This window comes from Elaeis guineensis, chromosome 10 (assembly GCF_000442705.2).
Source record: "Elaeis guineensis isolate ETL-2024a chromosome 10, EG11, whole genome shotgun sequence".
In the NCBI taxonomy this organism is placed as follows: domain Eukaryota; kingdom Viridiplantae; phylum Streptophyta; class Magnoliopsida; order Arecales; family Arecaceae; genus Elaeis; species Elaeis guineensis.
In genome coordinates this window covers 20,811,791-21,039,443 of record NC_026002.2, presented here as the reverse complement: position 1 = coordinate 21,039,443, position 227,653 = coordinate 20,811,791, and the positions used below count along the sequence as shown (strand labels likewise).

Sequence of the window (227,653 nt, the reverse complement as noted above, 5' to 3'; positions counted from 1 at the left end):
TCTGTCCTACCACCATGGCCGCCTTCCTCTCCTCTCACGAGGTCCAGGCTATGGCCGTCTGCACCACACCCACCGCGACCCCATCCCACCACCATTCGTACTGCATCTGCCATCCACCCCCAGCTTCATGCGACCACCACCTCCCTCCCCTCAACCTCGGGCCCTGGCGAACTTGCACGCCACATGACCACCAAACCCCCCTCCCTCCTCCCCCATGGCTCCGATGAACCCACACCCCGTATGACCACCACCACCCCTTCTCTTGGCCCCGGCCCCAGCCCTTCCATCCTCCGCTCGTGCCCCCTCCATCCTCTATCTGCGCCCCTTGGTACAAGGAGAAAAAAACTCTTGATACAAAGGAGAGAGAGAGAGAAAGAGATATCACATGTTGAAGATGCAATTTGACTATGAAATCATATTTTTTATGTGCAATTTTATTTTTTTATTTATATTTAAAAATATTGATCTTGGGGTGCCATCTCAATTTGAAATCTCATGTTGAACATATGATTCAAGTCCAAAAGCATATGTTCAATATGTAATTTCGCCATATTGGATCCCACTCAGTCAAACTATCGTATTTTGAAAAATAAATTAGAAAGAAGGGTAGATTTGAAAATAAATATTAAAAAAAATATGAGAATGCAAGAGAGAAAAAATTCTTGTTGGATAAATATTTCTGGTAGTGCATCCTCTTGACCAGCAACTCCAAGAGGCTCTAAGCCTAAAGAGCTTTAAAAGGTAGGCATATGATTTGAAGTGACTGCAGATAGCAATTATCAGAGGGTCATATGCTTTTATGATCTCAGTATCTCCTAAAAATACAAAGATCAGCTTTCAATTTATCACCATGGGTAGGAATAAATTATGTTAACTCTTATACATGATTGTTTATATAATAATATTGTGAATATAAGTACTAATTTTTCACTGCAACCACTTTGACGGTCCTCTAGATTCAATCTCTTAAAAAAGAGAGTCTATGGAGCAGCGGATTTAGGATCGCCTTGATGGCTGACAAGCCAATGCCCTCTCCATGATAAGTAGGATGATCCTCGTCAGATCGGTCCTGAGCTTCATTTCGATTTACCTTCTTGCGAATACAGTGGTGCCGAGTTCTTGCCTCAGAGGGATGGAGCAGCTTTTTTAGATCTTCTCATGGGGATTTAGGCACGATGGTTGACAAGTCCATCTGTATCTTGGGAGATGGTTTGCGATTTCTTCTCCAGCCCGATTGTCTATGGAGTAGGATGATGAGGGCTCTGAATGGAGCATGGAGTTAGGGTCCTAGATACGACCTGTCCGTAGATGCTCTTTCATCTGAAAAAAGATTCATGCCCATGCCCCTACTATACTACCTCAAGTCAGATGGTTGATTGGAGATGGGATTTCAATTGATGTGAGCTAGGATGCCTAGATCTCCAGCTTACCTCTTTTCAGGTGGCCGACATATATCAACATGGAGGTAGATGACCATTTATGAGTCTGCGATCTACTTACTACCGATAATAGGGTTTGAAGAGTATAGGACGTTATCCATCTCTTTGGTGGTCTGCTTGCTGATCGAATTTTTGCCATCTCGATGCTTGTCCATTGAACCCAAGATTTGAGGGTGTAGGGCCATTCATTCTACCCCAAGGCCCCTATGAGAGATCTCTCCGAGATATGCAGGACAATACTGCACAGGAGGATCAAGGCTTTTTGGATCTAGAGAGTTGCTGCTCATCTTAAAGTGAGGCTCTTTATTTGAAACGTTGCTTGAAATTGGCTTCCGACCCACATACTGCTCAAGAACAGAGGTATGGATCTCCCAACTACCTGCCTGATCTGCTATCTGGAGGAGTCGACAGAGCACACTCTCTTGCGTTGTCTGAGAGTGAGACTAATTTGGAAGAGGGTGGAGGGGCCAACCCTAGGAGGCGACCGGTGGCTCTTGGTCTCCTTCTTGGATATGATTCACCGGAGCATGATTGGAGGGCTGACTTGGATCTGGGAGGGGATGATGGCGTATGTCGCTTACTAGATCTGACTTTCTGGAAATAGCTTGGTTTTGGATATCGAGATGATGTCTGTATATCGGGTACTGAAGAGAGCTTTGACTTTGATCGAGAAGTACTATCATTTTGATGCTGCTGGCTTATTTTCTAACACCTCCAAGTCCTGAGACTCCTATGCTGCTCTTGCAAAGGGTTATCTTCATTTTCTGGGAGCCCCCACCTTCAGAGTTTGTGAAGATCAATTTTGATGGCAGTGTCAGGGATAGTGTTGGCTTTGTCATTTGGAGACCGTACACCAGGATACTAACGACTAGAGGATTATACCTGTTTGAGCCCTCCATTCTAGATGCAAAGCTTCAAGCCGTCCAGGTAGGCATTATATGCGCTAGACAACAGCTGCGGATAAAAAAAATTTGCATTGAAGGCAAGTCAGTGACCGTTATTGACTAGATCTGGTATGACACGAGACAGCTGAAAGCCTATCCACTTTTTCGTGATATCTGAACTTCCCTCCAAGAGTTTGCCGGAGTGTCGATCTACCATGTCTTTTGAGATGTAAACAATACAGCAGATTGAATTGCTTCTTATATTATTGTGCATACCAGAGATGATCTGGCAACACGATCAGAAGTGCCCTTAGATGTTGCAAGATATTTTACTTTCTAATTTTATAGAATGCACTCGTATCAGAGCCGTGTGATCACCTGCCTATATCAAAAAAGGAGGGTCGAGCTTTTCTGGTGTTAGGATATTTCACATATCAAGTGGAAGACATTATCCTTTATAATTGTGATATGTCCTTAATAGGATGGCACATATTTACATGTAGCGTAGGAGAACTTGAGATGACCGACCGCCCTTCAATGCTTAGATCAAATCATTTGTTTACGATACTTAAAAATAATATTGGTTCATCGGACGAACTTAAAAATATTTATGGTTCATCGGATGAATAATGTAATAACCCCATAAGGTATTATATCGCACATTAGCTATTGGTGTTTGCCAGGATAATAGAGATGCAGGAGGTAGCCAAGCTCATCAACAACCATCTAGACATGTCAAATCATTACACCCCCTACCATTTTAGTTTTGCCAATTCTCAGTCTACCAATTTTATTACCAATCTGGAGGAATCAAGAACGACAAGTTCAAGGCTGAATCCATGGTGGACAGGTCAGAGCCATCCCACGAAGATGATATTGAAATGAATACATGAAACCTTACACCCAATCTCTCAACCAAAAAAACAAAAAATAAAACAAGACAAAACAAAATAAAAACAAAACAAAGAAAGAAAACAAAGAAAAATCTAGCATGAGCTGTGGCCTTGAAATAATCCGGCAACAGGGTACGAAAACAAGAAAAGAGCTGGGTTTCAGACCCACTGCTGATTTAGCATTTCTAAAATATTGACAGTTAAAGATTCAAGTCAGTGGCATAACTCTCACTGATCTAGGTTAGCTTTATTTTCATCCGAAATTACCAGATCCAGTAGCTGAAAACTTCAAACCCCTGGTAATACGGTTGTTCTTGATTGCTTGACAATGGCAAATATCAATCAGAAGCACGTTAGAAGGTAACATGCTCTCTAATTCTTTAACATCAAGCATCATCTGAGAGCCAATCCAATTAAAACCACCTGTTTCTTCCCCGACCTTAAATAGGTAAGATCAGCGAGAATGGGCAAGATTAAAGTTTGAAAATCACTCTTTGGAAGAAGGAAAGGTAGTCTGAAGAATCAAACGGTATCCTGGATATGGCATGTAGGTCTTACAAGAACCAAGCTTTTTAAGAAATAAAACTATTATATCACCCAGGCAAGGTATTCCAACGACAGAATTAGCAGGTAAAGGGAGAGAAAAAAAGAAAGCAAAAATTTAACATCTAGGTAAGAACAAATTTCCAGATTATTGTTGGTCTAGATGAGACAACAAATGCTCGAGTCTATGAAAGATAGAAACATAAGCAAATTGATTCTTGGAGCAGAGCTCTAGCAAACACATGTGGTTAACAGAAGATCCTAACAATGTTTTAAGCTCCAACAAGGTATCCAGCCAGCAATATCTATGCCTGCAGAAAAATGGAGGAATGATCCGAAGTCACAAAGAGCTGCACTTTCAACAGAAATCAAATGCAAAGAGCACTTGGCTCATGCAATCATGAGACAGACCTTGTTCGCAATGTTGTTTGAGAGCCACTCCAGTCCCTCATAAAGACCCTCCCCAGATGTGGCACATGTGCTCTGGATGTACCTGGAGAAAGACAAATTATAATGAAGTATTACAAAGCTGATAGATTCAGGTACTTACAAATAACCATTGAAATTGTATTAACTAAGAAATTGACTTGAAAGGTTAAGAACCATGTGAAGTGCATGAAATATTAAATATTTACCAGTGACGTTGGCGGAGGGAGTGCAGGCCAAGTTTATCAGTGATCTCTGCAGCATTCATGGCATTGGGAAGATCTTGCTTGTTCGCAAAGACAAGCAGCACTGCATCTCTCAATTCATCCTGCCCAGCAAAGAAAAATCTCAGTTTTCCATTTTGCATGAGGTGTACTGCTAGAGCTTCAAGCTTCTTAGGTATGTGACCCTGGTAGGCCTTGGTTGGCAAACCAATCTTGAAGCCAAGATGAAAACATTATGCAGGGACTAATTCCAGGGCCTTTGTTTGATTGTCATCTAACAATCAAGGCTCAGCTATGTTTTCATTTGAATATGCCATGCTTAATAAGCAACCATGCTTGTTCTACAGACACTTAGGTCTTGCTTTATAAACAGGGTGTGGAATAAAAATTACATGCCAATTGAAACTAGAGTCCGGGAATGAAATTTATGGCCAGCATGCCCCAAGTATCGAATGGCAGGCAAACCAGAGATCAGAGATTGGCCAAACATAAATCATTACTGATGAGTTATTATAACATTGCATCTACTGTTTGGTAGATTGCTGTATGACATGCTTCTTGCAACTGCTCGATCAAAATTTTTCACAATGGTTTCTAATAAGGTTTGAAAGCAAAAGCATTCCTTATAATAACAACAACAATGACAAAAATGGTGAACTAGCATCATCATCGATAGGATATTTCTTGGTGCTATTTAAAAGCGCACTTTGACAATAAAGATACAGAAGCAATAAAAAGTGACTCAGGCAACCTAAAGGACCGGACTTGCCAAACAAGATGAAAGAAACAAAACACATTGTTGACATGAATTGGCTTTCTTGTGAGTGCTTAGAGCAATGCTCAATGGAAAAACTGTAGATTTCAGAAAAGTGGGGGAAAAAGGAACAGTGCTCCACCAGCCTGGATAGAGTATCCTGACAGCAAGGCTACAAGCCTACAGCATATTGGAAACCAGGTTGTGAAATAGAATAAAAAATTTAGTTCTTTTGGTTGTACAGGCAGCCAAATTTATCTACTACTCTATTCTATTCAAGAATTGCCAATTTAGTATAGGGATCATATATCAAACATTTATTTTATAAGAAAGTCTTAACATATGACCTCCCAATTAAAAACTAAAAGAGCCTCCATAAACACACAAAGAAATTTCAATTTTCTGCATAAAACAATCAAATTGAAACTAAAGTGAAAATGATGTACCAGTCTACCTCATTAAGCATTCTGTGCAATTCATCTCTAGCCTCAACAATACGATCTCTGTCATTGCTGTCAATGACAAAGATAAGGCCCTGGGTGTTCTGGAAGTAATGTCTCCACAGAGGTCTGATCTGATAATACCAGCACACAAAAGGTTATTACCATCAAGTATACACAAGCCATGGGAATGTATTTAAGATCTTCAAACTCAAGTTGCTCAAGCTGTAGTGGATTAAAAGGAAACAGAAGTGACAAAGACTACACAGAAGCTTTGAACTCTCTCCCTCTCTCTCTCTCTCTCTCTCTGGTAGTACCATTAGACAAAAGATTATTACAATCATGCATACACAAGCCATGAGAAGGTATTTTACTTAATATCTTTAAACTCTCTCTCTCTCTCTCTCTCTGTGTGTGTGTGTGTGTGTGTGTGTGTGTGTGTGTGTGTGTGGCCGCACATGTGCACATGTGTAGATATATGCATAAACCATTATCTAGAAGCTGTAGAAAATATCTCAACTATGCAGTAAGCCCTGGTACATTTGCCAGCAAGCATATGTCACATTGTGATGACTAAATGATTCATGTCATCAGGAGGTCTTTAGATACTAACTTTTGATTAATTGATGATGCCACAGGAAAATTCAAATGCATACATCATTTATAAAATTGTTGATTAGAACACTTGAACATGAATGATATCTGGCACTGAAGCTTAAATATTAGTTTGCAATTCATATACTAACAATATCAGCTTGAAAAGACAGACAAGCTTCTTAGCTTCCAAAAAAACCTGGATGGGAAATTAGAGATTGTTGTACTCCAGCTAGTCTGCCCTATAATTGTTCTGGTTAAGGCCCAAGCTTTCTGCAGCTGCTAGGCATTTTAGGTAAACTGGATTGGGTTGATAACATTTTGGTTTTTGGTATTAGAGCCAGTCCCACATACAGTTTTCAAGTCAAAAAAGGGTTCGCTTGTGCAAAGGACAGAGTAAAAAGATAAGAATAATAAAGAACCTAAAGTAAAAGCCACCTCTAGAAAGGGTTGCATAGCAACCAAAGTTCAGATGGAACAAGGTTGCATGACTGTCCTAGAGTGAAAATTGCAATATTGAAAGACCTACCCAAGACTGTGAGAGAGATCATGGAGGAGGCTGAGGAGGATGGCTGCAGCGCATGGTGGTACATTACAATGCTGGTCAAGACCCCAACATTCCTGACCTCTAATGCCTTGGCATTCCAGGTATAAAGGCAAGGATCTTAACATGTCCAAGCATTCCAAATAAATTCAGAACTATGCCACTGGGTAAGGAGATATAACACAATTTTTTTCTGACAAAAGGTCAACATGCAGGTCCAGGTACCATCAAGTCACACTACCTCAAGAGAAATAACACCCAATGCGGCTTTTAGAAATGGCACACAACATAAATCTAATCTTTAACTGCTTATCCAGACCTGTAGCTGAAATGATATTATAAAAAAGGCACTGCCACAGGCTTCACTAAAAATCAATGGAATGCCATTACCAATATGGTGACAAGCAGAAAAGCAGGAAGAGTTATTGTATCTATTCCTGGAATGATCTTATAGGTCACAGAAGAAATGTACATTGAAGAGATCAAGGACAACTAGAAATATAGGAGAAACTACTTCAAGGAACTGTGCTTGTTGCATCTATCCAACATTTCAATTCACAGAATGGCAAACATTTATGCTATACCCAATCAACCTCACTCCCAAATGCATATGAATCCTTGTACCAAAGGTCCATTTGAAATTAAAATGAAATTGAAACCCTTGGAGAAATTAGGCCAACTTATCGTAGGACACCTCTGTAAAAACTAGGCGTTGGTAAAATAGTACGCACCTGTCCAATATGTCTGATTAAAGCTCATAATTATTTCCATCGAGATACTGTGTATCATTAGAATCATTGTCATCATTATTATCTTTAAAATAGTATGGTACACCTCTATAAAAACTAGGTCAACCTCAAAATATCAGGGAACCTCAAAAATGGATATCACATATCAATCTGTCAGTGAATAAATTGGTTAAACATGGGATGAGGAGTGATGGTGCCATATAACTTGATATTTTTTTAATCTTCCAGTGTATATCTTTTTTGATAGGTAAAAACAAGACAGATAAACTTCTTTCAGTGTATTTGCTATGAACTAGGTGTGCAGTAAAAATGTACACTTCCCATATGTTACCTGACCATCTCAGATACCCTGCATTGATAACAAGTTTGATATCACAAGATATCCATCACTTCTTGGAGTGTTATTATTTTCATCATTTTGTGAAATTCCAAACACAGATATAATGAAATCACAAAACAGAAGTATCAGACCTTACCCATTTTACATAAATTACTCAACGAACATTATATAGAGAGATAGTACAAACCTTGTCCTGACCACCAACATCCCACACAGTGAAGCTAATGTTCTTGTATTCCACTGTCTCCACATTAAATCCTGACAAACATTTGACATCACAAAGTCATTAAAAAAAAAAAGCAAAATAAAACAAAGTCGCAGCTCAAAAATTTGACATAGCATATTGGGCAAATATGATGAACTCCATATATACAAGAAAAAAAGAGCATCCACCAGATTCTGAATGTATAAAATGCAATTTTGGTGAAAAAAGAAGATAGATAAAGGCTCCAATTGAAATTGATGGTGAGAAGATAGTTCACCATGATAAACACAAAACAACAAAGAGCAATGAAGATAAATTATCCTGAATCAGAGCTAATCAGATAAGGTAGATACGTGATTTCAAGAATGTATGTTATTGACACGGGCCTTTAAGGAAGCTGCAGAAGAGAGGGCGCAGAATTTATTACAGAGCAAATAGACTAAGTTCTGGTAAATCTGAGAACACCAGGTTGACAACTGAACTGAGTGCATAGAGACATGCAAGCTGTCAGCGCAAAAGAACCAAGCAATGGGTAATCAATCAATAACATACATGCATTGCAACAAAGATCTGAGAACATCTTAATAAGAAGAGAGGCTCAAATTTGCCCCAAATAATCAGATAAATGAAAGGGGAAATGAAGCGTATGGAAAGAACATGGGAGAGCAACACATCAGTCACTTGATATGACTTCTCACCAAGAATAGATGAGACAAACAAAATATTGTACCACTAATATTTAAGAAGCTCTTGAATCATGTTACAAGATAGCACTTTGACATTATATCACAGAAAATAACAAAAATAGTCACAAATACAGGAAATATAATCAATCTAGCCTAAAAACAAATCAAACCCATGCTAAATTACTGTTCCTATGAAACCCAAATGCTGGTTTTAACAAATCTGAGTTCCTATCATTTATTTAAATTAGTTACTATTAATGGAAACAGAATCTCTTCCTCTCAACAGAAAATGGCATCTGTTTTGTAAAATCAATCAATTGTAATGGTACCTTCTATGTTAAAGAACATCATTGTAGGGCCATTTAAACTGCAGCAACTCCCAAGAGGTTGAACCTAATAGTGGAAATAAATGAAATGAACTAGAGATTTGATATTATCAGGCTTAATGCTCAACTTACTAAACAAAGCTACAATGTTCCCAAAAATTGTAAATCAAAAATACGCTCTTGAACACCCAATCCTTAGCCCTGAGTGAAAAAAATCAATTTCAAGTAACAAGAAAGCATGGATATCACGAGTAAATAAAGTACACCAGCTTCAAAGTTATCTATGTTTAGCACATACCAATGGTAGGAATAGTGGTCACAATCTCTCCCAGCTTCAGCTTGTACAAGATGGTGGTCTTGCCAGCAGCATCAAGACCTACCATAAGAATACGCATCTCTTTCTTTGCAAAAAGCCGACTGAATAGTTTGGTGAAAGACAGCCCCATCTTCACGTCTGATCGGCACATATATTGATATTCAATAACAAGATAAAATCATGCACTTATGGTTTCTGATAATAATAGATACTTTCATGATGATTTTATTAAATCCTAAATGAACAAATGCTTAAAGCTATAAACTTCTCTTTGGCCAAAATCTAACAATCAACTCTACTCAGATAAATTCGCTTGCGATTAACTATTTGATGCACATAATTTGACTGGCCAACAGGACCGATCAAAAGCAATCAAGTGAGTGCATCTGATTCTCATGAGTAAGGTCAAAGATAAAAACAAATTGTGTTCCAATTTTTTTGTTTCCAATGGATAAAAAATTGACCAGAGATGAAAAAAATATGATAGAAAGGGAAAGAGGAAAGAAAACACTGAGCAACGGTGATGACTAAAACTATATTAAGTGCAAAAGCTTCGACATTATCAGCTGATTCTGCATTCAAAGGACAACATGCAAATGAATAAAAACGCAACCTTTAGTTGATTTTAAAACAAAAAGCTGAAAATCAATTCTCAAACAAAGAGAATATAAGTAGATCTATGCATCAATGTGAACGAACATCAAATAAACAATTCTGCAAAAATAACTGACCTCAATAAGAATCAAGGAAATATCCAATTTAATTCTAACACCACAAAAGAGACATTTCTGATCCACCAACAAGATCACAACACAAAAGAAAGGAAAAAATAAAAAAATATCTGACGACAGAAATACAAAACAAGGAGAAATTCGATCTCACATCGACAAAAATTAAAAATTAATCAAGCAAACCCTAACAATCGTATCAAATAACGAAATACGACACCAAGAAGCCTAATTCTACCATATCAATCAATAAAGAAACAGATCCTACTTCCTTTCGAATCACCTAAAAAATTCCCAGGTTTTACACAAATTTTTACATCCAGACGAAAGAATTGTTCAAAAAAAATCGAACCGGATCGCAAAAAAAGGAGGAAAAAGCCATCAGATCTGCGCGCGAGACACGATTAAGCGTTCCAAAAGCCAAAAATATTACCCCAAAAAAAAAAAAACGGAGCAAGAAAGACAGGATCTAATAGCTTACGAGGGGGAAGAGAAGGAAAAGAAATGAGATCTCAGGAGGAGCTGCCCACCACCAGGTCCCAAAGAAACGAAGGGCCCATTTATCGGGACCGTAGATAACGGAGTCTCCTCACCGTCATGCTATGGCCTAGCGGGGCGCGTCCCGATCAGCCGTTTCATAGTTGCCGTTTACTTGGCTGTTATGTAATCTTAGCTCATCTTAACCGTCCATTGAGGCAAAGATATATGATTCTATACCGGGGTCCAGTAGACCAGGTTAAGTTACATTGCCAGCGGACCGGAGCAATCTGATTAGTTTTGACAAGAGAAGGTGAAACGTCCCTCTCATCACTCAGTTGTTTGGAGTCGATTTAGTTGACAAGGCCGACAAGTTGATGTGGGGCGCTACTTGTACTTCCAAAGACAGCCTAAGAGTTTTATAAAATTTTCAATGCCAAAAAAAAAAAGTTTTATAAAATTTCTAATACGGCTTCACTATGGACTGTTCATGGTAACGGAAGATTGAGATAAATTATCACATGGGTGGCGCAGATCCTCTTCGATATTTAAAAAATACCGCAAGATATTATGCAGAGTTGGACATCATCTATTTTAAAAAAATTAAAATATATATATATATTTTAAAAATATTTAGATTATTTGAACAGCCGTTCATTTTATGATAGATGGTATCTAACCATGCATAACACTCTATGATGCTTTTTAAGTACCATAAAAAATCCCATTCTTATTTTATTTTTGCAGAAGCTTGCATGAAGTCACATTCGTGTCGTGCTACGCTAGCTAGACGAAGCTTAACAGTGTGGAGAAGACTGTGGATCACATTTAATTTTCATACCTAAAAGCAATGTAGGTTTGGCGATTGTTTCATATTCTATCAGCAATTTTTATCACTCCAGACCCGACCGAAGCTCTCCTACTTTACCTAAAAACAAGTCTGATAAGCTTGAATGCATTTAAGCAGCATATATTGTATTTCACATTTGGAATGCAAACAACAAGTGGGTGTTTGATAATGTATCCTTGTCTTCAAGATTTGTATTCCAAAAAACAATCATTCAAGCTAGAGAATTCACTCAGTATACTTTGACAGAGAACCTGAGACAATAGGGGACATCTGGATTAGATCCCTCCTTCTTCTTTTGTATCTCGAGTGACATTTATTACTGAGGAACTCCCAATCGAATTTATATCAAAATAAATTTTGATGGTAGTGTTACTATAGATGGTGCCAAAAAAGGCACTAGATTTGTAATTAGAGGGTTTGATTTCCAATTTTTTGCAGCGGTTGACGGACAACTCTTTGATATTATTGTTCTGAAAACGGAGCTGAGGGCAGTTTGGAAGGAGATCCTGTATGCGGTTCTCACCTTGCAAACTAGCCAAATCCTTTTTGAAGGTGATTCTGCTACAAGGATTGATTAGATTTTATCATGTTCGCCTTCAGCACATGATCATCTGCTTCTACTGAATATCTTGACACTGGAGGGTCTCTATTTCAAACTTCCCATATGTATAAAGAGGCAAATAGGGTTGCTAATTGGATAGCAACCCATGTTACAAATCATTCTGGGGATGCTCTTTAGACACAAGTTGCTTCCATTCCTTTTCCATTTAGAGTAGTTTTAATTTCAAATTTTGTAAAATGTATCCATTCAAGGAATGTATTATTCATTCGCTTCATTCCCAAAAAAAAAATAGAGAGAAAGAAAGATGGATGGATGCTTGAATTAGATCTGTCATCTCCTCTCTCTCTCTCTCTCTCTCTATATATATATATATATACCTATTTATTTACCTATCAAATAGAAAGGAGTGAGAAAACTCAACCTCACTCCAAAATTTGAAAAAATTAGAAAAAATTATAGAAAAATCATCTGAAATTAAAAATTTTGAATAAAAGTTAAATCTATCTGTACATAAAAGTTTAAATATGGTAATGTTATTTTAATGTATTAAAAATATCTAAATATATTAGAAATCATCATGCATGGAAAAAGAACACTCGGGCAACTAAAGTGAGTGAAAGGCCAAAGAAAATGTTCATCTCTAAATTCTTGAATTATTAAATATATTCTACTTAATAATTTAATTTTCATTCTATTTGTTAAAAATATTTATTATTCTAAATCATAATTTTATATTTACATCTAATTTTTTATTAAAAAATTAAAATAAATTCAAATTTAAGGTGACTCATCTTAATTATTTTAGAATAATTATTAAGCATTTAGATTCCACACATAGAGAAAAATTGAAATTTAGAGTTATTTTAGAAAGCTATTATTTTAGAAAGTTATTAATCATGAAAATTTTTTTTCTTTTTGATAAGTTGAAGCACTCATATGATTATAGTATAAATATAGCCAAAAAAATCAGACAACAAAATATTCCAAAATAGCACCAGGAGAACCCCCACCTTGGTTCACAAAATATCTTCAAAATGAACAGCAATATACAAGGCACCTAATCTACGATACCGTTTGCCTCACAATAAATATGTCTGATTTTCAAAAAGACATGCTGACACCAATCTCTAGATGTAGTAGAGTAACAAGTACGTGGTAACAGCCCTCATCCATCCTTAGATCCAACCAACTACCATAGTTATCCCCCTTTATGATAAGGTGTTCTGCACCTAAGGTCATTCTCATATACAATGCCCAATTAGGATACCTGCAACTCGGCTCCAAGGATAGTGACATCAAAGAGATAGCTGCCACCTGCAACCACTAATCTTAAGTCAAGATCGCGAATCACAAAACCAGCTCCTTTTTTACTACCACTCACACTACCATCAAAGTTGATCTTAAGGAGACTTGAGGATAAGGACTCTTAGGTGATGTAAACCCGATAGGACATTATAGGAGCATGGAAGAAACCCAAGGTATCCGAAACTCTCCAGGCCACTAGTGATAAAGACGGATGAGTAATCTTGATAGCTTGGCTCAGAGCCCTTTCTGGGACGAACCTCCCTAACAACTTCCTTAATTTAAAGACAATACTATTTATGGTCAGCCAAATATGGCGAGCAATATAGGCAGCTCTGATGTCAGGTAGTCTAGATGCCTTGGAACCAATAACCCGACGCAAAGCTTTGAGGAACATTTGCATTGGCACCGCCAACTAAACAACCACTAGAAAAAAGTTGACCAGACTCTAGACCTATATAGCTCTAAAAAATAGGAACATGCCGTGCTCCACTATCTTATTATCTATCCTACAGCATGGATAGGTGGATGGGAGGTCGATACCTCTATCCTCAGGATCACCTTGGTAGGAAGGTGACTCCATGCAATCTTCTAGACAAACAAGCTGACCCTCGGATGAACCTCGAGTCTCCATATTCATGGACCATCCAGTCTCATGACTGGCTCCCTTTTGTATAGGTTGTAGAGGTCTCTGGCTGCCACCCTCTAGCTGTAGTAAGAACTCCGAACCCTTACACTTGGTTGTCATGGAGAGGGATCATCTGGGATAAAACCCTCTCCACCAGTTGTCTCCAAATAAACAAGTTGCCAAAACAGTGCACCAACCCTCCCATCTAGTTAGGATAAGTCACAATTTGGTATAAACTCCTTGGCCTCCATATTGAGAAAAGTCGGGTAGTGACTCAGTGGAAGGTCCATAATCCATGGATCACAAAAATGATCATTCATCTGCTTATTCCCAACAAACCATCTAGTCCAAACTATAACCTTCGAAGCATGAGCACATATCTTTCTCCACATGATAAAGCTGCACCAACTCATCTAAATGTCATCACATGATACTCACAAGCTATACTTGTCCCTCATCATCATGCTCCAAAAATTAATGTTAGGCTGAAGAAGCTACACAGCATGTCTGGTAATTAGAGCATCAGTCTGATCAATAAAGATGGAATATCAAGACCCTCCCCTCACTGACCGATTGATAAATCACATCCTAGGCTAAAAGATGCATGCAACCTCCTTCTAATCACAGGCTCTATATAGAGTTTCTAAACAACTGCTTAAGCTTCACTAGACAGATCTTCAGCATGACCATGTTAGACATCACATAAATAGACACAAAGCTGAATACGGACCTTACTAGTGTAATCCTACCTATCATGGATAAGGACCAAGCCTGCCAGCCCTCAAGTCGCTCTTGGATTGACTACTCTGATCTGGAGCACTCCATCCTTAAAAGTTTTTACATGGAGATACAAATGCCCAAAGAGCATCACACCCTATTCTGCTCCATAATACCCAATCGCTGCTTGATAGCACGCTTCAACCAGGACTTGGTCTTTGGGTTGAAGTACATAGCAGACTTGAGAAAATTCATCTTTTGCACTGAGACAAAAGAGTATTCCTCAAAGATCTTAATGAAATCAATAGTATTTTGGATCGATGCCCTCTGCAAAGAGTAAATGCAAGATTGGCTGGGCCTCTGGAGCTAGCATATAGGGATCTAAGGTCCACTCCAATGTCACAAAGCACAAGGCATAGGACAAAGTATTAGCATAAAAAATGATAAATAGATAGGAGGATAGAGGTAAACCTTGGCAAAGTCTGGTAGTGGAGTGGAAGAAATCCGTCAAAGTATCGTTGATCAAGATTATGAACATCAGGGCTTGAATAAAACTCATGATTCAACTAATCTACTAACTACGAAAGTCATAACTCTCTGAGACCTGACAAAAGAATTGCCCATTCATACGGTCATAAGATCTCTCCTTTTAAGTATCTAAAAATATATTTCACTATAATTAAATGAGATTTTTTAGGATTTGATTACAATCTAGCATATAAACAAACACTAAACCATACATCTAGTCTATTTATAATTAAAAATAGAAGGAAGCCTATCATATCTCGATAGAGTTTCTAATGAGCAACTTTACCTCCACCCTTGTCTAGCTCTATGAGGGGTTCATTAGTATGGTTATCTATTTTAGCTTCTCTATTCCAAATATTTTGTGTAATTCCTTTATGTACTTTGTTTGACTGATGACGATCTCCTCAACTGATTATTCGATTTGCAGTCCAAAAAAAAAGTTAACATTTTCTATCATGCTCATTTCAAACTCTCCATGTATTATCTTAGCAAATTTCTCACAAATTAAATCATTAGTAGCACCAAAGATAATGTTGTCAGTATATATTTGAATAATTTGTATGTCATTATCTTTACTTTTAATGATAATATAGAATTTGCTTTTTCTCTAAAAAATCTATTATCTATCAAGAACTTGCTAAGCTTTTCATACGAAGCTCTAGGAACTTATTTCAGTCCATATAGGATGTTTGACAATTTGAAGACATGATTTGAAAATTTTAACTCTTCAAAAACTAAGGATCGCTCTGCATAAACTTATCTTGAAATATAATCAGTTAAGAATATACTTTTAGTATCTATTTAGTATAATTTAAAATTCTTGCAACATGCATAAGTAAGTAGCAGTCTAATAGCTTCTAGTCTGGCTACAAAGGCATAAGTTTTATCAGAATTAATTTCTTTTTCTTGAGTATATCTTTATACTACTAATCTAACTTAGTTTTCTATCTACTATTCCTAATTTATCTATTTATTTCTATCAACATATTTAATTCCTATAACAAAGTGATCTCTAGGTCTAGGTACTAAGGTTCAAACTTTTTTTTTTCAAATTAGTTTAATTCTTCTTGCATTGCTAAAATCCAGCTTTCATCTGTTCAATTTTTTCTTTTGATTTGGGTTCCATCTGAGAAACAAAAGCAAGATGACTATAAATATTTTTAAGAGAAGATCTAGTTATTATCTCATGGGCTAAATCTTTATGATTAATTCTTTCGAGTGACTGTAAACATATCTCTATTCTCTTGGTAGATTGATTGTTTGATGTACCTCACCTTCTACTTTGCCCTCATCTTTTGTCTTTATCTCTATTTGTTTCTTCAATATTCTTTTTGACTAATTCTTTGATGGTGAGGTTTTCCATGCTTTTTTCAATTAAATATATCTTATTATTAGCACTAATATTCTTTCTTAATAAAAGAGTGTTGGTCTCATCAAAAACTATATGGACAGCTTTTTCTACCACTAATGATTTTTTGTTAAAAACTCCACAAACCTTATTAGTAGTTGAATAACCTACAAAGATACCTCACCTGATTTTATAAATTTTTCTAAATTATCTTTTTCATTATTTAGAATAAAATATTTATAATTTTTATATAAAAATAGTTAATATTTGGCTTCTTACCTTGCTAAAGTTCATAGAAGAATTATCCAAGAATAGGTCTGATGAGTGTTCTATCCATAACATAACATATTATGTTGATAGTTCTAGCCTAAAAATACTTTGAGAGATCATTTTCACATAATATGGTACACATCATACTTCAAGCAACTGATTGTGTTAAGGGATCCTACGCACAAAAAAGTTATGTTAAAACTTTTAAAATCTTGACTTTTAAGTTTTGTCTATGATCACTTTTAAACTATTTATTGAAAATCCTTTTTCATTCTAAAGTTTTCTACAAAACTTTGAAAATGTTTGAAATGCTTCATCTATATACAAGAAACAAACTAGTTATTGAAAATACTTTTCCTCCCAGACTAGTGATTCTAGTAAGATCAAATAGATCCATGTGCAATAATTCAAGTGGAACAAAAGTGAAATTTCTGTTCTTCGATTTAAATGATACTCTAGTAAGCTTACCTATTCAACAAGCATCACAAATCTAACCTTTTTCAAATTTAATTTTAGGTAATCTTACTAATAGTTTTTTTTTTAATCATGTCCATATTAGCATGAGCTAATCTCTTATGTTATAGCTAATTTGTTTCATTATATTCTGAATTCACAGTTATGAGACACTGGATGTTTTGATCTGATAAATCATCCAAGATAATTGCATAAGCATTCCCTTGTTTGTGGTCTATGGACTTTATTTCATATCATTAAGACTAGTGACTAAGCAATAAGAAGATTAAAAAGTAACATTAAAACCTTTGTCACATAGTTGGCTAATGCTAAGCAAATTATATTTGAGACCTTTAACTAATAAAATATTCTCAATAGAGGTGGAGGAATTTTAACCAATACAGTCGATACCTATAATTTTACCTTTGCTATTATCACCAAAGGTAATTGATCCTCCAACCTTCGATTCCAAGAAGGTGAACTATGATTCACCCTTTATCATATGCCCCTATCTAAGTATATTTTCTTTCACTATTACTAGTTGCAATGTACATTTATAAACAAAGATCAAGTTTTGATTTTAGGTAGTCAATTTTCTTGGATCTTTAATGGTTAGTAACTATGGTTTCTTTAGGAAACCAGATTTTCTTAACATCAACAAAAATATTGTTTCTAATATAGTATGCATGTGCAATATATCATTTTCTTCGACAATAATTATAGATTGTAAAATAAAGATTGTTGAAGTTAGTTGCTTTCATATATTAAAAAAAACCTTTCAAATATTTTTGTTTCTTTGATGGATTATAACCTAATCTAACTTTGTTAAAAGCACATCTTTGTTTGCATAATATGATATCTAACTTTTCTTTCCTTATGTAAATTGGGAAAACACAATAGTTAAATTCAAATTATTGTTTTCTTCAACTAATTTTTTTTTCTTTTATAACAGCTTTTTTTCTTAGACAGATGGTTTTTAGTTTCATAACATCATTATTTTTAGCTCCTATTCCTTGTAATTCACATACTTACTCTTCAAAGAAAAAATTAGAGTTAGATTCAAAATTTATCATGTTTATTTTATGTGCCATCAAACACAAATCGGCCATTTCTTACTGCTCTTCATTGGAGCTACTTTCTACACTATCACTTGACATAGCTATCATGGCCTTGTTCTTCTTAGACTTCTTTGTTACTTTCTTCAGGAGGGGACAAAGTGCTTTGATATGACCTAATTTTTTTACATTCGTAGCAGATCTTTTACTTTGCTCCTTCTTAGTCAAAGCCATCTTTTTCCCTTGTCTTTTCTTTCTCATGAATTTTTTGAACTTGGTGATCGGTGCAATCTCCTTATCATCTTCACCAATCTTTAGATTCAATTACTTCATCTTGAGTAGAGAACATCCAAGCAATAACCTTCTTCATCTTGCTATCCTCATCATCGATCATTGTATTTCATAGTGAGATCATCAGTCATGAGAGAGCCCAATAGCTCCTCCAATGATAGCTGATTCACATCTTTAATCTCTTGAATTGCAATCACTTTAGCTTTCCATGATTTAAATAAAGATCTAAGAATTTTTTTTACAAGTTTATTTTTAGTATATAATTTTCCTAAAACTTTAACTACATTGATGAAGTTAGCAAGTCTAATGAACATTTTAGTGATTGATTCTTCTAGCTTCATTTTAAATCATTCATAATTGTGTTAACATACTAAGTTTAGACTACTTGATTAGTTCTTTCATAAGTTACCTCTAATCTATCTTATATCTCTTTAGCAAAAATATAGATAGATATTCTATTGAATTCATTTGCATCTAGGCATAGTAAAGAGTATATGTGGCTTTGGTGTTCAACTGAGCCAATTTCTTATTATTATCATCCCATTCACTCTTATGTCTAGATATTTGAACTTCATCCATATGTTATAGTTAGAAGCTTGAGTGAATATTGTTATTCTAGCTTTCCATTATCTATAAATTCAAACACTAAATAGGTGGGCCTGTCGATGGCTATCCCTCAACAAGAGATGAGCCTCCAAGGGCTGCCATTGGATGTTTTATTCTAGATTTTTACATCGATAAGGATATGAGAGCACTAGACTCTAATATGAATTATTGCCTAAGATAGCAATCCAAGAGGGAGGACGAATTAGATTTCTAAAAATTTAAACTAATTTAGTTGATTTATTAATTTATGCTATTATAAGCCGTGAAGTACTATGAACAAGTGATTTAGTAGAGTATAAAAATGAATGTATCAGTAAGCAAAAAGAAAAAGAAGAAAAGATCAATAAAATATGTAAGATTTTTATGGTGGTTTAGTGCAACTGGCTCCTACATTCACTCTCCAAGTATCCCGCCTTGAGAATTTTACTACATAATTTTACCAACAACCAACTATTTAGGTGTTAGCTCAACCTTTGCAAGAGTTTCTCTCCCTGAAACTCTCAGCCAACAAGCTAACTTCACAGACGTTAGCCAAACCTTTTCCAAGGAGATCACTCTCCTAATCTCACAATAGCAAAAGCCAAGTAAAGAATTTAGTATAGTTGTTGAACCTCTCTCTTAGATAAAATAGGTCAAGCACTTAATGATTCTTACTAAATAAGGGGGAAGATAAAATCTACCGTTATTGCGCTTTCCTCTAATTTTCCAAATAGATCTTTATTCTTCTTTATATATCATGTTTCCTCATAAATGCTATGGGAGCTTCATATTTATAGCAGAGGAGCTGGTGTTGTCATTTTTATAGCCACTAGAGGTCCTAGTCAGAATATTAATTACCACTATCGAAACTAGCCATTTGTGGCCGTTACAGGTTAGCTTACTATAGAAAAGACAATTCCCTTATATAGGGAGATGACTAGGGGTAGCAATTGAGTTGGATCGGATCATATACTGGTCGGATCAATGTGGATTGGATCAAAAAATCATCAATCTAAATCTGATCTATTTATTAAATGGATCAAAAATTCAAATCTGAACCCAACCTATTTATTAAATAGATAATCTGATCCGATCCATTTAACCTATTTATTAAATAGATCAAATTAGGTTAAACAAATTAAATGGGTTAAACAAGTTAAATAGATCGGGTTAAATGGATCAAAAATAGGATAAGTAGGTTTTAAACAGGTTAAACAAATCTTAAATGGATTAGATAGGTGAAACAGGTCAGGTTAAATGGATCAAAAATAGATTAAATAGATTTTAAACAGATTAAACAGGTTAAATGAATTATCTAACTCAATCCGATCTAAATATTAAATGGGCTAAACGGGACAGATACCTAAAATCCAAATTCAATCCAAATATTAAATGAGTTAAATGGGTTGACCTGTTTATGACCTAAATATGTTTAGTCTAAACATAAATCTGTTTATGATGGGTCGAATATGGATCGGGTTGTTGCGTCAAATCATATTTTGCCAGTCCTAGAGATGACTCCTGATGAATGCAAGGCTTGACATTTGAATATAAACCTTTTGGGAGACGGCTCTCATGACTTATGAAGATGACTTTTGATTCTACTCTTCTTGCTCAATCTTCTAGAGACGACTTCTAGTATTCGAGAGACAGCTCTTAGATTCCTGAGATTACTCCTGAGTCGATTTTACTCTCTTTTGCACTTGTGACACAACTTCTATCCTTTTGGAGATAACTTCTAAATAGAAGTGGCAATCAAGTCGGATCGGATCATTAACGGATCGGGTCATAAACGGATCAGATCAGAAAATTATCAATCCAAACCCAACCTGTTTATTAAATGGGTCAAAAATTCAAATCTGAACCTGACCTATTTATTAAACAGATAACCCGATCCGATCCGTTTAATCTATTTATTAAATAGATCAAATTAGGTTAAACGGATTAAATAGGTTAAATAGGTCGGGTTAAAGGGGTTAGAAACAGGTTAAACAGGTTTTAAACAGGTTAAATGAATCTTAAATGGGTTAAACAAGTTAAACAGGTCGGGTTAAATATATCAAAAATAGGTTAAATAGGTTAAACAGGTTAAACAGATTAAATAGATTATCTGACTCAATCCGACCTGAATATTAAACGGGTCAGATATCTAAAACCTAAATCTGACCCACTTATTAAATGAGTTAAATAGATTGATCCATTTATGATCCAAACTCATTTGGCCTAAATCCAAACATGTTTATGGTGGGTCGAATACGAATCGGATTGATGGCTCGGATCATATTTTGCTAGCCCTACTCCTAAATAATACTGGCCAGCTTCTATCTACTAAAGACAACTCCTGAGTAGTGCCGATTGACTCCTAAACATAGTTGACTCCTAAAGCATTGGGGATAACTCCAGAATATTATCTGCTTGCTCTTGTCCCTGGAAAATGACTCCTAAGCTACCAGAGATGACTCCTCTTGGTCTACAGCTCCTTCAATTTTGGAAGATAATGCTACTTGAACCGGAGGCAACTCCTTATATCTGAAGCTTTCTCTATAGTTGGAGGGAGTGACTCCTCTACCTTGAGGAATGGCTCCTTACCATGATTTCCTACAACTTGTTCTTCTTTTTTCTAAGGCAATTCCAAAAAAGTTAATGACTTCAATATTTTGATATCATCAAAATCAAATCCTTCGAAAACAAAAATTTATTTAAAAATTTTTTAAGGAAAAAAATTTTAGGAAGCATGCCTCTTAATTATTTTAGAAAATATTTTCCTCCATGCAAATTTTTTTTTAATATCTTACAAAACATAAAACCTCTTCTTATTTACTTTTTGCTAATCCATATTTAAGAAACACAAATTATTTTGGGGATGGAGAAATTTTTTGAAAATATTTGAATCCATATGTTGAGAGTTTCTATGTATTGGAAGTTGTTAGAAATATCACCAAGTACTAAAAATTCAACCCCTCTCCAAAATTTAGAAAAATTAGAAGCAAAATCATAGAAACAATGTCTAAACATTTAAAGAAGTTAACTAGATATGTTGAAATTATCTATGTATGTTAAAAATATTTATATATGTTAAAATTATTTAAATATATTAAAAATATATTTTAAAATATCTAAAATTATTTTAAATAATAATAATAATAATAATAATAATAATAATAATAATAATAATAAGAACAAGAACAAGAACAACAACAATAACAATAACAATAACAATAACAATAATAACAATAACAATAACAATAACAATAACAATAATAATAATAATAATAATAATAATAATAATAATAATAATAATAATAATAAGGCATCCATTTATAGTGTCCATGTAGAAATTATTTTAAAAAAATATTTATCTCTATGTATAAATTATTTTAGATTTTAAAAAATATTTGAAGCCATCCATTTAAAATCCATATGCAAAGTTCTCATGCATCGAAAGCCATTAGAAATATCACGCATCCAGTGAATTTGATTGCAATGTATATAATAAAGTCTTGATATTTTCAGATCAACCGGCCATCATTCGCATCGGTTCCTAACTCTTATCTTAACCTTCCAGAAGAACAATATTTTTTTCGCTTGTCCATCTATAACCTCTACTTCTTTCTTCCCTGCAGCATAAGCTTGAATTTTACAATTCATAAGATGCAACTAACATACCAACATTCCTGGGGTTCACAACCAACAATAAAAATGTATAAATAATAATATTATAATAAACCTGTCATCCTTTTTTTTTTTTGATGAGATAATAAACTTGTCATCAGATTAACCAAAAATACTCTTTGGTTAAACAAAGCTGCCTTGACGATCAATGCACATGGTCAATAAAATGTAGACAGCCACTAATAAAAAGCCTATACAAATTTTGGTGGATTATTTTTGAAAAAAATCATACCACCGACTCCCAGCAGATAAGATTTAAAGTGCATAAACCTGGTCATGATATAACAAGCAACCCATTTTGCCAAAAAACACATTACACCACATGGTTTTGGTGCTGGTATCAGCTGTCAGTTTCCTTAAGAATAGCAGTCTGATTAAAGATAATCTCACCAACCAGCCTCATCCCAACTCTACAATGATCACTCAGATCAAACATCATGCCCTCATCATTGTGGTCAAACCCAGTATAGGTCCACTTTTTCTTTTCATGCAAAAATTCACATGTTACTTTGCTTTCTGCATTATGCTCTCAACTGGTGAAACACAAAAGCTTCCTGTAATATTACTCAGTGAGACCACAAACATTGTACACATAACCATCTGTTTTACTGTACTCTTTATCGGGCATGACTGTGATCCGTACAGCTCTGAGTCTGCCTGCTATCTACAACTGGTGGCAGTGAGAATCGCAAAGGAAAACCAAGGAAAAAATTGATATGATAAAATGTACATGATCAACACTTCTACTACTCTAGAGACAACCAAGACAAATTGCCTTCAAAGGTTTTTCATTAGCTAAATTTAAATACGGCCCAGGATGCAACAGCAGTGATACAATTACAGAGTAAAAAAATAAATTAAAAAAAAAAGCCACCAAACTAAACTCTATAAATACAATCTGCAGCTGAAATTCAATTCTCTTGGTTATGTACCAGGAAGGAAAAAAATTGGTGAGCCTTGCATTGAAGGCTCATAAGATTGAACTGAAACTCTCTACGGGATCTGATTCTTCTAGCATGGATGCTGCTTGGAAGCAGTCCACTGCATCAGCCAGCCTCCCCTCATTTCTATGAACCAATCCCAAGTAATACCAGGCAAGTTGATTGGTGGGTTCGAGCCTTAGAGCATCTGAGAGGAAGCTTCTGGCCACGGGCAAAGATTTTGAGCCTATCTTAGAAAGAAGGGAACCAATCGACACCTTGCAGGGCACATGGTCCAGCTCCATTGAAAGGGCATTGCTGTAAGCGGCCAATGCATCTTTAGTCTCTCCACGGACCTCATACATAGAACCTGATAAATCGCAGGAACAAAGACTGTCAATCTGTTCCCAGTTTTAACGAGGGAGCTTTTTATTTTGATACAAACCCAGCCAAAAGAAGACGGCAGTTTGAAGATAAATATAACTATACTAAAATAGGAACCTATAATAATAGCACCAGGAATGACTTGTTTGTGCATTTAATGCTCAGACACATGCAAGTAACATTGAAAGTTGATCAAACCTTCCAAAAACCTAAGATCCCACAAGAAAAATAAACAAAAAATAAAGAGAAAAGATAACATATGGGGAGGCCAAAAGTCAACCTTTGATCTTGGTGCTTAACTTTTCCTCTTTAAAAAGACTCTTTCTTTGGTTGAAGCAGAACTTAGTGAAGCTGGAAGGTATCATAAAGGTAGGAAAAGGACTTGACACAGAATTCAAGACTTAGATTGCATTAATGAAAACTGTGTCAGATTCAGACGAATATGTACTTGCTTTTTTATTTTTAGGAGTAACATCCCAAATCTGAATTTCCATTGCTTTTCTATTTGAATGATACTTCTAAAATAATCCATGAAGCACAACTGAAGCTAACAACAAGATACAGCTTAGAATGCTGATTTCCTGGCAGGATTAGCTTCACCTTCAGGAAACAATAATTACCAGTTGTAGTACTTCTATGCATTGATAGGTTTTTTTCCAACCAATGGACACCAATTGTAATGAAAGAAGGCTAAAAAATTTTCAACATCAGAAAAAGGAGCTGACAATCTTATACTGTTGCAGTGAAGTTGTTAAAAGAAATCTACATCAAGAAAAAAGAAATCAGTAATCTAAGAATCTCATACTGAAACATTTCTGTATGCATGCACATATAGACCTCATTACAGGGTTCTTAGAATTGCCAGGTACTTTTTTGATTTAGGATTTATTTTAGCAACTTCATTACAAAATTTGCATAATGAAGGAGTTGGCAATCTAAGAATGCTGAAGGGATGTGTGTGTGGGCATGCACATGCATGCAAACATGCGGATCATGGATTGCCAACTCCTCTGTTTAATGTAGAAAACTTATTTAACAATTTACTTCATAACAAGAATTTTAGATTCCTCCTTTTTGATGTAGAATTTCTTTTAACAATCTTTATGCCAAATTACATCCACCTCGGGAAGGAAGCAAGCTGCTTTTGCACAAGATGAACATAAATATCCCATACGATAAATTGTTAGCTATGGACAAATCACAAGCTTTCTATTTGATCAGCAGTACCAAAAAAACAGTAAACTATGACAGAGAGTATCACATGGATGAGAAGTCTGGTATCCACCTTCTGTATGCAGTATAGCAGCAGAGTACGGCTTCAGTGCCCTAGCCTTCTCCAAGCATATCTCAGCATCTTTCCAATGGGAAAGGCTAGAGTATAGATTCGCAAGACCTTGCCACACTTCAAACTCAGTGACCTTATCATCCTCAACCTGATGGAACATCAAAATAGAGATTAAGAACTAACAAGAACTTTTCCAAGAAGACAGCAAACCTTCCCTCCATGACCAACCGTCATTTTGGTCCTACAACACCCTTTGAAAGTTGGAAAATAATTAAAGATCCTCAAAACAAAAAATGCAAATAAAATCTCCAATATAATGACACCAGTCACATGTAATCATAAATGATCAATATGTCACACACATATAGGAGCCATGGCACTATGGGCCCATGCTCAAAAAAATGAGAGCACATGTACTTGCATGGTAACATGTATTCTCATAGACATAAGTATACCATCTGTCAACATACAAGCCCTTTACAATTCTCAGGTCCAGCTTCAATTTAACCGAACACAAGCCCATAGGTTCTATTGTAAACTTGCTTATTCAGGCAAAAGGATAATCATTTGCATCAAGGTTGCCGTACGGCCCTGAATCAGCTAGTTCCGGATGTACCAAACCACATCAAAGGGGAACCAGGACAGTTCCTCCTCATTTGAAAAATAAAAAGAATTGTTTCGAACTAGACAATTTGGAGCCGTACCAGTGCGAACCATCTAGTCCACACCGGTACAGGGTCAATTCAGGCTCTACCCCATCCCCCCACCCCCACCCCTGCTTCAACAATTGAGAGGGAGGTGATGAGGCCTCTCGTGCCTTCTTGAACCCTCACACTAAGTTTTTTAAAATCCTGAAAAATCCCAAAAAGCCGAATTTCACCAATTTTATGCCAAATTGAATCTCAAATTAGGAAAAATACCTTTCCTCCTCATTTCATGCTCTTTTTTTTCAGCACAAAAATCGGCAATACCATTAAAAATAGGAGATCATGCCAAATTTTTCGAGTTTGGCATGATTTCAAGATATGTTATAAATCTATGAATGATCTACACAATATCACCAAAATCATAATTTTTCATTAAGTCTATAATTTTTTAAATAAAAAATATATTTTTGGATTAAAATGAAAAAAATAAAATAATTGTCAAAAAATTTTAGTAAAAGTAATAGCATGATTAGGGACAAGGTCCGTGGAACTAGAACCAAGACCCATACCGCCTGACCGGCAGTACAAATTGGTACGGATCCATACTAGATCGGACCAACACAAACTAACATAGAAGAGAAGAAACAAATCGGGGAGGAGGAAAAGAGAGAAAGAGGAGAGGGAGGGAGAGGGAGGAAGGTGGCCAGAGGAGACACCGGCGGTGGCCACAAGCGGGCCGCAGGCACGCTAGAAGGGCCGCTAAGGCCTCCGCATCCTCCGCCAAATCTCAATCGAAAGAGATAGAGAGAGGGGGAGGGAAAGAAAAAGAGAGAGAGGAAGATGGTAGAGAGACCGCCGTGGCAGCGGGATGGCGAAATCGTAGCCTGCAGCTCCGTGTTCACAAAGTTTTTTTAAAAAATCTGGACCACAATGAAGCCGGCAATGGGTTTACCGGCTTCACTAGTCATTATCGTTTTTAAAAAAACACAATGAATAAGAGTGACTGCGGCCATGGCTCCATCCGTGCCTTTTCCGCCATCCGATGGCCACAGCGGCCATCTGGTATCCTCTGCTGGCCTCTCCACCGACTGCACCTCCCTTCGATATTGTCACTCCCCCTCTCTATATCTTGATTAAATGCCCTATCGAACAACAACAAACCTCCACGGCCCTCCAACGGCATCGACGGGCCACCGTTGGCCCTCCAACAATATCATCCCCTCTCTCCCTCCCCTCCTCTCTCTTTCCCTCTTTTTCTCCCCCTCATCTGATATTCTGAATTGACCGGCCAAACCATCCCAATTTATGACCAATATAGCTCAAAACGCCCTGAACTGTTCGATTCGAGATGGTTCGGCGAATGCTGATTAAGGGTATGCAAGTTACTCTCTATCGAAATTTGATGTTAATTTATTCAAGTTGGACGTGATTGTGCACACCATAATAAGCCCATATTTGAATAAATTTAAAAAATAAATGTTGTATGCATCCTCATGGGCTGAAAAAATATGTCGTGTGGATCAGAAGCAAATTAATTTTTTAAATATCTTATATTTAAAAATTATTTTTTAAATAAAAATACGAAAATAAATAACAAAAAAAGTATTACATATGGATAATTCAAAATATGTTCTGGCATAAAAAACTAATTTTTTGCACTATACAGAAAATTCGCTATTTTAACAAAAATTAAGTAGCATTACTCAAATAAAAATATATGTAGCATCGCTATTAGAGTTCTACACTATTTCGAATTAAAATAAATTTTATAGTCATTTTAACCTTAACAATAATTTATTAATTAAAATTTATTTAAAAATTATTTTAATGTAGTGTAAAAATTATTAAAAAATCATATTACTAGTAGATAATGTATAACTATTTTTCTGGACTAATTTGGAATGTGCTCGAATTTACAAAAATGGATCCACATAGGAAGAAGAACCTAGAGCATGATATTAGTTGGGTTATGGGCCCTACTCTCAGACCGACACCACTAGAGATAGAAGTGGTGCGACACAAAGTTCTAGGAAAGAAGGATAACTAGACTAAAGCGGCATCTGAGCAGTGGTTATCCTAACATGTCTATGTGCTGAGAAACACCTGCAAGAGGTTGGGCAATATGAAGTACTTTATCAATGTCAAAGCAATAAAGCAAATGGCTATTGAGAAGAGGACGAAGGTTGAACACCGAGCAGCATAGCCACCATCATATCCCCAAGGATACGGGGGGATTGAGAAATCCGTGCTCAATGATGAAAAAGAGAAAATTTAGGCTTCCATCTAGGCAAACCTGAATTACCAACAGCAATGGGATGAGATTGCCAGGCACAAGGCTCGATTTCAAGTTGAGTCTTCTCAATACAAGTTAGTCTCTAGTTCTGGAACCTCCATGGTAAATCCAGAGTTTAGAAAGATCCCCTTAGGAAGGTCATCGATGTAGATGGCAGCCAGGTAGTATCCATGTTTGAGACTTTTGCTAGCAAGAAAGAAAAGCACTTCAAGAAGATTCCACCAGGGACCACTATTCAGGATCTAGATCTATATGCCTTCCCAATTAGAGCTTCAAAGTAGCAGAGGATAAACAGAATGTTACTAAAGGACACGAAGGATATATGGAGAGCCATTGCATCATGGTTCCACCTTAGCCATATCCTAGCTAAAGCGACAGACAACAAGCACTACCAATCTATCATCACCTCCATCTAAGGTGCCGATGAGTATGGATCCGTCAGGCCAAAGGGTATCTATATTGATCTCAAATTAATAAAGAAGCTGATTGATCAAGTAGGAGAACACAATATCATGCAGGTGGTCATTGATAATGGCCCAAAATACATAACCACCAAAGAGATCTCGATGGATAGGCGGTCACATATATTCTAGACCACATATGCTGTATATTTTGTTGATCTTATGTTGATGGACATCAAAAAGATTCGAAGAGTGAAGCAAGTTGTGGAATCATCCCAATCTATCACATGGTTCATCTACAACGTCCAACCACACCTGGGTGCTTGCTTTGATGAGGAAGTATACAGAGGTGACATCTTGAGGTTAGCAGTCCCACCGTTTGCGATGAACCATATTGCACTTGATTGCCTCCTTGAGAAAAAAGCAGACCTGCATCAAATGTTCGTCAGTGTCGAGTGGCAAGAGAGCATGTAAGCTCAAGTCGGCACTGAGGAAACTCATGTGGAGGACTTGGTGACAAGCTAGCAATTTTGGCAAGAGGCTTATAGGATTGTGAAGGCTATCAAGCCATTATATAGAGCGTTGAGGATAGTGGATAGTGAGAGATGTCCCTAGATGAACTTCCTTTACTATGTGATGATGATTGCCAAGGCACAGATCAAGGAAGCAAACTTTAGGCATATGCAGGAGTATATTGATATCATCAACCAGAGATAAGATTATCAAATGAGTAGGAAGCTATATCTAGCAAGTAATTTCATTCATATACCTATTCATCATATACTATTGTGTATTTTGAGTATTGCTATACCAAATCAATTGTAAACTATATTGACAATCTACTATCTGAACCCAAGATTCTAGTACACCATCCCTAGGATAGGTATAGATATGGAACTCTTGGCTACCCTACATAATGTTATTTATAAGATGGAGCCTGATCCGAAGGTCGCTGCCTTATATTTGCATAAGGTGAGTTAACTTTGTCAACTTTGCCTATTCATATAAATAATTAATATCATATACCATATATGATGTATCTTTTTCATAGATGAAAATATTTAGGGAGAGCTCCGCTAGCTTTGACAACCCAGCAACTGTAGCAAGCAAACAGAGAATCAATCCGGGAATTTTATGATATGGAATACAACTATTGCTTGGATGTTACACAATAAGTATTTAAGATTGTCTAATATGTAGTTTTTTGAATGCTTTTGTAACCAAATGTTGGATCCACTTCCGTCTATTATCTAGGATCTAAATCCCCCACAGACGGTCTCCTCCAGCGACTAAGCGTAACTGGTCTACTTTCACTCCCATCCACAACAAACAACAAAACATCTAATGTAAAAGCGGTTGAATGATCTTGTATATGTCCGCTATAGCCTGTATCTACGACTGAAGTGCATTGAATAGGAAGTTGAGTTGAAGTAGAACAATCCACTTAATAACAACTTCGTGCAAGATGAAGAGGATCTGATGATTAGGTGGCTTAAGGGCCCGTAGTAGGAGCTAGAGCTTGATGGCTAGGATTGCCTCCTCAAGCAGCCAGTTTCACAGCCAAAGAGACTAAGGTGGTTGCAGAGAAACAAGTAAAAATGACATATTCCATGCTCACTTCCAATCGATTAGCCACAGGCATTAGAGGGAAGCCGATCAGTGCATAGAACGGTTTGAGCAAGAGATGCTAAGGAAAGGCCATCATGATGCCCAATCTAGTCAGGGTGGAGGACCTAGTCGACCCTACCAGCAAAATCAAGGCAAGAAGGCAGCTATTCAGGTCAGCAAGAAAGGCAAAAGACAGCTACACCTTCTTTGTAGAGACTCAAGGAGGAATCCGTTCACTCTGATTTAGAGACCAACAAACCATCAGATCACCGATTGCCTAGATTATCATGCGATATCAATGATGATAGTTCATCCATTGATGCATCTAGAGGCCAGAAAGGTAGCAGGCACAAGACATCACAATTCATCACTTGCATCTCTAAAGTAATCTTTGATTCATCAGTGAGTCTCAATTTACTCATGTCACACGGGATAGGAAGGATGGTGCACAACTTGATAGAGCATGCAAGGGCACCATTGCATACAGGAGACAGGCTCCTCATTGTCATTCAAAAAATGTAATGTCACTATAGCTGATGACAATGCATGTGGAGTAGGATCCTTCGACATATCTGGTTCTGAGTCACATATCAGATCCTATTCCATGCTAACAGCTCACGATCCATATGCATATGGATCGTTTGAGGTGTCATACTCAAGTAGTTACTATCCTTCACAGCCTCAGCTATCTTTCAAGTCAAATTTTACTATTAGTATCTTTGGATGGCAACCCAATCTTAAGTCAAACGGATGACTCCTCCCAAAGTAGCTATCCAAGTGGATTACGGAAGGATCATGAAGGCCTATCACAATATGGATCTCTTGGAGAATCGGTGTGATGCTCTTCTAAAATACTATTATGATCTCGATGTCTATGAGTCACATTGACACTCCACAAGTTTTAAATATTAGTCTGTTTTTTGTACTTTAAATATATTAAAATTAATTTAATTTGTTGCATTGCATATATTTTTACTTATAAATACATTGGTTGGGTAGGTCTCAGTTTTATTTCATGATAAAAAGACATCAAAACAAAGTTAAAATCACAAACTGGACAACAAACCAATAAAATTTTCAAGTACAAATCCAAAAAAAAATTGAGAACAGAAAAATTGAAAAAATCAAAAAATCAAAATGGCATACCAAATGTTAGTACTGCACCATACCGAACAAATACCGTGCCATACCGCCTGCCGATCGGTATGAATCCTGATACCAGTACAATGCATTTTTTTTATTCTCGATCTTTTTCCTGATCTTAGTGAATTTTCCTATAGTTCACAAGAAAAGATATTCTTTTCTGATTTTATGAATTTTCTCCTATGGCACATGTGCACAAACACATAGCATCAATATACAAGTAATTAATACATTTCTCAGATCCAATTTTCCTATCCAAACCATCAGACAATGATTGATTAATTGATTCACACAAGTAAGCCACATGTATTCCCTCTCTCACATTCTTTTTTTTCTTGATTCAAATGAATTTTCTTAGTACCAAAAAATGGGAAATTTGTCTAGTTATGGTTCATTCATCCCCTCACCACAAGAAAAAAGAAGAAAAAGAAAAGAACACTTTTTATGTTTTCTGTTGCCAGGCATGTATCACTGGACTTTTTTTTCCTATACTACTAAGGTTTACTGAAGATCTATATATCAATATACAAATATTCGGCAAGTAATATTGGAGCAAAATATACTATGTCAACATGACTCGTAACAGAAAGCAATAAAAAATATCAATCCCTTTTCTTATCCTGTGTTTGGTTGGAATCATGAGAGGGAGGATGGATGAGGATGGAAGAATAGATGGCCTCCATCCATTATTTGAATCAAAAAGTTTTAAAGAAGATGGATGAAAAAGGAGGGATTACCCATCTATCCTGACTCACCAATTTGTATTCTTCCAATTGAGAGGATGCACAAAAAGATAGATAGAGCATTTGACAAGTGGGTTTTTCATTAACAAAATTATTCCTCATTAGTTTTTTGGACAAAACTGTAACACTTTTTCATTTTTTTATTCATATTATTTATTTATATTTTTATTTTATCTATACTATTAATCCTATACTATTAAATTTTATTACTAATTATTTTAACTTTAGCACATAATTTTCATAATTACAATTAAATAATTAGAATTATCTTTTATTTTTCTTTTTATTACTATTTTTAATTAACTATTTATATAAAATCAATTAACTATTTAAATTAAATTATAAATTAATTATTTATTTATATAATTTTTTATATAATTATAAAAATTATAAAAATTATAAGTTTGTACATTGTTTACTTTTTTAGTATAAATAAGTATTATAAATTGATGATAATAATAATACTAAAATTTTTTATTAAAAGATAATTAATGTAAATATCATACAAATATCATCCATCATTCCTCTTATTCCTTCTATACCAAACAGAAGAGAAAATCATTCTTATCCATCCTCCCATGCTTTACCAAACATATAAGAGGATGGATGGATTTTCCATCCTTCGTCCTCTATCCATCTTTCCTCCAATCTATCCTTCGTACCAAACCGACGATTAATGTTGTCCATGAATTAGATACGTATTTAAAAGATTCACCACTATATATTCACACAGTGAAACAAAACTTTGAGAGATCATCAAGTAAAAAGGTAGCAACCAACAAACTGTAGGCAAGAAAAAGGTGGAAAAAGCCAACACGTCTAAGCTGAACAATGAAGGAACATTTGGTAAACAAGAGAGGACTCAAATTTACATAAGATGGTCTAAAAAAAGAAGACCCATGCAAATTTAAATGGAAGTTCTTAAAATGTTTCTACAAGGCTAAAGCAAATCAAGTGTTTGGCGAATACGATGACATTAGTGATTTGTCTAGCAAACCACATCTATACAGGATAAATTTTGTGGTTGCAGCGAAATTTAACACCTTCCATTTCCTGTCTATCAGAGATTTTCTCCATATCCAGCGCAGAATCAAACAATGAGGCACCACATGGAAAAGCTATAGTTACAGAACTAGAAATATACATGCTATGAACTTTTAATTAATGTGTGTTCCTGCTAGATCACACACAGTGAGCGAAATACATTCAAATGATCCAAGTTGACTGTTACAAAGTGCAGAGCGTTACTGAACAAAATAGCATTCAACATAATCATTTTATCTCACAGATAACAAACTGCAAACTCCCAAGTAAACAGCTCTTGCAAAATCTCACCATAAGCCAAAATTTCCAAACACTGCTTCCTACTTCAGATATCATCCTGATCATGGTTCGCCGTACCGGACCGAACCGCCCGGTACGTGACGTACCGAGCCGGACCGGCGCCTTACCGGTCTGGTTCGGACCTTTTTTTCGAAAACCCCCTCGAACCGCACCGAACCGCCCGGTTCGGTCCAGTTCGCATCCATACCTTCCAAAACCGGGCAGTATGGTCGGTTCGGTACCGGTTCGGCGTGAACCGAACCGTACCGACAGGAAAAAGTGGAGAGGGGGGAGCGGAGACGGGGGTGGGGTCGGAGAGTTTTTAAATTGCTGAGAGGCGTTAGAGTTCTTTGAGAAGTCTCAGAGAACTCCCGAAGCGTATGAAGGTCTCAACGAAACCATTGAGACCTCCGAAAAATTAGAAAAAAATAAAAAAACTCTGTCAAATTGCAGGAGTGGTTCGAGGAGAAGCTGATCTTTGGCCAGAGGTTAGATAATGTGTTATTTTCTTAGTAAATATTTTTTATTTTTGTTGTTAAAAATAAGATAAGAATGAGAAAGAATGAAAATAAGAGAAAATCATGCCAAAATCTTGTGATTTTGGTATGATTTAATTATATGTGATAGATCTTTGGAAGATCTACACGATGATACCAAAATTATTAATTTTCATTAATTATATATTTTTTAAATATTTATTTATTTAAAAATTTAAAAAAAATTAAATTTTAGAAAAAATTTTGGTAGTAGTAGCCATGGATCTGATGATCAGGGAGGAACTGAAGGACAGGAGACCACCGTTTATGAAACACAGCCACAGAATTATATTCGATTCACCGGTGAGTCTCAGTTTACACGTCACACAAGATAGGGATCATGGTGGACAAGTCGGTAGAGATCGTAGGAAGCCGATTTCATATAAACAATGGGTCCTAGAGGTCGTCCAGCACATGATGCAGCTGCGGACGATCTTGCACGTGGAGTAGGGTCCATGGATGTATCTGAATCATCCTCGTATTATGGATCCTATTATCCACAGTCACCTTATGATCCATATGCATATGGTGCATCCGAGGCATCATCTTCTAGTGGTTACTACCCTATGCAACCTGGAGCATCTTACGGATCAGATTTTGCTACTGGCATATTTGGATGGGCTTCTCCACAACTGTACCATCATCTCGAGGATACTTCTCAAAATCAAAATTTTAGCGAGAGATCTGAGATGTCTTACAATCCAGAGAGGATGCCTTATGGGATGATGAATATTCGAGAGTACGGTGCAGCTTGGCTAGAGGGTTAGACTGATGTCCCTTCAGACTATATTGATGATCCAAACATCAACGAGCGTCACAGACACTCGACAAGAAATTAAATGCAGAGTACATCTTAAGCTTCGTATATCAGTTATTGCACTTTGTATTTAAATATTTAGATACATTTTAATGCATATTTTATATATTTTTTCTTTAGTTTTAAGATGACACAGTTGAAATATAATGTAAATAAATATATGTTTGAAATTTTGGATCAAGAGTCTTTGTACCACAATCTAACTCCAAATTGAACCCAAATATGTCAATAATATGCAATATAATGACATATTGAGGTTGTATTTATCAATTATTAACTTCAAAAATCCAAAAAAAATAAAAATCGAAAAAAATATTGTGTACCGGTACCGGACCGGTACGCTTGGGCATACCGAGTGTCGGTACGGTACGGTACCGGTACCGTACCGTACCAGTCCGGCACCGGCACGCCGTCCGGTACCGGTATAGTGAACCTTGATCCTGATCATCACAAAGTCCAGCAAAATGGAATCCCACCAAAAACGATCAAAAAGCTAATTATACAGGGATAGAAACTTGCTACCTCTATTTTCTTTTTGACAAGTCCATTACCATGATCATCAAGTTTTATCACATTTATTTGGAATTTGGAATCCAATAGGTCACATACTTTAAAATTTAATCTTGATCTAATTTTATTTGAACTTATTATAAGTTCCAAGGGTTAATTTGATATGCTAGTACATTGTGTTAATCCATGTTCCTAATTTGGTTAGTTCAGAGTATTTGAGCTAGACTTAACCTGTTGCCTTAAACCTAATTAGATTAGATCTATATTTAATTGATTTCTTGCCTTTACATAGAAGTGTTTCATGTGTGAAAGAAGTTCTCTATGCCACCCACCTAAATTCAATGCCAAAATTTATGAGTGTGGTAAAAGAAGAGTCTTTCTTTTAATGCATCTCTTTGTTTCCCACTCCATTTATTTCTTTTACACATCATTAACATATGATATTTATGGATGTGGAAGAGGAGGAGTTTTTCTACACTTGAGACTCCTCCACACCATTTATTCTTACATGAGGATTCATTTCTCCATGTGAGAAGGTGGAGCATCAAGAGTTGGTGCCCCTTAGGAGACCCATGCACCTCTTCATTTCCTATTTATAGGGGCACCCCCTATAGATTTTGATGCAGATATCCTAGCATTTGGGCATGGGATAAGTGAGGATTAAGCAAAAAAACTTTGAAAAAAATTAAAAAAAAAGAGAAGAAAAAATAAAAAGAGAGAGAAGAAGAGAGAAAAAGGTAAGTAAGGACTGCTTGACCTAAGATTTGGTTTTTTCATGTGTGGGAGTACCAAATCAAACTCTAGATGGTGAGATCTCTTGAGAAGAGATAATTTGAAGCCTCTGAGGACTATAAATGACTTTTAGAACAGCCTGCACTTGTTCACTATAGACAACAGGTTGCAGAATGTAACAGACACTACTCATATAAACTCACCAGCACAGCCAGTTCCAGGTGGTGCTTACTGAAAGCCAAAATATTCCAAACTCATAAACATATCATTTATCATTCCAATCACCACAAAAATCAATCAATCATGGCATTTCACCAAGACAACTAAGAAACCAATTGGGAGCACAAACACTATCTTTCTTTTCATGAATCCATAACAATAACCATCAAGCATTATCCGCTAGAGGCATCACTATCTGAAAAGCTTGTGGACAATGTACAGTATTTTAAATAGCTTACACTTACCTCTATATGGTGCTGCAGGCAACACATAGCAAATTGGACCAGCATGCTACTCCTGTGAACTACTAATAACAGCTAATTCTCGTGGGCACAATGTTCAAGACAAAATTTTCAATCCATAGCCCCTATTCCAGATATTGTTTTGATCAACAGAGGAATTCATCAACATAAAATTCCAACCATGTATAACAGAACACAAACTAAGAACACATGCAGTTGACAATAACCATCTACCCTAATTTCAGCTGGTCAAAATGGCATCACCATCCAAAAGGCTCTGCAACTTGTGTCCAAATTTACAATAGTCCACACTTGACTCTATATAATACAGATAACAGTAGCAAAGGAAACAGCATGTTACCCCTATATACTCTTTAGCACATTCCACTCTTGTTAGTACTTAATCTAAACCCAAAGTTCAAATCTAATCACTATTTCATATAATAATCTAATCTCCACACAGAATTTTCAATGTTGTATGCCAACAAGAACAAGCCAGAAATGGATTAGAGGATACAAAGTTGTTGTGTCTTCTTTTCTTTTCAACTGCTTATAATTATTAGCCTTATGCCAACTATTTGAGTTGGTTTTGCAGATTATTTTTCAGAGTCATATAAATTCAAGGTTATATTTGCTGTCATTCTAAGCTTTTTCAACATGCTTTCTAACAACTTCTGTCCACAACAGCGCAGGTCCTTCCCTTCTCTTTCCATCCCTTTGATCCAAAACTGAGCCCCTTGGCTCCATCAAGCCCTCCAAAAATCTCAGTTGCACCATATATACCATCACAAGTGATTTTCCCAAATGATTCTTTCAACCAATTAAAAGCCAAAAACTGGGGTTAGCAGTTGCACTTGTGCTTAAAAAAAGGCAGGCACATGCACTGAGAGGAGAAGAGAGAAGTGGTGCCCATTTGTATGGGACATCCTTCAGATTATGAACCATAAAATGAAAAAGTGGACCTCTACCATTTTGGGCTTGAACAAATCTTCTAAATCAAATGTCAGAAATCATAGCAAAGTGGATGTGAGTAGTAGATAAAATCATATGAACATGCTGAAGAAAGAAGAGCAAGAAAATGTATAAAAAAAAAAATTGGAAAAAAATCTATATAACTCAGAAACAAGGCAAACCTTAGTGCTGTTCTTGGAAGATCCAAAGGCCTTTCTTTGGGCTTGAACAAGCGCAAGCAAGAAACGATATGATTCAACTGCATCTGTTGGCAACAATTGAGCTACTTTCAATTTAGCCTTAATTCTGAGTAGTGGTCCCTGTTCCCACTTTGCAGTCTCATCTAATGCAGCATCAGTAACAACTTCAGCCTCTGAATATCGTTGTTGAGCAGACAGAACCAAAGCAAGCAAACGCCAACCTTTAGATATAGATCCACCAGTTGCATCAATAAACTCTTTTGCACATCGGAGTGCAGCATTCATATTGCGCTGCTCAGCATATTCGAGGCCTAAGTCAAAAATCAAGTCTGGGTTATTGCGGTCAAGTGCAATTGCCTCATCTAGTGACCTTAAAGCCTCAGCTTGCAAGCGAGTCCTCTCGTGGTCTGACAAAGCAATTTTAGCTTGCTTCCCCAAACAAATACCCAAGAAACGGAGAGCTACACACTTTAGATGCTCATCTACGCTGCGAGCATTTGTGATAGCTCTCCTGGCATATTCTACTCCCTCTGAAGCAAGAAGACAATCCTCACTACAGATCTTAGCAGCCAATAACAATGCCATTATATCATTAGGGCTTTCATGCCTGTTTAAAGACTTTCTCAACAAATTCAAAGCAGATCTGCTCTGCCCTGCTCCACTGTAACAAAGAGCCAAACTGTACCACCTTTCACAGCGTGGATATATTCCAGGCATGACCTCTTCAAAGTGCCTTCCCAATACAGAAGTCTCGCCGCATAGGGATAGAGCAAAAGTAAAGTGCTCCATCACTGAAGGATCCCATTCAGTCTTACCAAGGTACCATTTCCTTAGCAAAATCATTAAAAGTAAAATCGCCTCTTCCAGATTGTTCTTAGGAATGAACGAACCTTCAATTTGGGAAGCCAAACTGGGTGGGCTAGCTTCTACACCACCGTACAACAAAAATACAGCAAACCTTTTCTGAATCCTTACACAGCATTCTTCATCAAGGTTCCACTGGCTGAGAAGAGCGCGTCTGTAAGAAGCTAAAGCTTCCTGATGGCGCCCAGCTTGCTTCCATAGTTCTGGAAGGACCTCCACAGCCTTACTAACAGTTTCCTGTAACTTTTGTTCCACCAGAACATCTGGTATACCATGTTGGAATATTTTTTCCACAGCATCAAGGACACTTTTACATTCCTGAGCAGCTTCTGCAACAAACAAGAAATCTTTCTTAAAAATCCGTGCTTTCCTGTTAATGTAACAAGAATGCGATAGAAAAAACAAATAAAACAATAAAAGAGGAAAAGCTAAGTTAATGTATCTTCATGGGAGTTTTGTAATAAATCCGGTCATAAATAATTTTGAATCAATACCAGTGGCTTTGTTGAGTCTTTGAAGGGACATGGACTTCAAGTATATGGCTTCAAGGACAAGGCTAGCAGCATGCTGAGACACCTGGTGTATTGACTCAGTACGTGAGCGGTTCCGCCTTGAAGCAGGTTTTTCAGAGAAGGTGGGTTGCAAACGCTGTATGGCGGTCTGGAGGTCTATTCCATCAAATACACGAAGAGCAGATTCCACATTGCCTCTCTGATATTCCAGCCTCCCAAGGAGTGCTCTTGCTTCCTTGATTATTTCAAGAAAACATGCATGCAAGACAATAGGGTCAATCATGTATCACCATATAATAGCAAAAAGCATGCCTTAAAAACAAATCTATATTTTTCAATCAATGCAAGAAAGAAGAGATAAATATGCAGAACATCATTTAGGAAGAAATATGCTGGACCTTCAGGATCAAATTCTGAATCACCACAACTACATTGCATATAAAACTTTTGCCATGGTAAACAACTTACATAGCAATATTTTATGCCTTTTAAGATCATGAGTTATCAAAATTATCTCACACATTAAGATGTTGAAAGTCATTACAGTTCAATAATACTAGCTACCATTGTTTATTCTTTAAGCCTAATATCTGGCATAGTGAAGCTTATTCTCATTTGCTTCAAGATCTCAAGTCTCGAACGCATGCCTAGCAGAAACTGCTGCCAAGAGCAAGAGCAAGTGGCAAATAAGAGACACAGAGAGAGAGAGAGAGAGAGAGAGAGAGAGAGACAGAGAGAGAGAGAGAGAGAGGGCACCAATACAAGCTAAAGATTAGCAAATCTGATAAGCAAAATTAGAAGTTCAAAGTCCAAGTACCCATAGTTTAAAGCCTAAAATACAACGAGCAAAATCAGCATGGTAATAAATTATTTTAGTCATTGAACATCAAAATCCAAGGGCATCAATGCCACAACTGTGCAAAGGAGTAGTGTTGTGTCAGCCAAGGAAGGACAAAATGTTTCATATTAATCATAGTTCAATACAGTACAGAGAATAAGATTGAGGGAGCAAAAGGGCGAATGAAAGTCATATAGAACACATGATTTACGTTGTTGCATAGGTGGTTGTTTAGTCAAGCTTCATTAAATTTTAGCCAATGAAACAAATCTGCTTGTTAAGTCAAATCCTGTTAACTTTTAGTTAACGAATTAAATCTGACTGACAAGCAAAATGGAGGAAAATAATTCTAGAATCTTAGTTGTCCGAGGGAAGTGAAGGCAACAATATTACTCTAACCTTTCAACAACCCAAGATGGCAAGTCTTCATTTGGCAATGCATGAGTATTGTTTCCATTACCAACATTTGAGACAATTAAATGCAAATAATGTTCGTGGCTACAAAATGTTTCCATGATTAACTTAAGCCTACCTCAACCTTATTCATAAACATGACTCTGTGCCTACGCCTAGAAAATGGTCTTTGCATTCCACTGATGCGAAGTGTATAACTCCATCTGTATCCCATGACAAGTTGCGAACCTGTGATGATTGCATTACTTACAATAAGCATCTAGACTTCCCTCCATTTTTCTCTGATTACACATACTTCTATTTATTGCAACTTGTAACTTTCTTTGAAAGGGCCTTCTCATGGCATCAAAGTTTGCTATACTGGTACTGGGTACCATACTGGCACCTTATTGGTACAGTGCTGTATATCCCCATACTGACACAGAATCAAAAGACCCTTTTCCCATGCCCAGCTACGGTATCTCCCAAAAAATCAGGCAGTATAGGTCAATACAAACATAACCGGTCAGTTCTACCAGGTACATGCCAGATAGGACTCTACGCTATATCAAACCTTTGTATCATACTGACATGCTATAGTACACATTGTGCCGAGCAGTATGAGTCGGTATAATGAACAATGCATGGAATACAATTCTTCTAATTCTTTCGATATTATGCAATGTGTTGAAATCTTTCAGCTATTGGATATAGTAAATCAAATTTTTCTTGACATCAAATGTTTCCACTGCATAAAGCTTGTCCTAAAGCTTATTCAGATACTTGACTTGTAATCAAAATAAAATGAAATTTTACTTACCCTTTTTTTCTTGCAACTTGATAAACGTAGTCAAAGTCAATAAAAATTCCACCAATAAGAACTTCTATAGATTACATGCATAACATAAACACACACAAATAGTATGTGTATGAGTATTAGTTACACCATTCCCTTTACACAAGGGTTTCTTGCACATCTCATGTAAGCTCCATACTTTTTGGCAAATATTACAATATCAAATCACTTTTCCATGGTCTAATGAATGATAAGAAAAGGGGTTTCCCTGCTGGTTGTGTTCAATCAAATCAATAGCCTTTTTACATTAACAAGATATTTGCTAGCTCTGCCCTATTATAATTCTAATGAAATTAGGGTGCACTATTATTTTTGCTAAATTAATGGTGAGTTTTCTAAGGTCTCCTTTATACCGTAAATAATGATAAACTCAATTGGTTTTGAATTTAAAGAGACAAGCAAGGGTTTAAATCCTAGTACTGTGGCATGTGCCAATTCAGTCCCAGGCGAATATGGTACATGGAAACATCAGGGCACAGCAGAATGAATAACAACAAAAATGAAGAGAAACATAGAAGCCAAAAATTAACTAAAAGGTTGATCTGCGGATATGTCAAGCCATCCAAATGTCAAAATGCAACCACCCCAGTTAGGATAAACTAAGACAATCCAGTTTGGAGATACCTGAGATCAAATGTGTCCAAGGAGCTGATTTCTCTCCAGTCAATACAGCACCTTCTAGGCAGATTGAATTCTTAACGCTTGGAGAAATAAACATAAAAAGCAAACAAGAACAGATTGCATGTGCATAGTTTCCACTAAGTCATAGATGCTCTAAGACCTTGTTCCAGAAAAATAGAAGGTTCCCCATCCAAATAGTTCCTTGGTTTAGGAACCATGCGTATCCCAGCTGTTCTTGGACACTGATAATGATTATTGAAAACTTAAATTATATACCTTCATATAAGTGGAAGCTTCCTCTAACTTACTGAATTTATCCCCACTGTGTATATGCATGAACATTAGTGTGCCTACCCTTGATCAAAACTATTGTCTATTTTGGGAACTTGCACAGGCTACCACTTGCATGATATTAGTATCAGATAAAAAAACTACATCAATCATCCAAACAGTAAACTATATACCATACTGCCCCTTTTATCTATTTCCCAATTTGAAATCAACTATAGTGAACCTGTTAATATTATTAATACATAATTATGGAGCACGTATTCATATTAGTAGCACCAGTGACAGCTTCCCCCCCACTGCCATACCTAGATCAGCCCTTTCTGCGACTCCAATACATGCAAATATAGTTTGAAGTGGGAAATAAGAATATAACTATAGGAAAAGACAATCTTTACTACTATATACTTCAATTCGGTCTCCAACCTACCAAAATGATGCCAATCTCACCCAAACATGCCCTGGCTAGAAAATTGGCGCAAGTCTGAGAGTTGGTGCCAATTGAAAATTAATATTGTATCAGTGAAATCAGTCAGATTCCACATATATCTTGAAATAAGTTGCATATGCTCACAACATTTTGAGCTAAACAGCTTTCAATTCCATGATGAATTTCCATCTCTGCAATATAAGGCTCCACTCCAGCTTCAGAACCCTTCACATGCTAGAGTCCAGCTTCAGAATCTTCCACGTGCTAGAGCTCCCACAATGACATACGTATTTTATTAAAAAGGAAGACATTGATTCAATTATATCCTGATGTAGGTTATTTTCAGTCTTTATTTATCCACAATCACTGACAACATATTTCGAGCCAATTTCCCTCGTAAATCTCAAAAGTTTCTGCTTCAGTACTCCAAGAAGAAAGCCTCATTATGCCAATGGTACCAAACCACTTAGGAAAACCACCATTATTGTTCACGATCAGACGCTCAAAAATCAAACATGAGAGAGATCGCGCGAACGAACCCTAAATAAATCAGATTTTTGTCGGAAAAGGAAAGGAGAAAAGGAACCTCGTAATTGAGGGAGAGCCCTTCCCTCAGCGACGATTCTGCCTCCTGGATGTTGCCCTCATCGAGCTTGGCCTCCACCTCGGCGGTCTTCATCGTGAGGCCGTTGATCGACACCTCCCTCACCGACGATATCCCATCCTCCTCACCGCCGTCGCTGTCTCCGTCGAAACCCATCGCGACGCCCGAACCAGCCGCCCGCCCCCTCCTCCGCCTCCACCCACGCGCATCCGATCCAGTCCTCGAGCCGATCGACGATCTAAACGCCACCGAGAACGGTGAAAAGAATGGGAGAAAATGGATGGAAAAAGGAGGGAAAAAATCCGATCAAAACGGGGTGGAAGGGATCGAAATGGTGGTCGGAGATCGGATCGCGGAGAGAATGGCGACGAATTCCGCGGCGAGTCCTCCGGGTCGCCTCATGGTTGGAAGGGGCCTCGGGACGGTGACGGGAAGCGGGTTTTAAATAGGGGAAGAAGGGTGACGGGCGGTGACGGGAACGAGGAGAGGGCGACGAGCACGAGATCCACGGTCGCTCTGACCTGGGGCAAAGAAAAATATAAAAGATAAACGAGACATGTCCAATATTGATGTTAGTTAGGGTGTTTTAGGTAGGATGGTAAAACTTGAACTCAATTCGGCAATCCATATGCCGTTAACATTTCTTTTACGATGTTTTTTAGGTAAGTCATGAAAAAATTGTACGAGTTGGACGGAATCTCAGCCCTCCATGCTGTTTCTCACGTGTATTGCACGTGCCTAGCACTTGTTTGTTGGAAATTTAGGGGACGGGACCCGTGAGCGGTCTGACAGTGGGAAGACCGGACCAGGGACGGTCTGAACCAATCTGAAAAATTTGACTTCAAGGGGTTAGTGCTAGCTGGATCCCACCAAATCTAAACTTGGCTCACTAGTTGGTCCAAGTTGCAAGTTGGGTGTGCGCTACGCTAGCTGGTGAGCAAAAAACCACCAATAAGATGACGAAAATTTTCCTTTTCATCCAAAAGAAACACAAGTGGGGTCCACCAAAAAAAAAATAGAATAACAAAAAAAAAACTCACTAATGTCCTTGAAGAAATAGGTTTAGCACATAAGTAATTGTGTTTATAGATGTAGAGATAAGATATGGGTCATGTACTTTGTAGTTATGCATATCTCAAATAAGCTAAGCTTTCTTCTTCAATATATATTTTTTTTAAATGATCCATTAGTTTAGCCGTGCGGCGTACTAATTAATTATGTGCTATATAAAAAAGGATTATGACAAGAGCATGTATGACAAGCAGAACATGGAAAACATGATAGGTTTGTTCCTGCACCAAATCATTCCTATGCTGATGTTAGTTTGGCGTGTTTGTTTCAATAAGAAGAGCATGAATGAAGAAGTGCCAGGCACTAAGTTTGGCATGTTTGTTTCAATATACCGGTACCATTAATGCTCCGATTCACCAATTCCAGTCAACCTATTTATTGATGCAACAACTTGTGGATGGTGTATTGATACGATAACTTGGAGTTTTTGGAGCAATTCAGTGAATTTTTTCGATTTCGACTTTTAATCGATCTGATGAGTACGAATTATCGACTATTAATCGATTAGCCGATCAACAGTCGGTTATTCTCAACCATCCCAAACAAACTCCGACTGCGACAACTTAACTAGTTCCAAATCAGTGACCATCGACATATCAGAATTGCCGATCGATTATCATTCGGGCTTCCACAATTGTCGATATATAGTCGATATATTCAAACTATCGACATAGAGTCGGCTTACTAGAAACCATCAGCGCAGAAAGTACATAATGGCTAAAATATGATCAGTGACGGATATAACCGTCCGTCCCATGATCATATAATGCGGAAATAAACGGGATCCACGTGTTTAACCATCACAAACGGTTACCAACAACTCATCTATAAAAAGAGATAAACGTGCAACATTTGATAAGGACTCTTTGGAGCTAAAACTCTGTTACTCTAAATATTCATATGTTATTCATCACTCCCCACTGACTTAAGTATCGAAGGATCTCCGTCGGATATAATTTCGGTCAGTGTGGACTTCATTTTGCATGTGCTCTTCACCAGTAACAGATGCAATAGAAAATTAGCCACAACAGATTGGCACGCCAGGAAGGAAAAGTACGAGCAATCATGATAAAAATCAGAGCTCAAAACAACTCTACAGGATCCGTGAGACAATCTTCCCATTGGAAAGATCTCTCTCCCCCACCTCCATTGGCAGAGTCCAGTTCTTCGCATTTTGTAATCATGACAGACGTACAAATTGCTGCTCTAATACAGTAAACGAAGGTGTTGACAGAGGTGATGCACATCCTCCAATAACAACAGACACAGCAATAGCAGCAACCACTGATGGAGGAGCCAATGGCTTATTTAGTGCCATCCAGGCATAGCTACCATCCTCCACGACAATCATCCTCTTCATCTCTAGAACGACGATCGTCTCGATTTTCTTATCGAATCGAGCAACTGTGTTCTCGACATTCTCATCATGCCGCTCATCCTTCGTAGCGACCTCCTTCTCCTTCTCATGTACATAGCATCAAGAAGGAGAAATAGCCACATGCACCTTCTCCTTCTCCATCCTCAAATTCTTCAGGAGATTCTACCCTCAGATTTTTTCAGTAACGGTGGCTCGATGACTACGAATGCAAATTCAAAAAAATCGATCGCCAATTTGTCTGACTTTAGATGGAAGGTCGAAAGTCCTCCAACGACTTCAACTTTCACACTGTCCAACCTCTCTCTCAGCGTATCTTGGACGAACCGATCTCGTCTCGATTCAAAATGCCGTAGATGGAGCCATATGACAGCTCCACGAACCCAATTGATCATTTAGAGAGTTATAAGGCTTTCATGATGATCTAGAGGGCCACCGACACCCTCCTATATATTTGTTTTTCGATAACTATTCGGAAGACTGCTCAAGCTTGGTATTCTGAGCTTCAGTCGGAGACCATAAATTTTTTCGAGCAGCTCGAACATTCTTTCATGGCCCATTTTAGTACTGGTCGAAAGGTGCCACGAACATCGGATAGTCTCTTTTCCATCAAGCAAGGCAAGATAGAGACATTGAAAAACTTCGTGGCTCGCTTTAATATGGCTACATTTGAGGTCAAGGACCTCAACGAAGATATGGCCATCTCGGCCATGAAGAGAAGTCTAAGGAAATCCAGATTCACCTACTCTCTGGATAAAACTCTCCCTCGGATCTATGTTGAACTCTTGGAGCGCGCATACAAATATATTCATGCGGATGAAGGCACCTCTGATCAGCACCAAACAGAAGAAAAAGATTAGAAAAAGAAACAAAAAAAAAAGCTCCTACTGAATCAAATCGATCAACGATCAATAAGCAAGCTTCACCCCGTCGATGGAGTCCAAGACCGAACAACTATGGCAGTAGGTATGACTCTTATACTTCTCTTTTTGCTCTTCATGCACAGATCTTAATGGAGATTAAAGGAGAGGAGCACCTTCGACATCCGTCACCAATGAAAGCGCCACCGAAGAGTGGCGATAAGAAGAAGTATTGTCAGTTTCATCGTAATCATAATCACAATACCGAACAATGTATTCAACTAAGGGATGAAATAGAGGTCCTGATCTGACATGGCTACCTCGAAAAATTTTGAAGAGATCGTCTGACTCAATCTCCCACCGACCAACAGCTTCAACCACAAGCTGAGGAAATGATCAACAATCGATCAATGGTGAGAGTGATCAACATAATCTCGAGATGATCGAAGGACTGGGGGACAATTTTCGAAGAAGAGTCAGCAAAGAAATGATGACTTGACAATGCAATCTCTTTTTCGAAAGATGATATTCGGATATTACAAACTTTCCATCATGATGCTATCATCATCTCGATGACGTCTCGACGACGATAGCAAACTATGATGTAAAAAAATTTTAATCGATAATGAAAGCTCTACTGATATTCTCTTTTACTTGACTTTCTTCCGAATAGGACTACCAACTGATCGACTCAAAAGAGTCTCAACACCATTAGTCGGTTTTATCGAAGATACAATTATTGTAGAAAAAAAAATTACTCTTCCACTAATTGCGGGAAAAGATCCACAATAAAGTATCGTTCTCCTGACATTCACAGTCGTCCAAATTTTTTCGACTTACAATGCCATACTTGGACGACCTAGACTTAATGCCTTGAGAGCAGTAATTTTAACATATCATTTATTGGTCCGATTCTCAATAAAAAATGGAGTTAAAAAAATATGTGGAGATTAATAACTTACTCGACATTGCTTCATGGTCTCTACAAAGAATAATCAATCTGAAAACTCTTTATTCGTTGATAAATTGGATCAAAGAGAAAATGAAGAAAGGAGTGAGCCGGCAGAGTTATTGATTTCTATCCTATTAAAGAAGATAATCTAGAGAAGACGGTCCAAATTAGATCATAATTATCTAATCCAGAGCGACAACAACTGATGAATCTACTAAGAACAAATATCGATATTTTTGCTTGGTCGACAGCCGATATGCCAAGAATTTTTCTGAAGGTAATAACTTACCAGCCGAATATTGATCCTAAAGTTAGACCGATGAGACAGAAGAAAAGATCTTTTACTCCTGAAAGATAGAAGGTCATCGATGAAGAAGTCGACAAGCTCCTCGTGGCTGGCTTCATCAGAGAAGCTAATTATCTCGATTGGCTCGCCAATATAGTGATGGTGAGAAAAGCCAATGAAAAATAGAGAATCTGCATTGACTACACAAATTTAAATGAAGCTTGTCCGAAGAATAATTTTTTCTTACCAAAGATCGACCAACTAGTTGATGTGACTTCGGGACATCGACTTTTGAGCTTTATGGATGCCTTCGCTGGCTACAATCACATTCGGATGGCACCCGAAGATGAAGAATACACTGCCTTCATAATCGATAAAAGCATCTACTATTACAAAGTAATGCCACTCGGTTTAAAGAATGCTGGAGCTACTTATCAACGGTTGGTCAACAAATTGTTCAAAGCATAAATTGGACGTAACATGAAAGTCTATGTTGATGATATGCTGGTGAAAAATGTTCAAACTTCTGATTTTGTTCGAAATTTGAAAAAAGCTTTCGACACACTTCGACGACATCAGATGAAATTGAATCCGATTAAGTATGCATTCAGGATAACTTTCGAAAATTTTTTCAGATTTCTCGTGACGCAATGAGAAATTGAAGCTAATCTCGAGAAAATAAAGGCTATCATCAATATGAAGTATCCAAGCTCCAAGAAAGAGATATAATAACTCAATGGAAGGATCGCCGTACTTAGCCAATTCATCTCAAGGTCGACAGAAAGATGTTGACCCTTCTTCAAGACCTTGAGATAGACAAAAAAATTTTCATGATCAGATGAGTGCTGATAATCCTTCGAGAATCTAAAAAAATATTTGACATCTCCATCATTGCTCACAAGATCGAAGATGGGAGAAACATTATATCTTTATCTGACGACTTCAGCAGAGGCGGTTAGCTTGGTACTTGTGTAAGAGGATGAAAACTGAATTCAACGATCGATTTATTATACTAGCAAGGTGCTTCATAATACTAAAATAGGATATTTAAGAGTGAAAAAATGATCTACGCTCTGATCATATCATCACAATGATTTCATCTGTGCTTCCAACCACATCCAATAATTATCTTGACAGATCAGCCATTGAAGGCAATTCTATACCGACCTGATACTTCAGGTCGAATGACGAAATGGGCAATAAAACTCAATGAGTTTGATATTCAATATCATCTGCGACCGTCAATGAAGGTACAAGTTTTGATTGACTTTATCGTCGAGTGCACCATATCTGATAATAATCTTAAGGATGAACTCAATGACAAATCGAAGTAAATTGAAACCCCTGAGACCAACTAGCATCGATGTGGGTGCTATATATTGATGGAGCATCCAACGTATAAGGCAGTGGTGCCGATCTCATCCTCACCAATTTCGAAGAGATTATAACTGAATATGCCCTTCAGTTTAATTTTAAAGCCTCGAATAACCAAGCTAGATATGAAGCTCTTCTAGCCGGCTTGAAGATTGCCAAAAAATTTGACATCAATGACTTGAAGGTCTTCACCGACTCACAATTGATTATCAGACAAATTAAGAATGAATTTAAAGTTCGAGACCTTATTATGATGAAGTAACTTTAGAAAGTGAAAGATCTTACATCGACTCTGAAATATTTTGAGATCTCTCACATTTCAAGAGTAGAGAATGCTCGAGTTGATGCACTTTCTTGACTCACAATTACTTCCTTCAGCTCATTTGGTCAGACGTTCGTTGAATGTCTTGAATAACCGAGTATTGATAAAATCAAAGAAGTGCTACAAATCAATGACGAGCCAAGCTGGATGGATCCAATCATCTAGTATTTGACTAATGGAATTCTACCTGCAGATCCTTTAGAAGCCAAACGACTATGGTGGATGGCCTCACAATATATTTTGATGAATGGATAACTCTATAAAAAGTTATTCTCTCTTTCTTTACTAAAGTGTTTGAGACCAACGGATGCCGACTATGCACTCTGAAAAGTTCATAAAGAAATTTATGAAAATTACTTGAGGGATAAATCATTGGTTTATAAAATCTTACGACAAGAATATTATTGGCCCACCATAAAAAAAATGTAGTTGAACTTGTTCAAAGATATGAACCATATTAAAAATATACTAATATACAACATCAACCAGCCAGCCAGCTGACATCAATTATTGCACCATGGCCCTTCGCACAATGGAGAATCGACATACTTGATCCTTTTCCTCTAGCATCTGGTCAGAGAAAGTTTATAGTGATTGCCATTGATTACTCTACCAAATAGTTAGAAGCTGAACCCTTGGCATAAAATCATTGAAAGTAAGATGAAAGACTTTATTCAGAAATCAATCATATGTAGATTCGATCTACCACACATCATTATCATCGATAATGATCGATAATTTGACAATCAGAATTTTAAAGAATTTTATGTAAAATTTCATATTACGCACAAGCTCACCTCAGTCGATCATCCACAGTCCAATGGTGAAGTGGAGGTAACAAACCAAATAATTCTACATGATCTCAAGACTAGACTGAATGAAGCTAAAGGCCTCTGGATGAAAGAATTATATCCGATCTTATGGGTATATCGGATAACTCCTCGTATACCGATAGGAGAATCGTCATTCAACTTAGCCTATGGAATGGAGGCGATAATTTCACTTGAGATCGGATTGCCATTAGTAAGAGACGAACAATATGATGAGTCGAGCAATTCTAAATATCGGAGAGCCGACTTAGACTTACTTTTGAAAGTCCGACAGCAAGCTCAAGTTCTAATGGCAACATATCGACAGAGAGTAGTCTGATATTATAATGCAAAAATCAAGCCGAAGATCTTTCGTTCAGGAGATCTGATCTTAAGAAAAGTAAAAGTTTCAAAATCTTTGGAACAAGAAAAATTATCTTCAAACTGGAAAGGACCCTATAGAGTAATCGAGATACTTTATTCGGATGCATATCAACTAGAAATCCTTGATGGGATGACTATCCCTCAAACTTGGAATATCGATAATTTGAAGATATATTATCAATAAAGTTGTTCATATGTATGATATTCAGAATGAAGCATTGAGACTCTGAATCTTGAAATCTTCAATCAACTACAAGTCATCTACAAAAATGGTATCAAACTGACAAATAATCGGTCAACTTGTATCGACTATATTTCAATTTTCTACTTAAACATCAACTTAAGTCAAATGGCACCATCAAATCGATAAATAATCGATCAGCTTGTACCAACTATATCTCAATTTTTTATTATAAAAATTGACTTAAGTCGAATGACTATTCATGCCAACTTAGCTTTAACTAAGTAAAATTTTATGCCGACTCAATCCCGATCGAGTAAGAAATACACCGACTTGACTACGGTTAGTCGAAGGATATTTAGCTTATCACCATCTATCAAATACCTAAAGAGTATATAAGCTAAGTCGACTGACACCCGACTAGCGGACAAACTCTACTACGATTATTGGTAGACATTCAATTCACCGATTGATGATCGGTAATCTGACTGTTATTTAACGACATTGACAGTACAAGTATAAAAAGAGATTTCATACTTAGAAAATTTTTTTTCATTCGTTAGAGAAGAGATTACAAAATTAAATCCAAGGTCTGATTACAAAATTAGACTTATTGTTCAATTATAAAAAAGAAAAAAAGAAAAATATTACATCGATCATCAATCAGCTTCTTCTTCACCTTGCTCTGGTATAATTTTGGTAGTTGGAGCAGGTTCTAGTGCAGTCAGTGCATCTTCGTTCGATGTGGTGGTCTCCTCAGCAACCTCTTCTCCCAAATTAGGAGCGACAATGCTGCTCAGATCCAAGTTCGGATATAATTTTCCTACTGTATCTCTGTCGTCTTCATATCCGACATAGTAGGAGATGAATTCACCCTCGAGAATTTTATCTTTGTATTCCTGTGATTCTTTGAATTCTCGATGGTCAGATTCAGAGCACCTTTCATCGATTCAGCTTCTTCCTTGGTGGAGGCTGACTCTGCATCGGCCATTGCCAACCTCTCCTTGGTGGCTCGATGCCTTCCATGCTCTTCCTCGAGTTCTTCTATGCATCCGTCCCTTTCTCTCCGGAGTCGATTGATTGAATGCTTCTTGCTTTTGATCTGAGATTCTAGAGATGTGATGCTCTATTGAGCCAACCCAAATTCGCTTTGGAGGACTGCAGTTCAGCCGTCATGCAGGATATCTCTTCCTGGAGCATCTTCTCCCGTTCAGCTGTCACTTGAAGTTGTTTGATGGTAGCAGCTTCTCGATGTTGGCGATAGCAACCTTATCCATCCATGCATAACGAAGCTCGATAAATTTTTGATACCCACACTCCAAGACGTTCATATCGTGTGCCAACTGAAAAAAAAAAAGATAAGTCAAAAAAAAAAGAAAAAAAAAGTATCGTCAACTTACCCCAAGCATCGTCGGGTAAAAAGAAGAAAATATTTCAGACTGTCCGATATTTTCTACTCTCCCTGTCGGTCAGGAGAAGAGCTGCCTCGATCAGTCGTTTGACCAAAGTCAGATTGGCCAAAGCTGACTCACCGATCGAAATTCAGATGTCAAAGAGGGTGGAAAAATTCATCGATGATCCATTATCGACGGAAGTAGCCGATGCTTTTTTTCGCTCTCTGATCAGCGGTCGTTCACTCAAAACCATCATAAAGTCGGTGCTTGACTATGCTCGAGATCGCACTACTTGAGGAATGACTTGCACAGTAGCATATAGTTCTGGTTCGACCGTGACTGCAGATTCAACCCGAACCCCCACTGATGGAGCCACTGGTGGTTCTGGTGCGGTATCTTCATCTCTTACCATCTCAACTCTAGCCGATGGCACTTTAATTGGAGGAAGCATTGTCGAAGCTGACAATGCTATAACTGGCTCGGTGCCGGGAGCTATCACCGATGAAACATCGAACTCCCTCGTCGGTACCGACTCAGAGTCAACTCAACTTCTCTTCATCATTTGGGATGACCCGATGTCAGTCGCTGCTCTCTTCTTAGCAGCATGAAGACGAATGTTGGTAGCTGAAACTCATACTGTCGACCGCATAGTTGCAATCAAAAGACAGAAGTTCAGTACAAAGTTCAAAAGCAAACAAAAAATAAAGTGATTGATTATGCTATACCTAAAGAAGTTACTAAACTAACTCTGACATCATAGAGAGCCTACTCTGTCATCAGCTCTCACTGTGCTGGGACTTCCGTATCTTTAAGTCGGAGAAAATTCTTTCGATCAATGATGTCGACCCGACTATGTTCATTGGGGTCAGTTCTCGGATCGTCTCAGGATGAAGGAAAGCTCCAAGAAAATGAAGAAGAAACAAAGAAAAATTGATTCTTTCACCCATGAATAGATGATGGAAGATCAAAAATAAAAGATAGACCCTTCCTCGAGTTGAAAAATCTCCAACCCTTGACATTGGGATGAGGATGAAGGATGAAAAAAGCTTGAAAAAGAGAAGGATGAAGATTGATCGGAATAAGATGACACAACAGAGCAAAGCTGATTATCAGCCGAATGGAGTTTGGAGCTAGTTGAGAGGGCAAAGACGATAATAGTCAAGAAGATTTCGAACGAACTCTGGAATCAAAAATCGAATATCGACTCAAAGATCCTCTATATATATAGAACACGACTTGATCCGAAGGATGAGAGTTTATCTAACCATCCAGATCAAGAATAAAGAGCTGAAATTGTTTCGGGATACAATACTATTCTTGAAACCGATTGATATTGGGTCCGGACAAGAAAGAAATCTCTGTCTCTGGATCCGAAGGAGAATTATCGATCGGAGAAGAAGATGAAAATGAAAGAACTTAAAAGAAGAAGAAAAGAAAAAAAAAACTAAGAAGAAGAAATGAGAACTTGATCTGGAACTATGAAATGACATGAACAGAGAAAACTCTCAGCACCTAGGGCAGAACCTTCTATTGCAGAAAAAAATGACGAATGCAAAAGCAAAAAGTCTAAAAAAAAGTGACATTATATATATAGGACCCTTCAATGGTCTGGATGAGATTATTCAAATCAAGACTTCTCTAGATTTCGACACATGGCTACATCAAAACTGTCCATTGATCGGATGGTTCGATGCACCTACCCTCAGATCACTAATAAGTGTATAAATTTGCTCATAGAAGTATTAATTTATGAATCATATTATCTTTATTTTTTTAAAATTGATACTTTTTCGTATATTTTATAGAAAAGAGCTGCACCAGGCTTAGAGGGATCAAACGAGATCAAAAATAGAGTTAAAATGAAATTAAATTCAAAGTCGAGAGTCAATCCAATCCAATATGCAAGTTGGTGGTCCACCATAGACCACTTGGTCCATAGGAAAATGATGAGCCTTGAAGGATACAGTAATAGTTTTCACATGTTCTTGGCGGCTTGTTTTAAACAAATGGAGTTCAATCAAGCATGTGGACTTGGGCTTCAAACGGGACCAACGATGTTCTTTGGACTTGGGCGTTGCTTGCACAAATTAAATTCAAATGAGTAAACAATACGACAGATGCCATGCGGGACCATGGGCTCCATGCGAGCAGGCATCGGGCCAGAGAATAGACATGCAGCTTCACGCATCCTTCACACAGAAATAGAATCAGAGATATCACGATCGAGATTTTTTTTAAGAGAGATTTAAAATTGAATGGCTTGCCTTTTCCTCCTTGTTCTCAAATCTCATCCATTCATTTCCTAATCTTCATTAGTCCCACATCTAAAAAAATATAAAACCTCTCCCCTCCAGTCACCTACAAAAAAGCCTACATACCTCCTTTTGAAGATATCGCCCTCCACACCATAATTATTGTTGGGAGTCTGTGTGACAGGCAGACATACCCATCTTTAAAATTTTTTAACCACCTTGTTCCCACTTTCTTCCATCCTTCCAACACACGAGAAGGACAGTCAGCCAAGGGGAGGTTGGTCCCAAACCAAGAGAAGGAGAGAAGCCTAGTTCTGTAAGAAATTTTATTTTATTTTCTGTTCAAACTCCAAACCTTGTTAATGGCTTAGGAGTTGAAAATTTTTGTATCAGAATTTTTATTCAACAATAAATTAGTTATTTTCTTTCTATTTAATTTTTATAATTTTAATTTCTGTAATATGATAGTTTAAATTTTTATATCTTTTAATTATGTAATTTTTAATTTTTACAAGTTCAATTTCAGCAAATAAAATTAGTCTTTATTTTATTTTTTACTTCAAATCAATTATGTCTGGCTAAGCAATCTCTCTGGAGTTTGCGATAAAGCTAGATCATGAATAGAAGCATACTCTATTGAATTTTTCTTTTCGAGCTTTTAATTTTTAAAATCTTTCTCTCTTCATCTCTCTCGTCAAGAGACTTGATGAGCTATCGTTGGATCAGAATCTCTTCATAGTCCATACTTAATTCGGTACAAGAGTGGATGATTGATAGAAGGCTCAAAATTTTTTAAACCATTTCTTCACTTTTCTTATGAAAATCTTGATGGGTTATAGTTGGGTCAGAATCCCTTCATAGTCTATGCTTGGACAACATAAGAGAAAAAAAGAAAGAAAGAGTCTCTTAATTAGGATAAAAATAAAATGCTTGATAAATTATAGTTGAGTTAAATCTCTTCATGATCCATACTTGTTCATATTTTACACATTGATAAAAGAACATTGTAAGAGAAATCATAGGAAGGCTCTCTAATTCATTGATCTAGTGGATTCAAAAGTCCTAAATCTTTTAGATAATTTACCTTTATAATTGATTAGTTTACTGCTTTAGTAGTTCATAATTCAATAAACAATCTCTTTTTTTTTCTCTAATGCTTGTCTGAGCAAGTATTTAAATATAATTTAAAATCTAATTTCTCGTGGGATCGACTTGTACTCGTCGGACATGCTACATTGTACACTATACGCTTACAGTAAATTTAAGACACATCAATCATGCCATCTCATCACTGTCTGCATGAACGGCACAGAGCCAATAACATCTGGACATATGGTCGAAATTGACTAGTCAAAATCGAATCATCTTGATTCATCGATCGTCGAATTTCAAACTATCTTCTCAAAGCGATACCCCAATGATGATCTCACAGTTATCAAAATGACAAAACGGTTGGAAACCTTTCATTTTTTGAAAAAATCTTTAATGCTTGCAGTCGAATCAGGGCTCGAGGCAATATGTGGCAACTCTCTTCGTCTAACATGTCAGACTACGTGACAATCTATATGTCAGACTATCTTGGACTCAGAAGTGGGGGGCAACTGTTGGGGCAATTCAGCTGACTCCTCTGATTCTGACTTTCAATCGGTCTGATGAGCATTAACCATCGACTACAATCGATTGGCCGACTAACAGTCGGCTATTCTCAACCATCCTAAATAAACTCTGACTGCGACAACTTAACTGGTTCTAAATTGATGACCATCGGCATATCAGAGTTATCGATCGTTGATCATTCAGACTTCTACAATTACCGACATATAGTCGACATATTTAGACTATCGATATAGAGTCAGTTTATCAGAAATCGTTAGCGTAGAAAGTGCATAATGGCCAGAACATGATCAGTGACGGGTATAATCATCCATCCCACAATCACATAATGTCAAGATAAGCAGAATCCACGTATTTAACTATCATAAATGGTTACCAACAACTCATCTATAAAAGAAGATAAATGAATAACATTTGGTAAGGACTCTTTGGAGCTGAAACTCTATTACTCTAAATATTTATCTATTATTCACCACTCTCCACTGACTTAAGCATAGGAAGGTCTCCACTGGATATAATTTCGATCAGTGTGGACTTCATTTTGCAAGTGCTTTTCACTGGTAATGGGCGCAACAGAGGATTGGCCACAATAATTGCCATGTGGAAGTCTGGCATTTTGGTGTTCCAGGACCCAGCTCCAATTTATAGAAGGGGTGGTGAGCCGGAGAGGACCCATGTAGGGATGTTTAGCGATTTCCATTTGATCCGGCATCTTCTGTGTGTGTTATGCTTGTGACTTTTCATGTATCATAGAAAAGATAAGTTCTTTTTTAAAAAGATTACCCTTCTCTCTATTCGCATTTCAGATTGGAACTGTTGTAGACTTGTACCTCGATCTCAGCCCAAAGATCTTCGTTATCGTCGAGCTAGTTGCAACTGAACTACTGGACGTAATGCTCACCGAACTAAAGAGCAGATGCGGGCTACCTACTTCATATCATCAACCTACTTCAACAAGCAAAATGATCAGCATCCACTCTGTAAATTTTGGTTCTCCAGCCTGGACGATCTTCTAGATCGACCATAGGTGAAGACGACCAACTAGGTAGGTGGAGACCGAGCTAGTCCTTCTACTAGCAGATTAGTCATTCTTCTAAATTGAAAAAGTTCAGATAAGAAAAAATTCCTTCGCAATCAGATCTCCTGTAAAAGGAAAGTCTTTTTTTGAATCTATCTGTGTGATAAATCCAAAAATTATCAGGACTCTGAGATGGATACGACTCCAACTCCTCTTTTATAAATAAAAGCTCCCGAATTCTTCAAAGGTACGCAATCTATCAACTCCTAATTCTCTCCTCTTATTGTTCTTCTTCTCCTGACTTGAACATCAGAGGGTCTACACCGGAGCCACCACCCGATGTAGACTTGTTTTGTCGGTGTTTGGATGAAATTCCAGTGGTGGATTCACTTCGGCCACATCTACCTCGATGACCAACCTTAGGCGAGAAGACTGGCAGTAATATTTGGTACTAAAAGAAGGATCCTCTTCGACAAATCTTGAGATCCTACTTCAAAGTTAATCCTGAGGTCCTATTTCAAGAGGAGAGAAAGCATGTCACTAGTTGCCAATCGCCATGAGGATGTGCAGAGGGGCATCGAATGCGTCACAGCATTCCGATGGTCGATAGGCTAAAAACATCCAGCCAACCAATGAAATACCACCAGCACAGGAGAATCTTCTACCCATCTCACTAGCAACACAGGAGAATCTTCTACCCATCTCACCAGCAGCACAGTAGCACCCCCAGCACCGGCCATCTCCCACGATCAATATAATAACCTCGTCCAACAAGTACAGGCCCTGTCAGCTATAGTGCGGGGGATACAACAAAACACAGAGCCTCTCCCCACTAAAGAAGACGTGCAGCCAGCATGAGCAAAATCGCCAAATCGACTCCCTCGCAGTCCAAGGGCAAGGACTAGCTATTATAGCCGACCTCTGAGTTCTCCTCATCGCCGCCATAGGTCTCCTACCCCTATCTTAAGGAGGGATTCAACCCCAGGCCATGCTTCTCCTCGACGCCGACAAACTAAGAAAGATGAGATGGAAAAGAAACTTTAAAAAATGCAACAACATCTAGACGCACTTCGGACATCGAAGCAGTCAGAAGATGTTCTAGGATTCAACGTCGATCCGCCTTTCACTCAGAGTTCATGGATGAACCCTTTCCATCTTGATTTAAAATACCTCAAATAAAATCCTATTATGGAATAGCTAACCCAATAGATCATTTAGAGAACTTCTATACTTTGATGCTTTTGCAAAGGGCTAGTGACGCAACTCTTTGCCAAGCTTTTTCTTCTACTTTGAGAAAAGCAACTTGTCACTAGTACTTCAACTTACAGTCGGGCTCTGTAGTTCATTCCACCAGTTGAGTCGACTCTTTGTTGCATACTTCGCCAGCAGTCACCGATAGCGGCGTAATTCAAATTTTCTAGTCAGCATTAAGCAGAAAGAGAATGAATCTCTTAGAGATTACATATCGATTTAATACTGCTATCCTGGAGGTGTGAAATCTAGAGCAGCCCATGGCTATGACGGTGTTCAAAGCTGACCTCCAGCAAAAAGATCTCCTTTACTCTCTTAATTTGAATTATCCGAAAGATTTTCTTAAAATGTTAGTGTAGGTTGAGAATTATGCTCAAATTGATGAAGCTTGGGACCAGTAAAGAGAAAATCTTGGCTGCACATCTCATCAAAGCTTCGGACAAGAGAAAAAGAGAGACTCCTGACGAATGCAGCTTCGACGTCCTAAACCTAAACCTCATCGTTCTTAGACCCCACCTTGAAATAACTAACCTAGCTGATCTAAGTCTCATCCCCAGAGATTTCATTATTTCACTCCGTTGAATTCCTCTCGATCTCAAATCCTAATGGAGATAGGGCAGTAAGAAGACCCACCTCCTCTGAGAAAGATGGTTACCCCAGCACATTGAGAGAGATCTAAGGAAGTACTGCAGATATCACCATGATCACGAACATGACATTGAAGAATGCTGGCAGCTTAGGAAGGAGATTGAGACGTTAATCTGGTGTGAACGCCTTCGTCGATATGTCGATGAATGTCAGATTTCGAGAAACCCACATGACGAACCTCCTTGATAAGAAAATCCCCACAAAGACCAACCGATTGTAGGAGAGATTCACATGATCTCTGGGGGACAGCTCGATCGACGCACCCCAAATCCTAACATAGTTAAAAATAAGGAGGCAAAGAAGTTGAAGGTCGGCGATGAGGTCACTTTCTCGGAAGCTGACATAGATGGAATAAAATATCTCCATGATGACCCTATCGTTATTTCTTTAAATATTGCTAATTATGATGTACATCGGATCCTAGTTGATAATAAAAATTCAGTTGATGTCTTGTTTATGATGCTTTTATTCGTATGAACTTGAATTTTGAACTGCTAACAAAAAGGATTAATCCTCTAATTAGATTTTTGGATACTACGGTCCCAGTAGAAGGAACCACCCATTGATTACCATAGCCGGATGAGCTCTAAAATAAGTGGTTGCATAAATAAACTACTTCATCATAAAAAATCCATCCATGTACAATGTTATATTAGGCTGATCTGGATTTAACACACTTAAAGCTATAGTATCGATCTATCACCTGATGGTGAAATTTTTTACTCCAAAAGGGGTCAGCGAGCTTCGAAAAAATTAGTGGCTTGTGAAGGAATGTTATATGGTCACCCTATGAGAAGCGACACCTGCGGAATAGTTGATGGATGAGCTAGATGTACGGGATGAGAAAATTGAATAAAGAGGATAATCAGTGGACGACCTGATATCAGTACCCATTGGTGAAGATCCGAATAAAGTGGCCCAGGTCGGCTCAAACTTATGTGAAGAAGATTGTCTATATCTCATCTCCTTTCTACGGACAAATGCTAATATATTTGCTTGGTCGGCTTCAGATATACCAGGTGTAGATCCAGAGGTCATAGTACACCGACTCAATGTGGATCCAAAATATCGCCCGATCAGACAGAAGAAACGGCATTTTGCCCCTGATCAAAAGAAGGCCATACAAGAAGAGATGGACAAACTCTTAAAAGCTGGATTCATAGGAAAAGTATATTACTCAGAGTGGCTAGCCAATATTGTCCTCATCCCAAAATTGAATGAAAAATGATGCGCATACATGAACTACACTAACCTCAATAAGGTGTGTCCAAAAAATAGTTATCCCATACCTCGTATTGATCAACTGGTGGATGCAACCTCAAGATATCAGCTTCTTTCATTTATGGATGCATTCACCGGATACAATCAGATCCGAATGGCCCCTGAAGATGAGAAGAAAACCTGTTTTATCACTGACCAAAGTCTTTCTTGTTGCAGGATTATGCTATTTGGTCTAAAAAATACAGGGGCAATCTACCAACGGCTTATCAATAAAATTTTTAAGATACAGATCGATCAAAATATAGAAGTATATATTGGCGATATGCTAGTCAAGAGCTGGGTTATCGAACATCATATTATCGATTTTGAGAAATCATTTGTAGCACTGCAGTGATTTTGGATGAAGCTCAATCCCAGCAAGTGTGTATTTGGTATCACCGTTGGTAAATTCCTCGATTTTACGATATCTCAGCAGGGGATCGAGGCAAACCCAAAGAAGATTCAAGCTCTCCAAGCAATGAAGCCATCGAGAACGATTAAAGAAATACAGCATCTGACTAATAGGATTACGACTTTGAATAGGTTCCTTTCTAGGTCGGTTGAAAGGAGCCTGCCTTTCTTTAAAGCTCCCAAACAGGCGAAAAACTTTCAATGGTCGAAGGAGTGCCAAGCTACCTTCAAAAATTTGAAAAAATACCTTAGCTGACCTCCACTTCTTAGTAAGCCTAAACTCGAAGAAGTGTTGTACTTGTACCTTGCTGTTTCTTCTGCTGCAATCAGTTCTGTTCTTGTCTGCCAGGAAGCCAAGGTGCAAAAGTCGATCTACTATGTCAGTCGGATACCCTATGATGCTAAGATAAGGTATACGAAGCTTGAGAAGATGGCCAATGCTCTCATAATATCATCCAAAAAATTACGATCGTACTTTCAGGCTCATACTATCGCTATCCTCATTGATCAGCTCATAAGATCAATACTCCATCGATCGGAGACCTTGGGGTGATTAGCCAAATGGATCGTTGAGCTAAGTAAATTTGATATTAAGTACCTACCTCGATCGTCCATCAAAGCTCAAGCATTGTTTGATTTCATCCTAGAATGCACTATCTCGGATGAGGAATAGAATATTGAAGAGATCATCTCGCCGATCGATGAATGTTGGATTCTCTATGTAGATGGATCCTCGAACACCACAGGCGTGAGAGTAGAATTGATTCTAACCAGCCTAGATGGAGTGATCGCAGAATGTGCCTTGCGCTTCAAGATCTTCGCCTTCAATAATGAAGCTGAATATGAAGCACTGGTGATTAGACTAAGGATGGTAAAGGATCTAGGAGTGAAGCACCTCAGAGTTTATAGTGACTCATAACTCATCGTCGGTCAGGTGTAGGAAAAATATGAAGCTCGAAAGCCAAAAATGGTGAAGTACTTGTAGAAAGTCAAAGATCTTACCTCCAGCTTCAATACAATGAATATCCTGCAGATACCAAGGACGAAAAACGTGCGAACTGACCTACTTTCGAAGCTAGCAACAGTGATTAAGACTGACCTAAAAAAGACCTCATATCTCAAAACTCTTGAAAAGTCAAGCATTGAGGAGCCTAAAGTAATACAAATTAACCCTGAGCTGAGCTGGATAGATCCCATTTTATGTTATTTATAAGATTAAACATTGCATGCTGATCGAGATGAAGCTAAAAAGTTGAAATATCTTGCCGCTCAATACCTCGTCTACAATGAAAAGTTATATACGAGGTCATTCACCCTACCTTTGCTTCGATGCCTCTGTCCCTCAGAAGCTGAGTACGCTCTACGAGAAGTTCATGAGGAGATCTGCGGCAGTTACTTGGGGGGCAAGATCCTTACTCATAAAGTGCTGTAGCAAGGGTACTTTTCACCGACCATGTAGAAAGATGCTACCGATCTGATGAACAGGTGCGACCAATGTCAGAGAACTTCAAACATTCAGCGCCGACCTTGTACCCCTTTGGCTTTCATTATAACCTCATGGCCTTCCACTCAATGGGGAATGAACATCCTTGGACCCTTCTCAATGGCGGCAATGTAGAAAAAATTTTTGCTCATCATGATCAACTACTTCACCAAGTGGGTGGAAGTGGAAGGACTGATGACTATCACTTCGGCAAAGGTATGTGACTTCATGTGGAAATCAATCATCTATCGATTTGGTTTGTCACAAGCAATTATCACCGATAATGGATGACAGTTTGATAATCCGAAGTTCAAAGGGTTCTGCAATGGATTGGGCATCAACCACAAGTTGACTTTTGTGGCTCATCCTCAGAGCAATGATGAAGCTGAGGTGACGAACAGGACCTTGGTGTAGGGATTGAAAGCTTGGCTCGGTCAGACAAAGAGATTGTAGGCTGAAGAGCTATACCATATGCTATGGGTGTATCGAACAACTCAATGACTTCCAATAGGAGAAACCCTTTTTAGGCTGGCCTTTCACACTGAAGCTATCATACCACTCGAGATCGGCTTGCCAACACTGTAGATAGAAGAATTTAATACAGATAATAATTTTTTTAGACTGAGAGCAAATTTACACTTACTGGAAGAAATGCATGAGCGGACACGAATCCAGATGGCTAACTATCAACAGAGGGTAGCTCGATATTATAACTCTCGAGTTAAAATTTTTTTTTCTTGGTAGGATAGTTAGTTCTTTATCAAGCTGAGGTTTCTCATCCAACGGAGCGATCGAAGCATACACCAAATTTAGAAGGTCCTTACCACATTGCTGAAATAGTTCGATCAGGAGTTTATCGACTCAGATGGCTACATAGAACTTCGATCCTCAGGACTTGGAACGTTGACAATTTACATATCTACCACCCTTGAACTGTAGTGTTCGCCATTATTGAATCAAATAATAAATTACTTCTTTTATCTTATTGAACTACGCATTCTTTTGAAAAATATATGCTTTTCATCCATGAGTGGAATGTGGCATGTTCGCCATGCAGATCTTCAAAACACACCGTCCTCAACTACCATCGAGGAACGAAACATGTTCTCCATCAACTCAAATATACGATTGTTGGCTACGATCGAAGAATGAAATTGTTCTCTATTAACTCAAACATACAGTCCTCGACTACTATTGAGGAACGGAATGTATTCTCCATTAACTCAAATATGCTGTCCTCGGCTATGGTCGAGGAATAGAACATGTTCTCCATCAACTCAAACATGCGACCCTCGGCAACGATCGAGGATCGGAGCATCCATACAAATTCTTAAAATATATAATCCTCAGATATGACTGAGGAAGTGGAATAGATCCATATCACTCTCCATATGGTCTGCAATCGCGACATGGGACTAAGTGTCCCAACTCTCATCGATTTTTACTCCTCATCATCGGGAGAATCGCCTACGACTAATAAATGCTATCTCGAAGAACTCAATAAAGATCGATAATCGATCTCGATAACTGATCAGGTAAAAAAAATATTTTCATTGAAAGAAAAAGATTTTACAAGTAAAACTCGATCTGTTATAAGATACCTTGGTGACAATCAAGATTGTAAAATGGGACCGACCAAAGAAGCTCGAATATGCCCGAGCTGGGATATAAAAAAATAAAAGCAAAAAACTTTAGGCTTGGGGGGCAGATGGATCTTCAACTTCAACTCAATCGAAAAGAATGATAACAGCTGGAGGTAGGGCTGGAATCGCTTCCTCGACTGTCCTATCCTCCAACTCCAGACTGAAGAGATCCTCAACCTGTAGACCTTCATCTCCGCCCTCGTCGACCTCCTCCTCATTGTCTAACTCCAACGGGCTGAGGTCGAAATCGAGAGCCATCTTCTTGACCTTCTCTTTAAGATCGGCGATACCCTATGCGTACAAGGCCACACCGAAGTCCGCTTTGATGTCACGAAATTCGATCGAAGATTTGAAGGCCTCAACCATGATGACCTTGGCGGCCTTCAGCTCATCCTCATATTTTTTCTTCTCGATCGATAGTCGAGCTTCAGATTTGGCTCGAGCTTTAGAAAGCTCGAACTTCAGTCACTTCACTTCCTCCTTCAGTGACTTAACTTCTTCTTCGACCTTCAGCTTTGCGAGATGGGCATCATCCGCCCTCCTGCTGGCTTGGCCGGCCTTGTCGTTGGCTTCCTTAGAAATATGCCGAGCTTCACGCATTGCCTCAGCATAGTAGTCCATGTAATGGGTGAGCTACAAAAAGAGAGAGAGAGAGAGAAAAGAAGAAGAAAAGAAAGATTAGTAAACGACGAAATCAGTAACAACCGAGCAAAGTGGAGAAGTTGTCATTTATCTGGAATACAGAGTCCTATGCATCCTGGATGTGGAACTGGCCTCCTTCAGTGTTGAAGGCCTCAATGTCAGCCGACAGAAGAATTGATTGGATAAGTGATCGAGCAACCCCATAATTATTAATACTCGTTCGGGTGTCCTAAACGTCGGCATCCGAAGAAGCTCCTATCGGAGCAGAAGACCCAACCTATACATCGGTCGGGCGTGAAGACATCTTCATAGAAATTTGGGGCCTGTCCGAACTCTTCTGCAATGAAGATGCAAAAGGTCGAGGGGCAGGCTCCTGCAGAGTGACAGATTGTAACGGCACCACTACCCTCGCTGGTGCTGACGACTCCTTCCTCGGGATTTCCCTCAGCCTCAAGGAACCCCCAGCAATGGGCTGAGTAAGAACGGCCTCGGTGTGGCCGCGCTTTGGAGTTGAGGCCATGCTCATCTTCTTTCTCTTCATAGCCCGATGAAGAGCCTCGATGTCCTTGAGGTCCATTTCTACATGGCATACGAAGTTAGTAAAAAATGCAAAAAATGACGAGCTAAAAATGATGTATGAAAAACAACTCACTCTTTAGGTCAGCTAGAATTAACCCAACCCGAAACAAAGTATCCTCAATAAGAAATTCAGCTAGCGAAGGGGGAGTCTTACTGAAGATCCACTTTAACACCTCCTCCTCGACATCAGACAAAATTGGAGCCCTGACCGTCGACCAATAAGATCTACCTCATGACATGCAGAAGTCTCAGGTTTACTCGATCGAGATAAAAAAAAATACTCCTTCCAGTTATGAACTGAAGAAGGAGCATCTCGAAAGAGATGACATCCCTATTGAGGAAAAACATACCACCATCCATTCTCTGTAGGATACTTCTTTAATATGAAGAAGGCTCAAAAAAGATGGAAGGTCTGCTCGACCCCAAGGAGAAGGCAATGAGCAAAGAAATCAATGATCTCGCACCATGAATTCAGCGCGATACTACAGAAACTTATTCTATATAATTTAAAAAATTTTACTATGAGATAATAGAAAGGCAACCGAACTCCGACCTTCAGAGCTTCCTCGTACAACTTGGATGGCAATAGGTAGGGTTTGGGTCGAGTAGTATACTACCCATCTCCAAACTCAAACTTAATACCTTATATCCAAATCCTACCCGATACCCAATCGGATAAGAAAAGAGATATCCATCCTTATATCCAACGGATTCGGAGATACCCGTGGGTAACCCATTTCCCCATATCCAACCCATATCTGCCCCATACCCAACCCATACCCGTCCATTCTATACCCCAAAAAAAAAAAAAATAATTTTATGCATATTATCAATCAAAAATAGAATTATCAATTATATATATATACATACATACATACATACATACGCACATACACACTTCTAACACACACACACATACATACATGCATACATATATGCATGCATACATATACATACATACATATATATAATTATATATATATATAGAGAGAGAGAGAGAGATCATATATATGTGTGTGTGTGTGTATATATGTATGTGTGTGTGTGTGTGTGTGTGTGTATATATATATGTATATGTATATATATATTCGGATATGTATATATATATATATATGTATATATATATATTCGGATATGGGTTCGGATATAGGTTCGGGTATTACCCATACCCATTGGTTCGGATCGGATTCGGATCGGATTCGGATAGAAAATAGCACTACCCATACCCTACCCATACCCGTACTATAGTTTTCGAATTTTACCCAAATCCGAACTCAAACTCGGTCAAACCCTATTTTTCGAGTTTGATCGGGTTCGGATAGGGTGTATACCCATCGGGTCAGATCAATTTTGCCATCCCTAAAAAGCCAACTTGGCCTGAACAAGAAAGAGCTATTCTTTCACCCAGAATGGCGACCTCTAGTCTGAATTCTGTTGGAATTTAAAATTTCAATTTGATCATTTTCAAGTCCTCAGAGGTGAGAACGGAATCTATTTTGCATAGACCGAAGTTCGAAACCTCGAATCTTTCTGAAGAATAAGCAATGTCAGATTCGGGGTCTACACCCTAATGTCATTCTTCGAGCTCAATGTCTTGGGGGTTGCACTTCTAACGTCATCATTCGAGCTTATTGCCTCTAAATCTGCACTCCTAAAACCATCACCTATGCTCCAAGTATCGGAAAGCGAACTAGATTCACTCATGGTTAGGGAGGAAAGAACTGGCCTAAAAATAAAACGGCCGAGCAAACGGAGGATGATGAGTAGGTATAGCTTAGCTTTATCCAAGCAAGTATGCGGATTCACCCAAGTGTCAGAGTTCCCCCCTCCGAATAGTGAAAGCAGTAAAATAGAAGTTACCGTGGCCTTATTTATAGAACTCCAGGACGGCTCCAATCTACTGATGATTTATCTTCTCCGATCGATGTTCGACAAATGGTGATCGCTAATTGGTTAAAGCATAGTTTTCATAGATCAGAGAAACCTACGTTCCAGATTTAAAGGTGATTCACCTCAGTCATTTGATTCTTGATGCGTGTCCCAATGAACGGTTTGATTATCTCAGTCTCGACCTCGAGAGTGGAGGACATCTGTTGTAGATTTGTACTTCTGCCTCGACCCAAAGATCTTCATCATCATCAAGCTAGTCACAACTGAGCTACTGGAGGTAGTTCTCATCGGACTAAAGGGCGGATGTGGGCTATCTACTTCATATCACCAACCTACTTCAACAAGCAAAATAATAAGCATCCACTCTGCAAATTTCGGTTCTCCAGCCTGGACGATCTTCAAGATTGGCCATGGATGAAGACGATCAACTAGGTCGGTTGAGGCTGAGCTGGTCCTTGTACTAGAAGATTAGTCATTCCTCTAAATTGAGAATGTCCAGATAAGGAAGAATTCCATTGCAACCAGATCTCCTGTAAAAGGAAAGTCTTTTTTTGAATCTATCAGTGTGATAAATTTAAAAATTATCAAGACTTCGAGACGGATACGACTCCAACTCTTTTTCGATAAATAAAGGCTTTGAGACCCTCCAAAGATAATCAATTGACTCCTAATTCTCTCCTCTCATCATTCTTCATCTCCTGACTGAGCGTCGGAGGATCTACACCGAAGCCACCCCCTCGGTATGGACTTGTTTTGTAGGTATTCGGATGAAGTTCCAACGACGGATTCACTTTGGCCACATCTACCTCGGCGACCGACCTCAAACGGAGAGATCGACAGCAACAGAAACAAACTAACATATGCATCCATAAATCAGTCAACATTTTTTGCAAATTTTACAAACAAAAGATAAATCTTAGTTTTGTATTTCTAATTCCTTACCTTAATTATAAATCTACTCTTTAAAGAAATTAATTTTCTTGAATTTTTTTTTTACTTTAAATTGTATCCCCATTGATATATTTTGGAGCTATCCACAACCAACTTGATAGACTGACCAATCAGAACTCGTCACAAAGCTTCCAATCAACCAAGTAAACCTCACTACATGGCTAACCTAGAGATGCATTAAGAATTCAAATCCTCATAGTTGGCGATATCTCGACTACGATCATAATATTTTTCATAACTACATAGGTGAGATGCATAGAGCATGATGCATAGGTGAAAGCCCATATATGATCTTCGGGATGTGCGATTGGTTACCAAAAGTAACTGATCTGTATGTCTAAATTCCTTAACAACGGGCACTGCCTCTCGCCTATTTCATCCATTCCTAAGGGGATCATCCACATAAGTGCATTTGAGCCCCTTTTGCACCCCTATGTTGTCATCCTGTCATTTGTATAACACCTCCACTATTCTCTGAGAGTTAGTCTGACTTAGGCATCAGTGGGTCTCCTATCGGATACTCTCTTGGAAGAAGACTTCTTCATTTGTGTGGTTTCATATTGGATCTGATGTTGGCACAAAGGTATAAGCATGGTCTCCTCTTCCTAGCATTGCCTCGAAAGCGGCTAACATTGGGTTTATCACCATCAGAGCATAGCAAGCAGAGCATTGTCACCTAGAAGGCACATCAAGATCCTTGGCTGACTCCTCCAATCTAATTCTATCGATTATCTGAGCTCTCCAATAGCTCTGATAGTTTGATACCTTAGTCAGACTAATTTTCAATATTAATAGATTGGCGCTAGTGAAAGAGCCATGATTTCATTAACTGATTGTCCATTATACAATAGACAACTTACAACCATGAAGTCTTAAAGAGTGCAAGCAACACCTTTGATTACCCCACCAAATATGCTTAGTCTAATAGCTCTCTATAAGACCATCAAAGAGATCCATCTTTATCGAAGCCGCGATAGCACCATCAGTTACTACGAGAGCAGTTTTAGCTACTCATGCAGTAGTTCAGGTGCTAACTATAGTCATTCATAATTTGCAATAGATCGCCAACCACCATCAACAGCAACAATAATAGCAGACTTATGAGCCGAGCGATCATGGGGTCCAAACACAACTAAGCTACCATTCTCCTCCTCAGAGCCTGAGGTGGGCTCAATAGAGCCATCCTCCTACCCTCAAAGCCTAGGGAGGGCCTTACATAGTCACTATTCTTGTTTGCGGAGTTTTGGACAAGACAGAAAGCATCAATCCCCAAGATCGTTATCTCAAAATGGATTGATGTCTCACCACTTTTCTCTTCATCTATATGAGAGTCTCTACGGAGAGGTTGACCTAAATCACAAGCTTGAGGAGATGGACTGCCACCATAAAGCTCTACAACAGCATGATGCTGAGCTTGGGAATGATATGAAGTTCACCATTAAGCCTCTATTCTCACAAAGATCATGGAGGAATCTATTCCTCCCCGATTTAAGATATCACAGCTCAATATATATGATAGTATTACCGACCCCTTGGACTACTTCGAGAGCTTTAAAGTTATCATACTCCGAACTCAGTATCCGGATCGATCATGTGACATGGCCACATGAACCCTAAAGCAATGCCCTATAAATCATGTAAGGCCTTAAAATCTGATACAATCTCAATATCCATAAATAATAATGATCTAATTTCATAATAATTAATAAAATTTATATAATTGTAAATTTATTTTTTTTAATCATCCAATCAGATATCAATGATGCTCTATCTATTCAACCGTTCATCCATAAACCCCAACTATAGCTAATCACGAGCATCTTGCAATTCTAAAAAGGAAAGGAAAGAAGAGGGTTGTGAGCTTCACAATCTAAAAATCCTCACAACTCACACCAATATAGAAGTATAATTTGAAAGTAATAGATAAATAATATCAAAGAGAGAACATAAATCATAAAATCTTATGTCAAGTACCAGTATAACTCAGTATTGATATTTATAAAAATATACATCATATACCATCATATATCTATCTTTTTCAAAATTGATGTACCATACAGATGTCATTAAGTAAAACTCTTTTTACTTAATCATGATTTTATATCTTATCATTTATATCTCACTACCATGATTCGAATCAATCAATAATTATCTTTATAATTTTGAACTAATCATGATCATGCTCCAACCCATGACTGGTGGACTCAAGTATCATATTCTAGCCTGTGGTGAGGTTATTTTCAGTGCCATGTTCCTGCCCATGATGGGTGTAATATCCAAAACCTGGTTCAAAGTTTAAAAAAATATTTGAATGAGCCACTATGTTGCGTTACATGTACTAGTAGTAATAAAGAAAAGTATAGTAGTAATAAAAGACTTAAAATTATCTCGTGAGATTTTTAATCCATTTTTATGAGAAATGGCATCCCGAGGACCCTATTATCATATGCTGATCCCTTCCATCCAAGTAACACATAAGTAAATAGTATATCCTTTCAGCACACACCAAGTATACTTTTAGAAATCTCATTCTTTCTCAACCTATATCTGAATTTATTTTTCTCCGAAACCCACACTCTAATATAAGTATCATCCAATGCATTTAGATAATTCTACGGTACAAATATAATAGTAAGTGTTTAATAATTTAATAGGTAAAATAGTGCCTTTAATTTAAACTATAATACTAACTCATCTTAAGCTACTTCAATTTCTCATCTGTTGATGTTTTTATTATAGGCTCAGGCTTCTTTAGCAAGTTTATATGAAGTCTCAATATAGCATTCATGACGGTATTAAAATGCCAACTTATTCTCACATCCGTTTTGAAAAAGTACAATTACATAATCTTATTTTTGGAGTGATGGCCTAGGGTGTAAAGGAATATCGCAACCATCTCTTCCAAATGAACATTTTTATTCCCCTTCAATTTGCCAACCAACTTAAACATTTCACAAAGCTTTCAAAATGCCCTTCTATCCATTCTAAGTTGATCAATACAAACTTGATCACTCTCCATTATTATAAGCTTTAGATTAGCTATTCTATTCATCACCCTATCATCAAGTGTTTTATCAAAAACATACAATACTTTTCTAAGAATCTAATATTCAGCCATGCCAAGATTTCAAAAATCATAACCATCATTGACATTATCATCAACATCATCTCTATGTATATCACCAAAATGCTAATTGCCATCTTTTTTTTTTTTAGACACAAGTAAAAGAGCCATAACTATCATAAGCAAATAATAGACAATCATAGGACAAAAATTAACTAAATAATCTTTATAAGTGCATTTAGAAATCTATAAATAATATCTTTTTTTTGTATTAATTTTGACACAAAATAATCAGCAGAAATGTGACAATAACATAGAATATAATTCACTAATAAAAAAAATATAAATAGTTAAGAATATCTGATTATGAGTTTTTCTAAATATAATTCACTGATAAGTTTAGGATCAAATTACAAGTTGAAATAGCAAATATTTTAGAAGTACTTTCTAAATATAATTCACTGATAAGCAAATCTCATCAGATTAATGAGCCAAAAGTATATGGCTAAGAGGCCTTATAGGCAATAGCAAATATTTTATAGGCCACGATTCATGTTTCTTTAATATAACAAAAAAAAAAGGCCACGTGAATATATAACCCATTCAATATACCCCATAGAAGCTGAAACATCCATCTTTTAAGATTTTTTTTTACTATTTATTAACCCACCTTGGCTGATCTATTTAAGTGAGAGAGAACCAAAAATGCTTCCATAGCTGAGCTGATTTTGTCTTATTAAAATATCCTGATGTTAAAAGGATAAAACACCTTCACAGGAATTGATAAAAAACTCTACAAAAGGTATTATTAAATCATATGGATGTTTATATTGCATCAAAAAGAGAATCAAATATTTGTCGGGTGTTGTTGTTTTAACTAAAAATTAATTAAAGATAGGAGATAGCAAAATAAAAACTAGGATATAGTACTCCTGTCCGTATATGTTCAACCATGGTTCAACTTGAAGGGCATTAAAATCAAAGGAAAAAAAAGAAAATAGTAGGGAAAGGAAGAAAAGAAAGAAGGTTTATTTAAGAGCTGGATTAGAATGGAGATGCTACCCTTCGACTCTTGAAAATTTTTCAAGATTTTTGCAAGAAGAAAAAAATGAAGATCTTGGCATATATCACTATTCAATATTTCATCTTAACCATCCATCATATTTTATAGATTTTCAATCATAGATCTTAAAAAGATATTTTTGAAAAGAAAAAATGGCTATCAATTTCTATCCTATAGAAGTCCCAAAATTCATCTCTTTCGTGGATTTTTACTTTCTATGAAATATAGGAAGTGTCTTTCCATGTGAAAAGCCATTTTCATTCTTTCTCCTCTTAAAACTCCAACCAAATAAAAAGGCTCCTCTCCAATTCTTACGAATTGTCACTCCCCCCCTCTACTTTCCGCAAACCAAACAAGTCTTTAGTGCTTGATATAAAATTGATCCATAAAGGGGATAAAAGCATTCAATCATTCTATAAAGAGATGATTGAGGTGTGCATGAGACCAACTTGCACTTAATTATCTTGAGGCCTCTCCTCTTTATTCAATAATATTTGATGCTGAGTTTAATTACTATAAAAATTCATATTTTTATCAACAAAAAGTTTGGCCACAGAGTTTTTTACTTTTCTTATTAAAGATTGATCAGCAATATTTCATTGCTAGGTGGTTATTAAAGGGTCCTTCGTTAAAAGTTTGAGTGACCAAAACTTGAAGTTATCAAAAAATATGATGCAACCTAAATGGTCATTAAAGATAAATATTAGTGATAATTTTTTTGTAACAAATGATTGATAAATGATCATTAAAAAGACTAAAAAGGATGACTTGATAATAAATTAATGACCAAAAATAGGCTTTTATTAGGATCTGATGCATGTGCTAAAAAATCTTCTTTGGTGATGAATTTTGTTGATCAAGAAAAATTGATACAATTAGTGACAAAATAGAAATAATTATTAAAAACAAACATTTACAATGATTTTTTAAAAACTTTTGGTAAATAATCCAAAAAAGATGAGATGATAAAGAATAAGTGAGCAACAATAACCTTTTATGAGGATTGATTTTCATTGCTAAAATATTCTTTTCTAAATAAGTTTTTGCTTGTCACAAAAAAATTATTCAATTAGTGCCAAACCACAAATAGCCTTGAAGGGAAAACTTCAATGGTAACCTTTTTATGGTAACAAATGATTAAGAAATGGTTGGTGAATAACCAAAAAAGGATTATTTGATAAGGAACTAATGACCAAAATGATTTTTTGTGGTGATTCACCTTCATCACTCAAAACTTTTTTTTGTGATGAATTGTTAGTAATCAATAAACCACCACCTTTTTTTGGTGATGGGATGCAAGAAGACTATTAGAGCTTGGTTAATAACTGTTGCGGCCAATCTCCTCATCGCCTGATCGTCGGAAACGGGCACCTGCAAAGAAAGTCCTCACTGACCGGAGATGTCTCCGACGGGGACCCTCCGATGCTTAAGTCAGAGAGAAGATTAAGCAACAGTGGAAAGAACTAGGGACTCAGCTTGAGAAAGCTTAAGAGGGCTTGAGAGCTTACCAAAACTATTGCCTTACCCCATTTTATAGTAGAATACGGTATGGTCCCGCCATTAATGGTGCAAACAACTGGAAAGTTATCAAATCATCGGGAGCTATCAAATCATTGTGGGTTGTCAGGTCATTAAAATTAACCCGTGTTCTTGACGGGACAATGCCCCATGGTGGTTGTACAGCATGTCCTTGGCAGGACAACAGCCCATAGCGGTTGTACGGTATTTGGATGGGCTGGCCAACTATATGTCAGTATTTGATCGTCGGGTGATGACTCGAAAATACTATCGGCTGATCTGGTGCCTTGTGAAAGTCGGATGTCGACTACCACCCCCGACAGTAAGTCGGTAATATGAGTTCGATTGCTCGATCGGTTGGAGACAGTATTGATCTGTTTGGCCGACATACCTTCGATCGGATATTGTCGGCAGTCATTGTCGGAGTCGTCTGTCCGTTCGATGGGTCGAGTCGGGCGTCGATCAGATCGTTTCAAGGATAAGTCGGCGTATAAGGGTTAGCCGGTATATCCCAACAATAACGTTATGATGAAGTATAAAACCATGACCTTCACATCCACAACAAAACCAAATATAAATATCAACTCAATGCCAACAATATCATAACAATCAAAGAGAATATAATTAAAATAGAGATCTTTATATTAAACCACCACAGATCCAAAAAGAAATTATATTCAACCATCTGTAACAAAAATCTACAACATATGCTCCATATGTTTATAACAAAAAATAAAAAATCTTAAAATAATATGTTTACCCTGGAGCACAAGGGTCTTGAAACTAAACATAGCTAGCTCAGAAGAAATATCATTGAATTCCAAGCTGGCTCAATCATGCAATGTAGTCTTGCATCAAAGATTTCATAAAAGATAAAATAATCAGAACTTAGTATATAAATAAGATGAATAATAAAAATTATCTATCAAAAATATTTGAAATAATCACTCACCCAATAGTAAAAATGATTTTTTTTTTCGTTTGAAACTTACAATCACACATATGACATTGGTTGTGGATGGTGAAGAATGGCTTGCGAATTACAAATATTCAAAAAAAGATAAAGATCTTCTTATCAACTTGAGCATCTACACGAGCAAGAGAATTTTCAAAAATAATTTTTGAATAGCAGTACAAGACTAAATTAAATCTAATTTAATATACACATGCATAAAACTAAACTAAATACCTATAGATCTAGTTCATATGATGATAAATAAGAGAGATATGCATCCAATTTTTAAAATAAAATATAATATGTAATTAGATCATATATCTGAAATGCTAAACTCCTTCAAATTTGGATCTGAGAATGTCTTCAGGTTCTGATGTAGCCGTACATGCGTTCGACCTCTATAGATATCCACACAAGATTTAATTTGATCGGAGACTTTGATTTCTCTGAAGTACTAGCTTCTTTGTAGAGATCGCATCCTTGATAGCTGATCTTGATCCTTCTATGCATCTCTCAGACTTTCTAGAGAAGAGAAGGAATAATAGGAGGAGGAAGAGGAGATGAGAACACTTCTCTCTTTTTTTTCCTTCTTAAAACCAGATCACACGCCCCTTAATCCTTCTTTTAATTGGCATCCAATAGAGATAGGATAGGATTAGGTAAGTTAGGGTTTTGATAAGGTCAAAACCAATTCAAATAAGGATTTGAATTCAAACCAATTCAAATTCAAATTTAACAAAACTTAATCCTAATCACTAAGAAGGAAAAGAGGTCATGAACAAGGGATTAGCGTGGCTTTTCTCTCATGCAAAAACAAGATGGGGCATGAAACAATAATTGGCATGGCATGGGGAAGGGTGCTAGGGAGAGAGAGAGTCCCAATTAAACTAGAAACTCTCTAGTTGCTCTAATCTTATCTAATTAGGTTGAACCCAAATAGAAAAATCCTAGTCTAACTAGGAACCTAATTAGATCTAGATTAGATCTTAATCTAATTAGGAAATTAGTTGATTCAAGTCCTAATCAAATTAAGAATTGATCTCTCTCATAATTGGATTATCTCATATTCCAATTAGGCTTGATTTAATCAAACTCAAACCAAATCAAATTGAATCTAATTCAATTAGATCTGATTTTAATCATATTGCTCAATCAGATTGTGCCAAATAGCAATCCAATTATAAATTGATTCTCCTATGATTCACTAACACTTAGTGAATTAGTTTATTGTAACTTTTATATTGAATTAATCATCAATCAAATTGATAATTAAATCCTACCATGATTTATAATCATAAATCAACCATCTAATCAGTCAAAAATTTCTTTTGTATATGACCCCATTGATTCTGTTATGCTTTGTAATGAGACATACCATAATCTCCATCATAGTATCATCAAAAATATCTTTCAATAGATTAGAATAATTCTAACTCACATCCAACAAGGATCATCGATCTAGAATGATCTTAATGAGTTCTCACAATCCATTAGTGATGCTTAGCAATATGTAATGGCAACTTAGTAGAATAAAAAATAGAATCCCTAGGTGTAGTTACCATATGATTCAGTTTCTTTATCTTAAGTCCCAACAAGATAGAGGTTATGAAAATTTGTCAAACGCCAACATCTATCATATAAAAAATTTGATTAGCATAACTTCAAAATGTGAAACTCATGAAAACTCCTTTCCATCAATCACCTTACTATGGTTACAAACTTAAGGCCTTAGCTTTTCAAATTTTATAAAACTACTCTTTATCTACTAAGATCGATAGATCTCTTATAAGTACACACTCTACTCTTACAATGAATCTACTGTAGCCAACATACACTACAAGGATCCAAATGGTTAGAAGATCATGTTTATGTGCAGTGAAACTACAGCAATCCCATTATGAGCAGTCGAGATACCACAGGTTAAGGAACTAGAGTTGGCAAGATGGGTCGGCCAGCCCCGACCCACTCTGATCCATCTTTAAATGGGGCGGGGCGGATCGGTCCATTTAATTGGTGGGTTGGAAAAATCCCAATCCAACTCGATCCACCATGGGCTACGGGTTAAATGGGCCAACCCATCAAAATTCTTTTAAAAAAAAATCTGTAAACCTGTGGGAGCCCGTCGGTTAGTGGGGGGTAAGTGAATGTGGAATCAAAATCATCTTTAATTATCATGACCACCACCATGTAGTTTCCTGATCGGACATCAGATCAGGCAACTCTGTTGATCATGGCATCCCTCACGATCATATTAAGAACTGATTACGATAAACACAAACTTTTGTTATAATCTGTATTAATTGGTGCTACTTACTTTAACCCATCTACCAACATATAGAAAACACAATGCCAAACTAACACCAATGCTAACAAAATATCTTAAAACGAACAAGTACTATAATAATAAGGTTTAGCACCTGATTAAATCGTGTCGTCCTCATCTTCGTCATCACCTTCATCGCCTACGCCTGCTACCATGCCTCCCACAAGCCCACCAGCATCATCAAATCCATCCTCGACCCCGACTCCCACCCCCCTCATGATTACCCTCTCTCCTCCTCCTCCTTCTCTGCTTCTTCCCCTCTCCTTTGGCCTTTCAACCCCTATTCCGACCTCCTCGGGGGGCCACTCCCATGGATGGGCCCTATTCAATGGCATTGATGGCACCACCAAGCTCGGCAAGATCGACATCACCTTCCTCGCTTGCTACTCCCTTGGGATGTATGTCGCCTGCCACCTTGGCGACTGCCTCGACCTCCACCTCTTCCTCGCTGCCAGCATGATCGGCAACTGTGCCTCTATCAGCCTATTCGGCATGGGCTACTTCTGGCACCTCCACATATTCGGCTTCTACCTCACCATGCAGATGCTTGCCGACCGATAGCTGTGGGGGGCATCATGGGGAAGGGGCATGGAGGGTAGGGTGGGGTGTGGGCATCGGGGCGAGGGGCGGGGTGCGTGCGATCGTAGAGAAAGTTGTGGGGATCGAATGCGGGCATCATGGTGGAGGAGCTCGTCGGGGAGCAGGGGGAGGGGGGAGTGCGGCACCGGGGAGGGGGGAGTGCGGCACCGGGGAGGAGGAGCTCGTCGGGAAATGAGGGAGGAAGGGGGCTGGGCTACGGGCATCGAGGAGCATGGAGGAGCTTGTGGGGGGTCGGGATGCGGGTGTCGGGGTGGGGAGGGAGGGTGGTGGGGGGCATCGAGATGCGGGCATCGGGGAGCATGGAGGAGCTCATGCGGGGCCAAGATACGCTCGTCGGGGAGTGGGGGGAGGAGGGCACCCAAGGGCTGCAATGCGAGCACCGGGGAACTCTCTCGATCTCTCCTCTCTTTCTCATGCTCACGTAGTTGAAAGGGGTCAGGGGATAAGAGGATTTGATAGTTTCTTTTTTACTAAAAAAAAGAGAGGTGGGCTAGCCCGTCCTGATCCACCAACCCAAACGGGATGGGTCATTTAATCTATTTTTAAATAGATTGCTAAAATATGAAGTCAACCCGCTCTATTTACATGATGGGGCAGGCCAACCTGATGGACCCAACTCCAATTAATAGCTCTATAAGAAACTATTCACACTACTACAGTACTGAAAAGATCACTGATGAGTGAGTAGATATCCATGTGATCTTTTATATGATCACACTCAATATCGATATTCTTTAACAACCATCAGTACTCTCACTTAGTGTCTCTACACCATAGATTCGAGACTCATCTATCTCGAAGGAAGCAATTCGTACACTGATCTAACTGGATCAGTCACCGTCCCCATGATGATCCATCGATTGGGAGTAATTTAGGAATTAATTATACATGTCTCAAATTCTAATCTTTTTAAAATATGTACCTTTAAATTATTGATTTCTTTGATGATTCTCAAACACACAACACAAGAATGGATAAAAATTATCCATTTTATTGATAATTCAATAGTTCAAGTATAAAAAATATATCCTAGAATTATTATAATATGTCAATCATATTAGCTTCTAGGACATATATCTAACAATCTCTCACTTGACCTAAAGCCAACTGGCTACTAAACTAAGTCTTATCTTCTCAAGATGGACATTAGTCTTTTACTAGCTCAACTGCTTTGTCAATGGATCTGTCACGTTGTCTGCAGAATCTACTCTTCATATCTTAATATATTTCTTCTCGAGATAGTTGTATGTTATCGTTCTTATGTACTAAAAATTCTGATGAGACCTAGGCTTCTTAGCTAGAGGTATGGCACCAATGTTGTCGTAATATAGTGCTATACCATCTCATGACATTACACCTGATTCTATAACAAACCCTTTTAAAATTAGAAGGCTTTCCTAGCTATCTCAAAAGCAACGACATCTCCAGCTTTCCTAGTTATGTAATGATCGATTGTTTGAAACTCTTCCAGCTAATGGCACCATCATTGCATACGAACACACTTTGATGTTCTTCATAGCTATCCAGTATTGTTCTCCTAGATTCGATTGATACCTGCTTATGACAATCACAATAAGGACAATATCATATCAAGTATATAATATGGCATATATGAGGCTTCTTATAGCCAAAACATAAGGGATTCTACTCATGTGCTCAATCTCCTCAGATGTGCTTGGACACATCTTCTTGGAGAGAGTTATGCCATACCTTAGGGGTAGAAGTCCTCTTTTAAAGTTCTCCATGCTGAACCTCTTCAGCACTTTCTCTATGTACATATTTTGTGATAGTCAAAACATCCTTTTAGATTTATGTTTATGGACCTTTATTCTCAGAATATAGGATGCCTCGCCTAGATCTTTCATAGAGATATCTTTGGACAACCATCTTTTTATCAAGGTCAGCATAGGAATGTCATTTTCAATAAGAAGAATATCATCCACATACAATATGAAAAATTTGACAGCACTCCCACTGATCTTTTTATATATATAAGGTTCCTCCTTGTTCTTGATGAAATCAAATGATTTGATCGTATCGTTAAAATGAGTATTCCAGCTCTGAGAATCTTACTTTAATCCATAAATGGATCTTTGTAGCTTATAGACTTTGTGATCCCCATCACTAGAAGTGAAACTCAAAGGCTGCTACATATAGATATCTTTCTCAAGATATATATTCAGGAATACAGTTTTCATATCCATCTGCCATATCTCATAAAAGCTGTAATGGCAAGCAATGTGCGGATAGATTTAAGCATGGCCACAGGTGAAAAAGTATCCTGATAGTTAATGCTTTCATGCTGATTATAATTTTTTACCATAAGCCTAGCTTTATAAATCTCTACCTTACCATCTGTATCTATTTTTCTTTTGTAGATTCATTTATACCCAATGGGTACTATACCTTTTGGTGGATCCACGAAGGTCCATATTTAGTTCGAATATATTGAGTCAATTTTTGATTTTATAGCATTCAATCATTTCTCGAAGATGATGTCTGACATCACCTCGTCATAAATTTTGGGATCATTTCCATAACCCTTATCTCCCAGAAAAAATATTTTTCTACATCCTCTATAAGTGTATCTAAGTACCTTTCAAGAGGACGAAAGATCCTACTAGATCTACGAGGTGGAAGAGGAACTACTGACATAGTGTTAATGGGTTCGATGGATCCTACAGCTCGTTGCTCTTCAAAAATTTTCTCTTAGAGTTTAATCAACCTTCCATTGCCACCATCCTGGATAAACTATTTTTCTAAAAACATGACGTGTCGACTCACAATCACATTGTGATTGTTTGAAAAGTAAAAGTAGTATTCTATTAATTCCTTAGGAAATCCTATGAAGCGAGCTTTCATGAGCCTAGCCTGTAACTTGTCTACCATTTATCTTTTGATATAAGCTGGACATCCCCAACTCTTGAGGTGATCAAGATTCGATTTCTTATCATGCCATATCTCATACGATATGGTAGAAATGGATTTAGAGGAGTCCCTAAGTAGATTGCAGTTAGTAGGATATGTCTCCAAAAATTTAAGGATGAGTGAGTAAAGCTCATCATGGACCAGACCATATTTAATAGGATCTTATTCCTCCTCTCTGACATCCCTTTAGGTATACTTGAAAGAGTCCATTCTGAGTCTGTGCTATTTTTCTTGAGATAGGTTAGAAACCTCCATTAAAGCATATACCTCTTCAATCTCATCAAAGAATCTTGAGGGTTTTTTAATTTTCATCTTTACTTCATATTTTAATTCTTTAAACTTTTCAAGACTTCATATTTGTGTCTCACAAATGTACCCATACCGTGAGAGGTTATCGGTAAAGGCGACAGAGTAAAGAGAATCATCTCTGACCAGCTCATCAAATGGGTTGCTTACATCAAAATGTATCAGGATAAGTATTTTAGTGATTCTCACCCCATGTCCCATAAAGGATTAGTTTGACCATCTTTTCTCGAAAGAAGAATTCACAAATCAAAAATGACTCGAGAGTTGATGAGCCTAGGAGCCCATGTTTTTTCAATTTATATATTATATCTTCTCCTATATGATCAAATTGAGGTACCACAAATACTTCGGGTTTATCTCATTTTTGGATCTCTCAGATCCTGCGACACTACTATCTGCTTAGATATTAATGTTGAGTAGATTTAACATATCTTCTAAAGGTATGTCTTCTATTTTTTTTTTTTAGGTTCTCCAGACACACGGGACAATTTCTATTCCAATGGCCATCAGTTATAGAAACACTTTCCTTTGTCTGTGCCTTTTTTGGAGTATCCTTCTTTGGCCTTTTCTCCTTCTATTTCTTCGTAAGCTTATTCTTTTTCTTTCAAGTAGACTTTCTTTTGGAGAAAGATGCCTGCTCCACAATAAGAATAAAGCCCTTTGAACTTTTCAAGGTCCCTTCTGTGGTCACTAACATGTTGACTAATTCAAGTAGGGTGCAGTCCAACTTGTTCATATGATAATTTACAATAAATTGATCATATGAACTAGTAAGGGATTACAAGATCAAATCTACTTGTAATTTCTTCTGCATCATCTAGCAGAGCTTCTCAAGTTTCTTCAAGTCCTTGATCATTGTCAAACAGTGATCGTGGACCGATTGGCCTTCGCGCATTTTAGAGTTGAAAAATCTTTTCGATACTTCAAAACACGCAGTGCGGCTCTGCTCACCATATAACTCTTGCAGGTGAGTATTATCCTGACAGTGCTCATGTTAGCTTTGCAACTCATTTGATATAGAAGTCAGTATGCAGCACTTGACCTAATTATCATCATTCATTCATTTTTCTGTGCTGCTCTCTGTTCAGCACTAGGATGGTTTGGCACAAGAGGGGGATCCTGATCGAGTACATATCTTAATCTTTTCTGATATCAAGACTATCTTGAGATTTCTGAGTCAGTCCTTGTAATTGATTCCGATCAATCAGTTGAACTCTAGGATACGAGCTAAAAAATTTGAAGCGGACATGATTAAATTGCGAAAAGTAGACATTCTAGTTAGACATTTGTACTTAATATTATATTTGTTCTAAAAACTTTAAGAAATAAATAGGATCCTACTATTTTTTCAGATCTCTCACACTCTCTGGGTAGAGAAATGAAAATCCTAACATGATAAGAATTTTTAGTAGATATTGTGGTCCCATTGATTATGTGCACCTCATCTGACAGATATTGATAACATGCATATCGATGAGTGGATAATTCTCGTCCAATGCTTCTCTAAGTATGTTGCAGCAATTTGATCTCTAAGTCATGTGGGCTCATCTGACAGATATTGGCTATACTCTTTGGTCAAGTCAGACCCACCATTCAATGCATGAGTTAAGTCGTCATTGGATCTCTCACCTGATAAATATTGGGCTCAACCACATCATCATCCTGCAACAATCCTTTGCTAATAGAGTAATTGCGTATTCTCAGTGCAACTGAACCACTGTCATCAGTCGAAAATAATCAACACCAGTAGCACACCCATACATTTACAATGATGGAAGAATGTGAGACTTAATATATGCGAGGAGATTTTTAATTTAGATCTCATCTAATTAGTCATCAAAATGACTAGTCCTATTGGCATGGCTAAACCAAATCACCAAGCAGCCTGATTCAAGACATTATCTATCAAATTGATCAGGTAAGTAGAGATCGATGGGAAGCTTCTCCTTGAACATTCAAGGATCTTAATTAAGTAACCACCATCAAGTACTTACCTTAGATATCAATTGATCAATTGATTTCAAATAGGTTAGCTCAAATAATTCAGGTTCGAGCCATTGAGTCGAATCAGATCCTTGGATCAATCGATTTAACATGTAGATGTCAATCGACCTGACCAACTATAACTATTGATTTGATCGTGAGCACTTTTGATCTAATCCTAATCAACTCTTGAATGAATTTGATCAACTACTCAAATCGATTAAGTTCTATTATGTTCAAATCAATTACCCTAAGTGTAATCAAATTACTTGACCTAATTTGATTTAGCCATGTCCAATTTATCAGGTATAAATTTCAGATCTAAATTCTAAATTCTAGATCTAAAGTATGTGAATTAATTAACATATTATGATCTTGAAACTACTTTCAGATTTTAGATCTAAATTTTAAATTCAGATCTAAACATGTTGTGAATTTGCAACTAGTTTCCAAATTTTAGTAATTATTTATAAATGATATAATCAGATCTAAAACTAACTTTCAAATCTATATAATGATTCATATATCTCATACATGATAAATAATCAGATCTAAAAACTAATTTTCAAATCTAAATTACAATCATATTTCTCATACATGATTTAAAATCAGATCTAAAATTGTTCAACATTAATAGAGGACAACCTAATTTTATATCAATGTCGAACAAATCATGATATATCAGATCTAAAAATATTCATACATCTCATATATAAATAAAAATTAGATCTAAAATTTTAAAAATATTTTTCAAAATATCCAACATTGATATAGGATAATTTTTATAATATAAGGGGTAAACCTTATATCAGGACAACCTTATATCATACCAATATCGGATTTATATCAGATAAATTTCAGATCTGATTTAGAAATCAGATCTCATCTTATTCTCATGCATATGAATATGTGCCTCTGATATCACTATTGGATTTAGATGTTTTAAGCATGCAGAATTTTCAAAAATAATAATTTTTGAATAGCAATGGAAGACTAGATTAAATCTAATTTAATCTATGCATGTATAAAACTAAACTAAACATTTATATATTTAGTTCATATGATGATAAATAAGAGAGATATGTATATGATTTTTAAAATAAAATATAATATATGATCATATCACATATCTGAAATGCTGAATTCTTTCTTCAGATCTGGATTTGAGGACGTCTTCAGATTTTGATGTAGCCGCACACGCATTCGACCTCTACGAATATCCATACGAGGCCTGATATGATTGAAGGCTCCTTGATCTTCTCAAGATGCTAGCTCTCTTACAGAGATCGCATCCTTGATGGTTGATCTTGATCCTTCTATGAATCTCTTAGACTTTTTACAGAAGAGAAGGAATAATAGGAGGTAGAGGAGATGAGAACACTTCTCTTTTATTTTCTTCCTTCTTAAAACCAGATCACATGCCCCTTAATCCTCCTTTTAATTGGCGTCCAATAAAGATAGGATAGGATTAGGTAAGTTAGGGTTTTGATATTGTCAAAACCAATTCAAACAAGGATTTGAATTCAAACCAATTCCAATTCAAATTTAACTAAACTTAATCCTAATCACTAAGAAGGAAAAGAGGGCATGAACAAGGGACCAGCGTGGCCTTTCTCTCATGCAAAAACAACATGGGGCGTGAAACAATAATTGGCGTGGCATGGGAAAGGGCGTTAGGGAGAGAGAGTCCCAATCAAACTGAAAACTCTCTAGTTGCTCTAATCTTATCTAATTAGATTGAACCCAAATAGAAAAAATCCTAGTCTAATTAGGAACCCAATTAAATCTAGATTAGATCCTAATCTAATTAGAAAATTGATTGATTCAAGTCCTAATTAAATTAAGAATTGATCTCTCTCATAATTGGATTATCTCATAATCCAATTAGGCTTGATTTAATCAAATCCAAATCAAACTAAATTGAATCTAGTTCAATGAGATCTGATTTTAACCCTATTGCTCAATCAGATTGAGCCAAATAGCAATCCAATTGCAAATTGATTTTCCTATGATTCACTAATACTTAGTGAATTAGTTTATTATAATTTTTGTATTAAATTAATCGTCAATCAAATTGATAATTAAATCCTATTATAATTCATAATCATAAATTAGCCATCTAATCAGTCAAGAATCTCTTTTATATATGACTCCATAAGTTCTATTTTGTTTAGTAGTGAGATATATCATGATCTCCATCATAGTATCATCAAAAATATCTTTCAATATGTTAGAATAATTTTAACTCATATCCAACAAGGATCATCGATCTAAAATGATCCTAGTGAATTCTCACAATCTATTAGTAATGCCTAGCAGTATGTGATGGCAATCCAGTAGAATAGAAAATAAAATCTTTAGGTGTAGTTATCATGTGATTCAGTTCTTTTATCATGAGTTCCGACAAGATGGAGGTTATGAAAACTCATCAAACCCCAACATCTATCATATGAGAAATTCGATTAGCTCAAGTCCAAAACGTAAAACTCATGAAAATTTTCTTTCTATCAATCATCTTACTGTGGCCACTGACTTAAGGACTTAATTTCTGAAATCTTATAGAACTACTCCTTATCTACTAAAATCGATAGATCACTTATAAGTATACATTCTACTCCTACAATGAATTTACTATAGCCAACTGATATATCGTAATGTTGTCGTTAGGACATCATGATTATCAATTTAAATCTGATTTTTTAAAAAAATAAAAAATACGTAGAGAGTAGCGAGTCGGATCAAATCTATGGAGAAGATAATACTTTGATTTAAAAATTTTATTTTTTATAAAAAATAAAAAAAAAATTGAAAAAATGATCGAAGTCGAAAAGTAGTAATTAAGAGTGTAAAAAAAATAATTTGATACTAAGATCTACTAACTAGATCCTATCTTTTACTTACAATAAAAATAAATAATAAAAATATAAAAATATAAAAATAAATTAATACTAAGATCTAGTATCTAGATCTTAGCATCTACTTACCATAAAAACAAAGAGTAAAAATTTAAAATACAAAAAATAAAATTTTGTATTAACTAAAATTTAAAATTTAATTATAAAAAAATTAAAATAAATAAATAAAATAAAATAAATTGTAACAAAGATCTGAAGTAGATTGGCGCAGTCTCGTCAAAAAGATGGTTGATGACCTCTCATTCTTTCTTCAACCTCCTCAGAGCAAATTGAGCTTTCTCTTCTTCTTCTCTTTGGATCTGATCTTCGAAATGGTGTAGGTATGGAGATGGCATAAGAACAAAGCTCTTTTTCTCAGCACCTCTTGCCTCAAAGCAGCCTTCAATCCAAGTCTTACCTGCTACCCCCTCTTGAGCCTCCCTCTCTCTTAATTGATTTTTCTTGTATGTTTGGAGTCCTTTTTATAGGATTCGGGGGGAGAGATTTTTGTTGTTTTATGCTATGGGACTAATAGAATAGTGCTGGAACACGTGCTGCTGAAGAGTTCGAATTCTGGTAGAAGTCGGTCCTAGAATCCATGTAAAACTCGATTTAAAACTACCATTACGATCATGCGCCAAGCCTTGCTTCCAGTGCGTGCCACTTTATTTTCCCACCGTGAAGACCAGCGCGTGCTGCATCATAGGCTTGTGAAGACCACTTGCTTAAATCCAGATGCACCAAAGCGCTTGCTCGGACCCACTCCATATGCCAGAGTTTTGTTTGCTCATGGATCCACTCATTTGGACTGTGCCAGTTGAAACCAGTGCCTGCTCACTGTTTTAAATCACCCAAAGCTGCTTAAACTCTATGAAGAAATTATTTAAACCAACTCAGCCGCAAGCTATGGTCCTATGGACCCACTCCCAAATCACCGAAGACGCAATGTCACAGGCCACCTTTTCTCTTTTATTACTTTAAATAAACCATGGGTCCCATTATTTTTTAATGCCTATACCTTTTTTTTTATTTTTTATTTTTTCTCTTATTCATTGATTACTTGACATCAGTATATCTTTACGCATCGTGCATGTAACAGGTCTGAATTTGGACTCGAGCTTCATCCACACGTATTGAAGGATCGTAGCTTGTTGTTTTGCGATGAAGTATTCATAATTAATTATTTCTGAAAAAAAATATAAAAAATATCAAATTCAAAATAATAAAAATTTAATATCAAAAATTTTAATATATTTTATGACATATTTAATGCACTGATCACACCCTTCCAATTTGAACTTTTCTCATCTTCGAGTAAAGAAAAGATTTAGTCATTTAACTTAGAATTTTAAATTTTATCGGACAATTTTAAAAAGAGATATTGATGTTCAGTAAAGCGAGAGTGAGGTATGTTATTAGGGTATTAGTACTAATCAATGTAGAAATTAAGTAAAGAAGATTAAATCTTTTTTGAATTTTTTCTAAAGTGTCCCTACCTTTATCTCCACATCATTAACCTTCATATGGGCAAGTGTATTGTTACTTCTGTCCTTCATTTATTATAAAAATATTTTCACATTGCTCACTTTTTGATGCGAACCGCAATACTTACTTAGGCAAAGGGATCCGATTACTTGATGGGAGATAATATTTTAAATTTTTTTGTTAATATTATACTGCTATTAAGTGTCTTAATTCCTTCAACTTTTTATCTGACCCATGCCGCAAGTTTTCAGCTAATAACTTCCGAACCAGATGGCTTTAAGATACTATGTATAAAATATTCCTCAGACTTACTAACTCTACGCGTTAAAACTAGCTTTACAACAGAGCTTCTTTGCTATTCATACTTTTTGACGTGAAACTCAATGCTTGCTTAGGTAAAGAGCCTCGGTTACTCAGTACGAAGTTCTTGAAAATTTTTTTCTTTTTTTGTTATAAAGAAATATATAGTTACTCTACACAAACTCATAGGAAGTAAACTTTTCTGTGATGCTAGTAGAAAAAATTAGAAGTGTTTAAGAAAAAAGTGTTTATGTTCAAAAAAATTTTTTATTGAATTTTCTTAATACTTGATTCTTCGATATCTTACAAACTCTCTGATCTGTACATCAATTTATTTTAAAAAAAAATACTTGATTCAACTCGATTTTTAAGCGTAATCAGATGCCTAAATATTAAATACTAACTTATTTGAAGATTTATAATTTTTTTTATTATTCTTCTTCTCAATTTAATCGACATTGTTTCCAATAGAGCAAGAAAAAATAAAGAGGGTGCAGATAAAGAGAAAAAAAAAAAGAGATGTCACGTGATCCAGATGTGTACTTGATTCGATCTGGTCTTTATGATTCCACTCGAAGTCTTTTCAAAATTTATTCTCCACCTAACTTAATCCTAAACTCAAAAAAAAAATAAGCTAAAAAAAAAAATTCAAATGTAAAAATTGGGTTGCCTCCGAAAAGTACTATGTTTATTGTCTTCAGTCAGATACGAGTTGGGATCCTAAATAAACTAAAAAAAATAAAAATAAAATACAAAAATTTGGGTTGCCTCCTAGGAGTGCTAAATTTACAATCTTCAGTTAGACACAATGCAGATTCTCTCACCTATATAGTGTCGAATATTAGATTGATAAATTTCAATGATTTTAGATTGCCAATCTCAAGAAGATGGTCTACAATCTCTTTATTGATAAATTTTAGTATTTTATTGTCAATCTTCAGAAAGTAGTTCACGACCCCATTTTTAGTCAGTTTTTTCTTTCTCATTTTAACAAGATAGTTTACAAACCCATTCATAGACCTTTGTTTGTTGAGAACTTCTTCTATTTATTCTTCTAAAATACTTATAAATTGAGTTTTTGGATTAGGAGTTGAGTTCGATGTAATAGGTACCGAAAGGGTGTCACTTAATTCGTTATATGCTTCTTATTTTTTGTAGGAAGAACTAGTTTCTAGAGCTGAAGAAAATGAGATTTTAGGTTTATATATCTCGGATAACTCATCTATTTTTTTCTTTCCTTAATCACTCTCACTCAGATTTAAACCAACTCATCCACAAGCTATGGACCCACTCCTAAATCACCAAAGACCCACTGTCACAGGCCACCTTTTCTCTTTTATTACTTTAAATAAACCACGGGTCTCATTATTTTATAATGCCCATGCCTTTTTTTTTTCTTTTTTTTTATTCATTGATTCCTTGACATTAGTATATCTTTACACGTTGTATATGTAACATGTCTGAATTTAGACTCGAGCTTTATCTGTACGTGTTGAAGGACCGTTGCTTGTTATTTTGTAATAAAATCTTCATAATTAATTATTTTTGAAAAAAAATATAAAAAATATCAAATTTAAAATAATAAGAATTAAATATAAAAAATTTTAATATTTTTTATGATATATTTAATGCACTGATCATCGATATATGCTACAAAGATCTAAATGACTAGGAGATCATGTTTATATGCAGTCAGACTACAGCAATCCCACTGTGAGTAGCAGAGGTACCACAGGTCAAAAAATTATTTACACTACTACTGCATTGAGAAGATCACTAACGAGTGAGTAGACATCCATATGATCTCTCGTATGATCATGCTCAATATCGATGTTCTCTAACAATCACATACACTCTCGCTCAGTATTTTTATACTATAGACTCGAAACTAGTTTATGCTGAAGGAAGCGATCCGTGTGCCGATCTAATCGAATCAGTTACCATCTTCAATATGATCCATCGATCGAGAATAATTTAAGAATTAATTATGCATGTCTCAAATACTAAACTTTTTAAAATAGTATCTTTAAATTATTAATTTTTTAGACGATTCTCGGATACATAAGACAAGAATGGATAGAACTTACCTACTTTATTGATAAGTCAATAATTTAAGTATAAAAATATGTCCTAAAATTATTACAATATGTCAGCTATATTAGTTTCTAGAGTATACATCTAACAAACTCATGTCATATCGGATCTTTGATGAGTTACCTTCTAAAATTTTGTTGCATTAAGTGGCACCAGTTCTTTGTCTATTATTACACAATAAATTGATAGATTGCATCACTATTTCTATGAGGAAAAAAGAGTACAATTATTATAATTTTTTGCTTATATTAGAGTTTATAGCATTTCAATCTCGAATCGAGCAAAAGACTTAGTGGCAATCCTATGAACCGCACTCTGCTTAACTCTATTCTACAAATTCTTGATAGAGACTTTCTAATCAAGATTAAAACACATAAAATAAACAAATCAATTCTTACTTTAAGATCATCTTATTTCTAATATTCTATTAAATTTTCTACTCATCTTTAGTCATACCATCAAATTTATTTTGGAGTCTCTCCTCATAAGTATCACCACCCTCTAAATATGCATGGCCAAGTTGTGCATTCATTATGTAGATAGAATTAAACTGACATACCACTTCTTTCTTGCACTTATCAAGAGTATTGAACTTTTATTAAAATAAAACATATATAAGAGGATGGAAGAGGACCTTGATCACGGTCTAATGGCAAATGGTATTGACAAGGGCAACAAGGAAGTCGACATCGATGAGGGCAATGATCAAGTCAAGATTGATGCAGGGTGGAGCAAGGGTGAAAGCTCTTCTAAAGGGTGGCGAGTAGGTGGGCAATGGCAATAGGTAAGAGCTGCAAAGTTGAAGGGGAGGTGAGGAAGGGATGGAGAGATAGGGGCATGGGGTGGTAGCAATGATGAGGATCGGAGCTGACACGGATATATTGGAAACTTTGACAAATCATTATTATGGGTTTGAGAATCCATTGTTGATTGTGAGGAAGTGGCTTTGGTTGGGAATGAGGGTTTGGACTTTGGAGAGGTGGTGTAGGTAGGGAGGGAAGGAGGAGGAGAGATGAGGGATTGGTTTTGGGAGTGGGGGGGTCGATAGGATGGTGGGGAAGTGATTGGAAGGATGAGTGGCCAGGCGGAGAGGAAGTCATGAAGAAGATGAGGATGGAGATGAAAAAAGTATCTTTATGTTATATTTTATATTATATAATATTATATATTAAATAAAATTTCGGACTAGATTGGGTCAATGTAAACCTAACTTTGAACCATTTAATGGATAGGCTCAAATTTTAGACCTAGCTTAATTGGAAATTCAAACTTAAGCTAGTTTGAAATGTTTCAGGCTCTCAAATGAGTGGGGTGGGCCACTTGGTATTTGAAGAGCTCTATATACTTTTATAACTTCTAAAATCTATCGTGCATCTAAGCTGTAAGAAAACATTATTGTTCCCATATCTTAGGAATCAATGGTCATTATTTTATTGTCATAAATGATAAATATTGCATAAAAATCTTGAATTATCCAAATATATGCAAATACAAGTATGCCATCATCACCTAGCCATGCATCAATTAGTTGGAAGACAATATAACACAAAAATTTTGATGATTAGAAGTTCACATGCAATCAATAAGTCCACCATCAATATTGCCCTCCAAAGACATCCATTTTTTTAAGATCTACAAATCCATCATCAATATTGCCATCCAAGGACATGCCTTTCTTCTAAATGTGATGTAAAAAATGAGCGCTCGAGATCTTTTCAGAGAAACAAAAGAACGCTCGAGATGGTTTTACACGATTGAAAACGGATGGTGGATTTAGATAGTCCTTGATAAATTCCGAGTTCATATCTGGAGGATAGCTTCGTCCAAAGTCGTAAGAAAGGAGTCCATCTCACGTGCGGTGGTCTCGTGCCACGTACCGCCGGGCCCAAAGAAAAGAAGAGAGAGAGCAGCCAAGGGCTAGGGTTTTGATTTCTGGGCTTTTTTTCTCCCTTTCTTTAATTACTCCGGCGACTCCGCGTCGAGAGAACGAAGAGAGGGGAGGGCGGGCGAATTCGCTTCTTCTCCCCCATCTCGTCCCTAATCCCTCTCCTTCGCGAAGGTGAGCTTCTTCACAGCTTCCTCCTTCTCATCCTCTCTCCTGCAAGCTTTTCCGAGCATTCTTTTGGTGGTTTATGGGGTTCTAGACGAGCAATTCGATACCGAACCCCAGCTTCTGGATTTGGGACTCAAATGTTAAAGCTTTTTTTTTGTCTTTATGGAGCTTGGAAAGCTGTTTCGTCGGTTTTACGAAGCATGGGGAATTGGTTTGATGCTTGTGTTAGGGTTTGCAGATTGAGAGTTTCTTAGTCGATGTGTTTCATGTCTTTGTAGTATTATGTCTGTTGTTTGCTCAGATTTCTTCGATGTTTTCTGGGGTTTAGGGCTATGCGGATGGATGAATTTGTGATGCGTGCGATGAACTCTTTGGGCTTGCAAAGTAGTCGTTCCATGGATGTCAGATGTCAGCCTTTCATTTTTTTTTAAAATTTTGAAACCCTTTTTTTTACGCATTTCAGTGGATTGGGGATTTCTTTTTTTTTTTCGAGAGCGTGGACTCTCAAACAGTGGTATAGAGAAAAGAGGAGCCAAACTTTGATTTTTCTTACTTGAATGAACGGGGAAGGTTGATACATGGGTTTAAATGAAATGCCTGAACTGTTTGATGTGTTGGTCTCAGCTTATACGATGCACATGTTTCTAAGGTTTCCTTTAGTTCTCTAAATTACGTTGATTAGATATATTCTAGCATTTTCTAGGTTTTAGGGATGTATGGGTATGACTTATGAGAATATGTGGTACTAATGATTTGGACTTAATAGTTTCCATGGAAGAATAATTGAATCATAATTTTTATTTTCAAACATTCAAAGTTGTTCAATTTTAGGTGCTGTTCTGTATTATCTACATGAAACTTGTTGTTTATGGTTTTTGTGTGACCTGGTTTTCCACTGAACCAATTTTGGTGAGGTATAGGGGGATTGGGTTCAAGAGTTATTTGTTGTGAGTATTTAAAGCTTCGGGCATGGCAACAACGGAGGCGGCTCCAGCTTCACTTGGCCCACGATTTGCGCCAGAGGACCCGACACTCCCAAAGCCCTGGAAAGGGCTGATCGATGGAAGCACTGGTCTCTTGTACTACTGGAACCCTGAAACAAATGTCACCCAGTATGAGAGGCCAGCTACCTCAGCCCCTCCACTGCCGCCCGGTCCTCCTCCCTCGGCCTCCTTGCCAAACTTAGCCCCAATACCCAGTGCTCGCACCGTACAACAGCAGCCTCACCAACAAATGGTTCAGCAGGCAGGACAGCAAGTGCAGCAACAACAGCCAAGTCAACAGGTTTTTCAGCAAGAAGGCCAGCTAACTCAACAACAGCAGCAGCTGAGCCAGCAATTGCCACTTCAGCAGTCAGGTCAGCAGATGGCGCTTCAGCAAACCCAGCAGATGTCATATCAGCAGCCACAGCAAATGCCAAGTCAGCAGTTTGCACAGCAGCAGACCCCTCGGCACTTCTCACAAGTGCAGCTGCAGCAGATGCCATACCAGCAAATTTCTTACCTTCAAGGGCAGCTTATGCCACGCCCTCAGGGCCAGCAACAACAGGGCCTGCAATTTTCTTCTTATCAACAGGGGCAACAAACACAAGGGCCTCACGTGCCATACCAGCAGGGGCAGCAACCACAGGGATCACATATTCCTCACCAACAACAAGTGCAGGAGTCACAGATGATGCTACAGCAGCAACCACAGGGGTCGCAAGCCTCACACTCCCAGGGCCTTCAAATTACCACTCAGCTGCTCCAGCACCCACAGGGGCCTCAAATTGCACAGCAGCAGGGGCAACAATCACAGGGTTCACATATCGGAAACCAGCTTGAGCAGCAGAAACAAGGGCAGCAAGTTGGGCTCCCGAGGGTGGAGGAAGCAACTCGCCAAGAGGGAAAACAGGCTGGTCTTTCTGTGCCTCAGGCTCAACAAAGCAGTCTGATGTCCACGAATCATCACCTTCCAAGTTCACTTCCTCAGGTTAATATATCACCGGTGGGAAGCCGTTCAATTCAACCACAGCAACAGTTGGGTGGGGCATCTCCTGTTAGTGCACAGCAGAATTCTTTATATCAATTGCAGCCTGTAGGAATGGACACAAGCTATCGGCAACAGCAAACAGGTGGCCCCACAATTCCGAATCAGCTGGGGCACACGATGGTCCGTTCTTCTATGGGATTGAACATGGGTTATGATGATGATCAACATGAAAGAGGGAGAACGGAATTTTATTCTTCCCGAAGAATGGAAGAGCCAATGAGGCTTCCACAGCAATCCCTTGCACGGAGTCAACCGGTGATCTCTCTTTCTTTAGATCCTTGTCATCTTTCATGGTTCTACATTTTGTCAAGTGAAAACTATGACATACAAAATTGCTTTAAGGTGCACAAACAAATCATCCTTGAACTCTGGATGTACAATAAACTGATTGGTTTCATTTATGATGTTTAATACAAATGGATAGCTAAATCAGGCACACAAGATCTAATTTATTTTCTTGGAAAATATCTGCTATGTGCTTCTTACTGGAGGAGGGCTACATCTTTTCCGTTATTTGTTCTGTAGTCTTGTAAACTTAAAACACATGTTATATATTCCTGCAGTTTTACTAGAACGGGCTTGTAGAAAATGTAAAATGGTCTAGTTTTAAGGAAACAGTAATTTGGTTACTTTCAATAAAACTAGTTTTGTAGAAGTCGCAGGTCATAAAAACTTGACAAACAAGTTTTACCAAAAAAAGGGAGTCTGCCACTATTTTTCACAAAGTCTGTTTTACAGAATCAGGTTTTATGATTTTCTGTTTTCAAGAAACTTCCCCTGTTTTACAGAATCAGGTTTTATGATTATCTGTTTTCAAGAAACCTCAACGACAACCAAAGAGGCGCGCAACCTACTTTTCTAGAATGCTGCAACTCCTTTCCTGGCTCTTGAGATTTGTCCCTGCTGTTGCTATCACAAATTCCATCTGCAATCATTATCTCATTGTCATTCTTCTTTATTTGCCATTGCTTCCCTTTTTGTGCGGTCACTGTTTAAGCAGCTACACAGATTGCTGTTTGAAATCAGAATTTTGTTTAGTTCCTTATGTGATTGCATTAGGAGGCAGATGGCTGTGATGGGAACTCGGGGCAGATTTTGATGGACATCATGAATTGTACCATCATCTTGTGTGTGGTAGCTGAGAATTAGTTGGATCCAAGCCCCCATGGCACACATGCGCCTCCTTATGTATCACATCAGGAGTTAGGCAATTCCCTCCATTCATCATCTTGCTACAGTTAGTTTTGGAGCCATCCATTTAGAGCCAGCTCGGTTCTTTTTATGAAATTTGGTAAAGGTTAGCAATTTAACATCAGCAAGATGTATAATTATGTTTTTGTTTGCCTTCTTAGGTTTATTCGTCTAGATGCATTCTACAATTTTGTTAACATCAAACGAATTTGTGTGGATTATCCATTTTGTGCATGATCTCTATACCCTACATTTTTGAAATTTGATTAGTACTTCTTCTTAGTGGTGCCATTGGTATTCTAAAGCTTGTGTTTTTTTTTTTTTCAAATCTGAAAACTTTTCCGCTGCTAACAACATGTCATCTTGTTATAGCTTGTTTTTCACCAGAGTTAAGGTTTAAAATGTGCCCAAAATGGTCTTGTTTTTCGTTGACAGACTATATGCTTTAATCCTTAGGTGCTAATGTTCGGCTTTAACATCTCACTAGTGCACTTTAATGTAAGTTCTTTATTTGATGGTTGAGTATGGCAATTCTATCCTTTTTATTAAAGTTCTGTTTCATGTTCACACAAAACGGTTCAAAAATTAGTTCTAGAGGTGAGGTTGTCAATAAACATCAGAATTATTTAATCAAATATTAATTTATGACAAGGATAACTAGCTATTTTCTAAGTTGCTTTAATAGTAAAGAAGTTAGTTTTCAGTTGAAGGGGAAAAGTGAATCAACACAGACACCTTAAAATCTCTTAGTAGACATCATTATTATATGTACCCCTTTAAATAAAATTAAAAAGATCCAACTGTCAACTCTCCATGATCTTTGTGCAGTTCATTTAAGTTTCACTTGCTGCCAAAAAATCCTTTATTTATGCTTCCTTGGTATTTCCCACAAAATAGAATGGGGTATGGGATTGATTATGTTATGGGTTGTAAGGGTACCTATCTTCTTGCTTTCCACATCTTAGGAATTTATGCAACTCTAGATATGATAAAAGCTGCTTGTAAAGTTCATGTGCTATAATTTATTTAGAATTTGCTAGGATCTGCAATTTTCTTGCTGTTTTCTATTGGGGGCATCAGAAGATAATTGTAAAGCATTATTTAGAGAGAAAGGGTAGAGCCTTAGATGGAAGAAGAGGGTGACATGGAGGAGTACAAGAACTGAGAGGAGAGAGAGAGATAGGCGCGTATGTGAAATAGAAAAGGAAACTATTCTTATCCAAATTAGTGGTTGATTTTCCAAAAGTCGCTAAGTTTGCCATTCTTCATGGATCCATGTTTATAGGCTCCTCAATGACCCTCAAACAACCCTAAAACAATGTTTACCAACTTAAAAGGATAACCAACTTAGCTATAGTGAATCTAAAGACTCGAACATAAGCTGATTCACTTCAAGCAATTTCAAAGTCCGTTATACTGAAAACTAAATTCTCTCAAACCATAACCATTACCTTAAACGTCCGGCCTTTTCCCAACTACCACGGTCAGCTTTATGGATCATCATACATCTTCAAACTCAATGCCACCTTGAATGTTTCTTCAAGCTTCTCACCACCTCTATCCATGCTACCTTTAGTCTCTCTTTTTTCTATAACCTTCAACACAAATTAAAGTACATCTCCTTACTAGGACCCCCTTAGATCTTTATCCTAATGTCCCTACCATGTCAATCAATTTTTCGTCACTTTGTCCTTATTTTGTGCAACTCCTACAGCTCCTTAGATATATTTGTTTAAATCTGTCTTTTCTGGTTTTACCATGCATCCATCATAGAGTATGTTTGGTATTGATTCTACATTTTAAAAGTTCTTCTTGCAAAAAAAGAACTTCTCCTCAAAGCATTTTTTTAACTTCTCTTCTTGTAGAAATACTTTCCAGATATCATTGCCAATCTCTTAATTTTCTAGGAAGTAAATTTTGCTTTTAAAGCTACAAATGTATTTCTTTATGACCTTAGTATTCTCAGTTGTGCTAAGTGCAACCTATTTTCATAACTCTTTTTATTGCCCAACAGTCCAAGCCATTCAACATTGCAGGCTTGATCGTTGTTCTATAGAATTTTTCTCAAGTCTCCAACTTATGTGTTGATCATATAATCCTCCACAAGTATTTTCCCACTTCACAGGGAATTAGAACACAATGATGAAATCCCTCCATAGTCCATCCTATCATGCTTGGCCAATCCTACTCTCATTCCAAGTCCTGTGAACTTTCTAATGCCTTTTCCTAAGCAGAAATATGTACCTGAAAGGCAGAATACATATATGTTTTTTTTAGGTTTTTTGCTTTGCCAATTTAATATTCCACATGTCTAGAGCACCTCTCAGCCTAACGCTACAAAATTTCTCCTGCCTGACTAAAATGAAATACTACTTTAATTTGCACTTTCTCTCCATTCACAAACATGCTAAGGATTCTCTCTTTTTTATATAAGCAACTTCGGTGCCCAAACCAGAAAAAATTCGCGAGGTTTGTCCAGAATTTATAGAAAGCTACTCCTACCACTTCAGACTTACCTCCAGATTTGCAATTCTTTGCTGAAATTTTTAGACCAGAGGGCCTTAAGTCTTGATTATGATCCTTAAATCCTTTAATCCTATGGCTAGGCCCATATGTCCTGTAACCTAGATAACAAGCTTCAAGGTCAAGGGCAATATCCACATGACTAGGACTGTTGTTTAAGTTAAATAACAATGGCATAGTAGAGGTACTTGAAAAGTTGATTTTTTACATTGTGTTGACTCTGATGCATATTAAATCAGTCTCTGATGAACTGGTTGTTGCTAACTTGATTCAACCTTCTCCTTGTTTAAAAACACTCAAAAGTTAATGTCTCGACAGCTCTTGATATTACTAATGAAAGTTGAGTTAAAAAATTGTGGGTCTTGGGTAGGGATAGGTGAGATTCAAGAGAATATTGTCTTGTGTTCTTGCTACAACTCATTTAGGAAACACTGACAAACACAGAAAATCATGCAAATGAAATACGATTTAGGAATGCATTCTAAGCTTCTTTATTTTTAATGAAAATAAGTTAAAGTTGGGCACCACCACTGCACATAGTTTTATTTATTTATTTTTTTTTCAATTGCAATATTTTACATCAAAACCCTAGATTCTGATTTTTATCAGGCCTTAAGCTCACCTAGATGCTTTTGGCAATGAGACAAGCTGACATGAATTTGCTATGCTCCTTTCTTTGTGATAATTTTGTGATAAAGCTATTACTTTTAAAGGCTTCATTGAAGAATCATCACAGATATGTTATCTTTAAGGAAACTTCTGGTCTCTTTCAAAAGGCTCTGTTTGCTAATCTCCTAAAAGATCTGAGAGGACAGTGATTGGTCTTGTATGAAAAATCTGAATCCCCTTCTGTCCCACCACCTGGATCACACCACCTATCTCTCAGATGCAGCCCCTCTGTTTGAAGCCTCTGGGCAAATTTTGTTGCTTGCTTAGCCCTATTATCAACAGCAAGAAAACTGTTAGAAATTAATGCTTAGATGTACTTTTAAATCTTAAGAATGGTAAAGGATTAGGAAGTTCATGCTTTCTGAAAGGTTAGTAAGAGCATGTGTAGGAGATAAATTAATATTAATGTTGTATACATTTGTTGGTCATGTGTGATGGTAGTTAATCACATCCATGCAAACTAAATTAACTGAATTATGAGTTAGGGGGTTTTAGAAAACAAAGGGAATGCAGTTGACCTGATAAGAAGAAGTCAAAATAGGATTTGAATCTTCATACTACCATTGGCAGGAATGCTGGAACATGATCCCAAAGTATTTTTGGGACAGCTTATTTGGTTATGGCTCGTGTTATTGATTTATGTCCAACTATCAGAGTGCCAGTTGATGTCTGATGCTGCTTTTAGCTCCTCCCCCCCCTCCCCCCCCATGTTAGATATTTTATATATTATATTTTATGTGCTAACCACTCATAGTTGTCATTTTGCATCAGGATATGAGAGTGAGTCATCAGTTTATCCCCCCAGGTCATTCAGGTGGACTGAATATGTTGCCACAGCATCCTATGCCAAACTTGTACAGTCATGCTGCCTTTCCCAATCCAGCTCCCTTAAGACCACCTGTAGGAATGTTTGGCTCATCAGATTTTCCAAATATCTCTGCAGCTGATGCATATCGCCAGCACCACGAGGTTACTGCAATGGTAAGAGATATGTCATGGGACACATTGATTGTAGTTACGATGTTAATTTTACTGGTTAGTATGAACTTTGTGGAAGTTATCTAAGATTGTTGATGCCTTCAAAGTATCTAGCACTTAAGTAGGCTGCATGAACTGTGGGGGCATTAGTTTATATTGTATACAATTTAGACACTGTGTGTGGCTTCTTGAGAATATTTTCTGCCAATAGCTTAACAGTTACTGAATGGGGGCATTACTTGGTGCAATGATAACAGCTTGGGTCAACAAGTGCAATGGCATGGGGTCATGTCCTGGGGTTAGGCCTGTCCCTAGTTTACCCCTCCTAGACCCTGGATTGTTGGGAACATAACTCTATGATTTTTTTTTTTTTTTGGTTTCTTTTTTAACTAGCAATTAATGAACATGAGGAATTTGTTCATATTATGATTTGCAATGATGGTAAAACTAAAAAAAAAGAATCTATGACATTGTTCTGGTATATAGTAATGAAGGAATTGTAATAAAGCATCACCTTTCCTTTCAAATCTTATGTGGTGGTTGTGTAGCCTGTTGTGTGACAACATTGCTTGGGCGCTTTGGTATTTTATAAATTTGAGATTCATCTCATTACGTGCTATGATGCTGACTTCTTTAAACAACTTATCAGGGCGACAATGTTCCTGCACCATTCATGACGTTCGAGTCCACTGGCTTCCCTCCGGAGATACTTAGAGAGGTGATTTTATCCTTAAGCTGATCCCGCTTTTCAGATTGCGTGGTCCGTTCTGACCAATGTTGCCATTTTACTTTCTTATTGAAGAATTTATTGTAAGTCTGGTCAAATGGCCTCTCCACTCTGTTTATATCAGCAGTACTCTCTGTCATGACAGCTGTGACATTTGCTCTTTAAAGGAGCACATGTGTCTTATGCGATGCTGCTTGTTACCCTTATTACATAGCTGCTGCCCTCTTGTCTGGGGCTGCAGTCATCTAGTTGGGGTTTTTCCGGCAGACAAGTTTGGTGGGTTGACCTTCTTGCAGATTGCATAATGCGGCTGAGGGTTCTGCTTTTTGACTCTGCCACTGAATCTGTGACTCTAAATAGCCCTTCTGGATGCCTTGAGTTGCTTCAGTAAGCAACCAAATTTATTTGAGTTTTTCCTTGTAGCTATAATTTTAAGCAAAAAAGCTTGATTGCTGCTTCTTTTTAGTAAATTTAGATATGCTTTTTGTTTGCATTAAATTTGTTGTTTAATGTTTTTCTTTACTGTTTTTCAGATGCATTTGGCTGGATTTTTGTCTCCCACACCGATACAGGCGCAGACATGGCCAGTTGCACTACAAAAAAGAGACATAGTAGCAATTGCCAAAACCGGTTCCGGGAAGACCCTAGGCTATTTAATTCCTGCATTTATTCATTTGAGAAGATGTCGAAATAACTCTCAGTTCGGTCCAACAGTGTTGGTTTTGTCTCCGACTCGGGAGCTTGCTTCACAAATACAAGAAGAGGCAATCAAGTTTGGTCATTCTTCTAGGGTTTCTTGCACGGTAAGTTCTGACTACTGTCTTATTTTTGGTTATCCTATTTTCTTTGAGATTATTTTTAAGGAGGTCTGCAGCCAGATATCTTCGGTAGAAGCTATCATTCATTATGAATGACTGTAATCTCTGTAACCCAACCTGTTGGCTTTTATTTAATGCAACAGGAATCTGCAGAAAAAGAAGACTAGGGAATCAAGTTTATCTTGTTCACCAGGATGAAATTATTTGTAGTTCCTGGCTATACCAGTTTTAACCATGTAACATTGCATGCTATTCTATATCTGCTTGGTTCACAATTGCAAGTGGAATATCTGGTTACCTCACATGAACAGGAGAATATGGTTTGTCCTGGAGGTTTAGTTTCTTTGATTATGGGAAGATTCACTCTAGTGAAAATTGGAACATCAGATATTGTGGAATTTGTCTTGTATTTTAAATGGTTGTTTCGTTGTGAAATCTTAAATCCTGAATCTGATTGTTAACTTTGTTTCACTTTTTCATAGAATTTTTCTTATTTTGGATTAGACAAGGTATCCTTATTTTCATCATCATGTCTATTTTTATTATATTTACTGTCTTTTTGAAGGAGCTATTTTTATTATTTTCAGTGTCTATATGGAGGAGCTCCAAAGGGTCCTCAGCTAAGAGAAATTGAACGAGGGGCAGATATTATAGTGGCAACACCTGGTCGGCTTAATGACATCCTCGAGATGAGGAGGATCAACTTCCGCCAAGTTTCTTTTCTTGTGCTTGATGAAGCAGACCGTATGCTTGACATGGGTTTTGAACCTCAGATACGAAAGATTGTGAATGAGATTCCTCCACACAGGCAGACTCTTATGTACACTGCAACTTGGCCTAAGGAGGTGAGAAAAATAGCTGGGGATCTACTGAAGAATCCTGTTCAGGTGATTATTGGCGGTGTAGATGAACTTGCTGCAAACAAATCTATCACACAGGTGAGAGTGATAACTTATAATTTGCACTTTTTTGGTCATGAGAATGTTCAATTCATGCATAGATTTTTTCCTGTTAATTACCAACAAATTTTAAAAAAAATGTATAGATATCTGATTGTATTTAGTGATAATTAAATGGGTGCTATAATCATGCTATTCTACCCTATAGTTGCTTGTTTGTTTGATGCTGAGTAGTGCTACCTTGATGAATTTTAAGTTAGGATTTTGCTAGCTGATAGACAAGCTTCATATGCCTTCATGGCTGGGTGCAGCATTTGTAAAAGGAGAGTGAATTGGAAGAAACAGAAAAGGAGATGGTCTGCCATTTTCTGTTGTGGATGTCCCAATTCCCTGACGATTACACAGAAACCATTTGCTTACTGGTCTCTGCCTGTTTTGTTTCTTGAAGCAAATGAGTATATGATGATGTCTAACCCTTGAAACGAACCTATTGAGACTCCTAAAATTTGAGCAACTCAGGCTTTCCTGGAAGTCATGCTAGTGTCCAACCTTCGAAAATCCAAGATCTATCATCACACAACTGCAGAAGGTGTCGGAGATGGGGACCTCAAATTTAAGCAAGTTAGCAACATAACACTGGAAAAATGATGAGATCGAAATATTATACTGTGCAGCATGTCTTTGAGATATGCTATAGCAAAGCTAGTATAACAGAAGAATGGCTCACAAAAACAATCTTTCTAGACGTATGACATTTGAGTTAGTGCTTTTGGGTAAAAAGTTAACCTGGAAGCAGACATATGATGGCAGTTTGAGCAGTATTCTGCCAATTGCATTAGTGGAACCAGTGCAGGTGTCTGACAGACTAGCGTGTAGAGACTACGAATAATCTGTTGTATTCTACTGTTAGATCTAGAGACATGGTCTGAAGAGTTGCTGTAAGACACTTGGTTGTCCAAGGCAATTTGTTATGCAATTCTCAAGACAAATGTTTAGATAACACCACATTGACTTCTGTTTATCATTTGTTCTATAACTCTGGGTCTTCTACCAGCAGCACCACAGCATGGTATGCCATGGACTCCAATCAGTTGTTCCTGTGGGAGGTCTCATGGGCCAAAACTGCAGGTGTTGGTCAGAGGTTACTCTGAAGATACTAGGATTTGGTTATCAGAATGAAGAACAAAGAGACTCTTGAGAGGAGCAGATGAAGAGATGAAACTGGGCAACATTGAAGAATTGTTTACCACTGATGCAAGCGTACAGAGTGCAGATTACTATATGCCTTCTAATTAGTAATATACATCATAGGGCACATGGTAACATCATAAGAAAACTTTTAGCAATAACACAGCTGGTATGTCATCTCATTATTTAGTGAAAAATTAAGGACTTCCTGTCCCTTTTTATCTCTTAACTAATTGCTGTCAAAATGTTGAGGCAGCTTTGCATGCTTGGGTGGCAAAGGAGCTTTTGTAAATTTCCTGAAAAATTGAAAGGTAGGCATGTGGAAGAGCCTAATCATCTTTTGTAAGTTGCCTGGTGAATTGAAATGCTGAAATGTGGTATCTGGTCTCAGAGAATTCAGTGTTTAAGTATTATTGAAAGTATAGTGATTTTGTCTGAGTTGGTACATCAGCTTTCAAACCTTGTCATCATATGAGACCTGTGGCTAGTTCATTCACTTGATCTGCTGCAAAAGCAGCATTTATAAGAATCTTTGCAGATGGTCAATGGGGATTGTCAGCTACAAAAAATGTTCGTCCCATCTATCATTTTCATGAGTGATGATGCACCATTGTATATTCTCATATTTACTGTTTATGTTTATAATTATATGTGTGTTTGTGTGCCTCTGTGCATTATCATTTCCAATGTGTACTTGTTTGTGCATGTGCATGTGAGAGCATGTGGGGACATGATACTTCTTCACTGAAATTGCTTCATAACCTCATTACTAGGGGGGAAAATAGATATCTTTGCATACATACTTGTAGCGTGTAGTTCCTTGGCATTTGTGCCTTTTTCCCTTGTGTGAAACCTATGTTGGATGGTCTCATTCAAGATTTGCCTGCCTGAAGCAAGCTTCCTGAACCTGAGCCCATGGAGCAAGACCTGGTTCAGTGCATTTTTTTACTTTTTTCCCTTGTGGAAATGAATGCACATGTTTGTATTCCTCTTGTTCATTACATTTTGGCAGGCTACTTAATTAGAATATCTTGTTGGATTAAGGGTCTGATATTGACATGTGTAGAAGAATATGGTATTATTAAATCAGAGTGGGTCTGTGAGTACATTTGGTGCTTTCTAAATGCATTTCTAATTTACCAGAATGTTCTTACTGAATGCACTGTACTTTGGATTTAATGTACACGTGGTTCATTGACATTGTTTTTTGTTTGAAGCATTGTTTTTTGTCATTATCTGTCTCCTCCACATCCTTGAAAAGTTAACATTAGCTTTTATATTTGCATTTTGTAAAACTATTTTTTTTTTAATTTTCAAAACTTATCTATTGCGGACGTGGGCACCAATACCTTGCCTCTGCCTGATTTGATGAGTGCCCTGCAGAACTCTGTGACCTGTCATTATTTGATATCTGCTACTGTTATCTCCATGCCTCTTCTTCCCTGATGATGTTGGTTATGATATACAGTATGTGGAGGTGGTTTCACCTATGGATAAGCAGAGGCGCCTGGAGCAGATTCTTAGAACCCAAGAACGTGGATCCAAAATCATCATCTTCTGCTCAACAAAGAGGCTGTGCGATCAGCTGGCCCGCAGTATTCGTACTTATGGCGCTGCTTCCATTCATGGCGACAAGTCTCAGGGTGAAAGGGATCATGTCTTGTATCAGTTTCGCACTGGGGAGGCACCGATTCTAGTTGCTACTGATGTTGCTGCACGGGGTCTAGACATAAAAGATATCAGGTTTGAATTTCCTTTTGGTCTCCTATTGTCCAGATATTTAACTTTTGAAGGCGAAGTGGAGGGGTATTGTATTTGTATTGTCTGCGAGTTAAAATTTTGGTGATGCCTCTTTTTCTACAATCGGGTTGAGTTTATTTTGCATATTGTATACCCCCGACATTCTTCTGGTGTAATGGTTACCTTTATAATTTTTTATTTGCCCTCATTCAGCATTAGTAGTTCAGTTCTTCCTTAGCGGCTCAATTTTGCCAGGAAAGTGAAGAAAGCATAAGGGGGTTTAAAAATGACAGAATCTGTGCATATTCATCTGTTGTATACCCCCAACATTCTTCTGGTTTAATTGTTTCCTTTATAATTATTTATTCACCCTCTCATTCAGTATTAGTAGTTCAGTTCATTCTTGGCAGCTCAATTTTGCCAGGAAAGCGAAGAAAGCATAAGGAGAAGGATGTGTGCATATTCATCTGTCATTCTTGTGTATGATCAATCCATGATTTCTCCTTTTTCTCTACTTCCATTGAAAGAGATCCTAGTCCATAATCATCTTTTGTTCAGTTTGTGAACTTTTGTACATAACTAATGGTTTTTGATTCAAGCATGATTGATCCATTCAGTTCTACCATGTAATGATTCCACTCACCTCACAAAGACTGTTCAGGGAGATCATGATAAGGATTTTTTGAGTTCAACTGGGAGACTGTTAAAGCAAAGAACTCAACACAAATGCTGTAGTGCCCTTGTTGGCATATAGTGCGAGTTTGGTTGATTTAATGCTCATGTTACGTTGTTATTAAGCATTGCTCTCTCTCTCTCTCTCTCTCTCTCTCTCTCTCTCTCTCTCTCTCGTGTGTGTCTGTCCGTGGTTGTCATGGAATTTTCTGAATTTGGTGTGTAATAACGTGTTCACATATGTAGATTTTGTTTTAGAAATTGCTTCTGATCTTGATGTTTATGTCAATCCAACATTTGGAGCATTGTTGTGAAGCCACATAAAGCATTTAAACCCATCCACTTTTTCCTACCTGTGATGCATGCATTCATGTACTTATGGCCCACGAATACCTTTTAATGAAGTACCTTAGGGATTTGCATCTGCTGTGTTTTATTTAATTATTATTGTATTTTGTTGCAGGGTGGTGATTAATTATGATTTTCCTACGGGGATTGAGGATTACATCCACCGGATTGGACGAACTGGGAGGGCTGGGGCTACTGGAGTATCTTACACCTTTTTCTCAGACCAAGATTGGAAATATGCTGCTGACCTAGTAAAACTTCTTGAAGGTGCAAACCAACATGTTCCACCAGAGATTCGGGCAATGGCTGCACGCAGTGGGCCCCTCGTCCCCAGGCCACGTGCTGGGATGAGCCGCTGGGATTCAGGTGGCAGTGGCAGATGGGACTCTGGAGGTGGGCGAGGAATGAGGGATGGTCCTGGTGGCTTTGGTGGTCGTGGGGACTTTGGAGGTGGTCGGGGCATGAGGGATCGCCCTGGTGGCTTTGGTGGGCGTGGCAGTAGGAATGATTTCTTTGGTGGGCGTGGGCCTAGAGGCCGTGGATTTGGATCAGGTGGACCTGGAGGTTGGGGCCGGCATGACCGTGGCCCACATGATCGATACATCAATCCTGATGGACGAGGCCGGTATGATGTTCGCAGGGGGTTTGGAGAGAGGAATAGAGACCGCAGTTATAGTCGAAGTCCAGAGAGAGTTAGGACATGGGGTTACGATAGAAGTAGGAGTGAGAGCAGTAGGAGCAGGAGCCGAAGCAGAAGCCGGAGCAGAAGCCGAAGTCGAAGCCGAAGCAGGAGTTGGTCAAAGAGCAGCAGGAGCAGGAGCAGGAGTCGAAGCAGGAGTTATGATAGGTATGAGAGGCCTCGCGGGCAGGATTATGACCACTCTCCCATGCCTGCTGCAGCCACAGCTGCCACTGGATTTGATCCTCCAGCGGTGGCTGAACTGGAAGCTCCACCTGTACCTGAGTTTGATTCTTCTTTACCTCTGTCGGGTGATATGTCACCCATGTCACCAGGGCAGAATAATGGATCCTTCCCTAGAACTGAGCTTACCAGTCAGCTTCCTGGACCTGTTGGTGGGAGGCTTGACTTTCCGGAGTCTGGAGTCTCTCCGGAGCTGCCTCCACATCAAGTAGCCGATCTGTAATGCAGCGCAGTTTTGGAGATGTAAAATCTTTTTACAGGATTTTATTTGACTGAAAATCTTGTGAAGGATTAGTAACTCTGGAGGGGCTGGCGAGGAGGCTTTAATGGCTGATGGATGCCCTTATCGCAAAAAATTAGTTTTTTTTTTTTTTGGTTTTCTGGAAAGAGCCGCTAAACCAGGGATTAAAATGGTGACTCAACGGAGGGTTATTATATGATATTTTTATCAGTAGAACCGGGGGGTATTGATATGAATTTTCTCAAGGAATGTACAAGTTCTACCTGCTTTCATAAGTTTGATTTGAACGTCGTTTGATTTTAATCCCCCACTAGTTACAACTATCTGCTCTGTGTCATGTAAAGTTCGTAGCATTCGGCAAGTTGGTCTTTTCTCATTCCAACTACTCCCAATCCCTTGAACACCATTTTCTCTTGTGCATGCTGTTGTTGTGATCAATTTTAATGCCTGAAAGTTTGATCCTGGTAAATCCCATTCCACTCCACACAAATCTCTATCTTGACTAGCGTTCCTCAAATACGCATCACACCACCTGTGTATATATGTAAATGTACTGTCCTACCAATCAGCTACCATTGAGCAATACATAGATGGTGAGTGATTGAGATTGGTACACCTTTCTGTTTTGCTAGAGCCTGCAGCCATGCCGTCTGCACCTGGCTCCCATGCCCTCAATGTTCCATGAGGGTACAGGGGCTCAAACATGAATCCATGAACCACATCTTGGGGACCCAAACCAGGAAACAAATGCAATGTCAATAATCTACCCGTCAACTTATCCATGAATTTATGAACCTGAAGAAAGAAGTTAGTTATGAATTTATCTGATTGCAGTCAAAATCAATAGTTCTCCATCGTTGGCCAAATGCAATCTGCTATCCTTATCAGGTTTTATGCGCCATCAACCGGTGTTTCCTTGTTACTTAACGAAAAGTCTGGAAGAAACAACTACCTTGTATAAAATTCTCATTTATGTTAAACCTAATGAAGTGATGGTTACATTCATGTATTGTTTTGCGAATTAGTGTCCTCATACCAACTTTTGTAGTGAGAAAGATGCTTTGTGAGTTGGGTATGTCGGGTGTTTGCACATTTCATCGTTGGATGCTTTATGCCCGAAGAATTTCTTTGGTAAAGTTCCTTCTTTGCTTTCTTGGTGCTTGTGGGATTTCATCTTTACTTGCATTATACCTGCTAGGCAATGACAGAATAAGCTGATATTTCTTCTTCTTCTTTTTAATGATCAGCAGTTGATATTTCGATTTCATGGTTGTTATTGGCACAATAAAGGCGCATAACAAGCTTAAAGTATCTTTTACTCTCATATAAACGCCTTTTTTGAGGATGAACCATGCGGACTTGTTTGCGTCTTCATCTTTTTCGGTCACCTTACTGGTTCTTTATGCATGTCCTTCCTTTTGGCATCGGTCTATGCATGCAAAGGTAAGCATGCCCAAGTAAGCTAGCAAACCTCATGCCATCCACGTCTGATCAGCATTGCCAATCAAGTTATGCTTTCTTTATTTCATCAAAAGGAAAAGAAAGTTGTGCTTTCTTTATCAAAGTTTGAAAATGATTATAACGTCTTGTTTTTACTTGGCATTGATCCATTTAATTGGTGTTGGATTTCTATCCAAGACAACTTTGGCTGGATGAGGGATTTACCATAGTACAAGGCTACTCAGCCACTAGGATCTAACAACTTGGTGATACAAAAAAAAAAAAAAAAAAACAAAAACAAAAACAAAGAAAATCGAGCATGAGGTTATGTTGATTTTACTTAACTTTTTGTTATGCAAATTTCTAGTAATTAAACATTATGTGAGCTATTGTCCAGATGACTAGATAACTATGTAATCATAATTCCATCACGTTAGTTTTAATATTTACAAAGATTTTCAGAGGAGTTTGTTTCCAATTTAGAAAATCATCTATACTTCATTTAGACCGGCCTAATTAGATTTTAGTTTGAGAGATGCTTTTGCATAATGTGAATATGTATCTAGCTACACTCAGAGAATGCAATTATTGCGCTCGCAATCTAATTAATTCTATCTCTAAAACAAGCACACTAGCAACGTTCCTCAAATAATGATTTTTAGCCCAAATTTTGATAATTTGGATCGTTTAAGAATTCTTTTCAAAACTATGTTTATGGTCTTTGTCGTTTCCTAATTGACTACTTGTCTTCAATTTCAAAAAGCTTAGTGATTAGTAAGAATACCAAGGGTAATTTTGGTATCGAGCATAAAAGAAAAACTATAAAATGGCCCCAAAACGCCCCACGCCCTCGCTACTTTTTCTCTTTAAATTTCTTATATCTCTGTGCTGAAGTTAGGGTTTTGGGGGCGGTTTCGCACCAACATTAAGGCGAACCCTGGTGCCGGAAATCGCTGCCGAATTCAATCTCTTTGTCATCTCCTTCGGAGGCTCTCCGATTCGTCCGTGATCAGGATCAGGGCTTTTTCTCCTTTCTGGTATGATCTCTCTTTGCAATATGTAACTTTTGTTTTTTGCGTGTTGGAAACATCATTTTCTTTTTCCCAGTGATTTCAGCATGGATTTGTGTTTTTCTTATATGGTTTTATGAGATTCCAGGGTTTTCTCTGAACTTTCCGTTGTTGGTTTCTTTGGATTGCGCCAGGTCTCATCATCTTACAATCTCGAGATAAAAAATTTGTTTTTTTTGGTATTAGTGTTACGTATAGATATCCGATTTCCACTGCGAGGTTTAGGGTTTTTTTGGTCGGTGGACAAATTTGAATACTTTTATTTTTTCCCCGACTATTTTATTTTGCTTTTTAAAAGGAAATTTTGTTATTTTACTGCGATTTTCTTTCACCTTTGTCGTGCCTTTTTCTGTGATAAAAGTTGACGAAAGTTGTTGTTGTTGTTTATTTTTCCCCCTCCATTGGGGCATCTATTTATTGGTTATGCTAATGATCTTTTCTTTTAATGCTTCAAGCATTGTCATTTCCCTTTTTTTTTTGTTTAGTATATTTTTTTAATGTGTGAAGAATATTCTTGCCTATAATGTTTTGAGTTGGTCAGTAACGTTTTTTTAAGGCTAGTAAAGACTAGAGAAGTCTTGCATTAGTAGATATATCAAGGAAGAACTCTGGCTTGATGGCGTTTTGATCTTTTAATAAATTATAACATATTAAATTTCCGGCTGTGAATCATGAGAGCCAGCTTGCAAATTTCTGTGCAAGTCTTAACAGGCATATATGTGGAAAAAATATAGATGATCATTGGACCAAGATGGTGAGGGGTTATTTCCCTATACTGTCACACAGTTACAGAACATGTGTTTGGATATTTATGTTAGGGAAGTCATGATTTGAAGATTTTCATAGATAAAGCTCTGAAGTGCTTTCTTATCAAACATGCATTATCATGTTTATTGCTGCATCACGTTTGTCTTGTAGTGCTAAACTTCACATGCCTGTATTGGGGATGTAGTGGGTTGCATGCTTTCTTGGGATCCTTGATTGACTTTATACAGAACAGGAAAATATGAAACATGATAGGAATTGGAGATCCCATTTCATTTTCCCTGTCAGAAAATTTGATGGTGATAATTATTCTCTCTTGTACAGTTGATAGAAATACTTATGAAGAGGAATAAGGATTTATGTGGTTTCTAGCTGACTTAGAGAATTACCACTAGAGTGGTGTGCATCGAAGAAATATTCTGCATAGAGGATGGTACAAGGATGGTTTTGAAGTTGTTAAGAATTTGTATAGAGTTGTTGTTAAATGAGTGAGATTTAGTCATAGCGAGCCTATATTAAGGTTTGGCTAATGGCTGCTAGGACTATGTCCATTCTGGTGATGAAATATTTATTTACACATTATACGGTTTAATCAGTAATATGATCATATGGATGCTTGCTAGATTATAACCATGAAATAATGCTTTGGATGATAAGTATATAAAACGTAGTTCTACTCATTAAGTGTATGTAATGCAGTCAAGACATTTAAACAAATATGAAATGATTTTTTTTTTGTTCTTGTCAAAATCCATGGTCAATAATTGCACAAGCAAGATCATTTTCCTTATCTTTGATTCACAATACAGAAAAAAAAAACATTAAAGAGATACACTGAGATATATGTTTTAGAATCAAAGCAACTGGATGATTTGGTGGTATGTCTTGTTTTTGTACCTTTGTAATCAAGATGACAATAACTAGATAATGAAATGGGGCTCAGAATGTTTTATTGATTAGATTATTTAGCAATAAGGAGTTTGAGTGCATTAGATGATATGGTGAAAATGAGGTAACACCAGAACATAAGTATAATAGAAGCTGAAGTTGCAGTAGGATTGAAGTGATATAAAACTAACTGGTTGACAAGGCATTGTATTTTTCATGAAGATTGGAGTAGGCTTGAGTAATGAGAACAAGCTGGATTTGCATCAGAAGGGCTAAGAAAAATTGGGAGAAGGCTTAAAACATCATTAATTGCAGGTTGTGGGACTATTGCTGACGCTGATAGAATGCAGCCATTGTAAGGATGAATGGGATAAGGGCTCTTGCTACTGTATTGTTATTTGAATCTTCATTCATATGCTTTCCAAAGTTGATTATACTTCCATATTTCCATCATAAAACTGATTTTGTTTGTGCAAGGTAGTTTCATCTCTATCAGTAGTATAATGAGCGTGTTGCTTCAAGTCACAAAATTACAATCTTTTGGGATTTCTTGTAAATACTTCATTCTGATATCTGTTGATGTCCATCTACAAATATATATGGTATTGTTCTTACAAGCCTTACCTGCGCATTGATGGCTAATATCAAACCCTTCCATTCCAAGATCGCCAGCACCTCCCTCCAAAACAAAACATACACACACAGACATGCACCAGTCATTTTGTCTTCTTAGGACATTCTATTACACTTTCTTCTGTCTGTGCACATGGGTGCTGGCTGAGCAACACTTACATGATTTTCTGAATTTTTGTTTAAGTAGCATTTTCTTTCAACACCTAGAGTTTTCTTGTTTATAAATGCATGCCTTCTCATGCCCTACCTCATCGATTACAGGATTGGAAGTGATGTACAGAGATCTACTTGTGATATTGGTAGAAAAGATTCAACCTAAACTCTATATAGAGCAATTAGTTGTGACATAGCATTGCAACTGAGTGAATTTTAGAGTTATTTGTGATATGCCTATGCTAACCATGCTTTGTATGCATGCATCAAATTAAATAAATTTAGAAGACTGATTGCATGCTTTCTGAGAAGTTTGATTTTGGTATATTTTAGAGTTATTGCATCATAGTTAAGTCTGATTGTTTCTTCTATGCCATATGGCTGGTACTGTAGCTTGAATTAGCAAGTTTGTGTATAAGAGTTGTTGCTTTTGGTAGTGTTTTTTTATTTTTTTAATAAAAAAATAATTATATTCCTTGTTTTGCAGTTATCTTCTTCTTGTTCATACCCTATCTGACATCTTGACTATCTGTCAAAGAGATTGTTCTTATGGGTAGTGAGGTAGCACCAGACTTCATATTTGACCAGGGTGTATACTATCCTCCTGCTGCCAACTATTATGGGTATTACTGTACAGGTAAGAATATAAATTTACAGCATATCTATGTTAGGGGTTTCTGTTTGGAGTGATATTTTATCCAGCAAGAAAAGAAATTGTGTTATTTTGGTGTGAATTGCTGTCTAATATGTTTCTAATTTGTATGGTCAGGAATTGAATCACCTGGTGAATGGAATGACCACCAGAGTTTTTTGGGTTTAGATGGTCAAGATCTCCATTATTCGGTAAGTTTAAACATTTCACAATTGGGTTTTGCCTTATGCATTATATTAGCACAAACCAAATGGTAAATTGCTTGTTGGTTTTTCTGCAGGGTCCTGAAAATTTGCCATATGTATATTATGCACCTAGCTATGGATATGCACAGTCTGATTACAACCCTTACAATCCTTTTATACCTGGTGCTGTCATAGGAGTTGACAGCACATTTATAGGAACACAGCAGTACTTCTCCAGCCCCACTTATCAGCAACCTGTTTCTTCAACTCCTTATGTTCCGGCCATTTTTCAATCTAGTTCTGATATTGTCTCAAATGGTACTATGGACCCTCTATTAACCAATCCTGTTGCAAAAGTTGCTAGCAAAAGTGATATTGAAGGTGCAACATATGCACCTCCACAAGCATCTGCAGGTAAGGCTGCCTATTTGCCAAGGGTTGCATTCGGGAAATCATCATCAGAAGCTTCATCCCAACAGTTTCGTGCCCCGGCTACACTATCAGAAGGGTCATTAAATAACAAGCCACCAAGTGAGCAGTGTGCATCACATGGAAGCATGTTGCCCGGCAATCTTCCTCATGTGATCCAGGTATAACTTTGAGTTCTAGTATACTTGTTGCTTTCCTTTTATAAGAAAATTGTGGGTAACCATAGAGACTTTATTGTTGAGTATGAGTCCTCCCTTATAACCACCATAATGCTGTCACTATTTTGAGACAGTTTAATTCTTTTTAGCCATATCCTGGTCTTCCTGTAGAAGCTGTACATGTCATTCATGCTTGTCTATTTATTCTAATGCTTCCTGTCTCTTATTACTAAAACTTAGCTTTGACTGCATCTTTCAGTTTCAGGGGAGAAATTCTTCTGGTTCAGTTCGAGCAACAGATAACTTCTTGCATGGGAGAGCTCCTTCTGTTCAAAATTCATTAAAAGTTGACATGTTGGGCAACAATGCCCTCAACAATTTTGGATCCAATGTTCATAAGCGGGCTGCTGTTGATAAGTTCAGGCCACCATTTCAGTCAAATGACTTCCTGTTTAATGGCACTGGAAGCCCATATACGTTGAGTGAGCAAAATCAGGGCCCTAGAACAAATGAGGCAAGAGGTCAATGGACTTCAATCACCATCAAGTCCTACACAACTAGAGTGGCTGTCAGTGATTCGCAGGGAAACATCATTATTAATGCCAGTCAATATAATAGGGATGACTTTCCAGTTGAGTATCCAGATGCCAAATTCTTTGTCATTAAATCTTACAGTGAGGATGATGTGCATAGGAGCATTAAGTATAATGTGTGGTCAAGCACTCCCACTGGAAACAGGAGGCTTGATATTGCATATAAAGATGCTCAGAGATTATCTGTGGGGAAGCCTAAAAGTTGCCCTGTATTTCTGTTCTTCTCTGTAAGTAACTTATTTCTGGTTTGGATAATTATTTAATCACTTTTTCTTCCTATTTTTCTAATTTAGCTGGCAAAAAACTATATGTAGGTTAATGCAAGTGGGCAGTTTTGTGGTGTCGCTGAGATGACAGGTCCTGTTGATTTTCAGAAGGACATGGATTTCTGGCAGCAAGATAAATGGACTGGTAGCTTCCCTGTCAAATGGCACATTGTAAAGGATGTACAGAACTCTAGTTTCCGGCACATCATATTAGAGAACAATGAAAACAAACCTGTAACTCATAGCAGAGATACACAAGAGGTAAATCACATCTCTTATAATTATTTGAATGCTGTGTTGAAATTTCATGCATTAGTTTTGTGCTGGAGAAATTCTTGCATGTGGAAATTTTTTGCTATAAAAACAAATTTCTTCTAATGCATCTTAAACCGATTTAAAACCTTTATATGCTATATTTTCACTTCTATAAAAGATTTTCTTTCTGAAATGCTTATTCAGAACCCGCTAGTAGGATTTTCTATTTATGTTATAATTCTATCGTATGAACCATTTTTTCTCTTCTGGGACCTACGGATTGGATGGTGACATATCTGTGTTATCTTTTAATTATTTTTGAAAGAGCTTGTTGGATTCTGTGTTGGCTAGTCACTGTTGGCTTCTTTTCTGAGGTTTCGCCAGCAGAGTGCTTCCATTCTGGCTTTCTGATTTTGCTGATTGTCCTCAAGTGGTGATGTATTTTGCTTTGTTTTAGTTTGAGAACCATTCTTCTTCTTCTTCTTCTTCTTCTTCTTCTTCTTGCACCTTCTTTTTCTATATTAACCGTTAGAGGAACAATACTTCTAAGTGAATGTGTGTTTGTAGGGTACGTATGTTATATATTGGTTTCATCTTTTAGTTGCATCTCTTAATCTTATCCATCCACTGTGATCCCTTTTAAGATCTCTCTTTATCATTGTGGATGACTTCTTTTGCATTTACAGATAATGCTTCTAGCTACTCCATTTGTAAGTTCCTAGCTACTATCATAGTTTGTTTTGAAAAGATGTTTATTGTTAACAGCACAGATCCTTTGTCGATATGCTTAATTTGGCAAATGCTGTGCATGCATATCATGTTACTGAATCAACTTAGCCATTGTGGTAACTTGGGTTGTTTGTGTGCAGATAGCATATATGCCAGGCATAAATATGCTCAAAATCTTTAAAAATAGTACCCTGAATAGATCAATACTTGATGACTTAATGCACTATGAAGAGCGGGAGAGGGTTACACAGGTCGAAAAATCCAGATTGCTCAGGAAAACATATAACTCCTCTCTCTTTGTACCTGCATTTGTTCCGACAAACATAGTCAATGGTTCTGTTAATCAGCCACCACCAGCACATGACATCCAGCAAGATGATATTGTTGCCCGGTTCAAGAAAGTGGATGAAAAATCAGTTGAAAATGAGTTTCCAAAGAATGATGAAATACATAGGAATTGTACAGTTAGTTGGCCTTTCAATGTGGATGGTGAACAACCAAATGGTATAGTGAAGCAGCATTTGAAAGTAGATGGAAAAGATGACAAACAACCAAATCTTATAGCGGATAAGCTTCCTGAACTCAATGGAAAGCAATTGCTTGATGTAGCTGATCAGCATTTGGAAGCACATGAGGAGCAACAGAATGGTACAGTTGGTTCTCCAAAAGCTGATGGAAGGCAAATGGACTATACAGTCACTCGGCCTTTAATTGATAAAAAACAACCAAATAGTTCAGATGATCGGCCTTTAAAAGGGGATGGGAGGCAGCTAAATTATTCTGTTCATCCTTCAAAGGCAAATGAAAAACGATTCGATGGTACAGCTGTTAAAGCCTCAAAAGCAGATGGCAAACAAGCAAATAGTACAGTCCCTCGGACTCCAAAAGCAGGTGGCAAGCGATTTAACGGTATGGTTCATCACTCACCAAACATTGTAGAAAGTCCAATCAAGCCTGATGATTCGCAGATTTCAGTCAATATGGCTCTCACTAATGACCAGGCTTTCCCAAAACTGGGTGTCACCAGACGGCCAGATGGTAAAAAGGATGCCAAGCCTAAACCAATAGTAAATCCTAGTGGTGCAAGTCCTATCATGAAGATTGATTCTCTTTCTATCAATTCCAGTATAAGTGAAGCTGACTGCTCAAATGCTGCAGCTGATGTTGTCACTGTTGGTTCAGTGCACATCAAGGTTAAAGATTTCGGTGAACCTTTCTCTGAGGTTTTAACTTTTGGGATCATTCCAGTTGATCGGCGATAACCAAAGCTGAACAAGGAGTGAAGTTGAGGTATTGCGTGCGCTTGACCAGTGCGTTTTGTTATAGGTTTCCCTGCATGATGGTACCACCATATTTTTTTCTCTGAAAAACCCGCCTAGTTCGGCTGTCTGATATTTTCTTCCCATCCTCTTTTCCTGGCCAGAAGTTTATAAGAGTATTAGATGTTGGATGTTAGAATCTGTTCTTTCCTGCAGCAACATGGCATAGGGAGTTTTGACATCCAAGTTGATTTTGTTTTTGACTTTTGGATTCTTTTATACTTTTGTTGATTCCGAAATGTATACTGAAGTCTTACAATTTATGAACTTCATACCTTTCATGAAATTCAAATACAGAAGCAAACTTTAAATTCCCATTTAGCTGGCGGAATCTACTCGACTATGCCCTCAATTATCCTGGGAGTGGCCATGGCTGGTACAGATATCAATCACTTCAGTATTTATGCTAAATGGAACCAAATACAAATATGAATATGGATATTGATTTGAAAATCACTCTTTTTTGACCTAAGTTTTTTTCTTTTATGTTTTTATTTTTTAAAAAATAATGAGAGTAATCTTTAAAATAAAAATAGAAATGGTAGCATCCAATGTGTGTTTTCGTCTTAGTTTTAACATGAAGTATCGGTCCTCTTATACTACATGTGCACTAACCATATGGTGTGGATGATTTCTTTATTTATTATTACTTTCTGTTTGGAGGAGGAGAGGTGGGGTACTAATTATAGCGGTTGTTATGTTATAGAAGTTGTTATAATAGTTTTGAAGACCTTTGTTATGCCATTATATAAAATGATCCTTGTCTAGCCATTATTTGCTTTCAATGGTCTGAATCATCAAGATAACACCTATTATTTTGACTTTTATGTCATTCATTGATATAAGTTGAATTTCTTGAATCTAACCATCAACATTAGCATTTTAGGGAGAGAAAAAAAAAAGAAAAAAAACTATTTAGTGAACTTTGACTTGGACATAAGATATCATTGCTTTACCATTATTAATCATTATTTCGCATTATAACAACTAATATCCACTATTGTGCAATAACTATCCAATCTTGTTTTTATATTCCCAAGTCTCACCTGTTCAGCTCCATATAGCCAAACAGTGTTATTACGTATTATTTTTGTTATTGTTTGAAGCTTTAATATCTATAATTGTAATAATTATTATTTTATTTACAAATTAACTTAGGCCATGTTGCGGCCAATCCCCTCGTCGCCTGGTCGCCGGGAACAAGCGCTTGCAAAAGAAAGTCCACGCTAACCGGAGGCAGCTCCGGCGGGGACCCTCCGACGGTCAAGTCAGAGAGGAGACTAGGCAACAGTGAAAAGGAGACAAGGAGCTCTACGGAGAGAGAGAGATAGAGAGAGCAAGCCTGAGCGTTTTTTCCTGAGAAGTCCCCCCTTAGCACTGTTGCTTTCTCCGATTTATAGTTGGAGGTGGTATGGCCTCGTCGTCGGTGATGTAGACAACTGGAGAGTTGTCAAATCGTCGGAAGTGGTCATACCGTTGACAAAGTTGACAGGTTCTAAGAATTAATTTTCGTCCTTAGCAGGACAGCGTCTCAGGCTTTCTGGTAGGGTAATGCCCCCTGGCGTCCGTGCGGCGTTTACTTGATGGGATTGCAGCCCACGCCGCTCATCTGGCATCTAGGAGGGCCTGTAGAGGTGGGACGACAGCCATCCAAACCCATAGTGAGTCGTCGGCGCCCCATCCGATGGGAAGTCGGTGACGGGGGGTCGGCCCCCAAGCGATCGGAGGCGACGTGAGGCCGCTAGGCCGACCCGTTCCGGTCGGGGTGCAATCGATAGTCGCTGTCGGTGTCGCCCGCGGTCGGTCGGATGGAACCGGTCGGTCGGATGGAGTCAGTCGGTCGGATGGAACCGGTCGGTCGGTATATCCCAACAGTTGCCCCCCCACTCCTGAGCCTGATGTCGCATCGGCCCGCGTCTCCACGCAGGTAGGACGTTGGGCGAAAGGAGTGGATTCCTTGCTGCGTCCTGGACCGAGTTTGCCGACCTCACCGGCAGATGATCCGATCAAGTCGATGTCAGGTGTCCCATCGTCGGGATGTCAAATAATCCGGTGTCAGGCGATCGGGTGTCGGACGATCTGATGTCAGATGATCGAGTGCCGGACGATCCGGTGTCAGGCGATCGGGTGTCCGGCGCCTTTTGGGGAACGCAAATCGCCGTCCGGCGCCGGTTCTGGGAGCACGGGTCGCTGTCAGGCGTCCCATCGGGGACGCGAATCGTCGTGGGTAATTCAATTCCGAATCGCGGCCCTTTCGCCACGTGTCGGGGGTCGTTGGGCCGGCGTCCTTCGCATTTAATGAAGGCGGCGTGGCCTTTCCGGGATGGGTGCGCCGAACCGCTGGATCGAAAGGGGGCTCGGATGCCGCCATGTGTCGCCCATCCGAGAAGTCTCGGTCGGCGCGGCATCATCTCAACCGTCGAATAGCCCTATATATATGGGGCCACTTGTATTCGAAGCTCCATTTCTGACGATTTCGCTGCGGAGACTCTGTCCAAGCGGTATCTCAGTCGTCGACGGCAGCTGCGCTCACCCTTACTCCCGTAAGGGTTTGTTCGGAGCTCCCCCCCCTCTTCTGTTTTGCTCTGGTCTTCTTTAAAACCTTTTCTTTTCCTTCTCCTTCTTCTTCGGGCTTGCCTTCCCCTTGGTTTTGGTGTTATGGCCAGAACCTCACCTTAGGAGGCTCGATCGGGAAACCCGACCGATGACCTTCGGTCGACTCTGGAAGTTGAGGTTTCCTCGCTTTTGGAGCCGAATGTGGATCGGCTTCGGGATCAGTATCATATCCCGGAGCAGTTCCAGCTTTCCGCCCCAGGGGCCGGTGGTCGGGTCAACAACCTGCCCGCGGGCCAAGTGGCACTGTACGTCGAGGACCTCCGGGCTGGTCTTCGACTTTCGATTCCGGAGTTCGTCCGGAACCTGCTAGATTATTACGAACTCTGTCCGGCGCAGCTGGCGCCGAACTCAGTTCGGCTGATGATCAGCTTCGCCCTCTTGTGTCAGCTCCTACCGACCAACCTTCGAATTTCTCTCTTCCGGAGATTTTTTGTCCTCCGACCCCACCCTAAGGCCCGAGGGTGGTGGCTCTTCAACCCCCGGAAGGGTCTTTCTTTCATCACTGGCCTTCCATCCTCCATTCACGGGTGGAAGAACCAGTTTTTCTTTGTTTCCTCTTCTTCTCCTTGGGGCTTCCCTTCTCACTGGGGCGTGCCTCGAACCGAGGCAAACGAGAACAGCCGAGTGGAGGTGGACGACCGGGAGGACTTCCACCGACTCAAAGACATGTTGGTCCCGAAGCAGAGGGAGCTTGTTATCGAATAAGCCCTCTATGATGCTGGTCTGAGCCTGATCCCCCGTCTAGGTATCGCCCAATCCATCGGTTGTCTTTTTTATTTGGCATTTGTTCTCGTGCACACACTGATCCTTCTGTCGGCATCGCAGGGACACCGCCGAGGATGAGGCCGACCGACGCTGAAATCAGACAATATGCGGCGAGGAAAAGGCCTGCGTCGGGGGCCGGACCTTCACGGTCGTCGAAGAAACCCTCCACAGCGGCGCCGACCGTCGCAGCGTCGGCGACCGATCAGTCGGAGCCGGTGATTGCACTCTCGGCTCCGACGACGCAACCGGAGGAGCGGCCGGCGGAGGTAGCAGCTGAAGGAACGTCGGTGGCTTCGCCGATGGGAGTAGCGTCGGCCGTCGTTTGGGAACCCGAACGTTATCCATCGGCGTCTGCAGCTGCAACGGGGGGTGCTCAGTCAAGCTCGAGCATCCCCTCGTTGCCCGATCCACTGGCTGGGGCGGCCGATCGGGGGAAAGCCCCGATGGACCCCGCTGACGACACAAGGTCGGGGAGTTGCACCGTGCCACCTGACGCACAGGTCTCCGAAGGAGCGTCGGCGTTGGCCGACCACAACTTGGCCAGGAGACTGTGCCAGGGGATCCTTCTCCCAGCCGACGTGGAGGTGCTGAAGTCTCGGCAAGTGACCGAGATGTTATCTTCGTTCTATCCAACCATGGTCGGGGTAAGTTCCACTTCGTCTCCTTCCTTTTTAGTGTTTTCGTTACTTCGCTTTCCTGACGTAGCGCCCACGTTTGCAGCTGATCTATACCATGTCCGAACTTGAGGCTGGGTACCGGAGGTTCGAAAACATCCGGGCGGCCTGGAAGGATAGGGCGGCGGCCGTCGAAGCCGACAGGGCGATGCTGGTCGAACACCTGAAGCAGTCGACCGATCGGGAGGCGAAGCTGGTGGACGAGGCCTCTCGTCTCGGGTCCGAGCTCAAGTCGGCCCGAAAGGAGGCCAAGCGCAAGGGTCGGACTGCGCACCGTCTGCGGCGCGAATGGGACGGCGTCGCCGCCGAGCTCGAGGCCGAGCGCGAGCAGCTTCGGGTCAGCCTGGAGAATCTCGCCAAGGCTGAGGAGGACTTGTCGATTGCCCAGGCCGATGCCGACATAGCGAAGGCAGAGGCGGAGTCGGCGAAGGACTCTCTCGATCGGGCGGAAGCGGAGGCGAGGTCGGCGAAGGAGTCAGCGGGTCGGGCGGTGGATGACTTTCGTGGCTCCGACCGGTATCGAGAGGAGCTGCTGGAGTCCGACTTCGCGTCGTACCGGATGGGGTACGAGGATGGTCGGGACGCAGTCCAAGCTCTGTACCCAGAGCTGGACCTCAGCGGCATCATTCCACCAGGGGCCGAGGACCAAGCTACGGAAGAGATGGTCGACCCGTCGTCGGGGGGCGTCGCTGCGGCTGGAGAGGTCGTCTCGGAACAGATTGCTGAAGGAGGGGCGGCCCCGACTCCTGACCAGGCTCCGACACATGATCCGGCGCCGACCGCCGATCCAGCACCGACCGCCGATCCTGCCTCGGTCGTCGACCCAGTGCCGATCATGGTGGATACACCAGTCATCCCCGAGCTTCTGTCAGTCGAGGAGATTGACTCCGAAGGATGATCGTGGCCCCGTCTTCCTTTATCGTTTTTGTTTTTCTTAGCACACTTGTAACCGGGCTTCGGCTCGATTTTGTAACCAAATGAACTTAAGAAATTTTTAGTTCCTCTTTCGACTTCCCTTTTTGGCCTGTTGGGATGTACTTGTAATCGTGGGGTCATAAGATCGGAGAGCCGCAGCCTTGGCGTGCCGCATTAGGACACCCAACGTCCTCCCGAGTCGTTAGCCGAGATAGTCGGTGGTTCGGTATAGGGTAAGCGAGACGAACCCTGACCAAACATCCGCCGTTAGGTCGCAAACCGAATGCCAGAGTCGAACGTACGTCGTCCTGGCGTGAGTCGGGGGCCGACCGACTTCTAGGTACGAGTCCGTTGAGTCGGTCGTGCCGGTGGAGTCGAAGGTCATTCGTGGGGAAGAAAGTCGACCGACTTTCGGGTGTACCACGATGACCCTAGTGTCGTCCGATGCGATCGATCGGACTGCGTCTGGTACGTTGTCACACGCAGTCGATGTGTCTGGTCGGGAAAGCGATGGCAAGTCGAGTTCCCCTTACTCAGGCTTAGGCCAGGCGCTTGTGTAGTACCGTGTGATAAACGGTGGTAAGCCGAATACCCTTCGACCGGCTTCGACCCGGTCGGTAAGTCATAAACGCGGCGTTGGTTGCGTTGGTGCTTTTGCCTTTCCCGGCCGGAGCCGGGTCGGCGAGTCGGCCGATCGTTCTGCCCGAACGTTCTAGCCGAAAGTTATAGAAGGAGTGTAACTCCCGTTTTCGCAAGTGCGTCGGTCCTTTAAACGTTCGACGAATCGCCGGCGGCTAGTCCGACGGCCCGCAGTAGAACGTTAAGTCCATGTCGGGACGTCGGAGGCTCGCATTCCTTGGTGAGAGCCGAACCATAGTCGAAGGGTCGATATTCCAGACTCCGAAGTTTAAACTGAGTTCGTATTCCAAATGGGGGAGGTACAGAGTTCACTGATAGTACAACCTCAGATTGTCGGCATTCCAGGTCCGGAGAATGGGTTTCCCTTCCAGGGTTTCCAGTCGGTAAGCCCTCGGTCCGTAGGCGTCGGCTACCTTGTAGGGTCCCTCCCAGTTCGGGGACAATTTTCCCTGATCCGAGGGTTTTGAGACCTCCGCATTCCTCAAGACCAGGTCTCCAGGTCGAAAGAGCTTTGGCTTTACCCTGGCGTTGTAATATCGGGCCACCCTTTGTCGGTAAGAAGCCATACGAAGTTGTGCCTCGCGTCGGAGCTCGGGCAAGAGGTCCAAGTCGGCCCTCCGACACTCGGAGTTATCCGGCTCACGATATTGCTCGACCCTAGTTGATGGCAATCCGATCTCCAGCGGGATCATGGCTTCCGTTCCATAGGCCAAGCTGAAAGGTGATTCTCCGGTCGGGATACGCGGTGTCGTCCGGTACGCCCATAGGACGGAGTTCAGCTCTTCGACCCAGAGGCCCTTGGCTTCATTCAGTCGGGTTTTGAGCCCATGCAAATGGTCCGGTTGGTCACCTCGACCTCGCTGTTAGACTGTGGATGCCCGACCGAGGTTAGTCGGTGTGTGATTTGAAATCTCGCGCAGAAGTCTCTGAAGTCCTGGTTGTCGAACTATCGCCCATTGTCGGTAATGATGGTGTTTGGCAGTCCGAACCGAAAGATGGACTTCTGTACGAAGTCTTCCATCTTTCGCTCAGTGATTTGTGCTAAGGGTTCGGCTTCCACCCATTTAGTGAAGTAGTCGATCACGACGACGATGAATTTTCATTGTCCGGATGCCGGGGGAAAAGGTCCGAGTATGTCGATTCTCCACTGGGCGAAGGGCCACGGGGCGATGACCGAAGCAAGCAGGCTGGCGGGTCGGTGTTGTACGTTGGCATACCTTTGGCACGGTTCGTACCTCCGAACCATCTCGACGGCGTCCTTCTTCATGGTGGGCCAATAGTAGCCCTGTCGCAGGACTTTGTAAGCTAAGGACTTGCCCCCCAAGTGATCGCTGCAGATTCCTTCATGTACTTCCCTGAGGGCATAGTCCGTGTCGGTGGGCCCCAGGCACTTCAGCAGGGGAAGCGAAAACGACCTTTTGTATAGTCGGTCGTCGATCATCACATATTGGGAAGCCGCCCATCGGAGTCGCTTGGCTTCCGCAGGGTCTTCGGGGGTAGATCCGTTGGTCAGGTACTGAGCGATCGAGTCCATCCAGCTCGGCTCCGCCGCCAATTGTAGCACCTCTTCGACCTGATCGACGCTCGGCCGTTCAAGACTTTCCACGAACGTCCGGCCCAAGGGGCCATAGTCGGATGTCGCGAGCCTGGAGAGCGCGTCAGCCCGAGCATTTTCCGCCCTGGGGATGTGGGAAATCTCGAAGTACTCGAAGGGCGCCACGAGATCTTTCACTTTTCGATGGTACTTGACCAGGGTCGGATCTCGTGCTTCGAACTCGCCTTTGATCTGCCCAACGACCAATTGAGAGTCGGAGAAGACTTTGAGTCGGTCAACCTCGAGCTCCAATGCTAATTTCAAACCTGCGACGAGCGCCTCATACTCGGCTTGATTGTTGGAGGCCTTGAAGTCGAATCGGAGGGCGTGCTCAGTAACCACCCCCTCCGAGTTGGTGAGTAGGAAACCGGCCCCACTCCCTTGAGCATTGGAAGCTCCGTCGATGTGCAACACCCAGGCCGAATTGGGGTCATAGTCGGAGGTCCCGACCTCCACGCGGCTTCCCTCCCCCGACGGTAGGTCGGTCGTCGGGCATTCAGCGATGAAGTCGGCCAGAACCTGAGCTTTGAGGGCAGGTCGTGGCCGGTATTGGATGTCGAATTCGCTCAGTCTCACGGCCCATTTCGTCAGCCGTTCCGATGTGTCAGGGCGGTGCAAGATGGCTCTCAGGGGCTGGTCGGTGAGGACCACGATGGCGTGTGCCTGAAAGTACGGATGGAGTCGCTGTGCCAAAATGACTAGAGCGAAAATTATTTTCTCTGCCTTCGAGTACCGAGTCTCAGCTTCATGGAGCACCTTGCTGACATAATATATCGGTTGGTGAACCCGATTCTCGCTCTCTCGGACGAGCACCGAACTAATCGCCTCCGGGGACGTAGCCAGGTAAAGGTACAGGACCTCCCCAACCTTCGATCTCACAAGGAGTGGCGGAGAGGTCAGGTACCTCTTCAGTTCCTCGAAGGCCTGCCAACACTCGTCCGGCCAAGAGAACTGCTTGGCTTGTCGTAAGATTTTGAAGAACGGGAGGTATCTCTCAGCCGACCGAAAAATGAATCGGCTGAGCGTGATGATCCTTCCGTTGAGTTGCTGCACCTCCTTCTTAGTGTCCGGGTGTCGCATATCGACGATGGCCCTGATCTTCTCGGGGTTAGCCTCTATTCCCCGTTGTGAGACGAGGAATCCTAGGAACTTCCCCGAAGTCACTCCGAAGGCGCACTTGGTCGGGTTTAGCTTCATCTGATGTCGTCGCAGAGTGCGGAAGGTTTCTTCGAGATCCCGGACATGATCCGAAATTTGCGCACTCTTTACCAGCATATTGTCGACGTACACTTCCATGTTGCGCCCGATCTGATCTTTAAAGACCTTGTTGACCAGTCGTTGGTAGGTGGCGCCAGCGTTCTTCAGCCCGAACGGCATTACTCTGTAGCAGTAGAGGCCCTTGGCGGTTACGAAGGCGGTGTGTTCCTCATCTTCGGGCGCCATCCGGATCTGGTTATACCCTGCGAAGGCGTCCATGAAGCTGAGCAGTCGGTAGCCAGACGTCGCATCCACCAACTGATCGATCTTCGAAAGTGAAAAGCTGTCCTTTGGACAGGCTCGATTCAAGTCGGTGTAGTCGATGCAGATCCTCCACTTTCCGTTGGCTTTTTTCATCATTACAACGTTGGCGAGCCAATCGGGATAAGTGGTCTCCCTGATGAAGCCTGCCTCGAGCAGCTTATCCACCTCCTCGTCGATGGCCTTCTGTCTTTCTGGAGCGAAAGATCTTTTCTTCTGCCTTACCGGCCTCATTGACGGGTCGATGTTGAGTCGATGGATCATCGTCTTCGGGGGAATTCCCGACATATCCGCCGCCGACCAAACGAATACGTCGGTATTTGCCCTCAGTAGCTCTGCCAAATGTCGCCACTCGGGGTCGGGTAATTGAGACCCGACCCACACCTTTTGGTCGGGGTTCCCTGCTATCGCGATGGAAACGAGCTATTCGGCCGGCTCGCCCCGCTCTTCTTCCTCCCGTTGGTCCAGCTTATCGGCCGTCAGGGGGCCTTTCGATTCGTCGTTTTGAGCGGAGATCTGAAAGCACCGACGGGCGAGGTGTTGATCTCCGCGCATCTCCCCAACGTCGTTTTTGGTCGGGAACCGAACCAGGAGATGATACGTCGAAACTATCGCCTTGAGGGCGTTCAGTCCGGGTCTTCCGAGTATGGCGTTGTAGATCGAGGGCACCTGGACGACCGTGAAAGTCAGGAGGACCGTGCTTTGCCGTGGTTCGGCTCCAGCCGTCACGGACAGGGTGACCTCTCCTTCCACTGCGACAGCGTCTCCGGCGAAACCTATTAGGGGCGTGGAGACTCTCTTGAGTCGGTCGGTCGACAGTCGCATCTGTGAGAAGGTCGAGTAAAACAGAACGTTCGTTGAACTTTCATTGTCTACAAAAATTTTTTTTACATCATAATTGGCTATTGTTGTCGAGACAACAACAGCATCATCATGGGGGATTTGGATGCCCCGAGCATCTTCTTCCGTAAAAGCAATTACATCATCCGAGCGTGGCTTCTTTATTGGCTCCCCCCAGCAGACGTCCCCGGGCCCAACCGTTTGGAAATCATATTGATGACCCCGGCCGTTGGTCGGTTATCGGTCGCCTCTTCAGTCGGTTGGGGTCGGCGGTCGGCAACCGGTCGAGCCGGCGGGTTCCTCCAAAATTTACCGAGATACCCCCGACGGATGAGGGCTTCGATCTCATCCTTAAGCTGGATGCATTGCTCGGTATTGTGGCCGTGGCCCCGATGGAATCGGCAGTATTTTCGTCGGTCGAGGCCCTTTGCCTTCAAAGGCGGAGGCTGTCGCAGGTACTCTTCCCCTTCAATCTCCATCAAAATCTGCGCACGAGGAGCAGAGAGGAGAGTGTAGGAATCGTACCTGGGGCGCGTCGACCTCGGGCTCCGACGTCGGGGTGACCTCTGGTCCCGTCGTGGGGGTGATACCCGACCGTCGATCGGGGGCCTGCCAGGCACAGCAGGGTCCCGACCCTTCCTCCGCTTCTCCTTCAGGCCCTTAGGCTCAGCCAGGCGTCGGTCGGAAGCTCCTTCGTCCGCGCGCATGTACTTGTATGCGCACTCCAGCAACTCAGCGTACGTCCGGGGGAGGGTTTTATCCAGGGAATAGGTGAACCGGGATGCCCTCAGCCCGCGCTTCATGGCCGAGACGGCCATGTCCTCATTGAGGTCCCGAACCTCGAGTGTGGCCGCGTTGAATCACACCACGAAGTGTCGGAGCATCTCATTTTTCCCTTGTTTAAGAGAGAAAAGGCTGTCCGATGTTCGGGGCGGCTTTCGGCTGGTGCTGAAGTGGGCCGCGAAGGAGTGCTCGAGCTGTCCGAAGGAGTGGATACTCTCCGATCGAAGATCGGAGTATCAGGCCCTGGCAACTTTGCGTAGCGTGGCGGGGAAGTCGATGCAAAGGAGAGCGTCGGTTGCCCTTTGGATCATCATGAGAGCTTTGTAGCTCTCCAGGTGGTCGATGGGGTCGGTGGAGCCGTCGTAAGGCTCCACGTGCGGCATCTTGAACCGACTGGGGATCGGTTCGTCAAGGACAAGTCGGGAGAGAGGTTGGGTGGTCTGGAAGTCAACGTCATTCGAGGACTTCTGCTTGTCCACCAGCAACTGAGCAAGCCGACGGTCGATCTCGTCGAACCTGCGTTCGTAGTCGTCGATCCGTCGGTGCTGGGAGACCCCAGGAGTAGTCTCCGGAAGAGTCCGAGAGAGAGGCGGACGGCGTTCGCGGTCGCTTCTCCTTCCTCGCTCATTCTAGCTGGGAGGGAGAATGCCGTCGGGGCCGATGGATGTCGCACCGCGGCCGCCCCTCCTCCTCTCCGTGGGAGCGCTGTGGCAGGTGCTCCTGCGGAGGCGACGGAGATCGACACGGGCGTCGGCGGCTGCTCCTGGAGGGCATCGGACGTGCCGCTGGTTGCCCGACCGGTGATGGCGGCAGCTGGACCGGCTGTTGCTGAAGGCTTTTGACTGCGTCCGTCAGCACGGTCATCTGCCGCACGATCGCCACGATCTGCGCCTCCGTGGTCACCACGGGGTGCGGAGAGCTGGGTTCCGCCGCGGAGGGTGGAGGAGAGGCCTCTTCCCGGCGGGAAGAGCGTCTCGCCGATCCGGTGACCCTCGATCGCTGAGTTCTTGTCTTTGTCATGGTGTATCCCCTCTACCTGGCGCGTCAATCTGTTGCGGCCAATCCCCTCGTCGCCTGGTCGTCGGGAACAAGCGCCTGCAAAAGAAAGTCCATGCTGACCGGAGGCAGCTCCGACGGGGACCCTCCGACGGTCAAGTCAGAGAGGAGATTAGGCAACAGTGAAAAGGAGACAAGGAGCTCTACGGAGAGAGAGAGATAGAGAGAGCAAGCCTGAGCGTTTTTCCCTGAGAAGCCCCCCCTTAGCACTGTTGCTTTCCCCGATTTATAGTTGGAGGTGGTATGGCCTCGCCGTCGGTGACGTAGACAACTGGAGAGTTGTCAAATCGTCGGAAGTGGTCATGCCGTTGACAAAATTGACAGGTCCTAGGAATTAATTCTCGTCCTTAGCAGGACAGTGCCCTAGGCTTTCTGGCAGGGTAATGCCCCCTGGCGTCCGTGCGGCGTTTACTTGATGGGACTGCAGCCCATGCCGCTCATCCGGTATCTAGGAGGGCTTGTAGAGGTGGGACGACAGCCATCCAAACCGATAGTGAGTCGTCGGCGCCCCATCCAATGGGAAGTCGGTGACAGGGGGTCGGCCCCCAGGCGATCGGAAGCGACGTGAGGCCGCTAGGCCGATCCGTTCCGATCGGAGCGCAATCGATAGTCGCTGTCGGTATCGTCCACGGTCGGTCGGATAAAACCGATCGATCGGTATATCCCAACAGGCCATACTTATTTGGACAAAGCAGAAATTAGCAGTTGCAGAGGGGATTTATTATTTGGTAAATCTAAGATTTGAACCACAGATCTCCCCCCAAGGACGGTGGAGGAACGCCAACTTACACACTAGCACGATATTTGTATTATTTTAACCTTGATTTAGGAGCACGTATTGCTATATATTCACATAGTTGGTGCATGGCAGCTGTCGTCCATCATCTTATTTATTAAGTCTAATCACATAATCAAGTGACAAAATTCAAGACTCAAATCGAGAACCTCCTCCGACTAGATGAAAGGTGTAATTAATTTCTTCGTAATTAATCCACCATCCACAGAGCTACCATAGTGGAGAGAGAGAATCCGCATTGCTTTGGCACCTTCCACTACCTCCATTGGATTAGGCCAAAACCATAGCTAGCTGAAGTTGAGACATGGGAGCAATGGAAGTGTTGGACTTGTAATGATGACTGTGTTTGTGGTCTTTTTGGCTGCATTGGAATCACTCCAACATCAGAGCCTACGTTGAGGGATACGGAAATATAATCCCCTTGCCCAGTGGCCGTGTCTACTTCAGATCATCCTCTGGCTGGCTTTGCGACAGCCACCTTCTCCTCCACTTCATGAATAGCCTCATTCTTTTTCATTTCTCTTTTCTTTTAATTATCCATTTGGTCATTTATTTCAAGTCAACAATAGATAGATTGTGGTGTAAAGTAGCTACAAGTATAATCTCAATAATGATGGATTTAACTATAGTCTCCAAGAAACCAAAATTAAGAACCGGTCCTTTGTCTAACAACCACTTGATATTTAGCCTGTAAATAGTTAGCGTTTTATGTTTGACCTCTCTTCACATGATTAGATCAGTGTCTTGCACATAATTAAAACTCCTTTTATGCACAATTGTATTTGTTATATGCACAATTATATATAAATATATACAGCATGACTATGGACTAGAATTAAAAATGGCAACTGAAATCAATACTTTAGATCAACGAAGCCTTCATATCACCCTTGAAGAGAGAGAGAGAGAGAGAGAGAGAGAGAGAGTCGGCCATTACAATAGTGCTAGCAATTACTCTTTGTGGCTAGCCATAACTATATATTTATAGGACACATAGGTTTGCTAGAGTTTACTAAAGAGCTTGGATAAGCTACACCAATCCTAACTCATGTAGGACTTATGTTATAAGCTCTAGACTAATTAATTAAGTCTATACTTAAATAAATCCATACTGATCATATTAATATCATTAAGTCCATCAGACTATTTTACTGTCTTAATGGCCCAATACCCTCTATCTTTGATCTGTATTGACTCTATTGTATATGATTCATTAGGTTCATTATTATTGAGTAGTAGAAACGACATTAACTCCTTAATGTCTCAATTAAACTATTTCTAATTGTCTCAAGTTAAAACTTCCTTTAATTCTCTCTTAATAAATAATGTTCCATAATTATTCATAAAGTTTCTGCCATCAATGAGTGACATCTAGTAATATATCATGGCAATCAAAATAATGATGAATTAGATCTGATTGAACCTTTCTATTACAATGATCATGTAATCAAATTTTTCTATCGCAAAATGTCTGATTGAATGAAGGCCATGAGATTTTGTCAAATCTACTAATTCAATCGTATGCCCAATCTAATTGATCATGACCTATAATGGTTACTCTTGAAACTACTTCCAAATATCATTCTACTCTGATCAAAGATTCCTTAGGTCAAATCCATTATATGCATAGGATATTCTTTTTTTTTTTATTTGAGAGTGATAGATCCCATATTACATATTTATATATCTTCATATATGACTCATTATAGCCAACATATGTATTTCTCAAATCCCTCAATTAAGACATGAGATTATTAGTTATTACGTCGTCAAACTATAACAACCCATACGCAGGATAACCATGACGCCTCAGGACTAAGAATTATTTACACAATTATAATAATAGAATATATCATTGACAAGCAAGTAAACTTCATATGATAATTCTATAGTTGGATCATGCTTCGTGAATTTATTTTTAAACAAGTATCTATATAGTTCCATTAGTATTTTTAGTTCCATTAGTGTCTCACACAAGTGACATGAGTTCATCACTCCAATTTTATACCATACATACTATGTAATAATCTTACCAGAGTATTATTGTCCATTTAATAATCCTATGACTACAGGCATTTTAAGAACAATGTACTAAGAAATACATCTCATATTCTTTAACTTATTTAAAAATATTTTTTTTTAATATTGAATCTACACATTTTCATATAGATTGATATGAAACAATACGAATACATATAATCTTACCTTTTTATTAATTAAATAAAAATACATAAACTTGCTCAAAAGGATGTCATTACAACTAACAATATAGAATTCCTACCTCCGATCTATGACCACGATGCCTCTGCCTCAAATGCCTAAGTCTATAACATCAGCAAATGATGCTAAGAATGAAGGATAATGTCCCCATGCCTCGAAGGCAATTCTTGCCTCGGCTTCTGACACAATGGCCCAAATGAATGAAGAGTTGCCAAGACAGCATAATCAAAGCTCAGGCTACTCAAGTGCCCAAAAATAAGCTACAATTTACTACCACCAAATCAGCATGACAAGAAAAACAGAGTGTATGAAAATTATTTTCATTAATATTTAAAAGTTAGAAGATAAAAATAGCTTGACAACCGAGCAGTACAAGCATGAAGAAGATCCAAGTGCACTAGGTGCTGCTCCAGGACCGATGGTTGTGAAGAAGGTCAAGCTCACTAGGGGTGAATGAATTCAGCAAGATCACCTAGCTCAGGAAGCTGCCCTCTGCTTCACCCTTCACCTTTGTAGTGGTGCTAGAGGATGAATGGAGAAAGGAAGAATATAATGGGTTGAAGCTTCCATCAGACAAGTAGCTCTAAGAGATGGAAGGGTGATTGCAAAGTTGGAGGAATCGTCTCAGGCTTCCGCTTCTTATATGGAGCCTCAGACAATGCTAATCCCATCGCCCATCCAATTGTCCATTTACCAACTGCCACATCTAGGCTCAGCCTTCCAGAGTTGCGGGTTTTCATGCACCGATCCTTCTCTGAATCACGAGAAGGAATGATGGCAATAGCGAAAATCCTGTCCGTATGCATGATGCTTCGTAAGCAAAACTAACTCTGTGGAAATCATGTCTATTATTAAATGCAGTTTCTAGAAGCACCAAAGCTTGTATGACAACTCAAATTCAGCTTGATTGGCTCCCTCGATGAATGGTTTAACTGCTTGCTGAGCTGGGCAAGTATGGCTTGATCTCAAAAGTGAGGGACAAGTGAATGGCTTGGATCTATCATCTTTAGAATCTCGTCGACGACTCAGCTCGCCAATGCATGTCCAGCGAGATGAACAACCAATCAAATCTTCGTATAATTAGTGATCGGTTATAGCTCAACATGATCTCAATCCTTCGAAAAAAGAATACCATAACTGATCAATAGATAATAGAAGTTCTCAATTACAACACACGTGACAAAGAATATCACCACCACTCCGATCAATAGAAATGGAAAGAGCTCAACTATGCATTCACAAATCTCACGATCGTAATCATGTAGATTCTTATTTTCTTTTCTATAAATATCGAACACAAGAGACCTTTAGATACTATAAAAGAAACTCCCAACACTATACTCTCTTTGATTCTTTTTTTCATCTCTTCTATTTTCTTTCAAAACTGTGCTTGATCTAAACATCCGAGGATCCTAGCTAGATATGTTCTGACAATCCCGTGATCATTGTTATGGTTGCAAATTTACTCCAATGCCGTATTATGCTCCTTCAACTCTATTGAGTAGAACACACACGGCATCGAGAATGCGGTGTACTTGTGGATGGTTGACATTAAAAGATGGCGATCATCAATGTATGCACAGGCAAAAATTATGCTATACATGTATATATTGTTTGATGGTCATTCATCCGCTATTAACGACCATCCATGAATACATCACATGCTACAGAGAATTTCTCCATCTAACCAATCTCATACTTGCACAATGTAAATGTTGACGCTCATCAGAATATATAGCACTACAGATGATCCATGGGTCAATCAATCGTAAAATTATTAGTTAGGCTTAGTCCACGATGAACCGCAGGTAATTAATATCTTTTTTTTTTTCTTTGGCAATATATATTATTATATATATATTTTATATTTTTCTTTTTAATAATATATGTTACTGTATATTTGATATCTTTTACTAACTGACAAATTAATCATGCATGGGCTGTCCAACCAATAATTTTTCCTAATTAACCTAACATTCCTATAACACTGTAACACTGTAAATATTAGGGCCCACCAGGATGGATGCGTGCGTCGTGGGTCATTTAACTGGACACAACTGGATGGGAAAAGACCACGGGGTACCAGAAGTCCAACCCGGAGTGACAGACACGTAGAGAGAGATAGAGAGACGGTGCGCGCCTCGCAGCAGCCTTCCGTGTCCTCGTCCTCGTCTGTAAATTGGGACAGGAGATGAGACAAAGTCTTGTGACGGCACAGTTGCCGTAGTTGGGGCACACACTTAGAAGCCATTTAGATTTTAGAGAGACAGAGAGAGGTGTCCATGGGTGGTGGAGGCGGCCTTGGGCTTTGTTTGACGCTGTTGGTGGTGATATATTCTCTGCCGGCATTAGTGGAGTCGGCATGTGGCAGCAACGCGGTGGTGTTCAACTTCGGCGATTCCAACTCCGACACCGGCGGCTTCGTGGCCGGCCTCGGCTCTCCAATCTCCCTGCCGGAGGGCCGCGTCTTCTTCCACCGCCCCACCGGTCGCTACTGCGATGGCCGCCTCATTCTCGACTTCCTATGTGAGTACGACTACTCTATTCTCCTTTCCCTCTCGTCCTCTCCCTTTCTGGGTTGGAATCGTTCTGGGATACACTGGGAAACGTATAGCAGGGCAAGACCAAAAAGGGGGAAATAAGGCGAAATTTCAAGGGAAACGATCCGGAAACACGTGAATATTTCGCGGAAAACGGATAGTGGGTAAAAACGAAATGCCTAGATGGCAACACAATTTTTCGGAGAGGAATGGGACCGCACAACAATCCACCCGGCAAAGCGTTTCCCCTTGCCCGAGTCCCATATCTCATTTGTTTGGTCCTCCTTTTAGTTGGAATTTATGAACGGATTGCTTTGTTTGCGCTTACAGTGTAGTGTCATACGTCAGCCATTTAGCATTTTAGTCTTGCACTCTTGTTCTTGCTAGTGTTATTGGCTTTAGTAATATTATGGTCGAGAAATATAACTTTTGGTGTTCTTGACAATATCATTGATAGGTGAAAGCCTGAAAACGAATTATCTGAGCCCATATTTGGAGTCATTGGGTTCGGATTTTAGGAATGGAGCAAACTTTGCCATTGCTGGTTCGACGACACTGCCGCCCAATGTTCCCTTCTCCTTGCACATCCAAGTGAATCAGTTCCTTCGTTTCAAATCACGATCTTTGGAGCTCAATGCTCGCGGTATACACTTATCTCTAGCTTTATATGGCCATGTTCATAGAAGCTTGTCATGTTTGCAATTAGTTCTATTTGTCTTAACAGTACCATGCATTAAGCTCAATTGTATCAATCAATGGTTACTCTCTAGCCTTAGCAAATACTTAATTGTTATTGGATTTTTTTTTTTTCCCGAATAAATTACTTTGTTGTGGCTGTAATTTAAATTAAGTTTACAAATGCAATTGATCTATGTCATTGGTTCGAAAGGTCCGATCAATGAGGAAGGGTTCCGCAAGGCACTCTATGCCATCGACATTGGACAGAATGATCTTTCTGCCTTCTTCGATGCAAATTTGCCCTACGATCAAGTCATCCAAAAGATCCCAATTGTCATTTCGGAGATTAAAACTGCTATTAAGGCAAGTTTATCTTTTCATGACAATCAATTCATTTGTGGTTTATAACCTCATGTTTGCATCTATTCGAAGCTAGCGGTCATCTTATTCTTGGAGCATGTAACATTTCATGCTAATAGTCTGATGGAAAGACAATCTACTTTTTTAAGTCTTTTGGCTGTGCTCTATTTTTCTAGACTGACTGCATCAACTAATCTGCTTAGTGGCAGATGCTTCAATAATGATTGTGTGTGTGTGTGTGTGGATTTCTTTATGATGGTACTCTTGTTTGCATCCATAGTTATCTTAAAATGACTCCTATGAGATGTTGTTGTTTCTGGTTAATTTTTGACCGATTATATCTATTGGAATGGAGTGTGATCCTATTGCTCCTCTTGAATGCAGACCTTGTATGATAATGGTGGCAAAAACTTTTGGATCCACAACACTGGTCCTCTGGGGTGCTTGCCTGTAAAGCTTTCTTTATGGAAAGATAACAGCAGTCTTGATCAATATGGTTGTCTCATGCCCTTCAATAATGCTGCCAAGGAATTCAATGCCCAATTGGGCGCACTCTGTGATGAATTGAGATCTGAGTTGAAGGATGCCACCATTGTCTACACCGATATCTTCACGATTAAGTATGACATCATTGCAAATCACACTACATATGGTAAGCTATAGAACTGAGTAAGCAATCTATATGGTTCCTTTGGTTTGGAGGTTATTAGCTTTTAGAATCATTATCTGCAATTGCTCTGAACTGTAGTAATCAATACGTTAAGCACTGGTTTCCTCTTAATGATGATTAATTATAACGGTGCTCCTACTCACTCACCCAGGGTTTGAGAGCTCGTTGATGGCATGTTGTGGCTATGGTGGACCCCCATACAACTTCAATCTGAACATTACATGTGGCAATCCAGCCTGCCCGGTCTGCCCTGAAGGCTCTAAGTATGTGAGCTGGGATGGAGTTCATTATGCAGAGGCTGCTAATGCCATAGTGGCTTCTAAAATACTTACTACTGAATACTCCAAACCTAAAGTTAGGTTCGATTACTTCTGCATTGCTTGACCCTGGCAATCTAGATTGGCATATAGATTTTGTCATGAACTGTGTCTAATCCAGAGCTGCTGCAAGATCATTACTGTGCAAGTCTAAAATTTGTAAGAAAACTGCATCGAAAGATTAATTGTGATGGTACCAGAACTGTATCAGTGCATAAAAGAAAGTACATCAATAAAATGCACGTGTTATTATTTATCTGGTTAAGCTTTTGTTCTCCTTGCTGCCCTGGGGATGGTGAATTTTGGTTGCTCTCCTTAGACATGATTATTATAGGACATCTGTACCATAAATCAGGATTACTACATTTAGAATTTTGTGATGGCACCTACTCTACTTCAACGACCAGAAATTATGAAGTGCACTGTCCCCCTAGGGAAGCTGTGATGACAGCAATTGAAGTGCGATAAGATGGGGGTTCATAATCGTACACCCTAAGGCAAGCACGCTTTGTGATCATATCTAAGGTCGGATTGTTGAGTGCCGCCATTACATAACAATCAACACTTATAACTAGCCCCGAGGAAATTCAAGTAGCCTACCAAAAATTTCTGCCTGTGAGATGCGGATAAGATGGGCCAGGCCATAAGTGATCTCAGGCTAGCCTGCATCACTAAAGTTAGACATCATTTTAAAAAAATTATGATATATGCCTTCGATTTTTTATTTAGCATCAAAGTGTCATAATTTTTGTAAAGAGATATCATAATTTTTTTCACAAGATAGAGATGTCATAATTTTTGTGAAGAGATGTCATAATCAAAAGATAGAAATATTTTTACTATATAAAATTTTTAAATAAAAAAATGATCTGTAAGCAATAAATACATATTGAAAAGTGATGACTATATGTATCAATCGGATAATATGGTGTGCTTCACATCGAATTTTTTACACCGTCTGCGATGCACAAAGAAATTTTCAAGTTCCTATTACGTGTCCTACATTCAAGCAAAAACAAGTTTTGCGAGGCCGAGGTTTCAGCAGCATGTTAGTCCACGTTTAAGTCATGGATTGAAGGAGTTAAGGTGGTTAGCACATAACAAAGTTAAGCGGTCTTAGTAAACCCATTCCTCAGTTTATATTCTTCTCTCTCTCCATTTATACGTTCAAAGTAGGGAGACCAAGTAAGAAAAAAGTATCCCACCAATGCATCCCGCCACCAGGTCACAGACCCATTACACGACCTGTTAAACATTCACCTTGTGCTCAGCCCTAGCGTGGCTCAGTATCCCACATGGTGGCTTGGGCTGACGTTGCGCTGGTCGACATTAGTTTGGTTAATGCTGCGGAGAAATGCTCTCTGCATTCGAAAATTTACATCCCTTTTATCAAAATTGGATAACTACTAAGTTAGTTCACATTATAAACTAGATTTAAGAAATGGAGTTCTTAAACTATGGCTAAGTGCTAACACTGCTCCAAAGGTGTTTGCTGTTGGATAGCCAAGGCTTATAGATGATAATGTTATCAGCCTCCGCCTAGCACATTGTATCCTCGGTCTGCAAGTTTTTCCAAGCTGACACATCTGCTAGGAGGGAAATCAGCCCAAAGATTTACTTGCTCTTGATCGGATCAAGACTCCAAGCTTCCGATAATTTTGACATTAACACATTTTCTTGCCGATCTTTCTTGCCTTGATATTTATAACTTCATTGGTTGCAGCCATTTACTTTTCCGCAAACATTACCTGGCTACCGGGAGTCGGTCTAACTAGGTCATCAAATTGGGTGGTGCATTGGAGGGCTCGATGAGGTGCTGCATGGACCAAGCAAGATGGTTGGAGTTCTCGATGCATCTCTTTGGATGGTGGATGATGGTGGTTGGGACTCAGATGCGGTCACAGTGGGATTGATCACATCCGATCGATGGTAGAGGAAAGGAGATTCATGATTGGTTCTTGGTTCAATGTCAAATCTAATCTTGAAACATCACAGACAGAAAAGCCCATTTGCTAGAATGTATCCAATGGAAGACCCTACAATGTTTAAAACAATTCTTAAGAAAACAACAGTGTTATATGGGTGGCAAAGAGATAGGAACTCTAGACAGCAAGCTTTGACTCAGATTTCGGACTTTAAGCTTAAGGTCGGCAGTAGTACAATGAGGTTGTCGGCATTTGGCCAAGGACGATGTTCGAAGGTAAAGGCCGAAGGGATCATTCATCTCCTCCCAACTTCAGGGGATCTGAGTTTAGGCCATAGCGACGAGGGCTCTCTCATAGAAGGAGCAAGACATACAGATGATGCTTACTACTGAGATTTATATTGATGTAGAAAGAGCAAGACATACAGATGATACTTACTACCGAGTTCCATCTCGGGATGTTGGTTATTGGCCGACGAGTGTATCTGAAGATGAGTTCTGAAGGCAAAAGCCGAAGTGGCATAATCCTATAAAAGTAGAATTTTATTAAGGACAAAAAATATTGAATCGATTTCATGACTAGATTTGATGGTTTAGATTACGAGTTAGGCAAATATTCTCGGCTAAAATTACCAATCTTGTCTACAAATAAAAATTATATTAGGAGACATTGAATTTATTAAATTTTTACCCCAAAAAATCTTTCTTGGCATACACTTATAGACAAATGCATGCACACACATGCATAGAAATTGTAGCTTAATTTATTATAAAAATTAAAAAATAAATGTTAAATCTTCTTCTAGCGAATGGTACACAAAATTAATGTAGTTTTTGATCAGAACCATGCTTTCATCTCATTTTAGTTGCATGTTCTGTGAGTGCACGAGCAATCAAATTGATATCCTCTTTAGTATGCGAGAGAGGGAGAGAGAGTATGTGTTTATGTTTGTGCTCATACAATTAAAGTAAAATTGTACTAAAAAAATCTGATTTGATTTAACTTAAACTAAATGTGAACAACCATGATCAAGAAGTTTCATGATGCATGGAAATTGTTTATGATCAATAACCATAACAGATAGGAGGGGTATTAGTAATTTAGTATGCACGGTTCAACTCATAAACAAGAGTAGTGCTAAATCCACTTACAACTTTGCTTAGAGTCTCGTTCTATCAAGAGAAGTACCAATAGCCTTCGGCTACATCAAATGAGGTCAACAACCCCCCAAGTGATTCATAAATCCGCATCAATCTGATGTATTGTCTTAGAACGTTGCAATCCTTGGTCCGATGCCGACATAATCGTGGTCGGTGCAAACCCATGATGCTAGCCATGCCTCATCATATTTGGATCCATCAGGTCGAGAAATTATTGTCTACATTGCAGCATGGCCATGCATGCAGCTTATCACGATCACTGGGTTCCAATAGTGTTCAAGATAGGTGTTTGATAAATGACGTCCGTAGGAACCATGGTCGCTATTTGGTATGTGAAGCGGCCACGGCGTGCATGTAGCGTAGGCAATAGTGTCTCCATGGAGTCCAACCCTTTTTCATGGTCCCCACTATCATCTGCAACTGCAAATCATCTGGGTCCACCAATCAGTGATGAGTCACAATCTTATCGGGAGGGAACCGGCTGGGACCTCTTAGCCGTCGGATCCTAAGTGCAACCTCGTAAATTTATGTCAAGAAACGTGGCATTTGGGCAGCTCAACTAACGAGCACTCAGAATCCATTTCCGCCAATGTCAGCCGTCCAATTTCGACTCAACGGCGAGAGTTTCAATCAGAGGCTGTGCTTTGAAATCTCCAAACCAAATTGTCGCCGAATTACCGCGGAAAGCTGGCTTTCCGGTCACCAACAGGTTCTGTGAAACGTAGGGAACCAACCATGAGGGGGCGGTTCTTATAAGCCGGGTGATGGGAAACGTTATGGAAACCTGTAACATTTTAAGACGGGGGCCCAGACAGTCGAGACTAGCGAGGCGGGCGGGAGTTGGCACTATTTGGGTACAAAATTCCGCATACTATAATTACGCGATATCGTTCATCTACCTCCACGTTGACAATTGAACAATATCGACGGTTTAGATTGCTTATCCGCATAGAAACATCTATGCAAATACCCTTCATCTGAAATCGCCCAGGTTGGAATATTCGCTAACCAGAAAAAAAGGACTACACTACTGTCCTTACGTTAAAAAAAACAAGAGTGCTCCTAAATCCACTCGAAGCACCCCACGAAAAACCACTAATCCACAATCTCGTGGGTCCCACAAGCTAGTGATAAGTAAGCACGAATGGTTTCCTTTCGTGGTTTACTATTTTGGTTCTTTTAGAAACACATCTTTTTTCACACAGAACAACTAGGGTGGGTGGGCCGGGACGGTCAACAAAGTGGAAGACGACAAAAATCCACGCCTGTTCACCAACTATACGGTAGCTCCTATAGAAATTATCCGTGGTCATGCCATCTGCCGTCCACGTCTCACTTCAGACTCTCCTATCCGTTAATCTTTTGCCTCCCACCAGAGTCACTCGAACACGACGAATTTAATGGACGGTTGTGATGTCCAATGGCGATCATATTTAAAGAAACGGTAGAAATTTTTATGCGGTAGTCCGGATGGGAGTTTGAAGTTATAATGGAGCTTCGTGCTCTGCTTTGACCGCCATGACACTTCTGAAGCTAATTAAGCTGATTACAGTGATTAATCTTAGAGATTAATAATTAAATAAAAGAAGAGAAGCGAGAAAACCCCCGATCCTTGTTCACGCCTCTCCCATTCCTCAGACGCTGGTAGAGAAGGAAGAAGAGGAATTCGACGTAGACAAAGCGAAGTCGAGGGCGACGTAGAAGAAGAGAGATCGATTTCTCTGTCTTTAGCTCTCTCTTTGATCTGTATTTCAGTTGTTTTCCAACGGATTTTGACGCGGATCCGGAATCAGCGGTTCGAATTTTGATCTCGTGAGTCTCTCGTCCCGACTCGTCTATTTCTTTGCAAATATTTGCTTCATTCGGTGTTTTTTTCGGGGGAATTTTCGTTGGTGTCGAGCTTCTTGTGCTTATTTGATCAGATCGGTTGTTGCCATCTCTTTCTAATTTTGCTTTTGTTCAGATTTTTGTGGTCTAGATCCGTGGATTGATCTCTGTAGGGCGATCTTTTGGTTTCTCCAAAAGGATCGGGGGATGAGATCAGGTGTTAGATTATCGGTTCTTTTGGATGGTTTTGATGGGGTTTTACTCCGGTGTTTGAGTCACCCCAGTTTTCTTTTCTTTTCTTTTTTTTGGCTCCATTGATGCGAGTTCCCAAGTCTGATTTTAAGCTTTGCTCTTCTTCTGGAGGCTTACAGTTCGGATGAGCTTGAGCTCTCTCCGCTCTCACTCACAGTTACCTCTTTTGTGGCTGTGAGCTTGCATTTGAGTTTGAGCTTCCATTACTTCAGCAGCATTGAGTGTTTCATTTGGATCTTTGCTTCCTTATTTGGACGAATCTGAGAATCATCTGAAATATCTATTATTATTATTATTATTATTATAGATCTCGTGCCTCGGAGCTTGTTGTTTCATGCCTCTTTTTTCATGCTCATTCTTCTTGGCCGAATTAAAAATCTGTGGTGGAGTTTTATGATGATTCATGAGTATGGCGGTCAGAAAGTGTGGAGATAAGTTCAGTGGCTGGCAGATCTGGAACTTCAATTGAAATTAAGATATGCTTTCATTTTGTTATGTGCACTGGACTTTTATTTTTATCTTCCATCCTGCATGGATAGCGAGTGTGTTTTTCACTTCTGATAAGCGTAAATATCAGAATTTGAGTCAGATAATGACATGGATATGTTTGTAATGCTGTATGTAGTTTGCTGAATTTGTTTTGAAGTAAACTGGTTGTATTTCCCGGATGATCTCACATTTAGGGCCCGTTCTTTCGAGGGTAAAAAAATTACCTAGAAATCTATATTTTTCTGGATAAGTATTTCTCAAGCATTATTTAGACAAGAAAATAATTTACCCACATACTTTTATACTTAAAAAATATCTCAAAAATCTATTATCCATGTTTTTTTTATATTACTAGTTTTCTGGATGAGTTGTCAAGATCTATCCATATTTCCCATAAGATCATTGGAAGGTCGTTTGGATGTGGTATGCTTGGCTTCAGCCAAGCTCGATTTACTCTTTTGAGGAGCTCGGTTGACTCTTTGTTGCCCACTTGAAGAGTAGTGGAAGACAGGAGGGGATCTGATGCCCTCTTCATGATCAAACAGAGGGACGATGAGTCCCTCTGAGATTATATCAACTGCTTCAATGTGTCTACACTATAGATTCGCGATCTGAACTAGTCGGTTGTGATGTTAGTCCTCAGAAGGGGGCTAAAGGCTTGTAGCTTCTTCTTCTCAGAGAAGAGGTTCCCCCGCAACTATGCCGAGCTCCTTGCCAGTGCCAACAAGTATATCAATGTCGAGAGGGCATAGCGGAGAAGCGGAAGAAGACCAAGAATAAAAGCAATAATTAAAGAGCTCAAGACGATCTGAGCGCACCTCGAAAGAAGCCCAAGGGGGGAGTTCCCATCGATCTTGAATTCCTCAAAATTTCAAGAGGTTCACACCACTCAACGCCCTTCGAGGACAAATATTGATGGGAGTTAAGAATCGAAATATCATCAGATGGTCGGGAAAGATGAAGGTGAATGCTCGGAAGGATCCGAAGAAGTATTGCTAATTCCATCGGGACCACGGGCATGATACAAAGGATTGCCTTCAATTGAAAAGGGAGATAAAAGTCCTTATCAAGTGAGGCTTCCTTGGAGCCTATGTCCTTTACTCACCCGCAGGATAAGGAGGGCTTATGTGAGGAGCAACTTGCTTTTGAGCTCTTGCTTGATAGTTGATCTATTGTTGGGATCATCAAACACGATCGCTGGTGGACCTACGACTAGTGACACTAGCTTGTCTGCAAGAAGGATCTATGCTTGTGTAGCTTAAATGGGAGTCCAGCATCAAAAAGGCAGAGATCAGATGAGGTGATCTCCTTTTTCGATGTAGATGCTGAAGGTGTCCAGATCCCCCATGATGATGCCATTGTAGTCTCCTTGATCGTAGCTGACTATGATGTAAAACACCTTTTAGTTGATGATGGAATCTCGATGGATGTGTTATTTTATGGTGTCTTTTGCAAAATGAACCTACCTAAGGATCGACTCTGAAGAATAAATTCTTCTTTGGTTAGGTTCGTTGCAGACCTAGTCTCCATATAAGGTGTCATCTCTTTACCTATTACTGCAGGACAAGTGCCGAGGCAGACTACAATCATGCTCGACTTCCTCATGGTCAAGGTTCTCTAAGCTTATAATGCTATACTGGGAAGGTCCGATCTGAATGCTCTGAATGCCATTATTTCCACCTACCACCTACTAATCGGATTCCTGATCGCTTACTGTGTAGGCAAGATCTGAGGTGATGTGGTGCTCATCCGGTAGTACCCTTGGTTACCAGGGACAACTTAATGTACTTGGCTATGTCTTAACTACCTACACGGGTCGTTTTATTCTAGGCAGTACCCTTGGGGTTGAAACTATTCATGGACAAGCAAATATACAAAGTACAAACTACAAACAAAAGAAGAGTCGAAGAAAAAGGACTTCATTTCTTAAAACTGAGGAACTAAGCAAGCAACAAAGTGCTCTTCCGAGCTTCAAAAGGCTTGAAGGCAGAATTAGAAAAAGGCTCACAATGAATGAGCTATTAGTCTTCCTCTTCTTCCTCATCCTCTTTTTCCTGACTCCCTGAGTCATCATTTGCAAGATAGGTTGGAAGGGTAAAGCTACTGAAGTCGATTGTTGGGAAATGCTTGACTAGCTTTGTCTTGCAGTGCTGGAAGCCTGTCGGGTAAGAGCATCAAGGTAGCATTGGAAGCCTTTTTGATAAGTGTCAACCAGTCTCTAGCAGCTTTTCGTGGGGAGGTGCCGGACTTCTTGAAGTGGTCGACGGCCCGACGAGCAGCTTCCTTTGTTTGGGCTACCTTTTGCTCCGCTTGGCCTGCCCTCTCCTCAACTCTATCTGGGCGCAAGTTGTCAGCCTAAGCAATGCCTTCCTCCATAGCGGTTGCCTTCTCGATGTTCAAAGTAGCTTCCTCGTTGGCTCGCAGTGCCCTCTCCTTGGCACGAGCCACTTGTTCCTTCAACAAGGTGGCTCCTTCGTATTGGGCTGTCTGACTCTCAGCTCGGGGACACCCTTCTTCAGCCTTAGAAAGCTAGCCCACGGCCTTGTTCAGCTAAATTTGAAGGCGAGTGATCTCCACCTTACCCTCTTTCCGAGCCAAGGAAACCCAAGACTCGAGGTAATCCTTAGTCTCTTTCCGCCTCAGCTTAGCAGCCTCCACCTCTGCCTTGGCATGCTGGGCTTTGCCTTTTGCTTCTTCCAAGAACTTAGTCACTGCCAATAGCTCCTCCTTAGCCTTTGTCCTGCCTCTCTCGATCCCATGAAGCTGATGGCAGGTTCAATGGAGCTCCTTTTGGAGGTGTTGGGCAAGGACGACCAGACCCCAAGTGTGGAAGCGCCCTGCAAGCATGAAAATATAGCAGTTAGACTAGGCAAGATGAATGTACCTTGGGGCTTACAAATCCTTACCTTGATGGTGGAGTGATAGGAATGTTGAATGGCGTGCTTGAGTGCTTGCTTACTCATCAGCTCCTTCTAAGGACGGATCAACCTGTTCAATAGCCTCTTGCAGATCCCAGAGTCGCCCCAAGAGTTGAGCATTGACTCGCCCACAGCCATTCAGGTCGGAAGGCGGATAGGTCGGGCCTGCTTCATGAGCATCTGATTGCAGAAGGAGGACGAGAGGGCCCTATCATAATGTTCATCAGTAGGGAGCTCAAAGGCGGTAGACAAGGCTGGTGCTGTGGGATCTGCCTTTGACACCCTAGGAGCCACCTCTTGTGTTTTGGTGGTATCATTTGGAGCTTCCTCAAAAGAATGCCCTGGCATCAGAATGGACGGCAAAGGAATGTCCAAGGCATGCCCATATATCCCGAGAAAGGAAGTTTTGAGATACTGCACCATGGACGAATCTGACCTTGCAGGTGCAACCTTGGCGGCCACCACTTTAGCAATCCTTGCAAGGTGAGGGTTGGATGAGGGCCTGGAGGCTGGCAAGGAGGGCCAAACCAACCTTTTCTTCTTGGAAGGCTCAGCCTCACGTGGCCTCTTCCTTTTCGAGGCCCCCGTTAGCTCGCTCTCGTCAAACTTCATCCTTGCAAAAAATAGATAAGTTTCAATACATCGAATCCTTTCATCGGGACTTCAAAACACCAAAAAGGTAACTTAACCTATGGATGGATAATCCCAAGGTTGAGCTGTGTTAGGAGCTCCTCACAGAGGAGCTCGGAGAGAGGGGGAGCTGAAATCTCCTTGAGCCCCTAGACCACTGACTCTGCTGTGAGAAGAGGGTAAAGGCTTAGAGCCTTCTTCCTCAGCGATCCCCATCCTATCAAAAAGTTCCAAGACTCGGGGGAAGAGACAAAGAAGAAGTGACTCTTCTAACCACAGATGAAGGATTGGGGGGAGGATGTTGTAGCCTTTCTGACAAGAGAGGTACCACCATCCTTGGTACCGGGGGTGCGCCTTTATTTGGAAGAATGTTTGAAACACCCGCATACTAATAGGTATTCCTCAAAGCAACAAGAAACAGAAAGATCTAACCATGATCCTCTAAGCATTGGGGACGAGTTGGGTGGGAAAAAACTGATATTAGTCAAGCAACTTTGCAATAATGGGAGGAATTGGGAGTCTCAGGCCGTCCTTTAGAGTTTTCTCATATAAGGCTACCTGACCCTCTCGAGGAGACTCGAGGGTGAACTGAGGGGTACTTTGTACTCAGCTTGGATTCATTCAATGTTGTTCTCATTCAGGATATTCTTTATACATGTGAATTGAGGTTGACCTCAGACGAGACTTGGTCGGACTAGTAGAAGTTTGGCTAGGAGATCTTTGATCGATGACCTCTCAGTCCATAGCCCTTTCCTTGGAGGACCCCATCCCAGGAGAGATCTGACCAATGACCTTTCGGTTCATAGCCCTCTCCTCGAAGGACCCCATCAGAAATCAAGAAAACAAAGGAGAGGGAAAGCAAGAATGAGGACCAAAAGCCAAAGAAGGAACTTAGGTGCCTACCGAGTACCTAGGATTTTGAAGGGATTTGGGCACCATGAAATCAAGTAGGGGCATCGGTGACGGCAGTGACCAAGATATCGGCACTCTCTCCAGGCTCTTCTCCAACTTCGGTGGGTAAAAAGCCAAAAGAGTTACAACTTTTCCTTCTCTAGACTTTATATAGGGCCCTTAAGGGTCTTGGTTGATGCGACTGTTTGAATTGTGCAGTCTGATGAGCTAGCATGTGTTACCCATCCATTTCGATGCCTAAGTCTCATCGGGATTGCAAGCGGCAAAACATCCAATCATTGTCCCAAAAAATCCATTTGTCATCATGTCGTTTCGAGAAGTGGAGACGCTGGCACGCCTGCCATAAATGCAGTGTTCAGAAGGTTCTAATGGTAGCCTTAAGAGAGCAAGACGCTACACTTAACTGCATGGACGTGCAGCTTGGCCACCGTGCTTGATCATACAGCTCAGCTTTGACAGACGGATCCGCAGTTTGGTTACTATGACAGGCCATGGCTTGGTTCCTATGTGTGGGCTTGCAACTTGGCTACTGCATTTGGCCATGTAGTTCGGCTCCTACAGTCAGCTTAGATGGCTCGGTTCAGGTTCTGCAGCAATGTATTGCAGCTCGGCGAATGGTGCCACAGTCGGTCATGTACTTCCTTTGCTCGAGCTCGTAGAGCACCTCGATCTTGGAAGTGTGGGGCAAGTGATACTCCTTGGATCTGACCCATATGACATGGCATTGCTGGCCAATGGAAATTTGACATGGACCAGCCATGGAGTCATCACATCAGCCAATTGATTCCCACCATGTAGCCATCTTGAAGGCGTGCAGAGAAACTCAGATCTCCCTTTGCGCAAAAGGTGGAACGGCCTCTTTAATCATGAGATCCATATCTCACTGACTTGTAACAAATTTTTGGACATGCGAAACAATTATCACCAACCTTCCTCACATGTCCTTGGTGTGATGGTCTCTGGCCCTCACCTATATAAACTCTTCCACTGGGGCCCTCTAGGTAGGTCTTTTTCGGGTCTTCCAAAGTCTTTCTAAGCCTAAGTCCTTCTAAATACCTGCAAGTCCTTAGAAGCCCTCTGAAGTCCTAATGAGTCTTTAGAGAAATCTCTGAGCCATCGATTTTCTCAATCATATGCTCGGAGATCCCTTGTTAGTGGAGATCCACTCAAGAGCCTCTCACAGTTCTAGGTTGAGTGATGTCATAGAGAGATTAGATCTCTCTTGAACTCATAGAGCTCTCCTCTTTATCCCACACGAACTCTAACTTCCCGCTCATTTTTCCATTACCCTCTTGATCCCATCTCCTTCTGCCCCTATCACAACCTCCTCTGTGCCACCAAGGTATATTAACTTGGGCATTGGAGGGTCCTCTATCGGGAAACCCTCGGCAAGTGCAAGTCCTTAGAAGCCTTTTGAAGTCCTAACGACTCTCTGGAGAAAACTCTGAGCCAACGACTTCCTCAGTCGTTCGCTCGGAGAACCCTTATCAGTAGAGATCTACTCGAGAGCCCCTCAAAGTTCCAAGTTAAGTGACGTCCTAGAGAGACTAGATCGCTTTTGAACTTATAGATCTCTTCTCTTTCTCTCATATAGACCCTGGCTTTTCACTCATTTTTTCACTACCCCTCTTGATTTCATCTCTTTCTTCTATCTCTCTTAGACCTCCTCTATTCCACCGGGATAGACTGACTCAGGCATTGGACAGTTCTTGTCGGGAAACTCCTGGCAAGTGGACTTCCTTTGTTTCTGGTGTTTCAAAGTGTCCGTGGAGATCGAAGTGCGGATCTAATCTTCTCCAACTACTCCCAGATCTCCAGCCAATTTTCAGAGTCCCTGAGCTGTCACTTTGCCCCTCGTCATCAGCTCCAGCTCATCGGCCTAAGCTAGATCGACCCTTGGCAGCAACAACGGCTATGACTGTGACTATAAAACTTACATTTCTTGTGAAAAAACAGAGTCTGCAAAAATTTCTTGAGAAATTTTTCATCTAGCAGCTGCTGACTCATTGTATGGTCAGTGGTGATGTTCATATTTTGGAGGCTGCAAGATGTCGCCAATTATTCATCTTAAGCCTGTTGCAGCTAATATTTTTGGCAAAGCTGCTCCCTGCAATTTTTCTTGTCTTGCTGTTAGCTGTTGCAATCTGTTGAAGAATAAAATGATTTTTTTGTGGTTTGATTTTGCACTATGTTCAAAAAGAAAAGAATGGTTCTTATCATATTTTTAACTGTTGCAATCTGTTGCTATTCTGCTCCCAAGCAAAATGTTGTGTCATTTTTCTAGCTTTTGCAAGCTGTTTCCATTGGCTGCTTTAAACAGTGAGAAGGCAAATTGTTGAGTGCTTCCATTTGTATCTTCTACATTTCTCAGACTTCCCATATGGCAGTTGTCATTGTGAGCATAGCTTTATGGATAATTCTTATTTTTCTTCTTCCTTCTTTCTTTACTTCTTTTTTCTTGTGTCTGTGTATACGCGTGCTCGTGTCCCTGCATGAGTGCTTATCATGTCACTTGCGTGGACAAGTGCTTATCTTGTTTTATGTTTTCCATGCTGATGGAAGTGTGCACACAAGCATGTCTGGGCATCTTGGACTTTTATTATTATTTTAATTTCTAAATAAATATCAAGGAGAATCTGCTAATAGTTTTACACTTTCTGCCAGCTTTCTTTGCTGACATGCATTATCATATTACGTTTGAACAGGTAAATGGCCAGATGGATTGGCACTAAATTGCATACATAAGAAACTAAATTAATTCTGCAGATTTGTATCTGCAGCGGATGTCTTCTCTGAGTATGGCACCTTCATCCAGGCTGAAAAACACCAGCGGCAATGGTATTGCAGTGGATAGGTTGCCGGATGAAATGAATGATATGAAAATAAGAGATGATAAGGTAAGTGAAAACACCAGTTCATATTCATTATGTTTCTCTCTCTAACAAATGACTTTTGAAGGAAATTCATGTAATTTGACAAATCAATTGCTACCGTTGTCTCTAATTTGATGCTGTTCTGTAGGAAGTCGAGGCTGCTGTCATTGATGGGAATGGGACAGAGACAGGCCATATAATTGTAACAACTATTGGTGGTAGGAATGGCCAGCCAAAACAGGTAGTTGCTGTAGACATCATTAGCTCTATAAAATATGAAATTTTTTGATCATTTTTCTTTTGCCAAGGAATTATTTTGCTAATTTTGTCAAATATCTTATGTCAGGTTTTATTTACCTAGTTGATTTGAGTTACTCTATATAGAAGTTTTGTTGCAGAAATGATGTCGCCGTTGTTGGTTTTTGTTATTAGTTGTTTACATATGCTTCGTCTGTCGAATAGTATACAAACTGCAGTAATTTTTTTTAATGAAAGCTAACTCTTTTATTGGGCAGACTATAAGTTACATGGCTGAGCGTATTGTAGGGCATGGATCATTTGGAGTTGTGTTCCAGGTTAGTCTTTTGGTCTCTTGAACTGGACAAATATTGTGTATTGTGATTGATGATAATGGTATGAAAATGCACAATTCTGTACATCGATCGTAACCTTGGTTCCAATACTGCAATTCCACATGCATCAGCAATGGGTCATGTTATCAGATCGTGGATAACAAAACTAATTTGGCATTCTTGAATTGTTTTTGATATTCAGGCAAAATGTCTAGAGACTGGTGAAACAGTGGCTATAAAGAAGGTTCTTCAAGATAAGAGGTACAAAAATCGTGAGCTGCAAACCATGCGTCTGCTTGACCATCCAAATGTTGTGTCTTTGAAGCATTGCTTCTTTTCAACAACTGAAAAGGATGAGCTATACCTTAACTTAGTGCTTGAGTATGTACCTGAGAATGTTCATCGTGTAATCAAACACTACAACAAGATGAATCAGCGGATGCCATTGATATATGTAAAACTTTACATGTACCAGGTATGAGTGAGGTGATATCCTAACATTATTTCTGTATTTATCAATTTTTTCGGTTGTGAGGTGTTTGTTATTGATTGTACACGGTGCAGTGGCTTATCTGCAGCAGATGTTAAATGCAGAAAGTAAAAAAGAATCAGGCCTCTTTTTTTTCTGATCAAGTTTTGTATTTTTCTGTTCTCTTGAAAAATTTCCATGAATGACCTTCTACCTTGTGGTTCCTTATCTCATGTCAGCCCAATCTGTTGAATGTATTTAGAAAATTTTAATGAGGTGCAAATATTGATTCTCTTTCAATATATTACAGATTTGTAGAGCATTGGCTTATATTCATGGCAGCATTGGAGTGTGCCACAGAGATATCAAGCCTCAAAATCTTCTGGTATGCTCAGGATATTCTTGAGATGAATTTGGAATATATGAATCTTTTGTATTGGAAGCAACAGTTTCGTGAATTTAAAAAGGAAGGGGTTATATAAAGCTTTTATCTGATTTTTCATGGATGTAATGGAGTTCAGAAAAAAAAAAAGAGCAAAAAAAAAGTCGTATGTGAAGTTTAGGTTGATTTCAGTTATGCATGTTTCATGCAAATGGCTGGTGATTGCTCTGATATTGTACATTCGTAAATACATGTGCAGCAGCATTTTTTTTCATTTTCTTTTCCCAATTGTCTTGTTACTCATATGTCAATCTTCATAGGTCTTCTATAGAAATACAACTAACCATCCTTTCTGAAACAGGTCAACCCACATACGCACCAGCTGAAACTCTGTGACTTTGGAAGTGCAAAAGTTTTGGTATGTTTGCATCCTTGGAATTGGATTCAACATTGACTTGCTGACTAATTTTGCTTGATTATTATCCGGTTTCAACAGGTGAAAGGGGAACCAAATATATCATACATCTGTTCGAGGTACTATAGAGCTCCGGAGCTTATATTTGGTGCCACCGAGTATACAACAGCAATTGACATTTGGTCTGCTGGCTGTGTTCTTGCTGAACTCCTTTTGGGACAGGTAGGCTTCCAAGTTAATATTCTTAAATATATCAGTCCAGAATATTGAAAAGACAACCATTCTAACTTATTTGCAAAATTATTGATCTTTTGACCGAACAGCCTCTCTTTCCTGGTGAGAGTGGAGTTGATCAACTTGTGGAAATTATCAAGGTGACTTGACTTTTCTTCCTTGTTGCTTCTTGTATCGGTCCTCTCTTTCTTAAAATGGCTATTATTCTATTACAGATTTTGGGTACACCAACGAGAGAAGAAATCAAATGTATGAATCCAAATTACACAGAATTCAAATTTCCCCAAATCAAGGCTCACCCTTGGCATAAGGTATGATCATTTTCTTTGCTTGTTACTGCCTTTTATGGTCTTCCCCTGTTTTCTCTGAGTTGTCTCCTAGAAGTGTTTCTAAATCTTATCCAATATCTCATTAGGTCTTCAACAAAAGAATGCCACCTGAAGCGGTGGATCTCGTCTCTAGGCTTCTTCAGTACTCCCCAAACTTACGAAGCACAGCTGTGAGTTTTTCCAAGACACTTTGTAACCTATATGCAAGAGGACCTATCATCTTCCATTATCATCGTTTGGATGCTGACTTAAACTATTTCTATTCAATGCAGCTGGACGCATTGATTCATCCATTCTTTGATGAGCTTAGGGACCCAAACACCCGTCTGCCAAATGGCCGATTTCTCCCTCCACTCTTTAACTTCAAGCCTCATGGTGAGTATTGAATGAGGTGATTGTTCCATGCAGTTGTGCATGGTGTTCCATATTTGCCTATCTTTTTGCCCTCTAGATTATCGTGGTTGCTTTATTGGCTACAATTTATCATGATGAGCAGAGTTGAAGGGAGTTCCTATGGAGATGGTAGCCAAGTTGATTCCGGAGCATGCAAGAAAGCAATGTGCCTTCCTAGGGTTGTAATTTGTTTAATTGGATAGTATTAGCAAATAGCTCGTGTACCTATGCAAGTTAAAGCAGAAATGTGACCATGTGAATTTCTCGTGTTAGTTGCACTTGTGATCTTGCCAAACATTCATTTGTTTGTTGTTGTTTTTTTTGTACTTTTACTACTGCCTAGTTATGTAAATCTGATTGGTGAGGGTCTACTATGTTTCTCCTAAAACCTCGATGGGTCTCTCCGCCAACCCTTGCTTTGATCCACGCCTCGTAACATCATGGGAGCAAAAACTGTTTCTGGTTGGTTTCTAAATTTGAAAAAAGAGGATGCAAATCTTTTGTTGGTGCAGCTCTTTGAAGGGTCCAAGCTCTCCGTGTAGAGAGAGGGAGAGCTTTTATTATTATTTTATTATTATATTGTTATTGTTTTGGCTTGTTATCACAAAAACTACGTTTGTCTTTATCGTGATGCGATTATTCTTGCCATATTTGACTGCATTGCTTCATGCCTGAGGCCCATCAGAGCAGTGAACTCACTCTACAATTCGTAGCTTTCAGATTCATATACAGCTTTAGCATTTAGTTGCAATATTCGATCTGCATGAACCTTGTCTCAAGACTTCGGGTGGCTTTAATTTTAATCATCATGTAAAGGCGGTCGCATAGATGCGCTTAATAACATCTGTATTCCTAGTGTCAACTTATCACAAAGATTGATCCTGTTCTTTATCCAACAAAAGAAAGGAGATTGATCCTGTTTATTTTCCAACAGGTATGCTGGAATATTTCTCTCTCCATTGCACAAATGATCTGTTTAAGAGTGCCCAATTCTGGTATATTCAATTATGCATCAAATGAAAAGCTTTATAGTGATATTCGATTATTCATCAAATAGAAACTTAGTTACGACTTCATGATATTGTGTGGCATGGTAGGCCCTCCTTTCATTACTTTGGGAATGCTAAAAACGATCACCAATTCTGGGATAACAAGTGATTTTCTCATCTTCAACTCAGGGAGTAAGGTCTCTGTTCTTTGATCTTAGATCTCAGGGAAGTCTTTCCAGAAAATTTGCTGTTCCGGTTGATAACACCTTGTGATGGCTTCTCTTAATTTTGTTCCGGTTGATAACATCGTAGATCTCAGGGAAGTCCGACTGCAATGTTTTGCATGAATATTAGGAAGATTCATTTTCTTGAATAATTGAATTGTCCGTTTCATCTCTTCTTTGGTTTACAAAAGCCGATAGTGAAAAACTGATTTCAAATTGTTCCGTCAAGGCTTGATGATTGTGGATATGGTTACAAATTTTGATGATAAATAAAAATTAAATAAATCAGGAAAACTTTTATGGTCGTTGGCTAACATTAGTTGATCTCATTTCAAGATTTTGGATTGCACCAACTTGAACCCATCATGAATCTAGTTAATATCTTTTATATCGCGCTATCCGATTCCATCGCATGGTTCGACTGAATTTATTTATTTATTTCGAATATCAAGCAGTCTAATTGCTGCATTTTTTGTCCTATTTTCTCAGCAGATATACTGCATAAGAGAGAGAGAGAGAGAGAGAGAGAGAGAGAGAGAGAGAATCCTCTTAGGTCCCTAAGTGCATTATGTGCTTAGAGAGAGTCCTCTGGCCGCGTCATATCTACAGAGTTATCCCAATTGGATCAACTATTTTAGGAAGTGAGATCCCAACACCTGGAAAAATCCAGTCGCAGATGTGTGTCGCTGTCCATTCTAGCCCATGTTGTTCACTAGATTACTTTGAACATAAATTTTGTTTGGCCTACTGTATTTTCTGAGTAGGGGGCCTGCAGGAAGTCTTATCGGAAATTATTATTTGTTCAATGTCCACCATCATTGCTGGCTTAACAGCCCACTTGTGTCTATCAGCTTGACCCTTCAAGATAAGGAATAACACAATATGTTGCCGCAACACTTTGGAGAGGTGTTGATGGGGTCGGAGCAGGATGTTGTTCGAGATCCATGATGTCGGAGAGTTTCTGCAAAGAAAGTCCATACTAATCAGGGATGTTCTGGTGGGGGACTCTTCGATACTTAAGTTAGTCGGAGTTTTGGAAATAACAGAGAGAAGCAAGCGAGAGTCGGAAGAGAGGAGAGAGTTCTCCTTCCTCCTCTCCTGTTGTTTGTGTTTGTTTATTCCTTACTTGAGGATCTTTTTCGTACTTCTTCTATATGGAGGTTGAACTTATAGGCCACTAGCCAGAATTTGTAAGTTTGTTAGGCCTACCTCTATAGGCCGTTTGGCCATGCTCTGATCTTTATTGAGGAAAAACTCTCCTACTTCTTCTGAATCGAGATTGTTAGTCGTGGATGCTAGGCACATGTTTCATTCGTGTGACTGGTTGAATCGGTGGTCTTGTATCCATATTTGGTGTGATCATATCATATTGGATGCACCTTAGTAATCTCACAACATCTCAACTGACAAGTCGCCATCAATTCCAAATCTAGAACCTTCCATACAGCAGTAGAAGTACAAAAGCACATTCTCAATCTGAAAGATATTTTGCCTCGAGAACTTTTAATATCTGAAAATGGCTGTTCTATCTGATTGCTTCCATCGCTCGAGATCGATAAGCCACTTCAGACTCGAGAGTGGGGTGCAAGTGCCAGGGAGTAAGCTATTTTTCTGACCAAGAATAGCTCGATCACCCGATGAGGAGGCGATTCTCTATTATTCACCAACCGCCTCGGCAAAGAAAGAGCATATAGATTAGGAATCTCTAGAATGACCTCGACTTAAGGAGAAATACAATCTTAGATGAGAACCGATTTGGAGACTAGACACTAGCAGACCATAAGATTGATTGACTGGAGAGATCAACTGACTTTGAATTTAGCTGAAGTCCCACATTGACTGTGTCTCAACCAAGTCACCAAAAGTCCCCTTTGAATAATGAGGTACGAATCCTCAAGGATGGGTTGTAGAGGGCCAATCTGGACTTGGAATCCTACTAAAGCTCCTATGAGCACCAACAACATCACCAGCAACCTCTCACTTCACAGAGGTTTGGGTCTGCTCGAGCCACGATAGATCAACAGTACTCAACTGATCGGCCTTGAAAAGCAATAATGACTAACTAGCTCGGTGAATAACTGAAGCCAATTGCCAATTGAGAGATCTCAAACTATTTCCTCTAGTCACGCACATGCTTAACTACCACAGGTAATCCTCATGGATAACATGTGTAACCCTCACCCACACTTAATGCACATAATGGGTGCCCTATTATCTCTAATGGCTATAGATTTTTGAGAACCATTGCCGAGCACGATGATACCATATAGGCACTCCCCCTTTAAATAAAGAGGGCAAAGAGGACTCTCAGATAAATAACCGTTCACCTAAAAAATAAAATCCAAAACTCTGACATTTCTCTCACTCCTTACTTTACTACTTGCTGAAAATTTCGACTGACTTAAGTATTGAAGAGTCCTCCATCAAAAAATCTCCAACGAGTGAATTTTTTTACAAGTGTTGTTGAGGGAGTGTCTTTATTCCAACAAGAGCCATCTCCATGTTAGTAGGTGGCTGACCCCCACCTCGGTAGGTGATTGCATCTGGTCATATATTAGGTATCCTTAGCGATAAGATATATTTAAGCGGTGCGATAAAGGATATGAAGAATCAATTAATTTATTTAGGATCTGATTGGATTAGCCCATTACTTTATAGAATGCAGGAAGAAAAAAATCTGAAACCACGCTGGATACTGTTGTAAGATAAATTTTTGATTATTATATTAATATCACCAGAAGTTCTGTCCCAAGGGTACGATGATAGAGATGATTGACAGATCTTTTTCTGACACTCAACAAAAGGGAAAAAGCAAAGGAAAAGATGATGAGACACGAGAGAGAAAAGAGAGAAGGCAAGAGAGATTGCTATTTTCCAATACCCAAGAGGTTCAAACTGGTGGCTTTATATAAACCGTGAGTAGATGCCAGTAAACAATCATTTGACCAGTTGACAACAAAGAAAAGCAACAGGCTGAATAAAATATGACCATTCAAAAATAACGGTCATTTGTGACCGTTAAAAAAAAAAACGATAAAAAGAAGAGAAGAAAAATAAAATATCATCATATCATCGTGCATGAGCTGGGTTGCTACGCACTTGTGTGATGTAAAATACATTTCTCTCCAATATCAAAACAAAGATAGATAAGAGAAGAAGATATATAAAAATAATAAAATAATTGTCACTTTCTAATATGGAATTAAAATCATGACAAAGGTTTTTTTGAGACTTTGAAGGAAAAAAATTTTAAGTTTCCCCTCCAAAACTCTAACATAAGCCTTCAAGGTGAGATTACTTTATAATTGATGCACCTGAAAAGACTTGTCTATAATAGCCAGAAAATGCTTTCATTATTCTTTTCTATTGTTCCCATATTATGCTGTGTTTTAGCTATTCGAACTAGAAGACATAGCAGTGGGAATTTGGATTCAAGAATTTAATAGGCGTGATCAAGAGGTGAACTATGTTAATGATGATCGGTTTCACAATACTGGTTGTGAGTCCAAATTATGTTCTTGCTCGCTATCAAGGACCAAAGCTGATGCTTTCTTTGGGAGAAGCTACAGCAAGAAGATGAAGCAATATGCTGTGAATAGTTTCTGCACTCTCTTGGTCCAAGAATGAGGTGAGAAGGTGCTTAGCATCAAAGCATTCATATCAGAGAAATGTTAGCAATTGTATCTCGAAGGGTTACTGCTGATGGAAGCTAAATTCACAGCAGATTTTGTTGCTGTAATCTTAAATATGGCATACTCCGTACAGTCCGGCATAGGCTACGAATTGGAGCAGCCTTTCTTGTGAGCTTCCATTCTCACCAAGCTGCCGATTCTTATGCACTGCTTGAGACCATGGACTATGCACTGCTTAGCATTTCATTCACGAACTTGCTCATGCTAAGCATCCATTGCATGGTCAATTGCCTTTGCCTGTGATTTATATGCTGAAAACGTGAAACTTACACCGATGCCAATTTATCAAGCCTTCGAAACCAGGAAAATCGAAGGGCAGCAGTGGAAAGCATGTTGATTACTTCAGATCTTTTGTTACTGTTTTCCATACTGTTTCAGAGGAAGCTTGCCATTAAACTAAGATTGTTCCTGTGCTCTATCTCATGGAGTTCTAATAAGTTGGGAGAAAGAATCACACTGCCAACCAAGAAAAAGGCCATTTATAAATGCTATAATGATTTTCTAGCTTGTTACACAATCTAGGTTGCATGGATGATGAAGATACACGACTCACATGAGTTATGGTTATAATTGAATATGATTATGTAGTTAATGAAGTCAGCCTGGTTTTTATCTCACCTACTTGTCATATTTGACAGTGTTAATACGTAAGCCAAAATCAGCATGAGACCAATATGTAAAAATTTCACAAGCATTGACAGATGAATGTGAATCAATAACATTCCAGGTTAAGGTTAATTAACCAGAACGGAAAATGCTTCTCAAATGCATGAGCCCTGGGACCAACATAAGCAACTGCTGGATTAAATTACAAAAAAGTCATCAATCTTGCAACTTTACCAAACACCCTCAGAATGAAGAAAAAGGTATAATGAAGGAACGTGTCGGAACAGGTAAAAATGAAGGCAAAAACTACATATAAACAAAGCTAAAACAATCACCAGTCATCAAATAGAGCACAATATTGGCATTCTGTTGGCCTCAAACTCTATTGTTCCTCTGGAAAATAGGCATAGGTTGATAAGGCAAATGCATTTTAACTCATGACAAAATTCCATGTTTCATACGAAGTAAAACAACTAATCAAGTGCTAAATAAAAAGAAGGAGATCAGATGACCCATGCAGTGAAACCCTTCAAGCAGCATTTAATAAAAATGTTACACTGATGTTCCCAATTTTCAGTCAGTAAAATAGCTTTACCACACTAGCAGATAACAGACAGTACACAAACCTAACTTTTGCCTAGCCCTCTTCCATGGGGTGTCAGATTTTGTATGACAAAGAATTATCAGTAAAGCAACTAGGAAACAAAGCATGAACACCTCAGTGCTACTGCTTCAGTTAACAAGCTCACTGTCATCATCTTTGTCGATATTATGAGTAATCATACAATGAGATGCTATTGTCATCAGATACGCTTGCAAGCCGAACTGCACGTACACCTGTCCCCCCGGGTGGCCGGAATGCTACACCCCACACATGGGCCGAGTGGTTGGTCATTGTTTGCACTGCAGCTCTCATGCTGAGATCCCAAAGACGAACCGTCTTATCACTGGACCCAGTCACTATGGCTGCACCATCTGGGCTGGCATCTACAGTCAACACCCAGCTGACATGGCCTGACATAGCCCCAACTATGCTCTTCCCATCTGCATCGTATATTCGCACATGGGTATCATCACAAGCAGTGAAGAGCACACGGGGGTCCACTGGGGAGAACACAAGGGACCTAACTGGCCCAGAGTGGCCATCAAGGTGGTGGAGGAACTTGGCATGGGCTCCATCAAAGACAGCAATTGTGCCATCCATAGATCCACAAGCTAATCGTTTGCCATCAGGACTCCATGCAACAGAAAGCACAAATTTGCCACTACCAGTCCTATCAGATCGGGCCCCTTCTGGGTGTGGAACAGCAAGGTTGGAAATTAGCTGCCACGTTGAAGTGTCCCACAGCTTGACTGAAGCACTGCTACCACCAGCAACTGCTAAGACAGTACCCTGCAGGACACCATTAATTTGATTAGACTGTGGAATGGAATTAATGAAACTTATTATGGCTTTTTTTTTTTTTTTTCCTCGGGAGAGGGGGGTGGGGGTGCAAAGGTAAAATTTTGTCTGACAGAGGTTGCCAATGAGAGATAAGCAAAACATAATATTCAATACTTGAGTGCAAAGATGATAAATTGCCAGCTATTCAAATCCTATACTACAGCAGAAAACAAGAAGAACAATAAGTATTTCATTTTTCTTAGGAAAGAAGATGATCATTGTTGACCAGTTAGGGACAATTCGATACAAATTATTTGGCTCATGATAACATTTAGGGCCCATTCTTTTGAGGGTAAAAAACTTATCTAGGAATCTATATTTTTCTGGATAAGACAACATTTAGGCAAGAAAATAATTTCCTCATGTTCTTTTATGCATTAGAAAATGGAAAATCCATTACCCATGTTCTTTTGCATTACTAGCTTCCTAAATAAGTTGCCAAGATCCATCCATATTTTCCATAATACCCTTTATTATATAATTATTATTATATATAATAATATAGTATAATATATTATATTTTGTATGTTACAATATATAATATTATATAATATATATTCATAAATATAGATAATATATGTTATACATATAATATAACATAATATAATATAATTATATAATAAAATAAAATATATATTATAATATAGTATATACTGTTAATATATGTTATAATAATAAATATTATTATCCAATAACAATATTATATTATATATAAGATAATATTATATATTATTATATCATTATTATAGGGTTAAGGGTATATTAGGAATGAAATAAAAATGTTATTTTTTCGGTTGATGGGAAAATGACTTACCCACCTCTTAGGTGGGTAAGACTCCCCCCATTTTATGGATAAATGCTGTCCATGAAAAAATAATTTACCTACCTAGAGAAACGTGAGAATCTGGATAAATTGATTAATAGAAAGTTGACCAACCTTCTCATAATATTTACCCACCAACGAACGGGCCTTGAAAAGCATCAGGAATTCAGGACAAGTGCTCTAAAATTGATACTTAAAAGCAGAATCCATTGGGTCATGGAATGTAGCTAAGGTGGGAGAAAATAGCATTCCACCAAATAACATCAGCAGATAGCATAACTATTTCAAAGAAAGTAAATAAAGTTTATACATTCACAGATTTTTAAAGCAGTCTTCCAATTCATCTTTATTACAGTAGAGCATGCACATCTTCTATGTTTCTGACATACAACTACAGGTGAAAGGTCCAGAAAAGAATACAGCATTTTGAACACTATGAACTCCAATATAGGAGCAAATGACAGATATGAGAAAAAAATGAACATTGAATTTACATCACTAACCAAATTTATAGGACTGCATGCTTCCACAGAATCTAATATTTGTATTTACGAGATAAAATACATATAAATATGTTGAACACTAATCATTGGTACCAAAATGGGCAGAACAAGCCCATAACTCGTAGAAAATTAAGCATATAAATGATGACTAACAATGTTTCCTTGAGTGACATTAGGCACCTAGGAACCCACCTCCACCCCCTGGGATCCTTCAGTCAATATCTGCACTCCATGATTTCAACTGTAGAACATTAGAAAGTGGAAGCCCAGTGCATGAGGCTCTCGATATTGCAGTTTGGGGTACGTCAAACAAACGTAGCCTTACCCAAGAATGCAGAGGGATTGTTTCTGTGTTTCGAACCTGTGGCACCCAGATCATAATGGAGCAACTTTATCATTACACACCAAGCTCACAATTAAATTTCAGCTGAGTCCTAATGTGTCTTCTTTCACATAGCATAGATCATAAACACCTTTGTCTTCTACATGGCCTTGCAAAATGAGGGTATTTGTCTTTGAAAATAGAGGTACAAGTATTGTACATTGGTAACCCTAAATTACACGAAACCCAAATTTAGAAATAGTTTATCTATCTCTGAGTACAACTGATTATAATATCCAAAATTCATGAATTATACTTGAAACCTACTTTATAAAAATTTGAACAATCTCTGCAGTCAAACACCTCAGTCCTATAAGGTTTCATTTTGTATCATATTTTTTTCCGCAAAAAGACTTTTATGACAGTAAAAGAGAAGCTTTTCAAAATGCAGTCTAGGTCGCCATACATGTGCCAGCATATGATAACATGGCCTGATGACTGCACTGCATTTGGCCAATGAACGTGCCTGCATGTAGTTGGGCCACAGTGAACCACCAGGTGCCCACACAGGCTCAAGTAGCCTGAGTATGCAATTTGTGAATCTATGCATTGAGCACTTGCAGTGTGTAAATTGCGAAGGAAAATCAAATCAGGCAAGCACAACAATGAAGCAAGCTTTAAAAGCATTCTACATTTCACAGTCACCAGCCCCCTCAAACCCTATTCTTTGAGAGAGTTAGAGAGGCATCGAGGCAGACAATCAAGATTGAAACTGTCCACAACTTGGTTATTGGAAATGGATGGCAACACAAAAACCCTTCAAGGCTCCATGGCAATTCAACTAAATTTTCCTTTTCCCCCTCCCCTTAGCATCCTTTCCTCCTCTTCTGTCCTTTCCCTCCTCCATCTCCTTCACCTCCTCTTCCATCATCCTTTGTTAATAACACATCCCTTATTCCTCCTTTTCCTCTACTTATCCCATCTCCCTCTACTTGCACCCCACCCACCCCAGGGACTTGCCTTCTTCCCATACCATTTCCCCAACCCTCTCCCTCCTCAATGAGACTCAAACATGTAAGCACTTGCATATTGCATATCAGCCCCTCAACTGCCCACACAGTGAAGCAGCCTTCTAGAAACTTGAAAAGGAGTAGGCAGCCGGTGGTCAATTTGGCCTGAGATGTTAATGAAACTCGTTCATTCTGACCACCTAATACAATAAGCTGGCTGTAAGGTGAAGCACACAGCGAATGATCCTGTTGTCAAAGTTATGCTGAAAAATTCTTGGTTATTTATAGTCTTTCTTTCATTATGAATATAACATACCAATTTAGGATATAACTTTTCCATCACTACTGTGGGATAATAGCACAATACATTCCAAGTATATCTTGAGAGATCGAATGAATAAGTAAAACAAGTGCAGTTGTGAGATTGTAATGCTGGCCGGCAAGCTTATTTTAATACTCTAGTTTGATATTAAGGAAACGGAGTTAAATCAAATAAGCAAGCATGAAATCTATAACATGCTGCTTGTTTTCAGCAGGAGATTAATAAAATACTGAACAGTAACAACATAAAAAGAGAATGGATGCAGACTGTCATTTGCTAAATGGAATGATCTAACACAGACAGGAGTGGTTACATGTTGTGCCTGGGCACAGTAATATAGAAATTTGTTGTAACTCCATAATGTAACAACTTCCCAAATATAATTAGCAGGTCATTGAGACAAAGATATAATGCACCCATAGTTAACAAAATTTCACCAGCTTAAACTTCTTTATTAAGCAAATAAATAAACTTCAGTTATGTTTTAGTAAACTACCACCAATGTTCTTTGAAGCCACTATACATGAAAAAGAAGTTTCATCAAAGCATATGCCATCCAGATACAACCTTTCATTGTAAGGCAAAAGCGATAGAAATTCAAAGATAAAGCACTTCTGCTTCTATTGCTACAACCTTATGAAACAAGATTTATATGGGAATAAGTAATTTTCAAAGTTACCTGGACCTTGTCATGGGTTCCAAGTGCCTAAGTATCCTCTCCATCAAAGCCTCCAAAAATTTGTATATGTATAAAAAAACCTAAATATCCTTGACCAAAAAAGGTCAAAGTGTCCTTAAGCCACCGTTTTGATGCTTACACAACAAAGAGAAATTAAAGTGGGAAGGACAGAGATACGATATCAGACCCTTAAAAAAAAAAGAAAAATAAAATAAAAACATGAGTTTACTAATTGCCTAAGTTATTCCTAAGGCACATATAAGCTTGTTAAAGATGAGTTAAGATATTTAAATTCATTACAGACTAAAACAATTGTATTAAAAACAAAATAAACTTTGCTTGAAGCGTCCGGCACTTGAAACTAAAGTCTCCTGCATGATAATGCTAAACAAAGAAAAAAAAAAAAAAGAAACAAAGAAAGAAAAAGAGGGCCAAATGTCAAAATGTGCCCTACGGACTAGATAACATTGCAAAGTTTAGAAACGATTCATGGTAAGAACCAACTATGGCCAGTTTGGGTGATATATCAATTCACGAACTAGAGCAAAAGGAGAATGTTCAAAAGCACAGCAGCTAGGTGTCCAGAAACCTCACCCTATCGGACTCCTAATGATATGTTTCTACAACTTATTTTTTCCTTATTTTAAACTGGAATTAGCACAAGTCGAGGGGCAGGGAAAAGAGCACAATGGTACAACCAATTCAAACTGCGACTACCAGAACAAGATCAAAAGCACATCGATTGTTCTACTGTTGGCATTTGGGATCATTCGAGAATGGAAGAGACAGGAGCTCTGATCCTATAAAACATCAAAAAAGGTCTCACCTTGGGATCGAACTGCATGCTCCAGACCTCGGACGGAGGGACCTCGAGGGTGGCAATGGAGGCATTGGAACCGACGTCGAACACCCGGATGAAGCTGTCTAGGGAGGCGGAGGCGGCAACCGTGCCGGCCGGGTGAGCGGCAACGGAGATCACCCCAAGGGCGTGGCCCCGGGAAGGCGGCCCGGCAGGGGCGAGCTCGTCGGGACGCCAGAGCCGGACCGTCTCGTCGAGGGAACCGGTCAGGAGAAGCGCCGGCCGCTCCTCCGTCGCCGGAACCCACGCCGCCGCCCAGATGGACTGGTCATGGGCGTTCTCCACCGTTTTCAGCCCCGCGAGCTTCATCTCGCCGCCGAGAAAGAATGGAATCGAAAGGGATCGATCCCAAAAGAGAACCGTGGGAATAGCTCGTCTCTTCTTCCCAAGGAAAGCCAAGATTTGGTAGGAGACGGGGAACAACGAATCCAGGATTTGGAGCAAGAACGGACAAAAGAGCGACTTTAAACACCCCAGGGCTGAATTGAGTCACCGCGTAGTGTGCATTGGTGCACTTACCTGCCAAGCAACCTGTCAGGCTGGTAAGCCTGTGGAATAGCGATGGCAATGATGTCCGTCGCCCGGTCGGGTCAAACCACGCTCGCCGCAAAAAATAAATAGAACAAAATAAATCTCAATCCATAACCAACTCACTTGTAGTCAAATTAAGAAGTATAAATTCATACGTAACATATTAATTAGGCCCGAAATTAGATACAGTCTCAATGCCGGCATGTTTATATTCATATTTATTTATTTGATAAATATAAATATAAATTTTAATCAAATATAAAAATATATTTTTATATTATTTTAAATAAATATGGAGATAAATTGGATATCGAATGAATGGATATAAATCAGCTAACTAAAATTTATTATCATAAAATTAAAGATATTACTAAAAAAATGATAAATTAAATTAATAGCATATCAATATGATCATTTATTTTTCTCAAAAGCTCATGAATGCTATATAAAATTATATAGGATTTAAAGATGAAAATAGATCGAATAATATTAGTCTGGCCTTTATTTTCATATTCGAATTTATACAAATATGAATAAAAATTTGAACATGCAATTAATATCCATACTTGTATCCATATCCATTAAAGAAAAATAGATATAGATGTAGATAAATAAATATCTAAGCTAGATCTATCCAATTTTATTTATAATCCTATTCAATATTATATAGCACTCATGAAAAATAAATGATCATATTAATATACTATTAATTTGATTTATTATTTATATAGTAATATTTTTGATTCTATGATCATAAAGTTGAATCATCCAATTTATATCCATATTTATACCTATACTTCCGATATCTAATTTATATTTATATCCATTTAAAATAAATATGAATATAAATTTTTGTATTAGACTAACATCTATATCTATATATGCATCTATCAAACAAAACAAATATGGATATAGATATACTAGTATCTGATCTATATCGGATCTGATTCAGCCATATTAGGATTATAAATAGAATCAAAAAATTTTATACGAATCAAGTAATTGTCTATTGATATCTATTTTTCTTTGATAAATATGGATATGTATATGATTATTAGTTAGATGCTCAAATTTTTATCCATATCTGAATAGATTTGAATATGAAAATATATCCAAACAAATATTATCCAATCCTCTTTTACCCTTACTATTCATTTTATATAAACCCATTTCCACACACCAATTCATTTAATTTAAATTTTTACTCATTATACATATATATAAATCAGAAATAAAATAAAATAGGTATTCAAAAAACACAAATGAAAAAATTAGATTGAACTTCATACTTATACTAATCTTAGAAATTTTAAGATTAGGAACTGTAAAAATTGCCATAACCTAAAATATCTATATCTTATTTGGATGGGATTTGGACCCAAGATTGTTTAGTTATGATCAAGTATAGGTTAAATTCTTTGACTTAAACTTTAATTTTTTTTTAGTTAGGGATGTTTAAAATCTGTTGTTGTTCGGATATAGCAACTCAAGAGTGGGGTGAACTGGATTCTTTTAAAATTTAAAGTAATAATATGCTCTAATTGAGATTTGTAAGTGTAAGTGAGATGAATGTAATAGAATAAAATTGTAACTATAAGTAAATGTAAAGCAAATAAATAAAGAAAAAAAGGCAATCACAAACAGAAATAAATTTATAATGATTTGATGCCAACCTCAACACCTATGTTTCATTCCTCAAGAATCCTTGCTTGAAAATTTCACTATAATCTCAAAGAATATGGTCAGATTGTTTTATACAAACTTACAGTCAACCTAGTTGATTTTACACAGATTCACAACCAAAATTTTTCCAACTAAGACTTCCAAAACTTAGTTAATATCATTGTCCAATTTCTAGCTTGAATAAGCTTCTCTCATAAATTTCTATCCCGAGAAACTTGTAAATAATATAAAGAATATAAGAAAATATTGAATCAAATGAACTACTACTCAAAAAAGTAAAACTCATTGATGCTCGGTTGAAGTCGAAATAGATTGCTCTTTAATATTTGGACTTCACCTATTTCAATCAATTTAGAGGCTCTCGAATGATTGTTAGGGGAGCACTCAAGACTACTTAATAGATGCTCTTAATTTCTCTCAAAGAATTGAAAACACTTTCGAAAGATGGCTGGTGGGCTCTAAGCATTCATTACACTATCTACTTCTATTCTCTTGCTTTCCAATCAAATTTTGAGTGTTAAATAGCTTCGATTTTGGTCGGAATTGATAAACTAGCAATTATAGAAACCAGAATAGCTGTTGGAGTTGAAATCTATCATTAAAAGCCATAAAAAAAACTAGCCGTTGGGTTGGCACTTGTGGAGGAGTTGACTCATCTACTTCAGATATTGACTTATCTATTTTGGAGTCTACTTGTCTAGCTTTCGAGTTGGCTGGTGGAGGCTACATTTTTGGATGCTCTCTATCTTCCGTTTACTCATGATAATTGGAGAGAAAATGATGTTATCCATTAACATAGTTTTTTTTTTTTGAAAGTTCAAAAGAGTATTAACATTATAAAAAAAAAATGCTGTCATAGTTATATATTCCGTCCAAAATGAATGTATCAATAAAGAGAGTAATAGAAGCTGAGACTGATAGATGACGTAAAGACCAAAGTAAGGAAGACATATAGATACCAAACTCTAAAACTGATACAGATGGCATATAGGTAACAGGTCCCAAGAGAACATAAGCAAATTATGACCCCCCATGAAAATGATCCTCAGGTGCTGCATACGAACAGAAATTTTAACAAGCAGCTGGCACACAGTACAGCTTCAAAAATTCTGAAGATAAAAATGGAATCTGCAGGTATTGGAAGCTCGGCTCCCGTTTAACATCAATGATATTTGCAGCAATATTCCTCTGAAAAACCATGCCTCCTAAAGAAATAACTGCCAGCAAACAGATAAAGCTTCTAAATGTATAAAAACTATATTACGCCAACCCATATAACAGAGATGAAAAAACCCAGCAAATGCTCCTCCGAATTTGGGATCAATAAGATGAAGATTACACCGACAATCCATGTCGAGGAAATGCAATGGGATAGGCATCAGCTTTCAAAATTCAAACTAAGTTAGGATAGCGATTCAACTGGTGAGAATGAAAAATAAAATCCCCTGCCAAAGCATGCGTTGCTGCCCGATCAGCCGTTTGATTACCTTCCCGACAGATATGTGAAATTTTGAAAGTATGAAAGGTAGTAAACCATAATTTGATTTCTTGCATCCATGGAGAGAGTGACATCTTATTATGGTGTAAATTATTAAGCTATCAAACAACTGCCGAAGAATCTCTTTGAATCCAAACTTTTTGGGCATGGAAATGAATGACAAGATATTTAATGCCCAACCATGCACCGATGAGTACTGCAAAAGGGGAACTGAAGGATGTGAAAGAAATTTACTACCAATCATAAGCATTAACCTATCGTGATTTCTAATCATAAAGCCACCAGCACCACCAGTCAAAGTAACTGCCCCATCAAAGTTCACAGTGAGCATCCCGAAGGGAGGGAGAACCCAAGAGATTAAGTTTGAATAAAAAGGATGTTGCATGTGCAGCTCAGGATTTCCTTGGTACCTTGAATGGGAGTTCACTATTTGTGAGGAGGCTGCAAACAAAGCGCAATGATCAGTATAAAAACAAGAAGAGATCCGAATCAACTGCAGTGGATGAACATATTGATTATGAAAAATCCTGTGATTCCTTGCATGCCAAACGAGGGATGCCATAAGAGCTCTTCCCCCTTTATCAATCTTGGAATTAGATATGTAAGCAAAGAATTCCGACAATGAAGAAGGTATAGGGCATCCAAAGTGCTGTGACAATAGGAGCCAACACTATTGTGCAAAGAGATAGGTGATAATGGCATGCTGACAATCCTCCACATAAGTAGCACACAGATCACATTCGAGGAAATCAGAATGCAAAATGTTTCTATATAACAATAATTCTTTAGTGGGTAACCGCTGCCATAGAAGCTTCCGACGAAAGTATTTTACCCTCTTGGAGACACACAGCCGCCAAAGCCACCCAAAAGAATGTATAAGTGTAATAAGAGGGGATGGGATTAACGCAGTCGCAATATCTTTGGAAGAGATAAATACTAATCTTGACGAAGCCCACCTCAACTGATCAGACCAACTAGCTAGTACAAGGGGAATAGCCACAACTATGTTTATCAAACCGACCCCAAAGAAAGAAGTCAAAGAGAAATATTCCAAGTATTATCAGGTAATATTAAATCAGCCACTGAATAGGCTTCCAAATTAACCTCCACATTAATAAAAGAAGGCCAACGGCGTAATGGAACACTTGATAGCCAAGGATCCATCGAGACATTTATTGTGGAACCATTACTAATGAGCCACATAAATTAGAATTATAATAGCCGTCCAACATTTACAATTTTACACCATATGGACGAGCAATGAACAGGTAGTTGATAGTTAGCCCCCAATCGATGAAACCTATATTTCAAATAGATCAATTGAGCCCACAGCGAATAGGGTTGGAGAATCAACTTAGTAGCCAACTTTCCTAATAGGATGGCCGGTCTTTGACGAAGTGAAAGAAGGCCCAAGCCTCTTTGCTCTTTAGAGGAGCAAATGGTTTTTTAAGAGATCACATGGACACCTCTTTGAGCAGTGGAATGGCCCCAAAGAAAATCTTGAAACTCCCTCTCCATGTAATCCAGAATAGAAGGTGGAATGGAGAGAGATGCCTTTGCATACATTCGGATAGAGGCCAAAACAAATTGTAAGAGTGTAACCCTCCCAACAAAAGAGAGAGCTTTCCATTTTTAGGCTTGAATGCTATTCAAAATTTTTTCAGTAACAAAATTAAAATCAGAAAGGCACAATCTAGAATGTGAGATAGGGACATCCAAATATTTCTAAACTCCATGATGACGGGGCATACCAAATATCGAAGTAATTGTTTGCTTAACAGAGAGATCAATAGATGGGCTTATGATAATAACAGATTTTGATCTATTTACCAACTGTCTCTAATAATAACAATAAGCCTCCATTAGCAATTTGAGAATGAGAGCATTCCAAATTTTCACTTTTGCAATAAGAGGACAATCGTCTGCAAAGAATAGATGAGAAATACGAGGACCATTCCTACCAGGGATATAAGGATGGAAGAACTTTGACTAGGCCACAGCTTGCAAAGTTATTTAAAACATTTCAGAGCATAACAAAAAGAGAAAAAGGGACAACGAACAGCCCTGATGCAAACCACAAGCAGTAAAAAATCAATCCATAGGTGAGCCATTTACAAGAATTGCTTATTAAGGATAAAGCACACAGGCTGAAATTCAGTTAATTAATGAATTGATCATAAAAATTGAACTGCTTAAGCACTCTTAACAGAAAACCCCATTACACCCTGTCATAAGCTTTTTTCATATCAACTTTGATCATTAGAAGTCCTCTGGAGGGTCGAGCATGAACCAGAGAATGTATGATTTTTTAGACAACTAAGATATTTTTCATAATAGATCTACCCCCAATAAATGCACTTTGATTATATGAAATAAGATCTATCATCAGATATTTCATTCGATTGAGAAGTATATGTGCCACTATCTTGTATATGGTATTACAAAGACTAACAGGATGGAAATCAGAGGGAATGGTAGGATGTTGAACCTTAGGTATCAAAGCTATAAATGTTTGCTTCCATGCAGATAACATAAATGAAGTATGAAAAAGTGAAGCACAGTTTGGACCACTTTCTTGCCTACAATGTATCAAAAATCCTGAAAAAGGGACACCGAAAACCCATCTGGTCCCAGAGCTTTATTAGGATTCATGGCTCTCAAGGCACTATTTACCTCCTCTTCGGATACAGGGGCAATAAGATCTTATTGTTGGGCATGAGAGATCGCTTTAGGTGTTTGGGGCAGCCATAAATCATCAGAAGATTGCATAAGATTGCATCTGGCCTAAAAATGGTGATAGAACATATTACAGATCTCAGATTCCTCAGATACCGAATGACCAAAATCAGATTTAAGGGAAGAAATTAGATTACGCCTACTTCTAATGATAGTGGAGCGATGAAAGAACTTAGTGCTCTGATCTCCTTCTTTTAACCAATATATCCAGTATTTTTATCGCCAATAACTATCCTGCATGGATAATATACGATTATTTTTATGAAGAAGATGAAGGAGATAGATATGACCCTCATAAGATAACCATCCATTTTGAGATTCAACACCCTGAAGAATAAGAATCTGATTGTACAAATCTTCTCCTTTCTTGAATAAATTACGTACTTTAAAGCGGCTCCATTGAGAGATCTTTTGCTTGAATTTCAACAAAAGAGCAGAAAGATGCTGAAGAGGTAATAGATCCTCATAGCCCTTCTGATGTCTAAGGAGTAGTTGCTGAAAATCTAGATAGCATTTTCAGAATTGAAAATATCTAAAAGGAGGGTGCACATGCTGAAAGGAAGATTGAACTAATAGCATTAAAGGACAATGATCAGAAGCAAACCGCATAAGATGTTGAATTCTAGAATTGAAAAATAGATTTGCCAACTGTCAGAGGCTAGACCATGATCAATCCATTCACGTACCTGTGATAATCTATTTTGATTATTGCACCAGATATGTTTAGGGCCATCAAAGCCCAAATCAATCAAGCCATTTGAAGCTAAAAAGCTTCGAAATTCCCTAATATCTCGATCAAGATGAAAAGGTTTGCCACCCACTTTATCATGAAAATGTAACAGATAGTTAAAGTCCCCTAACAAAAGGATAGAAACTCTAAAAGAGAACATGAATAGCCATCTTCCAAAGAGATTGGCATACCCAACCATGGGTACTATTATGAACCATAACAAGGATCCAGGATGAAGCCTCATGAGAGGAAATGATATCAAAATAAGCTTGATGGTCAACATGGGTAAAAGTAAGATTACTAAGATCCCTAAGCCACATGACTATAATGCCACCAGACAAGCCCTCAATGGGTACCAAATAGGTTTCTCAATAAGGACCAAACCAATGTTGAAATCTCGAAAGAGAATTTGACCCAATCCTTGTTTCTAGAAACCTACAAATATCTAGATCGTACTTTTTTAGTAATAATTTAGAATACTTATGGAACAAGGGCTTAACAGTCCCTCGACAATTTCACACAAGTACCTTCATGGGCCTGAAGAAGGATCCGAACTCCGCTCCCTCCCCTTAGAAGCTCCTTCTGAAACAACCAGCTCTGCAGATGGATTATTACTTGAACAAGAAGAAAGTATAGATTTCAGCTGAGAAATCAAATCTTCATGCGTGCCTGTATCGGCTTGTGGCTCCTGCATGAAATTAGCCTTCTCCTGCACCATAAGGACTGAACTAATTGAAGCACGATCAGCATCACAAGGTTTCTGTATAGAAGCGATAACCTATGGAGACCCATCCAGCCTATCGGGGTTCATCAGCACTAGCCGCCAAACTTCTTTCCTCCTCACATCTTTAGAATACACCATAAGAGCTTTCGAAGAAGAATTGGGGGTCTCTTTCGATGATTTTTTCTCCCGAACAATGACTTTCGACACAAGTGGTGAAATAGAGGAAGATTTATGAGTGTTAGAAGAGGAATAAGGTGGAGACCATTTTCTTTTGTCCTTAGATTGAACACCAGCCTCTCCTTTATTATTAAACAAGGTAAAAGTAAAGATCTCCATGGGCGATGGCTCAGATTGCAAAGATTCCCCCAAGGAGGATAATGGCTTAAATATGAAACCCCCAGCAAGATCCTCTGAACCCCCTATTTCTGCTTTATGGGATTCCTTAGACACAACCTTTTTAGGCACAACCCATTGGCTATCAGAGTGAGGATTCAAAGCAGAAGAAGTACTTGACTTAGAATCCTTACTTTGAGCTAGAGCACGAACCAAGACTCTAGCTGCTCTGATCCAAGACCTATAGATCATCTCCACTTGAGATACATTCTTGTTCTTACATTTCAGACACAAATCAACAGTAGTCCCAATATAGCCACATCCATAGCAAAGATCGGGTTGATCTTCATACACAAACTCTTGCCAAATAACATGATCCTTAATAAGTAGCTTCGTCCCTGGACACACAGGCTGGGATAAATCTAATTGAATGTATACTCTAGCAAATCTTAGTCTAGAAGTATTAGCCATCCAGGGATCCAAAAATTTTGGCATCCTAGCTTTAGCAGCAATTTTTAAAATCATATCTTTATCCTAAACCCCCAATGAAAGGTCAAACAGTCGAAGCCAAATGTTAACATACCAAATAGAGTCCTTGAAAGATTTAAAATTGGGATGCCAACTCTCTACAGCCAGCAACTGTCCCGTCAAAGTTCAAGGGCCACTTTCAAGAACTCTTGCTCTGGTCACCTCAGATGATAAACAAAAGAGAAGATAGCCATCAGATAGAGGAGTTATTTGAAAATCTTCCTTAATCTGCCAATGATTTTTTAATTCGCACTGCACAAAATTAAAAAAAAAATCTAGATCCCAAAAACTTACCCACAACTATAGCTTTGCACTTTCTCTCTGTTCGTTGAATTTCTTCCTCAAAGAAGACAATAAGATCATTGAATCGAACCTCCAACGCAGATATATCCACTTCAGATGGCTTGGCATCTCTCATCTAAATCTCCGTCGGCCTTGGACAACCTGGGCCTGTGATGGTCCTAGATCAAACCTAGGATCCCCATGGGACCCCAGCCCCAAGCTAGGAGGAGAAGAAGTAGCCCCCTTCCCCTTCGAATCCATCTCCTTCCCATGCTTATTCAGTGAATTGACCTCATAACTCCTTGAGAGATTCGCACCAGAGCTAGGACCCCCATGGAATCCCTGCCCCAAGCAAGGAGGGGAAGACGAAACACTCTTCCCCTTCAGATTTGACTCCTTCCCTTGCTTATTTAGTGCATTAGCCGCAGAAATTTATGAAAGATTTATGCCTCGAGCCCTCTCCAACAATGGAAACCCCCTAGGATGAGGGGCTAGCTGAAGCAAACCTTTGTTTAGAATCCTCCATGATGCTTTACTACAGTCACCAAGATTGGAACTTTGCTCACATCCATTAACATAGTTGCCCCCCAACCTTTGTAAAGGAATAGGGTTTGTTATAGAGCAATAACATTGCTACCTCCGATCTTTTACCACTAGAGGATGACCAACTTTATTAGTAGAGATTTGTGTCAGCATTATTCCACCAATATTTCTTCCAACGATTATTTACAATCATAGTGGTTGGAGCCCACTTTGGATTCGATCATAAGTCCAATAATGATTGAGGTATTAAGTGCTCTTTTTTTTTTATTTGGTATAAATTTCTATTCATTTGTAGGATAATTTTCGTTTTTGATCCATGAATCCTGAGCTCTCTTTAGAATACTCTTTAGCCTTGTTACTCTAATAGATTGAAAATTGAAAGTCAAGCTTCTCAAAGACCAAGATATCTAATGTTGTAAAAATTGATAGGTCAATTTGATCTACATGGGGGTATAATTGGCAAAGTTCACCACAATGTACATTGGAGCATACTATGGTGCATGATATTGGCTCTCGATAATAGAAACAAATATCTTAACTTGCTTTGTCATTAAATCCAAGGATGTCTTATGTGTTCCATAAGTGGCTTCAATATAGTAGGCTCTTGACTTGTGATTGCTTCTAATAAATCATGCTAGCTCTCATTCCTATATAACTTGAATTACATGACCATATGTCGTAAAAAACTGGCTGGTGGATGGATCAGTTCGACCCGAGGAACATAGCTATTGAAGCCTTTGTCATCAAATCCAAGGATGTCTTATGTGTTCCATAAGTGGCTTCAATATAGTGGGCTCTTGACCTGTGATTGCTTCTAATAAATCATACTAGCTCTCATTCTTATAGAACTTGAACTATATGACCATATATCGTAAAGAACTGGCTGGTGGATGGATCAGTTCGATCCGAGGAATATGGCTATTGAAGCCAAACTCCCTAGGAGGAGTAAAGTTGATCTGATCTCGAGGGCTTCAATTCCCTACAGGGTTGGAGGAGATTGTCGTGCCAACCTAGCTTGAGAACTCTAAGGTTCCTTAGGATGTGAAGTGGACTCTTTGGTATTCGTGACATTTGAGCATCATGTTCTTTCACAACAGCTATCTATATAGCCACCAAGCAAGTTAGAAAAGATGTGTAGGTTGCTAGATTTTCTAGTGGGGGAAGGAATGGTATGCACACTCTTGGCAGGTTTGTGCAAGTGCACAGGCATGTCACTAATGTCAAAACTAAAAAGAAGAGAATGTAAAAGGTTAATAGTATGGATCCTGATGCCTTGAGTTTCGAGAACTTTGACTACCATAACACCACTTATTCAAAAAAGAAAGGAGGTATATTGTAGCGAGGACTATGATTTTACTCCAAGAATTATTGATAAACTAAGGTAAAGCAAGATAAATAAAGTAAAGTAAAAGTAAATGCAAGGGTAAAATAAAGATGAGGATAAAGATAAATTGGTGTTTGATTGGCTAAAAGGTCCTTTTTCAAAGTAATATCCTATTATTCATACACAATATTATAAACAGCAGAGTAAATACCCATCTCTAGTGTCAACACCTATCTATATCGATCTTCATTACTTTGATAGTTTCAGTAACTCGTGCTAATCATCCTCCACTCTTTATGTTCTAATAATTGTTAGGTCTTGTATCATAACATGACTCTTCTGCTAGGTCAACAAAGGAATCCCATAAATCACCGTAACTATTTTGTATCAAACTCAACATAGCTAGTCTTCGCTCTATCTATCTTTGATAGTTATCTAGCTTATCTTAGTCGATGCTCTCTTTAATCCACCTATAGGATATCATATAGCTTCTGTGAGGAGCCATCTTTGAGCTTATTGGGTCTTTTTTTTTTGTTTTTGATGGAATCAAAGGGTATCAAGGCATGGGTCTCTGAACTACCATCTTAAGCTTTTAATTTTAAGTGCTTGGCTCAAAATCCCTTCATCATTTTTTTATCCTAGCATAGCCATATGGTTGAATATGCATGTACCCTTTTAGATCCTGTCATTAGTTAAGATGTGGTGTAAACACAGGCTAAGATATTTGCAGAAAAAGAAAAAAATAAGGGAGAAAGGTAGAGAGAAAAAGGACTTTATTATCTCCATTTCAATTTTATTCGATACATCTTCGAAGTTATTCATATTAGTACACAGACTCCATACAAAGAAAATAATATAGATCGATACAGGATCATGCTAATAAAAAAAAATCATTATAGGCAGATATATGATCCTTAAAATCATATGATCATGCTAACAAAGAAAATTATTATAAACTGATATGTGATCCTTAAAATCATGCTAATACTTTCTTTCAAACTTAAGATGGTGTTGTAGGTGCCAACATGAGTTTGAAAATTATTATTTTTTTTAGAGACAAAAATACCATAGAAGAGAAGGTCGGTGCTCAAAGAGAATGCGAATAAAGGTCGATGATCTTTACAGACAAAAATATCATAGAAAATAAGGCTAGTACTTAAAGAGACAACAGATATAGATCGATGATCCTCATGGATAATAATGCCATAGAAGAGAAGAAAAGGTCTTAAACCGTATGGTAAAAGAGCTAGAGGTAGAAAAACACCCAAAGAGAAAGAAAAGTTATCAAACTAGATGGAGAAAGAGTCGTAGGCAAAAAAAAATATCCAAACAGAAAGAAAAGATCTCAAACTGAGCAGTGAAGGAGTCAAAAATAAAAAAATATCTAAAGAGAAAAAATAATTCTCAAAATGAACAGCAAAGGAGGCATAAATAGAAAAATATCTAAACAAAAAGGAAAAGCCTCAAATTAGATGGTAAAAGAGCCAAAGGCAAAAAAATATCCAAAGAGAAGAGAAAAACCTGAAACTGAATAGTAAAGAAGCTAGAGGTAAAAAAAAAACCTAAAGAAAGAAAAAAAGATGGAGAAAAGAAGCTGTAGATTCATCTAAAAATAAAGAATCTTTAAGTCTTAATCTATCGAGAAACAAACAATCTGCATATCCACTGAAAAATAGAAGATCTATAGAAAAACAAAGATTAATAGATTGACAATAAGGATCTTCAAAACTTGTAGATATGTCAATGACAGCCGCAACAAAGAAAGAGGAGATGATGTCTTCAAATTAGATGATCGTTGGCTTTGATAGTATGTTAAAATATTTACGGAAGAGAAAAAGGTGGAGAGAAAAAAAGACTTATTATCTCTGTTTTAATTTCATTCGATACATCTTAGAAATATTTGTATTATTATACAAATACTATACAAAAAAATAATAAAAAATAATATAATACTAACAAAAAAAAATTATTATGAACTGATATATAACCTCTAAAATCATGCTAACAACATAAATAAATATTTACCACTTGATTTTCTCAAAACTGAATACTCAGCACCTGTATTTTTACGCATTAACAGCAAATTTGCGTTGTAACAATAGACCGTGATTTTTTTTGAGCAACAATTACGTAAGCTCAACATCATCAAGGAGGAAAAAAAAAAAAAAGAAAAGTAGTAGGATGAATGTCTACAATTTTGAAGGGTATTTTCGTCAAGAAGACAGGTAATGATCTTGTCCCGAGACGTCACGAGAAGGGAAGCAGGTGGTGTCCGCAAGCGATTGCCTCCAAGTTTCCCTTGTATCATCCTCCAACTCTACCCCAAAATCCTATCAATATTTTAATACTGCCCCTCCTTATATGATAAATGATCACACGGCCCTTAATCAGCTGAACTTGTTTCCAACGGTTCCGATTTTAAGTATTCCACGTATCCGTCGGTTCCTCCAAATGCATCGGAGGCCGTCAGTTTAGCGCCGTGCCGTGCATCACACGGTCCGTGCTCAACAAACCACCTGGGTCCTGACCTTTCCGAGGTCGCATGGAATCAAGGGTATTTTCGTAAATTTGCCAAAATTCTCACGTACATGGATGTGATCGCATGGAAATATATATGCGGTAATAGCGACCAGCCGTCGGATTTGCCCGAAACTAGCATTCAATCCGCTCAATTATTCCGTCAGAGGTGGACATCGAAAACTCTGACTCAAAAACGCTTTGAATGAAGGGAGGAGTTGCTTTGTTTCATTATCAAGGAAGGTGGTAGATTCGATGAAAGCATAGAAATTCTATGCGTACCTCAGAAAGATAGGGTCGTGCGTCACCTCTCGCTATCACGTGGCCACCAGCGGCGCCTCAACACAACGGTAACCACCTCGCGGGGAACCTCCACGTGGCGGTAACGAGGCGCCCATCTACTGGTGGCCGCCGGTCACCTCCCGGCCCGTTTATAACGACCGCCCGGTGACCGCCTTCTAATCTAACTTCGCCGAAGGCATCGGAGAAAGATTGAAGAGGATTCGAAAAGGGATACCCTGAAAAGAGACCGAAAGAAACCCTAGCTTCCAAGCTTCTTCTTCTCGTGCAAAAAGCTTCGAATCGGATCGTCTCAAAGTGAGATCTTTCGGCGGTCTTCGACCTGGTCGTCTCCTGCTGGTTAGTTTGATACCGGGATTGGAGGGTTTTGGAGTCGGGATGGTGGCGGGAACGGAGGTTCTCCATCAGAGCATTCCGGTGCTGGAGGCGCAGTATAGATGCGTAGCGAAGGAGATCGTTGATGTATCTGCGGCGGCGGCGGCAACGGCAGCGGCGGTGGCGGCGGCCTCGTCGTCTTCCGCATCTGAGCTGGTGAGTCTCTGGTGATATAGTTCTCCGTTGTTCTGTTGATTCGAATCATTGAGGGTTGTCGATTCCGTGCTCGATTTATAATTTTGGGCTCTTCTTTTCTCTTGAAATGATGGCACTGGCCTGAAGCTTTTGCGTCGGGTAGAACCTAGATTCTAAGAGGGTAATTGGGAGGTTAGTTTTGGTGGAATTTATTGAATATTCCGTTACTGAAGTGATATTATATGCTTTAGTTTTGCAAGATATTGTGAATTGAGGTTCTAATTTGACAGCTTTAACAAGGTGAGATAATTGGTCTGGTAAATGAGGGATTTGATTTCATTTTTCTTGAGTTAATTGAAAAAAAAAAAATCATTTTTTGAGGTGTTATGATGATTTGCCATTTGATGAATATATCGGTGTCTAATGATCTCCGATGTCGCGGTGATTTGTGAAATAGATCCAGGGAGGATCAAATAAGAAGATGGCACAGATGTATTGGAAGAATCCTGGGTTGTGGTTGTTAGAATGATTTCTAAATGTCGGTGCTGAATGACTTGTAGGATGGGTTTAATGCTGCACCAAGATAGATGGGATGGCGTTTCTTGGCTATGATTTTAAATCTGAAAGTTTATAGTTCTGTGTGAAAAAAACTGGAGTTGGAATAGGATAGTGCTTTTGTGTTTAATAACTTCATCTGAGCTGTTTTAGAGTTTGTAACTTCATCTATGATTCTGTGTCGTGTGATCATCTTTTTAAAGCTGTACTATGGCACAGCAATTGTTAGTACTGCATAGATGCATATCCACTGTTTTTTCATTTCTTTTATGAATTGTTTACTGTTCTGTTCTTGAAGATTGGTTTGCCAAATTTGATCTGGATCTCTTATTCAAGCCAATTGAGTGTATGCATCTTAGTGCTGCGATTGAGTTTTCCTACCCTAGGCATGCTAGTTTAATCCATGAGATTTTCTTAGTGAATACAATCTTGATAGTAGCCATTTATATTGAACTTGTCTGCTTTCTTTTCTATCCAGGAGTCAAGAGACTCAGATGCCATTCCAGATATCCTCCTGGAGCCTGAGCTTTTGGAGTTTGTTCCAACACTCCGTTCTGGTAGCTATACAGACATTGGGACGCGAAAGGATATGGAAGATGAGCACATATGCATCAATGATCTCCCAGCACACCTTGGATATTTGTTCAGGTGCCCTACACCTAGTGCGTTTTACGGGGTAATTTATTCGATCAGACAATTTCTTGATGCAACTTAGTTAAGTAAAAGTTGTATTTTAAGAAAATTTTGTTCCTGGCTGATAGTTCTGTTCATGTTGTATAGGTTTTTGATGGTCATGGAGGTCCTGATGCAGCAGCTTACATTAGAAGGCATGCAATTAGATTCTTGTTTGAAGAAGCTAGTTTTCCCCAAGCTTCGCAAGTTGATAATGCCTTTTTAGATGAAGTTGAGAGCTCTATCCGGAAATCATTTCTTAATGCTGACCTTGCATTGGCAAATGATTGTACTATAAGCAGTTCTTCTGGCACAACGGCTCTTACAGCATTGGTACTTGGAAGGTGTGTGATTGTTAGTAAATTTTTAGCTGTGGGTATTTTTTGCAATTTAATTGTCACTATATTGGAGGTTCGATGAATATGCTCATATTTCTCAATGCATGAGGCTCTCACTATTGCCTTACCCCTGCTTATGGAGAGCTTGGTTCCACGTTTTGTACCCATAATCTCCAGTTCACAGTGGGGCATCCTTACTGTTTCACCAAGGCTCCCTCTATGCTCATGTTTCTCAATGCATGAGGCTCTCACTATTGCCTTACCCTTGCTTATGGAGAGGTTGGTTCCATGTTTTGTACACATAATCTCCAGTTCACAGTGGGCCATCCTTACTGATTCACCAAGGCTCACCCCCTATGCTCATATTGTTTGCTATACTGGATAATACTCATACATGCCAAATTTCTGTAGTCATAGCCATAACTATAGCAAACAAGGCGTATCCCAACAATAAATGGATGAAGTGAGTTAGAATTCTGATTTTATGTTCTCTCTTTGATATTGCTATCAGGCTTCTGTTGGTAGCCAATATTGGTGATTGCAGAGCAGTCCTTTGTCGTAAAGGTGAGGCAGTGGAGATGTCACAGGACCATAGGCCCATCCATGAAGCTGAGCTCCAAAGAATCAAGGCATCTGGGGGCTTTGTTGATGATGGGTACCTCAATGGTGTCCTTTCTGTGACCCGAGCCCTTGGGGACTGGGACATGAAATTTCCCTGTGGCTCCTGCTCGCCGCTCATTTCTGAGCCTGAGTTCAGGCAGACGATACTAAGTGAAGAGGATGAATTCTTGATCATGGGTTGCGATGGGATATGGGACGTGATGTCAAGCCAGCATGCTGTCAGCATTGTTCGGAGGGGTCTCCGGAGGCATGACAATCCAGAGCAGTGTGCAAGGGATCTTGTCATGGAGGCACTGCAGCTCAAGGCTATTGACAACCTCACTGTGATTGTAGTCTGTTTTTCTTCAGAGCACCGGGAGACTGCTTCGCCTTCACATTGCCAGGATAAGCAGCAGCCGCCAAGGTTGAGGTACTGCAGCCTATCCACAGAGGCTCTATGTAATCTGAGGAGCTGGCTGGACAATGATGGTGGCACTTAAAACTTCAAAGACTGAACAGAGTTTATTACTTATATACTTAGAATTGTTAATGATTAGAGCTGTGATCAGTTGTTCTGTTCTGGAGGCTGCTTCAGGAGGGTCTGAAAGGCACTCAGCAATTTTTTTCTTTTTCTTTTTTTCTTTTTTTTGGCTGTGTTTCTTCGGGCCCGGGGGGGGGGGGGGGTGGTGAAGGGGTGTGGAGTGTGCTCTATTTGCTTTTCTGTGTTAGTGTATCTCTGTTGATGGAATGGTCTGTCTGTGCATACATCTACGTATAGTAGTGTTGTCAGTGTATACTTATGTTCATATTTATCATTATTTGTGCTGATTCTATATCTAATGGGAGTATCAATATCTGGATTTTGCACATTCAGAAACGCTGTCAATACTGGAGTAGTATGTGAACTGGTGGATGCTATTCCATGAAGTCCTATTCCATTGATTTGGTGGTTGGTGTGGAGAGGACAGATCATTATGATTATTTTGTAATTTTGGTTTCATGATCTCATTGTGGCCCTTGATATTAGCTGAAGATATTAACATCACTATGATTGTGTACGTCAGGACTACTTAATCTAAAAACTGCAGTTGTTGTATCATTAATTCTCTATATTAGTTGGAGAAGGTATTTTCGCATTAAATTTTCTATTTTCCCAACTCTTTGTCAATATCACAATGTATTTTTTTACCATAGGTGCATACGAGTTATTCTCCTAGTTCTTAAAAGTTAAACCTCATAACTTTAGATGCGTGGATGAAGTTGGTATCCCTCTTCCACGGGCTTTTGATTGAAACACCTGTGGTGGCATGGCGACCATATTTTTCAAAAGAAAAAGAAAAATGATCCAATTTCACTAAAACCTTGAATCAGTTATTCAGAATCTCTTTATATTGACCCTCATCCTTTATTTGTGTACCTTTCTCTTTGACCAAAGGGCCATCCAACCCTGTTTTTAGTTACCAAACCATTAGAAGCCACACAAAATTTTAGATGGAGACACTAGAACTAGAAGCATCGAGAAAGACTTTAGCAAAATAAATGCTCTTTGACATCTAGTCTAGTTTCCAAGAATTAGGTGGGATTGGAACTGGACATGATATGGTTGAATATTTTTTTGGTAGCAGACATGATATGGTTGATTACCACCATTGTCATGGTAAGAAAATGGAGGCAGTAGGAAATTCTTGATGGTAGCCTTCAGAAACTCAACATGATAACTCGAGTGGTGGTTAGCCAGCCTTTGGCTTGTGTGATCCTCATATCATTCATTCTACTCTTATTAAACTCCAATCTAACAAACCCACTAGTTATCATCACCTGCCTCGTTAATTAGCATCATTACTTGACTATTCCTTCTTATGAGCAAATCAGATTGCTTAAAGATTAGAACTCTCTTTGATGTTATGAAATCATCATGGAACTATTTGACTTGTTGTTTAATGAAAAGCAAGACGTGTGGATGGGAAGCATACTATGATAAGTTGTCTTTATAAATGGATCAAAAATAGTAATTGTTGCCATTGAGATCAGTCTGACTCAGGTTGATAAGTTGGAAGGTGAGCTATAGAGCTGAGGATGGTGATTCTGAGATACAGTTGATGGTGGCTGGATCTTCAGACGGACTTTTGGGAGTATCCTAAAACACCACAAGAAGAGAAAGTCTACTAGTTTGAGGTCCCTGCCAGGTGGAGACCCTTCAATGTCTGAATCAAATCACCTCAAGATAACAGTAGAGGTTTTGACTAGAAAAAGAGAGAGAGAGAGAGAGAGAGAGAGAGAGTAGGTGGGAGAAGCCAGGTCCATGGAGAGATGTTGAGCCGTTGTTAGAGAGAAGGAGAAAGAGAATTCTAAGAGTTCAAGAGAGGTAAGTTTTATTGGCACTATGCTCAACGTAGAAATGTGAGAGACTTTGTTTGAGATCTCCTCTAAGTTCGCAAGTGGGATTTAGAGACTCAGTTGGACTTGTGGCTTGTTTAAACTTAAACTAATCTGAAGGATTTCTGAAAAAAATTTATATAGACGAAGGTTGGTACCCATCATGATCAGTATCTTGTGATGTAGGGGGGTTTGTTGGAGATAATAACTCGCACGTTCAGGACAAATGCGATGTGATGAAATACGAATCTCATAGTTAGAGAGGTTGTTCCACCATTGTGGATTTTTGCCATCTAATGGGGGGAGATTCGAACATCTCCACACACCTTCAAAATAACTGTGGTGGGAATTGGTTGGCCAAGGTGAAGGCTTGCATGGTGAATTCGTATCAAGCTCCAATTGGTCGGCAATACCATGTCAAGCTGATCTAATCCAAGGTGTGTTACTTGCCCCACACTTCCAAGGCTGAGGTGCTTTTTGAGTGCTTGGGCAAAGGAGGTAGAAAAGCTGACTTAGGATGGCCATGGCACTGTTTGCCAAGTTGCGGTATGTAGTCGCGAAGCTATAAACTAAGTTGTTTGAGTCGAATATAGAGGCTGAGATGTGTAGTTGAATGTAGTGACCAAGCTACATGACCGTATGGTGAATTGTACTACATCAATTGCTATTTTAAAACTACTGTTGGAAGTTTTGGGACACTGTATTAATGGCTGAGGTGCTAACATCTCCACTTCCCAAAATGACATCATGACTAGCATACTTTGAACAATGATTGGACATCTTGGTGCTCACGATCCAGACGATGCTTCAGTGATGAACTATAGGTCGACATATGATAGAATAAGCCTGAAAATAAGATCGAAGTCTTCTGGGTAAGATGACGAGGGAGCAAAGTTTTGATCTTGAGATACCACATCAACATCTCAATGAACTTGGTTGGTTAATAATCCGACCTCTATACTCCATTTTCTTCTTGGACTAGAACTAAGCTTAGAACCACAGGGGATACAACCAAGTAAAGATACAACATCTCCCTCAGGGCAAGGCTTTATCAGGAGCAGCGATGAGCTGTGATACTTTCAAAGCTAGTCGAATGCGAGTTGGCATTCCTTCTCTATTGGAAGTCATTTATTTGCTTTAGTGCCTTAAAGAAGGGCAACCAGTTCTTCATCAACCTGGATACAAATCTGCTCAAAGCAGTAATCTGCCCTACCAAGTGTTGTATTTCTTTTTTATTTCTCGATGGTGACATCTCAAGGATAGCTCGGATCTTTTCAAAGTTGGCTTCGATCCCATGCGGTGTCATTATGACATTGAGGAACTTTCCTGAGATGACTGTGAAGATATATTTGTTTAGAATTAAAAGGTCTCCTTAAGGTCAACCACATGTTGATCGATCTAAAGGATTTTCACTAACATGTGGTTGATGTAGACCTCCATTTTATGGCCAATCTAATCCTTAAAGATTTGATTGATGAGGTACTGGTATGTAGCTCAGCATTCTTCAACCCCAAGGGCATAACTTTGTAGCAGTATAGTCTCTTGTCGTTGATGAAGGATGTTTTCTCATCCTAGAGCACTATTTTGATCTAGTTGTAGCTCGAAAATACATTCATGAAATGAAGCATTTAGTGCTGTAAGGTAGCATTGACGAGTCAAATAACCTCCACAAAGAAAACCATCTTTTGGATAGATTTTATTAATATCTATAAAATCGATATATACCCTCCATTTTTCGTTCGCCTTCTTGATGAGGATGACATCAGCCAATTAGTCGAGGTAGTTCACCTTGCAGATGAAGCCTATAGAGATGAGCTTGCCCACCTCCTTGTCAATGGTTTGTTGTCACTCTGGAGCAAAGTGCAACTTCTTCTATCGAACTAGTCGATGCAGGAGATCTACATTCAACTTTTGGATGATGACCTTTGGGCTGATGCCTAGCATGTCTATGGCCGATCAAATGAAGACATCAATATTGGCTTGTAGGAAGTCTAGGAGTTGAGCTCGAGAAGCCTCATCCTGTTGAGCTTTGATTTGCACTATTCTACTCAGGTCCAACTCATGCAATTGAACTCACGGGAGCTGCTCGGCTAGCTCCCCATGCTACTGCTTTTGTTCATCTCGGGCATCGAAACCGTCAATAGGCAACATCTCCATCATTCTCTTGCCTTTGAGCATGGTGATGTAGCATTGTTGGACAAGCACTTGATCACCACAGACTTATTCTATGCCATTGGCTCAAGACCTTGAACTTTTAAAAGTTCATCTTCTAAAGTCACTCTAGAAATGAGAATGAGATGAAAGCAAAGTCAGAAAGTAACACAGTGGTAGCTACACAATAATCATTCTTGTCAAATTGCAGCCTTAAACCCAAACCAAGAATTCTGAAAACGAATTCCCTAAATTTGATGACTCTGAGATATGCTCAGGGCAAGGGTTTCATGTCTATTATATACTAAAGCAAAAACTGATGAAACCTTTGTTCAGTTTTATTCACAAGACGTTGAAACCTGACAACAAGAACGAATGCCTTCTATTATCTATTTTCAGCACTTGCAACCAAAACCAGCAAGACCATAACAAACTGCAGTTTTTTATCTGCTGAACATCCCATAATACCAATCAAACATGTGAAGAGAGGCACTAACCAAGAACAAAATAAACTGACATCCGGTTTTTCTGAAGCAGTGTTTACTGAATTTTCTTGGAACCCCAGCAGGGTTCATGTGTTTCTGAACTCAATGCTTATGGCAGCTGTCTCACTCTACAGTTCTCTGCTTTTATTCTGATTCCACAAGAAAAAGCAAACAAAAGCATATATGACATAAGGGAGGAAACATGAGCAAAATCTCATAGACAAGTGCTTACAACAACAATAAACAGCATAACAAATTCAAGAGATCTTCTGAAGGGATCTAAAAATTATTTCAAAATCTTCCAAGTCCATGAGCTAGCAAGTACCCACTATATGTGAATGGGTTTGTCGTACGTGGCCATAGCAGCTTCCTTCACAGCCTCACTCATAGTTGGGTGCGCATGGCATGTTCGAGCTATGTCCTCGCTCGCAGCTCCATATTGCAGTGCTAGCACAGCCTCATGGATAAGCTCCCCAGCATTAGGTGCCATTATGTGCACTCCTAGAATTTTGTCAGTCTCTTTCTCAGACAGTATCTTCACCAATCCCTCAGCATCATCGATGGCCTTTGCACGGCTGTTTGCCATGAATGGGAACTTGCCCACCCGATAAGCCACACCCAGGGCCTTAACCTGCTCCTCTGTTTTGCCAACTGATGCCACCTCAGGATGTGTATACACCACTCCAGGAACCATATCATAGTCGACATGGCCCTCCTTACCTGCAATAAACTCTACACATGCAACACCATCCTCTTCTGCCTTGTGAGCAAGCATTGGCCCTGGAATCACATCTCCGATAGCATATACTCCTTTCACATTTGTCATGAAATGGTGATCGACTGTGATTCTTCCAGCCTTGTCAGTCTGGACACCAATAGTTTCCAGACCAAGCCCAGCTGTGAACGGGACTCTACCAGCTGAGACAAGAACTACATCAGCTTCAAGCGTGCTCTGCTCTCCACCAGCTGCAGGTTCAATGGTCAGTTTTACCCCATCTCCAGATGTGTCAACCCCAACAACCTTCATCTTGAGCATGAACTTCATTTTCTGTTTCTCAAGCATGCGCTGGAATTGCTTCCGGACTTCTCCATCCATGGTTGGGACAATGTCTGGTGCAAACTCAACAACAGTCACCTCTGAACCAAGTCGACCCCAAACAGAACCCATCTCCAGTCCAATATAGCCTGCACCAATAACCACCAATTTCTTTGGGATCTCTGACAAAGACAGAGCCCCAGTGGATGATACAATCCTCTTCTCATCAATTGGAACTCCAGGTAGGGATTTGACATCAGAACCAGTGGCGATTATAATATTCTTGCCCCTAACAACAGTATTCTCCCCTTCAAGGGTGTCGACAGATACTTCAGAGGGGGAAACAAACTTACCAAAGCCTTTGACATAGTTTACCTTGTTTTTCTTGAAAAGACCTTCAATTCCTCGGGTTAGACCAGAAACAGCTTTGTCTTTCTGTGCCAACATAGCGGGAAGATCAATTTCAAGCTGAGAAAATTTGACACCATGACTTGGGAATGCATGCTTGGCTTCATGGTACATATGAGAGGAGTGAAGAAGTGCCTGAAAATTGTGAAAAAAGACTAAATCAGTGCCATAAATGAAGCTTGTCTGATGCCTCTACGTTGTCCACTACACAATACTTTACCACTGAACTGCAAAACTACCGAACAGTAACACCTTTGAAGGGGGACAGTGTCTGGAAAGAAAGCAAATAGATCCAATCGAACCATCTGTAGGCTAAGCTTAACTTAAGATACAGTCAGGATATTACTGCAGCTCAGCCAGAACAGTCTACCAACAGCTAGCTTGCTTATCATACCACATTAGCTTTATTGAAGTTTTAAATGAATACTAGCGTGATTGGAGGTAATATTGCACCAAAGCCAAGAAGACAATGGTGCAAGGTTGGCTTACTTTGCATGGTTTAAATTGCTTTGAGGCCTCAATAAGAGAATTAAAAACCTCATAGTAGACATTCTTCAGATTATTCCATCATAACTATAGTTGGGTGTTAATCATATTTTTTCAAAATGGATAATGCAGTCATATGATGATTTTCTACTTTAATAGTCCTCAGGACCAGTTTCCTCTCATACTTCAAGTTAGTATCACTCTCATCAGCTACTACATCTTCAAATAACATATGATGACGTTTCATACTGAATACTGGTGGTTGATTAATCAGCTACGGAATCAAGGATCGGAACCAATCCATAGCATAGGCCCATACAACATGAAAATCATCTATCGGACCACAATTAATTCCCACATTTCACATTGATTTCTTCTATATGATTAGTTACATTTGATAGATTGATTTGAAACATCTTCTTTTTCAGTAAAATTTCTCTTCAATTTACAAAATGCTTCCTCCAATAGTATCTAATATTTACCTTCTTTACTTGTAGGGAATATACAAGTAAGAAACAGCCAAAGTGTTTAACCTTCATAAGTAACCAATGTGAACAGTAGCAATCTTTGCCAAATGATGTGATTGCAAGTACTGCCAATCAAGTTAATCTAATTCCAGAACAGTTGGCTCAAATTTTCACACTAAACCTTTATTGGTTGCCACCAAAACACTCTTCCTGTGTCAGTTTGGCATTTTAATCAGTTACAATTCCATAATTTCAAGGCACACCCTCCATACAGCACAGGATTTTTAACATCATCAGCACAACGATGCAAGTCATGGAAATTCACAAAGGTTATGTACAACAAACCAACTAAAATGTGACCACATAAGTTATATGCAAACAGGTCTCCAACTACAATGTGACCACATAAGTTATATGCAAACGGGTCTCCATATGTTATCATGCATTCTGCATTCTCACTAATGCTATTTCAGACATATGTGCGTAAATATCCCAAATATCATAGGTTCAATATAGATTAATCTGCTGTACAATTCATAATTTCAAGGCATGCCCTCCAAATGACAGGATTTTTCACATCACATGAGCACATATAAGTTACAAAAACTCACACAGGACAAGGACAACAAGCCAACTACAACAAGACCAACTTAGTTATATACAAACAGATCACCATATGCATCATACATGCTCACCTAGGGAATTTTAGACATCTTCCAACCAGCATGCGTAAATATAGGTGAATCTTCTGTCTGTCTATTTGTCCATCCTAAATATTCCGAAAATCTATTGCACACGCATGCATGCACACAAGCAAAGTTGAGCAAGTATCTTCATGGTGGGAGAGAGTGTTAAATCCTTGTGGTGCAAAATTGACGATTCAACATCTCAATTGAAAAACCAAGAGTGTTAAACATGATATACTGCACTTAAGTGCTCCATCAAAAAAAAACACAAATCTTTTGGAAATTCCCTATGCATCATGTGGCCCCACAATGGCCAATTTTATTGACAGCACACAGGGTTTTAATTCGACTCATGTTTTAGATGCATCCTTTTCTCTTTTTTTTCTTTCTTTTTTTTTTTTTTTTTTTTTGTTGTTGGGGGGGGGGTGGGGGAGGAATTTTGGTTTTTATGTGTTTTAAGATGTACAAATTGAGATTAACAATTTGGATTCTCAAGATTGACAGCCTACGGTATACTTTAGAATACTAGCTTATTGATATCGTCCATTCTGTATCCATTTGATGCATGGGTACAAGACTCCTAGATAAAATTTTTATTTCTAGGCATTCTAAGTATGATATTTCAAGACCAACAAAGTGGATTCTCAATTCACCTTGTCCCCATACCCATAATATAGGCACATACATATATAATACATGCAGAAGAAGAAATATATACATATGTATCTAGGTGCCTAAATGTATTTTAATGCTTTATCATTCAATGCTACCAAATTGTTGGTGCAAGTTCTTTCAAATTCTCTCATAAAGCTCATCCTCATTTTCTTAGTTTTTCACCTCCTCTTTCCGGACACTTAATCACAACTCAAAGTAAACCTTGCAATCCAAACCATCCTATGTTCTATGTTCCAGGCCCTCTCCAGTAGAATAGCTTTGCAACCCTTTTTATTAGCTTCTCGCAATTCAATGAAACTAAATTGACCTGATCAACACAAACAAATGCTGGTAAGGAAGACCAGATATAGACCCACTGTACTCAATTTATTATTTCAGATAGGAAAATAAGTTGACCCCAATACCAGTCTGACTGTTAAAAGTGTTTATATTAAACTACTGTTAGAATATTTGATCTTTAACCTTTTATATCCTCTTTCTAGGTCAAAAAGTTTCTAACTTACACCCTTAAAAAGCAACTTGATTATCTTGCGCTCTCTTTCCCCCTGTATTAGGCATTATAAGAAAATTATAGCCCAAACTAAAAGACTCACCCGACAACAAGTATTGGCTTTGTGAATTTTTATTCACCATTCATTCCTGTTCCTCCACTTTTTATCCTCAATCAATGCAGCTATTACATGTTCTCTAGAATGCTCTCCCTTAAACTTATATTCCTATCTTCATCACACATCCAAAAAAGCCTTAAAGCTGTCTTCTTTCCTATCTTAGATAATGCAAGGGACCACATGACAAACAAAAGGTACCAGTCCATTTCATCAATTCCACTATAATTCAATGGAAAACAAAATGCATTTTCTCCGCATTATTTTGCAAAATAAATACAGGGATAGATGGAAAAAAAAAACAACCACACCTGAATATCTTTTATTTCTTGATAAGGCATTGATTTCAATTTCAAACTCCTTACAAGCACATTAATTAAAAAAATTTAAGATTCCTATTCCCCCAGATGCAAGAACGGTGGAGTAAAGCACAAATTTAGCATAACAGCGCTAAAAAATCAAAAAACCAAAGGAAAATCGCCCACGGTCGACGTAAACAACTGACTGTTTCCTTTTTTTTCCAATATCTATTATCCTGTTTCCCAAGTCACCCAAAAACAAACATTTATTGACAACAAATCTATGCTTCCTCATTCCCACCCTCCCTTTACCGCATGCCCGAATGGCCCTCCCTTCAGGAGGTCAAACCAATCTACCAATTTCCAGACACCAATCAAGGGGAAACAAATGAAAGAAAAAACAAACTACATAATCAATATTACCCCAATCCATTTGGACCGATCCCCATATTTGCATTTTATTAAGATTCAGATATGGAAATAGCCAACTCAATAAACGCCAAGAAAACCACAACAAACACCAAAATTTAATTACTGGCTCAATATGCGCCCATGAATTGGGCATCAAGCCTTTATCCCATCTATAGTCTATACTAACGCAAGAAGGGGGGAATCGATTGCAGATCCAAAAAGGTAAGCAGAAATATATAGGGGAAAACGCATAATTTGAAGCAATCAAGCGTCGAATATGAATCATCAAATAAAATACAAAGAATGAGATCAAAAACGAAACCCCAGCTCGAAAAAAGATCAGAAAAATGAGGGGGAAAAGACAGAAAGAGAGGGGTTTGGGGTTTTACCTTGGAGGGGATGCAGCCAACGTTGAGGCAGGTGCCGCCAAGGGTCCCACGCTTCTCGATGCAGGTGGTCTTGAGCCCCAACTGGGCGGCCTTGATCGCCGCGACGTAGCCCCCTGGCCCGCCGCCGATCACTACCACGTCGTTCTCCTCCGCCGACGCGGCTGCTGCGAATCCGCGGTAGATGGCGGCGCCCTGCAGCACCCCGGGACGGAGGAGGTCGCCCGCCCTCCGCCTCGCCAAGCTCGCCATCGCCATCGCTTCGCCTTCGCCGCCTTCTCTTATTCTTCTTCTTCCTCTTCTTCTCTTCGAGAGCGAGCGATCGAGAGAGTCTAAACTGAGAGACGACGGCAGTTCGGTAAAATAAATAGACATACGGTGGTGGGAGCGCAGGAGCCTACCGAATGCCCCTGGTGGCGGCTCATGAAAGCTATCCGTCCGATGGTTCTCGTCGCCACGTGCAGGAGAAATTGGTCCGTTGGATTAAGCGATCGACGGTGTAAGGAATGGTAGACCGTGGACTGCAGGGTGCCGTGGCCATCTGGTGTAATTGATAATATCACGTCCATTTTGCTTCCGTGAGATGCAACCCCAGTTCCCTTGTGAGAGAAAGTGAATTTCGTGGAGCGCAGTCCATAAAAAAACAGGAGTGTGCAAACAAGTTTCGAATGAGAGGAGTGAGGTGGCTGCTCCGGACCATTGAATCCCCAGAAAAAATGGTGTCCTCAAGCAGCTTACCATATATCTATCTTCATCCCCTTCTCTCATTCATGATCATACATTCAGACATCTTACATGAATCCAAGGGAAGAAAGCAACATCAAACACATAGGTTATAAATAAAATTAAATCCAGACATGCCCAACATGGAAGTCTCTTGGTTGTTGACTTCCTTGCAAGATGCTTAATCAGAAGCTAATGAACTAAGCTCCCACCAGAAAAAAGCCAAAGACAATTGAGTAATAGCCTAATGTCAAATAGGTTAGGAAGTCTAGATAGTCTTATATACCAGAGGCTCTATCCATCCATTACTTTAAGATTTTGGATTGGATTTTAACATGATATCAGAGCCCAATTGCCTATCAATACCTGCATTCCCTTGCTTACAAATCCCCATGTTGTTTATTGCCTATACATACCTGCATACACCCTCTTACTATGCATATCCCTTAAGTTGAAGATTGGCTTGGAGGTGGGCGATATTTTTTGTCAGATTGAGCAGGTCGAGACGGATATTGTGGAGCTACAGTGAAAGGAGGATCAGCACGGTGGCTTGTGTGACACTGAGATTGGGGAGCTCTCCGCAGTAATCTCTCCGAGCATCACTCTCTACTGAGGCAGTAGGAGACTTTATGGAAGTAGAAGTCCAGAGTCCAGTGGATTTAAGAGGGGATCAGAACACTTGATTCTTTCATCAGTCCATCCTGATCCAAAGGTCCACCAACCATATTAGGCAGCTACGACGGAGGGATGGTAGTGTTGTGGATGATGGTAGAAGGATCCGAGCAGAGATCCTCTGTTTCTTCAGGGATCGCTGGAAAATGCCGCTTGGTGATGACCATTCCATCCCGGGTGCTCAGTCGATGACTTACATCTCTATGCAAGAGAATGATACCTTGACCCGTTTGGTGTCCTTTGAGGAGGTGCATGAGGCCCTCTGTCTCTTGGGGAGAAAAATATCCCAGGACTTGATGGTTTTCCTCCACTGTTCTTTCATCGGTACTGATCGATCATTTGGGAGGAGGATGTTGAGGCGGTGCAAGTGGCCTTGCAGTCTAGGGATGTACCGACGGCGTGGAAACGGATCTTGATCATCCTCATTCTGAAGTAGCCTGGTGCTTCTCTTCCGGAGCACTTCAGACCTATCAGTCTCTGTACCACCCTCTATAAGATGTGTATACGCATCTTGATGGGACGGCTGAAGTTGTTGATGCCTATCTGATTAGCCCAGAGCAAGATGCTTTTATTGCTAATCGGTCTATTACCGACAATGTTATGCCCATCCAAGAGTTTATGCATTACCTCCAACGAGCGCCATGTCGCTGTAGCCTCATGGCGATCAAACTGGATATGGAGCAGACCTATGGTCGGATATGTTGGCCTTTCCTTCGGCAGATGCTTTAGGAGTTGGGTTTTGCTGACATATGGATTGACTAGATCATAGATTGTGTTGAGGATCCGAGTTTTGCCATCCTTATCAATGACTCTCCCATGGAATTCTTTCTCTCCTCTATTAGTCTTTGCCAAGTTTGCTCTCTTGCCCCCTACCTATTCATTTTATGTGCTGATACTTTATCCAGAGCTTTGCGAGTGATGGTTCAAGGGCAGACTCTAGAGTCGTATTGGCCTGCCTCTGGAGTCCTACCTCTCTCGCACCTTCTATTTGCAAATGGCTGCCTTCTTATCGGGTGCATCTCGGCCCACAATGCGGAGTGCTTTGCCTCCATTATCAGGGCCTACTGTTGGTCATCGGGTCAGTTGGTCAATATTTAGAAGTCTACAATCATCTTCAGTCCAAAGATGAAGGCCCAGACCAGAGTGGGATTAGGAAGATCCTAGGGATCTGGGAGCAGACTGAGATGCTATCCTACTTTGGAGTTTCAATCACCGACTGTCGTCTTCGACGAGCTGAGTGCAGACCACTGAGATCAATGGCTCTGTTCTGATATACCTCTTGGCGCATACGATCGTACCAGTGACCTGCATCAGAGGGATGGAGTAGCACTTTCGCCACTTTCTATGGGGCTCCAATCATGATCATCATCGTGTCTATCTTTTTTTCTGGGATGTGGTTTACCAGCCAGTGTAGGATAGTGGCTTGGGGATCCACTCCTTATCGATGCGGTGGGAGGCTTTGATAGCGAGGCATGTGGCCAGATTCTTGATCCAGCCAGACTGTATGTGAAGTACGGTGATGAGATCCCATTACGATGGCTCGAGCCTTAGGTCCCCCATCCGTGCTCGCCGAGAGTGCTCTTTCATCTGAAGAGAGATCTGCGCTTGTGGACCCGATGTCATGGACCAAGTCAGATGCTTGATTAGGGATGGTTGCTCGATAGAGGTGACCCAGGACGTCTGAATTTCTGGCACTTCTCTTTTTCACTGGTCGAACCTTATCAGCACTGAGATGGATGACCACATGCGGGTCTCTGACCTCATTACTATTGATGGCTCTAGCTAGAGAAGCGAGGAGATCACTCGGCTCTTTGGGGGTCCACTTGTGGAGCGGATCCTTACCATCCCCGTTCTAATGTACCCCACTCAGGATATGAGGGTTTAGGGGCACTCTTGCAGTTCCATGGTCTCCTTGAGGGATCTTTCCCAGTTGTATGTATCGATGCCTACTAGGAGGATCGATGCTGTCTGAATTTGGAGAGTTGCTGCCCACCCTAAGGTGAGGATCTTTCTTTAGAAACTGGCTTGACATCGGCTTCCTACTCTGTCTCTTCTCAGGGATAGGGGCATGGAGGTTTCGACCTACTATTCGGTCTGTGGGTTGGAGGATGAGACTGTAGAGCATGCTATCCTGTGCTGTGCGAGGATGAGGCTCATTTGGATGCAGGCAAGCAGTTCTCCTTAGGAGGCGAGCACTGATCCATGGCTGGATTCCTTTCTTGACTTCATTCGTCAAAGTATGAGTGATGGTTCATTCGCTGTTGCTGGACGGATGGCTTATATTACTTACCAGATCTGGCTATCTAGAAATAGTCTTATCTTTGACGGTGATGTGATTCCTTCTCATCGAGTCTTGGACATAGCTGCCTATCTTGCTCAGGAATATTATCGATTTGATACTGCCATTCTGGTTTCTGGCACCCTCAGACCCTGAAGCTCCCTGACTGCCCCAGCAACAACCCGCAGGATTCTTTCTATCTCTTGGGAGCCCCCACCCTCAGGGTTTGTCAAGGTTAAATTCGATGGCAGCATCAGAGATGGGAGAGGTGGAGCTGGCTTTGTTATCCGTAGTTCCGACGATAGATTTTTAGTAGCTGGTGGCTCCCACTTCTTTAAGCCTTCTATCCTCGGTGCGGAGCTTCAAGCTGCAGTCTGGACTGAGGTTACTTTTGCTAGATAGTAACTTCGTGTGGAGCGGATCTTTCTTGAAGATGACTCTGCTACTGTCCTTGCTTAGCTTTAGAGGGTGCTAGGCAGCCCGGAGGTCATCCTCTTCTCCAGAATATCTGAACTTCTCTTCGCCATGCCACTGTAGTCAGAGTCTAACATGTTTACCAAAAGGCTAGTAGTGCAGCAAACTAGGTGGCAGCTTTGTTGCTGACCACTCTGACGATTGGATTTGGGGATAGGGTGAGAAGTGCTCACTAGCCTTGCAAAATTTTTTATATCTTGATCTATTGTGCTGTTCTCACACTAGACTGGTGTGACATCCGTTTGTACCAAAAAAAAATTGAAGATTGAACCTAAATCTAGAAAAAATACATAACTCATGATAATATCATTTATTAGGCTCAACAAAAGTCCTGTTATTAAATGTTTGACAAAAAGATCTCCAAATATAATCAACTTCAAGATTGTCCCCATCTTCTTGTAGTCAAAATAGTCATTGCATGAGTTGCAACCACTCAAATAGGTATGTTAATTAAACAACAAGGATTTTCTTTCTATTCCATCTTGATCAAAATCTTAGCATTCTATCCGGTGCCTATCCCAACCTCACACACATCTCACCAAATCTCTGTAGCCATGCCCCATCGAACCTCTCCTCCATGTCTTTCCTGTCACCAACTGTGATCTTCAACGAAAAAAAATTTAAGAAAAGAAAAGACCACAAATCTCCTATTTTTGGATATGAAAAATCCCCATTAATCCTTTTTCTTTGGCCTTCCCTGTTGCTAGTGCTTGTTGTCGGAGATGGAACCAATCTTGTGTGCCATTCTTGACCATCACCGGAGCTCTGTCATCAGGGATCATGGAAATAAACACAAAAGAGGCCAAAACCTCTATTTCTTGTCCTTTTATTTTCCATCGCTAGCCACCATGTCACATCGTTGTTGGCCCCATCACCAGACCTCTGTCTGACGGTCACCATCTCAACTAGCCCCTCTTCTATTCTAGAGAGAGGTCGAGCCTATCTCTTGTTCTGACAAAAAGAAGAAGAAGACGACGAAGAGAGTAGAAAAGAAAAAGGAAAAAAAATAAAAGAAAAACAAAAGAGAAAAGTCTCTCTTTTCCTTCTCTCTCTCTATTTCCTCTCATCCCTTACTTTCTCTCTCTTGCTTCTATCTAGTTCTCTCTCTATCCTTTCTCCCTCTCTTATTTTTCTTATTTGATCTTTCTCTCTCTTCTCAAGCCTCTTTCTCTCTCCAGAGGGCAAGAGACCGCAAAGTCTTCCTCTTGCAAATCATATTGTTTTCAATACAAGGGCGCTGACTCATGACCATTGGGTAGCATACCCGCATCCATCCATGTTCTTATTAGACCCCACTATATTTGGACATCCTTGATCGTTATTGTGTGCCACTTGTATTTCGATATGATTCTTCATCGAGTGAACAAGCTTAGTCAGACCAATCAAGTTGTAGGACCCTATCATCCGATCAGTCTTATTCTTCTTCATCTCCTTATCTGATATGAGTCATTTCCTTAACAATACCTTAATTCAATCCATCTAGGTTCTTCAGGGCTTCTTAGTTTTTTAAGACTTTTATGTCATTAATAATGAAATTAATTAATTATTAATGATATTGAATGGGTGAAGCCGATCTATCTAATTGAAGTCAAATTTTGAAGTGTGACAAGGTAAGTAACTTAATGCTTTAAGTATACTTTCGAAAGATTTTTGAAAAGTTATAATTAGTTATTTAATTTGATTTATGCTATCTACTTTTTATTTGATAAAATGTGTCAAGCATGCATTGTTTTATTACTGAAAATAATTTATTTTGAATATATGACCTACCTTGTCAAATAGATTTGGAAAAACTTGACTAGAGAGTTTGTTAAATTGCTTATATATATATATATATATATTTAGCATAGCTATGGTGTCGCTCCACCAACAGAAATTATATGTTGAGTCTATTGACTTATAATCTGAGAAACTAGTTTCGACATCGAGCCCCAGTGATTAGAATAGTGATATATGTTATCTAGCACTTCGTACAACATATTTCTATTATCTGACCCATGCTACTACGTTACGTAGCCATAGCTTGATGTTGAGTTCATTATTAGTTATGAAAAATAATTATTTTCAAAGAAATATGTGTTATTTGAGATTTATTCGTCCCAGTGAATACTATATGATTTATTGGTTTAGCATACTTAAATCCTATTTTGATGTATTATGTTACTTATTGAACTAGTGTAGCTTATTATTTTCTCTTTTTTTTTATTTTTCAAATCATGAATCATGATTGTTCGATACTTGGAGGCGTGCAGTAGACCGCTTGGAGATATTCGAGTTATTTAGATTTCTAGTTTAGTTCATTTTAATTTAATTCAATTTAGTTTGGATATTTGATTCGGATGAAATATTATAATTTATATTATGTAAAGATATTTGTTATGAAAAATAATTGAATTAATTTTTTATTAAATTAATTTTTGAGGATTGAGTGTTTATTAATATTATTATTATTTTAAAATTTTTATAATTTAATCTGTAATCTTGCATACTTATAAGGTTCTTCTGATAGGTATGTAGTATCTGTCACATGATCGGTTCACGCATAGCAAATGAAATATTGAAGGTAGAAGATAGGTATGGAATGCTAGGAGCAGGAAGAAAAGGCATGGAAGCAGAAGCTTTTTGAGGATGAAGAAATACAAAGGGCGATGCTGAAAAGTGGAGAAAGGCCTGAATGATGTTGATTTTACCAAATGACCATTCTCCTACCCACTAGCCGCCATGTGTAAAATCCAGTATTCGATGAATTAAAGCGCCTGGAGATCAACTCCCCTCCGAACCATAAAAAAGAATGATGGTCGCCACAAAAATCCTACCTACATGTATGGCGCTTTAAAAATGGAATTGAATCTATAGAAAATATGCCTCAATATTATTAAATGTACGATCTGGAAAAATCCCGACTCCCGAGCCAATCTAATTGTTTAAATTTGGTTTGGGCGCATTATCCTTGGACCTAGGTGACTACTTCCTTTGGCCCATCATCCTTCGACCAACTTTCTTCGTCTGGGCCAATCTAGCAAAGCTTGAGCTTGGATTCAGTACCATAAAATTCTTGCTGGCTCAACTCCTCCAACCAAATGATGACATGTGTCATGCAGAATTAACAATCAATCGAATGTCCGATTTATTAGCAAATTGTTATAGCCTAATGCGATCATATATAATCTACTTAAGAACAGCATATTTTCATTGATGAGTAGATAGCAAGCGCTGAAATCATAGCATACTTGATAAGGCGTATCTTCACTAATCTGATCAACAATAAAAAAAGGGTCCAACCACTCATCCGATAATCTGATAATCTAAATCATGAAGATTCTTATACTCACCTCTATAAATAATAGGTACGAAAAACCCGATGAGGTATGATGAAGGGAATCCCATACATAACACCTCTCTCTCTCTTATATCTCCTATTTTCTCTCAAAATTTTGTCTGACCTATATATTAGAGGATCCCACCAAGACACGTTCGAGTTAGCCTCTGACTATTTTTTTTATGGCTGTAGATCCACTCCAACATCGAATCAAGCCATCTTATCTCCATTGAGTGGAGTAGCCTACCTGCATGTCCATCTTATCAGGTCGGGTTTTGAGTGGCAACAATGACAATTATTTAATCTTCATTCGATAGATAGTGTTGGAGGTCCACACTACCTCGCTAAATCATTCTTTCAAAAGGTAAAGGTTGATTGAATTCAATTACTGTTGTGCTAATGCATGAAAGAGTTGCAATGTGATCAGATAATTTCCATAATTTTGAAATGTAAAGGTTATATAAGTAGGTTGTGAAATCTGTTACTTTCAATTAAGACTGGGAAGATATAACATTACGTGTAGACAAGCATATGATACACACTTTTAAATCATGAAGATTTTAATCTAAATGTTTGTGCAATGATTTAAAGAAGCACTTTAAGTGGCTGAATTAGCAGCATAATTGTAAATTATCGACCCAACACTAAAAAAGGTAGTGTACCAGAGGTTGACCAGAGCACGTAGCCGAAATAAAAAGTGATTAATTAGTTGATGGTTCATCATGAATTCAGAAGTTGGCATATTAAAATTTTCGAGGCACCTTGAGACAATCTACACAGCAGCAAATAGCGTTCACAAGAATAGGAAAGTATAATGTCCATCAGTACGTATAAAATAGATGTCAAATTCGTATTACTCTTCTTTTTCTTTCCGAGCAAAAAGTTCATGTTACTCTTGTCAGGAAGCCATGCTGCAAAGAGGAGCTCTGTGAACATATAACTAACTAACAGTAATCTATTAACTGATCATTGTTTTAAAGTTCTCTCCAAACGAGTCTGATCAGCTAGTTTACTCAGGTTTTAAGCAACTCGGTCCACATCGTCTTTGAAAAAAAAAAGGTCAATACATATTGCAAGATATGAACTGTAGTCTTGAATATATATATATATATATATATATGGCCCATTAATAAAGTCATTATGTGAAACAAATGACTCACTAATCTTAATCCATGTTTTGTCAAGATTTTATTTTTTTCACTTATTAGTTCTGTGTAAACAGTGGATTCAGTACTACATCAAATGGAGCATAAAATGATGATCTGAACTCGCCCTTGGTTAGTCCTAGATCAAGCTCATCCATCCAAGACAATTTAAGGCACGAGCATGGCTTATGAGCCTCAGCACAACGTGTTCTATAAATCCCTTCTTTCATGGCATGTAGCATCCACCACTGCTGTCATGCCAGGTGTCGTGATTCCACGGTTCATGTGGGGTTTCCACCACCAAGTCCAAATCACTCCAAAGAAGAGGTGGTAGTGCTATGTCCTAATAATCTGAGGATAGGATGCAGACGGAGGAATGTCTTGGACCCTGGCGTTCTCCAAATGGCCAGACTTTTAGGGTGATCTTATCCTAAGCCAAAGCACAGGAGACGAGGTCCCCTCATTTCATTTGTGCCAAGGTCGCCCAGCCAATGTTTTTAGTGGATGGCAAGTCTGTGCCCGGCTTGAAATATCTTTCACTCATCTCTTCATTCATATATATTGTAGAAAGGTGGCAGAGTTCTGTATAGCTAGGTCATTGTGTACCACCACCCTTGCCTTGGGAGGAAGGAGAAGATAGAGATGTGTGCTCCTAGCCGTTCCCTTCACCGTTCTCGCCACCATTGCCTCCACTGCCATCCGCGAAGCTACATTCGCCTGGTAAGATAATTCTTTCGAGCTCTTTCTAAGCCCACAAAATACTAACTGAAGATAAAAAGAATGATCTTATCACCAAGATTAATTTACTGTTGTGTTATTGATTCTTGTAAGTCACAAGGAAATTGTTTTTACAAAGTTAATGATCTTTGCATTATATAGATGGCAATCCAAACTTGACCCACTAGTTTTTGTTTTTAAGTTTTCCTAAGAAAAAGCTGGTTAGACACCTCGTGTCTAACTTTCCCACATAAATTAAAATTAAAAAAAAAAAAAAGGAAAATAGGTGACAAATTTATGCCAAGTCGAAACCATTAAGCTTTTAATACAGGTTATTGGGTTGTAAGTATTAAGCAAAAACAGACGAAGGTTGATGCTTGCCATGTGTTGTGACATCAGCTTTCAACCTTCCAGGTTCAACACTTGATAGAGAAATGTTTAACATTCTACATGGATCGTGATGAGTGTGTTACAGTGCTAGCAAAGCATGCAAGCATTCAACCGATTGTAACTATTGCAGGTGCGTGCTAGTTTTACTTATTTAATTATCCCTTGCTTTTAAACTTACTCATGACAATAATATCATGGAACTTTTATGAAACTTTTTTTTTTATAAGACATTTAATTCATGTGCTACTAAAAGAAAGATATATATGAAGCCTTTTCTCCGAGTCATTCCTAAATAACATGACTCTCCTTGTAGAGTTAACCGAGAAGGCTCAAGGAAGCTAATAAGACCGCTTGTTGCCATTGCAGTGTGGGATGGCCTACTGAAAGAAAATCCAAGATTCTTTAGCTCCTATTTTAAGGTGCTGCATAGAAGATCGAGGAGAGCATGACATGATACCATCATCCAAAACTCTGTTTTTGAAGGATCGAGAATGTCAGTAACCAAGGGGTTTACTTGCAAGCTCATACGTACTTCCTTCGCTAGAACTTCGGTAGAGGCGCAACGTTGCATCCATGCAAAGTTTTATATCGCAGGCTAGCGTTACGTTATGTTTAAATTATTTGCTCCAACCCAAGAATGGTTGCGTTGTGGCCGATGGCCCATTGCACCCAAACGATTTGAGGCTATATATGTTAGTGTTTGCCTCTTCTCCTCTAAAAATACTTTAGATCTGATTTGCTATGTTTTCATATGTTTACCCCAAGTGCACGAGACATGCTCAAGATTAATGCTCTAAAAAGAGATGAAGCCAACAAGACGTACGAGCCCAATAAATACTATCTATCTACCTTAGCTTCTTGATGAGAATTATTCATGTGAGATCCGACTCCTTTCTTAATCCGTGGCCTATTATTGGTGGCATGTTCCACTGATCTTCCAGTTGAGGGGCTTGTGCTCTCATCCATCTATTTGAAAGCGTGGGGGTTGGGGTCATGGTTTGCAAAACCAGACTAGACAGACCTCAGAAATTTATATGTTTTGGGCCACATAACGTATTCTCGGGACTTGGTCTGTCTTGATTAGCTAATGATGCATGCAGATGGGCACTGCGAGTATTAGTGTACCCATCTGTCGAATAACAAAGGTATTAATATATGCTCAAGTTAGAATAGTGCAAATTTACGTACTCCATGTATTCGTTTGAGATTGTTGGTAACAACGGAAGCATAATAGAATACCGGGTCATTCTATTTTCTTATATGTAAGGTGGAAATAAGAGGTGATAAAAGAGAATACAAATATTTTTCATTCATCTCTTTAGTCATACTATAAAATGTTCGCGATCAACTCCTTAATCCAACCTCAACCAATTTCTCATCTCAATCCATGCTTGTTGTGTGCTATAGAATTGCAACCGATCTACTGTTGATGTGCAATCATATATATAATACAGTCCAAAAAATACATAATAATTAATTACAATCCATTAAATCAGATCTAACGAGACTCATAGGTCTCTCAATTACATAAATCTGCTGATGCCCGTAAGCACCCAAAAATTAAACAATTCAAAATTATAGAATTCACACACACAATACATCATAGGGATAAGTAGAAGGGTGGCAATCCTATGATCATCACTACATGTATCTCATACATGAACCACATATGTCTCATACATGAAAAACAATAAATAATAGATTCAGGTATTAATCATGTAATATTAATTCGAAAATTATTCAACAATCTATAAATCGTTCAGTTCATGATCCCATTTGCTTGTGGTCAATCATCACAACAAAGAGCATAAAAAACAAGAAAGAACAATCTAGAATATCCGAACATATTAACTTAATCTTAAAATATATAATTGTGGCTTTGATACCACTATTAGAAAAAAAAATTGATATACGCAATGGAAGGAATATATAAAATTAATTTTTAATTAAATATGCGAGATCTCATCTCGAATCAATCAGAATACCTCATAGTTATTAAGATTAAGTTTAACAAAGAAAATGAGATCAAATCATCATTTTTGCATGGATAGATGTACACCATAATCTGATGATCATGAATATTTTCCCGATCCTTTGGAAGCTGTATAAATGTTCGGCTTCTACAGATATCTACATGAGGTTCTAATCTGATCAAATATATTTGATCTCACTGGGGTGCTAGCCTCTTACAGAGATCCTTATTCTGATGGTGGATTTCTTTTCCCTTTATACTGAAGATCCTTCTCAAAGATTTCAGCTTTTCTCTTCTTCATAGATCGTGCTTCGCATAGGAACAGATCAAGATCTTTTCCTCAGCTTTCTTCATTCTTCTCAAGAAAATCCAGCAGTTTCTCTTTTTTTTTTCCTTCTCCCCTTTTGTGCCGTCCTTAAGAACTCTTCTTGCGCATGGCTTAAGAAGGCATGAAAAGTTTGTTCCACATCCAACCTTTGGGCATGAGACTCCTTACGTGAGAGGGCGTTGGCTTCAAAGGGGGCGTGAGATAGCTTGTGGTGTCAAACACTTTGACGTTAAAACCATCATGGGATGTGAAGGGCATGAGATCACATTTTTAACGTGAGAGTCTCATTGTGCCACCCAGAATCTTAGGGCATGAGGAGTCTTTTTAGTGTCAACCTTTGACACATCAAGAGATGTGTGGGCATGCACAGGGACTCATGATGCCACAACTCTTGCTGAGAAATTTTTTCGTACGTCAATCATATTGACAGATCAAATTTTGACAGATCAAATTTTGATCATTCAAAGTTTGTTGGAAGTCCTATTGCTTTTAGAGTTTGATAGTATCAACTTTTTAACCAGTCAAACCTTTGACATGTCAAACTACTTGACTCATATTTAAATCGAGTACTATTAAATTAAATCCAACTATCTGATTAGACACAACTTCTTATGTGTATAACCCATATATTTTATTCTTTCTACTAGTGTGATATCTTATAATCTCCATCTATAATATCATTAAAACTCTTTTCAATGAGTTGGAACAATTCCAACTCATCTCAATAAAAATTATCCATCATCAAGATAATTCTCATGAGTTTCATAATTCACCAATAATATTTAGCAGTATGTAGTGATATTCTAACAAAACAAAATAGAATGAACCTCTATATATGCAGTTATCACATAATATAGACTTTCTATTGTGAGTCTCGACTAGATCAAGATTATGAAATTACTCGTCAAACTCCATCATCTGTTATATATCTAATTTATTCGACTCAAATTTCTAATGTGAAAATATTGAAAATTCTTTTTCATTATTCACACCAAACCGACGAAGATCTTCTAAACTCAGTCTCATAAATCACATAGGACTAACTTTCTTATCTACCAAGGATAATAGATTCCATATAAATGCGCACTCTATTTCTACAATAAACCTACTGCAGCCAACATACATCATAAGGATCTATATGGCTAGGGATCAAGTATATGTACAGTCAAACTATAGCAATTTCATTATGAATAGTCGAGGCACCACACGTCAAAGGACTAGTTATACTACTGCAGTATCGAGTAAGTTAGTGATGAGTGAATAGACATCTAAGTGACTTTGTATATTAGTCACGCTCGATTTCCTTGTTCACTAATAACTATCTGCACTCTCACTTCAGTATTTTCAAACTGTAGATTTGAGACTCATCTACCCTCAAAGAAAAGTGATCCATGCACCAATCTTATTGGATCCATCACCATTCCCATGATGGTTCATTGATCGGAAGCATTTAGAAATTAATTACTGATGGCATATATTTTAAATTCTCAACTCTTGAGAATATGTATCATTATCTTATTAATTTTTTTGACGATTCATGAACATATACACAATATAAATAAAAATAAAAACTCAATTTTATTAATAATAAAAAATTTAAATACAAAATTATATCTCAGAATATATATTTGTGTTAATCTGATTGACTTCTATGGCATACATCTAACAATGAATGGATTGGATTGGAAGTCTGTAAGGCTAGCCTTGAGAAGAGCATAAAAAATGTATAGCCTATACAAGCCCAGTGCATTGAGCTTTCACTCGAGAAGGAGATGATCTTCTAATTATGGTCATGCGAAAGTAACCTAAAGGAGATACTTTTAAGAAGGGAGAGGTTGCTGACCAAAAAAAGAAAGAGATCTTAGATGAGTGAAAAAGAGGGTTTCTCCTATTGATAAGAGATAAGTGGAATGATGAAGTTGGGGTGAAAGAGGATTGGAGGAGATAAAGTTGCATTAATTTTGATCTCTATAAGTTTAAATATAAAATTTTTTCTTTCTATTCTAAGGAGATGGAAAGGAGAGAGTATAAAGATCCAGAGAGAATGGATTTTTTTTTTATCTTCCTATTGATATAAATCTTAGATGGAAGAAAATAGAAAAAAGAGAAGAGAATTTTTAGATTTTTTTTTTCAAATCAGCAAAAAAAAGCCACGTAAGTGGATCACATATATCACGTGGCAAGCTAGTCACGATAAGCAGATGCAAATTAAAGTCAAGATTCGAATTGAAAGAATTTTACGTTCGATGATTTGATTGACTAAATAAAATTCAAAAATTTCAAAAAATTTATGATTTTTTATACAATTAAACCAAAAAAAAAAAAGTTAGAGAGTTTTTGGTTGCAATGGATGGCATATGGACAATTGACTGATTTAGGGGTCTCATGTCAGATGCTTGCAAAGAAACTTTGTGTTGGGATGATTTATGTTAAGAGAAGAGACAGAGCTATTTCGCATGGCGAGATATGAATAAGAGCACGGAAGGGAATATACAGGTATGTTGGGTCTAGGTCATAATGACTTGCCACATAAGTTGAATTCACGTCTCCACGTGAAGGAAAAATTCTAGCAGATGGATGGTTGAATATTTCTCAGATAACTAAATGCCAAGTAACATTTAGATCATATAACTTAATGACTGCTATATCGTTTGTCATCTCGCAAGAGAGATGGTTGAATAATTAGGTATACCTATTGATTTAAGTATGATTTAGATGATATGGTAGGATTTAAATTGGATTGAATATAGATCGAATATTAGTATATCTATATCCATAATTATTTTATTTGACAAATACAGATATGATTATTAATCAGATGCATAAAATTATATCCATATTTATTTTAAATAAATACAGATACAAATCAGATACTGATAATATGAGTATAAACACAGATATAAATCAGATAATTAAATTTTATGACAATAAAATTAAAGATATTACTAAATATATAATAAATTAAATTAATAACATATTAATATGATTATATATTTTACTTAAAAATTCTTGAGCACTACATAAAATTAAATATGATTACAAATATAATCAGATGATCAAATACGGATCATATAGTTATCTATTTATATCTAATTTTTTTTTTACGATTATAAATATAAATACAAATATTAATAGGATATTCAAATTTCTATCCATATTTGAATACGATATAAAAATAAATTCAGATAAATATTATCTAATCTATTTTCACTCTTAAAATATAATTCTTTCGGCTCGCCTTCTTTAGATATCCGCAGATGCTTGTTGGATCCATGGAACTATCACGTACAATGCCGTTTCATTCAATTGTTCTGTCATATGTATTTTTGTCCACATGTGGAGTCCTAAACATTTCATAACCGGTTGAATAATGTTTTCATCACATACCTAATCTAGACTTGAGCATATGTAGCAATGTAATTTTGTCCCGATGCAAGTAACAATGTAACTTTAGCCTAAAAGGCTAAAATTACATCAAAACATCGGACACAAAAGGAACTCGCGTCTCTCATCGCTAGTTTCATTAACTCAATAGGGTCCTTCTGTTTCTGATTGGTGATCCAATAATTGACTACTTTCAAAAGCTTTCAATGCATTTGCCAGCCAGTTTGCATGGTCTACAAATGCAACCCCAGTATTCAAAGCATCATAATTATCACAACTCCACTGCTTGCTTCTGGAATCCGATGGAAGGGACCTGAGTCTCTGATGAACAGGCTGCACACCTCATTCTATATGATCCCTTCAGCCTGCCTCTCCAAGTCAATAATACATACACCATCAAAAGTTCATGACTAATTTACAATTCTAGATAAGATATGGAAGCTGGTGGAAGGAAGCTGCACTTAAAATTCTTCTCATCATGTCTATGAAAAAGAATATTGTTTATTGCCCTCCTGTGAATATAATTTTGCATGGAAATGTATGATCTTCTATACTAACACAACCTCGTGCATACATGGGAGAAAAATTTAGTGAAAAATGTTATCTTCACTTTTGCAATTAGACTATATAGCCCGTAACAAGGAAAGTGAACCAATGCCAAGCTTAAGTACCTGCAAGTTAAGTTAGCCGTTAGAATCTCATGAGGAATGAAAAAGAGGGGAAAGTGGAAGGAGATGATGCTTACCACAGTGGTGCCCAAGGAGTTGAGAGCTCAAGAAAAGGGTATGGCCACCTGATGAAATGCCGATTATTAACATCATACTGCCTCCAAATTGGAGGAGATACAAAACCTAACTCTCAATTAATCATACACTAATACGAAGCATGTCATGCATGTTATAGCTTTAAGATGTTGAACACTAAAGAGATAAATTGCATAACTAAAATATAGAAATAAGAACTAAATTCAACTAATTGTATTCTATCCATAGGTTCTTGAGGAAAGTATTTAATCCATGTTATAGCATAAGAAAATAATTCGTCCAAGAGATAAGGCTCGTAATGTTGTATCACCCCATACTCTGTAAAATATGATTATCCTTTCCAATTCATGTGTATTATGATTATGCATATGTCGATATCATGAAGGAATAGCCTCATCCTTCAGCAGAAAAGTAGAGTACTTACCATGAAAATCCACAAGCGTGCAAAACCCACTGGAAAATCACATATATACAGCTCCAAAGAACGAAATACGCCATACGGAACCAGGGAAAAGGCTGAAAAAGATAATTTAAGATTCACTTCTATAGTGTCAAATAGAAAGTACTATTGGAAGTGAGCTACTTTCTGTTAGCAAAATACCTACCAGGCTATTGAGGGCAGTGTCAAGTACAAGAAAAACAAGATTCAAGGAATGCATGCAACCCATGACCTGCCAAACAAAAAGTTCAACAAGATAAGCAAAAGAACAAACATGGATAAGGATTCTTGAACATTTTATAGCTTCTTGCAGAGCCATGAAACAAAAAAAAAAAAAGGACTCTAATATATGACAAGATAGTCCATTCAATTTGTACGAATTGGTGCATAGTATTTCGAACACTACAACCTTACAAAACAGAAATGTTTTGGTGCAGAAATTTGCCTTTCGAGACAAAAAACCTATAATAGAATTATTTACAGTTCATTGTATAAACTTATCAAAGAGTTGGAAATCAGGAACACATTATTATGGGCAAGGGTTGAAAAATTGTGGTACAAGGGCATCCTGTTTTTCCCGTGGAACAGTATACCCCATGTATCATCCCTCATCCCATCCTGTCTCTCAGGATAGCTGCATCCGAATCGCCCAAAGACCAGGTCTTCCACTGAACCACAGGGGTAAAATGGGTAATTAAGGCTGGTCTGGGTGTTAAAGCCTCAAATAAGTCATCGAGAGTTCAGGACTGGTTTTGGGGTTGTTGGCTTGCTACGAAGCTGCCATGCACCAACTCTTTCTGCCAGATACATTGCCCTCTCTCCCTTGACATGACCGTCACCTTCGCCGGGTCAACCCACAAACAAGAGGCCGCCCTGCTCTGTTATTTTTTGAAGCCCCACCAATTACACATCCTCTGGTGAAGCCCCGCCATCATTTCTGCCTGTTTCCTGCATCCTACAATCTTCTCCTTCTCCAGCACCACACAGCCCACTTTTTGTGTTCTTTGGAATCCTGACACCAGTAATATTGTGTTTCATGTCAAGAAGTACAATACCGATGGTACCATCCCGTTCTGCAAATATGTAACTCCATGATTATGGGTCTAATAGTTGAAAATGGCACTCAAGTTAGAGTTTGTTTATTCACAAAAGTGGAGGAACTATTTTACCAAAAGAAGTGGAGGAATCATGAAAGGCTAATGAGAGGGCAGGTAATGAGAAGGTGGTGGACGATGCCCAAGTCTCAAAATGGTTGTGAAAACCCTTGATCAACAAAATTTTGATCCTTATGCATGAGACTATTTGATCCCCCATGTGCCCCACCCCCTTCACTTAAGAACCCATAAAAGACTAAGAACATCACCGCAACTATTCCTCCCTCTCATCCCACACGTCACAGTTCCTCTGGTTTTCCTCTCTCCACCACCCTCACCGCTGCCCCTGACTAGGTTAATCTAGATTCAAAATTATGGACAAGTTTTTAAAATATAAGGGCCTAAAAATCAATATGACATAAGATACAAATGGAATGCACTTTCAGGAGCAACAGAAATTCCTCAATCAAAATCAACATTCATGTGATAATTAATCTAGTTGTTTTCAATATGTTAACATAGGAAGGGAGAGAGATGAGGGCACCTTGATAGAACAGGAGCATGTAGAGAGTTACTTCTATGGTTATATAACCAAAGCATGCTCTTGTGACATAAATGAAATGAACCAAGACAGGCAAAGCCTGAGATACCACATGGATAAACATGATGACAAATAAAGAGAACCCACATAGCACAACATATAAGATGAGCACAGCAGAGATAAAAATACAGGTCGATGCATGACAAAAAGAAAAAAGAACAGAAACAATAAAAAATGAGTAGGCAAAAGTAGAGTATGAAGAACATCATAGATAATAAACTGGTGGAGAACCAACTGAAATGGTACAGGCATGTGCATTAAGATCTAAGGAGAGATTAGTTAGAATTGAGACTTGGATATGTATCAAGGGTTTGAGAATTAAGGAAAAAATAAAAATTGCATGATCCATGGTTAGATGTAGGATTTAGAAATGTGGACATGAATTGTGGATGTAGTTGTTAATACTAAGCAGTGGTGAAAAATGATTGATGATGTCATCCCAAAGTAGCTAACGTAATGCTTGCTGGCTATTTTATCATAATGCCTGAAAAATGATCACCATGCTGCATTCAATACTTTTGTATATTACATTTATAATAATATTTTCATGCAGTACCACTGGATCACCTAGCATAATGAAAACAAAGAAAAACAAAAGTAAAACCAGATGACTAGAAGTCTCACATTATAGAATAAGTCAATTGAATAAAAGACCAAACATCTTTCAATGTTTTGACATAAACACTAATTATTCCCAAGAAGCTGCAAGGAACTAGCTCTTTTCTATTCTTTAAGGCCCGTTCTTTTGTGGGTAAAAAATTTATCTGAGAATCTATATTTTTCAGACAATATTTAGACAAGAAAATAATTTATCCGTGTTCTTTTACGCATGAGAAAAATGGCTTCGAAATCTGTTATCCATATTCTTTTGCATTAATACTTTCTTGGGTAAGTTGCTAAAATTTATCTATATTTTTCATAATACCCTTTATACTTTTTAGGTTTGAAGAAAGTGGATGACTGAGTTATTGGACATTGAATGATGGAAGCATTGAAAATGAGAATAGGGCATTTTAAGAATAAAATTAAATGCCTACTTTACTAGCTGATGGAAAAATAATTTAGCCACCGTCTAGGTGGATAAGATTTTTTTCTCATTTCATGGATAAATGCTATCCATAAAAAGTAACTTATCCATCTTGAAAAGCATGAGAACATGGGTAAGTTGGTCAATGAAAAAGTTGACCAACTATTTCATGATATTTATCCATAAAAGAACAGACCCTTAATGTTAATTGGTCAGTTTAACTTTATTATTTACTATTGCCCTTCAATGCAGCTCCTATTTAATTGCTTTATTTGCATATACATGGTAAAATACATATTCCACAAGATCAGATTTACATGTAGAATGAAGAAAAAAGCTAAGCTCGTATAGATGTATTCTATGCAGTCAAGAAGCATGTAAAGATCTACTTGTGATGTTTCACCATGCCACCCTCACATCAGATAATGACTTGAAGTGCTATCCTTAACTAGTTGACATGTAAACTTTGGATTGTGGTGCCGTCTTGCCTCTCAAAACTAGGCAGAGCATGGGTATATTTTTTCATTACCTACCACCAGTAGTACAAGAAAGATAAATGTACCCTTCATGAAAAACTATTATAATGGTTAGCAAATATCTCGTCACATGCCTTCCTCTATATAATAAAAACATTTACTAAAAGCACTAATTTATGTATATCTAAAGCAAAAAGCAAACAACTTGCCAGCTTTCATGATTAGATAGGCTTAGAAGAGGAATGATCACACTTTGAGATTTTTATTACAAAGATTATTCAAGTACTGAGTACGCACCAGGTCGAGACTGAAATTCTCTGCTGACAAGAATGGTACCAGAAGAACCCAAAAGACAACATCGGTCAACACAACGGCACCTGCACTAGTCTGCTCAAGTGAATATATTGATTTAATGATTAAACCCATTAGAATAACTGAACCCATAAAAACAATAAGACAACAGGATAACTGTTAATTTCTTCATAACCTAGAGAAAATCATAATATTTCTATTTTTTAAATGAACTTTAATACATACTCACAAATATTGAGTCTGTTATTTATAATATTGAAATTGAGGGTTGTTTGTTAAAGCATCCAGATTCATGAATAACAATTAGCGAACTGTGGATCTAATATGATAGTTCACAGTTACTAGATCCTAACCTGATAAGTGACTTGCATAATGTATCCCCAAAATCCAGCTTTTTGCTCATTCTCTCCTTGCTCATAGTATCTTTGCAATTTGATTGCTTTCCTGTTTCTTTTTGGCCCAAAATTCATAGCAGGCATATTCTCTTCACAATCCCTTTTGATAAATCCATCAGCCTCCTCTATTTCAGTAACATGTTTTGAATAAATCCAGCAGCCATGAGCAGATATCGAGGTGGCAATCTATAGAGGGAAAGAAATCATTAGCCTAAAAGACTTCTGGAAAATAAAAGAATGTGTGTGGTCATGCATTCTGCAATAAAAGACTCATCAAGCTATCGAAGCACTCTCAGCATGAAATAATAATATAATAGTACAAAAGAGTGCAATATTGAAATATACCAGAAAATAGATGATGACTAACGTAAAGGTCCACCTGCAAATCATTCATCCAGAAAAGAAGAGTTAAGATAATTCACAATAAATTAAACAAAGACCATAGCTACAATTTTTTATTTGATTCAAGTAATATATACATATATATGTGTGTGTGTGTGTGTGTGTGATTTATCAAGCGAGTCTAACTTAAAGATATGTACTTACTAATATTGGCATGGAATTGGGTATGGATACTACCTCCAACTGTTCATATGATCCTTACATTTTATAAAAGCAGTAAAAGTTAACCGAAAGGATAAACATGAGAACAGAAGCAAGAAGTAAAGTGGCACACCTACTGATTAATAAATCAATCAAAGCCCATAGTAGGGAAGAGAGACTATAAAATGACGACACCTTCAACCACTAGGAAGGAAAGCAGATCAAAAGCATAAGCTTATTGGATCTAAATAGGCATAGGTTTACAAGCTGTGTTCCTTGTTATCATGTAATGCACAATTTCAAGCTAGGGCCTAGATGACGAAGTCAAATTTCTAAGATACTCCATTTGATGAGCTCTAAACAAAAAACTGGATTCTTAGGCATGATAGCCTGGTAAAAACGCAAAAATCCTCTACTAAAATGGAATGAATAAATAGCTGCAGAAATAAGGCGCAAACCTCAAGGACAGCAAAACAATTCTACGGATTCACAATAGGTCAACAAATACTAGTGGTCTGAGTTTTCTCTTCAAGCGAGTACTGTTGGGGAATACCGACCGACCCCGCCCGTACCGACTTATAATCGGACCTACGGCCGACCGATTGACCGACTGCCGGAGGGACCGACCGGCCGACCGATCGATTAACGGCCCCTTTCCGTCTGTGGATATGTCGGTCGGGTTTCCACTCTCCGGGCCGACTGAACCAGGGAGTCTGATGGCCGACTCTCGCAACATGACTCGCTGACCGTCAAAGGGACCCGAATCTCCACCCGACGCCACACAGATGGCCACCGACCTAAGGTCGGTCGACTCCTCCGATCGCCGCACAGCCGCCAGAGCTTGTCAGTCCTGACAGCAACATGCGGCACTGCCACCTAAGGGCATTATCCCACCTAGGGCATTGTCAACCCTAGTGATTTGACAGCCCCACGGCGATATGACACTTTTACGGTGACTCTGACAGTCTACAGTGAGTTGACAATTCCTCAATTGTCCGCGCCATTAATGACGGCGCCATACCACGCTCCACTATAAATATCGGAGAAGGCAACAGTGCAAGGAGGGGGGGAAAACCACAGGCTTGCTCCTCCTCTCTCTCTCTTTCTCTCTCTCTCGTTTGAGCTCTCTGTCTTCATTTCACTGTTGCCCAGTCACCTCTCTGACTTGACCGTCGGAGAATCCCCGCCGGAGCCGCCTCCGGTCAGTGTGGACTTCCTTTTTTGCAGGCGCTCGTTCCCGGCGATCAGGCGAAGAGGGGATTGGCCGCAACAAGTACCATAAAGTTTGCGGGCAACAACCTTGGAGACAATTCGTCGAAAACTTAAATTAGTTGAGTTGAAACAACAGCACACATTCACCACCATGACCATCACCATCATTCCTTGCACCAGCTATTTGGCTCAGAGTTGAGAATCATCATTCACCAAGTATTCCTCCTTAGATCTATCTGTCATACTACTTCAAGCTTTTCCAGATCCCTTTACACAATCCGTCCATGTTACCTGAGGTCTTTCCCTTTTCTCGTTCCCTTGAATCCTCCAGCTGAGACCTAGTCTGGTAAAATCCTTGGACTTTTAAGTCCCTATAACCATGATGTAGTTCTGTGCAAACTATATATGTTCTGTTTAAAGCCAAAACAACAAAACAGGACAACTGGAATGCAATTCAGGTAGCTTCTGTGATCAGTTCAATACTACCTGTTAAAAAGTTCCAATGTTTAACCTTTATTTGCACATATAACAATATTAAAAAGCACCAAGCTGCGGTGAAATTATGCCCACTAGAGTTACACACCGGGAGACTGGAATTGGATTCTGTTACGGAAAATGTTCCATTTTAAGTCATTATGAGCAGCAAATTGGCAAAAATCCTGCACTTTCGATTACCATTAGAAGAACCCGAATCTGAGACGGCTTACTGAGTGTAGAAGTAGAAGGCGAAGGCGCCGTCGAGGAGAACCATCTGGTACAGCAAGCAGGACAAGACAACGAGAGCGAGGCCTCGAAAAGCTAAGAGCCAGAGGGGGTTTGCCCTCGTCCAGCACGGGATCCATAGATCAACGGCTCTCAGAGGATCCGCCCTGGCTCTCAAGATCACGGCCGTCGCCCCGACGGTGGGGGAGGCGATGACCAGAAAGCAGACAGGCACTTGCCATCGAATCCAGTAGCCCAGACCCTCCTCCTCGCCATGCTCCATGATCGCCGGCTGCCGGAAACCCTATGTCGCCACGGACGGCGAGAACGACGAAGAAACCCCTATAGAAAGTCCCCGATGTACAGAGGGAGAAAGGGGGCGTTGATTTCGGAGGAGCGGAAGTACACGGACCTAGAAACAGAACCTCGGAAAAGGACCAACGTAATGGTAAGGTGACGTTTAAGGGAACTTAGGGTGCGTCGGGTAGGTATGATAGGTTGCAGAGTAGGTAGGTATGATAGGTTGCAGAGTAGGTCATGTTTCAGTAGACATCAAGCAGCCACAAAATACACCCTATGGTCATCAACCCCTTTTTCTATTACCTTTTTTCTTCCTTCATAAAAAGAGAATAAAAAAATAAACAATCCACCCATGCATAGTGAACTCTATGTTCCCAGCATTTGATCTCTCCAACACTAAGAAATTAATTAGGATGGTAGATTCTCAGCCTAGAGATCTGGTACCAAAACCTTTATCTAATGTCTCAACCCATTAGGATAGTAGATTCTCAGACAAGAGATCTGGCTACCAAAACCTTTATCTATGTCTCAACACATTTGCTGAGTGCTTCTGTACCTCCTCTTAGACATTGTGAAGGTCCTTAACTTGTCCTTCATTATCTCACTAATTGGACTATCGTTTGTGGGTTGAAACATGCCACAATCAATCGTCATACGCTTCACAATCGCACCCATAATCTTCTCCACTAGGAAATGCAATTTGCTAAGAAAAAGTGGGTATTTAAAAGGCTTCACTTTTTAAAATTCTAGTGACTCTTTATTTTGATTATGAGCATGCATAAAAGCTCTGAAAATGTTGTTATTGAGAACCAGAAAACACAAAATGAGCTTTGAAATCTCAATGCTAAAACTATTTCAAGCATTAATTCTACTTGACTTTATTCTAAATCATTACACCAAGAATTCATCTAGTTGTTCTACAAAAGCATGCTTCAACCGACATCAAATTGTTCTGTAGGCTGGGAAGGGAGACACAAATTAAACAATGAAACAATTAAGCGTAGTACATCACAACTCCTCTACTGCCACTTCTATATATATATATATATAAAGAGAGTGCAAGGGATTACATACATACTCGGTATAGTACAACATGATGCTGAAGTCGTAAGTCCGTATATCCCAGAACAGGACGGCGGCCATGGTGACGGCGGCGAGGAGCCTGAACGCGAGCAGGAACACAGGGTGAACTCCTCGCCACCGGCTCATCCATAGCTGGCACGAGCCCACGTAGCTGGTCATCGACCCATCTCCGGCGGCCAGCAAGCTCTCATGCTTGGTATCATGGTCTCGGTGCCGGCCGCATTCGCTGCGTCGGAATATTGCCCATAGAGAGCCGGCTACAGCTCCAACGACGACGGCGAGGCAGAGGAGGTGATACCAGTGGACCAAGAAGGCCATCAGGGCCTTCAAGACAGGGGGCTGTATCCCTATGGCTGGCTCCTTATCTTTTATCTCTCTCTCTCTGAAAGTTGGTGGCTGGTACCGTGCGGTCAGTGGAATCACGTCGGGATGTTTGTGGCCTATGCGGCCTGCCCCACCGACACTTTTTTTTTCTGTGCGTTTGTCAGTTCCCGCACCCGCAGGTACATACAAATCTTTTACTGTATAGAGATTTCGGATCGTTAGATGGAGTGCGCAGCTAGCTCAGTCGCTCCTCAAAAGAGAAATTGCAACTCAATCAACCACACCTTTTACCAATGCATTTCGGAAATAATACGATCCATCTTATGCTCTTTGCAACAACTGAAAGATCTTTCCAAAACCCCCTCTTCATAGTTACCTTTTGAAAAAATTACCTTGATCAAGGTCAAATAGTTCTTGAGAAGTAAAACTCTTTGAAATAAATAAAATGATTAGATCTTGTCACACGACATTCACATGGAAGGACGCATGAGTTGCTGCAAAGTCCCGCTTTATTAGGTGTAGTTTATTATGTCCGTCACCAAGCCAAGAAATATGTGTGGTAAAATATATGTCAAAATGGAATTACATACACGTGAAACGCTGAGAAGATAACCTCCCACATATAATTCACGTTAATTATTTGAGAGAATTAATGGAGGAAGGAGGGGGATCGCAAATATTAAAAATAAAAAAAGAAAATTCTTAGGAAAGCTTTAGAAAATGATAAATTGGCTGCTATGTAGGCCGGTAGATGTCCATGCAAGCAACTAGGCATGGGCATCCACCAGGCCGGGCCATGTTTGGATGCTTGATAGTCATCACTGCACCTCAATGATAAACATGTGTAAACATATTCATCTCAACCATATCACGAAGCAAATGCCTCAAGCCAGTCTACATAAGGCTGCATGCACTCAAATGCCTAAAGCCTTCTAATAGTTCTTTTATTTTTCTGTGCTTTCTAGAGCCTCAAAATGAGAGAAGCAATTGCACATGAAATGACTGCAAAAAATATTACAGCCACTAAGTTAACTCTATATACATCACGCCCCTGACTCGAGATCATGAGTCAAAGATCATAGTAACCGTCGCATACTCATAAAAATCTCTCTCCATAAGCATGCAAGATATTCTAAGTATGATATAAATGCATACAGTAAAATTAATTTAAATATATAAAAATTAAAATTTAATTTATTAACTAATCTAATGGATAATCAAAGTTAGAAATCTTATATTAAATAAATTTCCACTAGAAATTTAAAATAACAATAATAAATCTAAGTTCAACAATATTGGTTTTATCAAATCTCGTTTTTAGTCTCACTCCCAAGTAACACCGACGTCCGCAACTAAGTATTAGAATCTAAAAATAAAGAAGATAATGGATTCAATAGCCCAATAAATAATGAATATCTCAATTCAGATATTATCATAAGATATAATATTCACAAACAATTATGATAAATAAATATAAGAATATATTTTATATTAATTGAAGTAAATAAAATATTTTAAAATATATATATATGCATACATAATCATAAATCTGATTCGAAATAAATAATATATAACTCAATAATCTTTAATTATGGCTATACTTATACCTTATGATGGAATCAAAAAAGAAATAATGAGTTCAATCATAATTGAAGTGCCAATACATAACGTCCATTGACAGAGTCCAGAAAACATGTACAACTTCTATTGGCAGGATCCAAAAAACTAATGTTAACCCCCACTAACAGGATCCAAATAATATAGTTAGATTGAGAGCTCAAATCCAATGCATATAAAGTATTTTTATAAATATGTATAATAATTCTATTCAACATATATATTTATATATATATTCTAAAATAAATCAATAAATTATAATTTTTCAAAAATCTCAATATTTGCAAACCACTCTCTGTTAAATATAATTTTATAAATTACACATAAATCAAAGACTAATTAATTACTTTCAAAATAAATTATAAAATATTTCAAAAAGGCGGTTCATTACTTACCTCTATAAAAATAATGAACAAACAGCTTAATCAATCCCGAGAGAGTCCTTCAAAATCTATTATTAAAAATATAATTTTTTATTAAAATTTATCTATGAATATTTAAGAACAAAAATCCTAAGTTTTGGACACCTTCGTAGGGCTAGCAAAGCAGTTGCGCCCAATGTTCCAATCAGCCCAAGCAAGATGATTTTTTTTTATCATGATTAGACTAAGATACAAGTGGTTCAACAAATAAATCAAAAATTATCAAACCAGTAGTATCCAACAAGAACCAAAGTGAAAACCAGTATACTATCTGATGATCAAGGATTAGTTTGATTAAGTAACTTTATCTAATCAGAGTCACTTAGGATATAAGAACTCGATAAAGATCAATAAAGACTAGATTTTAAGATGCTCGATAAAGGCTCAGATAATATGGATATGTTATCTGATTAACAAGACGGTTCAAAAATCCTTATCGAAATCATCTCGGATTTAAAACAGTGAGACTCAAGACCCTTCATTGAATTCATAGATCAATTAGAGAAAGAATAGAGAAAAGAGAGAAACTAAGAGGATGAAATAGGACTAATTAGGCGGTAATGCCCAATGGCCAAAGTCGATCCAATCAAAACACTATATCTAATCGGAGGTCCGAATAGAGTATAGATGGTTCAATAAAAATTGAAGATAATCAAATACAATAGTATTCTACAATGACCAAGGTAGAGGGTGACACACTGTCCAACGATCACGGATCGAAATCCCTCTTCATTAAGGTCGGTCAAACCACTGAAAAAAGGCCATTGCTAAATTAAACAATACTAGAGAGACAAAATAATCTAGAAAGAGAAACTAAAGAGAAATTACAAAGAAAATATGGAGAGAGAAATTAGAGAGAGAAAAAGATGAAAGAGAGAAGAGAGAGAAAATTCTCTTTCTTTTTTTTTTTTTTTTTTTTTTTGCTTTTTTTTTCCTCTTTTGTTTGCTTTTTCTTCCTTGCTTTGGCAAAACAAAGGAAGGGGTTTAGATTTTCATTTAGGAAAGATAGAGAGAGGAAGGAGGCGACGGAGGATGGGTGATGGCAGTGGTCTTCTATGGAGAGAAATCTATTGTCTGGCATGGTAGAACTAATAGTCGATGGCACTCAAAAAGGAGTCAAAGATTAAGAGAAAACATGACCTAATCTCTCCTATTGCCAACCATAGCTGACAGCATCCAAGGCTAACTCTGATAATACGACTTCGCACTATCAGGGACCGGCGGCCAAAGCTAACTCTCAAGCTATCTATTCTGATGACCAACTCAAAACAAGAAGATAGAGTAAAATAAAGCATCCATTTTCTTGATGAAAACCGGCAACTAGCCGACTAGAATCCAACGTCTAAGGGCCAAAGAAATGTAAGAAAGGATTAATTAGAAGAGTACGGATCTTGTTTCTCATTTCGGCAATACTTCGATGACTTTTTTGGTGAATGTAGCAGCGGAAGTAGATTTTGTTTGATATAAAAATAATGGGATGACCGGCTCTGAGGATCAAAAATCGAAGGTGGAGATAAGAAAATCCCAGATTGGTTTAAATAGAGGAGGATTAGGGTCTTAGAGATCCTTCTAGCATCTGAGTTCCTATGGGAGTTGAACTCTAAAGTAGAGAAATTGGGCAAAGAGTCTCCCATTGGCACCATCTCTCATCTCAAGTGCAGTACACGTGCTTTATTTATTTATTTTTTTTATTTTTTTTTTTTTCTGATTTGGGCTTGCATTGAACTTTTGATCTGGTCAAATGGACTTGGCCTACTACATTTTAAGGCAGGGTATTACAATCTAAGATGTCATACTCCTAGCCCAAAAATCTTGAAAAAGCCGAATCTAAATCAATACATCCTGTCTATTTTAAGAGTAGGGAGAAATCTTTAATGACATGGAGAGGTCCTAGCTGCCCATATTGACTCTAAAACTCTAAGATATCGGGCACTCAACTCTTTATTCATAAATTTTATACAAAAGAAGAGGAACATCTTTTTTCATGTCACATCCAAAATTTTATCAATATTGCATATCAAATCCCCCCTTATTCCTATTCACAAATCAATCCAGAAAGCTTACATTTATTTTGTAGCAAACATCATGGGATCAGTGAATGATTATTTTTTTTAGTTTTTGGGACCATTATAAATTAGGGATGAAATTTCCCCTATTCATAAACGTTAACTTATTCCGGTTGCTCACCATCATCCAAAATGATTGGTCCACCTTAGGTTATCTTGGGATGAAGAATCGGAGTCCACTTCTCGTTGTCCCCACCTAGATGTCCATGCTTGAAAGCACCATCAAGGAACACAAGCTTTCAATGTTGATAAGGGGAATGTGAGAGACTTCAATTAACCCCGTCCTTGAGTTCATTTGGATATATAATAACAGTACCTCATTCCAAGAGTTATTACCATCTAAGGGTGAATATATATACTGGGGATGAAGACAGTCTAAATGAAGATGTTAGGGTTGCAGACATCATCCGTGATGGCATGAGAGTAATATGATAAGCCGAGCTCGATGAACATATGCGCAAGCTTCGCAACCATAAAGTCATTCTGGTTATAGTAGTTGGCCATGATGTGTGCATAGATCTATTTCGACCGGCATGTGCTAATGGAAAACTTCCGGTATCAATTAAAAAAAAATTATAAAAATATAAATAAATTAAACTAGATGTATCACTTAAGATACTTTCTTAAAGATAATTATTTCTCTATAATGTAGGTGATTTTGTGGATATATTGTCCCGAGGATACAAAGTTCTTTTTTTTTTTTTTCTTTTGAGCTGCACTCTAAAAGTATAGAACACCAATACCTACACGCTTGCTAATTGTATAAGAGAGAAAGAGTAAGGTTGTAAAAGGGAAGAGAAGGGTTGTAAGAATGAAGAGCAAGAAAAATTATCCAAATCTGCCGAAGTATATCATATTTATAAAAAAGAAAAAAATGGTGCCTTTTCATGAAAAAAAACATAGTATTTCAAACTTCTCTTAATGGATAAGAAGAGGAAATGAAGCGTCTCATCGTTGAGAACACCAAATGGTCAAAAATTCAAAGAAAAATAACTCTCTCTAAGGGATTAGAAGGGTAGAGTTATTTTGAAAATGATAACACTAACACATGGCTATGCGCAAATGATCACAACCTCCTTCGTTTGCTAGCCTCTCGTTGGGTGGAAGCTAATTACGAGCCACTTTGTCTGTTGTGTCAGCGCCGTCTCATCTTACAACATGCAGACAAGGAACCGAAGTGCAACATGATAGAGGATATATGGTCGATAATAGTTAAGGCTTTTGTGGAGATAATGCAACGAAGACTTGAGAACTTTGATGAGGACCTTAAATACAAGATGAAATGCTTAAAAAATTGGAGCAAGATTATTGGGATACAGATGTGGAAATTTTTTTTTTTTTTTTTTAGAGGAAAAGGGAGGTTAGGACAGCCAAATTTTATGCAAAGAAAAGTGATATACACACTTTATATTTACAGAAGAAAGGAATTGAAAAGAAGATACAGGTGTTTCAGTTTGGTTTCCGCCCCCAACAGTTGCAATCTTCAAATCTGAGGTTGACAAAGCATAGAAGTCTCTGTCCATCAGATAACCACGAAGGTATATTTGTTGTGTGGTTCCGAACGTTTGAAAAATCAAAAAGGAGATTCTGACCGCACAAAATTGACCAATCATTGAATAATGCCAAGCCTCTTCTAGCTACTGATAGTGTTTGCTAAGATTCTTTTATTTCTTTCCTTTCAACAGATCTAGCTTATTGCTGGAAATAGCATTGAAATAATGGTTCGGGTTGATTTAGGAAAACATCTACACCTCCAATCCAAACACAAATATTCAAAAGTTGATTGTAGATGAAGAACGCCAAATGATAAGCAAATTGGCTTCCATATGGTGCAGAAAAAAAGTGATACATTGAGAATAGATGATCCACTGTTTCACTCAGATGATTGCAAAAGACATACCCACCAAAATATTTGTTCATCTTCCTCCTAAGGTTTAGTTTTCAGCTTCTTTTTCCAACATAAACCATAAGTAATATTTGATTTTTAGTGGGGCAGTGAGATTCCAAAGTGAGTTAACAAACCTGCATTTGATACCCCTGGTATTTAGAAATTGGTAGAAGGATGAAGTGGAGAATACATTTTTGCTTTCCAACTTCCGTATCAGCTGATCAGAATTTTGTTTAAGAGAAACCGAGTTTAAAAGAGCTTGCAGATGATTAAATTCTTCTTGGATACTAGTGGTTTGTAACCGAGGCTATTTAAATCTCCAAGTTAAAGCACTATGGTTGAAAAATGTCAGCAACTAGCCCATTCTTCTTCCCATTTAGACGATAGAGCCTAGGCAATAGGATCCGCCATGCTGCATCATATACCCATTTATCTCACCAAAAGGAGGGTGCTTTGTCCATTTCCAATCCAAAATTATGCTCTATTCCAAAAGGCTAGAAGGATACTGTTGCTGTCGGGGAATCAAGCTAGCTCAAGCTGTTGAGCTGGAGTCGAAAGAGAAAGAGAGAGAGAGAGGGGGGGGGGGAGACAGGACGGCCCAACGAGATCTCTGGATCGAATGCTAGCGTGCAGTCCTCGGCCGATCCTCTAAACTGGATCCTATAAAACCATCGAAGATATGAAAATCCTCATACCGAAGGGTTTTCCTAGCAATAGACCCTCCGATGCTTAAATCAATCCTGCGAAAGCAAATAGAAGAGGTCTAAGCTTTTAGAGTGAGAGTTTAGTAATGAGGTCGAGTATAAAGTAGAATAGGTTACCACGAGAGAGTGAAAAGTGATAGCTTAAAAGATACTATATGGAAAGCAAAGTTCAGAGATGAAGTCAGAATTGCTTAGAGCTTTACAAAGAAGATAGATTCCAATTTATATAGGATCTATCTTAGAGAGAAAGTAGACAGAGTAAGTGTTCACTTACTTTCTTTCATCTGAAGGGTTGCGAGGAGTTGGATTTTATAGACTAAGGCAAGTACCTGTCGTTTTTGAGAATGTGCATCATTATCAGGGAGCAGATGTCATGGGAATGTGCTCTGATTGTTAAGGAACAATGGTTTCGCATGTTCTGAAAATTATTGAGATTACGGATCTCTCTGACCGAAGGAGAAAGTAGGATAGCAAGATGGTCGGTTGCTTGTCGTCTAACGAATAGAAGACTCTGAAGCTTCCCCAACACAGTCGTAAAGTCTATATGGTAAAAGTTGAGTAGCTGCTCTGTCATCTTCTAGACATGTGTCAAGCTACCACTGGGTTGCTAAAGACGTGGTGGACAGCCTATTTTAGAGTATATTAGTTGTCCCTCACTTCTGAGGCCAAGACATCTTTTTGGCTCGGATGAAGGAAGTATAAGATGTTTCTATGCTTGTCATGGTGTTGGCGGTCAGGATTGAGGTGGGAGCTTCGGGCTAACTCTCCAAGGCTAGTGCTGGCAGGAACCTTTTGGAGTGTGGTCATGATGAGGTGCGCTAATCGAAGTAGGGAGTTTTGATGTTGTGCACCACTATGGCTGCCTCTTGAGAGGCCACAACTTAGGTAGTCGATCGGATGTGCACATTTATGGAGGATCTATGCTTGGCTCCTTTTTCAAAAAGTCATTATGACGTGCAGATTTTTTGGCGCGATGATTGGACATCTCGGCGGCACCGATCCAAATGGTGTTTCGATGTCTAGTAAGGTGTTGACATGCATAAGCCAATCACACCATCCATCCAAACTTCAATCATCATCAAGTCATGTTATAAATTATATGGGAGAAATGGGTATCACCCACTTTGCCTCCTATTTGCAGAGGTTAGAGAAGAGCGTCATGGTAGCTGCAGTTGTTGTCTTCTTTTTTAGGATTTTCGATGGGTTGGTCTTCTTTGCCATCTTTGATCTTTCTTTTTTTGCCTCTTTTTCTTTGTCTTGCATTCATTCGCATGCCTTCTCCTCTAAGAAAACTAATGGAGTAGGGACTTGTTGATTCGGGGTCACCTGCTCAGGCTTCTAAGGGTTCCACCACGAAAGTGCTCGGACTCCTCAAACCCCAGACACTGTTAAGTCTATTTTGGAGGATGATGATCTCGGATGGATCTGAAAGGAATATGGGATTTTAAAGAGATCGAGCTCCTTCTCGAGCTTAGTGATGGTCTTCTTTTCTTTTACCAGCTGGGCCTCAAGTGCAGGCACCTTCTCCCGACTAGTAGTAAGCTCAACATGAATATGAGCCCTTTGTTCTGCATTCTTTGCCTTTCACTCAAAAGCCTTGAGGAGTTCTTTAGCGACTTCGGCCCAAGCTTTAGTGGCCTGAGCCTTTCTTCTAATGAGTGACTAGATCAGTTGAAATCGATTAGCCCCTCATACATGATAGTTATGTCATGTGTCAACTGTAAAGGAACAAAGAAAGTAACTAAATTAAGAGATTGGGATACTAATAAAGCAAAAAGAAGAAAAATGAAGTAGACTTATCCCAAGAAGCTATGCATAATAAGAAGATATAATCTCATCCAAAGGATGAACTTTTCTTTCCAACTAGTCAGCCAGCAACAAGATCATCTTTATCAGCTCGTAGGCAAGCTGATGATTATGGAGAGTAGAATCGTTGGCCCAGGCTCTCATCCCCAAAGCAATAAAACCCTACTCAGATGAGTCCCGAGGAGAGTGATCGGCGAGTTTCGAAGAGGATTGGGGTGCCTTTCCTTGGTTCATGCCCGACATCAGCCCTATTAGCACAATAGAAGACTCCAATGTGGACGAGCACCAGAGTGAAGAAGCAAAAGCTCAGGATGAGCCCCACTCTAAGGACATTGGCGGAGCTACTCCAACATGAGTTGCTTCAACTACCTCCAGGTCATCCTCGACATTGGCTAGGGTTGAGCTTGAAGTTTCAGACCTTGGGATTGGTGGAGGTGGAGTGATTCTGGTTAGTTCAGAAGTTGTCCTCTGTGCTGAAGAACTCCTGACTTCACTCCTCTGTTTCTTTGAGCTTGAAGTCCCTCAAGAAGAATCTTCTCAGGAGGACCCTGACCTCTTCTTCGCAGCATTTTGCATCATCTCAGCGATAGGCTTCATGACTACAATGCCGAACAAAAAAGTTATTCAAAAAATACAAAAGCACAGATGCAGTAAGAAAAATAAAAGAGAAGAACTAAAATTGTACCGAGGGAATTAACGGGACTCAGTCCAATATCATACAAATTCTACTTGGTTAACAGCTGATGTTGAGGAGGCACCTTGACACCGAGCAGATTGTGAAAATCTTCTTGGTCCTCATTAAGGATTGTATCATTTTAATTCAGAAATCGATTGGGCTCAGCCCAAACCCAACTGAAACCTCATGGGTGGTCGGTTGAAACAAAGAAAAATCTATTTTTCCACTCATGGATTGATGAAGAAAAGCCGGTAATAAATTGATGATAAAGTCGAGAATGATTTTTGAGAATGAAGAGGGCTTGAAAAAGAGACGATCTCAAGTTGATGTGAAGAATATCACAAAGAATAATAAAGAAACAAAGGATTCGAATGGAATTCGAAGCAAGTTGAGTAAGAACAATCCGATAAAAATAAAAAATATTGCAAATAAATGAGTGAAGAGGAAAATGGAGTCTAGATCGAAGAAATTCTTCAAAAATACCGATGCAACCCTCTCAAGCAAGGATCACTCGACCTTCTGGATCAAGGACCAATAACTGATACCAATGCAGGATATAATACTGACCTTGAAGTCGTTCCAAATCAGCCCCAGCCAGTGTAGATTCTTCACTTCTCAGATCTGAGAAATGCTTGAGAATTAGACTTTCCAATCTTCGAGCCGAGGAATGCCCGAGATAGGATGAAGATCGACGAAAATCGATTGAAGACTGAGGAAAACCTTGGGCAACTCCTGATAATGAGGAGATTGAAAGCCCTAATCTCTCAGGTGGCTCTCACCCCTGGATATGTTCCTAGGGTTCGACATTGGAAAGAAAGAGAGAGAAATGAAGCAAAGAGACAAGAGATAGAAAAGAAAATGGGAGAATGAAGGGGAACTATAGAAGAAATAGATAAAATACAAAGGGAAAGGAGTAAGAGAAAAATACCATCAAAAGATGCAAAAATGATTGGGAAAAAGCTGGAGGAACGACGGGATCGGAAGAAATGGAGGAATGGAAGCTCCTCTTCAACTACAACAGGAAGGCTTTCATGGAGAAGAAGAAAAGTAAGAAGGAATCAAGGAGACTACTACATATATTCCACTTGAACGGCTACAATTGAAACTCTAATTTTCTTCTTCTCTGTCGATGACGACACATTGAGCAAATTTACACCGATGGATTTTCTGACTCTTCATCGCATCTATTCTGTGATGATGCCATATAAGATAATCTACAGGAATAGTCTCATGCTAATAATATTTCGACACATGGAGGATTGCAGTCGATTCGAGAATAATACCATGGATCATATAATCAACCAAAATAAAGGCGATGCGTCGCTTCGTTCTACTCATTCATTATTATTGTTACACAGCCCACAACCAAAAACATCCATGCACTCCTCGAGATAACAATAAATGCTAGACAATTGAAAAACCAATTCACCTAATATATACCAAAATCGAGGTTGAAAAAATAACAATATTACTCCTTTCATCCAAAATGGTGAGATCATCTCAGGCTCAGGAGCGGAGGGCAACTGTCGAGGTAACTACTCAAATTTTTAATCTTGAATTGATACTGAGAAGAATTCTCAGGACTTGGCCAATGACCTTTCAACTATACAGGTTGCATGGAGACATCCCGATTACTTAAGAATCGACTAATGGCTCAAAATTAATAAAAGTACACAATACGATCAACCACAAGAAACTAAACTTGGTCTCACTATCTAACCGACTAGGTGCTCGGGTTGACCTTGGACACCATGAAGAGATCAAAGAGACCAAGGCAGAGCCTCAATCTTACACCGACTTCAAGACATCAACGTATTCAGCCATGTGGGGGATTCTTGAAATCTCCCAATAACCTTCAGAACATAAACACGATCCATAGCTGATACCCACAACCAACAATCCTAATTCATAAATTAATGAGCGAATTCTCTATTCTAACAGTCTATCAGATCGTAGCCTAATAAATCCTAACGACCTACCAGACTCCGGAGTAACGGCCCATGGCTCTATCTTTATATAGAGTGGTAACGAAGAAATCCTCAAGTAAGCTCCACTTCAGAGAGCAAAAATCTCATTTTTGTACTTTTTTTCTCTTCTTTGACTATTTTTTAAACTTCAGCTGACTTAATCACCCTTGTCAGACATACTCCGACAAGTGGACATTTTTGCAGGTTCGTTGGTCATTGTGAAGGGCCTGGGCCTGCACCTTTCAAGCCACCTGGTTGATCTCCGACACACCATCCACTGGGATTTAGTGCCAACAAAACCAAACATGTAATGTAGAGACCAGCAACTTCAGGGCATCCAAATAAATCAGCCCGTGGCAGCTGAAACAAGTATGAATGGCTTGAGCATTAGTCTTGAAGAACTTGGCCAACACCCTTTCGTTGATTCCACTGCCAAACAAGGTTTTGGGCACAGCCAGAGTACCAGCATTAGCACGGCCAAATGCTGCTATGGCTACAGCCCGGTACCTGATCAGCACCTATATATTACTAGTGCTGCATGCCGGCCTCATGGAAGTGCTTTTCTATTGCTAGCGTGCAATATATTTTATAGGTGACATCCAGGAAGACATTCTTGTGCTGTCACCATTGTTTTGCTCTTCTGATTTGGTAATGTTGTGGTCTCATCCAGAACAATCTTATCTGGAGGGTTCAATAATCTAAAATTGTATGTCATAATAAATGTAATACAAGATGACTGAAACAATTTGTGGCCATTGATGAACCATGTCTGTGTTCTGGGTAGAATCTACATAGTTTTGAAGCGTTTGCAGGTGATAGAGTTTACTCTAATAAAGCGGCACAGTCGAAGTGATGATACTGTGACCAGCTTCTGTTCAACCAAGCATTTGTTACCTGTAGATTCACTTTCTATCAACATGAGATACGGCCACTATTGCAAAGTGTCTCTATGTTCATCACAAAGTTAAACACAGAAGAGTCCATCAGAGAGATGTTCAGAGTCAAGTGTTCAACACTGTGAACATATGTTGCCCACCAATGATGCCGTACCGGCAGCTGGACCATTATTTTTTGGAAGCTCATTGTGAGCATTGAGAATCCAAAGTAACTCAGAAATTTGTGTATTTTTTGTCAGCAATATGATCAGTGTAAGGCTTGATTTAGGAGCTTTAGTTTGTGGATGGCCGGTAGTTTGTTGTTTGTCGATCAAAAGAGAATTCTGGTGCAGATTGAGCCTCTGAACACATGATTACCATCATTATCTACGCTCAATGACTGCAGTAGAAAGCCAAGGGGACTTTGCATACAAATGAACTGCAAATGGAACCAATTGGAAAGCTTATTTGCAACAAAAGCAAATTGAGATGAAATATCTTTGACAATGCACCCGACCGCAGGTTTGCAAATGTTTTATGACTATGCATAAGAGAAAAGGAAAGGAAAATGAAATTTCTGCTGGCCTTCAATATGAAACACATCAACACCAACGAGTGAAGACTGGAATCAACTTTGGCACCAAAACCATGCTATGGAGAAACATTACTAACATCAAGCTTCAGGGACAAATCATAGAGTCCAGCAGTGTTGCATGGGCGCCTAGTGGAATTAATCACCAGCATTGTTTATCAGATTGGCAAGCCCTTCTTTGTTACTATTTTTATTTCAAATGATTGTGTTATAGAGGTCCAGCCATTAGATTTTTACCAGAATTCCAGGAGTTGATGACCCAGGCAATATGGAGACATAATCTGACCAACAAGCAGCTTCACAAAGTTAACATGTTAGAACTGAAGGAGGTTAAAAGTCAAGGTACAATGTGCTAAAACAATCTAACAACCTGGACATCGGCACAAAATTCTTTCAATTTGTTTAGATCTCAAACAAACACACATATAGAAACCCCATAGCTTTGGTCAATCAACCATTAAGTTTTAATAAACTCTCATTTCTCTGTGCCACTAACAAGCCACTCATCATAGTTCGAGATTACATCATTCTCCTAATCTGAGTACACTTTATTCAATATAGTTACTAACAGTTTCAGCAGCGGCAGTGGCTTACACAATAAGCTAGTTATTGATGGCCATGATTAGGAAAATAATTAAGGCTTATGATTCATTGGATGACGAAAGTATATTGAAATGGATATTGTGAATTAGAGAGAGAGAGAGAGAGAGAGATGGATTTTGCCAGATTGAAGCAAAACACTGTGAAACCTGAAAGAAAGCTTACAGCTTACTTTCTGATGGACCCACAAAACTTGAAACAAAGAATTTGCAGATGTTCAGGGGAAAAAAAATCCCACACACCAAGGTCAAATAAATCAACCCATGTTAGCCAAAACAAGCTTGTCAACAGTTCGAGCATCTGTCTTGAAGGACTCGGCCGTCACCTCCTTGTTGACTCCACTGCCAAACAAGGCCTTGGGCATAACCATTATGCCAGCATTGGCATTGTCAAATGCTGCTATTGCATTGGCTGGGTACCTGGCACCTTTGTTTAGTTGGAAGTGCACCAGGCCCTTAAGAAAACACAAGCATGTCTCTAGTTCAAAGAACCTAACAACCTGAGCGAAGAGTGTGTAGTTGGAATCAATGAGCCCAATCTCAAGCCACCCTTCCACGATGAACACCAGATCAGCGGAGCAAGGATGGGTGTGTGCTGCATTGATGCCCCAGGGAGGGGGGAGTATATTGTAGGACCACATTCCAGAAACTCTGCCCGGTAAGCGCCGGCAACTCCATCAGCCTAGCCTTGCTCACCTTGAACAATGCATCTCTCGTGAGCTCAACAGAGCTTGCCTGAGCCCTTTGGAGGTGAAGTTGGCAAGGGTGACT

General features: G+C 39.0%; 10 protein-coding genes, 1 long non-coding RNA gene and 2 pseudogenes across 15 annotated transcripts; 6 read left to right on the top strand and 7 right to left on the bottom strand.

Moving 5' to 3' along the window:
• Positions 1-3,865: 3,865 nt before the first annotated feature.
• Positions 3,866-10,710, bottom strand: LOC105059772 (ADP-ribosylation factor). Its single transcript, XM_010943202.4, has 7 exons — positions 10,573-10,710; positions 9,346-9,501; positions 8,018-8,088; positions 5,618-5,737; positions 4,395-4,513; positions 4,171-4,252; positions 3,866-4,070 (listed from the first exon to the last, which is right to left on the bottom strand). The coding sequence occupies exons 2-7, from the start codon at positions 9,491-9,493 to the stop codon at positions 4,065-4,067; spliced, it is 546 nt and encodes a 181-aa protein (XP_010941504.1). The 5' UTR covers positions 9,494-9,501; positions 10,573-10,710; the 3' UTR covers positions 3,866-4,064.
• A 12,888-nt stretch (positions 10,711-23,598) lies between these two features.
• Positions 23,599-43,641, bottom strand: LOC105059771 (protein NPG1). The gene is made up of 5 exons (XM_010943201.3): positions 43,172-43,641; positions 39,142-39,394; positions 37,766-38,976; positions 25,419-25,566; positions 23,599-24,119 (listed from the first exon to the last, which is right to left on the bottom strand). Exons 1-5 carry the CDS (start codon positions 43,343-43,345, stop codon positions 23,800-23,802), a joined length of 2,106 nt encoding a protein of 701 aa, XP_010941503.1. The 5' UTR covers positions 43,346-43,641; the 3' UTR covers positions 23,599-23,799.
• Positions 43,642-64,696: 21,055 nt separating this feature from the next.
• Positions 64,697-71,083, bottom strand: LOC140852189 (uncharacterized; annotated as a pseudogene).
• A 20,191-nt stretch (positions 71,084-91,274) lies between these two features.
• LOC105059770 (DEAD-box ATP-dependent RNA helicase 40) lies at positions 91,275-106,655 on the top strand. The gene is made up of 8 exons (XM_010943198.4): positions 91,275-91,411; positions 92,326-93,691; positions 98,591-98,800; positions 99,447-99,515; positions 100,058-100,327; positions 100,930-101,280; positions 103,898-104,172; positions 105,305-106,655. The coding sequence occupies exons 2-8, from the start codon at positions 92,375-92,377 to the stop codon at positions 106,332-106,334; spliced, it is 3,522 nt and encodes a 1,173-aa protein (XP_010941500.1). The 5' UTR covers positions 91,275-91,411; positions 92,326-92,374; the 3' UTR covers positions 106,335-106,655.
• Positions 106,656-108,680: 2,025 nt separating this feature from the next.
• LOC105059769 (YTH domain-containing protein ECT4) lies at positions 108,681-116,202 on the top strand. The gene is made up of 7 exons (XM_010943197.4): positions 108,681-108,829; positions 111,789-111,938; positions 112,071-112,144; positions 112,234-112,728; positions 112,985-113,545; positions 113,633-113,845; positions 114,709-116,202. The coding sequence occupies exons 2-7, from the start codon at positions 111,851-111,853 to the stop codon at positions 115,828-115,830; spliced, it is 2,553 nt and encodes an 850-aa protein (XP_010941499.1). The 5' UTR covers positions 108,681-108,829; positions 111,789-111,850; the 3' UTR covers positions 115,831-116,202.
• A 16,236-nt stretch (positions 116,203-132,438) lies between these two features.
• Positions 132,439-135,124, top strand: LOC105059768 (GDSL esterase/lipase LIP-4). The gene is made up of 5 exons (XM_010943196.3): positions 132,439-132,829; positions 133,301-133,486; positions 133,733-133,884; positions 134,266-134,533; positions 134,703-135,124. Exons 1-5 carry the CDS (start codon positions 132,586-132,588, stop codon positions 134,933-134,935), a joined length of 1,083 nt encoding a protein of 360 aa, XP_010941498.1. The 5' UTR covers positions 132,439-132,585; the 3' UTR covers positions 134,936-135,124.
• Positions 135,125-139,544: 4,420 nt separating this feature from the next.
• On the top strand, positions 139,545-151,019 carry LOC105059767 (shaggy-related protein kinase alpha). 4 transcript variants are annotated; one of them, XM_073244404.1, is made up of 13 exons: positions 139,545-139,765; positions 147,687-147,878; positions 148,003-148,095; positions 148,370-148,429; positions 148,629-148,901; positions 149,206-149,280; positions 149,639-149,695; positions 149,774-149,914; positions 150,016-150,066; positions 150,142-150,237; positions 150,342-150,425; positions 150,528-150,630; positions 150,752-151,019. In XM_073244404.1, exons 2-13 carry the CDS (start codon positions 147,765-147,767, stop codon positions 150,832-150,834), a joined length of 1,230 nt encoding a protein of 409 aa, XP_073100505.1. In that variant the 5' UTR covers positions 139,545-139,765; positions 147,687-147,764; the 3' UTR covers positions 150,835-151,019. The 4 variants fall into 4 exon arrangements, with proteins under 4 accessions (XP_073100505.1, XP_073100506.1, XP_073100507.1 ...); XM_073244405.1 differs by having other exon boundaries at positions 139,584-139,765; positions 147,748-147,878; XM_073244406.1 differs by having other exon boundaries at positions 139,591-139,765; positions 147,762-147,878.
• A 5,655-nt stretch (positions 151,020-156,674) lies between these two features.
• Positions 156,675-162,568, bottom strand: LOC105059766 (WD repeat-containing protein VIP3). The gene is made up of 2 exons (XM_010943194.4): positions 162,089-162,568; positions 156,675-157,552 (listed from the first exon to the last, which is right to left on the bottom strand). The coding sequence occupies exons 1-2, from the start codon at positions 162,428-162,430 to the stop codon at positions 156,929-156,931; spliced, it is 966 nt and encodes a 321-aa protein (XP_010941496.1). The 5' UTR covers positions 162,431-162,568; the 3' UTR covers positions 156,675-156,928.
• A 13,459-nt stretch (positions 162,569-176,027) lies between these two features.
• On the top strand, positions 176,028-179,360 carry LOC105059765 (probable protein phosphatase 2C 47). The gene is made up of 4 exons (XM_010943193.4): positions 176,028-176,381; positions 177,394-177,591; positions 177,696-177,931; positions 178,437-179,360. Exons 1-4 carry the CDS (start codon positions 176,229-176,231, stop codon positions 179,023-179,025), a joined length of 1,176 nt encoding a protein of 391 aa, XP_010941495.1. The 5' UTR covers positions 176,028-176,228; the 3' UTR covers positions 179,026-179,360.
• Positions 179,361-183,700: 4,340 nt separating this feature from the next.
• On the bottom strand, positions 183,701-189,351 carry LOC105059764 (dihydrolipoyl dehydrogenase, mitochondrial). The gene is made up of 2 exons (XM_010943191.4): positions 189,000-189,351; positions 183,701-185,116 (listed from the first exon to the last, which is right to left on the bottom strand). Exons 1-2 carry the CDS (start codon positions 189,252-189,254, stop codon positions 183,866-183,868), a joined length of 1,506 nt encoding a protein of 501 aa, XP_010941493.2. The 5' UTR covers positions 189,255-189,351; the 3' UTR covers positions 183,701-183,865.
• An 8,746-nt stretch (positions 189,352-198,097) lies between these two features.
• LOC140851937 (uncharacterized) lies at positions 198,098-199,456 on the top strand. The gene is made up of 3 exons (XR_012134758.1): positions 198,098-198,327; positions 198,739-198,844; positions 199,081-199,456. It is a non-coding gene; the product is annotated as an uncharacterized lncRNA (long non-coding RNA).
• A 5,384-nt stretch (positions 199,457-204,840) lies between these two features.
• On the bottom strand, positions 204,841-213,707 carry LOC105059763 (uncharacterized). Of its 2 annotated transcripts, none has more exons than XM_010943189.4 (8): positions 213,342-213,707; positions 209,852-209,885; positions 209,465-209,692; positions 209,097-209,186; positions 205,768-205,833; positions 205,587-205,678; positions 205,144-205,191; positions 204,841-205,069 (listed from the first exon to the last, which is right to left on the bottom strand). In XM_010943189.4, the coding sequence occupies exons 1-8, from the start codon at positions 213,662-213,664 to the stop codon at positions 204,952-204,954; spliced, it is 999 nt and encodes a 332-aa protein (XP_010941491.2). In that variant the 5' UTR covers positions 213,665-213,707; the 3' UTR covers positions 204,841-204,951. The 2 variants fall into 2 exon arrangements, with proteins under 2 accessions (XP_010941491.2, XP_010941492.2); XM_010943190.4 differs by lacking the exon at positions 213,342-213,707 and adding an exon at positions 211,969-212,400.
• An 11,755-nt stretch (positions 213,708-225,462) lies between these two features.
• LOC140852188 (germin-like protein 9-3) overlaps positions 225,463-227,653 on the bottom strand; it is a 3,771-nt pseudogene continuing 1,580 nt past the window's right edge.

What these genes read in the sequence shown, in the direction of transcription:
- LOC105059772 (XM_010943202.4), bottom strand. Translation starts at nt 9,493, where the DNA reads ATGGGGCTGTCTTTCACCAAACTATTCAGTCGGCTTTTTGCAAAGAAA. An exon ending in GACCACTATTCCTACCATTG is followed by an intron (nt 8,089 to 9,345) that starts GTATGTGCTAAA and finishes AATGTTTGTCAG; the next exon opens with GATTTAATGTGGAGACAGTG. An exon ending in TCCCTCCGCCAACGTCACTG is followed by an intron (nt 4,253 to 4,394) that starts GTAAATATTTAA and finishes GTCTTTCTCCAG; the next exon opens with GTACATCCAGAGCACATGTG.
- LOC105059771 (XM_010943201.3), bottom strand. Translation starts at nt 43,345, where the DNA reads ATGGGTTTCGACGGAGACAGCGACGGCGGTGAGGAGGATGGGATATCG. An exon ending in CTTCCAAGAACAGCACTAAG is followed by an intron (nt 25,567 to 37,765) that starts GTTTGCCTTGTT and finishes ATGTTCCATCAG; the next exon opens with GTTGAGGATGATAAGGTCAC. An exon ending in TGCTATACTGCATACAGAAG is followed by an intron (nt 24,120 to 25,418) that starts GTGGATACCAGA and finishes GCGATTTATCAG; the next exon opens with GTTCTATGTATGAGGTCCGT.
- LOC105059770 (XM_010943198.4), top strand. Translation starts at nt 92,375, where the DNA reads ATGGCAACAACGGAGGCGGCTCCAGCTTCACTTGGCCCACGATTTGCG. An exon ending in ACCACGAGGTTACTGCAATG is followed by an intron (nt 98,801 to 99,446) that starts GTAAGAGATATG and finishes ACAACTTATCAG; the next exon opens with GGCGACAATGTTCCTGCACC. An exon ending in CTTCTAGGGTTTCTTGCACG is followed by an intron (nt 100,328 to 100,929) that starts GTAAGTTCTGAC and finishes TATTATTTTCAG; the next exon opens with TGTCTATATGGAGGAGCTCC.
- LOC105059769 (XM_010943197.4), top strand. Translation starts at nt 111,851, where the DNA reads ATGGGTAGTGAGGTAGCACCAGACTTCATATTTGACCAGGGTGTATAC. An exon ending in TTATGGGTATTACTGTACAG is followed by an intron (nt 111,939 to 112,070) that starts GTAAGAATATAA and finishes TTGTATGGTCAG; the next exon opens with GAATTGAATCACCTGGTGAA. An exon ending in ATCTTCCTCATGTGATCCAG is followed by an intron (nt 112,729 to 112,984) that starts GTATAACTTTGA and finishes TGCATCTTTCAG; the next exon opens with TTTCAGGGGAGAAATTCTTC.
- LOC105059768 (XM_010943196.3), top strand. Translation starts at nt 132,586, where the DNA reads ATGGGTGGTGGAGGCGGCCTTGGGCTTTGTTTGACGCTGTTGGTGGTG. An exon ending in TTTGGAGCTCAATGCTCGCG is followed by an intron (nt 133,487 to 133,732) that starts GTATACACTTAT and finishes TTGGTTCGAAAG; the next exon opens with GTCCGATCAATGAGGAAGGG. An exon ending in TGCAAATCACACTACATATG is followed by an intron (nt 134,534 to 134,702) that starts GTAAGCTATAGA and finishes TCACTCACCCAG; the next exon opens with GGTTTGAGAGCTCGTTGATG.
- LOC105059767 (XM_029260364.2), top strand. Translation starts at nt 147,660, where the DNA reads ATGCATTATCATATTACGTTTGAACAG. An exon ending in TCAAGCCTCAAAATCTTCTG is followed by an intron (nt 149,281 to 149,638) that starts GTATGCTCAGGA and finishes TTTCTGAAACAG; the next exon opens with GTCAACCCACATACGCACCA. An exon ending in TTGGAAGTGCAAAAGTTTTG is followed by an intron (nt 149,696 to 149,773) that starts GTATGTTTGCAT and finishes CGGTTTCAACAG; the next exon opens with GTGAAAGGGGAACCAAATAT.
- LOC105059766 (XM_010943194.4), bottom strand. Translation starts at nt 162,430, where the DNA reads ATGAAGCTCGCGGGGCTGAAAACGGTGGAGAACGCCCATGACCAGTCC. An exon ending in GCATGCAGTTCGATCCCAAG is followed by an intron (nt 157,553 to 162,088) that starts GTGAGACCTTTT and finishes GGTGTCCTGCAG; the next exon opens with GGTACTGTCTTAGCAGTTGC.
- LOC105059765 (XM_010943193.4), top strand. Translation starts at nt 176,229, where the DNA reads ATGGTGGCGGGAACGGAGGTTCTCCATCAGAGCATTCCGGTGCTGGAG. An exon ending in CGTCTTCCGCATCTGAGCTG is followed by an intron (nt 176,382 to 177,393) that starts GTGAGTCTCTGG and finishes TTTTCTATCCAG; the next exon opens with GAGTCAAGAGACTCAGATGC. An exon ending in CACCTAGTGCGTTTTACGGG is followed by an intron (nt 177,592 to 177,695) that starts GTAATTTATTCG and finishes CATGTTGTATAG; the next exon opens with GTTTTTGATGGTCATGGAGG.
- LOC105059764 (XM_010943191.4), bottom strand. Translation starts at nt 189,254, where the DNA reads ATGGCGATGGCGAGCTTGGCGAGGCGGAGGGCGGGCGACCTCCTCCGT. An exon ending in TTGGCTGCATCCCCTCCAAG is followed by an intron (nt 185,117 to 188,999) that starts GTAAAACCCCAA and finishes CACAATTTTCAG; the next exon opens with GCACTTCTTCACTCCTCTCA.
- LOC105059763 (XM_010943189.4), bottom strand. Translation starts at nt 213,664, where the DNA reads ATGGCCTTCTTGGTCCACTGGTATCACCTCCTCTGCCTCGCCGTCGTC. An exon ending in TTATGCAAGTCACTTATCAG is followed by an intron (nt 209,187 to 209,464) that starts GTTAGGATCTAG and finishes TCACTTGAGCAG; the next exon opens with ACTAGTGCAGGTGCCGTTGT. An exon ending in ACACTGCCCTCAATAGCCTG is followed by an intron (nt 205,679 to 205,767) that starts GTAGGTATTTTG and finishes TATCTTTTTCAG; the next exon opens with CCTTTTCCCTGGTTCCGTAT.